We start from the raw sequence: 288358 nt of genomic DNA on the forward strand, positions 1-288358 counted from the left end.
GATGACACCCATGTCCACTGCCTATGCCTCAGTCGGACTCTTTGTCTGTAAAATGGTTGAGAATGCCTGTCCCACGGTTGGTTCAGTCAGATCACATGCCTTGTCCATGTCCAGTCACAATGTAACTATGGTGCTTTGGAAGGTCCCATTTTGAAAGACAAGGAGTGTACCTTAGCTTTTGCTCTGTCATTTATCCGTTTTAATTAAATGGGGCATATTATAAGCCAAAATCCCAGGTGATATTAATGCTGCTAGGAGACTGTCTGCTGAAAAGCAGTCTTCCTAATCAAACTTGTACTTCCTCAGGGCAGCTGATTTTTTTGTTAGGCGAAAAGTGATCTTAATGAGCAAATGTGTGAACAGGCATTTTCACTTGTGATACTCTTAACTATGTCAGGCCGCTTAGCAAAGAGACCGAAAACTTCCAGAGCCTGTGGGGGTGGGTTTGCACGAGGTCTGGGGTGGGCCACTGCCACCGGAGTTCCCCTCACAGTTCAGACCTGTTAGGTAGTCCCGGCTTTTAGCACTTTCTTCTTTAACTCCTGGGGTTACGGCTTATTAAAGACACTTCAAGTGACCAAGGCAGGCGAGCTTTCCAGTGGACTTCTGGGATGTTTGTGATCTGTCCCTTTCCCATGCAGCCACCTCCTTAGGGGGTGTGCTTCCTTTGATGCTTTTCCTGAGTTCACGCCAGAAGCTGGCCACCCGACAGGCTGAGCTTCAGATGCACCCGAACAACTGTTGCTGTACTCCTACAACAAACACTTGCCGGGCGTGGAGGGTTCACCGATGAATAGCACAGGTCCCTGTCCTGCACAAAGAAAATATCAATAGGTGTACAACTAGCTATAAAAGGAAAGAGACTGTGATAACTACAACAATACAAAAAAAAGTGCTTTGTTGTAAATAGTGCTGTATTAGTTATCTATTATGGCTACAAATTTAGTGGCTTAAATCAACATAAATTTATTTTCTCATAGGAGGCCAGAAATCTGAAATGCGTTATATGGGACTAATCAAGGTGTTGGAAGGGCTGTGTTTCCTCCAAAGGCTCTAAGAAGCATTTGTTCCTTGGCTCTTCCAGTTTCAAGTGACTGCCAGCATTCCTTTACCTGTGGCCTCCTCATTCCAATCCGTGCCTCTGTGATTACATTGCCTCTGTGATAATTACATTGTCTGTGGCATCTTCCCCTGCCTCCCTCCTTACAAAACTAGATGCGATTGCATTTAAGGCCCATGGGGACAAGATAGGATGATTGTTTTATCTTATGATCCTTAATGCAACCACATCTGCAAAGTCCTCATTGCCAAATAAGGTAATATTCACAGATCCCAGGAGTTAGCACGTGGATATCTTCTGGAAAGTCGTTATTCAGGTGCCACCCTCATTCTTCCACTCCCTTCCCCATTCACATACAGCTGTGATGTTCAATACAGTAGCCACCAGTCCCATGTGGTCACTGAGCACCCAAAATGTGGCTTGTCTGAATTGAGATGTGCTATAAGTGTAACACATGCTAGACTTTGAAAACTTACTACCAAAAATGGAAAGCACCTCATTAATAATTTTTATGTTAATTACCTGTTGAAATATATTATAAAATATATTATTAAAGTCAGTACCACCTGTTTCTTTTACTTTTGAAATGTAACTAAACTAGAAAAATTAAAATTGCACCTTTTACTTTGTTTCTAGTGGACAGTGTTCTGCACCATTATAATAGTGAGTTTCAAACTGCTGCACAGCAAAATCATGTAGGGAAGTTTTAAAAGCCTCAATGTGCATAATTCACTCCAGACTTATTAAGTCAGAAGTTTCTAGGGAAAGGCCCAAGCATCAGTGTGTCTTAAACTCTCCAGAGGAGTACAATATGCATCCAAGGTTAAGAATCTCCGGAGTAAATACCTGGAAGAAGATCAATAGTGGAAATAGCATTACCCACAGAGTCATGGCTAACGCTATTCCCACAGCAGCTGTATCCATGAGCCAGAAGACACCTGGGATCTCAACGTCCTGGGGAGCAGGTTGGCTGAACCTCTCTCTTACCTTTGCGTGCTATTGGCAGTTAGGATGAACCCTTCCTCGGCAGTTTCTGTCATAATACTTGGCAGAACGAAATACAGTAAAGGCCAGCAAGCTCTTAAATGTTCTATTTAAGGGGCCGGATCAAGGAAAAGCCTCCCACAGCAGCTTACAATGGAAGCGTGCTTTAGAGCAGTGGTCCCCAATCTCCAGGCTGCGGACCAGTACCAGTTCGTGGGCCATTTGGTACCGGTCCACAGAGAAAAAATAAATAACTTTCATTATTTCCATTTTATTTCTATTTAAGTCTGAACAATGTTTTATTTTTTAAAAATGACCAGATTCCCTCTGTTACATCCATCTAAGACTCACTCTTGACGCTTGTCTTGGTCATGTGATACATTTATCCATCCCACCCTAAAGGCCGGTCCCTGAAAATATTTTCTGACATTAAACCGGTCCGTGGCCCAAAAAAGGTTGAGAAACACTGCTTTAAAGGACCCATCAGTAAGACCTTCCACCTCCAGAGGTCCCTGTTACTCCAGGGGTTCCCAGCTATTCCCAGCTCCACACTCCAGTGTGTTCTCTGGAGCTGGACTCAGAATTCGGTAACAAAGTTAAAGTCTAGTGCATATCTGTTGAGTTCTGAAGTCTTACCCAGAAAATTGGCTCATGGTGGAATAAGATAGGGCATTTCAGTTGCTGCTTGTGTTACTTGCCACAGCACAGATGCAATGAGGTGACCCTCGGCCTTTTCCATGCCATGTGATTACTTATGTCTGGCATCATCAGCGATTAAACCCATCGCCTGAGTGCATTGTGTAGCAATTTGAGGCTAACTTATTAAAATACCATATTATACCACTTTAAAACAATTTTGAACTTTTTTCTAAACTATGCAACACTCTTCTGACTTCTCAAACAGCATACTACACACTAATTAATATATATATATATATTTGTATTTTTCTGAAGCTGGAAACGGGGAGAGACAGTCAGACAGACTCCTGCATGCGTCCGACCGGGATCCACCCGGCACGCCCACCAGGGGCGACGCTCTGCCCACCAGGGGGCGATGCTCTGCCCCTCCGGGGCGTCACTCTGCCACGACCAGAGCCACTCTAGCGCCTGGGGCAGAGGCCAAGGAGCCATCCCCAGCGCCCGGGCCATCTTTGCTCCAATGGAGCCTCGGCTGCGGGAGGGGAAGAGAGAGACAGAGAGGAAGGGGGGGGTGGAGAAGCAAATAGGCACTTCTCCTATGTGCCCTGGCTGGGAATCGAACCCGGGTCCCCCACACGCCAGGCTGACGCTCTACTGCTGAGCCAACCGGCCAGGGCTAATTAATATATTTTAAAGAAAGAGGTCTTGCATATGTGTTGTGGGTGGCAAGACATTCCAAATAAGAAAGACACACACACACACACACACACACACAAATCTAAAAGAAGCCTCTAGCCAGCTTGTCCTACCCCTTCCCTCCTTTCTTTACTGAGTGCTACTCTAAGGTTAGGAAGTAGTCATCGTCTCAATAGAGGATAGGGGCTAGTAGAGGGAGAACATATCAAAGTTAATGAGAGAGAAAACATTATAGGGTATATGACTGGACATAAGACCTCCATTCTCCTCTTGCCTTTTCCTTTCTTCTCTCTTATGCTCTCTGTCTGTGTGTTGTGTGTGTGTGTTGCATATATACACACAGTTGACCATAGGTTTGAACACACAAGCCCACTTATATGTAATTTGTTCCCCAGTAAACATGTACAGTACCATAAATGTATTTTCTTTTCCTTATAATTTTCTTTTATTTTTTAAATGTTTATTTTATTGATTTTAGAGAGAGGAAGGGAAAGAGCAGGACAGAGACAGGAACATCTATCCGTTCCTGTTTGTGCCCTGACTGGGGATTGAACTGGCAACTTCAGTGCTTCTAACCAACCAAGCTATCCAGCCAGGGCCTTATGATTTTCTCAATACCATTTTCTACTTTATTGTTAGAGGAGTTATAATAAATACAATATATAAAATACGTGTTCCTTCACTGTTTATGTTGCTTCTGGTTAACAACAGTAGGATATGAGTAAAGGTTTTGAGGTGTCAAGGTAACGGAGATTTTCAGTTATGTAGGGTGGGGGGAGCTGGCATCCTTCACCTCCGTATTACTCAAGGGTCAGCTGTGTACATATACATACACACCTGTGTGTGTATATATATACACATATGTGTATATATACTGTGCATATATATGTGTATATATATATATACTGTGTGTATATATATGTATTAAGCAACTTACAAAGATACATGCAGAACAAGGTTAAAAAAAAGAAAAATTGGGAGGGGGAAATTTCTAAGTAAAAAAATTATGGAAGTCAGATTAGTCAACAAATTATATTCTTTAAGTCTTGTCTAAGTAGCTGAATGTGGGTCACAAGTTTAGATCTGACTTCCCAGCAAACAGTGTAAATGGAAATACACAACCAATTGCATAATTCACAGTGTCTGTAAGAATAAAACTTGAGTTGTCAAGAAACCACATGGGTTAGACTGCAGGGTCACAGTAAGGCATTGTGGCATATATTCAGCAATGTCCTCAACAGCATCTCTACTGCACCAAAGAAATTCTGTAGGGATGATGGAGATCTGTAGAGTTGGAGAAAATAGAAAAGAGAGAATATTAATTTCCAGCTGGAGCCAAACTTTCTGTGGGATTGGGCTGGGTTTGTCTGAGCCTCTACTTATAATTTCTTTTACTTCAATATTCTGTTTTCGTTTTGTTTGGTTTTTCAGCAAGGGAGAGAGAGAGACAAACAGACAGAAAGGGAGAGAGATGAGAAGCATCAGTTGGTAGTTGCAGCACTTTAGTTGTTCATTGATGGATTTCTTATATGTGCATTGATAGGGGGGCTCCAGCCAAACCATTGACCCCTTGCTCAAGCCAGCAACTTTTGGCTCAAGCCAGTGACCTTGGGCTTTAAGCCAGTGACCATGGCATCATGTCTATGATCCCACACTCAAGCTGGTGACCCTGGACTAAAGCTGGTGAGCCCATGCTCAAGCCAAATGAGTCTGCCCTCAAGCCAGCAACCTTGGGGTTTCAAACCTGGGTCCTCAGCATCCCAGATTGATGCTCTATCCACTGCACCACCACCTGGTCAGGCTCAATATTCTAAGTGCTGAGCCAGAGGTATGTCCTGGAGGTTGTGGGAGTGGAGAGGAATACTCACCTCGGCCTGCACTGGAGAAGTGCAAGCTGATGCCGGGGACCTGGAGGAGATGGTGCACATGGAGAGATCAGTGGGAACTACCCAGGGGAAGAGGAAGGGGAGCATTCCATGCATGAGACAATAGCGTCAGTATGGCACAGAGGTATGGAGAGTGCCAACAGGGAGTAATGGGCAGCTTGGCAGTGGAAAAGTATGAAATATGAGGCAAGGTATGGTGGAAGATGAAGCTGGAAGAATAGGCAAGGGCCAGACTGTGCTCATCTTATGTGCTCTGCTAAGAAATGCAACTTTTTTTTTTGCTCTGCAGTGAGATACTGACATACCACTGAAGGGATTTAGGGAGTGGAGCTGTATCTGCTAACTACTGCAATAATGCACAATAAATATCCCCCAAACTCAGTGGCTTAAACAAAACCACATATTCTCACACACAGATCTGTGAGTCTGTGAGGGGAGGGTGGTTATACTTTAGGGTGCAGGGTCTTCAGGTTGCCTGGGATGACCCTGTGTGGAGCTCAGGCTGATGGAGCTGCAGCTACCCACGGTTAGCTCTTCTCCCAGTGGTGTGCACAGGAGGGTGAGCAGATGGACAGATGTCTCTGGAGGCCTCAGCAGAGAAGGGATACACCTTCAGATATGCCCACATTCCATTAGCAAAGCACAAGTCCTGTGGCCGAGCACAATGCCATTAGGGGAGACACATTCTGCCCCTTAGTGGGACCACGCCAGAGTGGTCAGTTGCCTGTCCTATATCAGTTTTCTTATCTTTATTAAAACAACTCTGATTTTACTTGTGGCAGTGAGGTCACATGCCAGAGTGGTATGAATTATACCGGGGAGTTCGTGAAGAATTATGAGCAATGATTCTCCCTTAGAGGTGAAGTGGCTGGGTTTGACTTGTTTTATTTTTTATTTTTTTTAGAGAAATCATTTGGATAGTTGTGTGGAAAGAAGATTTGAGAGAGGTGATGCTGCTACCGGACTACAAGTGGTCCAGGGTTTGGGCCACCTATCACCACAATAGCCAATAAGCAGAGACTTGGTTTGAGAGGCAAACAGGCATCATTAATTAAGACTGCCAGCATCTTGAGAAGACAGGTGGCATATCCTAGCCCAAAGCCTGCCTTATAATCTCAGTTGCGAAGACTGGGTATATAGTTCTTCAGGTGAGGTTAGTACCATGGGAGGGGGCATGCAGTTAGTCATAAAGTAGGACAGCTGGTTCCCAGCATTGTAAGAGTCACCACGCAGGAGGGCCGGTTCCCAGGATCGTAATTTCTTCTCCGTGGTGTCTCAATCTAATCATGATCTTTATTGCTTGTTGGGTGCCAGTCTTCTCCTCAGGGGTATGGGAACGTCCTGCTTTAGTAGTTCTGCATTCCTGGGTGGGGTTTGCTGAAGACAACCTAGGAAATAGGTTATGTGTGATGCACTTAGTAATCATATATATTAATTATATGATATTAATTGTATACTATATCGATACCCTATCAATGCTGGAGGGTCAAGTGAGACCTAGTGAGAATCTGGGTTGGCTGCAACAGGACAGTTATTTTAAAACAAAAACCGAGATGAAACCACCAGGATTTAATGACTTACAGTTATCTATGGCTGGTTTTTAGAAACCTCCAGTTATTGTATGCACAGAGTCACTGTTAAGGTTTGCATACAAAACAGTCAGTTGCCTGTCCTATATCAGTTTTCTCATCTTTATTAAAACAACTCTGATTTTACTTGTGGCAGTAATGTGCTTAATTAAAAATTATTTTTTCTAGCTTCCTCTGCAGCTGGGAGGTGGTCATATGGCAAGCCCTGGATATAAGTGAGATTCACGAGATTGTATTACCAGAAAACTTTTCAAAGGGGCATGTGTTTTTTGTTTTTTTTTTTTCCCATTTGCTTCTATCTTTCTCCTGCCTTCAGTGTAGATAGATGGCCTAGAGCTGCAGCAGCTGTTTTGTGGCCAGGAGGCAACTATGCTAAGGAAGGTTGAGCAGAGAAAAGGAGCCTAAGCTTTTGCTTACATCATAAAGACACCATACTAACTCTCAAGGGTCCTCTTTAGAAGATCAGTTATGTGAGGGAAAATAAATGCCCTCTTTTAAGTGACAGTTTTTGTCTGTTTTTAATAGCTAAGTGAAGTTCCTGTCAGTATAATTACCTTACCAACATAAACAGACATTATTCATTTGATAATTATCCTGATCAATGACCAAAACTAGAAACTGAGGGAACTAAAATAAGTAATATTTGTCCTCTCACCTTTTAAGTTCTTCAGACTGGGCTAATAATCAAATTACCAGACAGTTTAACAGGAGAAAAATCAAAGGCAGTGAGGCTACACTTAGTATATATGACATTTTGGATAAAGGAGAAAAGGGTAGGAATGGGGTCCTAAATTTCAGAAGTGAGAGTGGGCTGTTTACAGGTAGATGAGGAAGAGTGGACCATACCTGGCAGACAAATTCTTGCTCTGCCATTCAGAAACAATGGATATGGGAGTTACCTAGCTGACAGGCCTCCTGCCTAAAGCCCTCCTATAACTCAAATTAGGCTAAAGAGAACAACCCAGTTTTTCTACCTGAATCTCTTGGGCAAGGAAGGGGGAGGGTCAAAGGTTCTTTGAGTGTTTTTTTTCTTTTCAATGAGCCTTTTGTTTCTTAATAAACAGCTTCAAATCAGTATCTCAAAAGGCAAGACTTTTGGTCCCCTTCAAACATTAAGGGGATCTAGTCCAACAGTAATCAGCTGCTGGTGTATATCAATTAGCAGACACATTTTTCTTCAGTTTCTTTCTTCCTTGTCCTCCCAACACAAGTCCAATTCCTTCTTTCAGCCCTCTATCTGCCTTTTAATATCTGCTGAGGTGTTAATTCATCTGAGAGAGTTAGCAGCGAAGGGGGCTGATTGTTTTGTTTTAGAATAGGACTCTTGAACAATAAACCTGTAATGGAGGGGGAAAAAAGAAACAGATATAGAGATGGCTACTCCCAGATAAGGGGCTGCCCAAATGTAATATCAACAATGATAAAGCTGCATTTCTGCAGGTAACTTGATAAAGTACTGAATGTATATTATCTCAGTAGCTGCCTGAGGTTAGATGATTTGTTCAAAGAGAAAAACTAACAAGTGACCGAGACAGGACTCAAATTTTTTCTGACGTATAGTTTCCCTTCTTGTGCCAAAAGTGGTCTTAGGAACTGTGTTGAGGAGACCCTTCTGTGTACATGAAAGAAAGGGAGGTGTCTAAGAATATCGCACTGGACACGGTTAAACAAGAAAGGAAGACTTTATTCAAGATGATTGCAATGGGACAGAGAGAGACTGAATTTAACTCCACAGACATAAAAAAAAGGCAGGAGGGTTCTTAGGCCCTGAGACAAGGTACTTACTGGGGAAGTGCTGGAGGACTTGGGGACTGGGACGTGTTGGTAAATGTGTTCAGGCCAACGGTGTTTGCTAATCCGCACTGATTGAAGTTAAGCTTCTACCCTCCCAGACAGACTGGGATATAGTGGCCCTATCTCCCTTGATGGTTCCATTTCAAAGGGATGGCTTTTCTGTTCTTGAGAATCATTCCTGGGTGGAAACACGGGTGAGAGGTTGGGGGATTGACCACCTGAGAGCAGAGAAATAGTTTACAATGCCAAGTTTTCTAAGGTAAATGCTCTAAGAAAAGGGTGGCTAGGGGTCTATAGCCAGGAAGAAACCTGTCTAAAGTTTAGTCAGGCTGAGGGGAACTTGAAGGCTATTTAGGTCAGAGGACACACCACCACCTTTCTTTGCGCTCCAGGAAGCCAGGTCACTGAAGTTCCCAACTGATCATCTCTGTGTCAGGGGATACACGCTGACTAGCTGGTGGAGAGATTAATTTAAATCCTCCCTCATTCATGTGCAGACAACTCCCTCCGCACGCCGGTTTCATGATGCTCCACCGGGGTCAATTCTTGCCGTTTCCTGGCTCTACCTCCACTATGGAGAGGACAACATTCACCTTCAGGGGTCCCCAAACTTTTTACACAGGGGGCCAGTTCACTGTCCCTCAGACCGTTGGAGGGCCGCCACATACAGTGCTCCTCTCACTGACCACCAATGAAAGAAGTGCCCCTTCCGGAAGTGCAGCGGGGGCTGGATAAATGGCCCCAGGTGGCCGCATGCGGCCCGCAAGCAGTATAATAGTTTGGAGACGCTTGAATGCCCAGGATCAGATGCATCCAGCTCTTAGGGCAAAATACATTTTAAGCTCAGAGATGATTCCATGCAACTTCACAAGACGATATAACGGGGAGGGTGGAAGGGGCTCTGGTAGCCCAAAGAGAACCCAGGGACACAGGGCACCTCCTTTCAGAAATTAACATCATAAAAAGCCGAGCCAGTAACGACGGGCAGCCTTCAGCATAGAGGAAAATGGAAATTTCCTTGGCTGGCATTTTACCTTGCCTAAGGGGCCATGCTTTACTCAGAGGGGAGGTGACCTGACTTTAAAATCCAGGTCTCGGGAAGTAGGAAATGAAGGCATTTATTTTTCCCTTAAGACTTTGAGGTTTTTCATATAAAAATTTGAGAGACCCAGTTCCTTCCCTTGAAGCTTCTTAGAAAAGTGGTGGGTTTTTAGAAGAGACAAAGGCCTGGGTTGGGCAGTCCCTGAAGAGCAGTGCCCTGAAGCCTCTCTCCCCTTTTCAGAGAATTGGGATTTTTTTTAAACGTTCCCTTCCCAGTATCACCCCTATCCCCTTTCTCCCTGACTGGTTTCTTCTTTCATCCTGCAAACTACAAACAGACGGTTACCCCTCAGGTCCTGTTATTCATCTTTTTCTAAATTCCAATTCTTCCAAATTCCAAGCTTCTCTCATTTTGGTCGGTCGCTGTTTGTCCTGCCTGGTGACCAACCTGGTATGTGGAGGAGAAAGCTTCTCTGGCCACACGGTGGCGCTCGCGAGCCTCTCAAAGTTCCGCACACTTCTCCCTCTTCCCGCCCCATCCGCGTCTCAGCGTGGAAGGAGCCGCACCCCCGACCTTCCCCGCGGTATAGTTGGGGGCGCGCCTCCCGAGCCCCGGAGGCTGTTGAGCGGCGGCTGCGTCCGGCCGGCGCGGAAGGTGCGGCTGGCTGCGGGCGGCCCCGGCTTCAGGCTCCTCCTTCTGCTGGTCCAGCCTACGCCCACCCCCCCCCCCCCCCGGCCACCATCCCTCCCACCCCATTATCCCCTGGCTCGGCTCTGCAAAAAATCCAAGGCAACCCCAAGCCTCCTAGGAGCGACGGCGGGCGCAGCGAAGGCGACAGGAGGAGCGCAGCCGCCGGGTGGCCGCGCCAAGCCTTCGGGCAGCAGCGGCGACGTCGCAGGAGCAGCCCTGGAGGCGCCGCGGGGTCCGGCGCGTCCTTGCACGACCAGGAGAGGGGAGAAGCCGTGCGCTGCAACGGGGCAAGGGGGAGGAAAGCCCGCGCGCGCGTGTGACACAGTGTGGGGGCCGACAGTCTCAAACTAGGGCGGAGTAGAGGGCAGGGAAACCGGGGTGCGGCCCCACTGGCGCCCCCTCTGGACCCCCGCCGGTCCCCGAGGTCTCCCACGGCGGCGCCCGCTCCTCAGCGCCCTTCAACATGGACTTGCGCGGAGTTGGGACGCGCCTCGGCAGCGGCGCGCGGGCGGCTGCCCGGCCCTGGGGGTGCGCGGGCGCGCGCGCACGGATGGCGAGGTAGGATGGCCGCCCAGCGCGACCCTTGTTGCCCCAGCCCAGCGACCCCCGGGCGGTGCCGCTGACTCGCCGGAGCGCACAGGGGTGTGGGCGGAGGCGGCCCCACCGCGTCCGCTTCTTTGGGTGCCGCTTTGCCTCTTCCACCCACTCGCACCTGCCACCGCGCGGATATCATGTCGAAGGCGCCCGGAAGCGGAGCTGCGGCGGCAGAAAGTTGTCCCCCAGCTTCTCCTGGCCCATCCGCGGCCGTGGAGGACCTGTCCAAAGTGTCAGACGAGGAGCTGCTGCAGTGGAGCAAGGAGGACCTGATCCGCAGCCTGCGGCGCGCGGAGGCCGAGAAGGTGAGCGCGATGCTGGACCACAGCAACCTCATCCGCGAGGTGAACCGCCGCCTGCAGCTGCACCTCGGCGAGATCCGCGGGCTCAAGGTGAGCGGGGGGAGGGGAGGGCAGCCGGGAGCCCCGGGGAGGTGGGGCCAGACTAACTTTCCCTCCCTCCGTCAACAGGTGATCTTCCCCGTCTCCAGATCAGCACCCCCTGTTCCTCATCCTCTGCCCTTTGGAAACTTTTCCAAACTTTGGAGGCTTTTGGTTCCCTCCTTTTCTCCATCTGGGAGGCCCAGCGTCGAGCTCCCTCTTGGGTTCCCTGTGGCGGAAGGAGCGGGAGCCTTGAATACTGAAGGGCTGGAAGGTGATGGGCACGCGGGAGCGTTAATTTCCCAGGGAGCCGGGAAAATCAGTGCTTTGGGTTACAGTGCTGCGTTACATAGCGGTAGGGGACAAGGCCAGCAAGGGAGCGAGTCCAGGCATCTCCCCTTGGGGATCGGGAATACACACAGGCTGCTCTGGCGCCTCGACTTCCCCAGCGGCCAGAGGGTGAGGACGGGGTGCCAATGCCGGGCATAGGGTCTGGAGGGGAGGCCAGGGAGAAACCGCGGACGCCACCTTCGGAGCTGGCATGTATCGCTCTGTGCTGAAGAGCTTAAGCTCTGCCTTCACGTTTTCTACCTGCTCCTGTGCTTTCCTTCTCCCTGCATTCAGATGGCGTCATGTGGGGTTGCCTGCCCCCCCAGTTTGATTTTCATTCAATCTAGCATCGGGGGAGCAGCTAAAGGACTCAGTAAGGGAGGCGCAGGCTTTTGAAAGGGTTGTCCCAGTGTTAGTCAGTGATGCTTGCTTTTTTGAGCCAGCTCTCCAGCTTTGCTACTAGAAAAAAGAAAAGAAAAAGAAAAACACTGCCCCCTCCCCCGACTTTCTTTTCTCCTTGAAGAGCTCTGCTCCAGCAGTGTTGCCTGCCCGACAGGCTGCAGCTCACCGGTGGCCAGGAACCGCCCTGTGCACCACAAACTTCCTCTCCTCCCTGCTTGCGCTGGTGCCTCCTGGTATTCCTTCCTCTCATTGTTCGGCTTTTGTTTATAGGAAGCTAGAGACAAACGCAATCAGGCAGGGACCTTAGGGAGCAAATTCCCGCAGGCACATGCTGTTCTTGTCCCCTTTCGACTCCCACCCACTTCTCAGGTTCTAGACAGTTCGCGCTCCAGCTCTGGGATTCTGGGGCTGAGAAGAGTGAGAGAAACAGAATGTCAGAAGCTCACCTGGGTGCTGGGCCCAGTCCAGATGGAAATGACCATCCCCTGAGTCCCCAACTGACTGTCATATTGTCTCTAGAGAGAATGAAGTTAGAAAGATCCTTCAATCAGAAAAATCCCAAGATTTACTCTTTCCTTTGGTTTAATTCATTGCTAATGTAGTATTTATTAAGTACCAGACTCGTGGGATTAGACAGGCTAGTGCAGTGGGAGGATCATCTCAGAGGTGGGTTTGTATCTAGAATCTTCATATGTCAGGTGGGTGAGCTTGGGTAATTAATTCGACAGAGCCTCATTTTACTCATCAATAAAATACAATGATAATAACCATCTCCAGACATCAAAAATAAGACTGAACTACAGAACAACCATTAAGTTCTACAACTAAGGATAGAAAGAAGCAGCCGCTCTATAAAAAAGGCATCAAGGAGAAAGCTGGGTGGGGGAGGGAGGACAGCTTTCTCCCAGACAGAAGTGCTGGCAGAGGCCCTTGTTCTTTTTCTGAGCCATTCCCTCATAGAGCCTGCAGGCAGGCCCCATATCTAAGTTTTCATCAGCCTGGCTATCACTATTTGCCCTACCCTAGTGATGTCCTGATACCCTAAGCCATCAACTTTTGGGCCCACCCAAGCTGAGTCCCTTGGCTTTTTCTTAGCTTATGCTTCAGACTTTTCTAAAATCTCTCAAGCAAACAGCATTTGGCACGGCATGCTCAAATCTCTTGCTAAGTGGCCTCAGGCCCAACACTACCAGCAGCCAGCCTTGGTTCACAGCTGGCCTCCTCTGGGCACCTCCAAGCCCAGCACAAGTAGCAGCCATCTGCAGATGCTTTGTAGCTCATGCCAGGTGGCTCTGGAAAGAAACCAGAGCCACCTGGCAGTGGCTGACCTTGACCTGAACCTCCTTGGAGATCCCAGAACCAGTGACCATAGTAGACAGCTTCAGACCACATCAGAGCACTTCAACCATCTCCACAAGGGACACACGCAAGGGGCAGACCTAGTGGATACCAGAGCCCTGCTGGAGTTCTACTCCGTGTAGTGTCCCCTGCACAGCTGGTCTTCCATGGTGGTCACAGCCAGTTGTTGCAGCTGATCTTCCTGGGAGAAAACTCTACCCACATTGAAGTGCCAACAGCAATCATAGTTCAAATACAACAGGAGGGTGTACACAGCCCACACAGGGGAGCACACCTGGAGTACCCAGCTCAGGTGAATGGAGAGTCTGAGCCACTGGACCCTACAGGACACCCACTACACAGAGCTACTCTGCCAAGACGGGAAGATGTAGCAGTTCTACCTAATACATAGAAACAGACACAGGAAGGCTGCTCAAATGAGGAGACAAATAAGTATGTCCCAAATGACAGAACAGAACGAAGCTCCAGAAAAAAGAACTAAATAAAATGGAGACAAGCAATCTACTGGATTCAGAGTTCAAAACACTGGTTGTAAGGATATGCAATGAACTTTGGAGAAGATTAGATGAACTTAGAATTTCAACAACACAAAATAGGACATGGAAACCATTAAAGAGAACCAATCAGAAATTAAGGATACACTAACTGAAATGAATAGTAATTCCCAGGAATTAACAGAGTAAATGAAGTCAAGAATCAAAATGATGATTTGGAGTCTAAGGAAGCAAAAAACACCCAATCAGAACATCAGAAAGAAAAGATAATTAAAAAAATGAGGATAGTGTAAGGAGCCTCTGTGACAACTTCAAGTGTACTAACACTTGCACCATGGGGGTGCCCAGAAGAGAGGAGAGAGAGCAAGAAATTGAAAATGTATTTAAGAAAATAATGACAGAAAACTTCCCTAACCTGATGAAGAAAATAGACACACAAGTTCATAAAGCACAGGGAGTCTCAAACAAGATGAACCCCAAGAGGCCCACATCAATACCTATTGTAATTAAAATGCAAAAGGTTAAAGACAAAGAGAGAATCTTCATTTTTTTTATTCGTGAGTGGAGTGGGGCAGAAAGACAGATCCCATATGCGCCCCAACCAGGATCCACCTGGCAAGCCCACTAGGGGGCGATGCTCTGCCCATCTGGTATGTTGCTCAGCAACTGAGCTCTTCTTAGCTCCTGAGACAGAGGCCATAGAGCCATCCTCAGCACCCGTGGCCGACACGCTCCAATTGAGCCATGTCTGTAGCAGGGGAAGTGAGAGAGAGAGAGAGAGAGAGAGAGAGAGAGAGAGAAGGAGAAGGGGAGGGGTGGAGAAGCAGATGGAGCCTCTCTAGTGTGCCCTGACTGGGAATCCAACCCGGGACAGCCACACTTTGGGCCAATGCTCTACCACTGAGCGAACCGGCCAGGACCCAAAGAGAGAATCTTAAAAGCAGCAAGAGAAAAGCAGTTAGTACAAGGGCACCTCCATCTCAACAGTTTTGCAGGCCAGAAGGGACTGGCAAGAAATATTTATTCAGTGATGAAAAGCAAGGACCTACAACCAAAATTACTCTACTCTATCCAACAAAGCTATTATTGAGAATTGAAGGGTATCTAAAGAGCATCCTAGACAGAACAAACTCAAGGAGTTCATCACCACCAAATCAGTATTACGTGAAAGGTAAAGGATCTTCTTGAGGAGGAGGAGGTGGAGGAGAAAGAAGGAGAAGGGGAAAGGGAAGGAGAAGAAGAAGGAGGAGGAGAAGGAGAAAAATATGAACAATAAAATGGCAATTAATATATGTCTATTAACGGTTGAATCTAAAAGTAAATGAACAAGCAGAACAGAAACAGACTCAGATGCAGAGGTCATTTTGATGGTTGCCAGATGGGAAGGGGGTGGAGGGGCTGGGTGAAAAAGGTGAAGGGATTAAGAAGTACCGATAGTTGCAGAAGTGTCATGGGGATGTAAAGTACAGCATGGGAAATACAGTCACTAATATTCTAATGACTATGTATGGTGCCATGTGGGTATGAGGTTTATTGGGATGATCACTTAGTAAGTTATATAGAGTCTAACCACTGGGTGTACACCTGAAACTAATATAATAATGTATGTCAACTGTCATTGAAAAATAAAAAATTATTTAAAAAGAAATAAACCTCTCCTAGGGGATTGTGACAATAAGTTATGATAATGACGGGGGAGGCTTAACCCTGGACCTGACTGTAAAAAACTGGTAGTTATTCTCACCAGAGAAGACGTATCTCCAGGAACTGGGTGTCTCAGGGGAAGTTGAGCAGAAAGTATAGGTTGTAATCTTCCAATTTATTCTTCTGTCATGGTTTGAACTATAATGTGACTTGGAAGAGTTTTAAATTAATTAGTCAATTACTAGTATGGAACATTGAAATAATCGCTCAGAAATACTTGGAAGTTCTTTTAGCTTGTGTGGATTGACTGATTGTTTGGGTCTATGTCTGAGTGGTGAGGGGGCTTTGTCTTATATTTTTTTTAATGCTTATTTTGTTGATTTTAGAAAGAGAGGAAGGGAGAGAGAGATTCAGAGATAGAGACAGGAACTTTGATCTGTTTCCTCTATGTGCTCTGACTGGGGATTGAACCAGCAACCTCTGCGCTTTGGGACGATGTTCTAACCAATTGAGCCATCCGCCCAGGGCGGGCCTGGTTTTCATTCCACTAGCCTCATTTAGAGAAATACCTGTTAGGCCAGTTAAGGGTAGTCACACTCCAAAATAAGGGAGTCTCCTGGTGGTTTAGTTTGTGACCCGACATTCAAAGACTTCCAGCCCACCTCTTTATCAAATTCAGAAATGATGAGGTCTGGTTACTTTCTGACACAGCTGGTACTCTTCTTGCCCTCATCCCTGCACAGTGAGAAATGTACTATCTCCGAGGCCTCTAACCCACCTTTTGGGGGGTGGGGGCTGTACTAAAACCCTACTGAGAACTCAGTTTTCTTTCTTTTCTTCATCATCTCAACACAAAACTTTCCTGGACACCATAGTGACCAATAAATGCAGTTGGCTGAGTAATTCTGGAAGGGATTTTCTTTCTTTCTTCCTCCCTCCCTCCCTCCCTCTCTCCTTCCCTCCCTCCCTCCCTTCCTTCCTTTTTTTCTTTCTCTCTCTTTCTTTCTTTCTTTCTTTCTTTCTTTCTTTCTTTCTTTCTTTCTTTCCTTCCTTCTTTCCTTCTTTCCTTCCTTCTTTCCTTCTTTCCTTTCTCTCTCTCCTTCCTTCCTTTCCTTTCCCTTCCTTTCCCCTACCTCCTTTCCTTCCCTTCCCCTTCCTTCCTTCCTTCCTTCCTTCCTTCCTTCCTTCCTTCCTTCCTTCCTTCCTTCCTTCCTTCCCTCCCTCCCTCCCTCCCTCCCTCCCTCCCTCTTTCTCTTTCTGTCTTGCTTTGTTTCTTTCTTTTCTTTCTTCTTTGCCTCTGATGGTTTGGAATTCTCAGCTGAGGACTATAAAGTTAGGGTAAGTAAGCCCATAACACTTTTTAAAAATGCCCTTTATGATCTGTCTTTGAAAGTGGATTTAAATATTTTCAAGCCTAGTTGATGGTAGTGTAGCTGTACACATGGAGAGATGGGAGCAGTTCTTTTCCTTTGAGGGGCCTGGGACTCTGTCCAGCCAGTTGCTGACTTGTTTGTGTTTAAACACTTAGGAGACAGTGCAGTGTACGGCAGTGGGAAGGCGAAGGATTTGGAGTCTGACAATTTGGGTGGCTTGGGCAAACTGTTAACCTCCAGAGCTTCAGTTTTCTCATGTGCTGACTAGGGGTATTGATTGCACATGAGGTTTGATGAGGATTAAATGAAACGGGTGACAAAACGTGAGGTTAAGTAGCTTCCAAGGTCATATAGATATAAATGTTCAAAATGGACTGACTTTCTTTTCTTTTGGCTAGTTGACATTCTGTGGTTAGAATGTGTGGACCTGAAAGGGCTGGAGAGAGGAGATTAGAGTTCTGGTGTTTTAAAGGAACTGGATTCCTGAGAACCATGTCTGTATGTTGCTGACCACATTCCAACGCTCCGGCTGCTCTGACCTGAAATTTTAGGAGATGGGGATAAATTTGGGGGAATGGATCTGTGCAGCACATTCATTCTCCTACTTTATCCCCAACAGACCATTTTCCCTTCGTGCAATGATGAAAAATAACAAAGCAATTCTTTAATTATAGATAACAGTACTGAGAATCTTATGAATAAAATTTTGGGTTGTATGCTATGAGGTGGTTTAATCTTTTCAAAGTCCACTTTAAACAGAAGGGTAACATTGGGTCGCTTGTGGCAATGTTAAAAGGACACTTAGTGTTCTATAAAGGAAAGCCCAAGTCTTAATGTGGCTGATTTGAAGAAGCCGGCTCACAAGGTTGTCATCAAGCTGGTTGCTTAGCTGTGAACTGAAGGCAAAGGAAATGGCTCAGAATTGGAAAGTAAGGAAGATGGAGCTGTGATGAAGGAAAGAGGAGGAACCAGCACCCATCCCTTTAACCCCAAGCTGGAATTCTGAGGAGGATATATTTCACTTCATTTGGAAAGAGCATTAACTCCTTGAAGCCCTCAGTAGCCCGAGTCCTGATTACTTCCCAGTTCTGGAGAAATCAGGAATGATTGTAGGATAGGCAGAGGGAAACCTTTTCAGATGGAAATTTAGTTAGATGTAGAAGAACATGACTTGAACTTGCTATGAAATGACAGGATTGAACTAAATGGGGAATAATTTTTAAACCTAGATTAATTTTGTTTAGCGTTATCTTCTAAAAATATCCACAGCTGCTGGTTTCCCCTGAAGCATCCGTGTCAAGGCATAGTTCTCTTATTCCCGCAGACTGCTGTATGCAAACAATAAGAAATCATTCCTCAGAATCTAGAGCTGTATCCTGTTTGGACCACAGGCCTCAGGCTTTAAAGGGTTGGTCAATCCTTAAATACATATTATGTGTTCGCTGTGTGCAAAGCACCATGCCAGAGGCGTCAGTCACATAGGCAAGGAAGGACATTGGGGTGGACTTTGCCTTCCAGAAGCTAAGATAGCTGAATTAGAGAAGGGAACAAAGTGATGCCCAATGAGTGCTCTAGCTAGTGTGTCTTGCAGGCAGTAAGCAGAGTGGGAAAATTACTTACATTAACTAATTAATTCATGCCTGGGGTCGCTATACTCCAGGTGTGGTTTTAGGGCAAAGGGCAAGGGTGGGTTAAGGTCAGTTGAGGGCCCGGGCTCAGAAGAAAATATTGGGCCCTTTACATTAGAAAATAATGTAAAGTTGGGGTTTTGTGGGGCCCTCCAGAAGTCAGGGCCCAGGGCGCCTGCTCGGTGCACCAGCTGTTAAATCCGCCTCTTGCAGGGGAAGTCTTCTCAAAGGACTTTCCCCTCTAATAAGTCCATTTTAGGTAGAAGATAGTATTTTCTAGTTGGAAAACTAGACAAATCAGGGTCAAAATTAGCTGACAGAGGAAGCTAAGGAGGCAAAGACAGGAGAGAGCCTTTTCAGCCTGGTCAAGGGTTTTGTCATGTTCCCTGGCAAAGGGGAGGTCATGTGGGTTGATTTGCAGGAGAGACATAACCAGCAGGGAGTGGTTTTAGAGGTCATTCTGGCCAAAGAGAGGTCGGATTGGACTAGGTGAGGGAATGGGATGGACCAAGGGGCAGAGGCAGGCCAAGACAGGGAGGCCGGGTGAGGCGAGAGGCTTTTGGAAATGCCAGGCCTCAGGTCAGAAAGTGGCAATGAGAAACAAAAGGAATAGATGGGCATTAGAGACAAGGAAACTGAGGTGTTGGTGATGCCAAGCACTAGCATTGGAGTTGAACATTATGCTGCTCAGATGCTCTTCCTCCTCAGGCCTTGGAAAATGGCTTCCACCTTTGACCTCATGACTGTTAGGAGGTGCAGGGTGTGGTTGGCAGATGTTTTCTAGTTTATTTCTCTAGTCAATAGCAGGGGAAGTGTTGGACTCAACCTGAGTTGACAAGAATTAAGTCTCCTCTCTGCATACCTCTAGTTCTGCATTGGATAACGGAGTCACCAGACCAGAGGTTTCCAGGTTTGCCAAGCAGGGGAAATCTTAGGTAGCTGCTCCTATTTCATCACCACCAAACCATGGTGCTTAAAGAAACAGTCACCCCAGCCTGACTTCTGGTGGCACAGTGGATAAAGCGTCGACCTGAAACACTGAGGTTGCTGGTTCGAAACCCCAGGCTTGCCTGCTCAAGGCACATATGGGAGTTGATCCTTCCTGTTCCTCCCACTTTTCTCTCTCTCTTTCTCTCACCTTTTTAAAATGAATAAAAATAAAATCATGAAAAGAAACAGTCACCCCTTTAATATGTGTGAATAGAGAATAAATGGGTATTTCTCAATGAATTTTTATAATTCCTTGGTTTCAGGTATCTATGGTAGAGTTTCAGTGTTCAGGAGACAGAGAGGTGTACAGAATAGATGGATGGTGGTTGGCAGGGGTGGGGAGGTTTCTCCATTCTCATGGCTAGTCTAGTGAGGATGGAGACATGACAAATAGCTACGCTCAACCATGTCACTCAACCATATGTGATTACAGATTACAATAAGTGCAACAGAGGAAGAGTCTAAGGGTGATGGTAAAGCATAGACGGGGACTTCCTGTGGGTTAGGGGCAGTGGTCAGGGATGGCTTCTATGAGGAAGTAACAAAGTAAGACCTGAAGTTTGTGTAGAAGGCTGGGAGAAAGCATTCCAAGTGAAATAGCAGAAAGGCTTGTCCCTTGAGGGCCAGAAACAGGCCAGTGTTGATGAGGCACTGTGCATGATGGGAAGGGGATATTTTCAGCTTCTCCACACTGCCATGTGTCTAAGCCACTTTCATCTCCCTCTACCTGGACTAGCCTAGTAGCCTCCTAGCTGGTCTCCGGGCTTCCACCTAGTGCTGTCTCCCTTCCTTCTATCCACCCCTCCCACAGCCAGTCTATTTTTTCATAGAAAACTATGCTGATTCCTTACATATCATGGGGCATATTATCTATCCTCTGCTCGCCAACAATCCAAAGTCCTTCTGTGGTCGACACAGCTCTGCATGACTTGGCCCCTGACCCCTGTCAGACCTCTTTCCCAGCTCCGCCCTTTTGCTCACCTCACTTTCAGCATGCTGGCCTCGCTGCTCGCTGCAACTTGAGCCACATTTGTCTAAGGGCTTTTCCACGTGACCTTTCTCTGCCTGGGATCTCTACTGTTTGCTCTTTCCTTTCACTCAGGGCTTTGTTGAAATGCTTTCCCTCTCTGCAGAGGTGCCTTCCTGCTTTAGTTTTCTTCCCAGCACTTTTCACTGCATGACATTAGCTTCTGTATTTGCTTTTTGCCAGTCTTTCCACCAGAATAAAAGCTGTGGGGTGTCAAGGCCTTTTGCTGCATCCACTGGTATATCCCTGGCATCTGGACTGGTACCTGGCACGTCATGGATGCTTACTAAATATCTGTGAATGAACTAATGACTCAGCATTCGTGTTGGAGAAGTAGTCGGGCCTGAGGCTTGGGGGCCTTGTGAGACTTGAGGAGTCTGCACTTTATCCTAAGGGCACTGAGGAGCTATTAAGGGTTTTTAAGCATAGGAGTGATAAGTTTTGGAGTTCTATTTCAGAAGACAAGTTTGGCTCAGAAAGGGAGGCAAAGGAGAAGGGGACACCAGGCATAAGTACAGGTTCTTATAAAGAGCAATGGGGTGGGTGGAGCTGGCATTTGCTGAGGTGTAGTTTGGGGAGGAGAGTTTGAATGTTACCCAAGAACTCACTCAGCATTGCTGCATTTCATGTGAGATTCCCCGGGGACGTGGAGGGCGCAGTACTGGGGGCTGGATGCAGGACGGAAAGGCCACTAGAGGGCAATTGTGCTGCTCCCTCCAGGGGAGCTGGGCTGCTTATTCCCTGTCGTGGGCTGAGACCTGGGCAGTGCTTTTTTGTACTGATGACGGGCCTGTTGCCCCAGAACTTTTAAGTATTTCACAAGTCACAAGCAGCCATTTTTCTTTTCTGAAGGTGGCACAGGGGAGGGGTTTTTTTGTTTTTGTTTTTTAGTGATTTCCAGTTAATTAACAGGCTGCTTCCTAAATACTGAATGGATGACCTTGGACAAGACAGACTTCGCGAGGTCCAGTTTTCCCTTCTGCAAAAGAACCATCATAATCATTATCCCCTAAATGTTTTGGTGAACATTAGATGGGCTAACACTCATAAAACATTAGGCAAGGAGCATAACCACTGCCTATCACTTTCACTTTTATGGATAGCTATGACCTCGAAGCGTCCTCCCACCCTCTCAGCTCCTCTGGTAACAATACCACCCATTCTCGGCTCCCTCCTTCCGGGGAAGCCTGAGCCTGATGAAGCCTCATCTGTGCGCCTCCATTGACCGGTTGTATCTCTCCCTGCAGGATATCAACCAGAAACTCCAGGAGGACAACCAGGAGCTGAGGGACCTGTGCTGTTTCCTGGATGACGACCGGCAGAAAGGCAAGAGGGTGTCCCGGGAGTGGCAGAGACTGGGCCGCTTCACGGCTGGGGTGATGCACAAGGAAGTGGCCTTATACCTGCAGAAGCTGAAGGAGCTGGAGGTGAAGCAGGAGGAGGTGGTGAAGGAGAACATGGAACTCAAGGAGCTGTGCGTGCTGCTGGACGAGGAGAAGGGTGCGGGCTGCGCGGGCAGCCGCTGCTCCATCGACAGCCAGGCCAGCCTGTGCCAGCTCACCGCCTCCACCGCGCCCTACGTGCGGGACGTGGGTGACGGCAGCAGCACCTCCAGCACGGGCAGCACCGACAGCCCCGACCACCACAAGCACCCTGTGAGCGGTGGCAGCCCTGAGCACCTGCAGAAGGCCCGGGCCGAGGGCAGCCCGGAGCACGCCAAGCACAGGAGCACCAGCCCAGAGCATCTACAGAAGCCCAGGGCCTCCGGAACCCCGGATCACCCCAAAACACTCAAAGGACCCAGCCCCGAGCACCACAAGCCCTTGTGCAAGGGCAGCCCCGAACAGCAGCGGCACCCGCACCCTGGGAGCAGCCCTGAAACGCTGCCCAAGCACGTGCTGAGCGGGAGCCCGGAGCACTTCCAGAAGCACAGGCCCGGGGGCAGCCCCGAGCACTCCCGGCACAGCGGAGGGAGCCCCGAGCACCTTCAGAAACATGCCCTCGGCGGGAGCCTGGAGCATCTGCCCAGAGCCAGGGGCACCAGCCCTGAGCACCTCAAACAGCATTACGGGGGGAGCCCTGACAAACACGTGGGCGGAGGCGGCGGAGGCGGCGGCGGCGGCAGCAGGGAGGGCACCCTCCGACGGCAGGCGCAGGAGGAAGCGTCGCCCCATCACCGCAATGTCTACAGTGGCATGAACGGTGGGTCAGTATGTGCTGGGCAACTGCGTTGGTTGGGGAACTCAGTCAAGTTCTGAAGGAGAAGGGGCGTTCCTACCGTATTAGAAAGCGCAGGCCCTGACGAAGGGGTGGGCTGGGGGAGGGGCAAACACTTGCCCCCAAATCATGATGTGCTTCTTCCCCTCATTTAGTTATAGTTTATACAGTTATCAGTCAAGTGAGCTTGGACTAGGGGAGGGGGAGAAACAATAATTCCACGGGACCCTGAATAGTCAAAGCGAGATTTATGGGTACTGAAGATAAAACCAGAACCAATCTAAGTCTCTTCCATCTCGAACTTGAGCGTTTTCTAGTGGTGTGCAGTTTCCTTCTGGGCTCACTGGTGGAACAGGTGACCAAAAGGTTTTTTGAATCCAGTGACTAGTTTATGTGCAGAAAGAAATATTGTGAAAAACAATAACATCATTAAAAAGGAGACACGTTGTCCCTAACTAGGTTTGATGCTGGGTCCCTGAATGCCTACAAATATACCTTACTTGACCTTGAAGATTTTTTTTCATGGTGTTAGGGGCCTTAGCATGAATCTGGAACTTTACTTTGCACCTAAAATGCATGAAATGATTCCGTTCACTACTCATTCAAAACCCACTCAACCCTTCCAACAAACTCCCTGAAACATATTCTGAAGAGAAATCTCTTTTCGATTGTTTAAATGTCCCTTTTAAAAAATGTACAGATGTGTTTGGATACTCCTTTGGTTTCCAAGGCATAATATCCACTGCATTTGCTGAAGTGACTCTAAACCCAAATTATTAAATCTTTTGGAAGAGGTTTAATTTTCTGCATCTTGGTTCTGAAACCTCTTTGAACTTGAGAGGGAAAAAAAAAATCATTTCTTTGAAAAACAAACCAAAACCCCTCAGAGTCCCTTTATGTTACCTATGGTTGAGTTGAAACTAAAATGATCGGTTTTATAAACTGTGGACTTTTTTTTATTCAAATTATCTGAGGTTTTTTACTTTCTTTGAAAGCTGCTCAGGAGTCAATGTGCAGTCAGCTTTGAGCAGTGGTGGCTTCCAATTTTAGCAGTGACGCAATAGGGTGAATTTTCAATATTGTACTTGGGGGTTTACCTGTTGGATTCCATTTCATCCTAATCCTTTTCTTATAGTACTGAAAACTGACTCCTGAAGCTTGGCTTCATTGTTCTTTTAAGTGCAAGTGGGACTGGGAAGGGTGGGGAAAATGGGATGATTGGTTGTATTGGGAGGTGGTGGCAGAGGAAGCCAATTCACAACACCTGTTGTGTTGAGGCCTCCTGGCTGGCTGAGGCATTGCACCTTCGTTCACTCTTTCCAGGAGAGGCAGAGGTGCTGCCCTGACTGCTGTGGGCGGCATGTCTGCGCAGTTCTCACAGGAGGAAAGTCATTTAGAAAGATATGTTGGTTGTATTACTACCAGACATGGGTTTTTGCCATGAAGCTTGTCTTCAGAGGGTAATGGGTTTACAGGAAGGTGAAGTTAATGACTTTTCCATTTCTTGATTACTTTTTGTGGAACATGAGAAGTAAATGGTGTGCACTTTTTTAATAGTCCTTGAACCAAAAAAAAAAAAAAAAAAAAAGAAAGACTTAGGGGCAGGTGGTTAACTTACTAACCAATTCTACAAAATGACTTTTTAAAAATAAGGAACTTGTTTCAATCAATGTGTGATATAGCTTACAAGAAAAGATTTTAGGTGCAACTTTTCAACAATGCCTGGCATAAAGTAAGTTATGTCTTTAGATAAGGATAATATTACATTCTGACTTATTATTGCTTGAACTTAGATAAACTTAGTGGGTTAGGCAAATGTTTTTTAATATTTAACAATTTTATGTAGTTGAAAATTTGATGCATCATTTAGAATGCTACTATATTTAACTTTTGCATTTACTTTTCTCATTCTAAAGTGACAAACCTTTTGATAGTTGATATCTTCACCAAGGTATATTTATACTACATTTGCATTATGTTTTTATTTCAGTAACTAATTAGAAAATGAAGTGGCGAGGCACAATGTTCATGGAACATTAGCCTATAAACTTGGGCGTTGGTAGCACGTACTAATATATTGATACTAATACTGCCGTTACAAATTAATTTTTGATATGGATGATAAGACATGATATTTTTTACTTGCAAATCCCCAGACATTTTGTCTGAGTCATTTGATTGTAAACAGACAGGAACCAGAAGCAAGTTTAACCTCAAAATGCAATTTTTCAGTGTCACGTACAGAGTCATTCTGTTTAGGGTTGGTGTGTGAGGCGGCGAGTGTTTTGTTTACTTTTTTTTTTTTTTTTCCTGAAGCTGGAAACGGGGAGAGACAGTCAGACAGACTCCCGCATGCGCCGACCGGGATCCACCCGGCATGCCCACCAGGGGCGATGCTCTGTCCACCGGGGGGCGATACTCTGCCCCTCCGGGGCGTCGCTCTGCCGCAACCAGAGCCACTCTAGCACCTGGGGCAGAGGCCAAGGAGCCATCCCCAGCGCCCGGGCCATCTTTGCTCCAATGGAGCCTTGGCTGCGGGAGGGGAAGAGAGAGACAGAGAGGAAGGAGGGGGTGGGGGTGGAGAAGCAAATGGGCGCTTCTCCTATGTGCCCTGGCCAGGAATCGAACCCGGGTCTCCCGCACACCAGGCGGACGCTCTACTGCTGAGCCAACCGTCCAGGGCGAGGCGAGTGTTTTGGATAAGCACTTGCATATTATTATTATATAAACAAAAGCAGATGTAAGCAAGTGAAAGTGTGTGCATTATGGCAGTGGTCCCCAAGCATTTTTGGGCCACGGACCGGTTTAATGTCAGAAAATATTTTCACGGAACGGCCTTTAGGGTGAGACAGATAAATGCACAAAATAAAATTATGCGACCGGCATAAAAACTGTGGCATTTTAAAATATAATTGTCAAACTTATGAGACAACCATCAAGAGTGAGTCTTAGATGGATGTAACGAAGGAATCTGGTCTTTTTAAAAATAAAACATTGTTCAGACTTAAATATAAATAAAACGGAAATAATGTAAGTTATTGATTCTTTCTCTGCGGACTGGTACCAAATGGCCCACGGACCGGTACCGGTCCATGGCCCGAGGATTGGGGACCACTGCATTATGGGACAATGAAACAGAGATGGTAGGATATTGTCCTAGGTGTAAGTGACATACCCTCCAAGAAGATACACGTGCACACATGAGGGAACATCAGTGAAAACAATTGCTGTGCCTTGAGCAACTTTCGATTTTCTTGTGTCTTCAGTTACCAACTCAGTGGATTAAGTAGTTGATTAACTTGACCTCTGAGAGTTTCCTTTGGTTAAAACAATTGGCTTAATTACTAACTGGATGCAAAGATGAATTTTAGGCATGTTTTTCCTCTCTTAGAAATTTCTAAGAGAAAGTGCCGTATTTTTCGTTTCATAAGATGCATGGGCATTTTCCACTCCACTTTTGGTGGTGGTGGTGGGGGAGTGCGTCTTATGGAGCAAAAAATACGGTATTTTATTAAATATTTTAATAAATTTGGTTCCAGGTATTTTTTTTCTTATTTTCCTCCTTAAAACCCATAGGTGTGTCTTATGGTCAGGTGTGTTTTATGGAGTGAAAAATATTATGGGACAATGGTAAAAATTAGTAGCTGATTAGTAGCAACAAAAGCAATGACAAAACAAACAAACAAAAAACTCCTGTTTATTGAACAAAATGCTCACATATTCATAGTAACTTGTTTAGAAGTTATTATTCAACTCTTTCTTTTCAATTTGTAGAGTTCCATTTGCAAAGAGAAAGGTGATTCAAAACTTATCACATCTAGACATAAGGCATTTGTCTATTCATTTAAGTTACTTGCTGTATTCCAGATTTGTAAATTAAGTAACTGAATAGCCACTTCTAGCTATAAATGTCCACACATTGATAACCTCTGTGAGAATGGGGAATTCGTTTACCCGATTCCATTGAAATCCGAGGCTGATTGAACTTTGCTAGCTGAAAGTGTTCTCTTCCACAATGAGACCAAGGGGTTTTGCTTCCAGATATCAGCTGGAAGATCTTTGCTTTTTAACAGAAAACTTTTTAGCACAGGTCATGGGTGTCACGGATGAATCAGGTTCTTGCAGCAATAACAGCTCTGTTTTATTGTTAACCTTCCAGACAAATGAAACTGATCATCAGGCCCTTCTTTACAAGTAGTCCACCCAAGGGACATTATGAATCCAGTCAAAAAATAATGCAAATAAATGGTTTTATTTTAATTCTAGAGGAACATATTTCTGGTTATCAGCAACTGAGAAAAAAACACATAGAAGAAACATTTCTCCTTATTTTATTGTTTACTGTCTTTCTTCTCAACACATTGCTCAATTATCCTTAATTTGACATTTGAGAGTATGTTCCAGGGAACAATAGCTTCATACCCTTCAGCACCACCTAGCCAATGAGAGCACACATGAGGACATTGTTCACTTGTGTTAGACAAAGTCCATTGAGAACTACGTTTGGCCTCATGGGATGGAGTGCCAGGGTTGCAAGCCTTCCTCCTGAGAGCTTCTCTTTTGTGAGCATTCCTCCAGAGATAGAAAGTGCAGGCTGTTTCTCCCACTAGCTCTTTCTCTAGAGCAGGATTTCTCGGCAGCAGCACTGTTCACATTTGGGACCACGGAATTCTTTGATAGGAGGGGGTTGTCTTGTGTGTTTTAGGAGGTTAAGCAGCATCCTGAGCTCTATCCACAAGGCACCCCCAGTTATGACTAATTAAAAAGCTCTCCAGCCCCGGCCACATGTTCCCAGGGAGTGGGCAGAACTGCCCTTGGTTCAGATCCACTGCTTTGGAGCAGTGTTTTTCAGTTTGGCTGCAGATTAAAATCACTGTGGTAGCTTTGAAAAAATACTAGTGCCCGGGCCCCACACTCAAATGCAAATTGAGTAGCTCTGGCACTGGGCCTGGGCACGTTGCAAAGAGAGCTTCCCCGGTGATTCCAGTGAGCAGACCCAGTGAAACCCTTTGGCGGGTGAGCGAGTGTTGTATGAGACAGGTTGGTGTGAGTGCCGCTCTCAAACACCCAAGCTTTCTGGGAAGAGGAAGGTTCACTTTTCCCTTCCTTTGCTGAACTGACCTCCAGGACTGAGAAGGACTGACCCCAGCAGGTACTGTGAAATGTCACCCCTCTCAACCCAGACCAAGGTTATCTGATAATGCATTTTGGGGGAAGGGGTATGCTTTGAAAATTTGAGTTTTGGGCTGGTGTTAGGTTAATTTGGGGAAACTGGCCTATGAATAGTTCAAGGTTACTTTTGAAAGACTTCACATTCAGAGGGAAAAAGAACATGAGTTTTGGGCCCATTTACAGTTGACACCATTGTTGCATGTAGAGCATGCAGCACTGGCCTTCTGAAGCATTTTTCCCATGAGGGAATACCACTCTTCAAGTCTCCCACTTATAGATTTTACTCTGGATTTTTTAAAATTTATTTTATTTATTCATTTTAGAGAGGAGAGAGAGACAGAGAGAGAGAATGGGGGAGGAGCTGGAAGCATCAACTCCCATATGTGCCTTGACCAGGCAAGCCCAGGGTTTCGAACCGGCGACCTCAGCATTTCCAGGTCGACGCTTTATCCACTGCGCCACCACATCTGCTAGTTTTACTCTGGATTTTAAAACTGCTCCTTAATCTCTGCTGAGGTTATTAATGAGTGAACAAAAATGCTGATAACACAAAATGGACTCATTTATGGAGGGGTAAGAAGCAGGTGTGGAGAAACCCAGGATGATTTTATGAAGGAAAGTTGTCTGTAACTTAAGTAATAGTGCAGTGTAGCATGAATAATCGCTCTCACAAATCTTCTGTTTTGCCTAGAAAAAGCCATAATGTTGCTTACTAGTAAATTTGGACAATAGAAGTTGAATGTCTCTTGGGAGAAAAATTTCAGCGTGTACAGTATACCAGAACTGATGTTAATTGAGGACCTCTGAGTGTATTTCCTATTGTGTTAACTGACATGGAGATGGTTAAAGAACTAGATAGCAGTTTTTGATCTTCAAACTTCAATGCAGTAATTTGGTAGCCTTATATCCACTTTGATAGGACATCAATTTGAGAAGTTTTGAAAAATGGAATTAGTTATTGTACCATACTTGTGTGTACACATTGCATTCATCATAAGAATAAATACATTAGAATACATTTTTATTTAATGACAAAACTTACTATTGGGAATATTTTACAATTTTTTAAACTATATATCCGAGAGGCAAAGTATTATTGTAAAAGAGAGATGGCTAAGAAAAGTATTTTTTAGTAGAATGTAAGGTTTTCAACTCCACTTGAAATAATAGCATAAAACTATAAACTTTCCTTAAATTTACGAGATCCTTTCCATCTTTCTCCAAAGGAGATTTTCTGTATCTATAATCTGTATGTCTGTATATGTGTGTGTACATGTATATTTTAATAACTTTAATATTGCATGGGGACATTGTAACAATGTCAAACATTCAATTAGCTGACTGTTTAGTCAAACAAATGTTTGAATGTATCCAGTCACATAAGCTAGTTGCTGCTGTGAAGTCAGCCAAGTATCCCTTTCAGCTGATTATGATCATGTCATTTAGAGCCAATCGAAATCAATTAGATGTTTGTATTTTTGGATTTACTGCAGCTTTCCAGAAGATACAGTAAAACAAATATTATTGGATTAGTGATGCATTTATCTTTTTAACTGAAATAATTTAGAATGAAGCATGGGGGAAATGAAAAGTTATGGCAAGTATTCCATTTTATTAGATAACTTCATAAGTGTCAAATGAGTGCACACACAGTGATTTGCTGTAAGCTATACATTTACTCATTGTAATGCTAGATGATTTTGGATGCATTGGTGTCGGGATCTCTGTTAAACTCCATTGGTCAGAAATAAATGTGAATCCAGATTTTGCTGATGTTAAAAAAAACCCTACAAAACAGTAAGTTTGTACTTGTGTAGTGCCATTGGACCACTGTATGCTTAGACCAGTGACCTTAGGCTGTAAAACTTTTCAAATGTTAGCCACTTCTGATGCTTAGAGACCCCAGGGGTTCTAATGCTAGATAGAACTGTGAGTTCCTACATTAAATGGCCCCATGTGGCTATCCCTTTCCCCCCCCAATATTTACTTTTAAACATAATAGATTTTTCATCACTTCAACTACCAGCCTACTGTTAGCAGTATTCCTCGCTGCCCTCAGCTGGCCTGGCTTTAACTTCTTTTCTCATATTGTTGTTTCTACAATCTTTTCCGCTGTTGCTAATGGCTGGTCGTATGTTGGGAGAGTGAATAGTCACACTGATTAGAGATGTTTAAAATAAGAGTAAAGGGCCTTGAAGTATCCTTATATGAATACAGTGCATGAAATTTAGTGCATGGCCCATGTGCCATGCACCTGTAAGTATTCTGGCTTCCTTAAGGTTCATTTTTTCTTATTTTTTGGAGTCTTGTCTATGTGTAAAATAATTGAGGTATCTAGAAGAATTGAGAAATATTTGCTGATTGGGTATTGTGGCACAGCCAGACTACCGTTAATAGCACTTTAAATCATATTATTCAGTATGAGCATTGTGCACGAGAAAAAAATCATTTATTTTGAATTTGACTCTGGGAAATACTAACAAGAGTTTCAAGTTCTGAAATGGGCCGATTTTCAAGATTTATAAGGAATTCGAGATTCACTATCAAGAACAGGGCGTGGGACACTTGAGAATACAGATATGAAATCTCAGCTCTGAGTTATAAGAGTCTCTATCTAATCTGCAAAAGGGAGAGGTTCAAGTTACAGCTGCACTTGACATAAATTGCCTCCTTTTTAGAGTGCTATCCAAGAGTTTCCGGTGGAAAGAGTGGCTGCTCTTTCTGAGACAGAGGGTCCTTAAGCCACAGAGTGGCAGAAGAGGTGTTATGAAAAGGGGAAATGGCAGAGAAACAGCAGGCTGCATTCTCGTCCTTATAAAGGCAATGCCAGTTTGTCCTCCCTAAGATAAAAGGCAGTAACTGGGTTTTTCACACCCAATTGAATCATTTACTGTTTTCATGTAACAAAGAGTTATGTATTATAGAGCTTCTGTACTTGAATCATTATGGAAGGGTATATACAGCAAGTCTTGGGACTTGATCCTGTGCATGTATTGAAAGTAGGAACACATTTAATTACCAGATAAAAACTTCAGGAATAATATTTATTACTTTTTCCCCCCTTCATATCCTCAGTTATTTAGGCCTTTATAGGCTTTTCTTTCTTTTTTTCTTTTTCTTAAGTGAGAAGCAGGGAGGCTGAGAGACAGACTCCCTCATGCGCCCCAACTGAGATCCTACCAGGCAATGCTCTGCTCATCTTGGGCCATTGCTCTGTTGCTTAGCAATTGAGCTATTTTAGTGTCTGAGGCAAGGCCATAGAGCTATCCTCAGAACCTGGTGCCAACTTGCACCAACCAAACCATGGCTGCAGGAAGGGAAGAGATACAGAGAGAAGGGAGAGGGGGGATAGGTGGAGAAACAGATGGTCACTTCTCCTGTGTGCCTTGACCGGAAATTGAACCTGGGTTATCCACATGCCAGGCTGACGCTGTACCACTGAGCCAATCAGCCAGAGACCCTTTGTAGTATTTTCTACGAGATAGAGTATGTTAGACACAAAGGTTGGGTCAGTGATTGCTCAAAGAGGGCTGTTTAGTTATTTGAGCTTTCTTCCCACACACAGTATTTAGTGTTTATTAAAACTTTAAATGATTGAACTTGAAGATATTGAATGACTTTTAAATACCTTTTAACTTTTCTTTTCAGCTACATAAAAGACTACGAATTCTTACATTTAAAAATCATCTTGCTAACAAAATATAGTACCATTTATGCCTGCTGTGAAGGTTGAGGGATAAAATGTTTTGGTTAACATGGATGACTAAGAAATCAAAGGTGGTCTGTGCTGCTAAACGAATTGGCTTTTCTTGCCAGGTGTAATTATCACTGCTTTAAACTAAGATTTTTGTCTTCTAGATTTGATTGTAAAGGAAACCGAAAGGTCTTCTCGTTCTTCTTTCAATATTGGAGGGGTCTTTTGGATTTCAGGGGAAATCCCCGATCAGGGTTATGTGTAGCTACAGCTTCCAGCTCCCTGCTCCCTGAGTGTCTATAATTGCTTACCGGTTCAGAAATGATGAGAGGTGTGAATTGCATTTGGAACGCAGTGTGTGTGTTTTATCAGTGGAAAAGAAACCAATTAGTGGTGAATATTTATGTGTATGTGTATATACACATACACACACTGACATGCATGCAAGCATGTATATTAGTTCATCTGAGAATAGATTTTAATGCTAAAGAATAGAAAGAGGACCCTGTGGTGTATTTAGTTCAGGAAGTCACAGAACTGTAGAACGTAAATCTGTAAAGCACTCTACATTTTGTCCAATTCAACTTTCCCATTTTCTGAATGAGAATATTGACTTTTAAAGAAATTCAATGGATTACCTAAGGCCAATTGCCAAGTTAGTAGAGGACCAGAATCAAGCTGACTCTCTGGGCATGGATCAGTTTTATATAGATGACATTTCATCCTCTAGACCTTGTGGCCACTTGAAGTAGGGATAATGTTTATAAAGAACCTATGTGGAATTGAGACCCATTCTTCCCCCTTTCCTATTGGAAATTCCAGAAAACCAGAAACCTGCATGGTGAGAGTGGGACAAGAAGAACATCAATAGACCATGTCTCAGAAGACTTGGTGACTTAGGAGGTGAGCTCAGATCTAGAAACCTTTGATTAGGTCAGATGTGTGTGTGTGTGGGGGGAGGGTGCACAGCACAGTTCACAGCTGATAAACAGCTATTCAGATACACTGTTGGTAGAAATACTCTTGCCCCTAGCCTAAGAGACTAACAACCTTACTGCTCATTTCCTCTCACACGATTCTCCCCACCCCAAGGCCACACTTCTTCTGGGCAAACGTTCTTGTGAAAGTGACTGACTGTCGTCCTGTCCTCACACGTCCACTTGAATTAGCAGCCTAAATGCTGTGTGTCTGGACAAGTGTCAGCTTCTGGGCTGCAAGAAACAGAAGGGAAAGAGACCAGGAGCAAAGGGATGGGCCAGATGGCAACACCAACTGCTCTCATGGAGTTGTGGTTTTTAATAACTCAGCTTACTGCAAACAAAACTAATTAAGCCAGTTATTCTGATTTATGCTACTATAGGCAGAAGTATACTTGCATTACACTTTTGATGGCATTTAAAAGGTCAGAATACCTGAGTTGCAGATTTCTGTTCAAAGCAGCCTCGTCTGCTGAACCACTCTTGAAAATTCAAATTAACCATGCTTATTAATTCAGCATCTCTTCTATTTCCCTAGACAGAAAGTGCCAACTCACCATTCACCCAAACAGGATAATAGGACCCTGAAAGGCAAGTCATTAGTCAGATCTGCAGATGATGGATTAGTCACAACTAACAGGAAAGGGAGCTAAGAGTCAATTTAGAGTGAGAAAGAGAGAATGAGAATAGCAGACAAAGGCAGTGTGAGAGGAACAGTGCCATGAAGAATTTCAAAGGCTCTGTCTTATGTGGATTGTCCCGACAGGCCTCATCATTGTTAACGGGAGCCAACAAGAATTGTCCTGGCTGTGGAGCTGGGAGGATGGGGGGTTGGCCCAATTAAGCTGCTTATTTTTCATGTGAGGGTACTTTGGTAGAGAGCACACTTACAATTATGATCAATCAGAGGTCTAGAAATAAACATTACCCAGTGGTTTGCCATGCATAGCTCCCCCAATATAGTGACTTTCATGAGAAACTGTTTGGAATCAGGTTTCTCAAAATCTGTGGAAGAACAGGCTTGAATATTGCTTATTTTTAGAGTATTCCTTTGGCACTTAAAATGGAGACCAATACTTCAGTCCTTCTTGCCCTATAACCTTGTGCCACATGGCTTTCACCCTTAATTTGTCTTTTTCCTATAGCGATCTCAAAATTGTCCACATTGGGGTTTATTGGTCTTACCGCATAAATCTGTCTTTGATGGAAACATTATTCTTGCCAGAGTCTATACAGCCAACCTGTACAATAAGCATTCATTTATAAAACAGCTAGGCTGGTACTAGGAGACCCATTCACAAAGCATATCTAGTTATGTTGTAGATACCTGTGGAATTTCACCCGTATGTTAAAGAAATATGTAGATACCCATCCTTAAATTGGCATATGGCATCCAAACTTTATTTATGGCTGTAAAGTAATGAAACAATTTTATAACTCTCCATCAGCCAAATTCTATTTTAATTGTGAATAAAAGTGATAAGTATTTAAAATATATTTTAAAATAATTTAAATCTTTCATGGAGTTAAAAATAGTATGATGAACTAACTTACATTTTTATTTGTTGGTGTAACATTGGTTCATAACAAATTTTAGGTGTACAATTTTATAACATCTATATAGTAGTAGTACATTCTGTGCTCACTGCCTGAAGTCTATCAACCTGCATTTAATCCCCTTTACCCTCTAAATTCTCTCCCCATTCTCTCCTTCTCTGGTAGCCACCCTTTGTTGTCTGTATTTGAGTTTGTTTTTTATTTGTTTTGTTTGTACACGTGATTTTTGTTTTATATCTTGTATATGAGTGAAATTACCTGGTTCTTGTCCTTTTCCATCTGACTTACTCACTTAGCATAATATATGATATTTTATCTTTTTTTATGGTTGAGAAGAATTCCATTGTATATATGTACCACGTCGTCTTTATCCAGTCACTCATCAAAGGACACTTGGGTTCTTTCCATGTCTTAGCTATTGTAAATAATACTTTGATGAACATAAGAGTATGTATGACTTTATGAGTGAGGGTTTTCAAGTATTTGGGGTAGATATCCAGAAAAGGAAATGTTGGGTCATATGGTAACTCTGTTCAGTTTTTTGAGGAAACTTTATACTGTTTTTCCACAGTAGGTGCAGTAATTTTTATTCCCCCCAGCAGCACACAAGGGTTCCCTTTTCTCCACATCCTCTCCATCTCCAACACATTTCATGTCTTTTTGTTAATTATCATCCTAATGGGGTGAGGAGAGGGGAGGGGCACAAAGAAAACCAGATGGAAGGTGATGGAAGACAATTTGACTTTGGGTGATGGGTATGTAATGTAATAAAATGTCAAAATAACCTGGAGATGTTTTCTCTGAACATATGTACCCTGATTTATCAATGTCACCCCATTAAAATTAATAAAAAATGATCCTAATAGGTATAAGGTGGTATCTTTTTGCAGTTTTGATTTGCACTGTCTTTATAACTAGTTATGTTGAGCATTTTTCATCTATGTCTTCCTTGGAAAAGTGTTTGTTCAGGTCTTCTGCCTGTTTTTTAATCAGGTTTTTTGTTATTGCTGAGTTATATGAGTTTGTCACATATTTTGGATATTAATTCCCAATTGGAGGTATTCTTTGCAAACATCTCCCATTCAGTTGGTTGCCTCTTTGTTTCTTCATGGTTTCTTTTGTTCTGCAAAAGCTTTTTAGTTTGATGTAGTCCCATTCACTTATTTTTGCTTCTATTTCCTTTGCCTTTGGGGTCAAGTTTGCACTTACTTCTAAAAAGGCATCCTGACACACTGCCCAGCAGGAGATTTGGATATAGAATTGGCTTTGCCTCTTTCTTACCATGCTACCACCTTCTGTGGGCAAAAGAATGGATCCTCAAGTAAGAACTTGAAATAGACAAAAGTCAGTAGTCCCAGAATTTGGATTTTATAGCTAGATCTATAAAACCTGGGAATAAACCTAAAGTTGCCAACTTTTTACCTTTGTGAGGTATAGCTAGTAAAATAATAAAAAATAATCTTTATCTACTAACACCATCATTTTATAAAAGATCATTTGAACATATAACACAAAAAATACATATATTTACTTAAAGGCAGCCTTTCTCCCCAAAGAAACAGCTGGCAACATTATCTTACTATGTTTCCATTAAACATTTTTTTTTTTTGGAATAATAATGTTAACATATAGCCTAGGGTTCAGATTCAACAGTGCCATACAAGATGCATTTCTAGTGTTCAACATGTTTTGGAACTTCATATTTACCTTGGCTGTCGTAGAAAATCTGGTCTGACACAGGTCTGTATGTTGGGGAAACAGGATCCGCAGTGTGAACACAGTTTCACTTGGGTGGAGTCTGGACAGACTGATAGGAGCTGGGAATCACAACCCATGTAGTGCTACAAGTTTCTTACTCCTCCTCTCACCAGGACAAGAAGAAAGGTGATTCATCAGCTTTGGGAGCATCTGACCAGCTTAGACAAGGGGGCTCTTGCATCCATGCAGCCCCGCCCAACATCCTTCGAAGGCTGTGCAGCTGGGCTTGGGCTCCTAGCAGGGAACAGTGAACATATTATTCAAGAGGGATTCTGTGCTTAGGTGGAAAGTTCATGATGCATGGCTCCACCTGAATCATTGGGCTAATTGCTCTCTGCACCACTGTACCTTGGAGAGAGCTTGTTAAGGTTGCAGCAGCTCTAGCAATGTCAGAGTGAACTCAGTCCCCTTGGAAGTGGCCACACTGATAAGTCGGAGCACCTCATGGATGGTGGACAGAAAGCTAATAAGGCTACAGTGGTGCTGACGGGATTTGTAGAGTCCTAAAGTCAGGCTGATGTTGGGTTTGTTCTGCTTGGGCAGGCCTCAGAGGGAAGACTGCCAATGGGCTGGCTTTGTATGAAACTTGTGCATTCTGTGAAGACTCTTTCTGTATTTTCCTATGTTGCTTTGTGGGATAGTGCTCTGGAAATCATGGTGAAGCAGTTCACTTTATACTCTGCTGTAGATGAGATGCTTGCAAGTCCCTTTGCCATCTGTGTACTAGACGGGAGAGTAATGGCCGACAGCTAAAGTCTGGAGGAGAGTCAGCCAATCACGAGGCAGTGGGTAGGCTCTGCATGTGCTTTCGTTATGTCGCGTTTTACCAGGTTTTGGTGGTCTTTCTCTATATCCTTTGGGCAGAAGACCAGACATTCTCTTCTTTCTTTGGTACTTTAATCCTATTTCTTTACAGCTGGTGTTTGAACAAGTTCGGAGTAATGTTCTTCAATGAAATTGGGAGGGTAACATTCAGTGAGGGGAAGGGCAAAATCTATTGCAATTTCATTATAAATCATTTCCTTGACTCGTCAGGCAGCCTCGTATTCAAAACAGTGTCAGGGATAATAGAATTTATTACAACAAATTACAGGCTAATCAGAGTTTGTTCTGAGATAAACAACATAGTAAAACAAACATAAACGGTTAAGAGGAAGTGTGGCGTGGGTGTGGGAGGTAGAAGAAAACCAAATACTGCTCACATTTCACCTACTTTCTATAAATTTCTACACTGGTCCATGTGTACATGCGAGATTATGGAGAATAATACATATACAGACACACTGAATTATTCATCAGACATTTATTGTGAATCCCATGTGGCTGCAGCACGGTGATAGACATGGAGATGAAGAAGTGTGAGTCACAGGCCCTGCAGGCTAGGAGTTCATGGTCTGATGGGAGAAGATAAATAACTGAAGGTCTACAATTCAGAATCCATTGGACAGAATGAGCTGTTGGTACCATGGGCCTGGAAGATGGGTCCCAGGAGGCAGTGGTAGGGATGGGCGCTCAAAGGAGAGGTGTTGTGAGGTTGAGTCCTGGGGTGTGATTGGATTTGGTGAGCCTGGCAAGAGGGGTGAAGATGTCTAGGAGAGATGGCCCAGAGGTAGAAATGAGCCACTGGTGTTGAAGGAACAATAAGGACATGAGTAGGCCTGAGGTCTTTGTTAGGATGTGGCAGTCAATTTGGGGAAGTGGATAGAGGCTAGATTATGTAGGGTGTGAAATGTCATCCATGGGTGTTTTCCTCATGGCAACATCAGTGTCTCATGGCGAGAAATGTAAAATGTTCTCCATGCTTTAGACCTCGTGATTAAACTAAAAGGACCAGGAAAACTTGTTTTTAGCATTGGAAGAAAAAAAAAATCTCTTGTTGGAATTTTATAACTAAATTTAATTCTAATAGTTTCTTTTTCATTCCTTAAGGCTTCCTGAACTCGGAGGTTGTACAGTGATCAGTGCTGAAGGTCTTTATGTACTCAGATTTATGCCATCATGTAATCATCTTCAATTATTTTATTTCTTCTACCAAAGGTTATGCTGAATTACTATTCTTCTTTACTGGGGGAGGTTTTACAATGAGGGTCATGAGGTAAGAAAATCCATCTTCTGACTAATATCGTTTGACTAATGTCTTCTGAGTCAGTAATGAAGAGTCATGGGTTTTAGGGAAAATATGGTCTAGTTGCTTGGAAAGCAGAAATATAATGCTAAGTGAAAACCAATGAACTAATTCTGTTAAAACAATAGAAGAATAAAAATAATTTTGGAATGGCTCTTTGGTTGGTTTAGTGTAATAAAATTAACCGAATTTAGCCTTTACATTTTATTTATTTTGATGCTTTTTATATTTATTTATTTTTGTGACAGAGACAGAGACAGATAGGGACAGATAGGGACAGACAGGAACAGAGAGAGATGAGAAACATCAGTTCTTCATTGTAGCACCTTAGTTGTTCATTAATTGCTTTCTCATATGTGCCTTGATGAGGAGGCTACAGCTGACCGAGTGACGCCTTGCTCAAGCGAGTGACCTTGGGCTCAAGCTGGTGAGCCTTGCTCAAACCAGATGAGCCCACGTTAAAGCCAGAGACCTCGGGGTTTCAAATCTGAGTCCTTCAGATCCCAGTCCGATGCTCTATCCACTGCGTCACTGCCTTGTCAGGCTATTTTGATGCTTTTTCACTTTAGTGTTTTGATGTAATTTTTGCCTATGGTGTTGTATATTAATCTCAGATAGTTTTCATACTGTGCTCCATTGAGCCCAAAGGGTCCGTGGAGCCTCCACGGAGGAAAGGAGGTGAAGAAGGGAAGTCGGCAGACTGCCACCCCTGTACCCCGACAACAGGTACCCTTGAACTGGGCAGCCCTGATTTAGCTGATTGTTCACACTTCTGCTGAAGCTTTTACTTGCACAAAAGGGACACTTCACAGAGTTGAAAACCTCTTCTCTGACCTGGAGACATCAAAGGAAGCAAACATTTTGGATATATGAGCTGGATTTTAAGCCAGTAAAGGCATGTTCTCAGGTGACACAATTTTTTGATTCTTTTTTTTTTTTTTTTTTGTATTTTTCTGAAGTTAGAAACGGGGAGGCAGTCAGACAGACTCCCGCATGCGCCCGACCGGGATCCACCCGGCATGCCCACCAGGGGGCGATGCTCTGCCCATCTGGGGCATTGCTCTGTTGCAACCAGGGCCATTCTAGTGCCTGAGGCAGAAGCCATGGAGCCATCCTCAGTGCCCCGGCCAACTTTGCTCCAGTGGAGCCTTGGCTGTGGGAGGGGAAGAGAGAGACAGAGAGGAAGGAGAGGGTGAGGGATGGAGAAGCAGATGGGCGCTACTCCTGTGTGCCCTGGCCGGGAATTAAACCCGGGACTCCTGCACACCAGACCGACACTCTACCTCTGAGCCAACCGGCCAGGGTCAATTTTTTTATTCTTGTCACTGAGCATGTGTACTTGGTTCAGCTGTGATGATGAGCATGTTATGAAAACGTACAATGAAGTTAATTTTTAGGCACGGGGAATTTATTTTCCAGAGGTAGACATTTAAATTGGTGCATCTTGGATAATGTTCACCTGCAGTTTCTCCTACTTGGTTTCCACCATCTGTTTTTTATTTTGTGTTGCCTTCTGGGGCTGGAGAGGACACAAAATGTAAATTCTTTAAAGGAAACCAAGCTTTTGCTAACCTCTACGTATAGCTGTTGAGGTGCTGGTAATTTTTAATGGTTTTTTATAGAAAGTAACAAATTTTTCTATTGAAATATAACTGAAATGTTTTATCCTTGAATGCTCCAAACCAGCACTCTGTCCTGTTTGAAACTCCCCCTCTCCTTTTTTTATGGGGGGGGAGTTGGTAAAGGGAAAAAGAGAGAAGCATCAACCCGTGTTCCACTTAGTTGTGCACTCACTGGTTGCTTCACTTGTGTGCCCTGAACCAGGGATCAAACCAGTAACCTGGCCAGGACCTGCTAATTTTTTTTTTTATAAAATGAAATTTTATTGTAGGTCTCCTCTTTCTCTTTCTCACATGCTCTTACACACTCAGACACCTGCTAAATGCCTTCTCTTTTACCAATAATAGTTTTAACTCACCAAAGATGTATTTCCACTGTAGCAGAGTATTTTGAAGCAGTTGTAAATATTACAGCAACACAAGATTCTTTTCTCCCCTGAAGTCATGGCTTTTGGAATCCTGGGTTAACTAGATGGAGAAGAGCCTGGTTTGATTCAGTGGAATCTTAGAATTTATTGGGCACGCGGTGAGCCACTTGTCCAACTAAACTGCCTTGAGCCCAGCCTAACTCCGGGAGAGAGACATTCACAGTGGTTTTATAGGCTTCGAAATGGTAATGTTTCAAGCTTCTACCTCGTTCTCCGCCTTCAGGCTCACCCTGTACATGCGATAAAACAAAGCTGGGAGAGAAGGGAGCATTATCAGGAGAACTAGAGGTCTTGCCTTTTTGTCTCAGGATATTTCCTCCCATTTTCTTGTGAACTCTTGGCACTTCATGGTCTTGAGTATCCACTTATGAATGCTGAAGAAACCAGACTTTCCTTTGATATCCCATGTCAACCTCAGAATCCCCCATTTATAACCCAGACAAGAGGCAGCAGTGTTGTTCACCTGCTGCAGGAACTTTCTTGTGCACACAGGCCTGTGGTCTAACTCAGGCAGAAAGGAAAGGAGGAACTCTCCTGGCCATTGTGAGCCATCCTTCTCTGAAGGCCTCTGAGCAGAACACAGATGGTGGTAGATTTCAACTTGCTGTGCGAGTTCATATCCAAATCATCTTTAATATTCAGTCTTCATCTGATAATAGCTCATTTTTGCAGATGGCTGTGGTACAGGGATTTCATAGAAAGTAAACAGAATGCTAAGTTGTTGAATGCAACCTGTTTGAAACTAAACATGAGTGTGACTTACATTGTGTAGTCTCATGTGTCTTTTTTCTCTGTTCCTGATTAAGAAAATTAAAGCAAGCAGACAAACAAAACCCTTGTCACCTACAAGAAGATTAATATAGGCTTGGGTGATATTTGGTAAAAATTAGAGATGCAAATAGGAGTCTGTTTTGTTTTTGTTTTCTTTCAGAACCAAATGTTGTATACAAACCTTTCTGCTTAGTAGTTTAAATAAGAATGACCTTTCTGAGCTTTTAATTTTGGCACTGCTTTTATTCTATGGTGTATTATAATGAACTAGTTACACTGGGTGGTCTCCATCAGGTATAAAGACTTAAGACAGTGGTTCTCAACCTGTGGGTTGCGACCCCAGTGGGGTCGCCTAACGCCATCGGAAAATACATAATGCATATCAGGTATTTACATTCCGAATCATAACTGTAGCAAAATTATAGTTATGAAGTAGCCACCAAAATTATTTTTTGGTTTGGGGTCTCCGCAACATGAGGAACTGTATTGCGAGGTCACGTCATTAGAAAGGTTGAGAACCACTGACTTAGGAGAATTGGTCATTTCTTTTTTAGAGACTTAACAATTTTTATTAGTTTTAAGACCTAAGTGAACCTAGGTTAGTATTTTTTTTTGTGTGTGTGTGTGTGTGTGTGTGTGTATTTTTGTTTTATCTTGTGTGTGTGTCAAGGTGCCAAAGTACAATGTAAAGGAAAATCAAACAGGTCATCTGCTCTGCTGGTTGTTTACCCATCCATCAATTTCTCTTATTGACCAATTATATACTAAGCTCTGTGTTCATCCTTTATGCCATACTGAGTTCCTATGCTTCATAGGTCATGGGTCCCAGGCATGACATTTGAGCTCATATTTGTGGCTTCCAAACTCACTCTTGACTTCTGTTGTCATCACACAGCATTGAGGTATTAGAATCTGGACATTACAATCCACTGGCACTTTAAATCTAAAGCAAATCCTAGAGTGTTTTTAGGAGTATTTTTGGGGAGACTTCCTTAGCCTTAACTAGAGCTGACTCTTGTCTGATGTGGTCTAAGAAAAAGCAACAACAAAGCTGGTGTGGTGTGGAGTGGCGATGACATGGCAGTCTGAACTGCTGCTGTGTGCTTTCTGAAAGTGGCTGTCACCAAGGCACATGCCTTTGTCCCAAGGAATCTATATACCACGTGAGGAGCTGCAGACTGGTCATCTGTAAAGCCAGGAGCCCCGGCTGCCACTATCACAGCAGACTGGCCCATGCAGGTTCGCATTGGATTTGGACAGTCGGTAAAGAAACAGTGGAGCCAAAAACTGATGGGCCATAGTCTTTAATTCTAGCTTGCACCCAGTGGGCAAGTAAAAATACACACTGGGCTCCAAAACCCACTCATATTCAGTGCTCACAAAGCTACTGACTTATCCGAGTTTCCTAGAATCAAAGGTTTCTAGCTCACCAGCCTTATTCTCCTCAGTTCCCCATCTCCTTCCTTATCCCAGATACAAACACTACACAAACTGGCTTCTCACTCAGCACTCCGCCATCTTGGCTGCTTCTCCTGGCCACATGGCCTCTTTCTGCTCTCTGCTCTGCTCCCTCTGCTCTCTCATGCTAATCATCCCAGGAACCAAGAGCGCAAGCTCCTGTTCTGCCCCCATTTTATAGTGTAGCTTCACAACCTAATCCAATATACAAAATAGGGAAGTCTCTAATACAAAGTCACTTCTCTGAGTCTTGATGGGATTGTACCACCCCACATCAAAATGGGTAGGAAAGGCTTAATCCCAAAAACAAGCCCCAGGCTACAAGGATTCTGCCTGCCCACAGAGACACATTAATATCACCTGGGCAACGGCCTCCACGTGGGCAGCACCACTTTAACAAAGTGAGCATAATACATTTTATCTGCCCAACATCATCACTCTCATGTTTCATTTGGCCCACATAGTGCTCTAACAATTGGAAAGGTCACATACAAAGCTAAGTTTCTGGCTTCTTTTGGTAAATGGGAGGGTCTTCTGACACTGGGCCTGCAGCCCCACATGGCAGCAGTCAGCTGGACAACAGTGCAGTGGCTGCCTATTTAGTGAAGGAATCCAGTTTTTTATTGTTGTGCAACAGATAATCTTGGCACTTAGTGTTAGAGATAACTACCCTTTCATTATGCTCATGGATTCTGTGGGTCAGGAGTTTGGAGAAGGCATAGTGGGGATGGTATGTTTTTACTCCAGTGTTTGGGGCCTCAACTGGAAGACAAATTTGGGAAGCTGGAGTCTTCTTATCCTCATAATTGGGACTTCTGGTGGTAGGACATTTACCTGGATGGTCCCCTTATTTCTAACATCTCCCCATGTTAAACTGTTTAGAGTGATCTTCCTAAATCTCCATCAGCTCATGTTAATTCTCTGCTAACAAGCTGACGATGGCATATCTGTGCCCCTGGATGAAGCTGTCTTCTTTTATAAATGGCTTAGCAGGTCGTATGGGATCTGGACCCAGTTTAGCGTTTGACCTCATGCTCACATTGTTCTCTTCCCTGCAGTACATCCACATCCTCGGTTCTTCTGGTTATAACTTGCTTCTGAGTACTTTGCCTGGTGTGCCTGGCCGTATCCTAGGCTGGCCGTATCCTGACAGCTTTCCCTGGTGTTCCTTCTTTCCCATTCTGTGTCCAGGGTCTCATTGTTAGGTTTGTGTAATGGCTTAGAGCATTTTTCCAAGATAATTATTTGTTTACCACCAGTCTTCCAAATTCCAATTCAGATTTCTTGAGGGAAGAAACCCTCTTTTGCTTCTTTGTATCACTGCCTGGCATGTAAGTAGGGCTCTGGGTAAGTATTTACAGAATGACTGATTGACGCCCACCAGAGATTCCATCCCCAAATTGCTCTTGCTGAACAGCAGTGTTCAAAGATTACTTGTCATGGGAGAGACGAGGACTCTATCCCAGGTTCATGTTCAGAAGGGGGAGGCATCATTATCTGTGCTCTCCACACTGGAAGGGAATATCTGGGAATAAATATCTGGGGAGAAAACAATGAAAGATCTTTTACTGAAATCATTATATCTTGATGCTTTATTTATATATATTGCAAAAGTAGTAAGTATTAAATCTAGCTGCCCCTGGCAAATGCTAAGAAAAAACTTGCTCTGTATTGACCTGCACTTGAGACACATTTCTTTGTTCCCTTAGTGAGCAGTCCTAATTTCCACATAAATTGTTGGAAGGATCCTGGTTCAGTGGATGGATCATGAGCTTGGAACCAGACACACTCTGTAAACTCTAGTTCTAGCTTCTTCATAAGTTTCACGTCCTCGGCGTCAGCTTACTCCACTTCTCAGTCTCACTTTATTTATAAAATGTAGGGAGCAGGTAATAGTGGCAGTTGATAAATCTTAGAGCCCTTCCTTCCTCTGGAGGAGAAATAATAGTGCACCTAATTTTATATTTGTTTGACCATTGGCTAGCCATCTCCTTCATCTCCTAGCTCCTTACTTTGTCATTTTAATCTCAGCAATTTAGAAGCTAGTAAATCTCATACTGCAAACCCGTTGTCAGTGACTACTTGTAAAGAGAGTATAACATCATAGAATCAGTGAGAGATGAAGAGCTCTCCACTGATCTACAGTTTTAGGTCAGAGCTGTACACTTTTATCAACTGACAGCTTTCAAACGAATTATTTCAGTCACTGTTGTTTATGAAAGAAGAAATAAGCACAGGAATGTGCTTTGAGCATGTCTGGAATGTCACAGTATTAAGCTCACTGCTTAGTTCTGGTCCCTGTTGCCTGCTATAGGCTATTAAGTGAATACATCACATTTACCTGTATTTCATTCCCACCTTGTGGATACAAGCTCAGATGACTCAGGCACCAAGGCAGTACCGTAGCATTCAGGATCCACAATCTTTTTAGATTTTCCTGTGATTGGCAGCAGATTCTTTGTGTTTCCAGGAGCTGTAGGTAAAATTACCTGTGTGTCAAACAAAAGGCGTTCTTCTAGGAATTGCCTTTTTCTCAGAGTCTGGAGGAAGAGGGGAAGTAGATGACTTTTGTTTGAATACCCACACTCTAGGATCTAGGCCAAACATGTATTGAGCTGCCTCTTAAAATTTTCATTATTATGCACTCTAGGAACCTCTTGAAAATAGATTAATGCACTTTTAATGACTGGATATTAAAGAATATTTATTTCAAGTACAGAAAAGTTGCTGTTGAAGTGATTTTTCTTTTCTCCCTAATAACTGAAAATAGAACAACCATAAATAGTCTGTCCTCATAAATGTGACCCGATCATGGATGGCTGGTTGGGAGAGGGCAATAGGAAGTGGTAGTGAATTGGAATTTTGGGGAGAAGGTACCCCATCAGTGACAGGACATGGCAGGTGGATGGAAGGTTGAGAGGCAGTGCCAGGTGTCCGATAAGGCTGGACTGGCCCTGGGGACTGGCCTTGTTTGATAGTAGATGGTGATCTGAGCACTCTACTAAAGTACGACTACACAGTTAAGCACAATCTCCTCGGGAAAAAGTTGACATTAGTACATACAACATGCAAAGAGTATGTGCTCTGGGGCCAGACAGTGTTTTCAGTCTTGGCTTCTCCACTTGCTACATGAATGGCCTTTGACAACTTATAGAACCTCTTTGGGCCTCAGCTTCTTATTTATTTATAGGAAGAGGATGGTAAAAAATTTTACATTATGGAGATTTTGTGAACATTAGGGGAGTCAATGTACATAAAGCACACAGATTGATAGCTGCTCATAGTAAGTGCTGCGTAAATATCTAAGATGAATTATTAGGATTTTCCACCAATTGCCATCCTCCTTGGAAATTGTAGGTGAGGATCAGTGGTTATATAAGTGAAAATCTTTACCTGGGTGTTAATTACCCAGGGGTTGAATTTTCTTTCATCTTGCTGGACAAATTACTGTATTTATTACCTAGATAGAAGCTGGTATCCAAGATAAGCTGAAGATAGTTCAATTAAAGAAAAAAAAATAGGGAAGGAAGAGCAAGTATAAATAAATCCTGGTCAAGCATTGTATTCATTTACTGGTCAAAGGCAGACCTTAATTCAAACACTGGTAGTTTGAACCTCTCCCTCACTCTCACCTCTTAAGAATAATGATTTCATTGTTTTTGTAAAAATGACACATGATCATAATAAAAATTTTAAGCAATCCAGAATTAGAAAGAATGAAGCCCAAAAAAAAAAAAAAAGCCTATTGGGCAAATGAGTTTGTAAACTTTATTTTTTTAGTTTGCTCACTTTTAGTGTTAAGAAACGGCACTGGGCATTGTTCACAGTGGCCAAGACATGGAAACAACCAAAAAGCCCTTCAATAGATGATTGGGTAAAGAAGATGTGGTACGTATATACTATGGAATACTACTCAGTCGTAAGAAATGATGACATCGGATCATTTACAACAACATGGATGAACCCTGATAACATTATACGGAATGAAATAAGTAAATCAGAAAAAACTAAGAACTATATGATTCTATACATAGGTGGGACATAAAAATGAGACTCCGGGACATGGACAAGAGTGTGGTGGTTACGGGGGGGGGGGGGGAGTAGGGGAAGGGAGGGGGTGTTGGGAGGGGAGGGACACAAAAAACCAAATAGAAGGTGACGGAAGACAATTTGACTTTGGGTGATGGGTATACAACATAATCAAATGTCAAAATAACCTGGAGATGTTTTCTCTGAATCTATGTTCCCTAATTAATCAATGTCACCCCATTAAAATTAATAATATAGGGAAAAAAAGAAAGAAACGGCACTGGGCAGCTCCAGGTATGTGATCTATGAAATTGCAAATTACCTTCCTGCTTGGGAAAGGCCATTGTCTTGCTAATGTGTGCTGGAAGAGAGAGAAGCCATTTTTTGCAGAGTGAGAGCAGAGAGAAGGCAGAGTGCTGAAGGAGAATCTGGTGAACCAGAAGTTAGGGGCTTTGGGACTGGTGAGGCCTTTGATTCTAGGAGAAACCAGAGAAGATTCTCCTGGTTGTGGAACTGGATAATGTGTCTGTAGCTTTGTGAGCTCTGAGTGAAAGGGAAGTGTTTTCCCTGTGTGTTTGCTCATCGAAACTTGAATAAAGGAATGGTCCACCATTTTTTGGCTCCACTATTTCTCTACCGTCTGCCCAAGTCCAATGATAACCTGCACCTGCATGGCCACAATGGCGACTACTAGCCATGCAGAACCCTAATAGTATCATCCAGAAATAAACACCATTCAGACTTCTGAATGTTCTCCACATCTCCCCATGCATAATAGAGATGAATATGGACTGAAATTGTTTACAAACTGGGATAAATATTTCCCCATCCCCCTTTTGTTGAGGGAGAAATATGAGGCCAATCTAACTTTTTACTCTCATGAATGTGACTTGCTTTTTCTACCTAGAAAATTGTCAGCAAACTTTCCCCGTGTCTGCCTAGATGTTGATGCTTCAGAATTGTTCTTCCCGGGATGGATTGGGCCCTATTGATGTGGTCACTTTTTAATTTAAGGAAATTATTTTATATTATGTTTAATTATTTTATATTATATTTAACAGTCTTACTGTGACATAACATAGAGAAAATGGAAATAAAGTGGATTGTACAGTTCTAAGAATTATTTATAAAGCACACAAATTGTAACTGCCTTTCTCAAAACTCCCTGTTATCCTCATCAGGACCTCCCCCTTTCCTTTGGTGGAGTCCATATTCTGGCACTGAGACTCACACTTTCCCTTTTTTCTTTTTCTTTTTTAATAGTGTTGCCACCAGCATTCATTTCCTGAAATGATATAATCTAGTTTACCTGAGCTCATACTGAGTGTATTTTGTAATAAGAAATGATGTTGAACATCTTTTATTTATTTATTTATTTGCCACTTGGGTATCTTTTTTTGGTCAGATATCAGTTCTCATCATTCACCCATTTTAAAATTGGGTAATTTTGGATTTTGTTGAAGTTTTAAGAGTTCTTTGTATATCTTTGGTTACAAATCCTACATCAAATACATGTTTTGCAAATATTTTCTCCTAGTCTGTGGCTTGTCTTTTCATTCTCTTAACAGTGTTTTTGCAGAGCAGAATGTTTTAGTTACAGTGAATTCTAACTTACCAGTCTTTTCTCTTACGACTTGTCTTTGGGGGTGCATCTAAAAATTCATGGTCAAATTCAAGGTCGCCTAGATTTTCTCTTATGTTCTCTTCTAGGAGTTTTTTTTACTCTTATGTTTGACCTTTACGTTTATGATACATTCTGAGTTAATTTTTGTGAAATGTGTAAGATCAAAGTCTGTCAGTTAATGTTTCTTTTCTTTTGCATATGGGCAACACCATATGTCGGAAGCATCATTCTTTCTCTATGTACCTTTGCTTCTTCGTCAAAGATCAGTTGACTGTGTTTATGTGGGTCTGTTTATCTTTTTTACACAAACTTTAGAATCAGTTGATATCCATAAAACAGCTTTCTGAGACTTTGATTGGGATTGACATTGACTCTATAGAACAGATTGGAAAGAATTGATGTATTAACAATGCTAAATCTTCCAGTCCATAAACACAAAATATGTCTCCATTCATTGTAAATGGTTTTGTTTTTAAATTTCACATTCCAGTTGTTCATTTCTGGTGTATAGGAAAGCAGTATATTTTTCTGTATTAGCCTCTTATCTAGCAACCTTCGCTATACTTGCTTATTAGTTCCAGGAGGTGTTTCTCCGTCCCCTTATCCATTTTCTACCTTATAGTCATGTCATCTGCAAGCAAAGACTATGTTATTTCTTACTTTCCAGTTTGTATACTTATATCCTTTTCTGATCTTCCTAGCCAGAACTTCTGGTATAATATTAATTGGAAATGGTGAGAGAGGACATTCTTGCCTTGTTCTGGATCTTAGGAGAAAATGACCCAACACGACATTAGCAGGAGGCTTTTTGTAGATATTCTTTATCAAGTTGAGGAAATTCTTCCCCTATGCCTAGTTTGAGTTTTATCCAGGATGGGTGTTGGGTTGGGTTAATTGCTTTTTTTAAGATAGATGTGATCATATGATTTTTCTTTAGTGTATGTTCTTTTTGAACTTGCTCACTTTTAAAAATCTTATGTTTGAAGAAACTTGGGCCTGCCAGCCGTGTCTAGCTGGCTGCCTGGTTGTATGCCTTGCAAGCTGAAAGTTATTTTTATATTTTTAAATGATTGAGAAGATCTAAAGACAGTAATTTTGTGATGTAAGAATTATGACGTTTAGATTTCATTATCCGTATGTAAGTTTAACTGGAGCCCAGCCACACTCATTTGTTTGGGGGGGGCCCATGGCTGCCTTTTTGCTTCCATGTGCCGGAGTTGAGCAGCTGGCAATGGAGATCGTAGGCTCTCAAAGCAGACCGTGGCTACTCTCCAGTACTTCACAGGAGGGGTTTGCTGGCCCCTGCTGTGTGGCTGTCCCCTGCATAAGTAGTTCACAAGCTATATATCCATTCTACTACTGATGAGCTGAGTGTGTGACTGGGTTTGGCAATTATTAACAAAAAACTGTCATGAATATTTTTATATGTCAGCATGTGTACATTGCTGGTGTGTACTTTGGGGAGACTTCCTGAGTCGCAGGCTGTGTCTGTGTTCTAGGGTGAATATTCTCAGCTCGTACCCACCAGCAGATGAACCTCCTTATTGCTGCATATGCTCACAAGTAACTGCTCTTTGTATGACTGAGAATTTTTGTCAGTTTGAAAGGTGTAACCTTGTATTTAATTTAGGTGTTAATTTGTTCCTTTCTGACTACCAGTGAGGCCTATTGTATTTTTAGCATTTTTTTTGCCTTAATCCTTTTCTTCCAGAACACCAATTACATGCCTGTTGTCTTTCTCCCCACCCCCTTTTTAGTGACTAATCCTGTGATTTTCAGATGTAGTCATCCCATCTGTTTTTCCTCCTAATGTTTTTCACCTCAGTAATATTTTCATTAAAAAAAAAATCTGGACCCCACCATCTTATTTTTTTTAAGTTCTTACCTGAAAATGTCCTCTGTGTCCTGGCGCTTGTCTTTTTATGTCCTTCATCTGTTGTTTGTGGGGCGAGGGGAATGTAAAGTGGGAGAGTCTGAGGTTTCAGCTTTGGCTCTGTTTCCAAAGTCCTCTCACCAAGTAGGTTATTTACTTTGCCTTGTGCGTTGCCTTATCTTAGAATGTAGCCTTTCCCAGGCGACGTGGTTCCCAGCAAAGTCACTGTAGTCAGAGACTGCCTGTCTGTTTTCCTGGCCTGGCTGCTTTTCCTGTAGCGTCTTCCTCCTCCAAGGTGAGGTCAGAGGTAAGAGCAATGCAGTGCTTCATAAGGGTTTCTGTTGTAGCTACATCTCCCAGGACATTCTGTGTCTTGTTCTGTATCCTTATTGCTTCCAGGACGTTCCCCACAACCGTCCCCCTTCACGTCCCTGTGGACACTGCTCCCGCAGGTTGCTGTAGTTATTGGCCTGTCCTGTCCCGGGGGGCCTACTTTGAACTTGAGCTTTTAGGGAAACCTTTTTTCTGCTAATGATGAGGAGGTACAGGTACTAAAATTACCCTCTATTGTTTAAGTGAGCTCTATAGTTTGCATTGTGAAGTTGTCATGGTGTCCTTGTTCCAAAGAATTTTCTCCTATATTTAATTTTTGGGTTATTTTGTAGGAGAAGAATTCCTTTGCTTAGTCATTTTTTTTTTTGCTTAGTCATTTTTAACTGGAAGTCATCACATATCTTTTTGGTGCTGTAAAATACACAAATGTTTGGTGTTAGAAAGATAAATTAAGTGGATAATCATTTCACTATCTTTGCACATGTGTTCACGTAAGGAGAGACAGCATTTGTGAGACGTTTTCTCCTCAAGGGTAGAAACATCTGGAATGGAATACTATGTTTTTTCTATAAGTAATAAAAGCTAAATACTCATGATGTTTTTTTCTAAAAGCTTAATGTAGTTATGTTAATTATCCAAGTCTGAAAGCATATGATGTACAGTTATTATATTAATTGTACATGAAAATCATGATAGATATCCAAATATACATCTCAGTATGTGATACTTGCCAACCTTTTTTGTTAGTCATAATTATCTCTCGCCTAATTAGGTTTGCCTGATTATTAGTTTCTTAAAATATGTGTATATTTTAAGGATCATTGGGAAGTCAATTTATGAGAAAGCGTCATTAAGTTTGTTTTACAGACTCTGAGTTGTTCCTGCTGAGGTTTGGAGACATATGGCATCTTGTCTAATACAACATCTTGTGTGAAAAAAATCTTGCTCATAAACCAAAACAAAAGCAACCAAAAATAAGAATAAACTTAAGTATAAAATTTTCCTCAGTCAAAATGCTTTTAGGTAATTTCAGCAAATATATTGTACCTGTGACTGTGGACACAGTGCTAAAATATCTTCTATTTGTGAGAAAAGAGAGTTTAAAAACAAACTTGAAAATGGGTACTATAGTCTTACCAAAGTAATCTACACTGTTTTAAAGCAAAACTGTATTTGTTAAAGAAGTAAGCTAAGTAATTCCCTATTTTGTTAAATCAAAAATAACTATTATTGCAATAGCAATAAGTATACATTGTAGAAAATTAGAAAATATAAGAAAATGAAATCAGTCTCTTCCTACCACCAGAGATATCAACACTGTACATTTTTTGTACCCATTACTGTGTACGTATGTTTCATAAACAAAAAAATCATACTCTATGTGCTATTTTGTAACTTGCTGTTTTTCCAGTTAATTATCACCAGCTTTTCATATCAGTAAATTTGTATTTTACCTATTAACCTGATTTGTATTCAAGTTTTAACAGTTGTCTTCAAAATATCCTTTAGAACTTTTTGTCCAGTTGGGATTCTACCCAGTCCAGTTTTAGCCTCTACTTATCATGTCCCTTAAGTTTTTAGCATAGTCCCCACCTTTTTTCCCTTCTTCTTCTCTTCTCTATAACATCGACATGTTGAAGAGTCTGGGCAAGAGGAAATGGGCCAAGTGTCCTGCAGTCATAGATATTTGAATATTAAAGTTTTTGGAGACAATGTTTAATTTCTTAAATCATTAATACTTCACTTCCTATGAGGTTTATGGAGGACCAGAAGCATAAGGGAAGGGAAGGTAGACCTAAATATATTACTGAACTGAGGAAGTCCTTCTATCTGTAAGGGTATGCTAGTTATTTATTATTTACAGGTTTAGTCTGAGATGTTGTTTCCCAAACTGTCAGCTCTGAATTCAGCTTGCCCTTCCTCCATTTTTTACTACATTAACTAGGATGATCATGAGCATTAATATACTAAAGAGGTATTGGTCATGCAGAGGTGCCTTTTGTTGAGTTTTATTTAGACTGTTGTTTGCCTTTACACCGAGTTTATGTATACAATGTGCATGTATATATGTATGCATGTGCACATACACAGATATTTATTTGTTCTGGCCCATGAGATCCACTGCTGAAAACAATAGCATAGAGTGCCTATAATGTGCATTGCTGTCTTAGATTTTATGGGAGGTAAAGATGAGTAACACAAAGATGAATAATATATTCTCTTCCAGACTCAGGTCTCTATGGAATAACTGTGGAGAAAAGATCTATCAGAAATATGAAAACATAACTCAGTACAATGTTAGAGGACAACCTTGAGACATTAAAACAAGGTGTCATTAAAAATACTCATTTTAAAATCATCTGTATTTGAGATGTCATTTACATACAATATAACACACCTATTTTTAAGGGTCCAGCCCCCTGCTTCATCTTGCTGCCTAACAGACTGTTCCTAGAGTCTTTCCCAAGTGCCACCTCTTGCCTTTCCAACTATTCAGTGCTTGTGGGGTAGGGCTTTGCTGCTTTCCTCTGTGTGAAATGCCTCTTACCCCACTTCTTAGCATGATCCACTCCCCAGTCTTTAGCTTTACACCTGGCTGGTTAGCGTCCCCTGCGCTCTCAGATCCTTGTGTATAACACTGTTTACCCAGGAAAGTGTCTGCGTAATATCTTTCACTCCATTCAAACAGTGTCTTATCTTTATATTAGCACCCTGTTAGCAAACCTTTTCTGTTTCCTTTTTTTCTATTTCATCCTTTTCTAAATATATATATTTTTCAATATTTATATTATTTCAGGCTTAATGCTTGATCCTGGGGTAGATAGAACTTAGCATAAGAATTGGGCCCTTTCTTCCTGAGGTGAAATATAGTTGAGGTGACCATCAGAAACAATATGTAGCGTGATAAATGTCGGAGGTAAGTGTGGTGGTCTGTGGGAGCAAGGAGTAGGGAGCCATCAACCATGTGGGTAAGGAATACTTCATGGAGGTTGTTTCTAAAGATTTAAAGTCTCTGGCATTGCTAGATAGATAAGAGGAAGACCATAAGAGTATAGGAAGAGTATATATAAAAGCATAGTGTTCTGAAGTTAAGACAGTATTTAGGGAATTCTGAAATGCTAGGATTCTTGGGAGATCCTTTCTCATATGAGTCTATTTGTCATATAAACACAAATATTTTCTCCTTTAATCTCTTTTTATTCCATTTGTATTGAATCTTAAACTCCATTGCCCACCATAATTATTTCCTTAAAAGGCTGGTAATCAGATATTCTCAACATGCTGAATAAATATTTTAGGGATTAAAAAAAGTAAAGTCAAGCTTGTGTAACATGATAACAAAATACTAAACTATTGACATATCAGAAAATAAAATATGATTATTTATAGCCAGTCTATAAGCTATCACCAAGCTTTGGAAGACAGCTCACCTTTATAATAATGATTCTGAAGAAAGACAAATTAATTTTGAAGGATAAACTAGGACACTATTTCTTCCCTCTCTCTCTCTCATTCTCCCCTTCTCTCAGTGGTGCTTTGTTTTCCAGAAACTCGATCACTTTAATATTCTTTTCATTGCAGACAGTTTAGCAGGTCAGACATTTCTGAGAAGGCAGCTTATATTTCATCATTTTTTCTCAGTAGCTAAGTGGCATCCTGGAAGATTGCTCTTCAGAATGTCAGTATGCTCAGTGATAGAACAAACCACAAATGGATTGTCTAAAAGCTAAGTAAGACTGGCTTTACCTAACAAAATAGCAATAAAAGTTGATCTTCATTGATGACCTCTTCTTTTGTTTCCTGACTACTGAAAATAGCATGTAATAACTTTTTCCATGAATCTAGAATGAAAGGAATACGCAGGCGGCCTACGAGGTAGGTTCTCCTGATTGGCTCTTTACATGACTTCTCCATTCCCACCAAAGCCTTCACCACCCCTTTCCCCCGCCATCTCTGACCTTTGGCCTGCGAGATTTGACTGCATCTTCAATTCCTTTCAAAACAAATTTCCATTTCATGAAAACATCTCATTTAATGTCCTAATAGTGTTGATGTTTTCTGTGGTTCTTTGCTTTTCTGACTCCATTTCCTGGTACACCAATATTATGAATAAGAGATGAGCCACAGATTGTTTCATAGAAATGTCTGTGATGGGTTGAGGCTCTGAGATGGCCACTCAAGAGTAGAATCAGCCCATGTGCAAGGTTTCTTTTGGCATTTTAAACTATCAAATGCCAAGGCATTTCTGTCCCACCAAGAAGTTGTGCATCACATGTAGTCAGTAGGCACTTAACGCAACTTCCAAGTAACCTGCTTGGCAGACTCACTGATGCTTCCACATTTCACTGTAGACCATTCACTGGTGCCCATCACACTTGCAGCTAGAAGCATATTCTTTGGTAAGCTTGTGCTCTTCTCTCACTAGTTGAATTGGTGGCTTACCAGGAGTTAGCCGTGTATATTTCCAAACCTGTTAATGTCAGTTGCTCTTATTACTGTAATCTTGAAATTTAATGAAATTGTGCATAAATTGTTGAACTATGACTGTAAAATGAGTTATTTTTCTTTGAAAAGTAAATAAAATGCTATAGAGTCAGTAAAGGCAAGTTGCTTGATGAAAATTGCTGTCAAATTAGAGATGGGCATTGAAAACAATCATAAAATTTTAGAAGGATTTTGCTAGATTACAGATTTCTCACTCCTAAGTGTTTTAAATATTGTTAATGTCTCACTTTAAAGAAGAAAGCAAACCTAGAAAATCTAGGTAATACATTTTGCATTGGTTTTTGTGAGCATTTCAGTATACTCTGAGGAATGGTCTTTCTCTATATTTATCTTTTCAAAATTATTCCCAGCTTTTGAAAATAATGGAATAACTCCAGTTATGCTGTCTCCTAGGCAAAAGACTTGGGAAGCATCTTTAATACAGAGCCCCACCCCCATTTATATGCAACCATGCAAAATGGTATATTTACTGTTAGAACCACTGGGCTGGAACACATCTCATTTATAGGAGAATGAATTTCTGGACTGAGTCAGGGAAGGAGATGTGCAAACCCTTCAGCTATTATGGAGCCTCAAGGATAATTGAACCATGGAGAGTTAATGTTTTGTAAATCTGTTCTCCTGGCACATAATTTTTAGGAGCACATCAGACACATTTTCCCACCTGTTGATAATAAATCTATCCTAAGCACAATATGAGATGTGACTGGGTAGGAAAGAGACAGATTTAACCAATATATCCAAATTTATACATCCAAATGAGCTTTCTTTTTCAAAATAATGACAGTAGGAGGTATAACAATTATTCCAAAGATGCTGTCTCTACTCAAAAATCATTTTTGGAACTTGTTTGAAATTGCTTCTGAAGGCAAATTAGAATCTTTGTGGTGATTCCAGCTGAATTGTGTCTGATTTTAAGCCAGTGATACTTTTATCCATCTTGATTTGCCAACTTGAGTCCAAATACCTACCTACTTCGAAGTGGCATGGTTTTCTATTGCTAGGATATTAAAGAGTTTGCATTTCAGGTTTTAAAGACAGCCCCAAAGAGGAGTTTCAAAAAGCTTTGAGCAATGGTGGCATCACTAAAATAAATACACATTATCTAATGACGTGAATACTTTGAAGATGAGAGTGTTAATTTGAGTGTATAAGTTTTTTGTTTAAAAAGTCAAATTATTCATATTGCTCTAGAGCAGGAATCAAACTTTTTCCATAGCTAGTCCATAGTCATAATTATTCAACTGTGCACATAAGCAATCATAGACAATATGTAAATGAATGGGGCTCTGTTACAATAAAGCTTTATTTACAGATACAGGTAGGAGGTTGAATTTGGCCCATGGGCCATAGTTTGTCAACCATTGCTCTTCGGAGTCCTGAAAAACAAATGACCCTCAATAGTTCTGTCTCAATCTCGTCCACTGAACATATACATAGGAATCATTGTTTCCACCCCTGATGCAATAATAACCATTAAAAAAGAAAACTGCTTTATATCAAAGAATAAAAACAAATTCTGATAATGCTAAAGTTTAGTTACAATCTGATAGTCTCAGCCAGTAGCCTAAAGAAATTTAAATAGGACTTCTGTATCTGATCAGCTAAAAGTGCTCGCTCCCACTGTATTATATGAGCACTGTGGTGCTGCCTCAGAGTCTGGCCATACATATGTCTGGAAGGTCAGCCATATCAGGGATTTAAGGAAGGTGTGACGGGATGAGTCTTCCCACTTCCTTAATCTTCTAGAATCCACTTCAACTGTCTAGTTGTCTCTCCTTTCCCTCCTTTTTTCTCTCCCTCCCACCCCCTCGCTCCCTTCTTCTCTCCCCTTTCATTTCCCTCTGATAGCTTTCTTCTTCCTTTCTTTCATGCCTTTAAGATATAATTCACATAGCATAATAATCACCCATTTAAAGTGTGCGGGTCAGTGGTTTTTGGTACATTCACAGTTGTACAACTATCACTACATACAATTTTAGAATATTATTACCCCCCAAAGTGAACTTATATTTAATAGTCAATCCCCATGCCAGTGGGTATGAAATAGTATTTTACTGTTTTTGTTTTCCTTGATGTCTAATGATGAACTTGTTTTTATGTGCTTATTGACTATTTGAATATTTCCTTTGGAGAAATGTCTGTTCAAAGCTTTTTCCCGTTTTGAAATTTGGTTTGTCTTTATTATTGGGTTGTGAACCATCTATATATGTTCTATAACTTCCCCCAATTCTATAGGTCATCTTTACTTTCTTGATAGTGTTCTTTGAAGCAAAAAAAAAAAAAAGTCGTTAATGTCAACAAACTCCAATTTATATATTTTTTGTTGCTTATGCTTTTAATGTTATAGCAACTGCTTAATCCAATGTCATGAAAGTTTACATTTATGTTTTTTTTCCTCAAGAGGTGTGTAGTTTTAGCTTTTGCATTTAAATCTGTGATACATTTTGTGTTTGTTTTTGTATATGGTGTAAGGTAGGGGAGTCTGAAGTCAAAGCTTTGCATTTGGGAACCATGTCAAAATTATTGTCCATAAAACTAAGGGTTTATTTCTGACTCTCACTTCTCTTCCATTGATCTGTGTCTGTCCTTATGCCAGACCATACTGTCTGATTGCTGTAGCTGTGTAGTAAGTTTTGAAATCAGAAATGTGAATCTTTCAAATTTGGTTTTTTTCAAGATTATTTTGGTTATTCTGGGTCTTGGAATTGCCATATGTATTTTAGTATCAGCTTGTCAATTTTAGCAATAAAGGCAGCCAAGATTACGATAGGGATTACATTGAATCTGTCCATCAACTTGACGCACATTGCCAGCATAATATTGGGACTTTGATTTATTTACATGGAATGTCTTTCATTTATTTACATCTTTAATTTCTTTTTTTTTAAATTAAGTTTATTGGGGTGGTGTTCATAAAACTATACAGATTTCAAGTGTACAATTCTTTAATGCATCATCTGTTTATTGCATTGTGTGCTTACCACCCAGAGTCAAATCTCCTTCCGCTACTACACACTCGACCTCTCTACCCTTCACAGCCCTCTCACCCCCCTTTTCCTGGGGTAGCCACCATATGTGTTTTCACTGTTTTGTAGTTTTCAGTGCACAGACTTAGACTTCAGTTGTTAAATTTCTTTATATATGTCTTGTTCTTTTAGATGCCTTTGTAAATGAAATTGTCTTTTAAATTTCATTTTCGATTGTTCATTGCTAATGCATGACAATATAATTGATTTCTGTTGTATTGACTATATTCTGCAATCTTACTGAATCCCTTTATAAATTCTGATATTTTAATGAATTCTTTAGAATTTTCCTCATATGAGATCGTACCATCTGAATCTATTCTGTTGGACTTGCCGGCATCCTTTTTCATTCCCTTCTGTGACTGTTGCCGACTTTGTCACCATGGCTGTCTCCCTCCCAGCAGCTGTAGCCTCTGCTCTCTGCAGATGATCTTCTGGGGTGAGAAGAAGGGAAACCTCAAGCAATTTTGCATTAATAGCACCTTAACTGCAAGTCAAGGAGTGGCTGAAAAAAATAAAATGTTCATCTTTTGTAACTGGTTTGTAAAACTTTCCATGGTCAGAACAGTAGTGGAAACTTTTAAAAATAAATTATTACTGTGTGTGTGTGTGTGTGTGTGTGTGTTTTGATCATAACCGGACAAGCTGCTTGCTTGAGTTATTTACTTGGAGCAGGGTGAGCAAGATCAGGATCATTAATTTGATCACTGTGTTAGGCAGTCTTATAAATGTGTCAATGAAAGGGTAAATTGAGCTTGTGAGGCCTTGGGTACCAGTGGAAATGGAACTCAGTGTGTCCGTTCCAACTGGAGGAGGCTCAGTCGTGTTCTCTTGGTTTATGGAGGAGAGGCTGAGTTGGGGCGTACAGCCTGGCACATTGTGCACTGAACAACTCCAGGGAGTGTAGTTCACTTAGACTGAAATGCACAGTATGCGCTGTTGGTCCTGATATAGGATTAAATATATTGTCAGAATTGGAAGCCTTTCAGATCAGATTTCTTGGTACAGAATTCAAAGTTTTGAATATTCATTTATATTTAGCAACTCATCTTAGATGTCTAGTGCTTGGGTTAGCTTCAGCCCACTCCTGCTATTTCTTGGCGAGATTTCGTTGTTTTGGGTTTTTCAGCAAGTGTTAATGGGAGTTGTTAAAGATAGATTGGCACCTAATTGAGTGAGCCTTTCTCATTTATGTAGTTAACATAATTTAAAAAGAAAATTAAAAATAAAAGTAGAACTTTTTCCTTTCTATATACAGAAATAGGTCCAGTTACCTCAATTTTACATGTTTGTATGTGTCAGAGAATAATATCTTATCATTCTTCTGGAATGACAGGATATTAATGTGGATGGGTTTTTAGAAAGGACTTGATTCAACCTCCAGATCAGTATGCATATCATTCGTATTGTAGTCGGTGGCTCATTGGCCAGTTCCCATTTGAGGAACATTAGTTCCTGGGACCTGAGGTTGTTTTAAAGGTACCTATAATCAATTTGGGACAGACAAATCTCCTCTTTTTGTTGAACTGAAATTAGCTTCCTTGCTACCCTTCTCCCATTATATTCTACTCTTGTTTTAAGGCTTTATAGAATAAATCTCATGCTTTTCTACACAAAAACCCTTTTGTTATATAAAGCTGCTTATCACATGGACACATAAATCTTCTCTACTGGTTAAACAATCTGCAGACTATTCCCCATATATTATATTTTCTATTTTCCAGATTATTCATTATCATGACTAACAAACCAGAATGCATTTAGATTAGAGGAACTCAGTGCCTCTCTTAAAATGAGTCACATAGAACCAAATACAGACTTACAGGTGAATTGTCATTGCAAAATATAATAGAATTACCACCTCCCAAGTTGGGGCATATGCAGTGAACTGTGGTTAAGACTGTAGGCTTTGAAGTCAAACAGATTTGAATTAAAATTCTAGGCCTGCCACTTCACTAACTAACTCTGTGGGGAAGTTACTTAAATGTGCCTTAATTTTCTTATCTGTGAAATAAAGATGATAGAGGCCTGGGAGCTCCTCTAGACTGTGAATTCCACGAGGGCAGGAACTTAATCAATTTTGCTTGGCTTATCATCAGTTACCCAGTTCTTAGAACAGTGCCTGGAGACTGTAGCATGTGCTCAGGATGTGTCAGCTGAATGGATGCCCATTACACAGATTGATAGCACTTGGCTCAGTGCACAGAATTTAGCAAGCATGCAGTCATTTTAAAAATGTTTTTTAAGCAATTATGTCATACTTTATATGATATTAAATCTGCATTCAACTAAATGTTCATGATCTTTCATTCATGAAATCTTATAAATCATATTTTCCCAATGTGATCTTTTTTTGTTTTTTTTTTTGTATTTTTCTGAAGCTGGAAATGGGAGAGACAGTCAGACAGACTCCCGCATGCGCCCGACCGGGCACCGGGCTCGCCCACCAGGGGGCAACGCTCTGCCCACCAGGGGGCGATGCTCTGCCCCTCCAGGGCGTCGCTCTGTTGCGACCACAGCCACTCTAGCGCCTGGGGCAGAGGCCAAGGAGCCATCCCCAGCACCCGGGCCATCTTTGCTCCAATGGAGCCTTGGCTGCGGGAGGGGAAGAGAGAGACAGAGAGGAAGGAGACAGGGAGGGGTGGAGAAGCAGATGGGCGCTTCTCCTTTGTGTCCTGGCCGGGAATCAAACTCGGGACTCCTGCATGCCAGGCCGACACTCTACCACTGAGCCAACCAGCCAGGGCCCCCCAGTTTTGATATTTGACTTCCTAGCTCAAGTAGGAGGCTATGAAGATGGGCTGGGTGTGCAGTTTTGGAGTTTTATACCTAAGTATTGGTGGCTTTCTCTTTGTTACATGAATGCTTAACTGATGGGGAGGCATCCTGAGTCATTTCAAAAGGCAAATTCTAGCACTTAACGGTGCAAAAGCTAACAAAAATGATTCCATAACTGAAAATGCATAATTATAGGTGATGCTGTATGATTGGCATTGCTATGATTTTACATGGTTGCAGCAATTTGAGTAGGTGCGCAGAACCTTCCTTTAGCGTTAGCTCTATACCCTGAGTTTTCTGAAATTGAGGAATCCAGGGCTTGCTGTGTTCAGTCTAGAAATCAAATTATTTTATATGAGTCCTATTTCTTTCTTTTATTTCTAAAAAGTTTATTTTGTTACTAAGATATCCTGTTTCTATATTTTTTCTATACAACTGAGAATGTTGATCAAGGTCTCAGATCGTATCATAGCAAAAGTGTGTTGCTTGGTAACAGAAAGAAAGCTATAATGTTTTCAGATTTTAAAAATAATTCAGGGTTTTATTCAATTTTTATTAAAATGATTGTGAATGTGTGTGTGTGTGTGTGTAAATATAGCCTGGAGAAAGAAGAAAACAGACCATGGCATCGATACATTGCTTGTATTTGTCTTCTGAGAAATGTTTAAAGCAGGAATTGGTTTTTTGTTTCCGTGAGCTGTATAGCTACTCTGGCTGGAATCTGGGCTCATGATTTGAAGATTTGCCATCTCCCCATTCATATGTGTGAAGGAATATTTATATATTATTTTCTTTTTATTGTTTCTCTCTAAAAAATTACAGCTCACATGGCCTCTTTCTCCAGGAAACCTTCTTGGAATTAACCATACCATTGTCTGACACATCAGGACCTGTCCATCTTCTTGGTGTCTTGGTATATGTCAATAGTTGTGTATTTAGGGTGACCATGTGTTAATCTAACCTCTTTTTCCTGTCAGAAAAAGTCATTGTCAGTGCCCTACCTCCTGTGGGTTTGTTATGAGGTGTGTTGATGGTCTGATTGCTCTTTTTGAGGTATGCTCGCCTCAACTTCAAGAATTGTGGAGAACAGGCCTGTGGACGCCAGTGCTTTTCATGCAGTACTCATCCTTCTGTGTGAGCTTTCACTGTGACTTGTAAGGTAGGCCCATCCTATTTTAGGGTCCTAGAAGTGACTGCGTTGCTGAGAGATTGAGATGGTTTTTCTCAAAGACATTACACAGAATGGAGTTGAGGAACAAGGTTCCCCCTTTGAACATCAAGGAGTAACTGGTAACTAAGAACTTCCTTTGCGAAGCCAGCTAGTGCCATATTACCTTTTGGCTCTGCTACAAGCTCTGTGATATGAACAAAAATTTTAACTTTTGTATGCCCCAGTTCCCTTTCTGTAAACTGAAGGTAATAATGGTAGTAGCCACCTTATAAGGTTGTTCTTAGAATTAAATGATTCAGCGCACTACCTGGCACACAGTCAGTGTACAGTACGTTTGCTTTTATTATTGGTATTGGTGCTTAAAGGCAGTAACGTAAGAGCTAACATATCATCTTCTCCCTCCTCCTTTTATTTCCTTAATTCCACTCTATTTGACCATATTAAGATTCAGAATCCAGTTCAGAGAAGCTGATATCCACCTTCTCAACTATATTTTCATTGGACTAATAAGCTTAGATAATGAACTGTCGATTAAGGCTTCCTCATTGCACAACTGCACTAAAGAGAACTGGACACCTATGACGACTGCAAAGGTTTCTGGAAATCCTGAACTTCTCCTCCCTGTTTAGGGGTCTCTTTTTTATGCAAAACCCTGCCAAAGACAGGATTTCCCTACCATAGTCTGGGTTTGCTATGACACTGATACATTTACCAGCAGAGTTGGGGCTTACCCCATTTGTTTGGAAATTTCAGGGGGATATTTGGGGGTATTTGTCATTTCATATCCAGTGGTTTTTAAAATTCTTCTAATATTAGTTTATAAGGGGCTTAATCCTACATGAACAAGACAAAGACTTATGTTGTGAATGTATATTTTGCATTCATTTTACTTCCTCATTGTGATTGGCTGAATTTTTTGGATGTGTAATGTTTTCAGTAGGTGTAAAGAGAAGATCTTAAAGAAGCTTTTTTATTGTTGTTGTTTTGTTTTTAGGTAAAATTATTAACATTGTAACTAGTAATAGTGGCAAAAGCTATGGGTCAGTGATTGCCAGTCATTTCAGACTAGTTCTGCGATGTTTTATAAGGGGTATTGGTGGCAAGCCTGAAGTATAGAGAAAAGGAGAAAAAAGTAAAAGAGAGGAGAATGAGAGGAAGCTAGGAGAAAGAGAAACAGGGACAGTACAATTGCTGCTGTCATGGACCTTTGGTTTTTACTTTATGTGACTATCAATTTTTTGTTTGTTTGTTTTAAATAGAAGAACCATGTTGAAGCACAGTTACAACCAAATCTATGTCTAAATATTTTTCTAGGTGAAATATGAAAAGTGATCAATTTTTTGGAACAATATATGGTACAAATTGAGCTTAAAGTGCCTGCCTAGATTGTCTTTATCTTTTCTCTGATGCAGAAGTGAATCAGTCCCCTGAGAATCCGCAACTTTCACCTTGAGCTAACTTTGTTTTAACGGCAAATTGCATATGAATTTTGACTGAGATTACAGTAGAAGAATTTGTTTCTTTGTTGTTAGAGAATTCTGGTGAGGTTGATACAGATATTAATGTTGTCAGTAAAATTATGCTTGAGTAGATATTGCTGAGCCAATTAAAAAAAAAAGCTGTACAGTATCACTATTAGAATCAGCAAGTGAAATTTAGCAAGGTATTTGGCAACGTTGAGCCCAGCGTATTTAACATTTTCTTTTGTATCTGGTGTTTAGTTTCATTTACTACGTTTCAAAAGTTTTACTGAAGCTGGATGAAATTTTTCAGGATTATTTAGACTAATCAAACTCAACCCTTCTCTGCTTGCTTATGATATAAGTGTCTCATGACTAATAATTAAGGAACATAGATTTATTTTAAGAATAAATACCTAGGGCAGATGATGTAATTCCGGACACAGGCAGTAAACGTATAGCAGTTGTTATTTTCCTGTGCTCTCTACTCTCACAATTAGTCATTGAAAACATCATAAAAGAAGCAATGACTCATTCCTTTTTATAGGCAATCCCAGGAGTTCATGTTTATTTCCCTGCTATTAGAAATACTGTTACTGGCCCTGGCCGGTTGGCTCAGCGGTAGAGCGTCGGCCTGGCGTGCGGGGGACCCGGGTTCGATTCCCGGCCAAGGCACATAGGAGAAGCGCCCATTTGCTTCTTCACACCCCCCCCTCCTTCCTCTCTGTCTCTCTCTTCTCCTCCCGCAGCCAGCGCCCAAGGATGGCCCGGGCGTTGGGGATGGCTCCTTGGCCTCTGCCCCAGGCGCTAGAGTGGCTCTGGTCGCGGCAGAGCATCGCCCCCTGGTGGGCAGAGCATCGCCCCTGGTGGGCGTGCTGGGTGGGTCCCGGTTGGGCGCATGCGGGAGTCTGTCTGTCTCCCCGTTTCCAGCTTCAGAAAAATACAAAAAAAAAAGAATCTCCTTCTTAAAAAAAAAAAAAAAAGAAATACTGTTACTAAACTGCAAAACCTAGATTATTTTCCAGTGGTTTTAAGTTTGGTGTTGGCAACGCCATTTTAAAACCATAAATGAAGTGTCTTCCTCAGCGGTCCCGTGGCTGGCACCGCCTTGTCACTCGGGTCTCAGCTTGTGTGCTCCCTCTTCTGAAAGGGCCGTCCTCTGAGCACCCAACCTGTGCAGGAAAGGCACTCAGCTTTTGATTCTTGTGAATTTTTTTCAAAGAATCATCCCCATTTGAAAATTTCTGATCTATTTGTTTATTTTTACTTGTTTATTGTCTTCTACAATCTGCTGAAATGTGAGCCTCAAAAGTCGATGGACCTTGGCTGTCACTCAGCACTCGCTTCTTGGCCCTAGCAGTGGTCCTGGCTTTCTGAAAGGACAGTGTGTGCTCGGCGGAGGAATGTCAGCGGAAATAGGGGCGAGGATGGACTGTTTCCGGTTCGGATATTCCTTTTGTCTTATATATTTTATCTATCTATCTATCATCTATCTATCTACTGATATTCTGCTTAGGTGTTAAGTGAGTTGCAAAGCACAATCCAGACAAGCCCTGCTTATCTGTTACTTATATCCCAGGGTTTCTATAAGAAATTCAGTAAATTTGTCATACACAATTTCGTCTTTTTCCCTTATAGGAAAGGGCAACATGCCAACCAAAGCAGGGGTTTAGAGGCAAATGATAGAAAAAGTTAGGTCTTCAACCCTACCTTATCTTTTCCAACCTATGGCTTTTTAGGATCTGGTGGTGTGATACCCTAACTGCTCATTCATTTGGCATGACACTAGAGTCTCTTCTGGCAGGATTGGAAAAATAGTGTCTCAATTTGGTAGAACACCGTATACTAAACATAATCTTCCCAGCCTGAGAGGGGAGGAGAAAATTGAGTTAGGTATCAGGATAAGGTATTTGAACCCTGAAACAGCCTCCCAGGGACCGTGGCTCCTGTCTGGCCTCTCAGTCTAATGTGTCTCTTGGAGAAGTTGATGAAACAACCTGAGTCAGCCTGCATCTACTGCTCAAATGGTTTTCTCCTGAATCTGGATGATTCCATTTAATGAAAAAGGGACACATTCTAAAGGAAAAGAGCTTCATGGGGAAGACTGGAGACCTCACAAATAACTGGAATTGTCTGTGGATGCAGCGGCCTTGGTTTCAGCGGGAGAAGGAAGGTAGCCTCGCCAGTGTGGTCCCACTGTAGACCAAGGCTTTTCCACGGGAGTTGTGGCTTTAGAGAAGTTCTGTCATGTATCCCCCCTAATACTGGATGCTTCCTGTGTCAGTGTGCATTTCTTTGGTCTGGTACAGGAATTCTTACCTTCACCAGAGATATTTAATCATGTTTTTCACTTCTTCACTTCACATTCTTCTTAGTCTTCTTATCCTGCTCCCAGGAGTTCTTCAGTTCCCACGACCTCACTGAGGTGGCTCCATTAGAGTCACCTGTCACCTCTGGGTGGTGGTTTCAGAGGACACTGTTCTATGACCGCTCAGCAGCACTGGACATGAATGCCATTTTCTCCTTTAATATTTATCTCGTGGCTTTCTGACATCACATTCCCCTTGCCTACATCTTTGGTGTTCTGTCTCTTAGACCTGTCCTCACTCCTCTGCTTGACCTCTCAGTGTTAGAGGGCCCCAGGGTATTCTCCTGTGAACTTCTTTCTGCATGTATGTGGAAGTAATTTCTTCTGGTCCCGGGACTTTAAATAAACAATATAGATGATTCCCAAATCTGTACCCATAGCCATGGCTTCTCTACAGGATTTTATATTCTGATATCTAAACACTTTTTCAGCATTATCATGAGAATGTCTAATTAGTATCTGATACCTGCCCCAAATGGACTTTGGATTTCTCCCCCATAGTTGCTTCTCCCATGGAATTGCTAATCTTAGAAAAGAGTACCAGTTTCTCAAGCTGAAAATCTACTTACTTACGTTTGATTTCTTGCATTTCCTCACCTTCCATATCTGTTCCATTGATTCTGCCTCCATATATATATTTGAGATATGTATGTACTTGAGATACATATATGAATGTAAATAAGGATGCATGTTTGTATTTGTTGTTTGATTCCCTCACAGAAATTAGTTTAGAGCTCTGTCCTCATCATGCATATAATTGCTGATCTGTACCCATAGCCATGACTTCTCTATAAAATTTCATATTCTGATATCTAAACACTTTTTCAGCATTATCATGAGAATGTCTAATTAGTACTGATACCCAGCACATCATGAGAGCTCAGTTAATTGCTGAATGAATGAATATATGAGTATATGTAAAGGGATTAGTGATTACAAAAGGCATTAAGAATGACTGCTGTCAACAAAACTATTGATTTGTAGTTCAGCATTTGTCTTTTGTGCCACTGAACGATCATTGCCTTTCCTGTTGTACAAATTGAACATCGCAAAAACATCCACGTGAAAGAAGAAAAATGTGTGTGAGCTAGGAAGGCAGGGCCAGGTCCCCAGCAGCCTGTCCAGTTCCTGATTGCTGACTAATTGGTGTGGACAGGCGAGGAAATTGAGGCTCTTATGAGTTAAATCACTTGGCCTATTTCGTAGCTGGTGACAGAGGGGCCAAGACTGGAACTCTGTTTTTCTGATGATGGAGTCTGTTCCGTATTAGGGAGATCATACAGCTTTCTTGTCTCACCGTTTGAAAAACAGCAGGGGGAATTCATGCTGAACATTTGTGTTGAGGAATCCTGGCACTCGGAAGCAGGAGTCAGCCAACATTTTCTGTAAAGACACCGGATAGTAAATATTTAGGATGGGTATCTGGGCCAAGGTCTCTGTCATAGCTACTCAGCTCTGCTGTTATAGTGCCAAAGAAACCATGGAGAATATGTAAAAAAGTGGATGTGAATTGTGTTCAAATAAAACTTTATGGAGACTTGGACATTTGAATTTTATATAATTTTTACATCAAAAAGTGTTTTCAAAACTTTCTTTTTAACCACTTAAAAACATAAAGCTCATTGTTAGCTTGTAGGCTGTACAAAAATAGGCAGTGGGCTGAATCCAGCCGGGGGGGGGCATTGTTTGCTGACCCCTGCTCTCCGGCTGTCACTGGAGGTCTCCTAGGCTCTTTGTAAACCTGAGAATGGCCTGGCCACTAAGGCCTCCTGTGCAGCTCCTGGACCCGCCTTGAGGGAGGGCCCTGACGATGTGGTCCTCAACACATTCTCTTACTGGTGCCGCTGGAGTAGACCCCATTTTGTTGAATCCTGGCATGCAGTCTACACGGAAAACGACCCCATTTACCTCTTAGGTTAAAAAAAAAAAGGGAAATAAGGACTGTTGCATCATCAGATTAGAAGTGTACCAGCGGCTGAGTTGTTTTTCAAGCACTATTTTCAAACTTTTGAGCTAAGGTCTTGAGGGATAAATTTTGCACTAAAGGTACAGTGGCCTAGTACCTGAAAAATGCTTTCTCATTAAGAGGCTAGAGAGAACATCTTTCGTTTCATGTGACTATTCATAGCATTTAAAAAGGAAGTCTCTTTCCCTATAGTTAAATATATATATATGGTGCTTATTCTGGTCCTCCCTTTGTTTTCTAAATTCTTTCTTCCTCGCCTTACCCTATTAAAATGGAAAAGTCTAGTTCTTGCTTTTCATACAAGGTGTTTCTTTGTGGGGTGTGTGTGTGTGTGTGTGTGTGTGGCTACTGAACTCTTTTCCTTCATGAATGAGACTAATATGCATAAAAATAATGAATCACTTTTTTCACTAGGGAGCTTCCTCTTTTTCTTCATCTTCTCTCCTGACACTCATCTCTATCTGCCATCTCTCTTGATTTTCAAATGCAGTGTCAGCTTGGTTCTACTCACTTCACTGGGCTTCTTCTGGAGGGCAGGATCTTTCTTTTGTCTTTGTGGTCTTGGCAACTCTTAACATGGTATCTTGCCCTTAGTAGAACCTCAGTAAATAGCTTTTGAATTAAATGTAGCCCCACTCTGAGCTTGCTTTGCTTTTTATTTCTAGCTACAGACTTTATCACTTAAAAATGTCTTGGCTACAGGTATTTTTCTGATATTAAAAAAACAAAACACAAAACCTCCACAGGTTTCATTTTCTCTTGTGTTTAATGCTTCTTGTAACTCCTCAGTCTTTTTTCTCAAATTTGCCTGTTCATTTTAGTCATTCATTATTTATTATTTACCTTTCTCTCCTCTCTGGGTTTCATTTCCCTTTCAAATATGCATGTTCTCCAGAGCCAGCTTAGACCTTTCTTAAAGAGATTCAGAATTGATCTAATTTTTCTGACCCCTTGATTCATTTTCCTTCACTGGAGTGTTTACACATTCTTTTCTTGTCCTGCCTGTTTACTGACTTAGGGAAGACACTATGTTTTAATTATTTAAATATTAATTGCCACATTATGAGAGGCTGAACAGATTTTATCATCTCTGCTGTTAAAAATAGCTTAGTAGATGTTTCCATGTACCTATAAGCCTGAGTATAAATTAGTTGATTTCAGGTTGTGAAAAAACAGTTTACTAAAATCTGAAACAAATCAAAACAGACATAAGGTTTTGGGATCATTAATTTCGATTAAAATTCCATGGAGACCTAGAAATAAGCTAAAAATACCTTCAGTGAATTATGTGAAATGCCATCTTGCAGGGTGTGCCATGACACGGGTAAAGTACAGAGCTAAATACTAATTTATTACTCCTAATCTGCAAGCTTGTCTAAATAAAAATGTGGATAATCTCATTACTTGGAATAGTTAATAGAGTAGGCACAGGGAGTTTTATGCATAAATTCTCCTCTTAATTTCTTGTCAAGTTCCATTTACTGTAGAACCAACTGGAACCTTGATTAACCATCATTAGATGTACTTTGAAAAATAATATAGTATAAGAGGCTTATTTTTTTCCCTTTTTTTTCCAAGTGAGAGGAGGGGAGATAGATGGACTACCGCATGTGCCCTGATCCAGATCTACCCAGCAGCCCCCAATCTGGGGCTGATGCTCTGTTCATTTGGGGTCATGCTGGCAACCAAGCTATTTTTAGCACCTGTCGGGGAGGCTCCACAGAGCTATTCTCAGTGCCTGGGGTTAGTGTGCTCAAGCCAATCCAGCCGTGGCTGTGGGAGGGGAGGGGAGGAGAAAGAGAGAGAGAGAGGGAGAGAGAGAGGAAGAGAGAGAGAAGCAGGAGGAGGAGGGTGGAGAAGCAGATGGTTGCTTCTCCTGTGTGCTCTGACCTGGAATTGAACCCAGGACATCTACAAGCTGGGCCGACTCTACCACTGAGCCAACCAGCCAGGGCCAGGAGGCTTATTTTTATTTATTTTTATTTTTTATTTTATTTTATTTTTTCATTTTTCTGAAGCTGGAAACAGGGAGAGACAGTCAGACAGACTCCCGCATGCGCCCGACCGGGATCCACCTGGCACGCCCACCAGGGGCGAAGCTCTGCCTACCAGGGGGCGATGCTCTGCCCATCCTGGGCGTCGCCATGTTGCGACCAGAGCCACTCTAGCGCCTGAGGCAGAGGCCACAGAGCCATCCCCAGCGCCCGGGCCATCTTTGCTCCAATGGAGCCTTGGCTGCGGGAGGGGAAGAGAGAGACAGAGAGGAAAGCACGGCGGAGGGGTGGAGAAGCAAATGGGCGCTTCTCCCGTGTGCCCTGGCCGGGAATCAAACCCGGGTCCTCCGCACGCTAGGCCGACGCTGTACCGCTGAGCCAACCGGCCAGGGCAGGAGGCTTATTTTTGTATTGGTTTTTACACAAGAATGAAAAAGGTAGATTGAGAAAAGACAAAACTAATCAATGAGAGAAGGAGAATTCATAAGATACAAAAAGTGGTTAGGTTTTTTTCTCAAAGTTTGTATTTATTGATGAGATACACCTGAGCAAGTATGTTGTGTGCATTTAATGCCAAGCACAGGCACTGATGTCATGATGTTCAGTTTCTTAAAAAATGGATGGTCCAGCAGTGGATAGAGAGATTACAAAATCAAATGGAAGTTCCATAAAGGTGGTACAAAAAAAAATAGGTGATATGAAAGAAAATATTATATATAAGAGGAATGAGAAGGCATTATGGAGGAGAGGTGTGTTTGAGCCCAGCTTTAAAAAGGGGGGGCGTGGTAAATAGGAGAGCATTCCTGTTGGAGGGAAAGCCACAAGGAAGAACCAAAGTGGAAGAACTTTTAAAAGGTACAAATAGGAAATAGTGAGTTCAAACCAAATGCAGGGGATGGTGTTGAAAATATACATCTGGTAAAGTACAGAGTTTAAATAATATTGGGGAAAATAGCAATAATAACAGAACAGTAACCCCTCCCAGGGTCATTATAAACACTGGAAATAATGAAGCACTCTCAGCTAGTAGGATGGATATTAGGGAGCTGTGGGTCTGGAGGACCCTGTTGTCTGTGATTGAGCAGAGAAATGATGTAATCAAGTGCCTGATAGAACCAAGTGTGGAGAGACTTGGGGAAGGTGGGAGAGCAGGGGAAATAATAAGGTATGATCCGAATCTGACTTCTGTAATTGTTCACGGACTTGGCCTCTTTCTTGAGTTGGAAGTTGGGTTCAGATGATCATGAGAGAGGGGGGAAGATTTACTGTAGTGTAGAGGGAAGAGGTAGAGCAGCTAACCAGTGAGACCTCAGACTGCTTGACCTTTCATGAGAAAGTGATTTTAATTGTTTTTTGACTCTCCACCGCATTTTACACATTCGGTTTCAGAATCTAAAAATGTCCTGTGCAGTGTTGGGACAAGGGGTGGTGACACAGGGCAGGTGGGAAAAAAATAAGCATCCCACTTACTGAGTGGTGGAATGCAGAGAACCCAGGTCTCCCCAGTGAATCTGTCTCTCTCTGTAAATGGCTACTTCAGCATTTTGACGTCATATTTTTGCAAATTCCTCAGGCTTTTGGTGTCCCCACCATTCTCTTTTGTTTTTATGCCTGAAAGAATGAAAGATGTGGAATTACCCAAAAGGCCCTAGATTGTCTTTTAGGGACCTGACACCAAGGCTTCTCACCTGCAAGAATGTTGATTTTATTGTATGCTTTCTGTCTTGCCCAGCTTTCCTATGAACTTATTTACATGGCTCATCAAAATGTTCTTTAGTTTGCTGCTAATCCATGCAAAATGCTGCTTTTTTGCAAAGGGGCATTTCTAAATGGTGCTTATTTCAGCATTTCTTTTGTGTTGGAATCTGATTGCCTCGCTAAGAGGGCTAACCTCAGATCTTGCCTGGTGTGAACCACTCCCTTAGATGTGGCTGTACACTGTGCCAGAGCTGGTGTTTTCCTCAGGTTCCTGGTGTGACTTAGTGCATATAATCCACAATTAGTTCCTCATGCTTGTCCTCTTAGAGTTATAATTCAAGTACCAAGCAGGTTGAGCTCATTGGGCTGGGAAGGTTGGTTGTAGGAGGCAGAGAGCAGGTGGTATGCAGGTGTTTCTGTCCCAGTATTGCTGTTGTGTAACTTGATGGGGATTCAGCAGATTTATACCTCAAGGAATTTAGTAGAAAAAAATCCATAGAAATCTTATAAGTGATAATAATCATTAAGTGTATATCAAGCACTTTGTTATGCAGTTGCCATGAATGTCTCATCTCTATTTTATTTTATTTTTTGTACTTTAAAAAAATTTATTAATTTTAATGGGGTGACATCAATAAATGGGGGTACATATGTTCAAAGAAAACATGTCCATGTTATCTTGTCATTTAATTATGTTGCATACCCATCACCCAAAGTCAGATTGTCCTCCGTCACCTTTTATCTAGTTATCTTTGTGCCCCTCCCCTTCCCCTTCCCCTCTCTCTCCCTCTCCTCTCCCCACCCCCCCCTGTAACCACCACACTCTTGTCCACATCTCTTAGTCTCGTTTTTATGTCCCACCTGTGTATGGAATCATGCAGTTCTCAGTTTTTTCTGATTTACTTATTTCACTCTGTATAATGTTATCAAGATCCCACCATTTTGTTATAAATGATCCAATATCATCAATTCTTATGGCTGAGTAGTATTCCATAGTGTATATGTGCCACATCTTCTTTATCCAATCATCTATTGAAGGGCTTTTTGGCTGTTTCCATGTCTTGGCCACTGTGAACAATGCTGCAATGAACATGGGCTGCATTTGTCTTTACGTATCAATGTTTTTGAGTTTTTGGCGTATATTCCTAGTAGAGGGATTGCTGGGTCATAAGGTTTTCAGTTTTTTGAGGAACCACCATACTTTCTTCCATAATGGCTATACTACTTTACATTCCCACCAACAGTGAATGAGGGTTCCTTTTTCTCCACAGCCTCTCCAACATTTGCTATTACCTGTCTTGTTGATAATAGCTAATCTAACAGGTATGAGGTGGTATCTCATTGTAGTTTTGATTTGCATTTCTCTAATAACTAATGAAGATGATCATCTTTTCATATATCTGTTGGTCATTTGTATTTCTTCCTGGGAGAAGTGTCTGTTTATGTCCTATTCCCATTTTTTTATTGGATTGTTTGTTTGTTTGTTGTTGAGTTTTATGAGTTCTTTGTATATTTTGGATATTAGGCCCTTAGCTGAGCTATTGTTTGAAAATATCATTTCCCATTTAGTTGGCTGTCTGTTTATTTTGTTGACAAGTTTCTCTTGCTGAGCAAAAGCTTCTTAGTCTGATGTAGTCCCATTCATTTATTTTTGCCTTCACTTCCCTTGCCTTTGGAGTCAAATTCACAAAATGCTCTTTAAAACCAAGGTCCATGAGTTTAGTACCTATGTCTTCTTCTATGTACTTTATTGTTTCAGGTCTTATGTTTAGGCCTTTGATCCATTTTGAATTAATTTTAGTACAAGGGGACAAACTGTAGTTGAGTTTCATTCTTTTGCATGTGGCTTTCCAGTTTTCCCAGCACCATTTGTTGAAGAGGCTTTCTCCTCTCCATTGTGTATTGTTGGCCCCTTTATCAAAAATTATTTGACCAGGAGAGAGAAGATGGCAGCGGAGTAGGCGGATGCACAGACACCCAGCTCTCAACACCAAACTGGAATACAAATCAATTTAGAAAAAATCAGCATGAAAAACCAACACTGAACTGCAAGAACAGCTCTCAAAAACCAAGGAGCAAAGAGGAAGCCACAATAATCCTGGTAAGGAGTGCCTGAATCTCCTCTGCTTACAGGAAGGGAAGGAGGGGGGTGAGGCTGAGAGCCCAGAGAGGATTTCACAGAGGAAAAAGAGCAGAAACTACTGCTCACAGCCACTTACCTGGCGACCAGGGAGCAAGGTGGGTTGAAAAGACCAGCTTATCTCCCAAGTGGAAAAGACAGGGAGAGGGACAGACTGTGAGGGGCTAAGGTATGCAAGAAAGAAAATAAAAAAGCTGACTCATTCGTGCTGGAGGCGGCCATAGCTGGGGGAGGGACTGAACCTTTCACAAAACAGAGCTGAAGTGCTTCCGGATCAGAGATCTCCGGACATCTATCCAGCTCCAATCAGCACAACAAGACACAGCTGAAAACAAGAAGTGGGGAGGAGGGGCAGTAACTCAGGTCTCCATGGAGATCTGAGATACACCTCCCCCTACTGAAGCTGAGAGAAAAAACCCTGCCCCCAGTGAGATTAGTTGGAGGAAGAGACCTTCAGTGTCTCAGGTTACACCCACAGCATTCCTGGATACAGTTTCAAGGAAGCCCCCTGCTGAGATCACTTAACAAGACTATCACCTGTTAAGAAAACAAACAAATCAAGACTTCAAAGCTGCCCAAATCCGAAAGTGGATTACAAATAATAGCTGATACCAACCCACGAAGACCTAAAAATAACACAACTGAAAACTGGAGGCAGACAACACCAAGCCTAGACTCAATCAACTCTACAAATAAAAAAAAAAGAAGAAGAAGATGAGAAAACAAAGGAGTGCAATCCAAATGAAACCACAAGAGACACTTTAGAGAGATGAACTGAGTGATATGGAAATAATCAAACTTCCAGATGCGGAGTTCAAAATAATGATTGTAAGGATGCTTAGGGATCTTAGAACAACAATGGAGGGGGAGTTTGAAAACCTAAATAAAGAAATAGCAAGTATAAAAAAGAATCAGTTGGAGACGACAAATACAATATCAGAAATAAAGACCACAATGGAAGGAATTAAAAACAGGATAGATAGAGCAGAGGATCGAATCAGCGAGTTAGAAGACAACTGGAATGAAGGCATGAAAGCAGAGAAGAAAAGAGAAAAAAGACTCAAAAAGTCAGAGGAAACTCTTAGAGAGCTCTGTGACAACATGAAGAGAAATAACATCCGCATCATAGGGGTTCCTGAAGAAGAAGAAAAAGAACAAGGGATAGAGACTTTGTTCAATCATATCATAGCTGAAAACTTCCCTAAATTAATGCAAGAGAAACTCTCACAAATCCAAGAAGTACAGAGGACTCCATTAAAGAGAAACCCAAAGAAACCTACACCAAGACACATCATAATTAAAATACCAAAGCTAAGCGATAAAGAGAAAATATTAAAAGCTGCAAGAGAAAAAAAAGTTATCACCTACAAAGGAGCCCCCATAAGGATGACATCTGACTTCTCAACAGAAACACTTGAGGCCAGAAGGGAATGACAAGAAATATTCAAAGTAATGCAGAACAAGAACCTACAACCAAGACTACTTTATCCAGCAAGGCTATCGTTTAAAATTGAAGGAGAAATAAAAAGCTTCCCAGACAAAAAACAACTCAAGGAATTCATTACAACCAAACCAATGCTGCAGGAAATATTAAGGGGCCTGGTGTAAACAGATAAAGTGGGAAAAGAATACAGAAAAAAAAAAAAAAGAAAAAGGAATACACCTTTAAAGAAGAAAATGGCAATAAACAACTACATATCAATAATAACCTTAAATGTAAATGGATTAAATGATCCAATCAAAAGACATAGGGTAGCTGCGTGGATAAGAAAACAGGACCCATACATATGTTGTCTACAAGAGACAAACCTTAGAACAAAAGACACACACAGATTGAAGGTAAAAGGATGGAAAAAAATGTTTCATGCAAATGGAAATGAAAAAAAAGCTGGGGTAGCAATACTTATATTAGACAAATTGGACTTTAAAACAAAGGATATAGTAAGAGATAAAGAAGGCCACTACATAATGATAAAGGGAGTAATCCAACAGGAAGATATAACTATTATAAATATCTATGCACCTAATATAGGAGCACCCAAATATATAAAACAGACTTTGATGGATTTAAAGGGCGAGATCAACAGCAATACTATAATAGTAGGGGATTTCAATACCCCACTAACATCACTAGATAGATCCTCAAGAAAGAAAATTAACAAAGAAACAGCAGACTTATTGGAAACACTAGGTCAACTCGATTTAATAGATATCTTCAGAACCTTTCACCCTAAAGCAGCAGAATATACATTCTTTTCAAGTGCTCATGGTACATTCTCTAGGATAGACCACATGTTAGGACACAAAAGTGCTCTCAACAAATTTAAGAAGACTGAAATCATATCAAGCACTTTCTCCGATCACAACGGCATGAAACTAGAAATGAATCACAGCAGAAAAGCTCAAAAATTCTCAAACACATGGAAACTAAATAGCAGGGTGTTAAATAATGAATGGATTAAGAATGAGATCAAAGAAGAAATAAAGAAATTCCTAGAAACGAATGACAATGAGCATACAACAACTCAAAATTTATGGGACACAGCGAAAGCAGTGCTGAGAGGGAAGTTCATAGCACTACAGGCACACTTTCAGAAGCTAGAAAAAGCTCAAATAAAGAACTTAACCCTGCATCTAAAAGAATTAGAAAAAGAACAGCAAGTAAAGCCCAAATGTAGTAGAAGGAAGGAAATAATAAAGATCAGAGCAGAAATAAATGACATAGAGGCTAAAGAAACAATACAGAAGATCAATGAAACTAGGAGCTGGTTCTTTGAAAAGGTAAACAAGATTGATGCACCTTTAAGTAGACTCACCAAGAAAGAGAGAGAGAGGACTCAAATAAATAAAATTAGAAATGAGAGAGGAGAAATAACAACTGACACAACAGAAATACAAAATATTGTAAGAAAATACTATGAAGAACTGTATGCCAAAAAACTAGACAACCTAGATGAAATGGACAAATTCCTTGAAACGTACAATCTTCCAAAAATCAATCTGGAAGAATCAGAAAACTTAAACAGACCAATTACACCAAAGGAGATCGAAACAGTTATCAAAAAACTCCCAACAAAGAAAAGTCCGGGGCCCGATGGCTTCACAACGGAATTCTACCAAATATTCAAAGAAGAACTAACTCCTATCCTTCTCAAACTATTTCAAAAAATTCAAGAGGAAGGAAGACTTCCAAACTCCTTTTATGAGGCGAGCATAATTCTGATTCCAAAACCAGGCAAAGACCACACAAAGAAAGAAAATTATAGGCCAATATCTCTGATGAATATAGATGCTAAAATCCTCAACAAAATATTAGCAAACCGGATCCAACAATATATGGAAAAAATCATACACCATGATCAAGTGGGATTTATTCTGGGGAGGCAAGGCTGGTACAATATTCGTAAATCAATCAATGTGATTCATCACATAAACAAAAGGAAGGAGAAAAACCATATGATAATTTCAATAGATGCAGAAAAAGCATTTGATAAAATCCAGCACCCATTCATGATCAAAACTCTCAGCAAAGTGGGAATACAGGGAACATACCTCAACATGATAAAAGCCATCTCTGAGAAACCCACAGCCAACATCATACTCAATGGGCAAAAATTAAAAGCAATACCCTTAAGATCAGGAACAAGGCAGGGGTGCCCCCTTTCACCACTCTTATTTAACATAGTCCTGGAAGTCCTAGCCACAGCAATCAGACAAGAAGAAGAAATAAAAGGCATTCAAGTTGGAAAAGAAGAAGTAAAACTATCATTATTTGCAGATGATATGATATTGTATATAGAAAACCCTAAAGTCTCAGTCAAAAAACTACTGGACCTGATAATAAATTCAGCAAAGTGGCAGGATATAAAATCAATACTCAGAAATCAGAAGCATTTTTATACACCAACAATGAACAGTCAGAAAGAGAAATTAAGGAAACAATCCCCTTCACAATTACAACCAAAAAAATAAAGTACCTAGGAATAAACTTAACCAAGGAGACTAAAGACTTGTACTCGGAAAATTACAAAACATTGATAAAAGAAATCAAGGAAGATACTAACAAGTGGAAGCATATACCGTGCTCATGGTTAGAAAGAATAAACATCATTAAAATGTCTATATTACCCAAAGCAATTTATAAATTCAATGCAATACCAATTAAAATACCAATGACATACTTCAAAGATATAGAACACATATTCCAAAAATTTATATGGAACCAAAAAAGGACACGAATAGCCTCAGCAATCTTAAAAAAGAAGAATAAAGTGGGAGGTATCACACTTCCTGATATCAAGTTATACTACAAGGCCATTGTACTCAAAACAGCCTGGTACTGGCATAAGAACAGGCATATAGATCAATGGAATAGAACAGAGAACCCAGAAATAAACCCACAGTTCTATGGACAACTGATATTTGACAAAGGAGGTAAGACAATACAATGGAGTAAAGACAGCCTCTTTAACAAATGGTGTTGGGAAAATTGGACAGCTACCTGCAAAAAAATGAAACTAGATCACCAGCTTACACCACTCACAAAAATAAACTCAAAATGGATAAAAGACTTGAATGTAGGCCGTGAAACCATAAGCATCTTAGAAGAAAACATAGGCAGTAAGCTCTCCGACATCTCTCGGAGCAATATATTTGCTGATTTATCTCCACGGGGAAGTGAAATAAAAGACAGGATAAACAAATGGGACTATATCAAACTAAAAAGCTTTTGCACAGCTAAAGACAACAAGAACAGAATAAAAAGACAAACTACACAGTGGGAGAACATATTTGACAATACGTCTGATAAGGGGTTAATAACCAAAATTTATAAAGAACTTGTAAAACTCAACACCAGGAAGACAAACAACCCAATCCAAAAATGGGCAAAAGAGATGAATAGTCACTTCTCCAAAGAGGACATACAGATGGCCAATAGGCATATGAAAAAATGCTCAACATCACTAATCATTAGAGAAATGCAAATTAATACCACAATGAGATATCACCTTACACCAGTCAGAATGGCGCTTATCAACAAAACAACACAGAATAAGTGCTGGCGAGGATGTGGAGAAAAGGGGACCCTCCTGCACTGCTGGTGGGAATGCAGACTGGTGCAGCCACTGTGGAAAACAGTATGGAGATTCCTCAAAAAACTGAAAATCGAACCACCTTTTGACCCAGCTATCCCACTTTTAGGAATATACCCCAAGGACACCATAGAACGGCTCGAAAAGGAGAAATGCACCCGCATGTTTGTGGCAGCATTGTTCACAATAGCGAAGATCTGGAAACAGCCCAAGTGTCCGTCAGAGGACGAGTGGATTAAAAAACTTTGGTTTTTTATATATACTATGGAATACTACTCAGCCATAAGAAATGATGACATCGGATCATTTACAATAACATGGATGGACCTTGATAACATTATACTGAGTGAAATAAGTAAATCAGAAAAAAAACTGAGATGAATCCATACATAGAAGGGACATAAGAATGAGACTCAGAGACATGAACAAGAATGTGATGGCAACAGGGGCGGGGGGGGGGTTGGGGGAGGGGGGAGGGGGTGAAGAAGGAGAGAGGGGTTAGGGGAGGGGAGGGGCACAAAGAAAACCAGATAGAAGGTGACAGAAGACAATTTAACTTTGTGGGAGGGGTATACAGCACAATCAAATGTCAAAATAATCTAGAGATATTTTCTCTCAACATATGTACCCTGATTTATCAATGTCACTGCATTAAATTTAATAAAAAAAAATTATTTGACCATATATATATGGTTTTATTTCTGGACTTTCTATTCTATTCCATTGGTCTGAGTGTCTATTTTTCTGCCAATACCATGCTGTTTTGATTGTCGTGGCCCTATAATATAGTTTGAAGTCAGGTATTGTAATGCCCCCAGCTTCATTATTTTTCTTTAGGATTGCTTTGGGTATTCAGGGTTTTTTATAGTTCCATATAAATCTGATGATTTTTTGTTCCATTTCTTTAAAAAATGTCATTGGAATTTTGATGGGAATTGCATTAAATTTGTATATTGCTTTGGGTAATATGGCCATTTTGATTATATTTATTCTTCCTATTCAAGGACAAGGAATATTTTTCCATCTCATTGTATCTTTTTCGATTTCCCTTAACAATGCTTTGTAGTTTTTGTTATATAGGTCCTTTACATTCTTTGTTATGTTTATTCCTAGGTATTTTACTTTTTTTGTTGCAATTGTGAAGGGGATTATTTTTTTGAGTTCATTTTCCAATGTTTTGTTGTTGGCATATAGAAAGGCTATGGACTTTTGTATGTTAATTTTTATCCTGCGACCTTACTGTATTGGCTTATTGTTTCTAGTAGTCTTTTGGTGGAGTCTTTGGGGTTTTCGATGTATAGGATCATATCATCTGCAAAAAGTGATAACTTTACTTCTTCTTTTCCGATATGGATGCCTTTTATTTCTGTATCTTGTCTGATTGCTCTGGCTCGAACTTCTAGCACCATGTTAAATAAGAGTGGAGAGAGTGGACAACCTTGTCTTGTTCCTGATTTAAGGGGGAAAGCCTTCAGTTTTATGCCATTTAATATGATGTTGGCTGATGGTTTATCATATATGACCTTTATCATGTTGAGATATTTTCCTTCTATACCCATTTTATTGAGTGTCTTAAACATAAAGTTGTGTTTCATCTCTATTTTAAAGACAGGAAAACTGAGTTTGAGAATTTGATGTTAAGAAACTCAATCCATATCTACTTACCAGTTTGGGTAGAGCTAAGATTCAAACTTGAGTCTCCTCATTGGCTGGAACTCTTTACTGTGATTAACTCCCTCTAACCACTGAATAATAATAAAAACACCAAATTTTGCTATAGTAGAATGCTTAATAAAGCGTCATTTCTTTTTTAAATGAAGAGATGGAAGTTAGGTCTCCACTGTGGGTGGTCTAATAGGAAGTGATTGCTTTCTAGTGCCACAAGCTGTATTATACATGACACATGTATTTTCTTATTGCATCCACATGGAAACTTAAAAAGGTAGGTGGATATCTCTATTTTAGAGTTGAAAGCTCAGGTTTGAAGAGGTAAAGTGACTGTTTTAAGTTTATCCACAGCCCGGTGTTGGCAGAGCGGGCCTTTGAACTCATGACTGCCTGACTTTCTGGTTCATCTCCGCTCTTTCCACGGTGCCGTGCTGCCATGAGGTAGCAGCTTCATATAAAAGTAGCACTAAGCATTCAACTTTCTCATTGTAAATATACAAACATAATAGATCATCTATCTATTCTTTTGTTAAAAATAGGGCTCGTTAATTATGACTCATTTCTGGCATAGTCTGAGTAGCTCATATTTTGGTTCTTTGAACAGTGTACAAATAACAGCATTTAGGATATAAAAATATCTTTGAAAATTATTTGGAGGTTTTGTCTTTTGGGGACTACTTGGTTACTTGCAGTGTCCAACTTGTGCAATTTGTTCACATAATTACAGATTTGTTTTCCCCTCAAAGAGTTGATTATTTTCTTCATACTAGACTATTTAATTAGTAACTGTGCAAGACTGATAAAACTCAAATGATGGGTCCAGTCCACATAAAACCAGCCCTTGTCACTGAGGATTGACCCATTTGATGGGCACCATGTACATGTGTAACCTTGTTTGTGTGGCTCTGAAATGGGTGCTTGCTAAAGGTTATTTAACTACTTCAATCTTGCTTTGTATTTTATGTTTTACCCATGAGATGGACCATCATACTCAAATGTTTGGTACTTATCTAAGAGCAAAATGGACCCTTATACTGAATAATTTTCTTGGCACCTGAAAATAAATGTAAAGAAGCTTGGAAAGAGAGAGACAGGTTTTCTCTGCAAAGTGCACTGAAATTGAACATGTTGAAGAGAGGACTATGCTAGTTCCCTAATGAGATGTTTCACTTTTTGTTGAGCCATATGTCAGGGTCCTATGTGACTGTGGAGTCTGCACAGACAGCCAGACAGTCTTGTTTAGGTCAGAAAAAGATAAATGTCCTCATACTCATGGTACATATCATACTATTTGTTGTTGTTGTTTAAAAGTGAGCAGGAGAGAGTAAACTCTGGGTGATGATCCCACAAGAGAAATGGTATAAAGTGATGAGCTTGTGAAGCCAGGCTGATGAATGCCTTATGCTGGTTGGCACATTGCTCTCTGTAGGTTTTATCTAGCTTGTTCCTTCCTATTTCCTCTTCCAAATAACTTTGTAGGAAACTACATGTTGCTGAGAGATAACCAATTTAAATTTCATTTCCGATTACATGGCAGTTTAGGGTCTGGAGCCTTGCAAACCAGCTCTGAAGTACCTGGATGCACATCAGTCACTTGAAAAATAAATTGACAGCATTCATTTTTACACTGAAGATTCATTAACAATAATTTTCCTGTGATTTTTGCTTTACTAAGGGCACTTATCAACAGTTACTGAGTTTAAGCCTTTAATTTTTTCTTAATATATTCATTTTAGAGAGGAGAGAGAGAGAGTGAGAGAGAGAGAGAGATAGAGAAAGGGGGAGGAGAGCGGGAAGCATCAACTCCCATATGTGCCTTAGACCAAACAAGTGCAGAGTTTTGAACTGGTGACCTCAGCATTCCAGGTTAATGCTTTATCCACTGCTCCACTACAGGTCAGGCGGGTTTGAGCCTTTAGACCAGGGGTCCCCAAACTTTTTACACAGGGGGCCAGTTCACTGTCCCTCAGACCATTGGAAGGCCGGACTATAAAAAAAACTATGAACAAATTCCTATGCACACTGCACATATCTTATTTTAAAGTAAAAAAACAAAACGGGAACAAATACAATATTTAAAATAAAGAACAAGTAAATTTAAATCAACAAACTGACCAATATTTCAATGAGAACTGTGCTCCTCTCACTGACCACCAATGAAAGAGGTACCCTTCCAGAAGTGCGGCGGGGGCCGGATAAATGGCCTAAGGGGGCCGCATGTGGCCCGCGGGCCGTAGTTTGGGGACCCCTGCTTTAGACCAAGCTAAAGATTATTCCCAGGTTTTGGGTTTTGGAAAGGGTATGGTCTGGCCTCATTCAGCAAACACACTGTCCTGACCAATCAATGACAGCTTCTGGCAATAGATAGAATAATTTGTTGGACAGTTCCCTTGCAAGACTTCTGAAATGACACATTTTTTTAAATTTTAAAATTTTATTTAGAAAATTAACTTTAACACAGTAACATTGATCAATAAGAATACATAAGTTTCAGGTAAACCTATAGCATATGAACGGTTGATTATGTTATAAACACATCATCAAAAGTCATTCATTTTCTGTCACCTTATATTTGTCCCCCTGTACACCCTTCACCTCATGCCTCTCCATCTCCCTTCCCCACTACCCTTTCCCTCTGGTAATCAATTCACTTTTATCTAAGTCCATGAGTCTGTTTTATATCTCACTTATGTGTGAAATCATACAGTTCTTAACTTGTTCTGATTTACTTATTTCACTCAGTATAATGTTCTCAAGGTTTATCCATTTTGTCATACATGTCAGTATGTCATCGTATGGTTGAGTAGTATTCACTGTATATATGTACCACATCTTCTTTATCCAATCCTCTATCGAGGGACACATTAGTTGTTTCCATGTCTTGCCCACTGTGAATAATGCTGCGATGAACATGGGGGTGCATGAGTCTTTACATACCAGTGTTTTCAAATTTTTGCGTAATACCCTGTAGAACAGTGTTTTCCAACCTTTTTTGTGCCATGCCCCACCTTAACCTTTCTAAAATTTTTATGTTCCCCCCTATGTAACATACATAATTTTTAACATTAAAAATTGATTTGTTCACTTAATAAACATAAATGATAGGTTCTAGGAAGAAATCACTATGAAATTGTTAACAAAACACAGTAAGTAAAATTTCAAAACATATAATGAAAAACAGAAATTTAAATTCCAAATAATTTTAATACAGATTTTTCTATATTAATTTATTATTTTAATTTAGTGTGATCCTTGCGCTTGATGCTTGCTGCACAGAGATTTTATATTAGGTTCCAATTTGGTTAGCTTTAGTCTGAAGTCTCCACGTTGTGTTATATCCAGCCGATTTCTTTTTTTTACTAGTAAATCATTTACAGCACTAAATCCACATTCAGCTAAAAATGAAGATGGAAACGGTAGCAATAGTTTTCTTGCACATTTGGTTGAATTTGGGTATTTGATTTCTGTTTCCTCACAAAGCCATGCCATCGCTCCTTTGATAAGCTTTAACTGACTCATCATTTTGCAATTCTGCGAGTTCTTCTTGATGCTGCATATTTGATATATCAGACAAATCCACTAACATTGGCTGCATCATCCACGTTGGGAAATCAATTTGTTTTAAATCAGAAAATCTTTCTTTTAAATCAGCTGATAGAATATTCAAATGATTGACAATAACAAGTAAAGCGGTATCAGTTACTTCACATTTTTGGAGCCAATGAAACTGTTTAAAGTTTTTGTTGTTAATATGTTTCTGACAGAACTCAATATTGGTAATGAAACCAAATATCTTTGCTTTTGCATCGACAAGAGTTTTATTTGTTCCTTGAAGTTGCTTATTTAATATATTTAGTTTTTCAAAGATATCGGCTAAATAACTCACAATGCTGTACCATCTATTGTTAACAGATACTTCATTTCAGGTTTGTCACTTAAAAAATCACTAAGAGTATCAAACAGTTCCATAAATCTTTTCAAACAGTTTCCTTTAGATAGCCATCTTACTTCAGTATGAAGTAAAAGTCTCACATGGTCTTCATTTTGTTCTTCACAAAATAGCTTGAAAAGACACTCACATTTGGCACTAGCTTTAATAGCATTAACACATTTTATTACTGTATATAATACTTCATTCAGAACAGGCGAGATGTTTTTAGCTACCAAGTTTTCCCTATGAATAACACAATGCACAAGAATCATTTCTAGATTCGCATCTTTCATCAATTTTAAGCAGCCATTTTTCTTGCCCATCATATTGGGAGCACCATCTGCAGCACAAGATGTTCTATTTTTCATTGGTATATCATTGACATCTAAGTAGTTTTTTAGCTTATTATATATATATCTTTGGAGGTAGTGGTTCTTTCTAATCTTTTACAGAACAACATTTCTTCAGCAAAATGTCCTTTATCAATATATCTTACATAAGTTATCAATACTGCCTCACTGTCTCTCAAAGTTGATTCATCCATTTGCAAGGAGAATTTTCTTGTTTTCAGCTTTTCAATAAGTTGTTTTTCAATATCCTCACTCATTTTGTCTATTCTTCTGCCAACAGTGTTGTCACTGAGTGGCATAGCTTTTACATCTTTTTCAAGAACCGTTTTAAGAAGTGCTGATATTGACGGTTTTATTAAATTCTTTCCTATAGTGTGATTTTCTCCAGTTTCAGCAATGAATAAAGAAATTTGATAACTAGCCTCAAGAACACAATTATTAGTTGAAGTATGAGCAGTAAATAGAGACTTTAATGTTGTTCTTTTTTCAAAAATTTTCTTTAAAGTTTTAAAGTAACTCAAATCTGAATTAATATGAGCACTATGTTTCACCTTCAAATGTGCCTCAAGACGACCTCGTTTCATTGATTTGTTGGTCAAGCATTGCTGGCATAAAAGACAAAAAGGAATCCGCTCATCGTGAACAGCGAGTATGAACCCAAATTTTAAATATTCCTCCAAATATTGGCGTTTCAATTATGATGTGTCTTGGTGTAGGTCTCCTTGGGTGCCTCTTTAATGGGACTCTCTGTGCTTCTTGAACTTGTGTGACTTTTTTCTTCATCAATTTAGGGAAATTTTCAGCTATGATTTCTTCACACAGGTCCTCTATCTCCTGTTTGTTCTCTTCTCCTTCAGGAACCCCTATGATGTGAATGTTGTTTCTCTTTATGTTGTCACAGTGGTCCCTTAGAGTTTTCTTAGTCTTTTTGAGCCTCTTTTTGTTTTACTGCTCTACTTCTGTGCTTATGTTTTTCTTGTCTTCTAAATCGCTGATTCAATCCTCTGCTTATCTAGCCTGCTGTTGATTTCTAATAGTGCCGTCTTTATTTCTGACATTGTATTTGTCATTTCTCACTGGTTCTTTTTTATGATTTCAATGTCCTTTTTGATGCTTGTTATCTCTTTATTTAAGTGTTCATTATGACCATTCATTGTTGCTCTAAGATTCTTGTGAATTCTAAAAATCATTATTTTAAACTCGGCATCTGGTAGTTTGGTTACTTCCATTTTGTTCAGTTCTGTTTCTGGGGATTTCTCTTGTTGATTCATTTGGACACATTTCTCTCTCTGCTCATTTTGTCTGTGTATTAGGTAATGCTGTCTGACTTTGAACTTTTTTGTGGAAGATGGGCTTGTTGGTACTGACCTCCAGGCCAGCTGTTTTCCTTGTTCTAGGAATGCTTCTTTTTTTTTTTTTACAGAGGCAGAGATAGACAGGGACAGACAGACAGGAACGGAGAGAGATGAGAAGCATCAATCATCAGTTTCTCGTTGCGTGTTGCGACTTCTTAGTTGTTCATTGATTGCTTTCTCACATGTGCCTTGACCGCGGGCCTTCAGCAGACCGAGTAACCCCCTGCTGGAGCCAGCGACCTTGGGTCTAAGCTGGTGAGCTCTTTGCTCAAGCCAGATGAGCCTGCGCTCAAGCTGGCGACCTCGGGGTCTCGAACCTGGGTCCTTCTGCATCCCAGTCCGACGCTCTATCCACTGCGCCACCACCTGGTCAGGCTAGGAATGCTTCTTGAAGGTACTATTTTCCCTCTTGTTGTCTGTGAATATTGAATTGGACCTTTTGTCAGTACAGTTATTCCTTTAGGCTGGCTAGCTGTAAAGGTCAACTGTAATCATGTGTATTACACACTATGCAATGTTTGTCTTGTTAGGTGTATTTATTCTTCACAGTGTCTGATGCCTGCTAGACTCCTCCTTTGGGTGTGCTGCTTTTGTAGCTAGTTGAGTCTAGGGTTGGTGCTTTCTGCCACCCACTATCAGTTGTGTTGGTTCTAGTTCTTCTTGGATTGGTGTCAACTGTGATTTGTAACTCTCTGTGGGCTACTTGTCTGCAGCTACTGCTCTTTTTGCTGTTTGTGTCATTGTTTTCTGTACCTGGATACTGTGGGAGGGACCAACCTGTGTATAGGATCAGCTTTCTCCTGCTTAGAGATGACAGCAGCTTTATAAAAGCCTGAAGCTTCGTAAGATTTGCCTCCACTTTTCAGCTGCTCCACCTCCTCTTGCAGCTGCCTGGTCTTCCCACAGAATCTTCTGTAGAAAGACTGTAGTGTGGGCCCAGACTTCACCCAACCTATCCCTCTTCAAGTTGCAAGGTTGTTGGTTTGGGGATGCTGAGGTTTGGAATACAACATTAGTGGGACCCCCTATTTCAGGGGTCTTTGTCAGAAGCTTGGTATGGGAAATATGGCCCCTACTCCAGAGCTAAATCCCTCAGCCACTGCTGTGTACTCAAATTTTATTTCTCACCAACAAGGTAAGCAGCAGGTGCAGGTCAAAGTGGGGCTGACAGTCCCCTCTGCATAAGTTCTTACAGCTGATGAGACCCTGGTCTAAGGGGAGAAGACTGAGAGAGTCCTTTCCTGGGTCTGACTGTGTCCCCGCAGAAAGTGGCTAAGTCCCACAGCGAGATCCAACAATAAGTTCACAGGGAGCCATACTTTAAGTGTCCATGCTCCAAGTCTCTCTCCCTTCCCCCAGTAGAATCTAGCCCAGCAGGGCAGGATATCCAGTGCCTGGGCTGGATGACTGTGAAACTCCACCCTATACAATGTACATGAGCCGCTGTGCCAGTGCTGATCACAGAGAGTGAAATTCACCTCAGCTGGGCCAGGGGTGAGGAGCGCTTCCTTTGGATACCACTCTAGCAAGTGTTGTTAGGTCCTGAATCCAATGCTATCCTGAACCATTGCCATCCCTGGTCCTCCCTGGAGGGAATCTGGCTCAGACCAGTGGGAGACACTGCCTGTGACTGGACCTCAGCAACCTTCTTGGAGCTACTAGCAGTCCAGAGTTTGTGGCTGCCTCTGCTGGGCTCAGGTGCACATGGAAACACCAAGCTACATACTTAGGCTGGCTTTTATCCACAGTGGTCCTGGAGGAGGTCTGTTCAAAAGACCAAGGTTCCCAGAGTCCTGCCTTCTGCAGCCTCTGTCTGCTTGCTGACTGCTTGTTGGGCTCGGCCACTGAAAAACTTCTGCTAGAGTCTGGAGCATGCAGCAGTTCAGGGATTATGAAAGATAGAGGGTGTGGATTCATCCCCGGCCCAAGTGTTAGTCTGTCCAGAGTTTTTTTACAGACCTTAGTAGGGTGTGGCCCCAGGAGTCTGGTGGGTGTGGCCTCTGAAACTCAGAGGTGTGGTCTGCCTGCACTCTGGACAGTTTCTACTGAGTCACCTGTGAGGTGGAATTATCAGTCTTAGAGTCAGGAGTGTTGGGGTGGGGGGAAGCTCCGGCCTAAACACCAGAAAACTGAATTACTGATGCACCCCTGCCTCCTGGCTTCTTAGCATGACCCGTGACTGGATTAGAGGATACTCTCATGGGTGGAGCAGTTGCTTCTCCCCAGGCTGATGCCACTCAGAGGAGACTGCTCCACCCAAGAAAGATGGTGACTGCAGTACTGGAGAATGACTTAGCACAGGGGTTTTGGTGGCTATCCCCCACAGTGTCTCTCCCTGGGCCTCCAACTTTACACTCTCCTCACACAACTCCAGTCCTCTCAGCTCTTCCTCACTAGAGCCCTGGGTAAGTGGCTATGAATGAGGTTTTCTGTGCAGGCCCTTTAAGATGGAGCCTGCATCTCTGAGAATTTTGTCTCTTTTTTCTATACAGAAACCCAGCTCTTTTCACAGCTAAATGCTATGTGGGTGCCTCTTCTAGGCTCTGGGGCTCTAGGTTGGGTCTCTGGGACTGGGGCTGAGGACCCACACCTCTCAGGACGACCCACCCTGCCATGAGTCCCTCTGGGCTGCCAATCGCTCCTGGGAGTGGGGGAGCCCTTTCCGCATCTCCATCCTTCCTACCAGTCTCAGTGTGGCTTCTTCTGTGATCTTTGGTTATACACTCCTCTTCGTTTAGACAAAGTTAGTTTTTCAAGATAATTGTTCTTAAATTAAGTTGTAATCCACTTTGGTCCAGGGATGTGGCAGTTGGCATGTCTGCCTACTTCATCACCATCTTTGAATCTGGAATGACCCTTTTAAGGTTCATGATTATTTGGTCTTTTAATCAGCTTGTCATTTCTGTTGCATGGTAAATTTTTAATAGGATTGCTTGATTGTTTTTTTTTTTAACCAAAATTTGCATATTCTTAATATCTGCATACCAATAAAGTTCAAATTTAAAAAATGGTATAATTCACATACTATAAAATTCATACATTTAAAGTGTATTATTTGATGGTTTTAAGTGAATTTACAAAATTACGCATCATCAATACTATCTAATCCCAGAACATTTTCATCGCTCCCAAAAGAAACATCATACCCATTAGCAGTTGCTTCCCATTTCCTCCTATTACAATCCCTAGCAACCGCTTACACACTCTGTGCCTATGAATTGGCTAATTCTGGACATTTTATACAAATGAAATCAACTATGTGACATTTTGTGTCTGCATTTTTACTTAGGATAATGTCTTCAAGGTTCGTTCATGTTGTAGTATATGTCAGTGCTTCAGTCCTTTTTTACAGCTGAGTAATAGTTCATTGTATGGATGTGCCATATTTTATTTATCCATTTATCAATTGATAGACATTTATGTTGTTTCCTTTTTTTTTTCTTTGGTTGATGACTAATACCACTGTGAATATTTGTGTACAAGTGTTTGTGTAGACATATGTTTTGTATTCTTTGGGGATTAGAATTACTGTGCCATATGGTGACTCTGTTTAACTTTTTGAAGAACTGCCAAACTCTTCTCCAAAAGGCTGCTGCATTTTACATTCCCACTAACAATATATGAGGGTTCCAATTTCTCTATATTCTTGCTAACATTTGCTATTGCTTGTCTTTTGGCTTATTGCCAACCTAGTAGGTGTAAATATTTATTGTAGTTTTGATTTTCATTTTTGTAATGACTAATAAACCTCTTTTCATTTCTTATTGATCATTTGCACTTATTATTTGAATACATTTTTTATAAATAAATTTTTATTAAATTTAATGGGGTGACATCAATAAATCAGGGTACATATATTCAAAGAAAACATGTCTAGGTTATCTTGTCATTCAATTATGTTACATACCCATCACCCAAAGTCAGATTGTCCTCCGTCACCTTCTATCTAGTTTTCTTTGTGCCCCTCCCCCTCCCCTTTCCCCTCTCCCTCCTTCCCCACCATAACCACCACACTCTTGTCCATGTCTCTTAGACTCATTTTTATGTCCCACCAATAAATGGAATCATGCAGTTCTTGTTTTTTTCTGATTTACTTATTTCACTCCATATAATGTTATGAAGATCCCACCATTTTGTTGTAAATCATCTGATGTCATCATTTCTATGGCTGAGTAGTATACCATAGTGTATATGTGCCACATCTTCCTTATACAGTCTTCTATATATATATTTTTTACAGTGATTAAAGCCTTTAAGCAAACTCTTGGCCAATACAACAAGAATCCATAAAAGAGTAGTGTCCTTAACATGTTCACCAAGTCCAAGTTGGCACCAACACCATTCCAAATTCCTGCGAATGCAACCCAACCCCAGTTCAGTCCATTAGGACCTATCACAAGGAGCAGGAGTCCAGAAAAAGTCCACATCTAGGAAACGTCCGCATGGCACTGGAATTGTTATCGCAATTCTATACTTTGCAGCTCATGTCCAAGTCCCAGTGACCGCTGCTTCTAGCTGGTAATGATTCAGGTAGACTGGAAAAGCCATCTGCAGCATGTGTGGAGATGGAGCCTCTGTTCTCCTCTGCCTGGAGAGATGAGACCAGGGTGCTTTTCCCTGGAGCTCTGCAACTGTGGAGTGGTTAAGAGAACCTTGGGATACACTAAGCTGGGTGGCAAAGGTAAATTCACAGTAGAAGTTGGCAAAAGGAGGAGAGAGAGCTCTAAATTAGGAGTAGGTCCCGGCCTGAAATATGAGTGGGGCATTGAGGTGAAAGGAATAAAGGTAACACTATATATTAAACAAAGCAGCAGAAAATAGGACTATCAACACCCATAACAGAGATCTTTGAGGGAAGAATAAAAAACCTGACTATTCAGGCAAGACATAGTTAAGTGGCCCTTGTGCAAATGAGATCAGTTTACCTGCTTCTTGGAAGAAATACCCTAGGCTTGTCCACAGTGTTGTAGATGAGGCCAATGGCCCTGGGCACCTTCAACCTTCAGTGGCAAATCCCAGCATTCTGGGCAAGGTTAGGTCATAGGTGGCTGGAGCAGGGCTGGAAGAGACTGAACCCTCCCTTAGAGGAGCAAGGGAGAAGCCTACCTTCCAGTGTCCCTGTTTCCTCACAGCAGAGGCCTGTAAGCCTGGCAGGCTTTAGCTCAATGACCTTCCTTTTCACTATTGAAGCCGGACCCAGATGGATTTCTATGAGACCCCTTTGGGGCATTGGAGCCTTTAAGGGCATATTCTAAAAGCTGGTAGTTCACCTGATCTCTATTGGGCTTTTTCTGCATCTTGGTACCATAAAGCCATGCTCAGAAGATCTCGCTGAGGGGTTTGAGAATCCCTATCAACCTATATAAACCTTTTCCATATATCTGGAGCTATTTGGACAAAGACATAACAGTGTTATTAGCTGGATCAAATAAAAGAAGGTAGAAGTTTGAAGGAGAAGAAGATTTGGCATCTCCTGTTCATCAGCATTCAAGAGAAATTTAAATGTTTTTAAGTAAAAAGCATGATATGGTATACCCATAGGAGATCCAGGATATGATTCCCCCTTTAAATTTTTTTTTTAAATTGACCTTAAAATATTTGCTGGGTATGCTTTAATAATATCTTGACTTTAAAGATTGTAAGAAATACCCATAATTCGAAAGTGAATACATTTTTAATCAAATCCTTTACTCACTTTTTACTGAATTGTTTTTTTATTTTTTGAGTCATGAGTTCTTTCTATAACTTAGACAAAGTTGTTTATCAGATATATAACACTTGCAAATACTTTTTCTCATTCTGTGGCTTCTCTTTTCACTTTCTTGATAATGTCCTTTTAAGCATAATAAAATTTTAATTTTGATAAAATCAAGTTTATTTTATTTTTTTTTAGTTTAATTATTTGTGCTTTTGGGGTCATTGTCAGGAAATTACTGTCTAATTTGTAGTCTTAAAGTTTTATGCCTGTGTTTTCTTCATAGAGATTAGTTTTACCTCTTACATTTAGGTCTTCGACTCATTTTGAGTTATTATTTGTGTATGGTGTGAGGCTGTAAAGTTTCAGCTTCATTCTTTTGCATGAGGATATCCAATCGAAAATGAGTTGACCATAAATGTGATAGTTTATTTCTGTACTCTTAGTTTTATTCCATAGATATGTTTGTTTTTATACCAGTAACACATGATCTTGATTATTAAATCTTTGTAGTAAGTCTTGAAATTGGGAAGTTTGAATCTTTCAATTCTTTTTTCAAGATTATTTTGGTTATTCTGGATCCCTTGAATTTATATATATATATATATATATATTTAATCAACTTATCAACTCCTGCAAAGAAGCCACCTGGAATGTTGAAAGGGGTTGTGCTGAATCTGTAGGTTAGTATTGCCATTTTAACATGAAGTGTCTTGATTGTACATGTGATATCTTTCCATTTGTTTAAAGAAGTAAAAAATAGATCTAAATAATATTTTGTATTTTTTCAGTGTCCATGTTTTGCACTTATTTTGTTAGCTATTGTCAAGTTTTTATTCTTTTTGATGCCTTTAGAAATATAATTTTTTAAAATTTTATTTTTGGATTGTTCATTGCTAGTGCATAGAAATACAATTGATTTTTTTATCTTGCAAACTTTCTGAATTTACTAGTCCTAATAGTTTATTTTTGGATTCCTTGGGATTTTCAATATACAAAATCATGTCCTTTGACAAGATAAATAGTTTTACTTCTTCCTTTATAGTCTGTATGCTTTTTATTTTCTTGCCTAGCTTCCCTAGCTAAAGTGTTAAATGGCAGTAGTGAGAGAGGACATCTTTATTTTCTATTTGTCCTAATTTTAGAGGGAAAATGTCAGAGTTCAACTACTAAGTATAATTTTAGGTATGGGTTTTTCACAGATACCTCCCTTTAGTCTGAGGAAATTTTCTTTTAGTTTGAGTTTTTATTATAGAAGGCTATTGGATTTTTTAAAGATGTGGTTTGATCTTTATTCTTTAATATGGTTTATTACACTGATTTTTTTCCAAATGTTGAACCAACATAGTATTCCTGAAATAAATCCCACTTGATCATGGATAATATTCATTTGTATATTTAGATTCAACTTGATGTTCAGGCTGTCTTGAGAGGAAAAGGTTTTGCATTGGAATATTTTCTATAATTTTTAACATAGTTTAGTGAACATTGAGCTATGAGGAGAGATGATGGAAGTATGTGATATCAAATGGCATTTGAAAGCAAATCATTGCATTGACATTGGGTAGCCATTGAGGATCATTGTTTCACTTGGTTTTAGGTATTCCATATGAGTTACTGGAAAGCCAGTAACTTATCTTGAGGGTGGAGTAAATTGCTATTGCCCAGAAACTTCCCTAGTGTATGTGTTTTCCTCTTTTTAAACTGTATCCATCTTTGAAATCTTAAGTAATGACATTTGAGAAAGGACAAGAGTGACATCAGAGAAATAGTGGTGTGAGAGATACTCCTGATTTTCCCCCTTGAAATTTCAACAAATTGAACAACTATAATACAGAGAAAAAACCTCATCTGGGCTTGCAGCCACACTTGAAAGATCCATGCACTGAAGGGACTGAAGGTGTGATGGGTTGAAAGGGGGGGGAGAAAATAAAATGCTTTTGTGGTTGACTCTGGAAAGAAGAGAAGCTGGAGGACCAAATTTTTCTCTTTCCTTGCTGATCTGAGAAGGGAGGCACATTTAGCTTGGGATTTGTTTGGAGCCAGGAGAGCAGGAGAGACTCAGGGGAAGAGGGTAAGGAGCTGAATTAAGGCGGCACAACCAAGAGCAGAGACACGGCCCAGTTCCTGGGTCTGCCTATATTGCTGGGCTCCACTTGTGATCATCTGTGCTGGGCATGTGCACAACTTATAGTGCTCCCTTGATCTGTGTACCCTTAGGTCGTGCAGTTTTGTCTGTGCAGCGCTGAAGTGTGCGCAGTCTGTGCCATGTTTAGCCTGTGGAGTTTGGTGTATGAGGCACTTAAGCACCATAGGCTCACAACGCACAGCCCCAGCTCTCCTGCAGTCTTTACTTTATGCAGTAACAGAGAAGACCAAAGTTTGGCCCCCACCCCCAGCCTTCCAGATCCTGCTTTCTCCCCCCTGGTCGTATAAAGAATGGCTAGTGGCAGATCCCCCACAGCTGACTCTATGGTACTGCTCTTTCCTGTGAGGTAGAGGTGCCCTATGTTTGATCCCCTGGTCTGTTAGGATGTGGCAAGGAGCTCCCAGAAACCTGAGACCACCATTGCTAGAGCCATAAAACTGTAAAGCTGTAAAGCTGAAACTGTAAAAGCCTAAAAACAAGCCCCACCCAACAACATGACTGCAGCCCTGTCTACATCATTACAACAGCAATGCCTCAGTGGAACTCCGCCCAAGAATCTCACAGAGCCAAAACTTATTGTACAGTGACACCTACTGAAAAGAGAAAAAATTAACCTCTCAAAATGGAAAAAAAAATATTTTTTCCTCCTCTCATTTTTTTTCTTCTTTCCCTTTTCTTCTTTCTCTTTTTCTCATTTGAATTTCAGTATCCATAGTTTTTATATTTTTTATTCTTATTTTTTGTGAGGGTTTCATTTTTGATACTTTTTCTTTTACTCTTTCTTTCTCTTTCCTTTTCCTTTTCTCATATGAACTTTACTTTTCTTCAAATTATTTCTCTTATTTTTTGTGCTGTTTTATTTGTTTCTGACTTAATTTTTTTCTCTTTTTTCATTTCTCAGTTCTTGTTCTTTGTTTTCTATAGTTTTTTCTACTTAATCATTTTTAGAATTTTTATTTTATTACTGTATTTTTTGTTTTAATTTTCACTTTTTAGTTGTCTGTTGATAGAGTTTTTAACAATACCACTCTCAAATGCCATCAAGGAAGAAGAAATGAAATATCATGGATACACAAGACAGATATTTAGTTCAGATAGATAAGGAAAAATTTTCAGTAAAAAATCTCAATTGCATGGAAACCTTGGAGTTAAATGACAGAATTCAGAATTGAAGTTCTAAAAAATATTCAATGAGGTACAAGAAAACACTGATAGACAATTTAATGAGCTCAAAAAACAAACTAATGAACAAAAAGTACTTCACCAAGGAGATTAAAATTATAAAGAAAAACCAAACAGAGGTGAAGGACTCAATACCTGGGCTGAAAAATGAGGTAGCATGCTTAGCTAATAGAACAGGCCAGATAAAGGAGAGAACCAGTGACATCAAAGACATTCAACTAGAGATACTACAGAGAGAAGAGAGAGACTCATGAATTTCAAAAAATGAGGGAGCCTTATAAGAATTGTCTGACTTCATCAGAAAGAGCAATATAAGAATACTGGGTATATCAGAAGAAGAAGAAGGAAAAGGGAATGGAGAGCCTACTTAAATAATTGATGAAACCTTCCCAAGCTTGTGGAAAGAGTTAGAGCCTTAAACCCAAGAAGCAAACAACATGGAATTACCTCAATCCAAACAGACCTACTTCAAGGCACATTGTAATGAAATGATCAGAAATCAGTAACAAAGAAAGAATCCTCAAGGCAGCTAGGGAAAGGAAGAATATAACATATAAAGGAAGGCCCATTAGGTTACATCAGATTTCTCAGCAAAAACTCTACAGGCCAGAAGAGAGTAAACCCAAACATTTAAAATATTGAAAGAGGAATTAACAGCTGAAAAAACTGTATCCATCAAAGTTATCCGTCTAATATGAATGAAGGAGAAATAAAAATGTTTATAGACATAGAGATGCTGAGGGAATTTATCACCAGCAAACCTCACTGCAAGAGATACTAAAGGGGGTTATTTGACCAGATACAAAGAACAAAACAAAACAAAATTACAATTAAAAGTTCCAACAAGATCACAATAAAAATAGGGGTAATCTGTGACAACAACAAAAAAAAATAAAAGAAAAGGGAGAGGATAAAGATCAGCAGTAGCAAAGGAAGATGGAGTATGGAAGCACTCACAAGATAATGGACTCTTGTAAATATGACAATATTTCTTTTAATAAACTAATGGTAACCACTCATGAAAATGCTGTTACTGAAACATGTAGCTTAAAAAAAGAGAAACAGGGGAAAGAAGTATGGAATACCACCAAACAAAAACAACTGACAGAAAAACAAAAGAGAAGAACCAAAGGAGACACACAGCTATCAGAAAGCAATACCATATATAAAATGGTTATGAGAAATTCTCAAGTGTCAATAATTACTCTAAATGTTAAGGGATTGAACTCATCAGTAAAGAGACACAGAGTAGCAGATTGGATCAAAAAGCAAAACCCATCTATATACTGCCTTCAAGAGACACATCTAAGCTGAAAAAAACAAAAGTAGATTCAAAGTGAAAGGTTGGAAAATGATTCTCCCAGCCAATAATATCCAAAGAAAAGCAGGTGTAGCCATACTTGTATTTGACAATGCTGACTACAAGACAACAAAGGTAATCAGAGACAAAAATGGTCATTTCATAATGATAAAGGCTACATTGTATCAAGAAGACATAATACTTCTTAATATATATGCAGCAAACCAGGGAGCAACAAAATATTTTAAGACATCTACTAACTGATGTAAAAATAAAAACAGACAAAAACACAACCATACATGGAGATCTCAACACACCATTGACATGTTTAGATCATTCATCCAAACAGAAAATAAATGAAGAAATACCGGCTTTAAAAAAAACACTAAAACAAATGGGTATAGTAGACATCTATAAGACATTTCATCCCAGAACTTCAGAGTATACATTTTTCTTCAGTATACATGGAACATTATCAAGAATAGTCCATATGTTGGGCCACAAAACTAACATCAACAAATTCAGGAAGATTGAAATTATACCAAGCATATTCTCTGACCATAAGGCTTTGAAATTAGAATTCAACTGCAAAAAAGAAGAAATTCACAAAAGTGTGGAAATTAAACAACATACTCCTAAAACATGACTGGGTCAAAGAAGAAATAAAAGCAGAGATCAAAAGATATATATAGACAAATGAAAATGATAAAATGACATATCTGAGATGCAGAAAAAGCAGTAATAAGAGGGAAGTTCATATCATTACAGGCTTATATCAAGAAATAAGAGAGAGCCCAAGTAAACAATCTAATATCACATCTTAAGGAACTAGAAAAAGAAGAACAAAGGCAGCCCAAAACTAGCAGAAGAAAGGAAATAGTAAAATTAGAGCAGAAAAAAGTTAAATAGAGAACAAAAAAACTATAGAAAAAAATTAAATCAAAGAGCTGGTTCTTTGAAAAGATAAATGAAATTGACAAACCCCTGGTCAGACTCACTAAGGAATAAAGAGAAAGGACTCATATAAACAAAATCCTGGTAAGGACAATACAAAAAAAGAAAACTACAGACCAATATCTCTAATTAATACAGATGCAAAAATCCTAAAGAAAATACTAGCAAATTGAATACAACAACACATTAAAAAATAGTACATCATAATCAAGTGCAATTCATCCCATGAGCACAAGGATTGTTCAACATACAGAAATTGATTAACGTAATATTCCATATCAACAAAACAAAGAACAAAAATCATATGATCCTATCAATAGACACAGAGAAGGCATTTGATAAGATACAACATCCTCTTATGTTTAAAACACTCAATAAAATGGGTAGAGAAGGAAAGCAACTCAACATAATAAAGGCCATATATGACAAACCATCAGCTAATATCATACTGAATGGTGGAAAACTGAAAGCTTTTTCTCTAGAATCAGGAGCAAGACAAGGCTGCCTACTCTCTCCATCCCTATTCAGCATAGTGCTGGAAGTTCTAGCCAGAGCAATCAGACAAGAGAAAGAAGTAAAAGGCATTCATATCAGAAAAGAAGACGTAAAGGTTTCACTTTTTGAGGATGACATGATCACATGTATATAAAACCCTAACACTCCACAGAAAGACTAGTAGAAACAATAAACCAATACAGTAAGGTCGCAGGATACAAAATTAATATACATAAGTCTATTGCTTTCATATATATCAACGATGAAACTTCAGAAAATGAAGGGGCTAGGGGGGAAGGGTATAAAGAGAAACAAATGGTGATGGAGGATGATTTGACTTTGGGTGATAGATATACAACATAATCAACTGTCCAAAGGATGTGGAGATATTTACCCAAAATCTGTGTACTCTTTTGTTGATCAATGTAACCTGTTAAATTTAATTTTCTAAACTAAAAAAATAGGAATGGACTCACAGATACAGAGAACAGACTGATGGATGCCAGATGGGTAACTTTTACTTTGGGAAACACTTTGTAATGATTGCGACTGTCTAACTATTGTGCTGTACACTGTAAACTAATACAAAGTAACATTCAATGCAAAATGTAATTGAAAAAAGAATAATAAAAAAGCAACATCAAAAATAAAAAAAGAGAAAGAAGGACAGAGTCTGCTGTTGTTTTATAAACAACTTCTTGGAAAGATGGTGAGTCCATGTAAGTTATGAAGGAAGGGGGGATCACCTAAGGGGAGGAGGGAACTCAGAGCATGATGGGAGAGTTAGCTTAGATTTGCACACATTGATTTCTTTTGTTGCAATTAAAAACAAAGAAAGAACCTAAAACATGTTGGATTTTTGTCTGTTCTGTTCTCTTTTTTGAAGGTTGATGGCTTTAAGACCTCTCACTTCTTACTAACTTCATGGTTGTAGAATATACTTATTTGAGAAAGAACAATTCATTTCAGTCACCTTGCAATCCAAGTATGTATGAAGGACTTGTGATTACTATAATTTTGAACATTTTTCTATGAAAACTCAGTGAAATTTCACTCTATACTTTTATTAGGAGTCAAATATGCTACATACTAAATGATGCTTTCTTGAAACATGATTATGCCATAGTATAGGTTCTTCCCAGAAACCAAGACTGGCCTCGGTGTGTGAAGAGGGTGACTTTCTAATGTGGGACAATTTGAAGATGAGTAGAACACAGTGGATTCCCAGGTCTTTTCCTATCTGTTACGATCCCTTACTTGGGTGGGTACTGGAGGTCTCTGACATTGGATAGCAATGAAAAATATGTTACTTGGGAAGAGTAACAATAATCCATTGGTATCCAGTAATAATGAGTATTGAGAAATTTAAGATAATTTTAATATTTATCTGAATATTACAGAGATAGAATATGACATGTACATTTTTTATTCCTGAAAGGAAATGGAAGGGAATTTGGAAGATACCTTTTACTTCTGTAATTGTGCCTTGCGTAGATCATACCTGCTACTCTTAAAGGGTGTTTCTCTACAATATCAGAGTAAGTGGAGTGTTGCCCTGCTTTTTTTCTCATTGAGAATATTTAGGCTTTTAATGCAGCAGGAGCTCACAAAGGGAAATAATGTCCTTGAAGCCACCTTGTTTAAATGTGAAGTGTTTTGTTTCGGTATCTGCAAACTGTGTCTGGTTTTGATGGCAATTGATAACTGTTTCCTTTGATAAAAGTATGAAATGGAAAAGACTAGACCATTAAGAATGTAAACACAAAGACATAGAAGATATGAAGGACACTGCAAATAAAAGATATGTTTTCCTTCCTAATACAGTTATTTAATTCTCTGCTTTGGATCACAGGAGAAAGGAAGGGATACATTGATTTAATAAGTAAGTGGAACATCTGGGGATACTGGAATTGGGACTAATGTTTTGCTGAGATCAGAAGCTACTGAGACAGGTACAAGCCACTTAGAGAAGAAGTAAAGAGTTCTTCAGAAACTCTCCTCTCCTGCTGGGAAGCAGGGAGACCTGACAGGTGTACTCATGCTTCACTCCTTGGCAGAAAGTTACAGCAACTTTATCTTTTTCTCTCACTGGATCATTTCAGAAAGAGACAGGGGACATAAGTGATATTACTCAGAAAGGCTGTTTCTAGATGTCTCAATTTCTGGAAGTCAGGATATATCACTGTGATAAATGCTTCTACTCTCCAAATAGTCCACAGAAACATCGGCTTTGGAGGGAGAACGCCCTGCCACCCTGTGGGAAGGATGAGAGACTTAGGGTGAAGGGCCAGTTCTGGGCATGGCTGGCCCTGCAATGGGCTCCCTTGCTCAGGTCTCCAGCCTTAGTGACTTCTGTGTTGGGGACAGCCTTGGCCCCTGATCTGGTGCCAGGATGGACCAGTACACTCGGGATGCTCTCAGGATAGTAGGGAAGCAGGTGACATAGGCCCTTGGCGCCATGGGAGGAAAAATTTTCTTTAAACCTTCTAGGTTCATTTTCACTGCCTAATATTGATAATTAAATTAACATAAGATGCCAGCAGGAAAAAAAATAATCAAACTTAATTTTGTATGTATGTGGAACCCTAGATATATGAGGCTCAAATAGTAACCAGTGCAGGCAGCTTTTATACCTTTTAGACCAAAAATACAATTATTTATGAAGATCTGACAAATTAATGGGGTTTTAACTTGGGATAGCAAATGAATGAAGAAGTAACAAAATCTGCTGCTCCAGCTTTTTTTGGCCTTGAGTTCCCCATCTGCAGTGATAAGGATCCTTTCTGTCCTGGTATAGGGCAGGTACCTTCCTGTTGGGCATCTAGCTCCTGTTTTTGTGGGAACAAAGGAGATCTGACTGTTCTTTCTGCACCAGCTATTTCTCAGGTAACTCATTCAAAATAATCAATATGGCATATTTGGGGGCAGCATTCCCTGAGCCCCATCAGTGCTTGCTACCTCCCTTCAGTGCCAGCATCTCTGTCTTGTGGCTGGCCTGTCCCTCAAGGCCTCAATTTCCACTAAAAGGCTCTGGCATCCCAAGGCTCCCAATGTGGCACTCCATTCAGTCCTGCCTACCCAGGTCCATGTGCTGGTTACTTCCGGGTGGATTCCTGGTCAGTGATAAGTGATCATAGATGCTGAATGCATAATATCTACTTGAGATATTTCTGTTTTTTGTTTTTTTTTTTAATAAATTTTTATTAATGTTAATGGGATGACATTAATAATTCAGGGTACATATATTCAAAGAAAACATGTCTAGGTTATCTTCTCATTAAATTATGTTGCATACCCCTCGCCCAGAGTCAGATTGTCCTCTGTCACCCTCTATCTAGTTTTCTCTGTGCCCCTCCCCCTCCCCCTAAATCTCTCCCTCCCTCCCTCCTGCGTCCTCCCTCCCCCCACCCCTGGTAACCACCACACTCTTGTTCATAGCAGCACTGTTCACAGTGGCCAAGACATGGAAACAACCAAAAGGCCCTTCAATAGAAGATTGGATAAAGAAGATGTGGCACATATACACTATGGAATACTACTCAGCCATAAGAAATGATGACATTAGATCATTTATAGCAAAATGGTGGGATCTTGATAACATTATACGGAGTGAAATAAGTAAATCAGAAAAAAACAAGAACAACATGATTCCATACATTGGTGGAACATAAAAACGAGACTAAGAGACATGGACAAGAGTATTTCTGTTTTTTTTAGAGCAGTTTTAGGTTCACAGCAAAATTGAACAGAAGGTGGACATTTTCTATATACTGCCAAGGTATTTCTGTTTTACTGAGTAGCTTCCAGCTGTGCAGAGCCTCATCACAGAGTGGGGATTCCAGACCATAGGAGCAGTCTCTGAGGGAAGAGCCAGGGAGAGATCATTGCAGATAATAGCGATGGTAATAATAATGACATTTATCAAGAGCTTTTGCATGGCAGGGTCTGAGCTAAATGTCACGTACATGACTTAATTGTCATGACAACCACTCTGAGCTGGATTCCATTAGGATCCCCCTGGTGTGGAAGCTTGAAAAGGGCAGGTCACTAATCCCGAGTCATGTAGATAATGACTGGCAAAATCAAAATTCATATCAGTGAGTTGGATGCCAAAACCCACTAAGCGACTAGTTGTCCTGAAGATTGTATCAGGTGGGTGGCAGTATCAGTCAGGGCCCTGTAAGAACAGGTGGGACCCTGCAAAGCTCGTGGCTGGAACTTTAACCTTCAGTCAGGGGAGTAACTGATCATCCCAAGGTGACCCTGGACGGAGGAGTCAGGGCAATAAATACTAGGACCTCTCTTTCTTCCCTCTGTCTAGTATCCTGCAGAGGCAGCTCAGCGACTGAGCCTGGCGTGGGGGTGAGACAGAGGCCGGGAGAACCCATTGCTGCCACTCACGTAGATGAGGGGAAGAGATGGGTGCCACCATGGGACACAGGGAGGAGATGGCTACCACCATGGTGATGGGCAGCAGACATGAGCTCTGCCTTTGGCACCAGAAGGTACATACTGCCAAACCACAGCCTGGCACTGAGAGAACACTGTTTTCTTTATGTCCATGTCTTGCCAGGGCCTCCTATTGGTTGAGCCCAGGCAGGAGCTGGGAGGCAGGGAAGCCAAGGTCATGCGACCTTCTGAGGCACAGAGCAGGGTTGGGGAGGGCAGAGTGGCTCTGGAGGGGCACAGGAAAAACCTTGCTCCCTGGCCCCTCAATGAAATCCTCCCCTGAAGAGCAACTTCAGAAGGGGCAGTGGTCAGCAGCTGTATGTAGGTCACTTACCTCTGCATATACAGTATCTTTCACTTGGCTTTGTTACTTATCAGTTTTCTCCGAGCCTTTTAGAAGAAGCCTGCATCAGTTTGCTTTGCCTTCGTAGTAAAAGACAGCATGTTTGTGGAGGGCTGGTTTTCCCACGTCTGGATGTTTGTGTAGCTTGCAAATTTGTGACCTTGAGTAGCCCTGGCGTGTAGTTATCCCTCTAAGTCTACACACACCTGGGCCCTGGGGCATTTGTGTCCTTCAGATGCCCCTTCCTCTGACAAACGTTCTAAAGGTTCAGCGTTTTTCTTGTCTCATTAAAATATAACTTTCTGTAAAATTGCCAGGCCTGGCTCTAGCGATATTTGAATGGCTCATTGCCTCACTCTCTGAGTTGTCTGCTTTTGGGGATCTTGAAGTGGTGGGTGCCATCAGCGGCCAGCGGGAGGGAAGGGCAGATGGGGCAGTCTGTGTGTCCACAGGTTATGCTTGTCTTCAGTGTGCAGGCAAGGACTAGGTTTATTGTGGTAGTGAAGGAGATGGGAGGAGCTTTATGGGACAGCTGGAAGCCTCTGGAAGCAAATGTTAATACATTTAAGGGCATAGTACTTGTTTGATTTTTGGGATGCTCACTTAAACTATAGTGAGATTTTAAGTTCGAATGCTCTTCTGAGCATCAGCATAGAAATGTCCCCTGTACCCCATTTTGTAATAGGCATAGAGACTGCAGTGGATTTTTATAATTATTTCCATGCACTGAGGCCGGTGTATGTGCAACCTTTGGAAATTGTTTAGCTTGAAGTTGAAAAACAAAGGAAACTTTCTCTTTGGAACCTAGTTGAGAAAGGTATCGCATGCAGTGTGTCTCAAGAATGAGGTGATACTGCCTGACCAGGTGGTGGTGCAGTGGATAGAGCGTCGGACTGGGACACAGAGGACCCAGGTTCGAGACCCCGAGGTCGCCAACTTGAGTGTGGGCTCATCTGGTTTGAGCAAAGCTCGCCAGCTTGAGCCCAAGGTCACTGGTTTGAGCAGGGGGTCACTCGGTCTGCTGTAGCCTCCCCCCCCCCCCCAGTTAAGGCACATATGAGAAAGCAATCAATGAATAACTAAGGTGCCACAATAAAGAATTGATGCTTCTCATCTCTCTCCCTTCCTATCTGTCTGTCCATATCTGTTCCTCTCTCTGACTCTCTCTGTCTCTGTCACACACACAAAAAAAAAAAAAAAAAAAAAAGAAAGAAAGAAAGAGGTGACACCCAGCTGCCTAGGTAAAAGGCAGACACAAGAGCCCTCCTGAGGTTCCTGGTACAAACGCAGTTGACAGGGCCGCCCGCTGAGCAGCGGAGAACCGGGAAGGATGGGTAAGTTCAGGACCAGGACGGTTAGGCTGAAGGCTGAGGGTTTCAGGTCTCCTGAGAAGCACTGGGTAGAGATGTTAAGTTTTTTTTTCTTCTTAGCTTTCAGAAGTGAATGTATAAGGAGAAAGATTATAATGTGATTTGTTTCTAATGTATGTTTCATTTTTAAAAATCTAGAAAAATTGAAGCATTTGGTTAATAAACAATTAGGTATCTGTTCTTCCAGTGACTGTTTGTCATTGCTAGAGACAGCCTGTTAAACCAGTAGAGGAACATTGGAAGTGTATTTGAAGGATTTTAGGTGCCGAGGTCTCTGACTGAAAATGTCATATCTCTTTTTTCCTTTCTTGCCAGATTCCCAAAATGATTTTTCTTCCTTCCATTTTGTTTTTCACTATAATTTCTTTTTATTTGTTGTCTTTCCACTTTTGTTATCTCCCTTCTGTGTTTTATTTTTCTTTTTAGATGGTTTGCGCCCAGCATCCTTCCTCCCCCGATGTGACCGGTGCCGTGTGTCTCACCAGGTCGCCCTGGCACAGCCCTGGAGCCTGTGAGGCTGCTGCACCGTGTTGGTGGACTCAGGGAAGTGAAGGGCATGGGTGCCTTAGACTTCCCAGAACCACCTCACCTGCCTTGAGGTGGCGCTGCTTCCTCCTGGTAGGTAGCAAATGCATTGTCAGCCCGGGTCTGCCCATTGCCTGGCGCGTATTAGATGCTCAGTGAATATTTATTCAACGAGTCGCTGTAGTGTTTGCAAACCTTGGGCCGGCAGGAGTGGAACAGTAAGGGTTGTTTGGAAAATGTTGGGTTTCATCTGGATTTGCCGCTGGGCATGGTGGCTTTGCCATTTGGTTGCTCTACATTTTGGCACTGGTTGCTTATGTTTAGTGGGTTCCACAGTTCCGTTTTCTTTCTTTGTTTCTTTCTCTGTTGTTTTTTAATCAAGCTGTACCCTCCTCTCAGCTTAACATCCCTGTGGGTACTGGCCGCCGTGTGCTGTCTCCCTTCCAGCCCGTCTTCCTCTTGGCCTGCGCTGCCTCCTCATGCCACTGTTCTGATCACTGGGATGCCTCTGCTTCCCTCCTTTCTTTGATACCTGTCTTGATTCTTTTACTGGGCCTTCCTGAGTGACGGGTCCTGGTCTCTCTAGGACAAAGAGCACCAGGGTAAAAGGGACCTGGGAGAATAGAACGTGCACAATGGGTAGTTCTGCTGTCAGGTTGCCTGTGCCGCTCAATTTGATCTCCTCTTTTATTTTCTGTGCAATTCAGCCCATCAAAGTTTCAATGGCCAAATCATCTAATATTTCTTGAGTCCTTACATAGGCCAGGCATTGCAGGGTTATTGGTGAGCAAACCTAGCCTGCTCCCATGGAACTTACCATCTAATGGGAGAATGTTAGACATTAATCTAATGATATAAAACTGCAGCTGTGAAAATGCGTCATATATAAAAGGAGATATATGTGATGATCAGGATACTCTGGGTATTTTTAAAAAGCTTTTTATTGAAGTATAATGTACACTTAGAGAAGTGCAGAGATCGTCAGTATACAGTTTGATGAATTTTCTCAAGCTTGACACTCCTGTGTAGCTAGCACCAGATCAGGAATCAAACCTTCAGCACCCAGCAGTACCACCTCGTGCCCGCTTCAGGTTCCTACTCCCTACTGAGGGATCAACTACCATCACAACTCCTAACGCGGCTAGTTGGTTAGGAGACTGGCTCAAATGCGAAGGCAGGGAAGACTTCTTTGAGGAAGTGTTTGAGTGGAGAGCTACAGGATGGATGAGTAGGATAGGATTTAAAGTGAAGATTGATGGGGGTGTCCGGGTAAAGGGCCTTGTGACAGGAGGGATCAGGAAGCATTTTAGAAACTGAAAGAAGATAGGAAGAGAGGGTCCCTGAATATGGCGAGGCCAGAGAGGAAGGTGAAGCCAGATAGTGCTACGTCTTGTGGACCATTGTACAGAGTTTTATTTCATTCGAAAAGCAGTGGAGTTGGAGGGAGGGGCATCAAGTGTGTTTCACAAAGAGATCACCCCAAGTACAGGGTAAAGAATGGACTGAAGAGGCCCTGTCCGGTTGGCTCAGTGGTAGAGCGTCGGCCTGGAGTGTGGAAGTCCCGGGTTAGATTCCCGGCCAGGGCACACAGGAGAAGCGCCCATTTGCTTCTCCACCCCTCCCCCTCTCCTTCCTCTCTGTCTCTCTCTTCCCTCCCGCAGCCAAGGCTCCATTGGAGCAAAGTTGACCCGGGCGCTGAGGATGGCTCCTTGGCCTCTGCCTCAGGTGCTAGAATGGCCCTGATTGCAACAGAGCAACGCCCCAGATGGGCAGAGCATCACCCCCTGGTGGGCATGCCAGGTGGATCTTGGTCAGGCGCATGCAGGAGTCTGTCTGACTGCCTCCCCATTTCCAACTTCAGAAAAATACAAAAATAAAAAATAAAAAGAAAAGAAAAAAAAAGAAAGCGGGAGTTAGCTGGAGTAGTTGTTCAGGTATTTGAATGAATTATGAGGGCTGTTGAATTTGATGAATATGAAAGGATTAATACCTACCTCCTGCTCGCAGCTCCTAAAGCACCCTTAGTAAAACTTGAGCAGCCCACCAGTCCTTTGGTGATCCTGGGCAGCTTTTATTTTATATTTATTCTGGGGTATTAGTTAGGAGATGTCCAGTGCACAGTTGGAAATATAGAACTGGAGCTTGTAGGAGAAGTGAGGGTTGGAGACAGTGTTTTGAGAAAAAGTACAAATAGAAGTGACAGGTGAAACTAAAGCAGAGATGTATTGATGCTGTCTCCCAGTATCTGGGCGGGGGGGTGGCGATCACAGTGATGTCAAGGATAAGAATATATATACTGCCCTGAAACAAGTTGAATAGAGGTAAACATATTTATTCCAACGTCTGTTGTGTATGAGAGTGCCATATTGATTAATTAACTCACATTAAAAGCCGAATATTGTACCAAGCAGTGTGATAGACGCTATAGATACAGAGATGAGCAGCACTGACTCAGTTCACAAGTGCTTATTAATATCTTAATGCTGTGCTGTACATTGGGTTTTGGTGAGCTAAAACCAGCATGGTGTTCCTGCTCTCATGGAGCTTATAGGCTAGTGGAATAGGCATACATTAATTAATCAACAATAACAGTGATGTGTACCATACAGTGTTATGGGAGCATATAGATAGGCATTGGAGCTAGAGACATCAGAAAAGGCTTTCTGGGGAGGCCATGATTCAGTTGCAAGAAGAATAGCATCACTGGGACGAGAGAGGGGGGTGAGAAGAGCATTGTCCAATAGGAAATCTGAAGAGCTGAGAGACAAAGCAAGTGAGGTGATGTGCGAAGAAATTAGCATGACAGATGTTTGTTTCTTCCTTTCCCTGCATGAATGATGTGTCTTGGTGCAGATTCTGTTCTTCATAGATGCCGAGGGAGCCCGATGATGGAGGCTGCCCCTTCTGGAGCACTGCAGGATGCTGCAGCATGGGAAGAGTACACATGGAGTTCCCATCCTTGCTTTTCTCTATCCCCATCTAGACGTAACATACTTCTGCTCCTGGCCCATTAGCCAGACTGATGGCATGGCACCACCTGATTGCGAAAGGACGAGAGGGTACTATTTTCTGTGATAATAACATTCATTGTAGTAATGTTTATCGTTATGTCAAAGGAGTAAAGCATATCAGTGTCCATGCAAATGATGTCTCAGAATATTTTGGTGGCTGACAATATGTGGGTGGAGGAAGGAGTCAAGGAGAAAGAGGTGGCCTTTAGCATCTGGGTGAATATAGAATTAAGGTATTATTCCCAAGGCTAAGTAAGTCATAGAGGCTTTTGGGGGGAGAAGAGATTAGTCTGGTTGAGGTCGTGTTTAGTCTGGTGTATTACAGTAGTTAGGAGATGGTCCAGTAGACAGTTGGAAATGCAGATCTAGACTTTGCAGGAGAAGCAAGAGTTGGAGATGGTATCTTGGCAGAAGTACAAGTAGGAGTGACAGGTGGGACTAAAACAGACAGAAAAGATGGTGAAAATTGTACCTTGGGGCACATCTCCATGCAGCTGGCACCAGGAGAAACAATAGTCATCCAAAGAGACTGAAAATCAATCAGAGGATAATGGGTAATGGCAATGCAGAAGGAAGGTGAGGCCAATAACTGTCAAATGCTGTTGATGTCAAAGAAGATGGAGAATGAGACTAGGTCTTTGGGTCAGGGAATTGAGGAGGTCATTGATGATCTTCTAAGAAGGAGAAAGATGGAATCATGGAAGATTATTAAAGCCAAGGGTTAGGAATTTTGGGGAGGAGGATGTAAATCCTGACCATGATGATAGGCCTAGACTAGGGATTATGTGAAGAAAGAGAAAAGGAAAACGGGAAGGAAAAAAAGAGGAGGAAGAAGCTTCAGAGGAGACCAGCAGCCTGAGTACAGAGTTAGCTGAGCCTGAGTTAGCTCTGGTGACGAGGAGGTGGCCTTTCTTCCTAGAGATAAGAGCAATAGATGGCAGGAGAATTTGAAAATATGGAGAAATAGTTGAGGTGATGGGGGAGTTGCCAGGAGAAATGAAAAGATGTACATAGCATATATAGAATCAAGAGCCTTATAGTTTTCCCATTCATAATCCTGAAATGTATAATAAATGACATGGTAGGACTAAATAAGAATTCAAATATATCTTGATGGTGGACCACGTACTGAGGACCCTGTGAAAGGGCTATTGTTGGGAAACTAAAACCAATAGTAAATGTTGCATTTTGAATAATTGTATTTATTATTGTGCTGGTTTTTTATGGGAACATAGAACCAACCTGCTGGGTGTAATTGTCTACAGATCTTTTAAAGCAGAGTCAAGGTACCTGTAGGACTGTGTATGAGAATTAATTAACGAGACTCTCTTTTAGATGTCAGGCACCTACTTATTATTACTATTTATTAAGTGGGCACAGTGTGTCCTTGGTGGCCTATTGATCAGTATTATCAGTTTAAAACCTGTCAGTCAGCTTAGCTGTGAATTGCCTAAAGAAAATTCAATTATAAAGTGGTTGACTAAAAATAACTCATGCATAAGGAGGGAATGAATTACACCCATCAGAATTCATTTACAGTATTAAGTCAGATTTTTTTTTAGAGGATTAGGTCTTCAGTGCTCACTTTGAACATTCAATGTAGGGCAGGCCGTTTATATCCTGGTTCAAGAGCCACCCAGGTGACTGAGGTATTGTTTGGCTGCATTTGAGTCCCTTGCCAGCCTGAGGAGTACGGACCCTCTGGCACAGTGCCTAGACGGTGTGAAGACTGCCGCACACATTTGGTAAGCTCCCCATGATTTCAGAAGTTGCTAGATGAGTGAATAGCAGTGCAGACTCAACTGAAAACATTTTTTAAAAATCAGACACCCATTATTTAAAAAAATAAAAAAAATAAAAAAACCCCAGACTCATAAATGTTGCAGGATGAATGCCATTTATTTTTTATTTTGGTGCTTGACAGTTAAAAATAACTGATAGTAATCTCAAACAAATTCAACATGTCAAAAATGTTTGAGAAGGAAAAGGAGAGAGTTCGTTCATAGGGGCCTAGTGCCCTTCCAATACCGTAAAATGCAGAATAACTTTAATAACCCATGCCCTTGGAAATCACCACATGATAGACCTTGGTCTGCTTTTATTCAGTTTGCAGAACATTTAATGAGTACCTTCCATGCTCAAGGCATTACAGTATGTACTGGAAGCATAGATTTAAGACTCAATTCTTAAGAGAGCTTATAGTATCATATTATCATATATGTGTGTATAGGAGAGATGGTGACAAGGCATAAATAAAAATGCAACCCAGAAGGTATGGATGACACAAATGAGACCCAGAGTGCTAGAGGAGGGCAAGATAGGAAAGTAATGTTTCAATTAGGGGATTAGGAAAGATTTTATGAAGGAGCCACTATCTAAAATGAATCCTAAATCAAGGTGAATCCAAATGATGGTGGGATAGTGAAGAGGGAGTAGGGGTGAGGGCACATGAAGGGTGGAAGCAGTGGGAGGAAACACGGGGTGGGAAAAAGTGAAGTGTACGTAGCTGTGCTTTCTGGCAGAGGCTAGGGGGAGGGACATAGAGGTCACAGGAGAAAGAACAGGGACTCTGGTAGATTTGGGTATAATTTGGAGTCTCTTAGATGCCTGAGTGAGGAGTTGGTATTTTCTTGAGTAGAGGAGTAAAATAGACATATTTAAGAAGTTTAATCAGTTGTGTATAGCTGGATTAGAGAGATACCAGAGGCGGGCAGATGAGTTAGGAGGCCATTGTGATGATCTAAGTAAGAAATTGTAAAGATGTAAACAAGGAGAGTTGTTCTCTGAATTGACATGAAGAAGATACAAAAGATCCTATAGATGTCACATTTTTTAAATATTAGTTACTGATGCGCGGCGGGGGGGGGGAAAGGGCTGAAGATAATGATAAGATGCTGACATTCTTTTTATCAACAGAAATAGGGAAGTCAGGACCCTGACCATCCTAAGCAGGGCAGAGATGTGCACACTGTGCGCTCCCAGGCTGGTGGAGGTGGATTATTCTGCTCTGCACTCCCATGTCTGAGATAGATGTGGTAAATCCTGGCCTGTGGATGGCGTGTAGCTGCAGCCTTCACTCAGTCCCTTCAGCATCTACAGACTCCTTCCAGGAACCTGCTTCAATTTCTGTGTCGTGCTCCCGCTTAGCTTGGTACCGCCTGACATTCTGCCTGTATGGCTGGCCCTCTGTCACCTTCCCAGGTCTGTTCTCTAAGGACTAGAAACCTAGCCATTGGTTGTAGTCCTGGCTTTAATGGACTAAAAACTATGAAGCTACTTTGTCCTTCTTGCCAAATTGGTCCTCTTTAGATACTGATGGTGGTACAGGTCTGGCTTCTCCTTGTGTCGTTGGACACTGAACACTGACCTTCCCATTGCTCATTGTGGGGGCCAGTCTGACCGCTGCATCATCTCCACCAAACCCACGTGGGTCTGCTTCCTTAAAAATCTATGTTGCTGAGATCTTACTACTACTCCCTTGGCCAAACCTACTCAAATGTTCATATTGAGTTGGGGAATTTAAAGTGGCAGGTTAGCAACCAAATGAGCATTTGAGACAAGAGAAGTGTGACGTGAAGGAAAGCAGAGGGTCAGAGAACAGGAAGACTGATAGAAAGCAGAGAAATGCCAGTGTGAACATCAGCATGCAAAATGAACTTTGGAAGATAGTATGGAACCCCCCCAAAAAATAAATAAGGGAAAATGGACAGGGCAGCAAACGAAAGGTGATCAATACCTCACGCTCTCCCCGCCACACCATGCGGCCTCCTGCTGGAGAAGAGGCTGGCTTTCCAAGGGATTTCCGCTAGAATCTAGAATCCGGGTGGGAGCAGGTGAAGGTAAATTCTGACAGAGAATCACAAGAATCTTTCCTTTTATCAATGCTCTTTTAAAGAAGATATTTGCCACTACCCCTGATGTGAGAATTCATGCTTGAAATAAAACTTCAGTGGAACCAATCTATTCAATCCCGGCCTGACATGGACACGATACATCTGTGCCCTTCTCTTGAGCTGCTCTGATGTGGTGGGGCTCTGTCGTTCAGCCTGGTGAGTGGGACGGCTGTGTTAGTGAGCATGTTGCGTTTATGACCGAGTCATCTCATCTCCTCCCTAAGTGTCACTGCCTTTTGGGGGCGAGGTGGCCTGGAGTTGGCCTGAGCTCCACTAGCTCTGGAAGTATGTGTGCCAAAGTTGTCCAGAGTATCATTTTAGTAAAATGGAAAGGTCATTGGACATATAAAAGTGTCATTAAAAAAAAAAAAACAAGCAATATTTCTAATGATTCAATTTGTTGGCTAAGGATCTTATTTAGCCTGAATAGTCTCTGTATTGTGGTTCTGAGGCATTTAACCTTTGCTTATTAGACCTTTTTCTCATAGGTCTTGCCTTCACAAAAACTTATATAATTTTTGAAATGTGCGTTGGTGTTACAAAAAAACATCTTGTGCAAATTTAGTTTAGTTTTTTTTTTCTTTTTTTAGAAGATGAAAACAATCTGATTTAGTGATGAAATTGTTCAGCCCTGAATAGGCATCGAATTCTGAGTTTACATCTTAGATCAGTCTTGTCCTGAGTGATTTGGGAAACTTGTAAGGGGTCTTGGAAATAGAGTGTTTCTCTCTCTCTCTCTCTCTCTCTCTCTTTTCTTTTTTTGTGACAGATAGAATCAGAGAGAGGGACAGATAGAAAGGGAGAGAGATGAGAAGCATCAGTTCTTCGTTGCGGCACCTTAGTTGTTTATTGATTGCTTTCTCATATGTGCCTTGACCAGGGGGCTACAGCAGACCGAGTGACCCCTTGCTCAAGCCAGCGACCTTGGGCTCAGCTGGTGAGCCTTGCTCAAACCAGATGAGCCTGCACTCAAGCTGGTGACCTCGGGGTTTTGAACCTGGGTCCTCTTCATCCCAGTTTGATAAATAGGCATTGAACTCTGAGTTTACATCATCCCTCTTTATCCACTGCACCACTGCCTAGTCAGGCAGAGTGTTCTCATCTCTTAAATGAGGATAATGAAAATTCCTTCCTCAGGGACATTGTGAAGAAAGCTGTGGCAGCGCTTTGAAAACCGTAGTGTTATGCTGATATATGGTACTATTCTTGGGCTAGCACTGAAACCCTGCTCCTTGCACAGAGAAATAAGGCTGCAAGATTGGTAGTTTATAAACTCGGCTGTTCTTGTCCTCGTTCCGTCCTTTATGGATGCTGTGTGCATGTTCTGCAGCATCCAAAGTGACTCTAGCACAGCTCTGCTGCCATTTTGAATGTTTATACATCAATTAATCAAATTCATATTGCTAATCAAATTCATATTGCCACTCATCTAAGCCAGTCTAAATTGTGCTTGCATTGCACCCCAGTGGGATCACGTGAGTTATATTCATACCATCTCTGCCCCATCTTAGTTCAGTTTACCCAACCTTTACTGAGTGAGTATCAAATACAAGTAAAGTACAGTGTGCGGCAGGGCCCCTGTTCTCAAGGACTTCCCCTCTGGTTAAATGAGAATCAGTTAGCTATAAATTTGCTATTTGAAAAGGAGAAACAGAACTAGTGACTTGAGGCAAATTGTGTTGTAGGTGAAATGAATTTTTGGAGCCTCTTCACATGCCCTTTTATGATGCTTCTTACTCCTACTATAGCTCTCAATTGCCCAGAGGCCCAGCCCAACCCAGCCCAAGCCATGTGCTGGCGCTTCACCCTTAATGCCTTTTTAGCATCTATTGTCTGAACTCTTCTGGCAACTAGGAGAGAGCTAATGAAACCAATTAACTATATATTCACTCAGTATATACTTACTGAACATCTGCCAGATGATTTGTTAAGGGTTTTGAAGATAAGAAGAGACAGCTGCATGAACCCAGTTTTACTCGAATGGTAAAATTTCATATGTCAGGAATAGAATTGTAAAAGAAATTTGAGAGGGTTGGAGGAGGTGTGGACCAGTCTCCTATAGCTGTACAATTACCCCTTTTATATGTTAAACTGATTCTTTACTTAAGTCTTTTTGTTGTTGGTATTGCACTTTGCTGACTTATTGCAAATTTAGTGAGCCTATGACCTGTCCTTAAAGTCAATGTAAAATTGATTTTACTTTTAGTATTTTTGTCACCTTTTGAAAAGTTTTAATATTTTTGTCACCTTTTAAAAAATTCTTCTTTCCAGTTAAAAAATTTATTATTAATGTATAATTAACATCTAACAGTATGTTTCAGGTATATAACATAATGATTTGGTATTTGTATCTATTGCTAAATGATCCCCATGCATAATTATGGAATATTTCTTTTTGTGATGCAAACTTTTAAGATCTATCCTCTTGCAACGTTCAAATGTGCACTACAGGATTATTAAATATCATTCATGCTGTACATTATTTTTCTATAACTTGTTTTATAATGGGAAATTTGTACCATTTGACTCCCTTCACCTGTTTTGCCAACTCTCTACCCCCGCTTCTCACAACCACCGATCTCTTCTATGTATCTGTGAGCTTGTTTATGTCTGTTTGTTCTTGGATTGAACATAGAAGTGAGATTATATGGTATTTCTCTTTCCCAGTTTGATTTATTTCCCTTTGTGTGATGGGAAATAAATCACACAAAGGTCCATTCGTGTTCTCACAAATGAGACAAAATTTTATTCTTTTTTTACTTTATTCTTGATTGAGGTTTGGATAACTGAAGAGTATGTTATGCACAACTAACTTAATGTTGGTTTTGGATTTTTAAAAGAAATTATGTGTTGGGCAGATAAAATATATTATGCTCACTTTGTTAAAGATGGCGCCGCTGCCCACGTGGAGGCCGTTGCCCAGGTGATATTAATGTGTGTCTCTGTGGGCAGGCAGGATCGTTGTAGCCTGGGGCTTGGTTTTGGGATTAAGTGTTTCCCACCCTTTTTGATGTGGGGTGGTACAATCCAATCATGCCTCAGAGAAGTGACTTCGTATTAGAGACTTCTCTATTTTGTATATTGGATTAAAGGTTGTGAAGCTACACTATAAAATAGGGGCAGAATAGGAGCTTGCTCTCTTGGTTCCTGGGATGATTAGCATGAGAGAGCAGAGGGAGCAGAGCAGAGAGCAGAAAGAGGCCATGTGGCCAGGAGAAGCAGCCAAGATGGCGGAGTATTGAGTGAAAGGCCAGTTTGTGCAGTTTGACACTGGAGAAGGAAGGAGATGGGGAACAGAGGTGAATAAGTCTGGTGAGCTAGAAACCTTTGATTCTAGGAAACTCGGATAAGTCAGTGGCTTTGTGAGCACTGAATGTGAGTGGGTTTTGGAGCCCAGTGTGTGTTATTACTTGCCCGCTGGGTGCAAGCTAGAATTAAAGACTATGGCCCACCAGTTTGTGGCTCCGTTATTTCTTTACCGACTGTCCGAATCCAATGCGAACCTACATGGGCCAGCTGGCTGCTATGGTGGTAGCCGTGGCTTCTGGCTTTACATTATGAATAGGAGTACATCAGATATTCTGGGGATTTATACTGCTCTCAAAAATTAGGGGATATTTTATACCTTCATCTTCATTTTGAAATATTCCCTAATTTTTGTGAGCAGTATATTTCAAATAGAATAATAATCTTTGCTCTTAAAGACTTGTTTTATCTTTTCTGTAGCTAATTGCTAGAAATCTTTCTCTAATTCAGAAGTGGCTTTTCACCCCTCTTCCTTGGTTTCTGAGGGTTTTCCTGGCTGAGGAGGCTAGGATTGGGCAGTTAGGTACTGCTGGGTAGACTGGTGTAACTCTGGTGCCCCCAGGTATTCAAGAGCTTTCTTCACCTCGCTGGGAGAGGCTCATTCCAATGGTGGCCATCAGTAAACAATCCACACATTGCCAAGGTTCATTAAACTCTCTGTGGTGTCTGGTAAATCCTGCCACTTGTGTTTGTGAGAGACAGCAGCAGGGCCAGACTTCACATTCAGAGTAAAGTTAAGGCAGGGTGTTGCTGTCTCCTGCTTCTCAGTACTGTGCTTTCCAATAGAGTCATCACAGGCAAGTTTCAGGCACAGAGAACGTCCACATGATTCTGGCATGTGGCTCACAAAGAGAAAATGTAAGTACTTAGCCATGTGTCTCTAAACAGGCCATTTGGTCTGCCCATTTCTGCCCTGATTGGCTCACTCCATTCCTTTGGCAAAGTATAACTACAGCTTGAATTACATTACTTGGAAAATAAGAGGTGCCTCAGAGAACATTTTTTTCAAGACCACTTAAAGTGTTGATTAACAAAGAGACCAGCAGGGACTGAATGAATACTTAGTTCAGAATAGCACTAGAAATACTGCAAGCAGCACAAAGCCAGTCGAAGTGCTTAGAGTGTGCAACACGTGAGCTTTCCCGGGCGCTGTGACATCTTGTAGAAATGCCCCGCAGTAGAGCTCCTACAGAGAGCCCACACCCATGGGGGGGGGGGCTTAGGTCCTGAGGGCATAAGGGATGTTGCTAGCCTGGGGTTCTTTGTCTTACACACCTGTGCACACTTAAAATAGAGCGTCTTTTCTTCTTTTTTTTTTTTACAGGGACAGAGAGAGAGTCAGATAGAGGGATAGATAGGGACAGACAGACAGGAATGGAAAGAGATGAGAAGCATCAATCATCAGTTTTTCGTTGCGACACCGTAGTTGTTCATTGATTGCTTTCTCATATGTGCCATGACCGTGGGCCTTCAGCAGACTGAGTAATCCCCTGCTCGAGCCAGTGACCTTGGGTCCAAGCTGGTGAGCTTTTTTGCTCAAGCCAGATGAACCCATGCTCAAGTTGGCTATCCTGGGGTCTCGAACCTGGGTCCTTCCGCATCCCAGTCCGCCGCTCTATCCACTGTGCCACCATCTGGTCAGGCAAATAGAGCTTCTTTTAATACTGTTAGTTTCTGTAAGTGCTACAACTTGATTGAGAAATAAATTCTTTAACACTTGAATGTTTAGAGATAGGTAGAATAATTTACTTTTTGGGTTTTGTTGCCTTTGGGAAATCATTCTCTGTAATTGAATCCTGACGGAACCTTGAAAGCCACAGTGAGCTTCCCATTCCCTCCCTCATTCTGCCTGACTTCTCTGGTGAGAGGAGTGATACTCCAGGTTAGCTCAGGACTCCCTGGGGCCCTGGCCAGTGTCATCCCAAGTGTGTTCGCCTATGTGTGCACTCCAGCTGTATACTGGACTCATCTTTGGATGTACAGCCTACATATGAGGATGTGTGTGAGTGTGTGTCCTAGAGAATGTGGGCATGTATGTTGTGTGTCAGAATGAGATAAGTGGGCCATGTAGCCGCATAAGCAGCCTTGGGGTCCCCAAACTTTTTACACAGGGGGCCAGTTCACTGTCCCTAAGACCGTTGGAGGGCCGCCACATACAGTGCTCCTCTCAGTGACCACCAATGAAAGAGGTGCCCCTTCCAGAAGTGCTGCGGGGTATGGATAAATGGCCTCAGAGGGCCGCATGCAGCCTGCGGGCTGTAGTTTGGGGACACCTGGTAGAGAGCATGCCTCTTGGGAACTGAGAACTGACTCATTCTCCTTTTACAATGGGGCAAATAGAGTGAATTATGAGGGACTCCTTCACAGCTCCCTTTCCTGGTTTCTTTTCATTTTCTCCAATGTACAAACGGAATTGGGCTGCCCAGGGTTTCATACTTGACCCTCTTCCCTTTTCTATTCCCATTCATTCCCTGTGATTTTATCTAGCCTCGTGGCATTCACACTGTCTTTATAGCATCTCCATATGTGCTCAACTTTTAACCTTGCATCAGACTCCAGATTCTTCATCTAACTGCCTATTTGATATTTCTTCTTGAATATCCAATGGGTTTTCAAAATTAACATGTCCAAAACCAAATGATTAATATTCCCTTCCCTCCAAAACCTGCTCTTTTGGTTACCTGACCAGTCTTTGTAGATAGTGAAGCCATCTTTTCTGTTTTCTGAACTAGGAGTCTAGGAGTCACCGTTGACTCTCTCATATCTTATCTTTCTTTGAATTTCATATCCAAAGTACTACTGAATTCTGTCTGCCTTTCTTTCTTTCTCTCTCTCTCCTTTCCTTCCTCCCATCTCTCCCTCCCTCCCTTCCTCCCTCCCTTCCTTTCTTTTCCCCTTCCTTCATTTTAGAGAGAATGGAGAAAGAGGGTGGGGGAGGGAGACAGAGAGAGAGAAGGGGAGGAGCAGGAAGAATCAACTCCCATATGTGCCTTGATTGGGCAAGCCTGGGGTTTTGAACTGGTGACCTCAGCAATCCAGGTTGACGCTTTATTCACTGTGCCACCACAGGCCAGGTGGCTTTTCTTTCAAAACATCCAGAACCCATGTCCACCTTCCCTACCCTGTGAGCCCTCTGGTCTAAATCACCATCATTTCCTCCTGGGTTATTGCAGTGGCTTCCAAACTGGTCTCCCTGCACACATTATTGCTCTTAAATATCTGCTCTTCTTTGAACACTCACCAAGAGTGGTCCTGTCACGGTATCACATGTCTGTTCAACTGTTTGTAACCCTCCTAACTGCTTCCCTTCTTACAGTATGGAAACAGCAGTTTCCATAGGACTGAAAAGGTTCACAGTGGCCAAGACATGGAAACAACCCAAAAGCCCTTCAATAGATGACTGGATAAAGAAGATGTGGTACATATACACTATGGAATACTACTCAGCCATAAGAAATGATGACATCGGATCATTTACAACAACATGGTGGGATCTTGATAACATTATACGGAGTGAAATAAGTAAATCAGAAAAACTAAGAACTGCATGATTCCATACATTGGTGGGACATGAAAACAAGACTAAGAGACATGGACAAGAGTGTGGTGGTTACGGGGGGGGGGGGGGGGAGAAGAGGGGGGGGTAAGGGGAGGGGGAGGGGCACAAAGAAAACTAGATAGAAGGTGATGGAGGACAGTCTGACTTTGGGTGATGGGTATGCAACATAATTGATTGACAAGGTAACCTGGACATGTTTTCTTTGAACATATGTATCTTGATTTATTGATGTCACCCCATTAAAATTAATAAAAATTTATAAAAAAAAAAGGCAATCCCCGGTCTTCTCTCTGACCTCACCTTCCAATGCACTTTACCCCTCACACCTCACCAGGCTGACCTTGCATTCTGTCTCTTCAGTCACACCCAGTATGCTTTAGCCTCAGGGCCTTTGCATGTGCTGTTCCCTCTCTTTCATCTTCAAGAACTTTCCCTGGTTTGGGCCCTGATTCAGATCTCTGGCAAAATGTCACCTCTTTAAGGAGGCCTTCCTGAACTTGCCTATGTAAAGTAACACAAGAATAATCTCCTGGTCGCAGCATTACCTCTTCCCCTTCACTTCATTTTTCTCCATAGCACAAACCACTAAGACTTAATGAATAGACTGGGGAGGGGAGGGACGGGCATTGCTCATAGACACTGCTGGCACTCCTGAGCCTTAAGAAGTAGGAAGAGGGAAAAAAAGAGAAAAGAATTACTGAAATAAAAGAAAGACGAGCTATAGAAAGAAAGGTTGCCCTTCTGATGCCACCTTTCCAGGGAAGTGTCAAAGTTGCCTGTCTTTGAACCAAGTTACTAGAGTAGTCTCTTCTGTGGACAACAATTCTATTAACACAGCTACCAATAAAGATTAACCAGAATGTCTACAAAGTGAAGAAAACCTTGAAATGTACAAGACTGTGTAATTTTTACTGAGAGTCTAAGTGGGTTAAGCAGCTTCCTGATTCCTGTTGTTATTCAAGCTTGTCTTCCCCTGTGCCTCTCTGGCTGCTGTTGTCACCTACTTGTAGCCCGACCCTCTATTATGTCCTCCTCATTACAAAAGACAATTAGCAAGTGGTATAAATGAGGGTGTTTAAGATGCATTAGCAGTTAATTAAGAATTCTCTGCTGTTATATGAAGAATAGGACTGAGACTATTAACGTTAAGGGAGGCTAGAGTATTGTTTGCTTTAAGTAAAAAGTGAGTAGCTGAGAACAAGAGCGTTGAAGGTTTTCTATTTGTGGGTCCCCCAGTGCTTGCATACATGAGGATGGCCTTATTATTTTCCTTAATATGGAATGTAGAGATAGTGTAGTATGCAATTATGGACAATGAAATATGTTCGTAGGCTTGGTTTGTGGTATTTCCAACAGAGAAGTAGATGCTGTTCTAAAATGGAACAATTTCGCCAGCCCTAAAAATAGAGATGAACTCCTCCTCCTCCACCCCCTCAGACCCCACTTTCCTGCCAGTTCTCACCAGCCTGAGCCAAGGCTACAGAACAGAAATCAAGCCAGCTCCTTGGGCAGATCTCTTTAACCACTGCTACTGCTAGTTCTGACTTTTTTTTTTTTTTTTTTTTTTAAGCAAAACCTCAGATCCGTGAAAAGATTAATTAAACCTATTGGGAATGATACTGTTTCAAGTGCTCATTGCCTTTTTACCTATGGTGCACACTTCAATTATTTTAACTATTTTTTTTTCCACACAGTTTTTGACTCTTCTTCAAAAAGGTAATTGGTGTATATATTACAGCGCACAGACCCGCACGTTCATCCTGAGCGGGACCAGATGGGACAAACGTGAGACGCCAGCATGGCTCAGGCACGTTGGCGCCCAGGGTGAGCTCAGGGGGCTTTTGAGCAGATTTATTGAGTGTTCTTAGCCCCCATGGAGCATAAAACTGGTTATGTTTTACATAGTTAACCTCGAAGACAACCAAACAGACCCATATTTCACTAACAACACTGGCGGGTGATATTCAGTGTAGTTGAGAACTATTTTGAACCGCCCATTCAGCCCCCACTAGAATTTCAGTGACAATATAAGCCTCATTAGACAAAATCTAACTACCAGGATTTAGAAATGCCAGGAATTTCTCCTTGGACAGAATTTAGAGAAACAGGCTAAATAGGTAGTAGTGTTAGAGCTGGTGATGTTTGGTGTGAAGTTTGGTAAGCTCATAAAGCCTATGTCAACAATTTTTCTAAAAATCTATTTCAAGGATAAATCTCATTCTATTTTGAGACTTCCACATGATGGTTAATGATGCCCTTGAAGTGTTATATACAATTTAAAGAAATCTTAGATCAAATTATGCTTTTACTATATATCAAGTTAATGTATTCAACGTTTTTGGGAGATTTACATGTGCTATTCAGGTTAACACTAAGTTAAGTTTCTAAGTTTTGGGGGTTTTCATGTGTGTATCAGGAATGATATTTAATTATCCTGTGGAATGTTGAAGACAAAGATCTAAGACACAGAAGCAGATCCAGGTTTTGTGGGGCCTGAAACATAAAATTTGGAGGACCTCTTAAAGGAAAACAAAAGATGAGGTTCAGATGGGATATTTAGAATGAAAAAGAAGAAATCACAACAAATTATAGTTTTTTTTAAAAAAAAATGACAAATACTACCATTATCATCTATGCAGAAAAATTATGTAACATTTTAATGAAATTGCTTCCATTCTTTGTATCTTGGCTGCAGAGTCTTTTATTACTTCACACAACAATAATTTTTGTAATATTTTCTACAAAGAGCTTAGAAAGAGAATTATCTTTCCTCTATTGAGGTTGATTGAACTTTAGTTTTTATTGCTAACTTAGATTTTAGAGTTTATTAATAATGTCATATATATATATATTTTTTTTTCTTTTTTTTTTTTTTTTTTTTTACCAGCTCTGTCAGATTAGGGAAACTCAATCAAGTTTCTCTCACTGTAAATAACTTTCCATAACATCTGGAAGGTTTTTCATAGACTGATTTCGGGTTGTGAACATTATTTCAAGCCTTGTTTTCTCCTTGCCCACCCCGTCCCTTCTGGTGCTGGGCAGTGTGGGCCATGCTTTCTTTGCAGTCTCTGGACCTGCATCTCTGGGTCATGACACAAAAGAATTGGGACAACATGTGGCAGGAGTGTTTCTGGAAGACATTTTTTCACTAGGTCCATTAGCAGTAACTTATCTTACATGGGAGCATGTAAATGTATACTGTTAAATCCCAACAAAATGCACTCTTAGCTGGGCTCCAAAATGCCTATAGATGTTACCACACACCAAGCAGGAGTCTGTATTTAACAGGATATAAGAAGAAGAAAAACCTGACTGTGGTGGCGCAGTGGATCAAGCATCAACCTGGAATGCTGAGGTCGCTGGTTCGAAACCCTGGGCTTGCCTGGTCAAGGCACATATGGGAATTGATGATTCCTGCTCCTTCCCCCTTCTCTCTCTCTCTCTCTCTCTCTCTCTCTCTCTGTCTCTCTTCTCTAAAATGAATAAGTAAATAAGAATAATTAAAACATAAAAAAGAAGAAAATATTGGAGTAGAAGGAAGCAATCTTTTTTTTCTTAAAGTTTTTTTCATTGATTTGAGAGAAAAGGAGGTTAAGAGGAGAGAAAGAGAGAGAGAAGCATCAATTCATTGTTCTACTTAATTGTTCCATTTAGTTGTGCACTCATTAATTGCTTCTTATATGTGCCCTGACCAGGGATTGAACCTGCAACCTTAGCATGCTGTGATGATGCTCTATCCACTGAACTGTCTGGCCAGGGCCGAGGAGTAAGCAATCTTAATGGTAGTGGTAATCTCACTTTTGCAGAATGTACGAAAATGTTAAGTCTGTGCAAACATACTGCTAACGCTCCTCCCAAGTCCTTGGAAGAGGCCCGTGCAAGGGAGAACCCTAAAGCTTAAACTTCATTATCACCACAGTAAATCTGCCTTTGCTAATATGTATTAAAGATTCATCAAATTCCTCACTAAAAGAGCTCTCTAGAGTCAGAGTAGGCACTTTCCCTCACCAGCAACTCCAACCCCTGGGGTTACATTCAGCTCTCATGATTTAAGCATGTGATTTAAAATCTCCTTGTGTTTAATGACGCTGTCTCACTCTTCTCGTTAACACCCACCACCCCCTTCACTAAAAAAGTACTGTACTGGGAAAGAAAGTCATTTTTATTTTAAGTTAGGATATGCAAATGTTAGGCTGACTCTGGTATGGATGGTGTTACCACCCTTTCATTTCCTTGCATTAGTTCAGATGATCCATTACCCAAACCAGCACATATTTTCCACGTTAGCATTGCTGGTGATTTTTATTTTATACTCAACATGGGATATGCATATCTGTCAGATGGACTGCTGTTGAGAGTCTCCGTTGCTAAAGGCTCTCTCACAGTAATGGCACTGTCAGCCTAAGTGAGTGTCAGATTTCATTTTGTGCAGAAATAACCTGTCAAGTATAGCTCACCTGTTTTCATTCCACTGAAGGAATTATTAAAATCTTGGCAGGTAAATGTATACATGTGTGTGTGTCAATCCAAATTGGTGGATTTGATCAGTTCGTTATACTAATTAGGAGTAGGACCAGAATGGTTTGATGATTTATCTTAGTGATTGGAAATTGACAACATTTTGGGAATTGTGTATGATTAGCATCTCCTTCTTAAGTAGGCATGTAATTTCCTAATTTGATAGCAAAGAACAATACAGGGTTCTAAAGAGAAACAGAACCAAATAGTGTGTGTGTGTGTGTGTGTGTGTGTGTGTGTGTGTGTGTGTACACAGAGATAAGGAGTAAGGAGAAAGAAATAGAGATATTTATTTTAAGGAACAACTGGGGAGAAGTGGCAAGTGTAAAGTATGTAGGGCTGGGAATCCAGGCAATTTCTGTGTTGTAGTCTGAAGGCAGAAATACTTGTTTTTCAGGAAACCACAACCTTTGTTCTTAGGGCCTTCAACTGGATCCACATTATGGAGGGTAATCCGCTTTTCTTGAAGTCTACTGATTGTAAATATTGACCACATCCACAAATACCTACACAGAAATATTTAGACTACTGTTTGATCAAACATCTGGGTGCCATAACCTAGCCAAATTGACATGAAGTTAACCATTGCAACCTGTTATGCATAACCTATGTATTAAGCATAAACTGGGTAACTTAAACAACGGGAATTTCTTTCTCACATTTCTGGAGACAGGACCTCCAAGGTCAGGGTGCCAGCCGAGTCAGGTATCTGGTGAGAGCTCTCTCCTTTGGTTATAGACAGCTGCCTTGCCTCTGGGGCTTCAGGTGGCCTTGGTGCGTGTGTGCATGTCTGTGAGGGGAGGGGAAGAGAGAAATGAATCAAGCTCTCTGGTGTCCATGAGGAACCACGTTTGCAACCTCATCTAAACGTGTATGTCCGAAAGGTCCCATCTCCATGTACCATCACATTAAGGTTTAGGGCTTCAGCAGGAATTTTGGAGGACACAATTTACCTTGTAGCAAACAAAGAGTTAGATCTCATTTCTGGGAAACAGGAGGCAGAAGTTCATTGTTAACCTTCTGAGTAAGTGTGTCCTTTTGTTCTAGTGTGTTTTATAAATCTAGTTTTGCTAGTTAGAAAAAAAAAAGAAAAATTAGTTTCTTATGCCTTATGATGTTTTCTCATCCTCTATAAGTGTCTTGTTTAAATTTGGTTCAGATTAATAACTTTGAAATATGTTCACACTATATGAAACAGATATGTACAGGGCATTTTTTTTTCTCCTTATATTCCTAGTAGGTAAATTTAAAAACTCACTCATTTTTCTTTTTTACCTATTATAAATTGTGAGTATAAATAGAATTATTCCCAGGAATAATTCTAGGTTGGGTGACAAGGTTGAAGACCTAGGAATTTTTTTCTTCCATAGTTTTTTTTTTTCTTTCTGGGTTTTGGTCCACTGCTTTGTGAGGATGATTGGTTAGAATGACATAGGGTAGTTTTATGTTTGGCAAGTGTGTTTTACCTGGAAGGTTGATATGCATCTGGATTGCGAATGCAACTAGTGATCACTTAGGGAAGCATCATCTGCTTTAGTAATTAACTTTGTACTCACCTTGTAGTCATTTCTGAGGACCCAGGGTCTCAGCATTATTACACAGCCCATGGAGCAGAGAACTCAGGCTCCAGACCTGACAGGAGCAGACAAGTTCTCAGATGTTGAATGACAAGGTCAAAGACCCCGAGTCCACCCATTTTGACATGTCTTTATGTCTTTAGTGACTTTCGATTCTGGTGTCAACCTGAAAGTTCTTTGATAAACTTTCCCCTGGTCTTCCCTAATGGGGAATTTCTACCGGTACCTTTGAAATCTGTATTCTCATCAGTAGGAAGTAGGAAAGAAGGTAAAATTGAAAAAACGTCTTGCATGGCCCCTTATTTTGGGGTGTGATTAAACAATTTTAAGGCCAAAGTTTGCCTTTCTCCTGAAAACTCTAGGAACAAAAATCCCCAAATGTTTTTCATTTTCTTCCTTTTTAAGAGGTTCTTTTTTATGACCAACTAGATCTCACTTGCTTTAAATCAAGCCAGGTTCTTCTTGATTCTGTATTAACATAGTATCATAGCAGCAAAGAACTTGAGAGCTGAAAACAGTTCTTTAGAGATTATTTAACCAACCTCTCCATTTGACACAAGAGTCAGAAACATTAAAAAAAATTATATAACTTACTCAAAGTCATAGGATAGTTACTCAAAATTTGACTTGCTATATGATGATTGCTTCATATAATACAGTGGTTCTCAACCTTTCTAATGCCGTGACCCCGCAATACAGTTCCTCATGTTGCAGTGACCCCAAACCAAAAAATAATTTTGGTGGCTACTTCATAACTGTAATTTTGCTACAGTTATGATTTGGAATGTAAATACCTGATATGCATTATGTATTTTCCGATGGCTTTAGGTGACCCCGCCGGGGTTGCGACCCACAGGTTGAGAACCACTGATATAATACATTTTATAATTTTCTGGAAGAAAGTTTTGACAGAGTCATATTTTCACTGGTTCAGTCACTTATTTATTCTTTCACCTAACATTTTTTAAGCACCTGCTATGTACAAGGCACCCTGTTCAGCATGGAGAATGCTGACATGATGAAAGATGAGGCTCTAGACCAGGGGTCCCCAAACTATGGCCTGCGGGCCACATGCAGCCCCCTGAGGCCATTTATCCGGCCCCCACCGCACTACTGGAAGGGGCACCTCTTTCATTGGTGGTCAGTGAGAGGAGGTCATTGACCATCTCATTAGCCAAAAGCAGGCCCGTAGTTCCCATTGAAATACTGGTCAGTTTGTTGATTTAAATTTATTTGTTCTTTATTTTAAATATTGTATTTGTTCCCGTTTTGTTTTTTTACTTTAAAATAAGATATGTGCAGTGTGCATAGGGATTTGTTCATAGTTTTTTTTATAGTCCAGCCCTCCAACGGTCTGAGGGACAGTGAACTGGCCCCCTGTGTAAAAAGTTTGGGGACCCTTGCTCTAGACTGTCAGAAGTCTCCTAAGGAGTTGCCCCTACGTACTTTCTTTTTAGGAAACAACAGATGAATGAAAGTAGCACTTAGCTCTGCTAGGTTTCTGAGAGGTGCTGACTCCTGCTCTCAGTTCAGGGAGAGGAGTTGAAATAACTCAGGCAAAAATACTAGGAAAGGCCATATTGGACATCAGAATAGCATTTAGGGGAAGTAATCAGGAGAGATCAGGGGTTCCAGACAGCTTGGCATGGCTGGGATGAGGAAAGCATCTGAGGACACATGGGAGATAGGCAGGACTCGGGTCTTAAAGGACCCCGGATGCCGAAGAAAACACCAGGATGCTGTGGAAGGACTGTAGGTGAGGAAGAAAATGTAATCATTTTGCTTTTCAGAAGGATCAATGTGACTGCGCCGTGGAGAATGGCTCTAAGAGAACAGAAGCGGTCCAGGAGGTGTAGGGGAGGTAGCAGTGCAGGTAAGAGCAGATGAGGGCCCTGGAGCTGCGTGGTTGGTCTCCTTAGACACGGCCACGTTTCGTGCATGGGCCAGGACAGAAGCGCAGCTCTGATTAACAGCATGCTGATAGCTTTTCACTTTTCCCAATGTAGAAACTCAGCCTACACATGGTTAATGGAAAGGAGGCTGACCTCTTTCTGAAAGAAGGTGCTGGAGTCCACTTGAGGATCCTCAGAGGACTGGCAGTCGGAGTGGGTGGCAAGTGCTTGTCTCCAATAAAGAGAAGTGGCCCCTCTCTCTGGGAGTGCAGGCTTCTGCTGCCACTCACTCTTGTTCCAGGTCATTTCTGTCCAAATTAAGAAGGTAGAATCTGTGTAACAACTTTCTCCCATGAGCTTTTGCCTCATTATCTAGTGTCAGGAAAGTCTCTGGGTGACAGAACGGGAAGAGTGAGAAGCCTGTGCCTGTTGGGAGGAGGCCCTCGCCCTCCCACAGCTCTTCAGCTTTTGGCTTCAGGCAGGGGCCTGGTGAGAGGCGAAGTGGTAAGCCGCAGTGTCACTGCCCCTGTGCCGCTGGCCGTGGGATTTCTGTGGCAGGATTCGGCTCATCTAGTTGACAGGGATTTCTACTGCTTTCCAATGAGGCCTGTAAAGTATTGACATCTTTCTTACATACACGATAAGGAGAAGGGGAGGCAAGCAGCCCTGAAAATAAAAAAAGCCAGTATTTACAATGCGAAATGGACAGGCAGGAGTTTTCCTTTCCTCTGTCTGATGACGTCAGGAACCCCAGCACCCCGCGGAGTCTCCTGGGTGCAGCTTTCACCGCCTCTCTTTATTCCCCTCCTCCCTATTTCCCACTTAATAGAAGCTTCCAGATGTGTGTCTAATGGCCATGTGCGCCTCTTTGGCTCCCATGATAGCACTTTTGAAAAAGGTTTATCCCACAGTGTCATTAATAGTTTAGAAAAGGATTTCTTTTTGTTGAACTGTGCTAGGACGTTATGAAATAACTTTGAAATTGTTAACATGTCTACTGACCAGTCTCTGGAACACAGTAGTTTCTTTCCTCTTCTCCATCAACAGCCGGTGCAAACGAGAAGAGGCTGCTGAGGCCCAGCTGAGCCTGGACAGGAGAGGGCGGCACTGCTGGCACTGGCGACCCTGTCATTGTGCCTGGAGGTGTGCAAGTGGTCCCCAGCAGGGATTGCTCCTAAAGCAAAGTGTTAGTTTCTGGACCAGGGAAGGGCATTTTGGTGGATTTTGATGTTGAAGGAGCTCTAAGAAGCCAGTGTACTGACTGCTTTTCATCGAGGTGTTAGGGCTTGTTTTGTAAATGACTCATAGGACGGAGCACCTGGATTATGTAACTTGGTCATGAGGGAGGAAGCAGTTTACTTTGGAGGGACATTTTCCATATTCCTTGGGAAGGAATGAACCATCTCTACTTATGGAAGTAGGAAAGAGTTAGCAATTTAAACAATTTACATACCAAATTAATAGCATAATAATTATCCACTTGCTTATTTAAAATGGGCCAAAAATGCCTATGTTTTTTCACGGACGATTATTTCACTGCATGTACCAAAATGAAATAATGCCACATGGAAAAACGATAAAAATGAAATAAGACTTTTGAAAACATATTAATGTATGAAATATTTATTACAGAGGCTCGGTATTGTTTGCATTTAATCATTTTTATTGTATATCAGGAGTTAGTCACTTCATTTTGCATTCTGAAAAATGAGCACGTAATGTTTTGCAAGCATTGCTTTTTCTGGAGTTCACTCTCAGTGGGATTTTCTTATTTGCTGGGATTACTCAGAGGAAATACTTATTTGTTGAGAGGTGAGGCATATATCTGTAAGCACATTACAGATGCTTTTCCCAGTGTTACTAAAGTGATGGGGAAATGCGGAGCAAGCCTGGGGAGTCTGCTTCATTGAAATGGGTTCTCAGTGGTATGTTAAGTGGAGGACAGTATGCAGGAGTCCAGGAAACAGGAAACACAGGACAACAGAGAGGGGAGCCCCTCTTCTAGCTCCATGTCTAGAAACCACTCACTTCTCTTAGGGTTTGCACCTCAGCCTTTGTACTCTGTGACATACATCTATTTTTCTGTTCCCAAAGCATGTATATATGATTGTTCAAGTTTTAGAGCCAAGAGTTGGGGCATTTGTGATGTCGTTACTAAATAAGCCAGTGTTAGGTGACTCAATGGTGACACTGTACGTTTCTAGTGGAATCACAATGCAGGACCATGGAGAGTGGCTCCGCATTGGCCCCTTATTGGCAGGTTTCCTGTGTTGAACGTGAGGTCCCCAAGGACAAGAGTGTGCCCTATTGTTAGTCAATTCCAAAAGCATAGGGCAGCAGGGGAAGTATTTGCTTACTGAATCCAGGTGAGTGTCAGAACTTGTTGCTTGTGATGGTTTGGGGACCTTGGATACTGGTGCACAGAACTGAGTCCAGGGCTTTATTCTCCTTCAGCCATTTGGCTACACTGGATGACACTTGACAGATGGTTAGCTCGAGCTTGGCATCAACCACTGGCAGTGTTTAGGGCTATAAAAAAGGGGCTGTGAAATGGTAATACAGTGTACCTTCCAACCTGTTCCATGTTGGAGATACTCTGATCTGCTCTCAGCAATATATTCATGTCTGGGAAAGGTTTTAGCTGTGATTCCCAGACTGTGTCATCCCACACAGACAGCAGAAGAGATTTACAAGGCCATGCCTTGGGTACCAGAGCCTCCGGCATAACCATGGAACCTTCAGAAACTGATGTTATATCCAGAAATGATGCCTTGTTTGTGAATGCACTAGCCGAATGGCAACTTGTGGCAAGGAGGTATTTTGGGGTAATTGGAAGCTGACCGAGTAGTGCTGGCTGAGGAATGACAGCAGGGGACAGACGAGGCAAGACTGAAATGGTCCCCAGTCCTCTGACTTTGCTACAGAGCTAATTGCAGAAGTGAGAGTTCTGGTGTGCAAATAAGTTCTAGACAGACATCTGCATTGCCTAGGAGGTGTAGGGGCTAAAAAATATTAATACTTTTCTTCCTACCTCTCTAGGCTGGGCTAATAATCAAATAAATAGAGACAGACTAATAGGAGAAAATCAAGTTTTAATACATGTGCACCGGGAATTCACATAAGGATGGCATTTCCGAAGGCAGTGAGGCAACACTGGGCACTTAAGACACTGTTTACAAAAGAGAAAAGGGGGCAGGAAGTGGGACCTTAGATTTCAGAAGTGAGAATGGGCGATTTATGGATAGTAGCGGCAGAGCGGAATACACACACGGGGCAGACAAATTCTTGCTCTGCTACTCAGAAGCAGTGGGACACAGCAGGTGTCCAGGTCACAGACCACTGTTTGAAGCCATTTGCCGTACTTAATTCAAATTAGGTTAAGGCTGGTCCACGAAAGAGTTGGCCACCCTGATAATCTTCATACAACGTCTGTGGGCCAGCAGTTGGAAACCAATGGACTAAGGTGAACACCCTTATTTCTCCTTCCTGAAGTAGGTTTCTCTGTCTGAACCTCTTGGGCAGGAAAGGGAGGAAGGTCAGAATGATGCTGGTGGAAATGGTGTTTTTTCACGAAGTTCCGAGGAAAGCATTCCAGGAACCCACATAAGAAAAGTTATGGCCCTGGCTGGTTGGCTCAGCGGTAGTGTGTCGGCCTGGCGTGCGGGGGACCCGGGTTCGATTCCCGGCCAGGGCACACAGGAGAAGCGCCCATTTGCTTCTCCACCCCCACCCCTCCTTCCTCTCTGTCTCTCTCTTCCCCTCCCGCAGCCAAGGCTCCATTGGAGCAAAGATGGCCCGGGCGCTGGGGATGGATCCTTGGCCTCTGGCCCAGGCGCTAGAATGGCTCTGGTCGCGGCAGAGCGACCCCCCCCCCCCGAGGGGCAGAGCATCGCCCCCTGGTGGGCAGAGTGGTCGCCCCTGGTGGGCGTGCCGGGTGGATCCTGGTCGGGCGCATGTGGGAGTCTGTCTGACTGTCTCTCCCCGTTTCCAGCTTCAGAAAAATACAAAAAAAAAAAAAAAAAAAAAAGACGCGGTGGGGTTTTTTTTTTGTTTTTTTTTGGTGGAAATAGAAGGCTGCCTCTAGGTTTCCAGTGTCGTCTCATGTATGTCCTTCCTGCCATGGAAAAATTCCAGTTTTGTCTTCTTCAGACCCAGGAGAAGGGCAGTGTCCATTAATTTTGTGCTATGGTTCAGTCCATGTCTGCGTCCCCATTGGCTAGTATAGTTTGTTCCCGACTGCACTCCAGCTGGCGCTACACCAGCCCGTGGTCAGAGGCCGTGTGGCTGCTCTGGAGAGAGAATGCCCCTGAGGGTGTCTGAAGCTGTAATGAAGCAGGCTTATTGTCCAATTCAGCTCCTTATTCACCAGGCCTAATAATGTCTGATCCCCTCTCCTCCCTCCTTTATTAACAACTACCTATGCTAATGTAAGGCTCCCTCTGAATCTTAAAACCAATATTCCATAAAGCAGCTTCAGGGTGGCAGACCTCTGGTCCCCTTCAGAAGCATCATGGATTTTAGATCTGGAAGGGACCTAGTGCAGGAGGGTCCACCTTTCAACGACCTGACAGACTGCAATATGGAGAAAAGAAGGCCTTGTTCCACATTTGGTTCAAGGAACATGGTAATACTGATTCTGTTTTAGGGCTCAGCTGGACTTTTAATTTAGAAATTCCTAAGGAAAATCTTTCTAATATATGTGGTATCATACATTCCCTGACAATATGATGAGTTTAGGGAATCTTTTAAGCCTCCTTTTCTAGTTTCAAATTTTCTTCAAGTTTTTCTAGGACAGCTGGAGTAGAGAAGGTCACCTGAATGATTTACGGTGACATCACTAATTTAAAGAGTAGAGAACAGTTCTAAATTAGGAGAAGCATGTAATTTAATTGCAAATAAGGTTTGTAAGGTTGTATATTTGGAGTCTGACTAACATAACAGAGCAGGTATTTAACTATACACATTGGTTCTATTTGTCTTTTGTGGCCTTTAAAATGCTATGATTTTATTAATTAGCCAAATTTTGAAATTCTGGAGGGTAGAGACCTGGGAGGGGGTTGCAGTGTAGAGTGGATAGAACAGCTGGAAGGAGGCTAAGGACTGGCTCAAAGGTACAGGTTCTTTGTCGACTCTGCCCTTCTCATTACCGTTTTGGACACACAGCGTGGCAGATCTAGTCACAGTACAGCCCAGTGGTTCTCAACCTTTCTAATGCCATGACCCCGCAATTCAGTTCCTCATGTTGCAGTGACCCCAAACCAAAAAATAATTTTGGTGGCTACTTCATAACTGTAATTTTGCTACAGTTATGATTTGGAATGTAAATACCTGATATGCATTATGTATTTTCCGATGGCTTTAGGCTACCCTGCGGGGGTCGCGACCTACAGGTTGAGAACCGTTGATACAGCCAATGCCAGGCTTCGGTGTGCATTAGCTTGACCAGGCCGAAGAAATCTTCCTGTACCTGTAGTTTCTATGCATTATTTATTGCTCGTACCTCCTCTCTTACCCCTCTTATAACTGCATTCCATCTGGTAAAGGGTGCACAGGAAATCCTCTGCTCCTGTCCTGGTACACTTAGAGGATATTGCCTGCCAATTTGCTAACTGTGATAACTGCAGCAATATTCTTGGGTAGCTTGTTTCCAGGGCATCTTTAATGGGAGGAGAGGCTATAAGGAGGCTATTAGCCTTGGCTGTGCTAAGTTTAGAGTGCTGTCACTGATCCACTGCACTGATGCCCCCTGCTGATTTCTTCCTTGATTAGTGTTTTCTAATGTTCTTGCCTGGGTGCGTCCGTGCTGCAAGTGAGAATTAAAATTCATAATCTCTCTTTGGAATCCCAAGTCTGTACTCTGTTCTGGAGCCCAGACGTCTTTTGTTTCCTAGCTTGGCCACTGGAAACAGATTTCCTGGCAGGTTGGCTGGTCATTAGATGAGCAGCGTGAACATGAGAAAGAAGATGCTAGGCCTGGAGGGTGGTCAGCTATAGCCCGTCCGACTCAGACAAGGAAATTCCCGCGGCTGTGTAGATTAGAAAGGACAATAGCCAGTGAACACTTGTCCTGAACCAGAAAGCTGGGTAAGGTGAGGGACAGATCATTATAAGCAAAAGGATAGACTACCGGTAAGTTAGATTCCTGAAATGATGTTACCTCTGACTCCCTGCCACCGTCTTCAGGAAACCAGCTGATGCTTCTAGTCTCCATCCCCATTGCTTTTTACATCTGTGTTAGTCCATTTGACATGGGGCTGCTAACTCAAGAGTTGCAGTGATTCATTTCAAATATGAGTACAAAGAGGACACATTTCTTAGAGGTCTCAGGTACAGTGACTCAAATGGCATAATGGGAACTACAAGAGTTAACTCAGCCAGGTTGGGAAAAACTGAAGGAGGTGAGTAGCTGGACAAGAGACTTGACTTTTGTCACGTTCTGTAGGCCCTGTTCTAGTGTAAGAAACGAGTACAGTGTCTGGCGAGAATTGTGACAGGTAAGAGGCACTGGGTCACCATAAAGGTGTGTCCTAGTGGTGGCCTGAGGAATGACCAGCATTTAGAAAGAGAGTACAGATCCAGGCGGACCATGCCCCAGGTGACTGTGATTCAGAGAAAGGACGCCATATGTCCCAGCCCTGAAGGAATTGGTTTGTTGGACAAGTTATCAAGACAGAGCATCAGATATTAGGGGTATAAAGAGAGGATATGGTCCTCCTATGGGAAACAGATTGGTGGGTTTTAACTTTGATATCTAGATCATAAGACCATTAAGGGGTAAATAAATATCACACATCAGTATTTTTCAACCGCTGGTCTGCGGATCGGTCCACTATATATTTCATGCCGGTCCATGAAAGAGTTAACCTCCCTGATGTTGTGTGAAGATTATAGACCCAATGATCTTAGCTGAATTTGCTTATGCTCAGGGTGATTTCTGTCTTGGCAGTCCCTGAAGTAATTCTGTTGTCACTGATCCCCAAGTGTAAAAAGGTTGAAAACCACTGGCCTAGGGGGCTGGTTCAAATGTAATTTCTTTGGCCACACCTTTCCAATGGGAACTTCTTGAGGCTAGAGAATAGGAATCTCTATTTTAGACAAATCCAGCCCGCCACCTTTGACTCTGACGCACAGGGGTTAGCAGGCTGAGTCACTACTTGGACAATATGTGATTAACACGGAAAGAACAGGAAGTAAAAGAGCGGAAGGACACAAGATGGTGTTTGGCATATTGAGCAAGACTTTATAGACAATGTGAATTCGAATTTTCCTGTGTTGAGGCAGGAGATAATTTATGCACAATGGCTTAAACAAAAGGTAGAGTTTAAAAGAAAGTAAATAGATTGGTTAGTCAGATCAAAGGCTTTATTGTATCCAGGGCAGTAGAAGAAGATGCTTGGATAGGCAAGATGACGCCAGAGAGAATGAGAAGCTCTGGAGGGAAACTGGCTTTGAGTTTGTGGGGCATGAGACTGGGTTGTAAGACCACTAAGAATAACATGGAATACTTAGGCCCGTATCCGTTCCCTTCCTGTATCCCACTTGTCAGAAAATGAAGTAGGTCTGGCCCCCAGAAGTTTGGGCCAGAGAAACTAAACACAAGATTACAGGAGGAACACTGCTTGGGAGAAATATATTTGGTTTTGTACTATTTGCTTAGTACAAAGAGATCTGGAGAAAGATTAGTATGTCCAGATATCATCTTTCCAATATAATGACATCTTTGTTTCTAATGTTTTCTGGCATGAACCTCGTCTTAGACTAATAGAGTAATTTCAGCATAAAGCTCATTTTATAAACATCTAAGTCAGATTCACTGGGTGCATGTGCATTATTATGCTTATTTCTGGATGCTGGGTTGGCTGTTCTGAGCCTGCCTTTTATCCCCTTCTCTACTGCCTACCTAGCATGAGAATTGAGAACAAGGTCTTAGGAAATTGAATTTCTTTTTCTTCTCATTTGATGTTGATATGAACCTTGGGAGACAGATGAAGTCAACAGGCTTTTTTTTTTCTTTTATCTTCGTACAGACTATTTTTTAGTTGAATATATTGGGGTGACATTAGTTAATAAAATGATAGAGGTTTTGGATGTATAATTCTACAATGCATCATCTGTATATTGTATTTTGTGTTCAGGAAAGACAAGCACCATGCAATTGCACTCATAGGTGGAATCTAATGAACAAAGTAAACAAACACAATAGAAAACAGATTTATATAGAGCAGGGGTCCCCAAACTTTTTACACAGGGGGCCAGTTCACTGTCCCTCAGACCGTTGGAGGGCTGGACTATAAAAAAACTATGAACAAATCCCTATGCACACTGCACATATCTTATTTTAAAGTAAAAAAACAAAACAGGAACAAATACAATATTTAAAATAAAGAATAAGTAAATTTAAATCAACAAACTGACCAGTATTTCAATGGGAACTATGCTCCTCTCACTGACCACCAATGAAAGAGGTGCCCCTTCCGGAAGTGCGGCAGGGTCAGATAAATGGCCTCAGGGACCCGCATCGTAGTTTGGGGACCCCTGATATAGAGAGCAGACTGACAGCTATCAGAGGGGCAGGGCATTGCAGGGCTGGTTGGAAAAATTGACTGGCTTTGTTAGAGCAGGGGTTGGGAAACTTTTTAGATGAGAGAGCCATAAACACCACATATTTTAAAATGTAATTCTGTGAGAGCCATACAACGACCTGTGTACTTTACGCATTATCCAGTAAAAATTTGGTGTTGTCCGGAGGACAGCTGTGATTGGCTCCAGCCACCCACAACCATAAACATGAGCGGTAGGAAATGAATGAATTGAAATACATGAGAATGTTTTATATTTTTAATGTTATTACATTTTTTATTAAATATTTGTCTGTGAGCCAGATGCAGCCATCAAAAGAGCCACATCTGGCTCGCGAACCATAGGTTCTCAACCATTGGTTACTTTAGAGCATTTAAGCTGAGAAGTGGGGAGAAGTTAGGCCACGTGCTCAGCAGGAGGCAGGCCAGGCTTTCTGATCCCCAGGGCAGGGCTTGTCCTCTCTGTGCACCATGTCTCCTTTGAATGGACCTGCTGATTTCCTTTCTGGAACTCCAGGGACATTCCCTACAAGCATAAAGCCTGTAGGCTGCTTGCAACAGTGATGATTTGGTCGCCAGTTAGAGATTTCTCACAAAATATAGAGACTTGGAACTTTCCTTGGACTTTGCCATAGGATTCTGGTTCATCATTAAAAAAGAATAACAGGAAATATTGAACACTTGTGGTTTTCTAAACCCTTTACACATAGTTCTTTATTTAATCCTTATATTTACCCCTAAGAAGTAAGCATTATTTCCATCCCCATTTTAGAGAGGAAAAGAAAACAAACACCAACACAGAGAGACAGAACTGGTTGATAACTTACTTAAGATTGTTGGGGGCCCTGTAGGATGGAATAAAGTGTGAATGTGAGCATTCAGTGGGCCTTCATCTCCCTTGAGTGACTTTCTCTTGTGTACTGTCTGTCTCCTGAGATGCTGATCACAGTATCTCACTTGATGGACATGCTGATGTAGGACTTGCTGACAACTGCAAAGTGGATGAACTGAGGGGGTGCAGAGATTCCTAACTGACTTTACTTCTGATAATTGCAGTGTCACAGAAACCTTTCCTTTTTCACTCAGTAACTTCCATGGTAAGGCACTTGGGACACATATAGGCTTATACACTACAGGTCCCAAAAAGCTTACCGTAACATTTTTGACGTATGCGTTCTGGGGCTGAAACTAAGGCATGAAGTTTAAAGTTCCCAGGGAGTCATTTTTCCCATTAAAAATATTTCAACCATTTGGAAGTGATATTGTTCACTATCTATTTGTAGTAGTCTGGACTTTTCTCATTTCTCTTTCACCATATCTTAGTTCTTTTGTTTTCTTGTGGATAGCTCAAAACAGGTAAAAATACATGTTTTGCTGTTCTTTTTTTTTTTCTTCCTAAAATGCTCAGCTGACTAAATTGTGTTAAAACCCCTTCCTATATGTTGTATATATTCTGCAGGAGGTACTCACTGTGATACAAAAGGAGTTTGAAACATGGCAGCCACCACGAAGGAATTGTAGTGTTGATGGGCAGACAGGTCTCACGTGCAGCACCCCCTCCTGTAGCCCTCATGTGGACTCTGTCCTGATTTTCATTAGTTCTCTGAGGATTCCTTTAATTTCTCTTCCTCCCCATCAGCTACTTATAGAATTATACTGTCTTTTTAACTGTTGTACTAGTTTCTTAACCTGTTATCTCCCTGTTCTTCTATAATGCAAATCTAGTCTTTGTCCATGTGTTACTTTTTGGTGACTCCACTGCCCTGGCCAAAGGAGAAGGTGAAGGTATGCAGGGGTTTTCCATCGCCTGGCCTTTGCCTGCTGGCCTGGCCTCTCTGCCACCTCCCTGGCTCTGGTTTGCTCCCCTGTGTCTCTGTGCCATCACTCCCACATTAAGATACAGGGCCTCCCAGCCCTTGTCTGTGCACTACCGCTGTGGCGGCATCTCCAGCCTCCTCCTCAACCCAGGAAGAAAGCATCCTTCTCTGTGTTTTTATATCAGACTATACGATTATCTCTTACAAACTTCTTATTGCACCATAGTTCTCTGTACACTTGGCTGTTTATCCCCTGTGCTGCTCTCAGAGTAAGCTGCATAAGGCGGAGGGTTATGTCTCTTCTATACTTTAGATCCCCAAAGTCCTGGGACATAGTTAGTAATTATTATATAATGTTTAAATGAAAGAATATGCATGATTTTGTGGTTCAAATTAAAAATAGTCCAAAAGGCATAATACTAGACTCGGGCAACTCAGGTGGGTATCGATTGTCATTTTTCTCTGTGTTGCACCCTCAATTTTTGGCTCAAGACCTGACACAGACTATGTGTTTAATAAGTATTTGCGGGATAGAGAAATGGAGGAGTATCAGCAAGGACTGTCACACGTAGGAAAGAACTTGACTTGGACATTGAACATGGAAGGACAAGCAGTTGAATGGCACCACACAGGAAAGGCATTCTAAGGATAGTAACTGCTGTGAGCAAAAACTTGGGAGAATGAGAAGTTTGTCTTCATAGGAGCCGAGCCATTACTTTTCTTCTCTGAAGAATGGCTGCTGTATTTATGCTGCAGATGAGAAACTACCAGGCTATTCTTTTTTATTGAAAGAAGAAAATTACTATATTTATAAAAGTTTAAAACCGTCTCTGTTGACTGCAAGGAGCAATTACTTGATAAGTATAAAGAATGGTTTGGACTGTTATGTTCTGGCATCATTAATGGACGAGCAATATGTTGGTTGATGTGACTCTCCTAATAAAGGTTGCTTAGCAGCTAAGTCTACAAGGACATTTTTGGGAACTGATGCTATCTGAGGAAGTTTATCATATCAAGTAAATCTAGGAGAAGTTGTGAGAGAGATAAAGACCTAAATGAAAAGAGGAAAGAGTAGATCTTCCAACTCTATGTCCTAGCAATTTTTATCAAATGAAAGCATTTACATAAGCTATTTCAATTAGGTAAGTATTGCGATGGTTCTCTGCACTGCTATGAACTGGGCTGTCCTAAGTGCATTCTCATTAGGAAATAAGATGAGTTATCTGAAATACCATCCCATCCCACGACTAATGCCACTGACATGAAGTCCACCGTTGATTCTCTGCTTCTAATTGAGTATAGCATATGTTTTCTGGGCTTTCTGAACTTAAGAAAAATTCACAGAACCAACATTTCAAATAATTGCTTTTGATACACTGTCATGCTCACGCTAAGGAATGGCACTGACAGTGGGGTCCGAATGGAATGTTAAATCTGAGGAATAGGCTGTGCATGCAGGTTTGACTCCTGTGCAGTGGCATCAACAATTTCCTCCAGGACCGGAGCACTCATGAGAGAGTTTACCCGGCCGAATAGACTTAATCATGAGGTGAAATAACACTCTCTGGTTTTATTTGCATCTGTGCTGATGACAGAATAGGAAATTGAAATTATGGGAAGACCTGTTAGGCCACCAAATTAATGTATTGTGCACTCAGAAATGTCAAGAGAGCAAACATATTTTCAATTTTTTAAAGGAACTGTCTGATGTCAGTGAACTTCCTTAAAATATGCTTATTTTCTAAAGGTTCAAAAAATTTTAATGTTTGTTTTAATTATCCATGGAAGACTCCTCAAGATTATTAGGAAAATAAAAATATAGCATAATAATGGTTGTCATGACTACTTTTAAGACATAATGCAATTGACACACTGTCACTTTAAGGAATGGACATGAATACATATGTTTATTAGTAATGGCTAACATTTACTGAACAGTTAGTTTAGCAGATATTAACTTATTTTGATCTTCCAACAAGTATCTGAGATGGGTGTTATTATTCCTGTTTTACTGAAGCACAGAGAAATCAAGTAATCTACCCTACCTCACACAGCTCATATGTAGGGGAGTTTGGACTTGAACTTGGAGAGGCTCTAGTTTCTGTGTTTGTTTGTTTATTTATTTACTTATTTATTTTTATTAAGCGAGAGGTGGGGAGGCAGAGACAGACTCCTGCATGCGCTCCAACTGGGATCCACTTGGCAAGCCCCTACCAGGTGATGATACTCTGCCTGGCTGGGCTGCAGCTCTGTTGCTTGGCAACTGAGATATTTTAGCACCTGAGGCCAAGGCCATGGAGCCATCTTCAGTGCCTGGAGCAAACTTTGCTTGAACCATTTGAGCTATGGCTGTGGAAGGGGAAGAGAGAGAGAGAAGTAGGGGGGAGGGGTGGAGAAGTGGACGGTCGCTTCTCCTGCATGCCCTGACTGGGAATTAAACCCAAGACTTCTACATGCTGGGCTGATGCGCTACCACTGAGCCACCTGGCCAGGGTAGTTTCTGTGTTTTTAAACACTAACATGTAGTGCTCTCTGTTTGCAGCTGGGGGAGTCCTCTTTGTAGTACACAACCTCTACTGCTAGATTCATTCCAAAGGCAAGGGCGCAGCCAGTAGATTAACGACTCTAAAAAATGCTGTGATTTGTATATCTGCCTCAAAGGCAGCAGCGTCAGGCTTGTTAAAGTAGTTAAACAAGGAGGCCATTAGACCCCGGTGGCTCTGATGCCTTGGTTGCCTATGGAAGCTGACCAAAACCTAAGCCAGAGTCAACCCACTCTTATCCAAGAAAGTGAAACTGAAGGACAGCCAATCACAAATAGCCAATTAGACTTCCCCAAATAAGGTAAACATTTCAGCTGTAAGCACTGAAATAATTTCTCTGCTTTGCTTTCAGATATTCACTATAAAAACCTGCCCCTGACAGTGGAGTGCCCCTAACCACTCACAGTGTGGCACCGCTCAGTTCCAATCAATGTTTGCTCAACTCAGCTTTTCAAGTATTGTATTGTGCGTCAGTTTACCTTTTATCTGGCTTCAACAATGACTTACGTATCATTACTTGTAGAATTCAGCAAATTATGTCTCAACGTTCACTGATTAAAGTCATGGTCTCAGTTTTAATTGATTGACTAGTTTATATGCTTAAAAATCTTGATATTTACAAGCAGGCACACTGGCTTTGATTAATTGCTGAATTTAATTCAGCATAACTACTTCTGATTCCATAATCAGCATTGCTGACTTAAAAATCAAGTATTCCTGTTTCCAAACAATGACATTAGGTACCAAAAATGACAATTTGAAGATTGACACTTTTTTTTCCAATTGAACTATAAACTTGTTCCAAGAAGAGATTTTATTCTGTCCTGTGTTATCTTCCTCCTTTCAATTCCTTCATAAAAGATGGTATTTAAATACTTGCCAGGCAAAGCCTGATGAGGTGGTGGCACGGTGGATAGAGCGTCGGACTGGGTTGCAGAGGACCCAGGTTCAAAACCCCGAGGTCACTGGCTTAAGCACTGGCTCATCGGCTTGAATGCAGGCTCACCAGCTTGAGCATGGGGTCGCTGGCTTGAGCCCAAAGGTCATTGGCTTGAAGCACAGGGTCACTGGCTTAAGCGCTAAGGTCATTGCCTTGAGCAAGGGATCACTTACTCTGCTGAAGCCCCCTGGTCAAGGCACATATGAGAATGCAATCAGTGAATAACTAAATAGCACAGCAAAGAATTGATGCTTCTCATCTCTCTCCCTTCCTGTCTGTTTGCCCCTATCTATTGCTCTCTCTGTGTCTGTCACAGACACACACACACAAAAATACTTGCCAGATGTAAAGCCATGCTAAATGATATGGCTACAACAATGAATGTGAACAGGAAGATCGTGTCCTCTCCCCCTATGCAATAACTTCTATGAGACTTACAGAACAACAAGAAGTTCTGGCTTCCTAAACATCCATTTTTGAGTTTGATTGAAAATGTTTTATGGGAAAATTCAAATTTTAACTCATTATCGAAAGACAATTAGAATGCTTTACTTACTATATGTTTATTGCATTTAGTAACCACATGTCATGGTCTGTCTTAGCTCTGGCTGCTATAACAAAAATATCATAGACTAGGTGGCTTAAATAACTTCATTATTACTCTTCTGGAGACTGGAAGTCATAGCTCAGGCTGCTAGCATAATCAGGTTCTGGTGAGGGCCCTCTGCCTTGTCTCTGGAACCTTACATGGTGGAGGGAGAGAGAGAGATCAAGATCCCATCTCTCTTGTTTCTTTCTTATAAGGGCACTAATTGTATTCATGAGGGCCTCACCCTTAACACCTAATTACCTCCCCAAGACCCACCTCCAGTTATCATCACACTGTAGGTGTTAAGCTTCACCTTAGGGATTTGAGGAAACATTAGCATTCAATCCATAGCATGGTCCATACTGTTCTTAGCTCTAGCTGGAGATCTGCCAGGTATGCTAACATTTCAAGCAAGCATGTTTGCCACTTGGTTAGGCACCAGGTATTCACTGAGCCCGTACTGTGGGCCAGCCCAGGCTGGGTGCTGAGTTACAGCCGTGAGCAAGAGGCAGCACCCAGCCTTGTGGATGAGATGATGTAGTGGGGTACTGCCAGATTCAGTGAGGTTGTCTGAAGTGGGCTACATTTTTCTTTTCCCAGCTGTTACTATGTTAGGAAGATATTTTGCTTAGTTTGGGTTGACGGATTAAAAATTCAGAATGAGTGATTTTGCTAGATTCAAAATTTATGTGCCTCTCTTAATAATTTAAATATTTTTAAGCTGGAGATAAGGTTAAGCATTTAAAGATTTCTGGAATTTCAGCCCAAGCTCCAGAGTCAGTCATTGGGGTCACCTTCCTCTCATGGTCCCTGTTTTCCCCCCACCCTCACTCACCCATTCCCCAGGTCTCAGCGCCTGTCTCTGTTTGACAATTTCCATCAGTGCTTAAACATAGGATTTTGGCTTCTGCTGGCTTTTAGCAATTCTGGTGAGAGTCCTTTAGAGACTGTTTCTAAAAGCTCAAACTAATGGACTGTTAATCATGGTTATGGTTGTTTTTAATGACTTTGTGATAAAGGGAAGGTAACGAACATTTTATGAGACTCTGTGTCAGGCACCGTACTAAGAGTTTTCATGTGAGTTCGGTTTACCTTTACAGTAATTCCAAAAATGTAGCAGTAGGATTTCCCTTGTGTAGATGTAAAACCAGCTCAGTGGGCTGTGTGACTTGCTCAGGGCCACACAGCTAGTACAGGGCAGGGCGGGGCCTTGCTCTGGTACGGGGCATCATGGCGGGTATGGGGTAGAGCAGGAACTCAAGTTTCCCTGGTGCTCTAATACCTTATTCTGAGAGGGCCAGCCCAGCTAAGACCTACTGAGGCGAAATCCACAGTTTAAAGCAAACCATAGGGGATGTGAATGCGCTGCTTTATTCAGACGTTCAGATAAGTTGAAGAATGCTGTAGGTAAGGAGGGTCAATGTCACTTGCTTCCTGGTGGAACCATTTCCGTATGATGTTGCACATCTCTTTTTCTATCTTTGAAGCAGTGGTAGGAGACAATGAAGAGGAGAAACATTGTGTTAATGGTGACCTACAGACTTATTTTTGAGGTGTAGAAACACCACCATCACTGTAATCAATAGTAAACATCTACCAAGCGCCTTTTCCTTGAATTAGCAGCTCTCAGTTGGTGGAATGATTTAGAATGCCTGTTTATTATGAAACATTTATCAGCAGAAAATGGGAGTGAAATCAGAATTTCTTGGACTGTGTTTGAACACCTGGAGACAGTGCTAAAAAAAAAAAAAAGCAAAAAAAATCATTTTTAATTAAATATTTACTATTATAGTTACCACAGAAGTCTGGGTTTGAATTTATAATACAATAGGGTTGTATTTTGTGATGTAGGTCCAACATGTATAATGCATTAGGGCCATTTGCATAATCAATGCATATCATGCAGCATGCTCGTATTATAGGGTTTGAAGAATAACTTTAGTACTTCACAAGATTATAAAGATTTATGATTATTTTCTTTTTCTTTTATGACATTGTAGATCTTATCTGTGATAGCTGTCATACTGAATCCTTCAGCAGAAACAAACACCCGATAACTGCACGGCCTCAGTGAGAAAGCATGGTTTGCTTTATGATTGTCCAGTTAATAAAGTAATTTTCAAGATTTTAACTTGACAAAAAGGACACAATATCTGTACTGACTTTTCGTGGTAACATTCATTTATTTGACATTTATTGAGTGCCTACTCTGTGCTAACTACATTCATCTCTAATTTTGGAAATCTGAAAATATTCACAAGTCCTGAAACTGATTTGAAGTCATATTCTGGGTTTTGTATGAAACAGACAGTTGTTCATCTGGGTTTTAATCCTGAAATACAAAAGCATTGTAACTATGTTTGTGGAGGTATGCTTCCAGAAATTTTGGGATACACCATCTAATTTAATCTCCCATAGGCCAGGTCTCAACATGCTCATTTTATGGAAGGATGGATGAGTCAGATGATCTGATGGCCCTTGGCATCCTGAACATCTTTTATTATGTTTATAGATGAGGAACTGTCACATTATGGCTCTCAACATCCATGGCTGTTATTGTTTATACAATCCAGTTGGCAATAATAGTGTGGCTATTTGTGATAACTCTTTTCTTCTATTTTTACCTTAGTAGTCATTTAAACAATATTTATCTCTATACATTTCACCTTTATTTTCCCAACTAGCCTGTACAAACCTCATGTGTGTTGTGTTTCCTTGTGTTCCTCATAGTCCTGGCACATTGTAGGCGCTCGGTAAGTTTAGTTGGCTCTGAAGTGGGAACAGGGATGACTGCCGTCCTGAGGTGCATCCTGCCCTTGTTTGATTCATTTCCTAGGCAGCATTTTCCTCTCATCCACGTAGGGCCAGGCTGCTGCCTCTCCTGCCCAGGCTCTCACTGTAAGCCATGTCATTGCCCAGCAGACCATAGTGCAACAAAGAGGATTGGAGCCGTGTATACTCCGCTTGCCAAATGTTCACTGCTCTGAGAAATCATCTGTTGGCTAAGCTAACTTTGGGGAATTATCTGTGGACTTTAATTCTATTTGCTGGCCCCATCTGGTTGCCATGGATACTTGCTATGGCAGAAGGTTGCCCTTCCAGCTCTGGTACAAGATGTTGCCTGTGGCAACAAACAGCTAAGTAGGCGGTAGAGGAACAGGGATGGGGCATGAGTACCAGGTATGTACAGGCGAGCAGGGACTTTGGTTGGATCCAGCAGAGGCTAGGGGGACATTCCAGTCATGTATGTAGTCAGTACTGGGCCTGTGGAGGGAGCGTATAGTGTCAGGAGATGGTGTTGCTACAGGCAGTAATTAGCATTGAATAGGCCCATTCAGAGCAACAGGTGTGTTTTGGCTGGTGATCAGCCATGTGATGGGGATTCTGGTGGCAGGTAATCCGCAGAGATCACAGTGAGCTGGCAGTTGAAATTGAATTTTGTATTAAGTAGAGTAGATTAGGGGCAGGAGTCAAGGGCAGTCTTGAATGAGCTTGGGCATGTGGCCATGGGGGGAGGGGAAGGCGGAATCACGTGATCCTGAGGAGAGACCGTGAGGCTGGGGCCCAGCTGCCTGACAGAATCGAACCTGGGGTTGGAGCTGTTGTTGGAAGCTGTGTGGGACTGTAGGAGAAGGCATACTGACCTGGAGCAGGAAAACTCGGAGTTCTCGTGCCTTCTCCTGCACACCTTCACCCTGCTCTCTCCATGAATTATTCTGCTTCTTTAGGCCTGTTTCTTCAACTGTAAAATTCAAAGGATGCATTGATACACATTTTCCAACCTATGACCTGCACAGTGTTGTCCTTCACAAAAAGCATTCTGTTTTAAAATAGTTTTGTAACTGCTAAATAGTGTATCTTTCCTCCAACATTGCCAAGATTTGCAGTGCTCATTATTAAATTCAAGGCCAGTGATGACCTATGATTGATTTTACTTGGTCGAATGGTTCGTAAACTGATTGACCATGGAAGGTCTGTTTTTGAGAGCAGCTTTCACCTTGGTGGGGTGTAAGGTGGTGCTGAGGCCAGGCAGGTTTGCACCGGATTCGGGCAGGCGGTAAACTGGAACTGTGGAGCCGGAGGATGGTGTGTCATTCCAGTTTGTTGGAGGCTCACATAGATAGACAAGCCAAAAGAAGGAAGAAAAAGAAAAAATACAAAGGGAAAGAAAAACTTGCTTTCGCAGTGGAGGGCAAGGAATCAGGAAACCAACCCAACTCTCAGTGGCAGGCGATCTTATCTAATCCGCCTGAGGGGAAGCACTTATATCCTATCACATGCTCTTGCACTAATTGCACAAAATGCTTGTAGCTGGTAAATATGTTAGCAAGCCTAACAGGGCTGTTTTCCCCAGGTCGGGGAACCCAGAGTTTGGAAGCACACACAATGAGAAGGACTGGGCTCAGGGGCTTCTAGGTGCCTGCTGTTTGCACATTCTCTCAAGTGCATCTGCCATTCATTGATGAGGCCGTTGATGGTCTGTCCAGGTGGGTCCATTCTCTTCAAGTTTAACTTGGTATTTCCTCCTCTCTTTTCTCTTGGACATTATAGTGGAGACTCTGCTGCTGTTTGGGACTTCCTGTCCCCTGGCACTAGAGCTTTGGACCCTGATTCCCAGATGGCGACTCAGAAGAGGGGTGGAGAGTGCCTGTAATTGTTCTTACCGTCCCAGCGCTGTGGTGTTGGGGGTAAGGCCAGCCTCCCGGATAGGCTCTGTCCCCTGACCAGTGTCCCTGCCTCCCTCCAGCCTCTCCTTTCGTCTGTGGCAGCTCCTGGAAACCAGCCCCCAAGGAGAGCTTTATTTCTGTCACTGAGAAAGTGTTTCCTCTTTCCAAACAACCAATTTACAAATAAACTTTTGGAATCCTGCCCACCCATCCTACCTCCCATGGGGTTGGCTGAGGTAATTCCTTAAATACAATCTGTTTAAACATTTTGTAATCAAGAGTAGGAAGAAACACTAATTGTTTTATCAGACTGCATTTTGCATAAATAACAAGAACAGCTTGCCTTTTTTTCCCCCAGAAGCCTTTTGGGTATGGCAAAATTTCATAAAATAAACTTGGTGGAGGTAAATGTGACTTTTTTTTTTTAGTGACTGAATCTAGTTATGGTAATGACTTTTAAGACTAAAAATATTTATGCAAGTATCAAGTACTTGTGTAGTTTATACCATGTGTCTAACCAGACACTGTCAAGTATCAGGCAAGCTACTTGCCTTCAAGAAACATATACAACTGGGGAGATAAGACCACCATATGGATACAGTAGAAGGGAATCCAGCATTACTCTCCATAGTGTTTCTTTGAGTTAAAGGAAAGTAAGGGATGAAGTCAGAGATGGGAGGGACCATTATAAGCTAACTCAGCCAAAGGAGGCTCTGCAGAGATGAAAGGATTTGAGAGCAGCCGTGGAAAGATAGTTGAGGTTTGTAGATTTTTTTTTAATATTTTCTTTTTTAAATTTTTATTTATTTATTCAGTTTTAGAGAGGAGAGAGAGAGAGAGAGAGAGAGAGAGAGAGAGAGAAGGGGGAGGAGCTGGAAGCATCAACTCTCATATGTGCCTTGACCAGGTAAGCCCAGGGTTTTGAACCAGCGACCTCAGCATTTCCAGGTCAGCACTTATCCACTGCGCCACCACAGGTCAGGCGAGGTTTGTAGATTTTTGCAAAGAAAAGGGACAATGTTGAGATGGGTAAAAGCATAAGCACATGAAACCTCCTCAAATAAAATACTTCAAGAACCCTGGTACGTGGCTGGCAGTCTGTTTTGTACCCTGGATGATGAGAACTCCCTCTTGGAGGTGGCAAGCGGATGTGCAGGACCTGCGGGAAGGAGTGTGTGTAAATAGAGTAACTACAGACTGAAAGAAGAAGGAATCCCAGCATCCCTGCTCCCCTGCTGAGTTTGAAGTTGGAACTTCCCCAGCTCCTGGGAGTGTGCAGACCAGCTAGAAGTCAGCTCCACGGTGGACTTGGAGCTGGGACACCTGGGACCTGATGGAGTGGTGGCAAGGGAATGTACTGTTAATGGCAATAAAAATAATGCTGTCACACATTTCTGAGACATATTTATTAAAAGAACTTAGAGATCTGAATTGGTTGACAGCTAATGAGATTATAAATTTCAAATAAAATGTTGGTAGTTTTCATTTGGAATCATCCTAAGTACTGCCTCAGTACCAGATTTGGTTTGAATAGTTTTTTTGCCATTAATCTTTCCAGGACTCTATATTTGTTATATGGACACTTATATGGTTCTCTTATAACTTGTTCTTGAGTATCAGGGACAAAATTGATATATTCCCAGTTTGGATTTTTTTTCTCTCTCATATATTTAAACAAAAACCTCAGAATTTTAGTTCTGCTTTTGACTTTGTCCACAAAGTCACAGAGAGCCTTTGTCCCAGTGAGTGAATAGAAATATCGATTCAGTGGTTCACCTGAGTTTTGGTTTTAACTTTGTTATCTACAAAAGTTGGCAGACTATTGGTGAAGCTCACTGGTTAATTCTTTTGAAGCCTTGAGCTGGTGTGTAGGTGTAGAGGTAATCCTAGTACTTGACTTGGGATCCAGCAAAACATTCATGAATTTTCCCACCCATCCTATCTGTTGAACAGTGAGGATACCATGGTGAGGATAAAGGTATCCAGAAAGTGCATAGTTAGGGGATGTTCTTACTATGTTAAATATACTGTTAGGATTTTTTTTCCAGTACAGACACATGGTTGACGGCCCATAAATTTTGTTGAGTAAATGTGTGATTAAAGGTTTCCACTTCTGTTTCAGACAATTCTTCACAAAATGGCAAACTGTCACTTTCCTGTGGTAAACAGATGTTGTTGACATTCAGTAAATTGAAAGTATTAATGATAGTTATCAAAAATTTTAAAAATGTGTGTGTGTATCTTATTAATGTTGGGATAAACACTCCTAAACTGTCATAATTTTCTTCTGTTTTGTGTTCAAGTGGACTTTCTATTCACAGAATGAATGTTAGCTTCATCTACTGGAGAATTAACTCAGGCTATCTGATGTTATAAGAGATACATTTAGTAAATGGAAGATGGTAAAGTGGAAGATTATTGTTTTTCCTGTTGTTAAAAACCTGTATTTCCCATAGCTAAGCCAATTAAGAATTGGAAATACCAATTAGTTAAGATTTTCCTTCCAAGAAGCAAACTTTATTTAAAATATATAGTTGCTAATATATACATTTGCTATGGTTTCTAAGCCAACCACTTGAGCAGTTTATTTGTACAGATATTTTCACAAAATAAATTGCACATTACTTGGAGGTTTAGCTTTTGTATTAAGGAGCATACCTACACCAGCCAGTATGTAGCAGTCCAAAATCTCTAGGCTGCCATTGCTAGATGTAGTGTTCCCCCAAGTCTTTTTTCCAAATTAAAAAGTATACCATTTTTATAAATATTATTTTGAACTCAGGCCATTTTGACTTGCAAAGATATGGGAGAAATTAAATACTTAGCCTGGGAACCCAGTTCATGTGTCCTCAGACGGTCTCATTCCTCATTAAGAGGAAGTTTTACTGAAATATTGGAGAATATTGGAGTTGTATCCATAATTGAAATTAGTTCCTCAGAAGGTACTTGAAAAGGGTGTCTGCTTCAAAGTCCCCTGCATAGTAGTTTGACTGATGCTCTTGAACAGCCTTGGAGTTTAAACATTAAACTCTCCATCTCAGTTTTAAAAAAGGAATTAAAATAATATTTTAAACTCCAGGTCGTTCATGGATTTGCTTGTCTGTTGCTATGTAATCTCCGTTTCCCACTTCATCAACCCCATCTCCATCCTCAAGACCTGCAGTCCTTTCGACATAAGGATGGGGCATTATCCATGACCACGTTATTCTTTCTTCGATTAACCAGATCACCACAAAGTTTCTAAAATTCAATCCATCTTTTTTATTCTTGTAATGAAGGCCAATGCCTGCAATGTGTGTCCTCTGCTGCAGGGCCTTTCTCTGGCACTTTTGAATAGTCAGTCCAGAGGGCTATAACCAAGTAAATCTGCCTGTTGATATATCACTTCCTGTGAAGATTTATAGAATTTTAGAGCTGAAAGGGATAACATGGCCCTAATTTCCAAGCTGGTTTGAGACAGACATAAAGTTGATGCTTAACACTCTTCTTTCTGTGTTCTCTGTTAAAAAAAAATACTATGCTCTTCTCCATCACAGGGCCTTTGCATGTGCTGCCAATTATGTCTAGAAGGCTCACCCTCTAACCAGGCAGTCTCTAGTTTATTTAATATTAATCAATTTAAATGCCAGTTTCCCCAGAGTCCTTTCCTGACCATCCAGTCATGCCTCATCCCCCTTAATACATTTGAAATAATCTCGTGTTTATGTTCTTGTTTCTTATCTATTGTTTATTCTCCATTATGTTTCAATATCTGGGACATTTAAATATTTGTTGAACAAACAAACATACTGTTTTTAAGTGACCTTTGGTTTGGCTTAAACTCAGTGTTTATTAATGGCCAGAGTGCAACTAGTCATTAACACCAGTGAAACAAATTTTAGGCACATTTAGGTGGTGCTGCTTCCAAACACAGGCATTGACTTTCCTTTGAATCTTTTAATCCATTTTTAGTCATCTGGTCTCTGCTGAGATTCCGTGCTCATGCGGTAGTCAGGGTACACTCACTGCAGGGCCCCGTGATCTGCGGTGTTAATGTGGATGGCTGGGACCCACGGCCCATGAAGCACTACGGCAGGAAGCCCGCCTGAGGACTGTGGAGACTCGGTGGGTTGGAAGATACACAAACGCTGAGCAGAGGCCTGTCTGCCATCCTGGAGCTGGAGTAGGAGGCAGAGCAAAGCATGCAGTCTCCTCCACTGGAGAGGGCCAGAGACGGGCTGGTGGTGAAATCAAAACCACATTTAGCACCAGAATGGAGGCAGGCAGGTAATAATAGGCAGGGCTTACTATGTGCAGGAATTGTACTTGGTGCCTTACACATAGTAATTCATTTAATTTTCCACTTGTGAGGTAGGCACTGTTATGAACCATTTTACAAATGAGGAAATGGAGACCCAGGAGTTTAATAACTTGCTCAAAGCCACAGAGCAGGGTTAGAGCCAGGGGTTAAACTCTGGCAGTCTGGCTCTGGCACACATGCTCGTAACTGTTGGTTTATCCCAGATCCCAGGGGAATGTCTTCAGAAGGCTGCTGCACAGATAGGGCATGGTCAGGAAGAAGTTGGAAATGTCTGGAAGATTTCTAGTTAAAGTTAGTAAAAGCAAATGAACAGGAACGATGCTTGGTCCTAGATTGTCAGAGCAAATTAAAAGCCTACACAGTGTGCATGTTCTCAATAGCACAGCAGGTTGGGATGAGTTAGGCTGTCTCCTGGCCCTATGCCAGAATCCTTTGTCCAAGAAAGAATATCCTAAGACTGGATTAGACAGACTCTGTTTTAACTGTAAAAACAATACATAAAAATGTATAATGTAAAAGCATACATTCCTATATTTTTAAAGGTTAAATTTTTATTTAAGAGTAACTTTTAAGAGATCAGATGTTCTCAGCCATAAGAAATGATGACATAGGATCATTTATGACAGCATGGATGGACCTTGATAACATTATACTGAGTGAAATAAGTAAATCAGAAAAACTAAGAACTGTATGATTCCATACATAGGTGGGACACAAAATTGAGACTCATGGACATGAACAAGAGTGTGGTGGTTACCAGGGGGAGGGGAAGGGAGGAGAGGGAGAGGGTGGAGGGAGGGGAGGGGCACAAAGAAAACCAGATAGAAGGTGACTGAGGACAATTTGACTTTGGGTGATGGGTATGCAACATAATCAATGTCAAAATGATCTGGAGATGTTTTCTCTGAATCTATGTACTCTAATTGATCAATGTCACCCGGTTAAAATTAATTGTCTAAATAAAATTAAAATGGAAAGAGAGATCAGATGTTTAAAACAATACATTAATTCCTGGTAAATGTAGTCTTGAAATAAATATTGCATGCATATTTAGGGGATAAAAGTGGAATAAAATACATGAAAGAGGCAATAGAGTAAATTAAGAAACAGTGGACACAGCTGATACCATTATGACGGTGCGCAGAGGACCCAAGCTCCCTGTGAAACATCCTGGAATTGGGCAGGGCATTCATCGGACCCCCCCCCACACACACACACACACACAAAGTGATTGGGCAGCGAGCACTGACACCAGGTGCTGAGACACTGAACAGCAAGACAGAGCTAAGCTTCTGAATGTGTAAAAAATGGAGGCCAAACCCAACCATGATGAGGGAGATAGGCTAGAACTCAGGTTTAGAGTTGAAGTTGATTTTGGATCTATTGCACCATCTGCTTGCTGTTTAGACCAGAGTCAGCAGAAGAACATGTCAGGCTGTACCTCATGGTGTGGGTTTGGGAAAGTTCTGAGACTCCCATCCTGGGATAGAGCCTTCTCTGAGCTGATATGAAGGACTTGACTGAGCTTCTCACTTTTTATTTTTCCTTTCTACAAATATATCAAATATGCAAGGGTGGTGGTGATCACAAAGCAAGTTCTTTTCTAGGCCTCTATAAAAAAAAAGACTGATTTAATCTTATTTACACAGAATAAAGGAGCACTGTTTTCATAATTATTATGTGAAGTAATTCATTTTTCTCTATGTATATTAGGAACTAAATTCTTAGGTTTATAAATATGATAGATAGAGAAGTCGGTGTATCTTAAAGGTTGACTTCTCAGTAACCCCCACACAGACAACAGGAAAATAAATTCAAGTGAGTGGTGAGTTAGACTAAGAAGATCTATCTACAGATCAGTTGTTTAACACAGTCATTATTTGAAGATATACATATTTGTAAATGTCAGAGGTGTCCATTGTTTTCTGTGCATTTGAGTTTACACGGGCCACAGACCTGTTGTTTTATTTCAACTTAATGTTCCTGGGTCCTTCTTAAGGATAGGCTGCAAATTAGAAGCTATTCATCTTGTACCATTCCTGGGTCTAATATGATGTTTGGAGAAGCCCTTTCTCAGTAACCCTACTAAGCCAGCAGCCTCGAACAGAAGCCCTGGTTGAGTTGTGGGTGCAAACACAGAAGGGTGTTGGTATAAGCAATTCTGTTAGCAGGTTTTTCACTTTCTTTCACTGTTTTAAGTTCTTACATAACTATGTATTCTCAGATAGAAAATAGGCTCATAATTCTCTTTAACGAATCACGGTGCCCCTACAGCTGTGCACTCTCAGAAGAGCATTAATTATTAATTGAAGGAATACAGTCCGCAGACAGGAGCTACCTCTTTAACCAGCCTCCCTCCTCCCACCATGCCCTAAGATAGCTCACTAGACTGGGATTTGCCCAAATGTGCAAACACATCATTTAATTATTTCACTAGAATGCCTCACTCAAGCCTTTCGGGACTGAGCATACTATTATTTTTAAATCATAGTTTGTGCTAAAAAGCAATGCTTTTATTATAATCTTAATTGTACTTCTTACTTTATTCGCAGCTATATATTCATGGTTTCTTTCAGCACTTATAGACTTGAACTTTTTAGAGACATTTTTAACTCTTCAAATACACATAGTTGTTATTTTTATGCTGAAGAGGCTTCACCTTAGTTGAACAACTACTTGAGATTTAATATTGGAGCCAGACCTGGGGTTATGAAGATGAATAAAATGCAGTGCCTTCTTTAAGGAACATGGAGTTCAGGGTCTGTTTTAGGGTTTCACAGTTTATTTGACTCCTTTTACTTCTTGATTTATACATTCCCTATTTATAATCCAAGGATTTCCCTAAACAGAATGACTAAGCACTGACAGGAGGTAACTCAAATGAAAACTTAAAAGATTTTCAATTCTATCTGCTTTGAAAGTTAAAAAAGCACTCTTGTATTTTGTGAGGGTGAATAAAAATCATTGATTTAAGAAGTCTATTTTAGAATAGAGCACATAAAATTTTTAGGGTAATACATAATCAGTCCACAAATTAGTGTAAGCGGGACAGAATGGAATAATAGGTTTATTGTATGGACACATTGAATTTAAAAGATCCCTTTGATTGCTGCATGTATAATTTCAGGCCTTAGGGCACCAGAAAACCGTTATTTGAAGATTACGGTTATTTTAGGCATAGAAGTTCATTGTATCCACTCCAGTTTCTCATGTATTAGAAACATTGATAGATACTTTCAGAGTCCATAGGATTTTGTGGACAAGGGTGATTACTCTAAATACAGTATGCTGAGATATTTAATTTGAGATATATAATATTCTTTCCAAATGCCTGTGATTACTTTTGTTGGACTCCATGCGTCCAATTCTCTTCTGTTATCACCAGAAAGAATGTTGGCAGCCTCAATGGCTATGGCATTAAATTAAGCAAAGTGAACATTTAAGTTGGTCCCACAGCTGTTCAAAAGGGAACCCAGGAGAGACTCAGGAAGGAAGCTGCTTTGAAAACTGAAATTGGACATTTACAAGCCAGAAGAAATTCTTTTGTCTTTGTCCAACGTTTTCTTCTAAGCTTGTAGATTTCTGACACTTGAATTATGAGAAGTTGGTGAACTTTCCAAAGGTTGTGCTGTGAAAAGCCATCTGCATTTATTGAGCCCACTGTTGACTTAGCTTATCCACGCACTTGGATTGGGATGGTTTGGTGGCTCGTCGCTCTTAAACTAGCTCTTTTCACTATGGCTGAATTTTGTTTACTCGAAGTCACGACCATACAACTGGAGAAATTATGTAGTTACTTGCATCTTAGGAAAAATACAGTTTTCGTTCTTTAGACAAATGCATCAATTGAATGATGGCACAGTGTTCCGCTATAATAAAGGAAGAGAATTGAAATCACTCAGACTGCTGGTGCTATTCAATTTCTTTGATAATTCCTTGCTATGACCTTCGCTTTGACATAGGGTCTATGTTCTCTAGCAGTGAGAAGTATTCATAACGCTGCAAACGGTGGGCTTCTCTGGGGCAGACCTCAGGTTGAGTGCCAGAATTGAACTCTACTAGCTTTGTGACTTTGAGGAGTTCCTCAGCATTTCTAGCCCTCAGTCTTTCATCTCTAAGATGTTGACAATAATATCTGCTTCTTAGTTTTGTAGTGAGGATTAAATGCATTAGGGCATGTGAAAAATGCATATGCCCTTTTAGCAAAGGTCTTGAAACACGATAAATCTGGTTAAAGTTATTAGCCATTATTTGTGTCATCTGATTTACTTGCTTGACCAAATCGATTAGTCTTTTGTTGCCTAGTAACTGTTTTGTGAAGACAAAATGATCGAATACTTGTGAATCTAGATGCACCCCTAATGAACTTCAAAGTCAACAGAAATTTTCCTGGCCAGAAAGTGTTGTCCCTGCTGCACTATTGTAAAATATCTCTAAAACCAAAGGGCAGGAAAAACAGCGTAAACCCGTTCATGTAGCTCTGTGTTGGCTGTATTTACTGGGACTTTTGAGATATATTTCCCATATCAGTTTTACTAATGGCAGGAAAAACCTTGATATCTTAAGTTTAGTTAGAATACCATCATCAAATAAAATCCTTAGGTTAAGTAGTGCTTTCATAGTTTTTTGACTCCTTGATTTTGGTAAGCATTTAGTAATTTGTTTTTAACAATAGCATCAACTAATATTCCTTTTTTTTTTTTCTTGTGAGAGAGACAGAGAGAGTCAGAGAGAGGGACAGATAGGGACAGACAGGCAGGAAGGGAGAGAGATGAGAAACATCAATTCTTTGTTGTGGTTCCTTAGTTGTTTATTGATTGATTTCTCATATGTGCCTTGACTGTGGGGCTACAGCAGAGCGAGTGACCCCTTGCTCAAGCCAGTGACCTTGGGTCCAAGCTGGTGAGCCTTGCTCAAACCAGATGAGCTCGCGCTCAAGCTGGCGACCTCGGGGTCTTGAACCTGGGCCCTCCGCATCTGAGTCCGACTCTCTACCCACTGCACCACTGCCTGGTCAGGCTAACTTTAATTTTTTGATTTGCCTTTATGTATCTACTATTCCCCCACCTAGGTAATTAACATATCCATTACTTCACATATTTATTTTTTCTTGTGTCTTAAGACATTTAAGTTCTACTCTCTTAGCAAACAGGGAAAGAGTGTGCTTATTTATGTAGAGGCTGTGTGTGTGTGTCTGTATATCTCCCTGACTAGAATTTCCTTGAGTAGAGGAGCCCTCCCTTTTCATCTGTTTTCAGTGGGGTATCTGTGGCACAGAACAAGTGGCTAGCACATAGTGAGTGCTCAGTAGAGATATATGTTAAGTGTGATTCCAAAGTAATTGATGAAAATATACCCAAATAGTGAACATACAAAAAAAATGTTCCATAATATATGGTCTTTCCCATTTTGTTTCTCTTAAGTAACTAGATTTGCCCATTATCTATCCTCATTACTTTGTGTGGATAGATAATGCTAAAACATTGTGAAAACTTTGCTTTTCTTAGATAGGAGACTACTTCTTAACTATTACACTGTGAGTTTGTTTGCCCAACTCTTGTTTCATAGTCAGTGTGGGCAGTATCTATGGGCTAAGTTCAATGACATTTTTATGAATTCCCAATTGACAGTCTAAACTAATGATGCTTTGTTATATAATTTGATAAAAATTACTTTTATTTTACTGAGATATATGACAGTAAAAAGTAACTATATATAGACTTTTACAAATATCTAACTCTACATAAAACTTCAAAATAACCATCCTAAGAGAAAAGACTTTTTTTTTAGTGAGGAGGAGAGGGGAGGCAGAGAGACAGACTCCCACATTGCCCCGACTGGGATCCACCCAGCAAGTCCACTAGGGGGTGATGCTCTTACTCATCTGAGGCCATTGCTCCATTGCAACCAGAGTCATATTTTTAGCACCTGAGGTGGAAGCCATGGAGCCATCCTTAGTGCCCAGGGCCAACTCATTTGAGCCAATTGAGTCGTGGCTGTGGGAGGAGGAGGAGGAGGAGGAGGAGCAGCAGGAGGAAGAGAAAGAAAAAGAGAGAGAAGGGAGAGGAGTGGAGAAGCAGATGGTTACTTCACCTGTGTGCCCTGACTGAGAATTAAACCTGGGACATCAACATGCAGGGCCTACACTCTACCACTGAGCCAACTGGCCAGGGCCTGAAAAATACATTTTTATAAGTTTTCTTCTCTTGGAAATTTGTTTTTACAGATTTATTTCCTTGTGCATTCATTGACAATATGGACAGATGCAATTATAAAAGGACCACATACATTTGAGAAAATTGTTACATTTGTTAAAATGACATCAATTTTTATCCTCTGGCATTGCAAAGGCAGTTATTTTCTCTGGGAAATGACAACAGCAGCAACGTAACATTGAAAAGACATTTTAACCTTAAATAGCTGTTAAAGTGGTACTCATGCTAAACAGCTATTTAGAGTTTGAAATATTTTCCATGTAGTTCCCAGTCCTTTAGTCCAATTTATTGCTATTTACCTTTACCTCCTTTTCAGGGCAGATGCTTCAAAGGAAATAGTAAAAGTGAAGGCAATTTTAGGGCACAAAAAGTTCCTGTGCACCAGACTTCGTTTTAGATTGCTTGTGGTGGTGTACTTCTAGGTGAAAACCTGACTGCATTTTGAGTTAACTGCTTCTGATTGCCCTGGGAGGACATCACTGTGAGCAGCAGCCAGAGCAGTTGGGGACAGAGAGATGAGGACGTTGGTTCATTCATTTCTTCAACAATAGGATAGCGAACACCTAGCCCACATTACTGTGTCCTGGCCTTCAGGAAGGAGTTGCCTTGTTAGGTGGAATCTCTAACTTAGAGAAATGGTGCCAATTCCAAGGAATAAGTGCAGGTGAATGATAGCAAATATGCCACAAAATGCCATATTTTTCCATTCTAAAAACACTTTCATTTGGGAAGAAGAGAGACTTAAACAAATTTATGGTGTTGATTTTTTAATACAGAAGTTAGGACACCACTCCTGATATTTTTGTTTTCTGACTTCCGAATTGATTTTTATGCAAATCATCAGACTTTGGTGTCCATTTCACTGTTTACTCTTTTCTAGAAGATAATAAATGAAAATAAATCTGGACTGTTTGAAAAAGTATAGCACTGGCATGGCTATGGGAATAGCACTCTCGTGTTTCTGTCAAAGCCTTCTTGAAAAATGAGTCAGTATTTCTAGCCTTCGTTCTAATTTTAATTAGATTAGATTTAATTAGATTTAATTTTAATAAACAGAACAGCACATTGCTCTGTTTTCCCTTTTGCTTTGAAATGACAAATTTCTTTTTCTCTTCATAAAGAATCGTGACCCGTTTTGAACTGGATCACTTCCCGCCATCCTCCTAGGTGGCCGGTCCATATCTCGGAGCTCTTCACTCAGGGCCTTTTGACGCCTGCACAGTGTGCCACAGGGATGCCTTCTCCTGGCCCTCTGCGCCCCCCTTGCAGGGAGTGGCTGGACAGACTGTCTCAGTGAAATTAACATTCCTCCCAATGGACGTTTGTAACCAAAAGGAAACCTTATTGAGCAGATAGCCAGCTGAAAGGCCTTTATATTGCAAGCTATTAAGTGGTAGAAACAGTCCAGATTTTGCTCATCCCCCACAACTGCATTGTCTCTCTTCTTTTTGTCTTCGTACATCCCGTTCTATTGGCTCCTCCTTCTCTTCCTTCACAACCACACACATACATACACACACACAGTTTTTGGAGCTCGGTGAAAGCACATTTCAGATTTCTTATTGAAATTGCCTACCATTGATTAAATCTGACATAATTTGAGGACCTCCCTAAAGTATTCATGTGAGTTCAGAGTTCCAAGAAATGTTTTCCAAATGGCATACCAGAACTGATATTAGGCTCCATTTAAATACAGATCTGTTCTGCCTGTAGTGATTGAAAACACTGCTGCTAGGAAATAATTTCCTTTCAGGGCACCATCTACATAACTGATTTATTGGTTGACTTATTCCACCAATAAATTTTCTATTGTGCCAAACACTATTTTAGGCTTTTGGAGTACATCACTGAGCACAACAGACAAAGTTCCTCACCCTGTGGCGTTTCCATTCTGATGGGGAGAGACATTTTACACAATAAATATAACATGTAAACAATGATATCAAATGATAAGAGTATTTTGAAGAAAATAAGGACCACAGGCTAAAGGAGAATCACGTGTACAGGTTGGGGAGGGGCGCGGGTTGGGGTTGCAGGATTCAAGGAGGTGGACTTGGTGAGTCTCATTGAGAAGCTGACATTTGAACAAAGACTTGTGGGAGATGAGGAAGTCAGCCAAGCAGCTACTTGGGGGAAGAGCATTCGGGAAGCTAGAGCATGTCTGGGTGTGTAGGAGCTGGAAGGAGGCTGTATGGCTGGAACCGAGGGGATGATGGCAAAGAGTTGGAGAGACACCAGGTGGCCACATCATGGGGAGCTCATTGGACTTATTAAGGATGTTGGCTCTTACGAGATACAGAGCAGTAAGCTCCTGCAGGGTTTTGCATGCAGAACGATATTTGGACTCACTGTTTAGAATGAAAACCGTGGCTGCTGTGGGTTTGAAATAGACTGTGAATGAAAATAGACTTGGGGGTGGAAGCAGGAATAGGAGCAGAGGCACCTGGTAAGAGAGGACTGAAAGGCTGGATTCCCAGGATATTTTGGAGGGAGTGTCAACAGGATTTCCCAGTGGATAGAAAGCGGGAGTGTGAGGGAGTGCGGCCAAACACAGATGAAGGTTTTTGTTACAAGGAAAGACTAATATAATAGTCTAGGAGTATAAGTGTTAACAGCCAAAAAAGCATAAGGTTTCAAAAACTTAATTAGTGTTGGAAGGTGATAAGACAAACATCCCTGTCTCCAGCTGATGTCTCCTGCTGCTGTCAAAATAACCATCTTAAGAGAAAAGACTTTTTTTTTTTTTTTAAGTTCTCAAGTGGATTCTAGGATACGAGTGAGTCTTCCCAGCCAGTGCCTGTGCACTTGCCTGTTCTTCTGCCTAGAACTCTCTTCTCTGGTGTTTTTGCATAGTGGGCTCATTTTCAGACCTTGGTCCTCAGAGAGCTCCTCCCAGGCCATGCTTCCTTATGTAGCTGTACTTCCCCAAATCTCTCTAGGCCAGTACTCTGAGTGGTTGTCTTTATTGTACATACTACCTTCACAAAGTGTCCTACTTGCTTTTCATTGTCTGTCTTCCCCACCGGAAGGCAACTCCATCAGGGCACAGACCTTGCTTGCTGCTATATCCCAGTATCTAGAACAGCGTTTTCTAGCACACAGCAGGTAATCACTATTAAGTGAAGAAGTCTTGATATCAAAGTAAATCAAATTGTTGTTAAAAAAATAAAGACACAAAAATAAATAACCCAAGTAAGTAAAAAGAAATCATAAGTCACTCAATATCTGATTTACTGGCAAATGAGTTGAGAAGAAAGAAAACTGAAAGAAATCCATAGAGTGGGAAGAATGAAAATTGTGAAATTATTGATCTTGAGAATTAGTTAAAGGGACCAGCCCAACAGCATACACAGGTACAAATCTTGGCAGAATCTCATTGATCTTCCTCTGAACACTTTTAATAACATGAAGTACATCTTCATATTTTTCAATCTTTGGATATTCTAATTGTTAGAGAGCTACTTTTCATACCATGCAGAGAGGAATATGAAGTATTGGGCTAGGCAGAGTGGCTTGTTTGTCCAGGAGAAGGTGTGAGCAGAGACCTACAGGTAAGAGAAGCGGAGATCAGTGAAGAGCCATGAACAGGTCTCTACATGGGAGAAATGGGATATTAAATAACTACCTTATCCTTCTTTCAGGAAGGCATGAAAAGGGGTTTGAGAAATGTAGTATCAGCTTCATAGATAGTAGACTGGAGCGAAAACTGACTCATTCTCTGTCAATAAAAGAGTCTGGGTTAAATATCCAGGCAAATCTGAAAATGCTGATCCCAGCAAGATTTTTTTTATATAAAAATAGTATCAAATTATAGTGAGAAATATAATCACTTCTGCTTCTGGAGCTAATATAAATTCCGAGCAGGAAGCTAACCTTTGCTTGCCTGAGGAAAGAAGAGGGACACATTTAGTCAGAGTGGTAATCATTTCTGAAATATAATTCTGAAGTAATTTCCTAAGAAATGTGTAAAAGCCTGTGGATGGTGGGATTAATTTGGGACTAATACAATCACTGTCTTTAGAATTTGGGGTTTATTGAAGAGAGGGCCTCCGGATTTGAAGTCAGTGCCGTTGGATTTCCTCTGGCCAAGGGAGACTAATTCATCGCCACAGAAGAGCTTGCATCTATAAAACCCTGGTTGCTATAGTTTCCAAATTATTTTCTTTCTGTACACTCTTCCAAATGCTATAATTTATCTAGGAATGGGCCATTACCAGATTTTACTTTCTCCCCTGAAATTTTGGCGACAAGATAGGACTTCATCTTATCAAAACCACCCAGAAGTCTGACAAACCTTAGACAGCTGCAACTACTAACAATATATCCTTTATGCACGACAATCAGAGTCCTTCATGAGTGATTTTTAAGGATGCGTGTTTACTTATGGAGAGAAATGCTGCTTTAATAACCAAGGTGAGATAAGAGGATTTAGTATTTTAATCAGAGTATTTTCAAATGAGCAGAGGAAAGAGTTGAAGCTACTTTGTATGACTGAATGGTCATTTCAAGTAAACTGAAATGAAATCGAGTCCAGGATATTTGCCTAAGGAAAATATCAAGCTATTGTAAATAGCCATCCAGAATATCTTAAATCAGGAAGAAAAGGGGAGAACTTTGGATTTAACTATGTAAGAAGTTTGACATATTGATGGTTAGAAGATCTGAGAAGGGAATCACTTGGATGCCCCAGCAGTGAAACAAAATCTTTTTAATATATTTGACTGATCCCAAGTGTTAGTCCAAATTCACTATCTTTTGGGCTTTATTCTCTCATTTGCCAAATGAATCGGGATTGAGGACAGGTTGGCTTAGAAAACCTCAAAAGTGCATTTCAGTTCTAAAATTGGAATCATTTAGAATCCGTGAATTTAGTGAAAATCTTCTGACTGTTTCTTACTTACATTTGTTTTATTGCAAGAGATGCTGTGGATTTTTACATGTAGGTTCAAAAGAAAAGTGAGGCAATTGGAAAGAAATGGTTTCTGCGTTGAGAATATGCACAAGATTGACCCAAAGAACATCTTGAGAATGTGGTTGGATTTTCCCATGGGTATTGTTTGATTAATCTTGCTTTTCTAATGTGTAGATGTCTATAGATTTCCCCAGGTGGAAAGAGTAATAAAATAACTTTTGAGGAGATTAAATTCACTATCTGTGTAACTGTGTCTTGAAGTTGGTTTCTCAGATCATGATTGTGGGAAGCACCTTGGCCTTTCCTCCTTTTTCTCCGCAGTGTTTTCCTTTCTCTCCTTGTTTACAATAGGAAGACTCCTGGCTTCTGGCCCTTGTCCATCCTATGGCTCCATGTGCATCTCTCTGGCTGTCAAACTGCTGTTGATCCATTAAGCTTAGGTTTCTCCTTCAAAAGCTCTATGGCTGATATTGCTCTCTTCCTGTACTTCTGTTTCATGTGATTCAGTACTAAATATCTGTATCACCTTATTGTCTTATTTTTTTTTTGCCTTCTCTTCCCCCAACTGGTAATATCCTTCTTGAAGATTGATTCATTCTATAACAAACTCTATATCTTTGTAGAGTATAATTTAGTATTTGGCTGTTATTTTGTAGGGATACTTGATCCTCATTCTCAGAGCTCTGAAAGCCAAAATGGCATTCTGAAATCTCAATTTTAACAGCAGTCAGCCAGTGGTATAAACATAATGATCAACTCCAATCATAGTATATTCTAACATAGTTGAGTGTAAGCAAGTGCACATGTATCACTGTATAAATAGAAAGAACGTCAGTTTTTGTCAGACACTTCTCTTAGGTCCATGCACAACCATACTCCATGTTCCCTGGGTGCAGAGGAAGACCAGCTGGTCTATAGTTGACACCAATTTCAAGTCTGCTCCAGGTTAACCTGGAGGTTTGGGGAAAGCTTGGGTCACTATCACACACATACAAAATGAAAGTCAAAATTCAGCCTAACTCTAATTGTTTAGCCCGTTCATAGCCGTCTTCTGAATTTTAGTTTTAATATTTATAAATTTGGGACATTGTGACATGTCCCTGAAGTAAGGAAGAAGGAGGCAGCAGCATGGGGGATGGGGTATAGAAGGCATGGCCCAGTTGTTCCTCTGACACAGAAGGGGCTTCTTTTCTTTCTTATACACAAGATTTTAATCTGTTTTTATTTTATTTTATATTATTTTATTTTATAGAATGATCAGCTATGACAGGAATGCTAATTATGATATGTATACAGTGGTACCTTGAGATACGAACAGACCAACACACATAAATTTTTTTTAAGATACGAGTTACGACTCGGTTCGTATTTTTGTTCCAGATCTGAGCAAAATTTCAAGATACGAGTTGTGATTCAGAAAGCTGCCACTAGTTGGCACATTGGTGCACGGGTCCAGTATCGGCAGTTTGATATATGAGTTGACTGACTTATGAGCTGTTACAGAACAAATTAAATTCGTACCTCAAGGTACCACTGTATTTTGAAAGTACAGACTTTCTTACACTTTATCTTGTCGTATTTACAAATGTCTACATATTTTCTGATGTACTAGTAGTTAGGCTTAGCTATCCTATGGTGCAATAACAAGTAAGCCTTGAAATTCTAAAAGATTAACACAATAAATACTTGCTTTTCTCTCACTTCACAGTCAAAGGATTTAGTAGTTTCCTCAGTGGCTCTTCATAAAGGGACTCAGTGATGATTGTACAAAATATTTCAGAAAAATGTTTGCTTATTCCACTCCCATTACTGAATTATGTAATCAGTTGTTTGATGATAATAACAACTTATAGCACTAAATCTCTTATTTATGCGTGCAGATCACCTATTCTTCCTGTCCTCCCCCTAGAAGTTTTCCCATTTGTTCTATCCCTTCATTTTTAAGTAATAATTGGAACAGAGAATTAGGTCTGAGCCTGGAACAACAGGACCTTCTTTTTTTTCTCTCTCTCTCTTTATTCATTTTAGAGAGGAGAGAGAAAGGGAGAGAGAGACAGAGAGACAGAGAGGGAGAGAGAGAGGAGAGAGAGACAGAGAAGGTGGGGAGGAGCTGGAAGCATCAACTCCCATATGTGCCTTGACCAGGCAAGCCCAGGGTTTCGAACCGGCGACCTCAGCATTTCCAGGTCGATGCTTTATCCACTGTGCCACCACAGGTCAGGCAGGACCCTCTTGAACATAGCATATGGGCATATAATCATACAGTGGAATTTGTCCTCTGAGAAACCTAAGACTTCCACAACTGGTCATCTTTTCATCCCAACTCTGGAGCAATGCCTGATGAAAATTAGTGACACAATAAATATTTGTTGAATGAATGAACACAAAATTCTCTTTAGCTTTGTCTTCACCATAAAGCTATTTATTTTATTATTTTGCCTGTCTGAAATATTTCCTAGCTTTTCATATATTTGCTTGTGTTTGTAGTGAATGCTTTGAAACAAAGCTTTGAACTTCATCTACTGTAATTTGACATTAAAAATTGGAGAAGGGAATTTTTTCCACATTCAAGAATTTACCTCCTCATTTTGTACTGACATAACTTTTGAAATGTAAGTATATAGAAACTTAATAAAAGCATCACATCAAATATGTAAACGGCAATGATTTTTAAAAAGAGAAATAGATTAAAGTGACTGAGATAGTTACTCAATTAAAATCCACTTAGTGGCATTTTTCAAAAGTTACCTGAATCACTCTGTATAGAATCATTTCAGCTACTTTAAGTATTGCAGCCTCAGGGATAGTGTAGTATAGGGACGATAACAATAAGTTGTAAATTGTGAACAAAGGAGACAAGAAATGCATTTGTTCATGTTTTAAATATTGTAGAATATTTCTGAACAACTTTTCTCTTGTATGGCCCTTCTCAAGTGGCGGTTTTTCCAAAGTAGAAACTGGGACTTGCAATATTGTAAATCACGCAATCTACATTCACATTTTGATGATCTGAAAATTAATTATTCATTTGCTAGAGTCAAGCAGATTCATGAAATCAATGTTTGTTATTCATTTATGCCTTATACTTTTTTTTTTTTTTTACATTTGGAAGAATCCATAAAGCAAACTCTTAACGTTTCATTGAACTAAAAAGTGAGAGCATATTTCTAGCAAATGTCTTCAGATTCCTTCCCCTTGTGTATCAATCTTGTATGAAGAATGCTCAAGGCTGTCCTCTCCACTGGTATCAGATCTGTCGGTGGTTGTGTTAATGTTAGGGATAAGCGCTTTCTACAAACATCTGTGAAGATGAGCTGTTGTAAACGGGTAGGGAATGAGCTCAGACCTTGCACTTGTGAATTAAGGACTGGCTGATGTCTTATGTATTTTAAGAACATATTGATTTGGCCTGACCAAGTGGTGGCGCAGTGGCCTGGGATGCTAAAAACCCAGGTTCAAAACCTCGAGCTCACTGGTTTGAGCACAGGCTCATCTGGGCTTGTGTGCAGGCACACCAGCTTGAACACAGGGTTGCCAGCTTGAGTGTGGGATCATAGAAATGACTCCATGGTCACTGGCTTAAGCCAGTGGTTTGAGCTCACTGGTTTGAGCACAGGCTCATCTGGGCTTGTGTGCAGGCACACCAGCTTGAACACAGGGTTGCCAGCTTGAGTGTGGGATCATAGAAGTGACTCCAGGTCACTGGCTTGAGTAAGGGGTCACTGGCTTGGCTGAATCCCCCCGGTCAAGGCAAATAGGAGAAAACAAGCAAAGAACAACTAAGGTGCCACAACTATGAGTTGATACATCTCATCTCTCTCCCTTTCTGTCTGCCTATCCCTGTCTGTCCCTCTTTCTCTAAAAAAAAGGAAAGAAAGAAAATGTTGATTTGGAGGTCACAAATATAGAATTGAGGCCTTACAACCAATTGCCATTAAAAATCATAAAGTAGAGTTTCCATGATGAATTTCAGATAAGATATTAATTTGCATCAATATTCATCCTAAGTTCAGATTGTTAGGGACTCCAAACTCTTCTTCAATGCACTGAGGCTGGCCAGGTGCTGAGGAGGATCTTGGCTATAACACTAACTGTGGAGATGTGTTCTGGATTGTTACATGCATTTTACTAGACCTGAAATGTTTGTTCTTGGGTAATGGATTGCAGCTATGTTGCTATATGATGTGCTGAAAAATTTTTACTTTAATGAAAAATAATGACTGTCAGATTGTTCTTCAAAATGAAACTTCTTTTCTGATATAAGGCTATAAACTCACCTGAGCCTGTGAAGAAATTAAAACAAGAACAAAGTGGTTTTAACATTTGAAATATTTATTGGGAAAATGAAGGGAGCTGGATATTGGAAATATTTTTTTCTATTTTTAAAATGACCTTGTAATTTCTTTCGGTTACAATTAACATTCCAAAAATAAAAAAAAGCCTATGTGTGGGCCAGCTCACTGAAATCTCAAAATGCATAAAATCAGCAGAAAAGAGGAAATGGCTGTCTTCAAGATGTCGAATGTTCTGAGGGCTACAGGGTACACAAAAACCCACAGTCTTACCGCCTATAAATTTCTCTGATTATCCTTAACATTGTACAATTGTTCAGACTGCTTGTAGTTTCAATATCTTCTGTTATTGTTTTTCTGGGGAGAAGTTTTTTTTCTTTCTTTCTAAATAACAGACTTAGTAGTCACAACCTGATTTGAATAAGTCAAGCCAGAAATATCCACCAAAAAAGACCTGTGTGTATAATGTGAGTTCTTTCTTTTTAATTTTAGAATCAACCTTGTCCTATGTTAGGCAGCTGGAGGCAAGAGTAAGACAGCTGGAGGAAGAGAATCGCATGCTGCCCCAGGTGGGTGACTTCCAGAAGCTCATAGCTAGTCAGTGTCATTGGAGTTGTAGCATTTTATTTGGAATTTTAAGTCTCACTTACATTTTCTCTTTTAAATAATAGAAATCATTTTGTAAATGGCCATTCATCAATGTGGAGTGTGATTACTTTCCATAATAGCCATCATATTATCCAGATTCTCAAGTGTGATAACAAAGGATGCAGATGTCTTTAATAAGAATGTAAAGTGATGTTTGAAGGAAGAAGAAAAGTGAATAATGAAGAGAAGTACAAAGTACTTTGATAGTGCTAACATGCATTATGCATGGAGTGGCTGAATACAGAGGAGGGACTTGTATTTAAATAAAAATTTTGCTAATTTGTAAGATGGGGAAAGCTGTAGGTAGTTTGAGGATTTCATATTTTAATTAAATTAGTACATTCTAAAGTTCTTTGTGATGTAATTGAACTCTTTCAGTGCAACAAAATGATAACAGTAATTGACAGTTTTTACTTTGGGGCTTCATTTCATTTCCCTGGTGAATGTAAAGTGCACTTCTTCTGGGATTTAATGTTTTGCCATACATTTTACTTATAAAACTATTTCCGTGGGTTGATATCTTGGTGAAGATGATGTTGGTCCTTTGAGGCACTGGTTCTGGGGAATGTTCTGATGAGGAGTTGAACAAACCTACCGATTCTAGGCTGGTTTCCTTTACAGACATGTAGACAGTAATGTATTTTAATAATTTATAAAAATGAGCTTTTTAAGCATTTAGTTGCTAATGTTCTTTCTACATTTTGGTGATTATTTCTATTTCATAAGTGACTAAGGGAAAATTAAAACTCAAATAGCTGGTACACAGAAGTTTAAATGAAAATACAAAGACTGGTTATAATGCGGGAAGAGAACCAGAAACATTAGTGCAAGTATGCTTTGGGAAGACACTTTAGGTGTTTTTAAATCTTTTGTTTTTAAACTACTTTTGCTCATTAATGATGATTTGGGCTCTCAGGTACTGTGTGTAAGAATGCTTTTCTCTTTCTTCCACTGGCCAACCATCTGGCTAGAAATTATGAGATTAAATGAAACGAATCTACTTATCTCCCTTCTCAAACTGTACATATGATATGTTAACATTCATGATAACAGAAAGGATTACTTATATCCTGAAGTAATGTATTATGTAGAGTTTTTTCTTTGCTCTTCTGTGCTTTTAATTTTAAAAGCCATTTTTCCTTTTATATTGGATTCATAGTATGACTATGCTAGGACCCTTGATGAAAACCTCCTTCTCTGTTCCAGGAACTAAAAAAAATATAAGATTACTTTATTGTGAACATTATATACAGTTATACCATTTCAGAAGCAACAAGGAATGTAAATGAAAAGAAAGAAAACAAAGGTCTTTCTTCGTTTTCCTCTGAGTGCGAATTGGGGCTCACATCAACATTGAAATACTAGCCTGTGTGCTTCCGTAATGAGAAAGAGGAACTGCAAATGTGAAAATGGTTACAAAATTGATTTTTAAAAATCTGCAAAAGTGTTAGAGATTCTGAAGGGAAATCGAGGAGTCCTCAACTATACTTGATGTGTGTGTGTGTGTACACTTAATAACACAGGATTACATAGTTAAGAGTAGAAGAGATTTAAAAACTCCTGAAGATATAAAGTGTTCAAGCATATTTTTTAAATGCATTGCTGTTTTCTATCAAAGAAGATTATTATCTTTTCTGCAAAAGAAATGGCTAGGAAAGATCATGTTCTAGTGAATCTATGGTGTTATTGAGGTGGGATGGCCCATTATCATATGTGCCATTAAGAAGTAAAAAGGATGTCAGTTATTTCATGTCAGATTCTTGCTGGTTTCAGAGATGTTAAAATGGAAAAACATTTTAGAATTAAATAGCTATTTATGTGTCCAAATTACTTTAATGTAAAGAAAATCCATTGTTTGAAATATGCTCTTGGATATATGCAAAGAATACAGTAGATCTCAGTTCAGAAACAGTATTTCCATTAAGTTTCTGTATTTGAGAGTGAAACCTTCATTTACAGCGAAGATAGATATGATAGGCCATCAGCTGCAACTACTTGTATAAACACAACTGAAATGAACGTAGATAGTGAGAATCATGTAAAGAGAATCCTTGTGGAAGGCTGAGACTTGGGCTGAAAAACAAAAAAGATACGCAGTTTCTTCTTAGATGTCACTGGGACTATTACAAATAATTATGAGATTTCCCTGCAGAAACTATTCCTGAGTGCATAATGTTAGCTGGTTTGCAAGGTCAATTCAATACAACAAGCTAACATCACTGTATAAATTAATCTCAATTCTGAACACTTGATTTTCAGTTGTAAGAGCTTGTTTTCTGTGCCTTGATTAGAAGGCATCCTTTTTATTCCCGATTTTTTTTTAAAAAATATGTCCCCTTGTCTTTGGACAAATGTGAATAAGAAGATTGTTGGCAACTGGAATTACAAATATACCAGATATATTTTGTGGCAGTGTCCAGGTTCTTTGCTGATGACTTAGTTTAGACTACTCATGTAAAGCATTTTCCTGGAGCAAGAAATCTCCTTAATGCTCATTTTTATTTTTTATATAAAATTGCATATAATGAACAGGAAGTCACAACTTTTCCTCAGTGATACATATTTTAAAATAAGCAAAGTGAGTGTATGCGGGTTTCTCTCTGGTTTGGTGCAAAGACTTCCATTTCTTAATTTATAAATGGCGAGGTTCCTCCCAGCTCTTAAATTTTGTAGGCCTAAGTGTAAATAAAGTTTGGGTCCAGTCTTATAACCATGCAAAGTTACCAAGTCTAGAATGAAGGGTTTTTATTCAAGAACAGGTAGAAAAATGCAGTGAAGACTGAGTTGGTTCTATCCAGTGGCAGGGAGGAGCCCACAGGAAGTGTGGATGGAGTATCAGTACAAACACCGTGGCAGGTCACCACCCAGTGAGCACAGGGCTCTTCACTCTGCTGTGGTCTCTAGTGTGTCCTACCAGGACCACCGCTATACTTTAAATCCAATCTGTGAACACAGTAATCAGAGGTGTCCTAAAGTTAGAACAGTCTCATTTTCAGAAAAAGCAATAGTATTTGCTAGGTATTATTTGAGAAGGAGATGCCTTTTTATTTTATTATTTTTAATTTTGATAGCAAGACAGTATAAAATTTACCCTCTGAAAAATATTTTTAGGTATACGATGCAGTATTATTTTCTATAGGTTTGATGTTGTACATCAGGTCTTGAGGATTTATTCAACTTGCATAACTGAAATTTTATGCTCATTAATTATCAACTCCCCACCTCCCTCCACCCCTTGGCAGCCACTGTTCTATTCTTTCCTTCTATGAGTTGGACTATTTTAGATATCTCATATAATTGGAATCATGTAATATTTGTCCTTGTATCACTTGACATGTTACTAATTACTTATGGATATTTACCCAAAGGAATTAAAATCAGGATTCAAAGAGATATTAGCACTCCTCTGTTCACTGCAGTAATATTCACTAGAGCCAGGCTGTGAAAGCAACCTAAAGGTCCACAGATGAATTGATAAAGAAAATATGGCCCTGGCTGCATGACTTCATGGTAGAGCATTGACCCAGCGTGTGGATGTCCTGGGTTCAATTCCCGGTCAAAGTACACAGGAGAGGTACCCATCTGCTTCTCCAACCTTCCCCCTCTCCTTTTTTTCTCTCTTTCTTCCCCTCCAGTAGTCATGGCTCAAATGGTTCAAGCAAAGTTGGCCCTGGTGCTAAGGATGGCTCCATGGCCTCACCTCAAACACTAAAATGGCTTGGTTGCAGCGGCCCAGACAGGCAGAGCATCACCTTTTAGTGAGCTTGCCAGGTGGCTCCCGGTCCGGGAGCATGCAGGAATCTGTCTCTGTCTCCCTGCTCTCACTTAATAAAACAAACAAAAAAGAATATATGGTATAATCATACAATGGAATATTAATCAGCCTTCAAAAAGTAGGAAATCCTGCACTCTGTGACAACACAAATGAACCCTGAATGTACTTTTTGAAAGTTGGTACAAATGATCCTTAACAATCACCTGAACTTAGGATATTCTTTCTTGAACACATAAATGAATGTACACATTTTTTATAGATTACATTTAAAAATATTTCAAAGGATTGGATCTAACCTTTCATAATACACATAATGCTAAAACTGCTTAGACTGGTCTATGAGCTCTTTTCTGTACATATTTAATGTGATCTGAACACTAAATGAAAATATTATTTAAATAAATGAAGCTGCCATCAATGAAATTTTACTGACTTTTAAATTCAGTGGGGTAGAGTTACCCACAATGACATAAGTAAGAATTCATAAAATAAAAGATCCAATATGGTATAAAATTATTGTAAGGAGTTTTATGTCAAATTTAAAAGGAACATACCTATTACACAGAAACACAAACTCTGTGTCTATAAAGGGATTTTCAAAGTTGAATAGAACCTTCCATGTGACATTGGACAATCCCCTCTTTAAATAAAGGCATAGCAGGCTCACAGAGGTTAGTAGTGTAGTCCCAGTCAGACAGCTGGTCAAGAGCAGATGCAGGCCAAGGTGTTCTCTTTAGCACACACAGTGCCTCCTTTAATCATGACATACCATTATTGGAATTCAGTGTAATTAAGCTGCCAAATCTATTTTTATCTTATTGTCAGATTCTTTTTTTTTTTTTAACACTTATCTTAAAAGTTAACATGGTATCTGCTTAGCCACCTAAGGTTTCTTAGACATTTATTCTATTTCTGCTTTAAAGGAAATACTCTATTTTTCTTAAAGCCATAATATCCATTATAAATTTTAAAAGACATATTTTATAGAATCTTCTCTCTGACACATTTTAAAAATGCATCAAAAAACTTTACCCCCTGGTAAAAAAAAATCATAAAGTTTTATTGTCCAAACACATGTACTCTCATCTACATGAAACATTTATACTTAACAGAATATGGTCAGAGAGGGCCTTTCTGTTCAGAGTGAGTTGGAGTTAGGGGTGGGTGGGGGACCAGAGAGTTATAGTAGTCATTTTCAAGGTATATACCCATGAAATTTGATATTTTAGCCCAAATTCAAAAACTTGCTTAGATCTCTCATTCCGTTGTCCTTTTCTTGATGGTTACAAGATTTTTAATTTAAACCCAGTCCATATAGTAATGTACTATATCTGTAATAAACTGTATTCAACTAGGAAATATCTCACAGGGGATAATACAAAATGCATTTCTGATGCTTTTATTATAGACAATACCACCCTTTGAAGACATCAGTCACTATTCAGACATAATAGTGAGCTAAAAACTATTTTTTAAAACTCTTGTCACTTATTCTGTGTTGAGTTTAGATTTTGCATCATTCATGGAGCTCGTGCCAAAGTCAATTAACTTTACATCTGTTAAAACCCCTACTGGCATATCTGTTCCCTTCATCCCATGTTCTGGCACTAACATCTGTTTGGAAAGCACTCTGTATCTCCTATATGCCCCAGAGAACCTTTCCAAAGCAAACCACTGTCCTCCTGAGACCGACACTTAGAGAGGTTTCCAGAATCCTTAAAGGTGCCCTGACCTGCCCACCTGGGGTCGCATGCGTGCCTGGGAGCTGTGGGCTCAGCAAAAGGGTCTGAGAGCCATGGCAACTAGGAGCACTACTGAGGGGCCTTCCAGCAAGTGTTTCTATTCCTGTTATGCGAGCACACAAATAGGAGTCTAATTTTAGTAGTGGGAATGAAAAATCTCCCTCTTGTGTAATTTGGGGACAATGTCGCCTCACAATGCAGTCTTTCAGTGCCTTGGGAAAGAGGCAGGGCCGTTTCCAGAGCAGTTTCTGAGCAAAGGAAAAGGACCTGTCCCTGTTGCCGGAAGTGCTGAAGAGGGTGCACAGGAGCTAAAGAAACTGCTCTTTCCACTTCCATGGCAACAACCTCGGGCCTGGGTGGTGGCTCCGGGGAGCTCCCCACGCTGCCTGCAGATGACCGGTGCCCTGGGCAGAGGGAGGGTGCTTTCTGACCGGTGTGTCTCCCTCACGCCTGCTCTTTCTTTTTTGCTATGGAGATACTTACGGTCGTTCTTCTTCTCATGTTTTTCTTACTTTGTTTTGTGAGTTATTTTTGTCTTCTAGGGCCACAAATACACGACTTCTTATAAGACTTGAATTGCTCTAAAAAATATATCAGTAACTGTTGCACAAAAAGCAGGAACAGGGCAATGCTTTCCAGGGTGCTCAAAGCAAGTGGTGTTGGTCCTTAATTGTTATGTGCGTGGAAATTACCATTCTTGATACTCCTGAGGAGTGACATGAGCAAAAATTATTTTTCACGGGCAGGAACTCTGTGTTGCACCACCTGAGTAGACTCTGTGTGCTGCTGATTGGAGGAAAAGGTGAAACCCATTAAGGGTTGGCTGCTGCTAGAGTCATATTTGGGAGAAAATGGACTCCACCAGAGGACTAGTGCTTGTGAATTACCATTTTCTCTCAATCACCATAGTTAACATAATTAAGGAAAAGAAAAAAGGCTTGTATGTAGAGTGCAATAGAGTTTTCAGGGGACAGATGGGAGCCACACAAGTGGTGTGGGTGTACTGGAAGGAGAGAGACAAATGGATGTGGAAAATAAAGTTCCATTCGGGGAAAACATTACACTGGAGAACATAGATAAATGGATACTGGATTAAGGGGAAAGGTAAAGTCTATCAGAAAAAAGATCAAAGAGAGTAAAATTCATAGGAAAAATGTGGAGCAATGTGGAAGGCTCTCAAAGTGAGGAGATGCACAACATTTGTCTGATTATCATCATGCTTGCGGGTTCTTGTTTGATAATCTCTGATACATGAGAAGAAATCTTCATTCTAATGAGAGAAGATAGGCAAAATGGCAATGCAATAGAAAATATAGCTATGCCACTTAATAAACTTATTAATAGAAATACTGAATTTAAAAAATGCTCAATTATTTGGGACTATGGTATCAATAGTTCATATTTAACTCTGTTGTCTTTTTATATTGACACTTAGTAATTCTCTCACTAGGGAATATTAAAAAAAATTTTTTTAAATGTGTGGTAGCTGTAAAAATACCATTTTTGTTATCTGTCTTTGGAAGAATTTGTCACAAAAAAACTAATGGGACTCTCAGCATCAAGATTTTCTTTGTAGTAATGTCAACTAGAATCTCTGATATATGAATGAGAAGCAATATGGAGGAACATTTAGGACAATTTTGAGATGGAACTAAGAAATTAATGTTGCCTTGTCAAAATGGTTTTTGACTCTCCTTTTATTTCTTTTTTTAAAAATCCAAAATAAAGTAAAAAATGTAAAAAAAAAAGTTAAAATAAGGAAACAGGCTCAGAGAAAGTGGAAAATATTGGGTAGTGTTTGCTGTGGGATTAATTCAATGTAAATTCTATTGCAGTATAGATAGCATAAAAGCAAGACCTGAGGAAACTGGGCGTGTTGCAGCCTGGAGACATGCAGAGTTACAAGCCTCACTTGCCCCGTGTCCTGACGAGGTCGAGGCCTCTGTGCCTGCGGTATCGGAGACTCACCATGCTGTCCTCTTCATTTCACTTCCCACCTTTCCTGCCATGGCACCGAGGCATTTTTCATTTACAGGGACTTATAGTTTCTGTCTTTGCTGTAGCCTGAGCAAAGTGAAGATTCTTGTAACACATACAAAACTTAAGTTGGTGCCTCTTGATAATTGGTAGTTACCTATATCCTTTAAATATAAAGTAGACAAATATAAATGTAATTAATATAGGCACTACATAAAAATACTGCCTACATAAAAATAGACTATAGATAATAAATGTTATATAAACTAATAGTTATAGTCTTTGACAAAATAAGACAGTTTAAATAAATTTCTAAGTGATTTGAGACTTTACTAAATTATAGTTTCAAAGCTATCATCTTCTGAGAAGTAAGCAAACTAAACTGTCATTTTTAGAAAGCTGAGACAAAGTCAGCAGTGACTTTGGATTCTGTTAGTAATCCAGTGATTAAAGGAGGCCCTGTGAAAATGCTAGAACAGACACTGAATGGTCTAATTCGCTGCCAGACCAGGATAATACCTCTGACTTTTGCAGCTTGTGCACCCTGATGTGGAAGTTCTGCTCAGTTCTGTAAATCTTCTTTTCCTTGTGAGAGGAGGGGAGATAGAGAAATAGACTCCTGCATGTGCCCTGACTGGGATCCACCCAGTAAGCCCAGTAGGGGGCGATGCTCTGCTCATCTGGAGCCATGCTTGCAACTGAGCTATTTTTAGCACCTGAGGTGGAGGCTCCTCTGAGCCATTCTCAGCGTCTGGGATGATGCGCTTGAACCAATAGAGCCATGGCTGCAGGAGGAGACGAGAGAGAGAGAAGGGGAGGCAGAGGAGTAGAGAAATAGATGGTTGCTTCTCCTTTGTGCCTTGACTGGGAATCGAATCCAGGACATCCACACCCTGGGCCAATGCTCTATCACTGAACCAATTGACCAGGGTCCATGACTTTTGATCAGAGAAAGTTTGTGTTTATATGTAATGTCCATACAAAACAGATGTACCCCTTTTTATTTTGATATAAAATTCCTTAACCCTACAGCTTTATACCACATTGTGTTCTAATGTTAATAAAATTTCATCAGATAGCTATTAAATTTCTTTAAATTTCATATAGTAATGGGTATATATGCCTGAGACTCAGATCATATCAAATATGCAGATAGGGGAACTCACATACTCGTCTAAGCAGTGTTAGCCTTTGTGTATTTTGAGAGAATGTGTAGTACTCTAAATTTATTATATAAAATTATGTGTAATGAACATAAAGGCCCTAGATTTTCTTATACTTACTGTGAAATAAAATGAGTGTCATACATTCTCATGGCTTTCTCCTTTGGCGAGGTAAAAAGTCCTCTGTTCCTTTATTGGTAGGTGTGCTTCTTTCCAGCCCTGAACATTCTGAGCCCAGGAATAGCTTGGGTCCATGTATTCTACCCATGTAAAGTGACCAGGTCCTAGAATGACGGCATCTTTATTGAAGAATGGTTAGAGAGAAGTGGTGAAGGGTGAGCTGGTTCTAGCCAGTGGCAGAGAGGGGTTCACAGGAAGTGTGGCTAGAACATCATCACTGCCCAGGAAGTGTGGCGCTCTTCACTCTGCCATGGTCTCTGTGGTAGACTACAAAAATCCTAAACTTAAATCCTGTTTGTAAACACAATTATTTCAAAGAGAACCCAAAATTATAAAGTCTTATTACTTTTAAAAAATATAGTCCCTGGCCAGTTGTCTCAGTTGTAGAGCATTGGCCCAGCGTGTGGAAGTCCTGGGTTTTGATTCCAGGTCAGGGTACACAGGAGAAGTGCCCATCTGCTTCTTCACTCCTCCCCTCTTACTTCTTTATCTCTCTCTCTCTTCTCCCCTCCCACAGTCATGGCTCAATTGGAGCAAAGCTGGCCCAGGGGCTGAGGATGGCTCCATGGCCTCTGCCTCAGGTGCTAGAATAGCTCCTTTACAATGGAGCAATGCCCCAGATGGGCAGAGCATCATCCCCTAGTGGACTTGCTGGGTGGATCCTGGTCTGGGCACATGTGGGAGTCTGCCTCTGCCCCTCTCACTAAATAAAAAGGGGGAAAATACATATCTATATATATCGATATATCTATATATAGATATATAATGTTATTCACTAGGTGTTATTTGATAAGAAAATGTTTTTTAAAAGTTGATACAAATCATAGTTATAGATCACTCGAACTTAGGATATCTTCTCCTGAGTACAAATGCTAATGTAAACATTTTTTTAAAATGACATGTAAAGATATTTTGAAGGACTTTATATAATAAATAGAGATGTGGCATTTTAGAGAGAAAAAAATTTTAATTGTGAGAAAAAACAATATAAGAAATGTTAGAATGTTAACTTACCTCTATACCAAAATAATTAATAGTCTTTATTTTAAAATATATTTTCCAGTAATTCCAGTCAGAGATAAGCCAAAATAAATTATTGTGAAAAAAAATAAAGGACATAAGATAACATACATGAGATTTGGGAGTGTGGTTAGACTGAGAATAACAAAAGAGCATCTGCCTATGAATCAGTCTGCTTTACTCATAATGCGCAGAAGAAGAAAATATCTTTTCAAAGGATATCTGATTTATTGGATTCACTCTATAGACTGAAGCATCTTAAATAACAGCCAGCAATAAGTGGGCTGGCCCTTTCTTAGATGTTGTGGTTGATGTAGAGAAGAAAAGAGGCATTTTAGAAGGTATAGTATAAGACAATGACCAGAGTTGCTTTTATAGTTTATAGGGAACTTTATAATATCTTTCAGACTGCATGCCATTGAGCCTGTATCACCTGGTAGCGTGTTACCCTCAGAAGCTATTAAAGTAGATGTGGAGAAGCTGTAGGAAGAAAGAGCACATGAATAAATTACAGGCTTTGCCTCACTTGTTTTATGACTTAGGGCCCTTGAGCGGCTAGCTAAATCATCCTTAGTAAGAGAAGATTTAGGGTTTATTTATGAGTTTATTCTAGAAATTCTACAAAGTAGTTTCTACATCAGTAAGCAGTGCAGTGTTTTGATAAACAACCCAGCCCCATCTGTAAACGTGGCAGCACTGAGAGTAGCAGCAGATGGTGTTTACTGGGCCACACCGGTGCAGACTGGTGAAGCAGGGATAGAGTCCGTTCTCTCAGCCCCTGTGCACTTACCTCTGGGAGCTGCCCCCTCCCAACTATATAGGTTGTCCCATGTCCCTCTAAGTCTGGTCCTGACCTGGCCTGTTGACCAGCTGCTGCAGTGATATCTGGCCCCAGTGCCTCCCAGCCTTCTCTGGGATGAGACATTCCCAAGTCTTGCTTGGGTTCTACCTTGTTCCAGGCCCACAGGGTTCTAGTGTAAAGCCCAGAAATGGAGGTGGGGAGAAAGGGTTACTGTCAGTAAAGAGATAGTCAATTCAAAAAGATTGTCCCTCCCTTTTGGAAATACTCCATTATCCTCGATTCAAGTGTATTTGCCTGGTCTAATTCTTCCCTTTGGGAGAACTTGTCCTCACATTTCTCAGTGCTTTAGATATTTGTGATTTTAGGGGTGTTCAGTCAAGGCATGGACATGATAGCAAGACCTCTTTCAGCACTTTTGTCCTCTCTGAGATGTCTGGAACTTCCATAATATAGGTGGTTCATGGAGTATAAGCAACTCTTGACCTATCACTTAAAAAAAGAGAGAAAGAAAGAAAAGAATAAGTGGGTAACTAACCTGCTCACTTAAAACTCTTAGACTAATTATTATTTTAGTCATTTTATTCATTTAGCTCAGCGATTTTCAACCAGTGTGCTGCACAAATTTTTAAAACATGCAGTACCTGGCTATTGAGTCAGGGGCACTGACCTCTTTTCTCTTAAATAGTCAAATAAAAAAATGACAACAGCCAACATAACCATAGCCAACCAGTGTGGCTGCCCTGTGTTGAACCATAAAATATATAGGTTATATAATAGTGTTGCATCTTATTGGTCATATCACATAATAAGGTTGTGTCTCATTGGTTAATACTTGGTACCAGAAATCCTTATATACAAGTACAGGCACCTCATTTTTTTAAAAAAAGTTACTTTGGAGCAAAAAGGCTAAGTAATTACTGCTATTATTAATTTTTTTGGTTTTTTTTTTTGGTTTTTTTCTTAATTTATTTATTTTTATTAGAGAGAGAGGGGAGAAAGAGAGATAGAGAGAGAGAACAGGGGGAGGAGCAGGAAGCATCAACTCCCAAATGTGCCTTGACCAGGCAAGCCCAGGGTTTTGAACTGGCGACCTCAGCGTTCCAGGTCGATGCTACATCCACTGCGCCACCACAGGTCAGGCCTTATTTTTTTAAACCAATCAAAATTACACCTTTTTGTCAGATCAGCAAAGAATCTATTTTTGGGTGTGCCACAGAATTTTAGTAATTAGTTTATAAGTGCCATCAGATAAAAAGCTGAAAATCTCTGATCTAGCTATTGTTTTTAGCAGTTATATTAGAAAAAAGATTAAACATAGAAATATAAGTCTCACAGAAGAAATGTAAATCTGACTCAAATGCAGTTGTGGAAATAGAGGGACTTGGTACTGTCTTTTCTTCACCTAAAATGCCTCTCACTTGCAACAGAGCAACATGTAAAGCAGAAGTTCTAATGTTTGACAGAAAACAAATAATAAACCCAGGACCAGATGAGAGCCACCCTGGACTTATATGAAAGCTGGCTCTAACAAGGAGGCTGTTAATAGCCAACATATATCAGCTGTTTTGACGCTCAAGGCAGGATAACACCAAAACGAGGGATTTTTAAACTTAAATGCTTTCATATGCTAGGACATTTAATATCCTCAGCTAAAGAAATCTCATAAAAGAAAAGCGGAAAATACACACCCAGAATCAAATCTCAATTCCAGTAAATTTGATTACAAATAATTGTATGGAAATGCTGATGGGCCTTTATGTGCTTGAGTGCCAGGCTTCGATTGAGTGCCGAAAGTTAGCAGAAACTACACTTAGAATTTGGGTGACATCTTTCTGACAACAACTTTGAGACAAAGGGGGCTTTAGCAACGTTGCATTTTGAATTTGGTTATTTTCTTTTGAGACCATCCTTGTTCACTTTTCATCTCCTGTTCCCACTCCACTCCTATTTCAATATGTGGTTCCTTACCCTGCAAAACTGACCTGCTTTGTCAATAAGTTCTACAAATGGTAAGATGGTTGGTGATGGCAGCTCACGTTCTTTGCCATTGTAAGGACTTTGGATTTCTACTTGAGACTGAGTCCTCTAAATCAGGGGTAGTCAGCCTTTTTATACCTACTGCCCACTTTTGTATCTCTGTTAGTAGTAAAATTTTCTAACTGCCCACAGGTTCCACAGTAATGGTGATTTATAAAGCAGGGAAGTAACTTTACTTTATAAAATTTATAAAGCAGAGTTACAGCAAGTTAAAGCATATAACAATAATTACTTACCAAGTACTTTATGTCGGATTTTCGCTCAGTTTGGCAGAATAAATCTTTATAAAACAACTTACTATAGTTAAATCTATCTTTTTATTTATACTTTGGTTGCTCCGCTACCACCCACCATGAAAGGTGGAATTCCCACTAGTGGGCGGTAGGGACCAGGTTGACTACCACTACTCTAAATGGTCACTTGTGAAGAAGGTGGCTCATGTGACTATTTGGGCAGTGACCCTCCAGTGCTTTTCACTTATAATAAGGACCCTGCTCAGGATCGTGATATTGACAAAGTTCTTCAAAATTAGTCATGCAAATGTGTTAAGGCATCTTTCAGTTCTGGGAGGTTTCCCAGTGCTAGAAATGGATGTCATAGTAATTCTAAGACATAAGTAGGACTTTAGGAATAAATAAGATGAATTGGTCTTTAAACCAGTACAAAGTGTTGAGAATAGTATCAACATTGATTTTTAATACTTTTTGCCTAATGAAGGTATGCTTTTTATTTTAGATGTATCATTTATGGAAATTTTGTTTGAAGGTATCAATCCTACTTGTTTTAAGTGTTTAGTCTTAAATCTGTTTTTTTTTGTTTTTTTGTTTTGTTTTTGTTTTTGTTTTTTTGTATTTTTCTGAAGCCAGAAACGGGGAGGCAGTCAGACAGACTCCCGCATGAGCCCGACCGGGATCCACCCGGCATGCCCACCAGGGGGCGATGCTCTGCCCATCTTGGGGCGTTGCTCTGCCGCAATCAGAGCCATTCTAACACCTGAGGCAGAGGCCATGGAGCCATCCTCAGTGCCTGGGCAAACTTTGCTCTAATGGCTGCGGGAGGGGAAGAGAGAGACAGAGAGGAAGGAGAGGGGGAGGGTGGAGAAGCAGATGGGCGCTTCTCCTGTGTGCCCTGGCCGGGAATCTAGTCTTAAATCTTCAGGATGCAAGGAGAGACTTTGTCACTCATGGAAAGGATAGTGTCCAATTCTTTTATTTTTATATGCTTTTTTTTCTTTTAAATGATGAACATTTGTTTTTGTCACAAACACTAACTGCAACCTGAGTATGAGCTGAAGTCCTGGCTGTTGGGAGCCTGGCCCCTGGGTTATCTCTGTTTTGTAGGTGAGAGAATGTCCCCTAGTGGCCAGAGGCAAAGTTTGGGTACAGCTTTTGTTATAACTGGTCTAGTTTTTTGTGGGTTTTGGGGGGGTTTTTTTTGCGCTGAAATCTGTCATGTGGCAGGTGTTTTCTCTCTAGTAGAAGCAAGGTAGCTATGAAAAGACCACCCCATCCAAAACAAGCCTCTGGTGTTGGATCTTTGGGATCTGAACTTGGGATTAGCCAAGAGATTCAATTTAGTTTCTAGTCCATCTGTATGGCTATTCACTGCGAGATATCATTGCACTAATGATTTTTGCAGCATGGGAACATCTCATCTTTTATCAGTCTTGAGGACATTTCTAGCCCCTGGTTAAATGATTGCATGGAGAATATTTGTCTACTTAGCGCTTACCTTTAAACCCCTTGCTTACTTCTCCAGAATCTTCCCAGACTGTTGCAGTTTGCAGTGGCCTTCTCATTCTCTCTATCAGGGGCGGGGACTATTTTAGTAAAAGGCCAGATAGTAAATATTTTCTTTAATTTTTTTTTTTTAGTGTTTATTTTATTGATTTTAGAGAGAGAGCAAGAGAGAGAGAGAGACAGGAACATCGAGCTGTTCCTGTATGTGCCCTGACCGGGGCTCGAACTGGCAACCTCTACTCTTTAGAATGTTGCTCTAACCAACCAAGCTATCCTGCCAGGGCATAAATACAGTATTTTCAAACTTGTGAACCATATGATGTGTTGCAGCTACTCATGCCAGCAACTGTAGCACCAGAACATTTGAGAACAGCCACAGAGGAGATCTATGTGAATGTGTGTGGCTGTGTTTTAATAAAACTTTATTTACACTACAGGTAAAAGGGGCTGTGCAAGTAGTTTGCTGACCCGTGCCCCACACTAAAATAATTTACCAATCATTTGGGTTATTTTTCAATGTTGTAGATTTTTTTTTTAATTGCGGGTCTCTCATACTGTTACATAACTTTTCATTTGCACATAAAAAATATATTATACACAAATACTTTTTTTCATTAAGTATTTTTTTCTTTTTCTCGTTTGTCCTATCATCCCAAAGCTCTCTTAAGTTGTCAGTATCTGGGCTTTGAAATGTGCTGTGATGGAACGAGGGGAGTCCTTGCGCAAGGGGCAGAGGGGTCCTTTCCTCACACACCACTTAGCTTTGGGATGAAAGCTCACTGGTGAGGAAGATGCCTGTATTTGTCTCGAAAAGGCAAGTCCGCCTATGCAGGAAGGACAATTGTTGTGGTACTCTCAGCTCGGAAATTTGTGCTTTTCTGAAAAAACATACGTATGGTTACTAAGCTGTACTTCAGTGAGTGACTGATTATATTGTGTTTGTGTCCTGAGAATTCTTGCATGTCTTAGAGAAATTCCAGGGAAGATAACACAGGGCGGGCTTGTTTCTGAAACAGACACCACAAGGCTGATGGCTTGGAAAGAAAGTGAATTTCTCTACAGTCCTTCAAAGACAAGTGAAATTCTAAATTCACGTTATCAATGAATGAGAAAACCTATTTCTGGCTAGGAAGAGGTCAGAAGTCAGTTAATCACACTTTTCCTTTAAATTGAGGGAAGTTCTTGAAAGAATAAGAAATTGGGAAATGACCGGTAAGAGTTAAGTGAAGTCTGTGTTTTTAAGATCCTTCATAGTAATATTCTTCTTGCAATGAAATGTGTCAAATATGTGGTTTTTAATTATGATGTATGTGCACGGGGAAGGGAAAGGAAAAGCCTGGTCTGCCAGCTGGTTTGGAAAGAACAGGGGAACAAAGGCTCGCTCCTGCGTCCAGCCTGTTTCCTGTGGGTCAGGATAAGACCTATAGAAAAGTGAGAAGGATCCTCACTTGACTTTTTGTCTTTGTCACTAGAACTGATTGACATCAGAAGAGTCCAGGGGTGGAAGAGAGCTTTAAAAAAGCCAAATATCTATATTCACAGTGCTTAGATGGTGACTGGTAGCAAACTAGCAATTATCAAGCCTCTCTATAGCAATTAAAGTGTTCAGAGTGCCTTGCGATCGGGCTGATTAGTCACCCTTCACAGCCACCACATGAAGCTAATTGATAGGCCTCTCCATTTTAGCACTGAGAACATTTGACTTGCTGAGGGGTCAGGCAGTGGGGAGTTTATGGAGCTCATTAGTGTCTGGGTCATTTTTTACTTTTTTTTTAATTTTTCTGAAGTGAGAAGCAGGGAAGCAGAGAGACAGACTCCTGCATGCGCCTGACTGGGATCCACTTGGCATGCCCACCAAGGGGCGATGCTCTGCCCATCTGGGGCATTGTTCCGTTGCAACCAGAGCCATTCTAGTGCCTGAGGTGGAGGCCATGGAGCCATCCTCAGTGCCAGGGCCAACTTTGCTGCAATGGAGACTTGGCTGTGGGAAAGGAAGAGAGAGACAGAAAGAAAAGAGAGGGGAAAGGATGGAAAAGCAGATGGGCACTTATCCTAAGGGCGATGTTCTGCCCATCTCAGCTGCTGCTCTGTTGCTCAGCAACTGAGCTATTTTAGGATCAGAGATGAGGCCATGGAACTATCTTCAGCACCAGGGCCAACTTTGCTCAAATCATTTGAGCCATGGCTGCAGGAGGGGGATAGAGCAAGAGAGATAAAGAGGGAGGAAGGGGGGTTGGAGAAGCAGTGGTCACTTTCCCTGTGTGACCAGGAATCAAACCGGACTTCCACATGCCTGGCTGATACTTTACCACTGAGCCAACTGGCCAGGGCCAAAAATTCTGATTCTTAAGAAATTTCTTTTTTAAAATTTACCTTTCCTAAAGCTTTACAGTATCACTTTTCAGAATTTCTTGGTCAACTTTTCAGAAAAGTTTAGCTGTACATTTTAAAGTTTAGCCAGATCCTTTACTTGGGTAATGCTCTCAGAATGTTGGCCCTTTTATTACTCTTAGTCCTTCACCCAGAAACTTTAGAAAAATAAAGATTTTCAACCAGGAAGACTTGGCTTGTGACATCAGTGGTCAAAGTGTGTGTGGAGGGATTAAGTAAAACTACTTTAAATTTCAGTTATTTATTCTATCTTTTATCCCCAGAATCTAGGCTAGACAAAAGAAGTGACCTTGGTATTTGAAATGAAAAAGATTTACATTTATCATCAGAGTGGTACAGGGATATCAGTTCAATGGGAAGTTATTAGTGTAGTGATTAGTAGAAGCAGAACAATCCTTAACAGATATGGAATGAGATCTCCTCAGGTCACAGGAGGAAGATGTCTTGGCCATTCATTCAATATTTTAGTCCTCAAATACTTTCTGGTGTCTGTGTGTACAGGTGCAACTTTGGACAATAGGTATACAGCCTTGAATAAGAAATTTATGCAGCTTACATTTTAGTAGGTGTATCATTATTTTAAAAAACAAAAATATATAATATCTGGGAGTGATAATACCTGTGAAGAAAGCAAAAGCTGTGTATGGCATTGGAGAGTGACAGAGGTGGCAGGTATTTTCCATGGAGATAGAAAGGTCCCTCTGAGGAAGGGACATCGGAAGGAACCTGAAGGAGGAAGGCACCTGACTGTATTGCAGGAATCAAGGACAGCAAGGACAGAGCTGCAGGTAGGAAGAGACTAGTCACATCTGAGGAGAGAGGAGCAAGAAGGCTAGTGTGGCTGAACTGGGAGTGAGATGGAGAGTAACAGGAGATGAAGTCAGAGATGGGCAGCACACAGACCCTGTCAGCTTTGTTGACCAAGATCAAGTGTTTGGATTTAGGTCTGAAAAGCTGGAAAGCCATTGGAGGAATTGAGCAAGGTTGTGATATCATCTATTAACATTTTCAGAAGGTCACTGTCAGTGTTGGGCAGAGAAGACAGAGGCAGGGAGAGAGTGTGGCATGGGGACACTTGTCAGGGAGCCCGTGTGGTAGTCTAAGAGGGCTGATGGTGGCTTGAACTAAGCAGTAGGGCGGAGACGGTGAGGAGCGGCGTTGGATTCACAGTGTATTCTGAAGCAGAGCAGAGAGTGCTCTACAACACACAGGATGTAGAATAGAAGGGAAAGAGACCTTGAGTGGTTTCTCAGGCTGGGCACTGACAACCCTAGACTAGAGGAACATCCCCATGGACATGCAGTGGACAGGAGCCTGAGGGGTGGTTCTGTGTGGCAGCACTGGACAGAATCAACAATGATTCCCTATTGGAAATAGTTGGTTTTGATCTAAGCAACTGTGTGATTGGTGGTGCTATTTATGGAGATGAGGAAAACTGGGAGGAACAGGTTTGGAGGTTCCAAGCAATCCAGCTGTGTTTGGGGGTCACATACAGAGTTAGATATATACATCTGGAACTTGGGGGGAGGGTTGGACATAAAAATTTGGAAGAATAAATTGCTATGGGCCTGAATTAGGACTTCCTGTAAGAGTGTTGAGAAAAAGACACCTGTGGGCTGTGTCCCGGGATATTCTGAGATTAAAGACAGGGAAGAGGGGAAGGAGTGCAGTACAGATGGAAAGGGAGGCCCACAGAGCATTTTTAATCTCCTGGATTTTATGGATGATTTTTGAACTTATTTTCTATACTAAAAGTTGTTTTACACTTTCTTTTCTTTTAACTCTCTGACGGGTTACCTTTTTGAACATTATGTACTATTATAAGCATAGATAAATTCAAATCCAAAAATCTTGTTTCTCACTATAAATTATTTGGAGATAGGGCACAAGTGAGCATACTTTCAAATCACTTATTTTCTTTCTTCTAGTAACAGCTGCTGTGACCTCGAGCGCACGCTTTCACGATGCCTCCTTGTGTGCTCTGACAGTGTTCCCACTAATGGGAGTTCACAGCCCTCCTACGGGTGATCTTCTTGCTACCACGTATGCAGAGGCTGCACTGCCCAGGTCATGTCGGCCACTCGTGTTTTTGTAAACTCTGAAGTGTAGGATCACTGTGAGTGCTCCAAGACAGAGTGTCCTACAAACGGCTGGGTGAGGAGTGCAGTCTCACCAGCAGCTGTACTTCTGTGTACTGTTCACTGTCTGCTGGAAAGGCAGCTGCCCTGAGGGAGCTGCCTGTCTCTCCGTCCACCTCTCTCTCACCTTGACCTTCCTTTTAGTGCTGACAGACTCCTGATGAAATCTAAGACCCCTGCTTTTGCTAAAGCCGGGGCAGCAAACACAGCTTCACCGCATAGCATTTCTTAGTCAATTCCACAAGTATTTATCTTAACTGGCTGCCTTGTCCCTAGGGCTGTCACTCTGTGCCTGTCTTCCCCTGGGCTCTGAGGCTGTGCTGAGGTATTTAACACAAGCATTAATTGGCTCTGCTCTGCAATCCGAGTGCAATGTTTATTAGTGTGACTTTTTTGCTTTTCCGTCTACACAGGCAATTCAGTTAGTTCTTCATGGGCAATTCCGTTTTGTGCCCTCTTAGTTTTACTTATGTACCCCTCACCCCCCCCCCCCATTTTATAGCTCGAGACCTAAAAGTATTCAGGTATGTGGTATACTTTCACTACTGAATGTCAACCTGATTGTTAAACCACTTAAATACACCATTCTCTTTTTTTTTCCCCCTACAAATTTCAGTGTTCTTCACTGGGAGTTGTATGGTTAATAAAAGACAAGAATTAAGCACAGAAACTCATTACCTAGAAATAGAATGTGCGTAACTCTAATTGTCCACATTTCCTACCTATTGGTAACAGCTTTTGATGACCAGGCCTTCATTGTTATTCTGTCTGCTGTCACTGTGGCTACAGAGATTCAGGGTGATTGCTGTCTTAACCTTTTCAAGATACTCTTTTCCTCCTGGAGTTTGCCCTCTCTAATTCTTATAAAAAGGCTAATCTCTGTAATTACTTTCATTTATTATTTTTTTTTCTGGGAACTATATATATCTTCAAGTTTCACCTGCAGTCACAGATATTTCAAAATTACTTTCCTTCCAAGAATATTATATTGTTCAATCAGATATTTTCATTGTGGGATGAATTTAAAATCGTTCCAGTTTAAATATTTTGCAAACTCTTTTATTTTACATGTTAAAAGAAACCCATTTGTATGGGTAACTGTGAGAAAGATGGTTTGGGGCTTTATGAATTGTTAATTTCCTCTTTGATCTTGATTTTAAAATCTGAGTGAGATGTATTTCTTTCCCTGGCACTTCCTGTCCTGGCTAATGGCAGGACCATTTAGCTGGTAGCCAGCCAGGAAGCTTGGAGCATGCTGGATTCCTTGTGCAACCTCATTGCCTACATTCAAATAAACATTAGGGCTCATAGGGTCCTGTCTTTTAATCTATCAATATTCTTTTTATTCCTTCTGGTATTGTCCAGGGTAGGCAACAAATAATCGTTTTTCTCTTGAACTTCTCTGTTAATATCAATATTTTAATTGTACTTCATCCCAGCTAGTCTTGTCCCAGCCAGATCATTCTCCACATTACTAGAATAATCTATCAAACATAAACCAGCTGTTGTCACAGCTCATGCCCCAGTATGCACGCCTTGATGTGCTGTAGCAGAGTCTCTGTGATCTGCCTCCTGCCTTTCCCATCAGCCTCAGTTCTGCTATTCTTGTCCCTCACGTTCTAGGCTTATGTCCCTCTGAACTTTTGTTTCCCTGAACAAGACAAGTGTCTAATATCCAGGTTTCCTGGATTTAAGTTTCTTACCACCTCTACTATGGCTCCACAGACTTCTATCTTAGGCATCATTCAATATAATAAATGAGTGAGTGGGGACACCTAGATTCTTATAGCTTGGCCTACACTTAATGAAGTTGAAGATAATACCCCTTTTGATAATTTTTATTTTCTGTCTTGGTAAACTAATCAGTTATAATTCAGTTATAGCTGGGTTTGTTAGGTAGTTCACAATGTAAAATGAAAGTAATTAGGAGTCAGTTAAATAGGCAGAGACACTCATAGCAAACTCAGTACCATAGACTTTAATTCACTCACAGTTAAGATGAGTGGCAGGCTAAGTCTAAGTCTTCACTTCAGTGGGGCCCCGAATGAACTTGCTCGGAGGGGCAGAGTGCTTTGCAGCAGTTGTCAGATGGTCATGCTGGGCGACGTGGAGTCTGTGTTGGATTCTCAGGAGACTGACTTGACCTTCACCCCAGCTTCTTATAGCTGGTTTGGCCACTTGTCACGTAATAGAGTTACACTATCACACTTCTAACATAAGTCACACGTGGGCTTGATAAGGTTGACAGATGGAGTTATCAGAAAAGGGCGTAAACCCATTACACCTTAGTAATTGAGCCTTACATAGTGAGCTTTTACGTAAGATATAGTTTGTTAATCACATTAATTCACACATGTATTGGCATGCAGTTAAAACATAGGGAGTTATCTCAAAAGGGCATAAAGTGGTTACACCTAAATCACTCTTAGGTTCCTTTTTATATTTTATATTAATTTGATTTTGTTTACTATAACATTTTCACAACTTGTTTGCCATTATGTAATGATTTTGATGGGAATCTGCCTATACTTTGGATGTCCCAAAGATAAAGTCTCTTCTACTTTTGGTCGGCTACCATCCCTAGTGTTTGGTTCAGTCCTTGTTTTAACATATCTGAGCTTTACTGTAGCTTTAGAAATCGAATGAAGTGACTCAAGATTTTCAGGATAGATTTATTTTGCTAGAGTAATAGTAACTGACTACTGAGAGAAGAAATATGGTGGGAATTTAGTGTGTGTTTAAATTTGGTAGGCTTGCTAAATATGGATCATCACAAGAACATGAGTTTCACTTATGCTAGGCCGTTTAGCGCTCTAGATGTCTGCTCAAGTTACTTGACAAATAGGGGAGGACCTACTAATTACCACATGCACGGCACCCAAGTAAAGCATTGACACAGCTGTGTTTGAGATGACAGAGGAAAAGTACCAGTGTCACTCATTGATTTTGAGAATCCATTAATATATTAAGTTTATTGAGCAAGTGCTGTGTTGCTATGTGCAGATAGGGTGCCAGGATTGGGGTTACAGAGATAATAAAAGTGCAATGACCCTGAGGAGCTCCACGATATATTAATGTAATACTACTGCAGAATGTGCTAGGGCTTAAAACTGAGCTATGAATAAGAGTCTCGTCAGCTCACGTAAGGTGAGTGGTCAACATAATTACACTAATCTGTTAAAAAATGAGAACTTCGCATGTTTATGAGTTATTCACCAGCAGAGCCATGAGCAAAGCAAATTTTTTAGATACCTATTCCAGGATGAGAAAAAGAATATGAGTATGAATGAATAAGGAACCAGAATTAAGAGTGTGACATCTTGGATCACACTGGTATGGGACAAGAAAAGAATTAGATCCAGACAAGTCTCACTGAACCCAAACCAAAAGAGAAGAAAGAATAGGAAATAGACTAGTCTCTTGATAAAATTACTGTATTTAGCTGGAGCCCGATTGTATTTCATTTATAGCATGACTCATCTAGTATTTCAAATTGAGCTGTCCATAATTTTAAACATATTCCTTAGGCTACTTTGTAAAATCCCAAGTTTCAGAACCCTTGGGATATTATTACAGGCACAGACTGTCACCCACAGTGCTGTGCCGGGAATGGAGAAAATCCATTCCACATGGCGCTGGGGGTCAGCTGGTGTGCACCAGTCCTTCTGGGTCAGCCATTAATATACTGATATTAATACACTTCTCTTCAGATCCTCCCAGGTCTCTGGGTCATTCCAACCATCCTCCTTTCCCCCAGGACCCCCTGGATCTTTTTGAAGTTCCAGAAGGTGCAGGATGAAGGAACAGGAAGAGACCTCTAGTACCCAAACAAAAAGAAGAAAAAAACATTATGTAGTGTGAATTACTGAGAATAGCACCAGGCCAACAGTTAGCGTCTTGGTGGGCATTAACACCTAGTGGGAGCTCGTATTAGCTAGGCTTCATAATCTTTTACTTGACAGCACTTAAGAGTCCTAACATGCAACAGGAGCTTAATAAGTGAGTGATATTATGACTAAGACATGCCATCCAGAGTCTTACCCCTGCTGAGGAGGCAAACATGTAAACAGACTACTGTCCTGAGCCATGTATGAAGGAAGAATGGTCCTTGCTCTGATCCAGATTTCTTGTCTTTCTGGTTTGCCCCTGCACACCACACCATGTTCTCACCTACACTGGGGTGTTGTTTCATGCACCAGGGCCCTCATTTCTATATCCTGGCAATTTTATTCTTCCCTAGTGTTTCTGCTCGAAGGTAAGAGCAGAATCTTTACCTGTTGTGTTGCAAAGAATGCTTTATTTTCTTTTATAATTTCCACAAACCACCTTCGGCCAATTTTATACTCAGTGGGATTGTTGGGTTGGTTTTCAAGATGCTGCAACGTGCTGATTCTCTCTGCTCTGCGAACAGTCTGTTCTTTGGACCACTGCCCTGGACCTGGCCATTCTGCATTCTGATTCTGCTAGCGTTGTTGTGGTAGGATGTTTTGGGTAGTTTTAATTCTATTCCTTTTGTTAGAAAGAGTAATTTCCTTTTCAGGGGTAGAATTAGAATGTCTTTATACTAGACCACTGGAGGGCTGAAGCTTAGTTTTCTTTAAAACCATTACGAACTCAATCATGCGGGCAATTTGTCCTCGTATGCAAAATCTGCTATGGAGCTGTCAACAGAAATTTGGCTTTGCAGTTTTCCAAAATAGTTTTTTCTTTAAATCAGGCTTTCTCAGCTTGAGCACTGTTGACATTTGGGACTGGTTAATTCTTCGCTGTGTGGACTATCCTGCACATGGTCAGACGTGTGGCAGGACCGTGGCCTGTCTACCCACTAGAAGTCTGTAGAAACTGCCCAGTGTTGACAGCTACCAAATGTCCCCCGTGGAGGGCCAAATCACCCTGTGTTGAGAACTGCTCTAAATACTAAATTCTGAAAATAAGTTGACAAACAAGTTGTAAAATGTGTTGACAAGCAAAGCAAAACATTCATGATGACAGCAAATACAGAGCAGCGATTTTCAACCGGTGTGCCACAAGAATTTTTCAGACACGCCATACTTGACTGTTTAGTCAGGGACACTGATCTCTTTCCCCTTAGATGGTCAAATAAAAAGTGACAACAGCCAACACAACAATACATTTCAAATAAATCAAAATTATACCCATTTTTTGTCAGATTGACAAAAAGCAGTATTTTTTGGCATGCTACAGTATTTTAGCAATGAGCTGATATATGCCATGATATGAAAAAGGCAGAAACCGGCTGTTATGGGTGCTGAATGTGGGCCGGACACTGTTTTAAGATCTCTTTCATAAGTAACCAAGCTCATAGAGTGAGGTATGATTGTACCATTATTACTCATATTTTATATATGAGGAAACTGAGGCACAGAGAAGTCATGCAGTTTCTTAGCCTTATATCAAGAATCCAAACACAGGCCTTGTGATCCTAGAGTCAATGAGCTGAACTTACTGTGCTTTTCTCTCAACAAACATTGGAATGAATATGTACCTCTCACGGCGTGAGGTATAACTTCTGGTAGGTGCTTAGCAAATATTTATTAAGTGAATAATGAATGAATATCTATAAATCCAGGAAATTAATGTTTAAGTCAGTATTGAATATATTCTTTAGTTAAATAAAAAAATTTTCTTTCAATACAATCAACTAATAATCTCTATTTGAGCAAAGCAGAGTCTCTTAGTATTTCTCAGCCCATTCACAGGAATCTTTTGGAAGAAGTTTGTCAAGCTGACCTTTAAAGTCTTTTCTTCCTTGAGCTTTGATTTGTGTGGTATTGCAATTCTGCAAAATGTCAGAATGAAGACTAAAATTGAACAAAAATATTATTTTCCTGATGAGATTAAGCAAACCATCTGCTCTTGCCCTATAATAAGAAAAGACTGAATTCGTCCTCCCTTAAAGTAGGTATGAGTTCTGATGAGGTAGGATAGTTTGACCTCCTTCAGGACTCATAAAAAATTAAACATCTTTAACTAACAGGAAACCACTTTAGCTGATCAATTTTCAGACTTCCATAGCTGGCTTCCTATAATAGATAAGATGGCTGAGCTCTAAAGTTTCTTACAAGTGCACTATGGCTGATCTATATCTAAACAGGAAGCCTCTATTTTATATAATAAAATATAACACAGTATTGTTATTCTTGTTAAAGATTTTTTAATGTGTACTGCTATAAGGCAAAAGAATGGACACTTTCAAAACGTTAATTAAAATAATGTTACTAAAATAGCAATATATACATAAAAGAGCAAGAAGACAACTTATTTACAATAGCTTCATCTTGCCAGTTCCCTTAAAACTCCTATTGTGAATTGTAATTGTTTTACTCTGTGAGGCTATAAGTGATATACTTTCTTTTTGTTTAGATAATCTTTTAAAAAAAATGAATGGCTTCATTTTTTTCTTAATTCTTAAGTCAGTTATTTTCAAGACAATGCTAGATAATGTTCTAAACCTCACTTTTCATGGAAGATTTTTAAATACAATGTGATAAGAGGGAAGGCAGCAACAACATACTTATTTTCTTCAGTGGTATGAAGGGATATTTTTGTTTCCTGCTCCAGGCTGTTTGCTTACAGCAGTAGAATGCAGGAGTTCTATAAGGAGTATTTACCTGGTGGTGAGTAACCTGTAACTTACCTCCCACACAATCTTGATGCCCAGGAGCGTTACTTTGCTATTGGCATTTAGGACGGACTATCAGGGTATCTACAATACTTTGTGGATTACTTGACATACCTGTATATAAAGTGGCTAGTACTCAGATTTCTATTGAAATGGGAGGGTTATTTAGGTATCCTTTTTCATAAATGTAGAATTTTGAAAAGTTTCAGAATACAGAGCTAAGTAAAATGGAATTACTCAGAAAAAAGAAAGTAACATTCTTAAGGTTGTCTGGAATTTTTCTCTCAATTGATGGCGAGACTCTTGGTATCAGCCATTTTAAGCTCCAAAGTTGTCAGCCATAATTCCAAGCACCAAGCCAGCAAAGAGCTAAGCATTTATTAGTATATAAATACATTCAGATACAGTTTACTTGAAGGTCAAAAATTATGGCCAGTCCAGAACACATTTTTCCAAGAACAAGATTAAAAAACAAAAACCCACATTACCAACATAAGAAGAAAGTCAATAATCCTGAATCTGAAAAAATACCCCTTCCTTTAAAGCGGTTATATCATGAAGTAGTTTATTCTTTCACAAAAAACTGGCCTATGTATACTGACCCCTCTGATGACATTGATATACTATATACAATTTATCTATAATGTTTAAAAAGAACCTTTTAAAAGATCCTGAGAAAGCATCTCTGTTATTTCATATTTTACCTCTTTTCGGAAAGTAGGATAATACTTTCTGAAAAGTCTACATTGTCTACATAGTAACAAAATGGCTGCTCTTTCCAGCTGCTTCCAAATGGTGATAGATGTTACTTTGGATCTCATGGTTATGATACATTTTGATACAGTGGAGAGGCCCTGGGATTTAATCTCAATACACGTTAAGGAAGAATGACAACAGGGATTCTTATATGCTTTACCCAGTGTTGAATCCGGAAAACATAAGATCTGAAAGATGTGGAAGTCGTGGAGAGCACCAAATCCTGAAGATAGAACTCGTTTATAAAAAATATTTCATTACTCCTAAGGATCATCTCAGAAATCAAACAATGCTGATTGGGAAGGAGGTGAATTTTAAGCCATCAATCATAAATTACTGTATATAATTCTTTTGATAGTGGAAATAAATTTTTTTTATTTTAGTTATGTGATATCTCAAGTTGCAACTAGTACAGAAATTTGGGGATTAACTTGATTAATAGACATTTTGGTAACGATGTATATGTCCCATGTAAAACAGTTACTGTGATGCAATATAGATCTCTTAACTCATGCACACAGGGCAGGGCAAAAGTAGGTTCACAGTTGTGAATACATGATATAGTTTATTCTTGGAGTATTTATTAATTACTGTGTTTTTCATATGAACAACTGCAAACCTACTTTTGCCCCACCCTGTAGAGTTTTAAATGTGCAGAAACTTTGTTGAGAATTTGATGAAGTGTCAGTTTTTGTGTTGTTGAATATATCCACCCAACTTGGTCCTTAACAAAAGGGCATCGTGCTCCTAAGTGCATCTTGAATAATTTCTGTTAAATTCTGAAGTTATTTTGCTTTAAATGTTTATAGCACTTTTCTATTTCTCACAAGTAAAACCCACAAAATAAAGTTGTCTAAGTAGCTTAATTTTTTAATTTTAGAATTATCATCTACTACCACTTCTTGATAATTTGAGGATTAGTTACAACTTTGCCAAAAACTGTCAAAAAATAGTATGAGTCCTAATACACAGACTTCAGTTTATTTTTAATTTTTCCCAAGTTACAGGTGCATGTGACAGCTTGCCATTGTGGTCATTGTGGTTCATTTCATTAAGCTTCTTGTTCTATCTGCTTTCTTGAGACTTGGGAAACAGCATTTTTCTGAGTGATTGTACTATATTGTTCCAAATATAAGGCCACCCAGAATAGAAGGCAACCTCCAACTAGAAACAGCTCAAATATGGAGAAAGGCTGGGGGCCCCGAGCCCGGCGGGTCTTGCAGTGGTGGCAAGGGTGCCGAGGAATAGGACGATGCCTGCCCACTTTCCCGGTGAGTGAAGACCAGTCAGCTGCTGCATTTGCTTGTGCGTAACCAGAGGGCTTCTGATGCTGGAGGAAAAGGTAGTCTGGGGGGGTAGAGAATAAGTCTGTGTACATGAAAGAGAGTTGCTGTGTGTTTAAATCTGGGGAGAGAAGTTGGGAGTAGAGCCTTTCAGTTCCTAAACAGTCATCTCTAGGGTTGTTTTTCCCCCCTGAAACTGCGGGTGGAAGTTGAGTAACCCCAAACACTGAACAACAAAGGTAGCCTGCACCTTTCATGAAGAGTAGTGTCAAAGGTCAGTGGCTATGAACATGAATTGTTGGGTGCCATCAAATGTCTCTTAACCAGCCCAGAAAATTATTCCTTGCCCTCTCAAATGGACTGCTGACCCAAGAGATGGTGATATGCTAGAGATCACACTCTACTTGAAAACAAGCCACCCTGAAGTGGGAAGTCATATTTCCTATTTCATTCCGAGTGTCCCCTTTTTAAATTTCTTGTCTCTGAGTAAGCCAAGTTACAATTTAAATAAATGGGCTTAACCTTATTGCAATAAATTTTAAGAGTGTTTAAAATCATTTGATTCACTCACTAGCACATTTTATTTATTTATTTATTTATTTATTTATTTTTTACAGAGACAGAGTCAGAGAGAGGGATAGATAGGGACAGACAGACAGGAATGGAGAGATGAGACACATCAATCATTAGTTTTTTGTTGCGCATTGTGACACCTTAGTTGTTCATTGATTGCTTTTTCATATATGCCTTGACCGCGGGCCTTCAACAGACTGAGTAGCCCCTTGCTCAATACAGTGACCTTGGGTCCAAGCTGGTGAGCTTTTGCTGAAACCAGATGAGCCCGCACTCAAGCTAGCAACCTCGGGGTCTCGAACCTGAGTCGTCTGCATCCCAGTTCAACGCTCTATCCACTGTGCCACCGCCTGGTCAGGGTAGCACATTTTAAAACATACCTCAATCAAGTGAGAGTATGTAAAACATACCTCGGTCAAGTCGAACCTAGAAAGTTTTCAAAGCATTGGTCTGACTCTACTAAGCACATAGAAACTAACCTTTTATCTTATAACATAAATGTGATGTAATAACATGAGGTGCCTGATCCTATTACAGTCTAGAAAACTATTAGCACCTGTTATCAGACAACCTAACCAGGTATTAGGTTACCATACTTTTAAACATCACAGAAACCACATAAACCATGTATCTAAATCTTTCTGGTGATTATTAGTCTACCATTCACAAAGTAAACTTGAATAGAACTTTAATCCTTAAATGATAAGTTTTCCCGTACTATGTAGTTCCTAGTGTAGCCTTTATTATTATTATTCTATAATTATTATTTTTTAAGGAAACTTCTTTAATAAATGAATATTTCCTAAATAGATAAGGGTAGAACAGAATTCCCCTTAACTTTAAACAATACTGAATTGTCCAAAGGATTTGGTTTAAAAAAACTACTAATCATTGATTTTAGAAATGCCCTGAAACATAGAGGTCCCATTCCCATTTTGCTAGGTCTGGGAAGGGAACCTTTGAAACAGAAGGGATGGCAAAAAAGGGGTTGAAAAGAAGGACTGGAAGGAGGATAGCTCAGGGGGGAAGGACTGTTGCCTGCCATGTCAGCTCGTCAGTTGGCAGCAAGACACAACGGCAGTACTGGGTCCTAAATGAGAGGCTGAGATGGACTCTGAGTCACCTGAGAAGCCTTTCCACAAGATTTCACAGAGGTAGACGTAGCAGGGAAAGAGAATAGTAGGGCAGTGGTCCCCAACCCTTTTTGGGCCACGGACCGGTTTAATGTCAGAAAATATTTTCACGGACCGGCCTTTAGGGTGGGACGGATAAATGTATCACGTGACCGAGACAAGCGTCAAGAGTGAGGCTTAGACGGATGTAACAGAGGGAATCTGGTCATTTTTAAAAAATAAAACATCGTTCAGACTTAAATATAAATAAAATGGAAATAATGTAAGTTATTTATTCTTTCTCTGCAGACTGGTACCAAATGGCCCACGGACCGGTACCGGTCCACGGCCCCGGGGGGTTGGGGACCACTGTAGTAGAGGACTAGAGCTATGCATGGAAGAAGAGCTTCCTTTATAATTCCTTTGTTTGAAAACATTTGATCTCTACAGAGATAGAGAATGTTCAAAATTTGGTGTTGGGTTGAAGGAAGGGAGTAGGTATTTTTCCAACTTCAAGTAGTTTCTCTTTTATTATTTGCATCAGGTACTATTATATCTGATTTGCTCTGGCTTACAAATACAGGGAAACAAATCTTATTTTTTTTTTCCAGAGGGGGTTGGGGCTATTGTAATTGGTTGTCCTGTGTTATCATCTGCTATTAAGTTAATCATTAGTAACAATGAAAGACAGAAGCTGGAAAGGTCACCTGAATGTCATCTCCTATGGTTGCTTCTCCCTGTTATCTAGTGTGTGTCAGAGTAGGACCTGATTTGTTTCCATAACTCTGAGCAACGGAAGGCATATGCCTCTGCTGGCTTGTGAGGGGGCCAGGATAGCCTTCAAGGACGTAAGAAGTGACAGCAAGAAGAGGAGAAAAGATATTTCGAATCGCATGTATAGTAATTTCTGTACAAATTGATTTCTTTAAACCAATACAGTTCCTTTAAAAACTAGCATGGTCTGCAGAAAACCCATACCTAAAACTGTTGCTGCACTCAGCTCTCCTACAAAAGCAGGAGAATAAATGTACAAACCAGTTATTTCTTCCCTTCCCGAATCCACACATGATGCTCCTTCTCAGGGGGTTAGGTTCACAGGATCAAGATAAATGGAGCAGTTCTTGGTCTATTAAGCATGAAAACAAAGCAAAACAACTATAGGTTTGTTGATGGACAGAAATTAAAATCTCTCAGGCCCTCTGAGTGTAATGATTACCATAAAAAAAAGGTTTGGAAATTCCTATTAGACTGCTTTTTGTGAGAGGGTAGATAACTGCTGCTCTTTTCTTCCTTCCTGATCCCTTAGTCTTTCTCCAAGCAGTCCCTAAAAAGAAGACGTCATTTTTTCCCAGTTCCTATACTGGTGACTGTGACTGTCCCATCAAATTTCCTTGGCAACCAAGTTGCAGTCACTAAACTACAAATATGTCATTTCTAATCTGTTTTCATTTTTAAAAAGACCAGAAAATAAGACAATTTATTTTCTTAAAGAAAATGCTGAATTTGGTTAAATCTCTTTGGAATATATTCCATGATAGGTCTCCCCTCATAGAAGTGTTTTGTAAGAGAGAGACTTTCTCAAGTGCCAGAATGTTATGTGCCTGCATTTTCTGAGACATATGGAAGATGGCATTTGTCCTGCTGAATGAGCATGTGTAACTCACCTGTGGAGTGACTCGCAAATTCCCTACCCATGAGTATCTTTAAGTTTCAAAAATCATTCTTGAAATTTTTAATGGCCATTCCTTAGGGGACATTGCTTTCTCTAGTAAATCAGAAATGACATCTGGACATACATAGATAGAGATGGTTCTTGGTTAACTTTTCTTACTGGTCAAGCAGCAAATGCATTCCAATTAACAGGTTGATAGTGTGGTAGGACAGACTTGGAAAAAAACTTAACTAAATGGCTAATTCTCATTGGGCAGTGAAATTGAATGACTTCGATGCAGTTATAAACGACTTTTGTTTTAATAACAAAGTTGTTGATTTTCTACTAAGGGTTCTTTTAGGTTGTCATCAGGGGCTGATGGGAATAACAGTTCACCCAACTCTCCAGCTAGCTTCAGTGGACATACCACACCTTCTCAGCAGCCTGAACCCGTGGTACATTCTCTTAAGGTAACCAACTGTGTACAACCATTTATCAAGAAATTCAGTTGTGTTATAGTTTGTTTGCTGTAGTCTAATAGTCCTCATAGTCTTGTTTTAACCATATATACTTTGGGTTTGGTTTTCTTTTTGACCCCTAATGGTGTAACTTTATCTTAATTTTTGAAATATGATTTTAATATTTTTCAACTAACAATGGGTTTGAGTACTTATGGTTGAATCTCTAGTGTTATCATTTTATTTTGAGTAATGTGATTCATTATCTGCATTAAGTTGAAGTCTGATGTGCATGTATATTCATATGTGTAAAATATTGTTATGGGTATTTTATGTGCAATGTTTGTAGCATGGATGTCTTCAAATACAGGGGGTTAATAGTTGGCCAAAATAAGGAAGGATGCCATATATCTATTTTTTGATGCAATTGAAGTACATCGCGCTACTTACTAAAATATAGAAACAAAAATCTACTCTATCTTCTACTAAATAGAATTAGGTCTTTAAACTCTAGTTAATGTTCCTTTATAGAATATTAGACAATAGATACGGTCTTGCTCATAAAGCTATTTTATTCTTGGCTTTTACTTCAAATTCTGCAATGACTTCAAAAGAGATGTGGCTAAAATATATCATTTAATTTTCTTTGCCAATAATGAGCTTTCTGATAAGAATTATTAAGAACCATAAGTAAAGGTAATAAATATTCAATATAAATAGTTAAGAATAGAAACAAATGCAGGCAATAAAAAATCATCTTAAAATTAAGACAGTTTCTTGAAGTTTTATTAGTTTCCAAGTATGAAATGCTGTCTTCAAATTATCTATAATCCCTAACATGTAGCCTTGATGAAACCTTCTGAGCCATAAATTAGGTCGAGTGTTCCAGTTCTGCACCTGACACATGAATTTCACAATGTTTCTAAAACTGATTTGGATTCGGAATGTTTTATTTACAGCATGAAGATGCATTCTTTTGGAGTGGGCCACACTTTCCATGGCATGCATAAAGCAAATAAGTAAATGAGAAATTCAAAATACTTATTTGATTTGGGGATGATTTAGTTTTAGCAGAAGATTTAGCTCCCTCATTATATTTTGCTCAGATGAAATGCATTTGCTTCTCCCAAGCATAAACTGATTGCTGATGAGAGAAGGTAGCAGAACCATGCTGGTGACCAGTGGCAATGCACTTGGCCTCTCCTGTCTTGGTAGAGATAACTCACAAAGAGAGTAGCTGAGAGGAATTCATGGGAAGGCACAGCAGAATGAGGGGTGCTGCCTCCCCCTGGTGGGGGCTGGTTTATCAACTGAGGAACACTTGCTCTCAGCAATAGCATTTGAATGGTGCTTGACGTGAACAGCATGTTAAAAGTGCTGTTATGTTAGCATAGAGCAGGCCCTCCCTTTCTGGAAAGCATTTTAGAAAATAAGAGTGTGGCTTCAGTCCTGTAGTATTAGTGTCTGCACATGCTCTCAAAACAATGCATTGTCCTACTTTTCAAATTGAAAGCTGATTCAGCCTATTGCCTTATTAAATGACAAGTGCAGTTTGAGTCAGATCAGCACAGTGGGTCGCATTGCTGTCTTTCCCAAATTTCTGAGTGCAACTGTCAGTCTGGCCTGAAAGGAAGAGGCAGGCAAGGAAGAGCTCTTCCACTTTTTCTGAATTCATTCCCTAATTTTCATATATAATTTTATCTCTAGAGAGGAAGATATGTTATAATCAGAACACATAAATGTCCTCACTTTGCAGATGGGTAATACTGAGCAACTGAAGTATATTTATTGGATAACTGGACGCTCCTACATATAGAATGTGTTTGCTTCCATGAGTTACCTTTGTCTGAAACAGGAATATGTGCAAACATAGCCTGTGGGAAGTGCGTCCAAGAGTATCTCAATATAAAAAAGAAATGGAGCCACTCAACATGGTTTATTTTCTTTCTTTTCTTTTTACAGAGACAGAAAAAGAGAGTCAGAGAGAGGGATAGACAGGGACAGACAGACAGGAACAGAGATGTGAGAAGCATCAATCATTAGTGTTTCATTGTGCATTGCAACACCTTAGTTGTTCATTGATTGCTTTCTCATATGTGCCTTGAGGGGGCCTTCAGCAGACCGAATAACCCCTTGCTCAGTCCAGTGACCTTGGGCTCAAGCTGGTGAGCTTTGCTCAAAACAGATGAGCCCACACTCAAGCTGGCAACCTCGGGGTCTCGAACCTGGGTCTTCCGCATCCCAGTCTGATGCTCTATCCCCACTGCACCACTGCCTGGTCAGGCCAACATGTTTTGTTTTTAAAAGCCAACAAACTAGATTTATATCATAATATTTTTCTGTTCTGAAAGGAATAATTAGAACAATGGCTCAGTTTATCTTCTGATAGATTTTTTTTTAAATTCTCTATGATTTATAATTCTTTGGTCATGGTTGGGGGAAATGTTTGAAGTCAGTGTGAGAAATGAGCCCACTTAAAATAACACATTTTTCTTGTTTTAAAATTCATGATAACTATTAATTGGAGCTTCATGTCATTTAGTAGAAATTAACTGATTTGAAGCACACTTCTCTGAGGTGCATTATAAATTGAATTTGTAAGTGAGCTTATTCCAAGTGTTCAAGTTCCCTATGAATATTCACCGAACCTAATCAATAATTTCCTCTACATATAAAGAGTATGAACTGACTCTAATCTGAATTGAGTAAAAGGGTTTGACTTTCATTCACTACTGTCTTTTCCTATGGTAAAGAAGTAATATCTACACAGTAACAATGGCTAGAAGTTTTGAGTTAACCAGGGAGTAATTTGCGAGTTAGATTATTTATTGCAGGATTGAACTCTACTAAGTATCAATGTAGTCTCAGTATATATGAATTTGACACCAAGGTCTCAATTCATGCTTAAGTCGTTTATTTTGATTCAGCTTGTTCACTGGTGCTAATTCTCAGGTGACACGTTTAGGTTTGGTCATCAGCATTGACCATGAGGACAACAGAAAAAGGAGTTTAGCCATGTTAGGGTGGATTCTACAGGAACTTTTAGGAGAAGCATTATTTTGTATGCTACATTAATGCTTTGGTTTATAAACTAAGTAAAATGGCAGCACTCAAAGCTTAAGTTTTGTACTACAGAAAGCCGTGATAGTAAAACTTCAGATATTTTAAAAGAACAATTTTTATCTATTTAGCAGTAATTTAGAAAAATGGAATCTAAAATTGTTTAAAAGCATCTCATCCCCAGATACTTAAAATGTTGCTCAAATATTTTCACTATAAGGAATCATTTTTTCTCATTGCTAATATCAAAGGACCGTGTCCATATTTCTTTCCTAGCCACTAAGAATGCCCAGGCAAGAACTGTGAGGTCAGTAGTATTAATGTTAACAAAAGTTCTTATGTACATATTCCTGGATTCTGACCAGTTTCATCATCGCTATCACCTTTTTAGTCATCTTTTCTATAGGCCATGTCTGTATATCATTTGGACTGTCTGGTGTATAATTATATTGCTTATTTTTATAATAGAGCAAGAATTATTGACTCTCTCTAAATTATTGACATAGTCAGGTTATCTTAATGACCCAATTAATAAATGCATCTAATTATTTTAGACAGTAATGAATTCAGTGGACTTTTAGTGATACAAGAATTTGCTTTTAATGGCCATTTGAAATCCAGTAGAATTGATTCCAGATTGATTTCCCATCAATAAACTATTTTAAAAGACTTTGCCTTAAATATATCCACTCTGATATGCAGACATGGAGAAGACTAAAGGTTTTACAAAGTGGAGCTCCTTGATGGTTTTATTCTATAACTAACAAGTTTTTTCTTTTTCCATGTGAAATTTGCTTTTCTTTTTCAACAAATCCAGGTCTTGGATGTTCAGGAAACTATAGATCGTCAACAGGGTAAAGAGTATGAACATGACCTTAGTGAGACAGAAAAAGCTATAGTCAGAGAAATGTGCAATGTAAGTTGTGCTTTGTTGTGTATTCTGTGTTGAAAGCCTTATCATAGCTTAGTTACTGCTTTATGAATACCTATTTTTAAAAATGCTGGTCAAGTGCCTCATTTATATGAAAATAAAATCAACTCCCCTTGTTTTTATCTTTAGTATATTTTATTGCAGTTTAATTAACACTCTCATGTTACATTCAGGTAAGCAAAAATCAGCCAATATATTCCAGAATTATGAAAGTGTCTAAATAATAAATTTATTATCAAAAATGTGTTACTAATTTTGATAAAGTAAATGGGTTTCTTTTTTACACTTTAAAGAAGTTCCTTGAAAAATCAGTGTTTAAAAACCTGTGATAAAGAAAACAGACTTCCTGGATTTATTTGTAACTATACTTGGGGAAAATATCACCATCTTAATAGGTAATATAGTATTTGTTGGTTCTTCATGCATGTGATAGGTGTGCTTCATGTCATACAAAGTAGTAACTTTGCCTTTCAGTGGTTGGCTCACGCTCAGAACATAGTAACAGGAGATAGACACATAAATCTATCTATGAAGTCGTAGAGGAACACAGTAAAAAAAAAAAAACTAGTATGCTGTTCTCGTAAATATTCTATCTGATCATTATGTGGTTTGAATTTGATTATTAATCCACAACTAAATTTTAATTATTTCAGTAATATTCATGGATGTATCCTTTAATCAAGAATGTAATTATGAAGCTTATAAAAAAGCTAAATAGAATATTGTAGAGGAACACATTTGTTAAAAGCCAAATATCATGGCAGATTATACTAATTGCTCATTTGAATTGGCTTTGTATATATTTTACTTTTATCCTTATATGTTTGTTCATTAGGATATCCAAACTGCTCAGAAATACCCTTAACCGTTAGGCTATTACGACCAGATATTCTCAGACACTTATCCATCTCTTTGAGGTCTTCTTGGAATCCAATAATTGTTACCAAGTCCCGTGGGCATTTTATACATGCTGGGGAGAGAGTTTGAGTCTCATGCTTTTTTTGTGTTGTGGCTGTTTTTCTTTTGCAACCTTTTCCAAATCATTTTTATTCTTGGCTGCATGTGTGTTTTGTCTGTTTTCTCAAGGTCATTAGTTTTAGATGGCATGACTTCTCAAATGCATCACTGTTCACCTTCCGTAGTTTTCAGCCTGTCCTTAAAGTTTTCTTCCCTTAGAAATTTAAGACTTTGAGCCACATACCCAGGGATGCCTGTTTTTCTCCCCTGTTGACTATGAAATGAGACAGTGCGGAGATTAGGACTGTAGAACCAGAGGGAGCACAGAGGCCATCCCCCAGTGTACTCCAGAGTAGCATGTGGAGCTCCTTCACGATATAGATATCTGGGTTTCACCCCAGCCCCTGGACAATGTGGATAGGAACGAAGGGGTGAGAACCCCACACTCACATTGTATGTTTGAATAAATTAAGATCCAAAATTTGTTAATTACTCAAATTGTTCTCTCATGAACAGGTAAATTAGCAGGAGGACACTGTCTGAGAACTAGCTCTCTCCCCTTCCCCAAGAGTGGTAAATCTGGGGACTATTTCTTTCCTCAAGAATGAAAAGCAATGTAACTCACATCTCCATTGTGTTGAGTGCCAGAAATTCTGTAAAGAATGCCAGCGTTGTTTCTTTCCTTGCCTCTTTTTACAATTTTAGATGAAAGATTTTTAGACATTAGAAAATTTGTTTCTTAATCAGAGGAGCGATCTACTAATGGATTACATCTTGATTAGTTTGTATTGATCTTTTTTGCTCGCCTATATTTTCAAAAATGCTTCCAAAGGCCATGTGCACTAGTATTGTTGTTTCTCCCTACAGAAGATATTTCCTTGAAGTCAAAGCTTGCCCTCCTTTAAACATTCTCTAGAAGTCTTTTTCCTTTTCCATTTTTGTCTTTGATGCCCATAATTTGGGGAAAAAATACAAGCCAGCCCAAATCTAACAATTAACACTTACATATTTGGGAACTACTTAAAAGAGCAAAAAAGTTTTGATTTACAATATTTGCATCACCATTAACAATTATATGAACATTGAGAACACAAAGCAAATAATTTTAAAAATTAGCTAAGATTATGAAATCTATTAGAGGAACCATGTGCTTTTATAATAATGTCACAGAAATGTTCAGAGGGCTTTCTCTGAACATTAGATCAGTTATCAGACTCAGCTAGACCTTACCAGAAGTTGTGCCTCCCGTTTCCAGCTGCTTTCCTGAAGATGAGTTGTTGACATCCATACAATGAAAGACTGTTGTTCGCAGCATATCATGGTGATTAGTAAGCATAAAATGCTTTATTCTCTTCCCAAACTGTGTCTGCCACAGAAATAAATATACTGCCCCCTAAGAAACAGTAACTATCTTTTTGGATTAATGGTTCTCTCTTAGATTTCTCTGACTCTTATAAATTCCCTGACAACAGCTTAAGTACTTGGTCATCTAGGCCGCAGTCTCAGACAACAGCCAGTTCAGTCCCGCTGTCTTAGTGAACAGGTCACTGCTCTCTGACCACCTTGGCATTCTCGCTTATTTCAGAGTTCTGCCTGCTCTGTGTTTCTTTTCGCCACATAGGCTAGTGCAGTCTACACTTGAGTACCTGAAGAGAGATTGCATTTTGAGTTGTAACCATCTAATGCTTTGTGTCTAAGATTCTTTGAGGTCTTGAGTTTGTCCTCTGCTTCTAATCCAGAAATTTAAAGCATGCTGGGTAGGTATAATTATACTTACAATTTAAGGCTAGAAAGGGATGCTACCTTGTCTTCCAGATTAGTTTGTACGTTTTTACAGTCAATTTATTAAGAAATGAGACTCTCCTAATTCCCTCGTGTACAGCTTGAGCCACCCATTGCTATGACATTCCTTTCCAAATAGTTGAGGACCATAATTACAAAGGACCATCTTTCCAAATATGACAGGACATTACTGCCACATAATGTCTGCTAAAACAGAGACCAATAATTGTATTGGCTTGCAAATGAAAGTAAACAGAACTCTGTATTCTTGTGTTTCTCTGGAGGATCTACTCTATTTAAATGAAAGAAGAAACACAGGTCATGAATAATTAAGAAACCAACTGGTTTTGTATTCGATATAGCCATGTAAAAATTTTGTGGAATTAATCGAACATAATCTTTATAGTGGCATATACTTTTAGGAGAGTTATGACTGTTATTATATCATATGTGGGGGTGTACTTGTGTTTTTCAATAATGTTAATATTTATATATTGGTATATTTTGGTGAATTCATTAGTTTTACTTTATAGTTATATTATTTGTAATCTTATCTTTACCATTGTCTCTCTAAAACGGCCCAGTTTTTAACATTGTATCTGGTTCAGGGATTCTTGAATTTATTCTTACCTTTTCCCGGCATTTGGATGCTTTGTTTTGATGAGCTGAGCGATCACACTGTTTGGTAGCTAAGATTTATGACTGAAGCCCCAACTCTGCAGGAAAAAGTGGAGAAATTTACTAGTGGCCCTAAATCTATTAGCTCAGGATTTAAATAGCTCAGGATCAAGGCTTCTTCATTTTCCTTAGTGGATTAAAAAGTTTAATATAGGAACCAGAATGATTTTGCTTAGGGGTTCTTAATTCAGGCCAAGCATTAGAGTCACATTGGGAGCTTTTAAAAAAAATACAGATGCCTGCACCTCACCTCTACCAGTGCAGTCAGTCTCCGAGGTGACAGTCACTGGTTCAGAGTTCTCCAAGCGCATAGTGCGCAGCAAGAGTTGAGCACCACTCATGTAACTAGAAGAAGGTGACGGTGACACATCATCCTTTAATTCTGACCCTGGTTTCTAACAAAGGCTAGTGGCCCCATCAACCCAGTAGTTCTGTGACTTAGAAGCTTGCACCACATTTTATTTTGTTTGTGTTTGAGCTCATTCATGTGGATATTTTGTCTCTTGTCCTCACATTTCTCTTTGCCCCTCTCATAGATTCCCCTTAAAAAATACACATCTTTGTGGAACAGGACAACTAAGATGCCCTTTTTATTTTTTTCAGGTTGTGTGGAGGAAACTTGGAGATGCTGCAGGTTCGTGTCCTGGAATTAGGCAGCATTTGTCTGGAAACCAGTACAAAGGACCAATGTGAGCACACTCTTTCAAACCTGAGATCACCACTGCCAGAAAACGATAACGGAATAAAAGAAGAGTGGATTTCCACAAACCTGAACTCATGGAGTAACGTGGAGTGACTGTACATTGCACATATTTCCCCTCTAAAATCCTTTAGTATAACTAAAGCTGTATTTTATGTCTCTCGCTTTGATGTCTACAGTAGTCAATTTCAAACAAAGTAACTTTGAAAATCACCATTTTGGTACCAATATTTTCAGTAGAAATAAAACGTTTTTGACTCCTTAGATCTAAGGTTATAGTTGGGAAACACACATGGTTGGAGGAGTGCAGTAGCTTGGTGATTTTGATAGAGTTGACTCATTGCATTTAAGGGTGGGAGTTTTCTACCATGTTGTATTGAAGATAAGAAGAGGTGTCTTCCAGCTTCCCAAGTTTGACAGTTGAGCACCTCTTTCTTATATTTTAGTGAACAAAATACTAGTTCCTAATGCATAATTTAGAAGCAAAGTAAGATTAGGTTTCTGGATTTTGTTACGACTTTTGAGGTGCTAAAATACCACATAAATTCTCCTTATCAGCTTGTAGCAAGATTTTTGTAGAGTGCTCATCATAGAATACTGTTTATTTCAAATGATCAAAATATACCTTTTCTTTTCATCTTGACGAAGACACATCTTGGGGACATGTCAACCTCTGTGTTCATTCAGTATAGCCATCAATGTTAATATTAACAATTTCAATTAAAGAACAAGCAAACATACTTTTTCTGTGTTCTCAGCTGTGAGATGTCAATTTCTACAATTTAGTTTCTAGACATGCTGTTATATTTAACAAACTTCATGTAAACTTTAAAATATTGCACTGCATTTATGAATAGCTTTCTTTGTCCACAGCAGCTCTCTGATGTTTTATGAAACTGGCGCATGCCCATCATTATTGAGCTAAAAGCTTTGTTCAGATTGCTTGAGGTTTGAAAAAGAGGTGTGCTAGCTTTGCTTAGTTTATCTCTTATTTTGGTATATATAATATTAGACTGTGTGTATTGGAAATGCTATGATAGGTATTTTGTGTTTATTCAAATGCAACGATAGTTTCCTGTATGAATGTGCAAGAGGCCTGTGACAGAATGCTAAGTTTTTACTGTAGTTTAAGATAATACACTTAGGAATGCAACAATTCCCTGTATTCAGATTTCTTCTCAATTATTCATATTTGATTCATAGCAAATTCTCTCTTTTGTTTTGAAATGAGCTCATCACACAGTTTATTAATTATTATTGGTGAAAGAAGTTTGTTATAGTTTTAAAAAATGTTATGGTGATAAAAAACCAGTCCTCTGCTTTCAGAAAAAATTTTAAGTTACTTTACTATAGAAAAGTCTCTCAAATTACTGTAATTGGGTTACCATTTAAGCCTATTTTTTATATTTTTAAAATATAACTACTCTAAAAGAAAATTGCTTGCTATATTTACATCTTTCTTGTTAGAAAAACTTTCATTCTTAAATTGTTGTATTCCTACACTCTGAAGACATTTAAAATAAGTTTTTGTGCCTGCAGAAGATAATACAAGGAACACTGGTCTTTTGACAGAATACTTGTGTAAATTTTGATACTGTATTAAAACTATTTTTTTAAAGTTCCACATAAAATTGAGTATCAAGTATATGTGTTCATCCTAGCACTGGTAATAAATTATTTAATCTCACAGTATTTTTTTTCTTCAGATTTTTTTTTCTAAATGAGATTTCTGATAATCACTAAATACCATAATGTTCCTGTATGATGATGATGGTAATACAGATGACTTATTTTCTTAAATATAAAACAAAGTTACTATATGATCCAGCAATCTCTCTTCTGGGTATCTACCCCCAAAACTCAAAAACATTTATTTGCAAAGATATATACACCCCTATGTTTACTGCAGTGTTATTCATGTTGGCCAAGACATGGAGACAAACAAAGTGCCCTTCAATAAATGATGAGATACTGCTATTTGCAACAACATGGAGGGACCTTGAGAATATTAAGCTAAGTGAAATAAGTCAATCAGAAAAAGCTAAGAACCACAGATTTTCACTCATACATTGGATGTAAAACTGAAACTTATAGACGCAGACAACAGTAACATGATTACCAGAGAGAAAAGGGTAGTGGGGGGTAAAGGGAGCCAAATATATGGTAATGTAAAATGATTTGACTTTGTGTGGTGGGCACACAAAGCAATATAAAAATCATGTATCATAAAAATGTACACCTGGCCTGACCTGTGGTGGCGCAGTGGGTAAAAGCCTTGACCTGGACTGCTGAGGTCGCCGGTTCGAAACCCTGGGCTTGCCCGGTCAAGGCACATATGGGAGTTGATGCTTTCTGCTCCTCCCCTACTCCTCTCTCTCTCTCCCTCTCCCTCTCTCTCTCTCTCTCTCTCTTTCTCCCCTCTAAAATGAATAAATAAATAAATAATTTTAAAAAGTTAATTTAAAAAAATGTACACCTGAAACCTATATGATCATATTAACCAATGTCACCCCAATAAATTGAATAAAAAATTTTAAAAATCTTCAAAAAAAGGAGACAATCATTAGAAAAAGGACTATTGTATGTATGGGACATTTTACACAAACCAAATGGTAACCATACACACACAAAAATATTTAGAGCTGAGACTCAAAACATAAAGAAAAGAATGGAGAAAAAAATAATAGAAAACAGCCAAACTAGAATAGAATCACAAGGGAAAAAAACAATGGAAATACAAAGCATACAGAAAACAAAAGATAAAATGCTATAGTAATTCCTTATATATCAGTAATCACCATAAATGTAAATGGACTTAACTCACCAATCAAAATGCACATAGTTGTGGGAAGGATTAAAAACCTCTAACTAATCATATGTTTCCTGCAGGAGGCGCATCTCAGCTCCAATTTCGGGCTCAGAAAGAAGGGGTGGATGATATCCCAAGCAAATGGCATCCACTGAGAAGCACATATAGCAGTATGTATAAGAGACAAAATAGATTAAGATAAAAAATAGAAGACAAAGACACATTTTATAATGATAGAGGGGACAGTTCCTCAAGAATACATTACACAATATATATGCATCCAATCTGGGAGAACCTGAATACCCTACTCACAACAATGGATATTTCATCCAGACAGTAAGAAAATAAGGAAATATTGGTGTTAAATACACATTAGACCAAATGACAATTGATATTTATAGAACTTTTCATCCTAAAACAACATAATACAGTCTTCAAGTGCATACTGAACATTCTCAAGGATAGACCATATGTCAGAGCACAAAACTAGCCTTCATAACTTCAATAAAATTGAAATTATATAAAACATTTTCCAACCACTATGATATGAAACTGTAAATTAACTACAGGAAGAAAGCTAAAAATAAAACAACCCACAAATGTATGGAGATTAAACAACATGCTATTGAACAACTACTGGGTCAAAGAATAAGAGATCAAGAAATGATCCAAGATGGTGGAAAAGTATTTAGATGCTACACTAACCTCCCAGGGTCAAACTGGAGTTACAACTAAAATATAGAACAATCAACCTGATTGAACAACTGAAGACTAGCTGAATGAAAATCTTATAACCAAGGATTTAAAGAAGCCACATTGAGACCGGTTGGAAGGGTGGAGACACAGGCATAAACACAGAAAGGGCTGGCCTTACTCCCATAGGCTTAAATCCAGAGGGATAGCTCAGCTGCAGATATTCCCCATGAAGAGCCTGCAGTCTCAAGCACACGCTGGGGTCCCCAGCACAGAGGACCAGAGCCAGGAGGAGGTGCCCACATAACATCTGACTATGAAAATCTCTGGGGATATTATTTAGCAGGGAGAGGAAAGCCTACCAGAGACACAGGTGCCCTCTTAAAAGGCTAACACACAAAATCTCACTTGCAGCCACTCACACTGGGCTTTGGTGAGGGAGGGTAGAGGAGACTAGAGTTGAGTGAGAAGAAACTGGAGTTTGTCACTCTGGAGAAGAGCTGAAGGGACAGCTGCCAGGATCCCTGTGCTGAGACATTATCCCACACCACAGACGCCATCTTTCTTGGGTGGAACACTGACTTCCTAATAGCATCTGCTTAGGGAAATGCAACAGCCTCTGGACAACTTGTTGCCCCTTCTTACAGAGCTCCTCCCCTGTTGAGGAGTCAGCTGCCTGGGCCAGGGTGTAGAGGTCTGGGAGAAAATGGGGGTGTCAGTGATTGAGTTGCATGGCTTTGGGGCATTCCCCCCACTTTCCTGTGAACCTGACCAGATGTGCCCTCTCCCATATAGGAAATCACTAGTGCCACCCATGGGGCTAAAGAACACCCCACCCTTCAAACTCCCAGTGGTCTCATCCTGATGAACTCAGGTTCCCAGCAGAATCTAGGACAGACTGAGTTGTGATGCACTGTGACAGGGGCCATGTTTCCCTCGCAAACTCAATTAGTGTAAAGTGTTCTTTTCACATGGCCAAATCTTGGTCAATTTGGCTTGAAAACCTTTGACGACTACCCTGATGACTCTAAGACCCCATCCCACAACAAAGGTCTGTGGGCACCCAGTGGTGGGGGGAACTAGACTTGGTATACTCTGGGTCATTTGTTGAGAGGTCTCAGACCCAGCATTGGCATTAAGTTTGAACCTATATCAATGTGGTGAATACCACTCACCCCTACCTGATGATAATTTGAGAACCCACCTCATAAAACCCAAGTACCATCAGAGACTTTCAGTGACCACAAAAGACCCTGAATAGCCACAGCCATCTTGAAAAAAAAAAAACAAAATTGGAGGAATCATGATACCTGATTATCAGGCTCTACTACAAGGCCATAATAATCAAAACAGCTTGGTACTGGCATAAAAACAGACATATAGATCAATGGAAGAAAATAAAAAGACCAGAAATAAATCCACACCATTATGGTCAATTAATATTTGACTAGGAGGCTAGAACATCCAATAGGTTAGAAACAGTCTATTCAATAAATGTTGTTGGGAAAATTGGACAGCTGTGTGCAACCCTCCCCCCCAAAAAAACACTAGACTACTTTAGTACACCATACAAAAGAATATATTTAAAATGAATTAATGACTAAAATGTAATACTTAAAACTATAAAAATCTTAAGGAAAACATAGGCAGTAAAATCTCAGACATTCCTCATAGCAATACTGTTTTTCTGATATATCTCCTTGGGCAAGGAAAATAAAAGAAAAAATAGAATGGGACAGCATCAAACTAAAATGTTTTTGCAACAATAAAAACCATCAAGCCCTGGCCGGTTGGCTCAGTGGTAGAGCGTCGGCCTAGCGTGTGGAGGACCCGGGTTCGATTCCCGGCCAGGGCACACAGGAGAAGCGCCCATTTGCTTCTCCACCCCTCCGCCGCGCCTTCCTCTCTGTCTCTCTCTTCCCCTCCCGCAGCCAAGGCTCCATTGGAGCAAAGATGGCCCGGGCGCTGGGGATGGCTCTGTGGCCTCTGCCCCAGGCGCTAGAGTGGCTCTGGTCGCAACATGGCGACGCCCAGGATGGGCAGAGCATCGCCCCCTGGTGGGCAGAGCATCGCCCCCTGGTGGGCGTGCCGGGTGGATCCCGGTCGGGCGCATGCGGGAGTCTGTCTGACTGTCTCTCCCTGTTTCCAGCTTCAGAAAAATGCAAAAAAAAAAAAAAAAAAAAAAAAAAAAAAAAAAAAACCATCAACAAAATTAATATAACCCACTGAATTAGAGAAGATATTTGCTGATACATCTGATAAGAGGTTAATATCCAAACTTTATAAAGAACTTATAAAACACCACCAAAAGAACAAACAATCCAATTTAAAAAAAGGCAAAGGACACAAATAGACACTTCTCTAAAGAGGACACACAGATGTCCTATAGACATATGAAAAGATGCTCAATGTCACTAATCAGAGAAATGCAAATTAAAACCAAAATGAAATCACCTTCCATCTGTCAGAATGGCTGTCATCAACATATCAGCAAACAAACAAACAAATAAACAAGAAAAGGGAACTCTCATGCCCTGTTGATGGGAATGTATATTGGTGCAGCCACCATGGAAAACAGTATGATTTTCCTCAAAAAATTAAAAATGAAACTGCCTTATGGCCCAGCAATTCCATTCCTGGGAGAATATCCAAAAAAACAAACAAACTGTAAAACAAATTTGAAAGCACATATGCACCTCTATGTTTGGTGCAGCTCATTTACAAAAGCCAAGATTTGGTAGCAGCCCAAGTGACCCTCCGTAGATGAGTGGATAAAAAAAAAAATGTATGGTACATTTACACAATGGAATACTACTTGGCCATAAAAAAGAAGGAAATTTTACCTTTTTCAGTAGTATGGATGGACCTGGAGAGTATTTCCTAAGTGAAATAAGCCAGTCAGAGAAAGAAGAATGCCACCTGATTTCACTCATATGAGGACTCTGATGAACAAAATAAATAAAATAAACAGACTCACAGATAGAGAATAGACTTACAGATAGAGAATAGACTGGCAGCTCTCAGGGGCAGGGTTTGGAGTGCTGTGTAAAAATGGTGAAGGGATTAATAAAAAATATTCATAGACACAGACAACAGCATGTTAATTTCCAGAGGGAAAGGAGGGTAGAGGGAGGGAAAAGAGGGTATGGAGGGATAAATGTTGATGGAAGAAGACTTGACTTTGGGTGGTGAACATACAATACAATACACAGATGATGAATTATAGAATTATACACTTGAAACCTATATAATTTTATTAACCAAAATCACAATAAAAACGATAGAAATTTTAAGAACAAGTTTTTAAAATAAGAGATCAAATGAAAGGAACAAATAACTCTAAAAACACAACATTCTTTTTTTTAAAAAAACAAACAAACAAACAAACAACATCCTTAAAACTTTTGAGATACAGTAAAGAAGTATTAAGAAGTAATTTTATATTTTTACAGGCCTACCTCAAGAAACAAGAAAAATTCCAAGTTATCTAATATTGCACTTTAAAGAATTAGAAGAACAAACAAAGCCCAAAGTCAGTAAAAGAAAGAAAATGATTAAAAATCAGAATGGAAACAATTGATACAGAGAGAAAAAAAGACAATAGAAAAAAAAGAATCAAAGCTTGTTATTTGAAAAGATAAAATTGACACACCTCTGGCTAGACTCACTAGTGGGAAAGGTATCTACTCAAATAAATAAGAAATGTAAGAGGAAAAGTTACAACAGATACCACAGAAATACATAGGATTATACAAGGAATTTATGAATGGCTATACACCTAGAAGTAATGGACAAATTCTTAGAAGTATAACAGCCTTCCTCGTCTGAATCATGAAGTGGAAAAACCCAAATAGAGCAATGATGAATAAGGAAATCAAACTAGTAATCAAAGGTCTCACACACACACACACACACACACACACATTCACACACACACTCACACACACAAAGTCCAGGACCAGATGGATTCACTGGTGAATTCTACCAAACATTTGAAGAAGATTTAATACCATTTTTTCTCAAACTCTTCCAAAATGTTGGGAAAGAAGGAATAGTTCCTAACTCATTTTATGAAGCCATCATTACCCTGATAACAAAACTGGTCAAAGGCAACACTCAAAAAAAGGTAATTACAAGCCAATATCTTTGATGAACATAGATGCAAAATTCCTAAACAAATTACTAGCAAATCAAATACAACAATTTAGAAATAAGATCATACATCACAATCAGGTGTGGTTCATTCCAGGGATGAGCAGATGTTTCAACATCCTCAAATCAATCAATGTGATGCATCTCATTAACAAAATAAAAGATAAAAATCATATTGCATCAATACTAAAAAGCCTAACACTTTTCCTCTAAGATCAGAAACAAGACTAGGATGCCCACTTTTGCCACTGGTCCTGGAATCCCTAGCCAGACAATTAGTCAAGAGAAAGAAATGAAAGGCATCTAAATTAGGAATGGAGAAGTAAAACTGTCACTATTTGCAGATGACATGATTTTATATATAGAAAATCTTAGAGCTCTCTCTCTCTCTCTCTCTTTCTCTCTCTCTCTCTCTCTCTCTCTCTCACACACACACACACACACACACACACAGTTAGAATCAACAAATACAACCATGTTGGAGGATACAAAATCAATATACAAAGATCTGTTGCATTCCTATATACTAATAACAAAATATACTTACAATTGCAACAAACAGAATAAAACCCCTAGGAATAAACTTAACAAAAGAGGTGAAAGACCTGTGCCCTGAAAACTTCAAGACATTGGTGTAAGAAACTGAAGAAGAAATAAAGCAATAGAAAGATATTCTGTGTTCATGGGTTAGAAGAATTAAGATTGTTAAAATGATCATATTATTTAAAGCAATATATAGAGTTCATGCAATTCCTATCAAAATACCAATGGATTTCTCACAGAAATAGAACAGAAAAATCCTCAAATTTGCACCAAATCACAACACCCTGAATAGCCAAAGCAATCTTGAGAAATAAGAACAAAGCTGACGGTATATCACATGCCTTGACTTCAAACTGTACTACCAAGCTATATACATTAATCATAACAGTATATTATTAGCAGAAAAACAGACACACAGACCAATGAAACAATTGAAAGCCCAGAAAAAAACCCACATGTACATCAACAACTAATTTTCAACAAAAGGAGCCAAGAACATATGATAAAGAGAAGCTTCTTCAATAACTAGGGGCGGTAAAACTGGAAAGTACATGTGAAATATAAAACTAGATTGCTATCTGACACTATATACAAATATTAACTCAAAAATGGTTAAAGACTTGGATATAAGACCAGAAATGGCCCTGGCTGGATAACTCAGTTGATTAGAGCATCGAACAAATATGCTAAGCTTGCAGGTTTGTGCACATACAACAATCAACCAATGAATGCATAAATAAGTGAAACAACAAATTGATGTTTCTCTCTCTGTGTCTCTCAAATCAATAAATAGAGAAAAAAAATTTTAAGGGCCAGAAACAGTAAGATACATAGAAGAAAACATAGACTCTAAACTTATGGACCTTGGTCTCAGTGGGATCTTTGTGAACTTGACTACAGGCAAGAGAAACACAAACAAAAATAAATGAATGGGACTATATCAAACCAAAATGCATCTGGACAACAACAAAAACTCAAAACAAAAAGACAGCTCAAGGGGAGAATATTTGCAAAATATAGCTCTGATAAGGGGCTAATACCTAAAATATATAAAGAACTCAACAAAAATACACACGATCCTGTTAAAAAATGAGCAGAGGACCTGCATAGATACTTTGCCAAGAAAGACATACATATAGATGGCCAAGAGATTCATGAAAAAATACTCAACATCATTAGCTGTAAAAAAAAAGCAAAAAAAGACCACAATGAGATGCTACCTCATAATGGCTAGAATGGCTATTATCAATAAGACAAGAAGTAAGTTTTGGAAAAGATATGGAGAAAAGGAAACTTTTGTATCCTGCAAGGTAAATTGGCATAACCACTAAGGAGAACAGTGTGGAGGTTGCTCAAAATATGAAGAATAGAGCTACCAGCAATCCCTCTTCTGGGTATTTACCCAGAAAATTTTAAAACATTTAATGGTAATGATATATGTACCCTTATGTTTGTTGTAGCATTATTTACAACCCAGGTGTCCTTAGACAGATAATTGGATAAAGAAGACTTGGTATACACACAAATGGAATACTACTCAGTCGCAAAGAGATGAAACACTGCTATTTGTGACAACATGGTTGAACCTTAGCGTATCATGCTAAATGGAATAAGTCAGATGAAAAATGATAAGAACCATATGCTTTCACTCACATGAGGAATAACAAAGAAGCAATAAACAAAACCCCAAATTTATAAATACAGACAACAGAATCATGGCTATCAGAAGGGAAGAAGGGTAGGGAGAGGATGAAGAGAGTAAAAGGAGCCAAAGAAAATATTACAGAAGGAGAGTGACTGCGGGTGGTGAGTGCATAATAAAGTACACAGACGTACGGTGCACCTGACATTTATATAATGTCATTAACTAATTTTATCCCAATAAATTTAATAAATAAAATTTAAATTTCTCTACAGTGTTACACAATTAGACAATATATTAGATTTAGCTATATCAAATTGCCAATATTGGACCATTTTTTAGACTATAAAAGAGCAATTTCATATGGTGCAACTTCATACGATGAACAAATCTCTTTTGGGGGGTGGGTGGGAATTAGAGAGTCAATACAGCAGAAGTTAGAGAAGGGAGTATCATCACGCTGAGCTGAAGCCAATGTAAAATATGCTGCAATAAGTGCAATGTTGGATAAATGCCGCTTGACTTAGCAAGAAAGAGCTTGGGCCAGCAGGGTCAACATTTGACTCTGTAAGTAGCTCTGTAATTACAGTTTGAATGATTTAACCTCACCGAGTCTCAAAGGGTAAGATATGTTTTGCTGAGTTGTTGTAAGGTTCTTTATAGCCTCCCTAGTTCCAACGTTCAGTGGTGTTGATGCCCCAAAGGAATAATAGCAAGTCCTCTAAGAGTCTAGATCCATGGGCTGTGACAACTTTTGCCATCAATCTGGGGAGGGGACCACATCATCCCTGAAAGGCCCATCTACCATCTAAAGAGATTCCAGCTGTGTTACATACTTTCAAGCTCTGTTCTTTAACATTACATAGCCTACCATAAGTCTTGTGATGAATCAGAGATGATGAAAGTAGAAATGGAGGGGAAAAGGGACATTTCTCTGATTCTCATAAAAATAGTATGTTTGCAAAACAAAATTTCCAAAACTATTTAATTCTGCATTCGTTCTTATGTCACAGTGAAAAAAATTGAGAATAAAGACTTTTATTTCAAAATGGCAGAATGAGTACCTGCTTCAGCTTCCTCCTATTGCCTCAAATTCTGAAAATGATTTCAAAGATATTTACTAAATCTATAATCCCACTAGAACATAAGAAATAGTGTGCACTATGGACCAGCAATTATGATGATTCTTGAAAGAAGAGAGACAGTGTTTGGTTGAAAAATGAGTCCACAATTAGAGTATATGATGGAGATTATTGTTGAAAAGTAAGAAGAGCTGCAAGGGTGCACCAAACAAGCAAAATTTGATACCCGCACTACATGGGATTTTAAGGTGATTGACAATAACTATAGTTTTGACTTCTGCATATAACCTCTCACTCAGTGGTTTGGGCAGAGAACAAAAGAGATAACTTTTCCAGAGCAGGCTGTAAGGGTATTTAAATTGGAGGCATGAGGCAAAATCTTCAAGTTAGTAACACCCAGAGAAAAGGGACCCAGGTCATTAGGTACTAACACAGCCTACCCAAAAGTTGTCCCACTATCTCCTTTATACTTAATATACAAAAGCTATAATATCTCCTAAACTCAGAATCCTGTCCTGCTTCTCCTACAAGCAAGCTGTAAAATAAATACAGCAGGGTAATAACAAGGAAATTTTAATCTTAAAATGAATATAAAAGCAAATAACACCCAACAATGGAGGGAAGCCACAACTAGGAGTCAAAAGCACAAAACTCAACAAAGAAAATAATATATACCAAGGAAATTAAGACTTCAGAAGTACAACCAATATTCTCAGAAAGATGATAAATACTGTATTTATTTAAAAGAATTTTACATCTTGGGAACAAAATGTTAGTGTAAAAACACTAAATACGTTGTCTATATAGCAGAACAGATACCACTGAGAGCAATTTAGTAAGATTGAGGCCAAGAAACTTTGCCAGAATTTAGCAGATTTTCTTACAGTCTGTAAGTTAAGAAAAATGGAGGCTCTGTCCTCAAGTTTCTTTTTCTTTTTTTTTTCTTTTTTTTTAGCAAGAGAGAGAGAGAGGGATAGACAGGACAGACAGACAGGAAGAGAGAGAAATGAGAAGCATCAACTCATAGCTGTGACACCTTAGCTGTTCATTGATTGCTTTCTCATATGTACCTTGACCATAGTGGGGGCTCCAGCTGAGCCCATAACCATATGCTCAAGCCAGCGACCTTGGGCTTCAAGTCAGCAACCATGGAGTCAGGTCTATGATCCCAGCTCAAGCCAGCAACCCTGCTCTCAAACTGGTGAGCCTGTGCTCAAGCCAGCAACCTGCGGGTTTCAAACCTGGGTCCCAGTGTTCAGGTCGAAGCTCTATCCACTGTGCCACCACCTGTTCAGACCTAAAGTTTCCACTGTGCTTTCTCTCTCACTTACTCTCTACTATGTAGCTTAATCTTTCTCTCCTTCTCTTTTCTAATTATTTTTAATTGCCCTATTTTATATGAGTTTCATGGTCAAAGCCTACCACAGAACCCTTTGGAAGGACAAACCATAAATAAAGTATAGTCTCATTTTGGTGAAGTTTATTAACGCCCCTTTAAAACACAGGTCTTCTCAATTTGTAATAGTTTCTTATAGTTTTGGTGCCCAAATGTTAATTCCATTTGGTCTTATTACCAAGAAGCCTTTGTTTTCTTATCCCAGAACCTTCATTTTTCTAGATCCTGTTCTAAAGTAACAGCATACAATATACAACATCATAATTACCATGGCAACATTCATATGCTAATCAGCAATGCAGTGTTATAGAAGCACAAAGGGTATGAATTTGGCCTTTGATTCTAAGAACCATTGTTGGGTATGGGCCAGGCTGCATGAGCTTAATATAGCACTTCAGAAAAACCTTATAAAAATCTTTGTTTTCCCTCTGCAAGAATCTAGTTTGGTAAGAATGGGTTTCTGACAGGCCAGCAAGGGTAAGTCTTTAGAGTATTCTTTTTATTTATTTATTTCATCATCTAGCCCTTCCAATCAATAACGAACACATTGACTGGCTACCCAAAATTTATTTTTCCCTCCCTCCTTCTACGAGAACCCCCTCCTTTTTTATGCTTTAGAAACATACCCCTCTTCCACACTGTCTAAGAGATTGAGGAGAAACTGTTTTCAATTCTAAAGCCTAGATGTGAAGCCTGCCTGAGCATTCATTCTCATCCTGCTCATCAGTAATTGGTTCAGCAAGTGAATCTTATGCCAATCAGCACATGGCAGCCTATGTCCAATAGTGTCAATATAACCTAATAAAGCTCTTTTAAGCTCTTAAGGAAAAACTTTTACATTATGGGTAGGGGCAAGGTTTTCTTCTCTTTCATGTTCAAAGTGCTAAGAAAGATTTGTCTGTTAATTACAGTCATATTAATTATCACTAGAGAAGTCCTCCTGAGGAGAAAGCTCATGCACAGGAAAGAGTAGAGAGAGCTAAGAGAATGGTGAAGAAAGGAAGCTAATTATTGATTGCACTTTGCCTAGAATCCACTGATTCTGGATTCTCAAATAGGTAAATTAAATTTTTTATTTGGTTTTCAACCACTTTGATTTGTGATTGTTACTGACTGCCCCAAATCCTACTTAATAAAGTTGTATAATTTAAATGCTATGAATTGGGTATATGTTCTCCTAATATAGTGAATTAGAGAATATTCTATATGATAGTGGCTTAGTTTTAAGAATTTTAAAAGAATGTGTTTCAACGACTGATTTCTTTAGCTACTGTCACCAGAGAGATTCTATGTTACCTTTATGAAATGGAAGAAAATAAAATTAGCAAACAGGGCATCATGGTTTTCCTCATTCCTTCTGTGTGTTTATTTTCACTTATTTTGAAGCTCCTATCCTGACCCCCCCATCCTCCAATCCATCTGGGAGAGAAGGTAAGAAACAATGCTGAGGCCATGTCTCACAAGCAAAGGAGGACTGCTTATGGCACTGCAGGGGGAGAAGGGGCAGAGGGACGGGACGGTGGGCCCAGGCTGGTGTGGATGAGAGACTGCTGCTGGGGAGGAAGGAAAGGCATCCCAGGAATTGTAGTGTCCAAGAATAAAACTGCACCAGAGATGTTTATTGGACTCAGAATTTGGAGTTTCTTAACTTTTCCAAATTGTAAAATGTTTCAAAGATATAGTAAAAATAGAGTAGAGACTGTTTTTAATAAATGCTGACATTTTGCTATATTTGATTCAATATTAACAAAAAACATCTTCTATGTCCTTTTGAACTTCCTTCTTTATGCAGTTCCTCCTTCCCAACCTAGAGGCAAAATCAGTTCTAAAGTTGGCATGTATCTTTTCCATGCATAGTTTTATAAAATAAATAAGTATGTACAAACACAGATAATTATTCTTGGGCAGGAGTCCAAGATGGTGGCAGTGCAGGAGGATGAGCAAACTCAAATATACATGTATATAGAGACCAATTACTTCTGTGAGGCAACTGAGAGCTGAATGAACAGCTTCTGAACAACAAACAAGAGTAAGAGACATAGTAGAGAAGGCTGGAGCCCTCTGGGAGCTGCAGGAACTCCCCACTGGAGGAGGGGTGAGTGCCATCATTTACATTCCCTACCACTTCCGTAAGGTGGCTGTGAGCTCTATTCTGGCACTTTGGTCTGCCTGGAAGATCACCACAGCACTTTCCCAGCTACACTGCCCAGAGTCTTTTGCCTTGGAACAAGGGGAGCAAGCAGGAACAATGGGGCATTACCAAATGCTCTTGGCCCAGCAAGCTAGTGACCGAGGCACCTTAAGTGCCTACTTGATTCCAACCAGCTTCCCTAAACTACCTGGCACATAAAGTCTACCAAGAAGTCAATTCTACACAGACCACTTTCTGTACAACAAACGAAATAGATGGGAGAGGGAAGACTGGAAGTTATGAGAGCTCTCCAGAGACTTCAACAAGTCACTGGGGTCAGAGGTGTCATGAGTGCCATTATTTATGTGCTCTTCGACCTTCAGAAGGTGGGAAGGGGCTCTATCCAGAGGCTCTGGCCAACCTGCAATGTCTCTGCAACATGTTCTTAGATACACATTTGAGCTCACATCAGCCCCGAACAAAGAGAGCAAGCAGGATAAATGGGGCATTACTACATGTAACTGGCCTCTGCACCAAGAGCCAGTCCAGGTTGGAAGGCCAGTGCCCCAGATGCCTCAATTACTTGCTTGGCTCCTACAGCCTGCTAAAACCACCTGGCACACACAGTCTACACACAGAAGATGTGTCTACATATGGCCACTGTTTTAAGACTAGGAGAGATAGTATTTTGTTTAATCCATACAAATAAATATAGAAATAAAAAGAAAAAGAAAAAGGAATATCTCTCAAATGAAGGAACAAGAAAAACCTCCAGAAAAAAATAAACCTAAGTAAATGCCTGTAAAACTTGAGTGGACTAGAGGAACTTACGAAGAACTCAACAAAGAATTAGAAAGTATAATAAAGTACCAAGCAAACGTGAAGAATACAATAACTAAAATGAAAAATATATTGGTAGAATCAGCAGCAAATTAGCTAATCCAAAAGAATGGATCAGAACAAAGATGGCGACAAGTAGGCGGACTTTCTAACTGCCACTACCCAAGACCAAATTGGATTACAACTTAATTTAAGAACAATCATCTTAGAAAACTAACTCTAGACTAAACTAAAAGAAGTCTATAACCAAGGATCACAGAAGAAGCCACACCATGACTGGTAGGAAGGGTGGAGATGCAGAAATGGCTGCTCCATTCTTAGGACTGAGTGGCAGCTGAGGGTCCAGAGGGACTCTCACCACGGAGTGGGTTGCCCTGAGAGATGTGGGTGCTCAGCCCCAGGCCCAGAGCCCCAGTCTAGAGCCCCAGAGCCTAGAAGAGGTGCCCAGACAGCTTTTACCTGTGAAAAGAGCCGGGTTTCTGTCTGTGAGAGAGAGACACACACACACACCTCTTGGACACAGATTCCATCTTAAAGAGCCCGCACAGAAAATCTCATTTACAGCCACTTACCTGGGACTTTGGTGGTGGAGAGCTAAAAGGACTGGAGTTGTGGGAGGAGAGTGTAAAGTTGGAGGCCCAGGGAGAGACACTGTGGGGGACGGTCACCAGAACCCCTGTGCTGAATCATTCTCCAGTACTGCAGTCGCCATATTTCTTGGGCAGAGCATCCCCTCTGAGTGGCATCAGCCTGGAGAAAAGCAGCTGCTCCGCCCTTGGGAGTCTCTCTTACCCATTATGGCGATGGGTCATTCTGAGAGGTCAGGAAGCAGGGGGCACATCATGTTGAGATGGGAGCTTCACCCACAATCACCTGAGTCTATGACTGGTGCTTCCACATCACAGGAGACTCAGTAGAGGCTGTCCAAAGTGCAGGCAGACCACACTTCTGGGTCTCAGAGGCCACACCCACCAGACTCCTGGGGCCATACCCTGGGGTTTGTGAAAAAAGTCTAGACAGACTGACACCTGGGGTTGAGAGGCAGAGACACATCCATCACCCTTCCTAATCCCTGAATTGCTGCAGGCTCTAGACTTCAGCAGAGTTTTTTTCAGTGGCTGAGCTCAACAAACAGCCAGCAGACAGAGGTTGCAGAAAGTAGGACTCAAGGAATCTTGGCCATTAGAACGGACCTTTCCCTAGGCCCAGTGAGGGTAAAAGCCAGTCTTAGAGTGCAGCTTGGTATTTCCATGTGCACCTAGGCCCAGCAGAGGCAGCCACAAACTCTGGATTGCTTGTAGCTCCAAGAAGGTTGCTGAGGGCCAGTCATGGGCAGTGTTTCCCACTGGACTGTGCAGGGTTCCTGCCAGGGAGGTCCAGGGCTGGCACATCCAGGGGCCAGCTGCAGAGCACATAAGTTCAGGACCTAAAAACCCTTGCTAGAGTGGTATCCTAAGGAAAAGCTTGGCACACCTGGCCCAGCTGAGGCAAGTTCCACTTGCTGTGATCAGCACCAGCACAATGGCTCATGTGCATTGGATATGGGGGAGCTTCACAGTCAGCCAGCTGGGGTGCTGGATATTCTCTCCTGCTAGGCTAGATTCCACAGAGGGAAGGATGAGTATTCTGTCCTGCTAGGCTAGATTCCACAGGGAGAAGAGAGAGAAACTTGGAGCATGAACATTTAACATGTGTGTCCCTGTGAGTCTCTTGTTGGATCTGGTCAAGAGTCTTAGCCGCCTTCAGGAGGGGCACAGTAATCCCCAGGAGAGGACTCACTCAGTCTTCCTCCCTGAGACCAGGGTCACACCAGCTGAAAGAACTTCTGCAGAGGGGGCTGTCAGCCACACTTGGTCTGAACCTGCTGCTCACCTTGTTGGAGAGAAATAAATTTTTAGTATCCAGCAGTGGCTGAGAGATCAAGCTCTAGAGTAGGGGCCTCATTCCATGTCCCGAGCTCCTCACAAAGAGACCCCGGAAGTAGGAGCTCCCAAAAATGTTGTATTCACAACGTCAGCTGCTCTAACCCACCAAGTGTACAACCTGTAGAGGGGTTGGTTGGGTGAGGTCAGTCTGAGCCCACTCTACAGTCTTACTATGGAAGACTCTGTGGGAAAACCAGGCAGCTGCTAGAGGAGGAGGAGCAGCTGAAAAGTAGAGACAAATCTTACAGAGCTTGGAGCTTTTACTGAGCTGATGTCATCTCTAAGCAGGAGGAAGATGATCCTTATACAAAGTTTGGCCCCTCCCGTAGTACACAGACACAAAAAATGCAGATACAAGCAGCAAAAAGTACAATAGCTGCAGACTGGTAGCCCACAGCGGGTTACAAACAACAGCTGACACCAACCCAAGATGAACTAGAGCCAACACTACTGGTAGTGGGTGGCAGACAGCACCAAACCTAGACTCAACTACCTACACAAGCAACATATCCAAAGGTGGAGTCTAACAGGCACAAGACATTGTGGAGAATAAATATGCCCAGAAGAACAGACATTGCACAGTGTGTAATACACATGATAAAGGTTGACCCTTAGAGCCAGCCAATCTGAAAGGATAACCAAACCCATGAAAGGACCAACTGCATCTAATACTTACATACAACATGAAAGAAAATAGTACCCTCAAGAAACATTCCTAGAACAAGGAAAACAAGTGGCCTAGAGGACAATACTATTGAGCCTATCTTCTTCATAAAGATCACACAAAAATTTCAAATTCAGACAGTGCTTCCTAATACACAGACAAAATAGTCAGAGAAATGCAACCTAAAAGAATCAACAAGAGAAATCCTCAGAAGAAGAACTGAATGAGATGAAAGTAACTAAACTACCAGATACAGAGTTTAAAATAATGATTTTTAGGATGCCCAAGGATCTTAGAGCAACAATGGATGGACATAATGAGCACCTAAATAAGGAGATAGAAAGCATCAAAAAAGTCATTGAAATCATAAAAAAGAACCAATCAGAAATGACAAATACAATATCAGAAATGAAGACTATACTAGAAGGAATTAACAGCAGGCTGGATGAAGCAGAGGATCGAATCAATGATTTAGAAGACAAGAAAAATGAAAGCACAGAAGCAGAGAAGGAAAAAGAAAAGAGGTTCAAAAAATCTGAGGAAACTCTAAGAGAGCTCTGTGACAAAATGAAGAGATACAACATATGTATCATAGGGGTTCCTGAAAAAGAAAAGAATGAACAAGGATTAGAGAACCTGTTTGAAGAATTCATAGATGAAAATTTTTCAAAATTAATAAAGAAAATGTCACATAAGTTCAAGAAGCACAGATTGTCTCATTAAAGAGAAACCCGAGGCCTACACCAAGACACATCATAATTAAAGTGCCAAAGTTAAGAGACAAAAAGAGAATACTAAAAGCTGCAAGAGAAAAGCAGTTAATTACCTACAGAGGAGCCCCCATAAGGATGACATTCAACTTCTCAACAGAAATACTTGAAGCCAGAAGGGATTGGCAAAAAATATTCAGAGATATGCAAAGCAAGAACCTAAAACCAAGACTTCTTTATTCAGCAATGCTATCATTTAAAATTGAAGGAGAAATAAAAAGCTTCCAGGACAAGCTCCCCCCCAAACAAAAACAAAACTCAAAGAATTCATTACAACCAAATCAGTACTGCAAGAAATGTTATAGGGCCTGCTATAAAAAGAGTGAAGGAAAAAAAATAGATAAAAGGAGGATTGTAGATTTAAAGAATAAAATGGCAATAAACAACTGCATATCAATAATATTAAATGTAAGTGGATTAAATACTCTGATCCAAAGACATACTGTAGCTGCCTGGATAAGAGAAAAGGACTTATACATATACTGTCTACAAGAGACCCAACTCAGAACAAAAGATACACATAGACTAAAAGTGAAGGGATGGAAAAAAGTATTTCATGCAAATAGAAATTAAAAAAAAAAAAAGGTTGGCCTGACCTGTGGTGGCACAGTGGATAAAGCCTTGACCTGGAACGTGGAGGTCGCCGGTTCAAAACCCTGGGCTTGCCTGGTCAAGGCACATATGGGAGTTGAAGCTTTCTGCTCCTCCCTTTTCTCTCTCTCTCCTCTCTAAAATGAATAAATAAAGTCTTTAAAAATAAAAACCATTAGTTTAAAAAAAAAGCTTGGGTAGCAATACTTATATCTGACAAAATTGACTTTAAAACAAAGGCTATAGTAAGGGATAACGAAGGTCACTACATAATGATAAAGGGAACAATTCAATAGGAGGATATAATCATTGTAAATATCTATGCACTTAACATAGGAGCACCTGAATATATAAAGAAGATTTTCATGAACATAAAGGGTGAGATCAACAGCAATACTATAATAGTAGGGGATTTTAATACCCCACTAACATTAGTGGATAGATCCTCCAGACAGAATATTAAAAAAGAAACTGTGGCCTTAAATTATGCACTAGATCAATGGGATTTAATAGATATCTTCAGAACCTTTCACCCCAAAGAGTAGAATATACATGCTTTTCAAGTGCTCATGGTACATTCTGTAAAATATACCACATGTTAAAAATGATAGGAGGAAGATGACGTCAGAGTAATGGCGGGGTAGGAAGCGATACCGATAAATCTCCCCCAAAACACAACAAGATCTTCAACCAGAAACAGAAAAACCTATACTTGGAGCTTCCAGATGCTTCGCAATACACCCAAAGGTATGATTGAGTGAAAAATTGGCTAAATATATAACCAAACCCCGAAGGAAAAAGGAAGTAAGAAATGCTCCGCCTTCCTCACTAACCTAAACAGGGCGGCTTTCTCTGGTAACTGTGAATATAGAAACTGATGCGGGCAAAGGGGGTGAATAGATCCAGGCCGCCGCGGCACAAACGGCCGAACCAGGCTGTGGCATACAGATCCAAGCCGAGGAAAATCTGATCCTGTGGCAACCCGGGCAATACAAGCTAACACTCGCGCCAAACCCAAACAAAGAAAGACAAGCGGAGCAGCCATTTTACCCGGTCTCCTGGTCGGTGCGCAGTTAGTGGGCGAGAATTTCTTCCTAGGCCCCGAGAGTGGGTGCCCGTGTTGCCCCACAGAGAGGCAGGGTCAGAGGCCTTTCTGTGGGCCGAGGACAGAGTCTCTGGGCAGCCCCAGCGCCCTGGGAAAGCCACGCACGGGAGGGAGTGAGAACTACTTCCAACGGTGGAGATTTTCCGTGCTGGTGAGGGTTTCACTCAGAGGGAACCGCGGCCGGCCTCATATCCTGGTGTGCGCGCGCAGATAAGGAGTGAGCGATTCCTCCGAGTGCCTCCGCAGTGCGCGCCCGTGTTATCGCAGAGAGGGGTAGAGTCAGGGGCCTTTGTGTGGGCCAAAGCGGAATCTCGAGCCGCCCCAGCGCCTTGCAAAAGCCGCGCACGGGGACGGAGCGAGACTCAATTCCAACGCTGCAACTTTTCCCTGCGGTTCGGGGTTTCACTCAGAGCGTGAGACTGCTGGCTGGATATCCTGGTCGCAGACAGTGAGTGAGAGTTTCCTCCAAGCGCCCCCCAGAAGTGGGCGCCCACTTGTGTTACCGGACAGAGTGGCAGAGCCAGTGGTCTTTGAGTGGGCGGAAAGCCCGCCTGATTATGCTAGCAGCTCTGACTGACTGAGCCTTACCCAGAGCCCTGTGCTGAGTGGAAATAGAGTGGGGAGTTGCCAGCTCTTTGAGCCTCTTACTATCCAGGCAGAGGCAGCAGCAACCCCATAGCTGGGTTATCAGGCTACTAATTGAGGAAGGAAAGACTAGGAGAAAGGCTCCAGGAACACGGACTCTCTCACTGTCGGAGCCTATAAATGCTAATGAGCCTTGACTCCCACGAGACTAAAGCACAATACATGACATTGCCATAGAGACTTATCAACTGCAAGCCTCTACCTGAGCGTGCCAAAGGGGCAGAACCCGGGGTACAGAGTCACCGACCAGGAAGAGGGAGAGAAAAGAAAAAGCAAGAAGATAACCTCTCAAAATCAAGAATAATCTGCAGACTTTATAACCTATCACATTTTATTATATTTGTTCGTTTGTTTCTCTTATCTTCATTCTTGATACTTTTATTTTCTTCCTCCAATTTGGCCGATTAACTCTCTACTGGTCTTACTCTCTCCTCTCCTTGAACTACACTACCCATAAGTGTTACATCTCCCATTATCTTTTCTCTTCTCTTCCTTTCTCTCTATGAGGGTTGCACTCCAAAACCCTTAACTCTCTCTCTCTCTCCTTTCTTTTTTCTTCTTTTAGTGGTTCCCTCTTTTTTCTCTCTCTCTCTCTTTCTTTTCTCCCTCTATATTAGTTTCTTCCTTTCTCCTTTACATCTCCTCTCATTCAAACCTCAATAACAAACAAATTATCTTATCTGGGACTCAAACCTATGTTTGTGGCATTTTGGGGGGTTTTTACTTCACCTTTTTAACTCACTAGCAGTGCTCCCATCCCTGGCTCTCCATATTATCTAGTTCTTGTTCCACTAAATACAATAGTAAGTTTTTAATTTGTCCCCCCATTTTTCCGTTTTCCTCTTATTCCTCTCATCATAACTCTTAGACAACCAACACCTAAAAGCAAATCATTTTATTCTTGACCCAAATTTTTTCCTTATTTGCTTTTTGTGGTTCCATACGCTCTTTTTTTTTTCTTTTTTGCCCCTTTATTACTTTTCCCCAATTCAGGCCCTCCATCACAGGCATTGTTTGTTATAACTCACAGTCCACCACAAGATTTTTCTCAAGAAAGAGGGGAGAGGAGAGGAGAGGAAAAAAGGAGGGGGGGAATAATTTCCTTTTTTTAAAAATTTTTATTTTATTTTATTTTTCTTTATTTCATTAATAATTTTTTTTTAAAAAAAACAACTCTTTTCGATTTTTTATTTATTTTTTATTTTTTTAACTTTTTATTCTTTATTAAATCTCATTAATACTATCAACAAAACCACCCTCAGATGCCATTAAGGAAGAGAAAATCGAATATCATGGATACAAAAGAAAGAGAGGTAACACAGCTAGATGAGGAAAAATCTATGGAGAAAAAATTTAATATATTGGAAACCTTGGAGCTAAATGACAGAGAATTCAAGATAGAAATCCTAAAAATCCTCCGAGATATACAAGAAAACACAGAAAGGCAATATAGGGAGCTCAGAAAACAACTCAATGAACACAAAGAATATATGTCCAAGGAAATTGAAACTATAAAAACAAATCAAACAGAGATGAAAAACTCAATTCACGAGCTGAAAAACGAAGTAACAAGCTTAGCTAATAGAACAGGTCAGATAGAAAAGAGGATTAGTGAAATAGAAGACAAGCAACTTGAGGCACAACAGAGAGAAGAAAGAGACTCAAAAATTAAAAAAAATGAGATAGCCCTACAAGAATTATCTGACTCCATCAAAAAGAATAACATAAGAATAATAGGTATATCAGAGGGAGAAGAGAGAGAAAATGGAATGGAGAACATACTCAAACAAATAATAGATGAGAACTTCCCAAGCCTGTGGAAAGAACTAAAGCCTCAAGTTCAAGAAGCAAACAGAACTCCAAGTTTTCTTAACCCCAACAAACCTACTCCAAGGCATATCATAATGAAATTGACACAAACCAACAGCAAAGAAAAAATTCTTAAGGCAGCCAGGGAAAAGAAGAATACAACATATAAAGGAAGGCCCATTAGATTATCATCAGATTTCTCAGCAGAAACTCTACAAGCTAGAAGAGAGTGGACCCCAATATTTAAAGTCCTGAAAGAGAGGAACTTTCAGCCACGAATACTATACCCATCAAAGCTATCCTTCAAATACGAAGGAGAAATAAAAACATTCACAGATACAGAAAAGATGAGGGAATTTATCATCAGAAAACCCCCACTCCAGGAATTACTAAAGGGGGTTCTCCAATCAGATACAAAGAAAAAAAAAAAACAGAGCCACAAGTAAAAGCTCCAAGAAGAACACAATAAAACCAAATTTAAACTGTGACAACAACAAAAAGAAAGAGGGGGAGAAGACGGAGATTAACAGTAGCAAAGGACGATGGAGTGCAAAAGTACTCACAAAATAGTTCGCTACAATGAACAGGGTAGGGACCCTTTTCATTACTCAAAGGTAACCACCATTGAAAAAACCACCACAGAAGCACATGAGATAAAAAAGATAGCAACAGAGGAAAGATGTATGGAATACAACCAAATAAAAACAAAAGATAGAAAAACGAAAGAGAAGGATCAAACAAGACACGAAACTAACAGAAAGCAAGATATAAAATGGCAATAGGGAACTCACAAGTATCAATAATTACACTAAATGTAAACGGATTAAACTCACCAATAAAAAGGCACAGAGTAGCAGAATGGATTAAAAAACAAAATCCAACTGTATGCTGCCTACAGGAAACTCATCTAAGTAACAAGGATAAAAACAAATTCAAAGTGAAAGGCTGGAAAACAATACTCCAAGCAAATAACATCCAAAAAAAAGCAGGTGTAGCAATACTCATATCGGATCATGCTGACTACAAGACAGGAAAAGTACTCAGAGACAAAAATGGCCATTTCATAATGGCTAAGGGGACACTGAATCAAGAAGACATAACAATTCTTAATATATATGCACCAAACCAAGGAGCACCAAAATATATAAGACAGCTACTTATTGATCTTAAAACAAAAACTGACAAAAATACAATCATACTTGGAGACCTCAATACACCGCTGATGGCTCTAGATCGGTCATCCAAACAGAGAATCAACAAAGACATAGTAGCCTTAAACAAAACACTAGAGCACCTGGATATGATAGACATCTACAGGACATTTCATCCCAAAGGGACTGAGTATACATTTTTCTCCAGTGTACATGGATCATTCTCAAGAATTGACCATATGTTGGGCCACAAAAACAACATCAGCAAATTCAGAAAAATTGAAGTTGTACCAAGCATATTTTCTGATCATAAAGCCTTGAAACTAGAATTCAACTGCAAAAAAGAGGAAAAAAATCCCACAAAAATGTGGAAACTAAACAACATACTTCTAAAAAATGAATGGGTCAAAGAAGAAATAAGTGCAGAGATCAAAAGATATATACAGACTAATGAAAATGACAATACGACATATCAGAATCTATGGGATGCAGCAAAAGCAGTTATAAGAGGGAAGTTCATATCGCTTCAGGCATATATGAACAAACAAGAGAGAGCCCAAGTGAACCACTTAACTTCCCACCTTAAGGAACTAGAAAAAGAAGAACAAAGACAACCCAAAACCAGCCGAAGAAAGGAAATAATAAAAATCAGAGCAGAAATAAATGAATTAGAGAACAGAAAAACTATAGAAAAAATTAATAGAACAAGGAGCTGATTCTTTGAAAAGATCAACAAAATTGACAAACCCTTGGCAAGACTTACCAAGGAAAAAAGAGAAAGAACTCATATAAACAAAATCCAAAATGAAAGAGGAGAAATCACCACGGACACTGTAGATATACAAAGAATTATTGTAGAATACTATGAAAAACTTTATGCCACTAAATTCAACAACCTAGAAGAAATGGATAAATTCCTAGAAAAATACAACCTTCCTAGACTGAGTCAAGAAGAAGCAGAAAGCCTAAACAGACCTATCAGTAGAGAAGAAATAGAAAAAACCATTAAAAACCTCCCCAAAAATAAAAGTCCAGGCCCTGACGGCTATACCAGCGAATTTTATCAAACATTCAAAGAAGACTTGGTTCCTATTCTACTCAAAGTCTTCCAAAAAATTGAAGAAGAAGCAATACTTCCAAACACATTTTATGAGGCCAACATAACCCTCATACCAAAACCAGGCAAGGATGGCACAAAAAAAGAAAACTACAGACCAATATCTCTAATGAATACAGATGCTAAAATACTAAACAAAATACTAGCAAATCGAATACAACAACATATTAAAAAAATAATACATCATGATCAAGTGGGATTCATCCCAGAATCTCAAGGATGGTTCAACATACGTAAAACGGTTAACGTAATACACCATATCAACAAAACAAAGAACAAAAACCACATGATCTTATCAATAGATGCAGAAAAGGCTTTCGATAAAATACAACACAATTTTATGTTTAAGACTCTCAACAAAATGGGTATAGAAGGAAAATATCTCAACATGATAAAGGCCATATATGATAAACCATCAGCTAACATCATATTAAATGGCACTAAACTGAAGGCTTTCCCCCTTAAATCAGGAACAAGACAGGGTTGTCCACTCTCTCCACTCTTATTTAATGTGGTACTAGAGGTTCTCGCCACAGCAATCAGACAAGACAAAGAAATAAAAGGCATCCATATCGGAAAAGAAGAAGTAAAGGTATCACTTTTTGCAGATGATATGATCCTATACATCGAAAACCCCAAAGAATCCACAAAAAGACTACTAGAAACAATAAGCCAATACAGTAAGGTCGCAGGATACAAAATTAACATACAGAAGTCAATAGCCTTTCTATATGCCAACAATGAAACAACTGAGAAGGAACTCAAAAGAATAATCCCCTTCACAATTGCAACAAAAAAAATAAAATACTTAGGAATAAACATAACAAAGAATGTAAAGGACTTATATAATGAAAACTATAAACCATTGTTAAGGGAAATCGAAAAAGATATAATGAGATGGAAGAATATACCTTGTTCTTGGCTAGGAAGAATAAATATAATCAAGATGGCTATATTACCCAAAGCAATATACAAATTTAATGCAATTCCCATCAAACTTCCAATGACGTTTTTTAAAGAAATAGAGCAAAAAATCATCAGATTTATATGGAACTATAAAAAACCCCGAATAGCCAAAGCAATCCTAAAGAAAAAGAATGAAGCTGGGGGCATTACAATACCTGACTTCAAACTCTATTATAGGGCCACGACAATTAAAACAGCATGGTATTGGCAGAAAAATAGACACTCAGACCAATGGAACAGAATAGAAAGTCCAGAAATAAAACCACATATATATAGTCAAATAATTTTTGATAAAGGGGCCAACAACACACAATGGAGAAAAGAAAGCCTCTTCAATAAATGGTGCTGGGAAAACTGGAAAGCCACATGCAAAAGAATGAAACTGGACTACAGTCTCTCTCCCTGTACAAAAATTAACTCAAAATGGATCAAAGATCTAAACATAAGACCTGAAACAATTAAGTACATAGAAGAAGACATAGGTACTCAACTCATGGACCTGGGTTTTAAAGAGCATTTTATGAATTTGACTCCAATGGCAAGAGAAGTGAAGGCAAAAATTAATGAATGGGACTACATCAGACTAAGAAGTTTTTGCTCAGCAAGAGAAACTGATAACAAAATAAACAGAAAGCCAACTAAATGGGAAATGATATTTTCAAACAACAGCTCAGATAAGGGCCTAATATTCAAAATATACAAAGAACTCATAAAACTCAACAACAAACAAACAAACAATCCAATAAAAAAATGGGAAGAGGATATGAATAGACACTTCTCCCAGGAAGAAATACAAATGGCCAACAGATATATGAAAAGATGCTCATCTTCTTTAGCTATTAGAGAAATGCAAATCAAAACGGCAATGAGATACCACCTCACACCTGTTAGATTAGCTGTTATTAGCAAGTCAGGTAATAGCAAATGTTGGAGAGGCTGTGGAGAAAAAGGAACCCTCATACACTGTTGGTGGGAATGTAAAGTAGTACAACCATTATGGAAGAAAGTATGGTGGTTCCTCAAAAAACTGCAAATAGAACTACCTTATGACCCAGCAATCCCTCTACTGGATATATATCCCCAAAACTCAGAAACATTGATACGTAAAGACACATGCAGCCCCATGTTTATTGCAGCATTGTTCACAGTGGCCAGGACATGGAAACAACCAAAAAGCCCATCAATAGATGACTGGATAAAGAAGATGTGGCACATATACACTATGGAATACTACTCAGCCATAAGAAATGATGACATCGGATCATTTACAGCAAAATGGTGGGATCTTCATAACATGATACGAAGCGAAATAAGTAAATCAGAAAAAACCAGGAACTGTATTATTCCATACGTAGGTGGGACATAATACTGAAACTAAGAGACATTGACAAGAGTGTGGTGGTTACGGGGGGGAGGGGGGAATGGGAGAGGGATAGGGGGTGGGGAGGGGCACAAAGAAAACAAGATAGAAGGTGACAGAGGACAATCTGACTTTGGGTGGTGGGTATGCAACATAATTGAACGACAAGATAACCTGGACTTGTTATCTTTGAATATATGTATCCTGATTTATTGATGTCACCCCATTAAAAAAATAAAATTATAATAAAAAAAAATAAAATAAAAAAAAATGATAGGAAACTAAATGAGTCTAAATAAATTTAAGAAGATTGAAATCATATCAAGCACCTTCTCTGATTACTTACATGAAACTAGAAATCAACTACAATAGAAAAACTGAAAAACAGTCAGTCAAACATTTGGAGGCCAAATAACATGCTATTAAATAATAAATGGGTTAACAATGAGATAACAGAGAAATAAAAAATTTCCTTTAAACAAATGAAAATGAACATATAACAACTCAAAATTTATGGAACACAGCACAAGCAGTCCTGAGAGGGAAGTTCATAGCATTACAGGCATACCTTTAGAAGCTAGAAAAAGCTCAAATAAAAACTTAACCCTGCATCTAAAAGAACTAGAAAAAGAACAACAAATAAAGCCAGAGGAAGTAGAAGGAATGAAATAATAAAGTTCAGAGTGGAAATAAATGACATAGAGGCTAAAATAACAATACAGAAGATCAATGAAACCAAGAGCTGGTTCTTTGAAAAGGTAAACAAGATTGATGAACATATAATCAGACTCATCAAGTAGAAAAGAGAGAGGACTCAAGTAAGTAAAATTAGAAATGAAAGTGAAGAAGTAATAACTGACACCGCAGAAATACAAAGGACTGTAAGAATATACTATGAAGATTTGTATACCAAAAAATTGGATAACCTAGGCAAGATGAACAAATTCCTAGAAAAAACATAATCTTCCAAAACTTATCCTGGAAGATTCAGAAAACCTAAACAGACTGATTACAACAAATGAAATTGAAACAGTTATCAAGTAACTCCCAGCAAACAAAAGTCCTGGACCAGATGGCTTCACAGGTGACTTTTAACAAATATTCAAAGAACTAACACCTATCCTCAAGCTATTTCAAAAAATTTAAGAGGGCCCTGGCGGGTTGGCTCAGTGGAAGAACATCCACCTGACGTGCAGAAGTCCCGGGTTCAATTCCCGGTCAGGGCACACAGGAGAAGCGCCCATCTGCTTCTCCACCCCTCCCCCTCTCCTTCCTCTCTGTCTCTCTCTTCCCCTCCTGCAGCCAAGCCTCCATTGGAGCAAAGATGGCCCGGGCGCTGGGGATGGCTCCTTGGCCTCTGCCCCAGGCACTTGAGTGGCTCTGGTCGTGACAGAGCGATGCCCCAGAGGGGCAGAGCATCGCCCCCTGGTGGGCAGAGTGTTGCCCCCTGGTGGGCGTGCTGGGTGGATCCCGGTCAGGTGCATGCGGGAGTCTGTCTGACTGTCTCTCCCCATTTCCAGCTTCAGAGAAATACAAAAAAAAAAAAAAAATTAAGAGGAGGGAAGACTTCCTAGCTCCTTTTATGAGGCAAGCATAATCCTCATTCCAAAATAAGATAAAGACACTACAAAGAAAGAAAACTATAGCCAATATCCCTGATGAACGTAGATGCTAAAATTCTCAACAAAATATTAGGAAACCAGATCAAGCAATACATGAAAAAAATCTTACATTATGATCAAGTGGGATTTATTCTGGGGAGGCAAAGCTGGTACAATATTTGCTAATCAATAAATGTGACTCATCACATAAACAAAAGACAGGATAAAAATCACGTGATAATATTAATAGATGCAGAAAAAGTATTTGATAAAATCCAGCACCCATTTATAATCAAAACTCTCAGCAAAGTGGGAATACAGGCAACATACCTCTACATGATTAAAGCCATTTATGACAAACCCACAGCCAACATCATACTCAAGGACAAAAATTAAAAGCAGTCACTGTAAGATCTGGAACAAGAAAGGGGTGCCTCCTTTCACCATTCTTATTCAACATAGTTCTGGAAATCCTAGCCACAGCAATCAGACAAGAAGAAGAGATAAAAGGTATCCAAATTGGAAAAGAATAAGTAAAACTATCATTATTTGCTGATGACATGATACTGTACATAGAAAACCCTAAAGTCTCAGTCAGAACTACTAGACCTGATAAATAAATTTGGCAATGTGGCAGATTATAAAATTAATATTCAGAAATCAGTGGTGAGGCATGGTGAAGCTGCGAGTGCTGACGTTAAGGTAGCTCAGGAGTACATCACATGTCTTGCTGCGTTTATCACAAAGGAAGGCTACATCCCCCAACAAGTGTTCAACTGTGACGAAATAGGATTGTTTTGGAAAAAAATTCCCTGGAGAACTTTCATCACTGCAGAGGAGAAGAAGCTGCCAGGCCATAAACCCATGAAGGACCGTCTGACCTTTGCATTGTGTGCAAATGTTAGCAATGACTATAAAGTAAAGCCACTGCTAGCGTATCATTACGAAAATCCTTGAGCCTTTAAGACTCACAAGACTCTTAAAGAAAAACTGCAGGTTATATGGCACATCAATGTTATGGCATGGGTTACACGGCAGTTTCTTATTGAATGGGTAAATCTCATCTCTGTTCCTGCAGTGAAGAAATACCTTCAAGAAAATAAACTTCCAGTGAAAGCATTACCAATCCTTGATAAGACTTCAGCCCACCCACCTGGTCTTAAAGATGACATTCTCAATTAGTTCAAATTTGTGAAAGTCCTCTACCTCCCACTCAACACAACTTCAATCTTGCAACCTATGGATCAGCAGGTCATTTTCAACTTTAAAAAGCTTTACACAAGCACTTGTTCCACCACTGCTTTGAGGTGACTGAGAATACAATTCTAACCCTTCAAGAGTTTTGGAAAGATCATTACAACATCATGATATGTTTATGCATTATTGACTTGGCATGGCAAGAGGTTACAAGAAGAACCTTGAACTCAGCATGGAAAAAGTTATGGCCTGATGTTGTTGCAGACAGGGACTTCGAAGGATTTGAACCAGAGACCAAGACTGAGGTAGAAGCATTGGAGGAGATTGTGTCCCTCGGAAAGTTGATGGGTCTGGAGGTAGATTAGGGTGACGTAAACAAGCTCATTGAGGAACATGAGGAGGAACTCTCAACTGAGGAGTTGAAGGAGCTACAGATGATGCAACATACAGAGCTTCTAAAAGATTAGTAGTGAGGAGGAGGTAGAGTTGGAGGAAGTGATTTCTACAAGTGAAATTAAAGACATGCTGGCAATGTGGGAGAAACTTTTAAGTTTCATTGAAAAGAAACATCCAGCAAAAGTTTCAATTGGTTGTGCTTCAGCAGTTTTTAATGACACTTATTTGTCACATTTTTGTAACATTTTAAAAGGCAGGCAAAAGCAAACCTCTTTGGATAGATTTTTATTCAAAAGTCCTGCAAGTGAAAGTGTTGAAAGTGCAGCCAAAAAGGCAAAAACAGGTGATGATTAAATGAAAAATATGTAATGTTTAGCTTAGGATAAGTTTAAAGTTAAGAACGTGCATTTTTTTACAACTAAGTTTTTTGGTTTCATTTTAAGTAAAGAAAGTGCAGTTTTAGTTTTGTTTGAAGTAAAGAAAATGGAGTTTTAGTTTACATTTAGTGTTATTAAATGAAAGTGTAGTTTTAGTTTACGTGTCTACAGTGCCTGCATCCCTTCCTCCCTCCCTCCTCCTCCGCCATTCACCTCCGTTATCCACACTGGTCTGTCTGTAAGGTAAGAATACAGTACTAAATAACACTTTTTTCTTTCATTTTATATATTTTGTTATGCATTGGTAAAGTATACATGTGTGTTTCTTAATTAAAAATGTCTTTTTTTTATAATTTAGGATGGTTTGGGGGTGTTTCACAGGGCTGAAATGGATTAATCTATTTGTTATTTTAAATGGGAGAAATTTGTTTGATATACGAGTTGACTGACTTATGAGCTTGGTTACAGAATGAATTAAACTCATATCTCAAGGTATCACTGTATAATTATAAAGGGGTCAAACAAGAAGATAATAATCATAAATATCTATGTATCCAACATAAGAGCACCTAAGTATATAAAGCATTTATTAATGAGCATAAATAAAGAAATAGTAGTAGGTATTTTAATTCCCCAATCACATCAATGAACAGATTATCCAGACTGGAAAATAGGAAAATAATGGATTTAAATGTCACATTATAACAGATTGTCTTAATAGACATTCATAGAACACATTATCCCAAAACTGCAGAATATACATTTTTTAAGTGCACATGGGATATTTTCCAGAATAGATCCCATAATAGGCCACAAAAGAAGCCTCAGTAAATCTAAAAATATTTACAGCATATCAAGTATCTTTTCCAACCATAGTGTTATGAACTAGAAATAAACTATAGGAAGAAAACTGGAAGAAACAAATACTTGGAGACTAAACAACATGCTACTAAATAATCAATGGATCAAAGAGGAAATCAAACAGAACATAAAAAAATATCTTGAGACAAATGAAAATGAAAGCACTGATTTTCAAAATTTATAGTAATCAGCAAAAGGAGTTCTGATAGGGAGTTCATAGCTATACAGGCCTATCACAAGAAAGAAATAAAAATTCCAAATGAACAATCTAAGTCTATACCTAAAGGAAGAAAATAGAAACTTAAGAACTAGAAAACATAAACAAATTTGATAACATTTTTAATCAAACTCATTAAGTAAAAAAGTGAGCCCAACTGACATCACAAAAAATACAAAGAATCAATAAAGAATATTACAATTATGTCAACAAATTTGACAATCTAGAAAAACTGGATAAATTTCTAGAAGAATATAACTTTCTAAGACTGAACTAGGAAGAAATACAAAATCTAAACAAATGAATTACTAATCATAAAAATTGAAGCAGTAATAAAAAAAAAAACTACCAACAAATTAATGTCCAGGGCCAAATGGCTTCACAGGTAAATTCTATCTAATGCTCAGTGAAGAATTAATGCCTATTTTTAAATATTGCAAAATATTGAACAGGAAAGAATGCTATCAAAGTCATTCCACAAAGCCAGCATTAACTGGATACCAAATTCAGACAAAAACGTTACAAAGAAAGAAAATTATCAGGCAATCTGCTTGATGAATACAGATGCAAAAATTTGCAACAAAATATTAGCAACTCAAATTAAAAACAGGATAATAAAATAATATACTATGACTGAGTAGAAATCACTGCTGCAATGAAAGGGTAGTTCAACACCCATAAATCAATGCAATACATTACATTAACAAAATAAAGAATAAAAAGCAGTCCCTGGATGGTTGGCTCAGTGGTAGGGCATCGGCCTGGTATGTGGATATCCCAGGTTCAATTCCCAGTCAGGGAATACAAGAGAAGGGATCGTTTGCTTCTTCACCCCTCCCCCTCTAACTTCTCTCTCTCTCTCTCTCTCTCTCTCTCTCTCTCTGTTCCCCTCCTGTATCCATGGCTTGATTGGAGCAAGTTAGCCCTGGTGCTAAGGATGGCTCCATGGCCTCCTTCCCAGGCACTAAGAAGAGCATGGTTGTTGAGCAATGGAGCAACACCTCAGATGGGCATGGCATTGGCCCTAGGGGTTTTCTGGGTGAATCCTGGTCAGGGAGCATGTGGGAATCTGTCTTTCTGCCTCCTCTCATCTCACTGAATAAAAATAAATAAATAAAAACAAAGAATAAAAACATACGGTCATCTCAAAATATGCAAAAAAATCATTTGAGAGAAATTCATTATTATGATAAAGACTCCTAACAAAGTGGAGAGGGAAAGAACATATCTCAATATTAAAAACCTCTATATATGACAAACCCACAGCTAATGTCATATTTAGTGGTGAAAAACTGAAAGCTTTTCCTTTAAGATGAGGGACAAGACAAAAATGTCACTATTATCACTTCTTTTCAACAAATTATTGCAGTTCTTGACATAGAATCAGAATAGAAAAAGAAATAAAAGGTATCCAAATTGAAAAATAAGAAATAAAACTCTCATTATTTGCAGATGACATGATACTACATATAGAAAACCTAAAAGACTCCACCAAAAAATTATTAGAACTAATGAATGTATTTAATGAAGTTGCAGTACACAGAATCAATACACAGGAACCTGTTGCATTTCTATACACCAATGATGAATGATTTAAAGGAGAATTTAAAAAAATATTCCCACTTACAAAGGCATAAAAAAGCATAAAGTACATAGGCATAAATTTAAATAAATGGTTAAAAGACCTGTATTTCTAAAAACTATAAAATATTAAAGAAAGATATTGGAGAAGCTAAAAATAAATGAAAGAATATACCATGCTCATGGTTTGGGAAAATTAAAATTGTTTAAATGTTCTGACTACATAAAGCAATACACAGATTCAATGTAATCTATTTTAAAATCCCAATGATATTCTTCTTAGAACTAGAACTAACCCTAAATTTTATATGAAACCAAAAAACACCCCAAATAGCTAAACAAATCTTGAGTAAAAACAGCATGGAAGGTATCATGCTTCTTCTTACTTCAAACTATACTACAAAGCTATAATAATCAAAACAGTATGGCACTGACATAAAAACAGATATAGACAAATAGGATAGAATAGAGAGCCCAGAAATAAATTCTTGCTTATATGGTCAATTTATCTATAGCAAAGGAGGCAAGGATATATAATAAAACAAAGATTTCAATAACTTGTTAACTTGTGCTGGGAAAACTAGACAGATCTATGCAAAAATATAATATAATTGGATTATTTTTATACCATACACAAAAACTTGTGGTAATTTCTATGACATCACTCTTTCCAATATTGTTTTGATATGTCTCCTTGGAGAAAGGCAACAAAAGAAAATATAAATAAATGTGACTAAATCAAACTAAAAGTTTTTCCACAGTGAAGGATACAATTAACATAACAAAAGAAACTAATGAATGGGAGAAGATATTCTCAAGTGATACATCTGATAAGGGGCTAATATCTGAAATATATAGGGAACTTATCCAACCTAATACTGTAAAAATAAGAATCCAATTTAAAAATGGGCAGAATACTTGACTAAGCATTTTTTCCAAAGAGGACGTATATATGGCCATAGATACATGAAAAGATGCTCAACATCACTAATCATTAGAAATTATAGAGCAAATTAAAACCACAATGAGATATCACTTCACACCTGTCAAAATGTCAGGGGAGGTGGTGTAGAGATGGGGAAAATATGCTAACATAGTACTATACACAAAGAAAAAATGTTCTTCAATAAGTCAATGGATAAGAAACTATGATACATTCATGATTCATGCAATGGAATATTATTCACTAAATAGGTATGTTATTAAGCCATAAAATGACATGGAGAAACTTTAAGTGTATATTGTTAAATGAAAAAAGCTAATCAGAAAAGGTTATAGTCTATATAATTTCAATTATATTACATTTCCAAAAGGCGAAATATAGAGACAGTTAAAAGGTTGGAGTTTGCCAGCAGTTTCACTGTGGCAGGAGAAGAGAGGGAAAGAAGGGAAGGAGAGAGAAGGAGCACAGAGGATCCTTTTTTAGGGAAATAAAACTATTCGGTATGATACTAAGATGGTAGATACCTAATATGCTGCATATGTCAAAAGTCATAGCCTGACCAGGTGGTGGCGCAGTGGATAGAGCGTTGGACTGGGATGCAGAGGACCCAGGCTCGAGACCCCGAGGTTGCTAGCTTGAGCGCGGGCTCATCTGGTTTGAGCTGGGGCCCACCAGCTTGGACCCAAGGTTGCTGGCTCCAGCAAGGGGCTGCTCGGTCTGCTGAAGGCCCGCGGTCAGGGCACATGTGAGGGAGCAATCAATGAACAACTAAGGTGTTGCAATGCGCAATGAAAAACTGGTGATTGATGCTTTTCATCTCTCTCCGTTCCTGTCTGTCCCTGTCTATCCCTCTCTCTAACTCACACTCTGTCTCTTTAAAAAAAAAAAAAAAAAAAAAAAATCATAGAATCTGCAACCCAAAGGGTGAACTCTAATGTAAACTAGATAGTTTAGTTAATAGTAATATATCAATATTAGCTAATCAAGTGTTACAAATATAGCACATTCATGCAAGCTGTTAATAATAGGAGAAATGTGAGAGAGGAAAAGAGAAAGTATGGGGAAATTTAGTGTTTTCTGCTCAATTTTTCTGTAAACCTAAAACTGGTCTAAAAAATAAAGTCCATTTATTTAAAAAATTATAATGAATATATTGAGAGAAGATAAAATATAATCATATAAAATATTTAAATAAAACCAGACTGTAAAGGAGGGAGGGAAAGAAAAACAAATAATGAAAAGTTACACACACAGTCAAGAATATTCTTAACTACATTAATAATTATATGTGAATGGTATAAACACACCAATTAAAAGACTATTGTCAGAGTGATTAAAAACAACAAAAATCACCCAACTTCATACATGAAATACACCTTAAATATAAAGATTCAGTTGGTACAAAGTATAGGGATGGAAAAAACTATACTACTATACTATGCTAACATTAATCAAAAGCAAGCTGGGGTAATTATACTAACTTCAGATGAGGCAAAGATGAATATGGGAAGTCCATAATGATAAACAGGTCATTCTCCAAGATAGAACAATCCTAAATGCAAATACACTTTACAAAAGAGTGTCAATATACGTGAAGCAGTAACTGATAAAACTGCAAGGATAAATAGATACACTCACTATTCTAATTAGAGGTTGCAGCATATCTTTGTCAGTAATTTTTAGATCAAGTAGGCAGACTATCAGTAAGATATACAGGGCTTGAACAAGATAGTACTATCAATCAAATTAATGCAATTGATATTTATAGAGTAGTCCATCCAATATCAGAAGATACCTTTTTCAGCTCACATGGATTGTTCACCAAAATAGACCACATCCGGTGCCATGAAACCTATCTTAACAGATTTTAAAAAATAGAAACTATACAAAGTACCTTCTTAGAATTTAGTAGAATTAAACATAAACAGAAAGATAGCTGGAAAAATCACCAAATATTTGGAAACTAAACAACACACTTAAAATAACCTATAGGTCAAAAAAGAAGTTTCAAGAAAAGATTTCAAATATCTGAATGGCATGGCAAGTGTATTAGTGTAGCCCTCGCCGGTTGGTTCAGTGGCAGAGCATTGGCCCAGAATGTGGAAGTCCTGGGTTTGATTCCCAGCCAGGGCACACAAGAGAAGTGACCATCTACTTCTCCACCTCTTCCCCTACCTCTTTTTCTCCTTTCTCTCTCCCCCTCCCCCCACTCCTGCGTTCATGGCTCAAATGGTTCGAGCAATTTAGCCCTGGGTGCTGAAGATGGGTTCATTGTCTCACCTTAGGTGCTGAAATAGATCCTTTCAGAGCAATGGAGCAGTGGTCTCAGATGGGCAGAGCATCGCCCCCTGGTGGGTTTGCCAGGTGGATCCCAGTCAGGGCACATGCGGGAGTCTGTCTCTCTGCATCCCTGCCTCTCACTTAATAAAAAATAAAAACAAACAAAGAAAAAACAACAAACAAACAAAAAACTCTAGTGTGACTTGTTGCATGGAGTGATAGAAAGTAAGTTGAAAAATGAACAGGGTTCAGAATATAAAAAGCCTCCCAGGTTATATCGAGAAGTTTAGTCTTTATTCTACAAGTGAAACTGTTTCATGTCACTGGGATCATACATGCATTTTAGAACATTCTCTATCAGAGATATAGACTAATTCATAGGATATAACAATAGGATAGGCCAAATAATCTAGACTAAGACTGAGGCCTCATATTTAGGGAGAACATCAAATAACACCCAGGAGATGAAAGGTGAAATCAACAGAACCTGCTGCTTCACTACAATTGGAGGTAAAGAAAATGGAAGATGACTTTCTAGTATCTGGTTTAGGCAACTAGATGGAGGATGGTACCATTCACTGAGAGAGGATATGAAATATTTGTTTGTAATATGTAAATATTAATTTTTAACAATTTACAAATAGCTATTTTCTTTACCAACTGGTAATCAACTTATTCTCATAGTAAGGATTCTAAAAGACTTCTTTTGAAACTCTAATTTCTATAACTTGATGAACTACTAGAGAGTAACTATCATTTTATAAGTATTTTTTAGTGAATAGCTTTATTGAAATATAATTCACATACCATAAAATTTACCCTACTAAAATGTACAATTCAATGGTTTTAGAATATCCAGAGTTCTGCAACCATCACCACTATCTAATTTTAGGACCTTTTTTTTTACCCAAAAAGAACCCATATGTCCATTAGCAGTGTCTCCCTATTCCTCTCTCTCCCTAGTCCTATGAAACCACTAATTTATTTTCCATTTCTATTAAATATGCCTATTCTAGCAATTTCATACAAGTATAAATTTTGATATCTGATATTTTCTGGTTGTCTTCTTTCAGTACCTCATTCACCTTATGGCCAAATAGTTTGTGATTGTATAAAGACACTGCATTTTATCTCATCCTCAGGGGATAGCCACTTGGATGGTTTCCACTCTTACCTATTATGGGTAATATTGATATAAACATTCATGTACCAAATTTTGTGTGTGGATATGTTTTCATTTCTCTTGCGTATATACCTGGCAGTGGAACAACCAAATTAAAAATGGGTGAAGGATTTGAACGGAAAATCCATGAATGGCCAAAAAGCCCCTGAAAAGATGTTCAATATTATTAGGTATCAGAGAAATACAAATCACAACCACAATGAGGTATGTCTCACATCCTATACACATATATGCAGATATGTATATACACACATTATAAATCTGTAGATACACAGATCTCTACATTGTCACTAATGTTACTAACTTGTGACAGAATTCTTTTCCATATAAATGCTCACTACAGCAAGTTTCTATCACTTAAAATTCCATTGAACATCTATCATAGCAAAACGATACTGAATTCTGCCACACTGGCTTCATTATAACAAGAACATTTTTGTTCCTGCCTATAAAAGTCCTCTACTTAACACATAAAACTATCATTTTACTTTTCCACATTTTATGTTTATGTAAATGAACAATGCTAAAAATATCTTAAATATAAATCTCAAAAAGTGCACCTATAAAGATAAAAAGGAATCAGATTCAAGTAGAACACCTGGATCATACAATTCCTATGTGTGCACTGGTACCTGTGCATTGTGAGTCTCCAGATGTCAGAGACCATAAAATACCAAGGATTACTATAACCCTTAGAACTTAAATAGAAATATTCTGAGCCGTGGATAAAAGATTATTTTAGCCTCCTTTGACTTCAACTTCTAATTCATATAATCATATGACCAGAAAATATATTCTGAAATTTATTTAGAAAAATTATATGCTGGAAAACCAATACCACCAGACCAGGAATTGGTAATTTTGGATTATTGCACCTACTTTGCCTCTTCCTATTTGAGAGACCATGGGCAAGCTATTTAACCAATCTGAATTTCAGCGTCCTCACATAAAAAAGAAAGACATTTTGCTGCATTAACCATAGAGTCACTTAAAAAGAAACTTTTCTCTTTTTAAGAAGTATTTTCCATAAGATTCAGAGATGACTCTAAAATAGGTAGTCGGAGAAATGACCAGCAGAACAAGAACAATGAAAATATTTCCCGTGCATGAGTACATTTGGTTTCTACTACAATTCTGCTATTCATTATTATTATTTCATTTCACAAAAACTTGAAAATTTAGCAAGTGATAGAACTTTCTAATTAACTTGATGGGACAATGAATGACTTTATGTCTGGTAATTTTTAAGATTAGCACAGATGTGACAAGCTACAACCAGTTTGTTCCCAATGAGCAGAATAGAATCTCTTCCTAATTTGTGCAAACTGCTGGGAAGCTGAAAGATGCCAATTAAGAAATCCTCTTGATCTAGTACCTGCACAGTATATGAAAATATATGTCACCTGGCATCAAATGAGCACATCAGTGAGTAGTAGAGCCCCAGAAGATTCTAAGATAAAATTTTTTTTCTAAAATAAGGACTTTTCTTCATGAATTTAAGCAATAAACAACACAGAAAGAGAATGAATTGGTTTAAGCCAAATCTTAATTCACCCTGTGTCTTACAAAGCAGAACATTTTGTAAATGCAAGAACCCAGTAACAAGTCACGTCAAGTCATAAGAAAAGCGTTCAACTAATTCAAATTCCTGGAATTTGGCCCTCTTAATTGAACATTTTACTTATTTATATGCCAACAAGTGGCTTTTACGACTTGATTACTACTCTGAGTATTAGCCATCCTTTAATAATGATGCAAGAATAGCAGAGTAAGGCAGAGTCTTATAAAAAGGAATGAATATAAATAAACACTGTGGGGGCTTTTCACTAAGAAAAGCCAGCAGTAATGTTTATTAGTGAAGTAGGGTCCACAGTTAATGCTGACTTACGTTAAGGTTTGTTTCAATCAAGGATTCACCAGAAGTCCCTGGAGTGCCTCCTCTAGAGTAGAAATTGTTTTTCATCACACTAGTATTTTCAGCAACTAGCATAGAAAAGTGGGCCATGTTTTGATGCTATTGTCAGTCAGAGCGCACAAGGTAGTCCTGTGTCAGGATGGTGCTTCTCTAAAAAGAGGTTCTTATCTCTTGAACTTTTTAGGATTGTATTTCAGTGAGTTTCTAAAAAAACAAACAACAACAAAAAAACCCAAACAAAAAAAAATGTCTATCTGCCTGAAAACATCCAAATATCAATGAAATTGTAGAATTAGTCTTTCACTATTGTTTTCACTTGGAGACTCATATAAACATTATCTCTACAATAGTTGTCCTCAAATGGGAGTAATTTCACCCTCAAGGGACAATTTGGTAAGATTTGGAGACATTTTTGGTTGTCACACTGTATGGAGAGTACTGCTGGCATCTATGGAATTGAAACCAGGGATGGTGTGAACATCTCATAGTGCACAGCACAGCCCTCAACAACCGACAATCCTCTAGCCCCAAATCACTAGTGCTAATGTTGAGAAACTGCTCTAGAAGGACCAATTGTACATAATAAAGGCAGGTAGGAGAGACTTCCTGTAGGAAATATTTTTTTGTAAAGTAGTACTTTTTCTAGCAGTACAATGTACCTGAGAATATGTGAGATCCAGTAAAAGACAAATGCAGGAGTCTTTAATAATAAGCAGAATAGAAGTAAATGATCTGTAAGGTTCTCTCTCAATCTCAATTACCTAAAATCAAAGCCCTGAACTATTAATAAAAACTTTTCTTGAAGCTTCCCCTTTAACAACCTGGATCTGTTGTGAATTGGAAATATCACCTTTCTCCTGAAATGTCCGACAAAATTATCAAATGTTCTTTATATGAAACTTATGCAAGGTATACTTTCCTCCAAAGAAAGGTTAGACAGACCTTTGAGTCTTTCTCTTTTCTTTTCTTTTTTATAAATTTTTATTAATTTTAATGGGGTGACATTAATAAATCAGGGTACATATGTTTAAAGAAAACATCTCCAGGTTATCTTGTCATTCAATTATGTTGCATACCCATCAACCAAAGTCAAATTGTCCTCTGTCACCTTCTATCTGGTTTTCTTTGTGCCCCACCCCTACCCCCTCCCCTCTGTAACCACCACACTCTTGTCTATGTCTCTTAGTCTTGTTTTTATGTCCCACCTATGTATGAAATCATGCAGTTCTTAGTTTTTTTTTATTTATTTATTTCACTACGTATAATGTTATCAAGATTCATCCATTTTGTTGTAAATGATCTGTTGTCATCTTTTCTTATGACGGAGTAGTATTCCATAGTATTTATGTACCACATCTTCTTTATCCATTTATTTATTGAAGGGATTTTTTGGTTGTTTCCATGTCTTGGCCACTGTGAACAATGCTGCAATGAACATGGGGCTGCATATGTCTTTACGTACCAATGTTCTTGAGCTTTGGGGGTATATACCCAGTAGAGGGATTGCTGGGTCATATGGTAGTTCTATTTTTAGTTTTTTGAGAAACAACCATACTTTTTTTCATAATGGTTGTATTACTTTACATTCCCACCAACAGTGGATGAGGTTTCCTTTTCCTCTACAGCCTCTCCAGCATTTGCTATTACCTGTCTTGTTGATAATAGCTAATCTAACAGGTGTGAGGTGTTATCTCATTGTAGTTTTGATTTGCATTTCTCTAATAGCTAATGAACATGAGCATGTTTTCATATATCTGTCGGCCATTTGTATTTCTTCTGGGAGAAGTGTCTGTTCATGTGCTTGTTTGTTGTTGAGTTTTATGAGTTCTTTGTATATTTTGGATATTAGGTCCTTATCTGAGCTGTTGTTTGAAAATATCATCTCCCATTTAGTTGGCTGTCTGTTTATTTTGTTTTCAGTTTCTCTTGCTGTGCAAAAACTTCTTAGTCTGATGTGGTCCCATTCATTTATCTTTGCCTTCACTTCTCTTGCCTTTGGAGTCAAATTCATAAAATGCTCTTTAAAACCAAGGTCCATGAGTTTAGTACCTATGTTTTTTTCTATGTTCTTTATTGTTTTGGGTCTTATATTTAGGTCTTAGATCTATTTTGAATTAATTTTAGTACAAGGGGACAAACTGTAGTTGAGTTTCATTCTTTTGCATGTGGCTTTCCAGTTTTCCCAGCACCACATTTGTTGAAGAGGCTTTCTTTTCTCCATTGTGTGTTGTTGGCCTCTTTATTAAAAATTATTTGACCGTATATATGTGGTTTTATTTCTGGACTTTCTATTCTGTTCCATTGGTCTGAGTGTCTATTTTTCTGCCAATACCATGCTGTTTTGATTGTCGTGGCTCTATAATATAATTTGATGTCAGGTATTGTAATGCCCCCAACTTCGTTTTTTTCTCTTAGGATTGCTTTGGCTATTTGGGTTTTTTATAGTTCCATATAAATCTGATGATTTTTTGTTTCATTTCTTTAAAAAATTTCATTGGAAATTTGATGGGAATTGCATTAAATTTGTATATCTCTTTGGGTAATATAGTCATTTTGACTATATTTATTCTTCCTATCCAAGAACAGGGAGTATTTTTCCATTACATTGTATCTTTTTCAATTTCTCTTGACAATGCTTTGTAGTTTTCATTATATAAGTCCTTTATATTCTTTGTTATGTTTATTCCTAAGTATTTTATTTTATTTTTTGTTGCAACCTGAAAGGGATTATTTTTTTGAGTTTGTTTTTTAATGTTTCGTTGTTGGCATATAGAAAAGCTATGGACTTTTGTATATTAATTTTGTATCCTGTGACCTTACTGTATTGGTTTATTGTGTCTAGTCACCTTTTTGTGGAGTCTTTGGGGTTTTTGATGTATAGGATCATATCATCTGCAAAAAGTGAAACCTTTACTTCTTTTCCAATATGGATACCTTTTATTTCTTTATCTTGTCTGATTGCTCAAGCTAGAACTTCTAGTTCCACGTTAAATAAGAGTGGAGAGCCTGACTGGGCAGTGGCGCAGTGGATGGAGCGTCAGATTGGGATGCGGAAGACCCAGGTTTGAAACCCCGATGTCGCCAGCTTGAGCGCAGGTTCATCTGGTTTGAGCAAAGCTCAACAGCTTGGACCCAAGGCTGCTGGCTCGAACAAGGGGTTACTTGGTCTGCTGAAGGCCTGTGGTCAAGACACATATGAGAAATCAATCAATGAACAACTAAGTTGTCGCAACAAAAAACTGATTGATGCTTCTCATCTTTCTCCCTTCCCATCTGTCTCTGACTCTTTCTTTGTCTCTGTAAAAAGAAAATAATAATAAGAGTGGAGAGAGTGGACAACCCTGTCTTGTTCCTGATTTAAGGGAGAAAGTCCTCAGTTTTATGCCATTCAATATGATGTTAGCTGATGGTTTATCATATATGACCTTTATCATGTTGAGAGATTTTTCCTTCTATACCCATTTTGTTGAGTGTTTTAAACATAAAATTGTGTTGTATTTTATTGACTGCCTTTTCTGTATCTATTGATAGGATCATGTGGTTTTTGTTCTTTGTTTTGTTGACATGGGGTATTACGTTAACTGTTTTACATATGTTGAACCATCCTTGAGATTCTGGGATGAATCCTACTTGATCATGATGTATTATTTTTTTAATATGTTGTTGTATTTGATTTGCTAGTATTATGTTTAGTATTTTAGCATCTGTATTCATTAGAGATATTGGTCTATAGTTTTCTTTTTTTGTTCCATCCTTGCCAGGTTTCAGTATGAGGGTTATGTTGGCCTCATAAAATGTGTTTGGAAGTATTGCTTCTTCTTCAATTTTTTGGAAGACTTTGAGTAGAATAGGAACTAAGTCTTCTTCGAATGTTTGATAGAATTCATTAGTATAGCCATCTGGGCCTGGACTTTTATTTTAGGAAAGGTTTTTAATAGTTTTTTCTATTTCCTCCCTGCTTTTTGGTCTGTTTAGGCTTTCTGCTTTTTCACGACTCAGTCTAGGAAGGTTGTATTGTTCTAGGAATTTATCCATTTCTCCTAGATTGTTGAATTGGTGGCATAAAGTTTTTTTTTTATAGTATTCTACAATAATTCTTTGTATATCTTTGATATCTGTGGTGATTTCTCCTCTTTCATTTTGGGTTTTGTTTATATGAGTTCTTTCTCTTTCTTCCTTGGTGAATCTTGCCAAGGGTTTGTTAATTTTGTTGATCTTTTCAAAGAATCAGCTCCTTGTTTTATTATTTTTTTCTATAGTTTTTCTGTTCTCTAAATTTTGTGTCAAGTGTATTGTGTCGCTCTGATTTGTTTTATATTTCCTTTGTTCTTTTGGGCTGGTTTTGGTTCCTTTCTTTAAGTGGTTTACTTGGGCTCTCTCTTGTTTGTTCATATCAGATTGAAGTGATACGAACATCTCTCTTATTACTACTTTTGCTGCATCCCAGAGTATCTGATATGTCGTATTGTCATTTTCATTTGTCCATATATATCTTTTGATCTCTGTGCTTATTTCTTCTTTGACCTACTAATTTTTTAAAAGTATGTTGTTTAGTTTTCACATCTTTGTGGAGTTTTTTTTACCTCTATTTTGCAGTTGAATTCTAGTTTCAAGGCTTTATGATCAGAAAATATGCTTGGTACAATTTCAATTTTTCTGAATTTGCTGATGTTATTTTTGTGGCCTGACATATGGTCAATTCTTGAGAATGTTCCATGTACACTAGAGAAAAATGTGTACTCTGTCACTTTGGGGTGAAATGTCTTATAGATGTCTATCATATCCAATTGCTCTAGTGTTTCATTTAAGGCCAATATTTCTTTATTGATTTTCTGTTTGGATGAACAATCTAGAGCTATCAGTGGCATATTGAGGTCTCAAAAAATGATTGTATTTTTGTCAGTTTTTGTTTTTAGGCCAGTCAGTAGCTGTCTTATATATTTTGGTGCTCCTTGGTTTGGTGCATATATATTAAGATGTGTTATGTCTTCTCAATTCAGTGTCCCCTTAATCATTATGAAATGACCATTTTTGTTTCTGATTACTTTTGTTGTTTTGTAGTCAGCATTGTTAGATATGAGTATTGCTACACCTGCTTTTTTTTTTTTTTTTGGATGTTATTTGCTTGGAGTATTGTTTTCAGTCTTTCACTTTGAGTTTGTTTTTATCTTTGTAGCTTAGATGTGTTTCTTGTAGGCAGCATACAGTTGGATTTTCTTTTTTAATCCATTCTGCTACTCTGTCTTTTTATTGGTGAGTTTAATTTGTTTACATTTAGTGTAATTATTGACACTTGAGTGTTCCCTATTGCCATTTTATATATTGCTTTCTGTTAGTTTTGTATCTTGTTTGATTCTTCTCTTTTGTTTTTCTATCATTTGTTTTTATTTGGTTGTAATCCATACTACTTTCTTCTGTTACTACCTTTTGTAAGTCATGTGCTTCTGTGCTGGTTTTTTCAGGGGTGGTTACCATTAAGTGATGAAAAGGGTACCTACCATGTTCATTGTAGTATTCATCTGTAATGAATGTAATAGAAGCACTATCTTATGAGTGCTTCTGCACTCCATCATATTTTGCTACTGTTAATCTTCGTCCTCTCCCCTTTTTTGCTTTTGTTGTCACAGTTTAAATTTGGTTTTATTGTGTTCTTGGTGGAGCTTTTACTGGTGGTTTTGTTTTGTTTTGTTTTTTGTATCTGGTTGGAAAACCCCCTTTAATATTTCCTGAAGTAGAGGTTTTTTGATGATAAATTCCCTCATCTTTTCTGTATTTGTGAATGTTTTTATTTCTCCTTTGTATTTAAAGGATAGCTTTGATTGGTATAGTATTCTTGGCTGGAAGTTCCTCTCTTTCAGAACTTTAAATATTGGGGTCTACTCTCTTCTAGCTTGTAGAGTTTCTGCTGAGAATTCCAATGATAATCTAATAGGCCTTTCTTTATATGTTGTATTCTTCTTTTCCCTGGCTGCCTTGAGAATTTTTTCTTTGTCGTTGGTTTGTGCCAATTTTATTATGATGTGCCTTGGAATAGGTTTGTTGTGGTTAAGAAAACTTGGTGTTCTGTTTGCTTCTTGAATTTGAGGCTTCAGTTTTTTTCCACAGGCTTGGTAAATTCTCGTCTATTACTTGTTTGAATATGGTCTCCATTCCATTTTCTCTCTCTTCTCCTTCTGATATACTTATTATTCTTATGTTATTCTTTTTGATGGAGTCAGACAATTCCTGTAGGGCTTTCTCATTTTTAAAAATTCTTGAGTCTCTCTCTTTTTCTCTCTGTTGTGCCTCAAGTTGCCTGTCTTCTATGTCACTAATCCTCTTCTATCTGGCCTGTTCTATTAGCTAAGCTTTTTACCTCATTTTTCAGTTCATGAATTGAGTTTTTCATCTCTGTTTGATTTGTTTTCATAGTTTCAATTTCCTTGGTAATATTTTCTTTGTGTTCGTTGAGTTGTTTTTTGAGCTTCCTAAATTGCCTTTCTGTGTTTTCTTGTATATCTCTGAGTATTTTTAGGATTTTTATTTTAAATTTTCTGTCATTTAACTCCAAGGTTTCCATTCTGTTAAATTTTTTTCTATAGATTTTTCTTCGTCTAGCTCTGCTACATCTCTGTCTTTTGTATCCATGATATTTGATTTCCTTTTATTTTTAGTGGCATCTGAAGGTCATTTTGTTAATGCTACTAATGAGAATTAATAAAGAATAAAAAATAAAAAAGAGACAATAAAAAATAATTTAAAAATTATTATTTCTTTTTTTTTCTTTTTTTTCCCTCTTTGAGAAAATACCATGAAAAACTGAGAATTATATTGTTTTAAATGAAACAGAAACTACTTAAAATGGAGGGCCTGATTTGGGGAAAAGTGATAAAGGGGCAAAAAGGAGGTAGGGACTCACAAAATGCAAAAAAGAAAAAAAATTGGATCAAGAATAAAATAATTTGTTTGTAAATGATGGTCAACTGAGAGATATAGTGAAAGGGATAAGAATGAAACAAGAAAAAGAATACTATTGTATTAAGTCAAACAAAAACTACATAAAGTGGAGAGCCAGGATTGGGGAGAATGCTGATGAGTTAAAAAGCAAAGTAAAAAGCATGCAAAATGCCACAAAGAAAAAATTTGAATTCAAAATAAAATAATTTGTTCGTAAGTGAAGATCAACTGAGAAGAAAAATAAAGGAGAAAAGGAGAAACCAAGAGAGAGATAGAAAAAAGAAAAAGGGAAAAAAGAAAAAAGAAAAAAAAAGGAGAGAGTTAAGGGTTTTGGAGTGTAACTCTCATAGAAAAAAAGAAAAAAGAAAAGAAAAAAAAGGAAATGTAACACTTATGGGTAATGTAGTTCAAGATGAAGAATAAAGAATAAGACAAGCAGAGAATATAAGGACCAAGGTGGAAGAAGAAGAAAAAAAAAAGATAAGAAGATGAAAGAACAAAAAAGTGGAAAAAGTTATAATGACTGTTAAAGACTGGATTTTTCTAGATTTTGAGAGGTTGTCTTCTTCCTTTTTCATTCTTTTCCCTCTTCTTGGTTGGTGGCTCTGTACCCCAGGCTCTGCCCCTGTGGCACACTTAGGTAGAAATTTGCAGTTGATGTGTCTCTATGGCGATGTCATATACTAGGCCTCAGTCTCATTGGTAGTCAAGGCTTGTTAGCATTTGCAGGCTCCAACAATGGGAGAGTCTGTTTTCCCAGAACCTCTCTCCTAGTCTCTCCTTCCTGAATTAGTAGCCTGATGATCCAGCTATGAGGTTGCTGCTGCCACTGCCTGGAGATTAAGAGGCTCAAAGAGCTGGTAATTCCCCACTCTATCCCCACTCAGTGCTGGGTTCTGGGTAAGGTTCTGTCAGTCACAGCTGCCAGCATAATCAGGCAGGACTGGGAGCCAATTGCTCTCAAGGTGTCTTTCTATGATCCTCTGGGTGTGTCTAGTATGCCTCAGCACTCTGTGGGACCACTCTCCCCAGGCTTTTTGTACTTTGTAACCTGTATTGGCTGGGAAAAAGATGCCCTAGCCACTGTCTGTAGAACAGGAGGTTTTAAAAGCTGCCAAGTCCCTCTTTTTAGTGCACAGCCCTGAGTATGAAAGCTCTGCCAATCAGAGCCACCAGCTTACGCAAATAGGGGGGCATGTTGACTTCTGTTCAATTCCCCAGGTATATCTAATTAAATTTGCCTTAGAGTTCTGTGGGATTGCTTTCTTCAGGATTCTTCCTTGTTAAAAAGCCTATAGCCTAGCCTGTCTAACTTCTGCAGTGTTCTCTGAGATTTGTTCTGTAGGAATGTGTTTTTCACCTTGTATCGGCTGACAGGAAGTTGCCCCAGCCCTTATGTGCAGAGCAAGAGGCACTAAAAAATATCATGTCTCTTGTCTTAGATGGCTGATCTGAGAGAGACCTTGTCAACTAGAGCCGTGTGAGCCAGTTGAGCGGTGAGCAGACTGTGGGTTAAGCTAATTTCAGCGATTGGATCCACAGATCTGCTCCAGAGACAGTCTGCAAGCTGCCTGCATGCCCCTCCCTCTAGCGTTTCCATATTTTTCTTCCCCAGGATGTTAGCCTGAATGGCTGTGTGAGGTGCCCCGCCCACCCAAAGAAATCTGGGTGTAGGGAAGTTTGCTTCGCGCATTCTCCACATGCTGTTGCTGGGGGAGCAGACTCTGGTTGCAGCCCATGCAGAAGCCTCTGACCCTGCCCCTCTGTCCGGGAAAACGGGTGCCCATGCCTGGGGCACTAGGAGAAACCTCTCGCACACTGTCCGCGCTCATCGACCAGGATATTGCGGGTAATGGTGGCCGCCACTCACCAGCCTTTGCCTGGGTCTGGCATCAGTGTTAGCTCACCTGGGCTGAGTCGCTGTAGATACACTCTTTCCTCAGCTTGAGCATCTGTGCCCCAGCCCGGCTCCCTCCAGGCCCTCAGCCCCCATGGTCTCTCAGTTCCAAGTGAAAGCAGCCCTTGCACAGGTTAGTGAGGAAGGCGGAGTGTTCCGTTCTCCATCTTATTTCCTTCGGGGTTGATTATATATTTAGCCAACTTTTTGCCCAATCATACCTTCTTGTTCAGTGTGTGGGACTTCCAGACGCTCCAGGAATAGATTTTTCTGTCTCTGGTTGTAGAACTTGTTGAAATTTTGGGGAGAGGTATCGGGAGTGCTCCTCACAGCACCATTTCGCTGACGTCATATACCGAGTCTTTTCTTTTCTATCAATATCTCATTTTTGTTTTGCTCTGTAATGTCTTTCTTTCTTTCTTTCTTTCTTTCTTTCTTTCTTTCTTTCTTTCTTTCTTTCTCTCTCTCTCTCTCTCTCTCTGGATTCTCACTGATGGATTTTTGGAACCTGACTAACAAGAATGTAATCTGTGTTTGTTCTCAGTGAATAAAACATATTAAAAAAGTTTTTATTCTTTACTAAAATGAGCCCTCAACTTATCAGGATGATCTGTATTCTTCATCGATGTTACAAAACTATTCAGAATAACTATTATATTTCTTTCAAGTTTAAACATATGCTCACCTTTTATGATAAGAATAGAGGACATGGTCATAAAAGTCAACATTGGGAAAGTGGCACATCTCCAGTAAGGATGACATATACCAATCTAGGATATCTCATAAACTGAGCCTTTCTTCTTAAGTATCATTGCTCACTTTATTAATTAATACTTATAGTATCCACTACCTCTTTTCATACCCTGTTATAGCAATTGGCACCAGTAATGTGATAATTTGATCAGTCACCAAAAGACAATGACAATAACAATAGCAACCAGTCCAATAGTAAAATCTTACATTTAACTTTAGATTATGAAGGTGAGAAGAAACTGTTATGTGTGCCTTTCTACCATGGCTCAAGAAGTATAAAAAATCCTACATCCAGAACTAGTGCAGAAATAAAATGACCATAAGCAATGTGCAGCAGGTTCTGATCAATTAACAGCATCCACAGAAGTCATGCTGGGTACAAAATGCCTGTAGTGCACATTTTTCACCTGAATTCCTACTATCAATGAAAGCCTTGCACATTGCCCTCTGTAGGACTCTCTCCAGAACACCACTCAGCACATTCTTCAATCTCCAGTGAGCATCTCAAGGCAACAACACTATCCTAACAGATGATTCTCAGCTGCAAAAGCTTATTTAATCCAATCAGCATTTCTACAGCCAAAGCCCATATTGTCCCCAAGCAAGACCAAGTAATAGATCTCTCCTAGATCACCTCATGCTGGCCAGATCAGTACAAACTGTGATCATGCCATTTGGAGTATACATCTTCTTTAAACAAAAATTAATTTGACTTTTTCAAAAGGAGGCAAGCCACACCAGAAAAGTTCTGTTGGACTCTGTAGCAAAGGCTCCAGGATTCACTTGTAGGATATACAATACATTAAGATATGCTGCAAGAAATATAAATTGTGAATATTAAAATTTAGATAGATGAGAGGTTATCTTGTCTCAACTATCAATATCACCCTTTCCATATGTAGTTTTCAGTAACAGAAAAGTCATTTTATTGTCCACTAGGAGGCTCATGACAGGAACTTGAGAACTATCCTTGCACCTGCACTTTCAATAGTCTCCACAGACTTCCTAATGGTTTTCAGATTCACTATTGTCTCCCATCTGCGACTGTAATAAGAATCAGTGGCATCTCATGCTTCCTCTTACATCCTCTATCCATTAACCACACAGTAGTAAGCTAACCTTTCGAAATTCTATTTTTAAAATATTCAACAAATAGAATACCCTAAAACTCATAAATTCTCCATTTTTCCATGCATGCTTCAGATAGGTAAATGAAAGACAGATGGTGATAGGTGGACAGGTGAGTGATGGCTAGAAAGACAGGAAGGACAGAATAGACAGGACATTGTGAAACATTTCAGTCATACATCATAGAAATAATCATGTAACAGCCTCTCAGCTTAAGAAATAAAACATTTCAAATAAGTGAATTCCTTATGCATTTCTCTCCCATCCCCTTCCCTTCTTTTCCTCCAAAGGTAACACTGTCTTGAAATCTGTTATCCATCATTCACAGGCATGTTTTTTATCTATGACTACATGTGTATGTATAAACTTGTATGTATGTGAATGTATAAAAAAGATAATTTCTGTTTTTAAACCTTACATAAATGACATAATTTACACATCACTGGGAAACTTAATTTTTCTACTCAGTGTTATTTCTTTGAAGTATAACTATGTAGCTCTGGTTCATTTGAACTTTGTGTAGTATTCTGTGAAGTTGTAACATTTATCTTTTCTCTTGTTAATGGATTGTTTAGGTAATTTTCAGTCTTCACTATGTCAAGAGATATCGCCATGAACATCTTATGTGTTATCCTATGTTGCTGAAATCTTCTCTAGGATGTATGAATACTGTGAAAGTGATGACCATTACTGACATTACTTGCTCATGCTAAATTCCACTCCGAAGTCATCAGTAAATATTCCTACCGACATAAATGAGAATTCTTTTTGCTCCATATCTTTAACTATGAATTATCAAATTGGATTTTAAATTTTGCAAATTTAATGGGTGCACAAAGGAACTTTAGTTTATTTGTATTCCCCAAATAATCAGTGAGATTGAGAATATGTTTGTGTGGGTAGAGTAGGCTGCCTTTCCGTTCCTTCCTCCTTTCCTTTGCATTCACTGTTGCATAATTACTTGTTTTCTTACTTATATGTAGGAATCATTTGTTAATTCTAAATCCTAACTCTTTGTTAGATGTATTCCAAATACTTTAAGCTATTTCAGAGATATTCTCTCAACCTGTGGCTTACAGATTTTTTACAGTGCCTCTTGTTTGACCAGAAACTTTTAATATAGTCAATTTCTTAATCTTTTCCTTTAATACTTATACTGTTTTGTAACTTAATAAATCATTTCTTAAACTCAGAATCATGCTTTTTTTCTCTTTCCTGTTTAAGCCTTTCATCCACTTAATGGTTTATATAGATAGGATAAAATCAGAATCCAATTGTGTTTCACATGGATAACTAATTTTCCCAGAACCATTTATATACCCTATCATTTTAATAACACCTTCAGAATATATTCCACATATGAATTGCCAGTTCCCTGAAACCCCCATCTTTCTACTTGCCTAAATGCAAGCAATTATTACACTATATAAGGATAACTTTTATGCTGTTAATTAAGTTTAGTAAAGTCAATCTGTGTTGCACTTCTTTTAAAAATTGTCTCAGCTACTCTTGGCCATTTGTAACTTCACATTAATTTTATAAGTGGCTGTTAAGACTCCTACAAAATCTTTTTAGGTTTTGAGTAGACATTGCATAGAAAATATAGATTAAATTTAGGTAAATTGATACCTCTGTAATATAATAAGTGTTTGATTCCAAAACTTCATCTACTTTAATTCAAGCATTACATACTTAAGTAACTTTTTGAAATTATCCTCTTTTTAAAAGTATTAAAAAATTGTGAGAGCTATTCCTACATACTTTATGAGTATTATGTAGTTTTGTTATCTATTTCTTTTTACTGATATACTGATGGATAGTGGCTACATTATCTTTCCTTAGTTGATCTTGAATCCAGCCAACTTGCAAAACTCTTTTAGTAGTTTTGTAGTATGTCTTTGTATGCTTTCTAGTTTTCTATAAAAGTAATCATATTGGCAAATAATTTTTTTCTTTCCTTTTCTAGGTTTTGATGTTAGTTCTCTTACTGAACTAACTGGAATCTGCATTATAATATTAGGTAGAGGAAGTTATATTGGTATCCTTATTTTTTCCTTAATGTAATGAGAGACTTTCTAACCTTTTATTAATAAGCAAAATTTTAACTGAAGAAGTGGAATAAACACCCTTTTCCGGTTAAAGAAGTGTTCTTCTGCATCAATTAGGAATACTTTTGGATGAAAGAAAGAATATCTAACATTGACATTTGCAAAAATAGATAGTTAATTATCTAATACAGCATTAAATTGGAAGGTAAGTCGTTCCAGGCCTGGGAAGCTCTTCATTAATATCCACACACTGGATTGGGGTTTTTGGCTTTGTTTTATGGTATAATTTTAAGTACAACACTCACATACAATCATAGTTATAGGGAATGAATGTGGAGTGGGGGGAGAAATCTAGGGTACAAGAAAGAAGGGACCACGCATCTTTTTTTTTTTTAAATCAGGGAGGAAAGTCATTAAGTTATATCCAGAAGCTCTCCATCAGAATTCTCTTTACCACCTCATTGTCCAGAACTGGGTCATATGGCCACCCTTACACAGAGAGGGGAGGAAATGAGGACAGTTGACCCTGAAACAACATGGTTTGATTTGCATGGTTCCACTTATATGTATATATTTTTCAATACATATTTCTAAAAACATTTTGGAGACATGCAACAATTTGAAAAAACAGACGAACCATGTTGCCTAGAAATATAAAAATTTTTTTTAAAAATTATGTATGTCTAAAATATATGAAGATACTAATTTATTTTTATCAGTTACTACCATAAAATATAAACAAGTTCATTATAAAAAGTCAAAATTTATCAAAAATTACACACACACAAGTACACACACACCTCATGCCTGGTGCCATTCACAGTTGAGAGAAACTAACTTAAAGTGCAATAGTAAATCTTAATGGCATAAAATTAACTATAGTACAGAGAATAATAATGCCATACTACTGCAATAATTTTGTAACCTCCTCTTGTATCAATTACAATAGAAGACCATCAATCATATTTCTACTTCATTATCAATGCATAAATTGTAGTGCCTGAAAATAAACAGGAACATCTTTTTTATTTTATCTTTTCACTTTTGATATCATCTAGTGTTAGTACTACATATAACATCTACAGTGTTTTATATCATATAAGACAATATTAATATAGGTACTGACAGATGTTTCATCTTATAAACAAATGACAAACTTACAGTATCAATAAATATATTTAGTACTATAAATGTGTTTTGTCATTTCTTATAATTTTCTTAATAATAGTTGTTCTTCTATCTTGCTTTATTGTGAGAATACAGTGTATAATACATAGAACATACAACATATGTGTTAATAAATGTCATGTTATCAGTAAGGCTTCCAGTCAACAGTAGGCTATCAGTAGTTAAGTTTTGAAGGAGTCAGAAGTTATATGAGAATTTCTGACTGTGAGTGGATTGATGCCTCTAATCTCTATGTTATTCAAGGGTCAACTGTATTTGGAATTTTTATTCCTGAGAGTGGGAAGGAGGTAAGAAAAAGGAATCTAGGAGTAGACAAAAAATAAAAAGAACCAGAAGCTGCATTTTCTATTTGTCTTCCATCTGCTAAAATATTTTATTTTTCCATCTATGAAACAGTGTTAAATTATATTTATTATTGCTTCTATAGAGATAATAGAGATTTTTTAGGTCTGTTAATCATATATCATTTTAATAACTTCTCAAATATTGCATTATTCTTGCTTTCTTAGAATCAACTATACTTGATCATAATGTATTTTTTATGTACTGCTGAATTTGAGATATTGCTGTTTTTTTGCATCCAAATTCATAGATGAGATTCACTTATAATTTTTTCTTAAACTTTTATTACATATTTTAATCTCAATATTAAACTAGACTCACTAAAATGAATTCAATAACTTCCTTCTTCAGTTCCCTAGAGTAAAAGTCACACAAATATGGTTGACTTGGTAAGCGAATCTGCCATCATATGCTTTCCCCTGTGTTGGAATTTAGGCAGTAAGAGCACCAGGAAAATTTACAATAGCGGTGGCCCCGAGCAGGGAACCAGGCTCTGGCTCCATATCAGTTCCCCACATTGACTGCCTACCAGTCCACAGAAGCTGATCTCCTGTGCCGCCCCTGACAGTGTCCTGTGCCAGAGACCAAAAAGTTCATGGCTGCAGTTCACTCACCACTTTGTGTTTCTGTTCCATTTTTGGTCTGCTGAAATTGTTATCATTTTTGGCCTTTTGTTACTGTTTTTGTATTTTATGTATTAATATTATATGTTTTAGGTTGAAGGGCTGTGTATAAATTCATGTACAGTTTTTATCAGAAGCCCAAAATCACTCTTTAAAAGTGTGGTCTAGCATAGCCTTCAAGATTTAGTTCTTGCCTTGGTCTCTATCCTAGACTCCTACCTCTTCTCCTTCTTATTCTTTATGCTTCATACAAATGGGCCTATATTATGTGCCTAAATCAAAAGTCCTTCCAGCCTAAATACTTTTTTTGTGTGACAGAGACAGAGAGAGGGACAGATAGGGACAGACAGACAGGAAGAGAAAGAGATGAGAAGCATCAATTCTTTGTTGCAGCTCCTTTGTTTCCTTAGTTGTTCATTGATTGTTTTCTCACATGTGTTTGACCTGGGCGTTACAGCAGAGCAAATGACCCCTTGCTCAAGCCAGCAACATTGGGCTCAAGCCAGCGACCTTGGGCTTCAAGCCAGTGACCTTTGGGCTCAAGCCAGCGACCATGGGGGCATGTGTACGATCCCACACTCAAGCCAGTGACCCCTCGCTCAAGCTGGTAAGCCTGCACTCAAGCCAGTGACCTCAGGGTTTCGAACCTGGGTCCTCTGTGCCCCAGCCCAACACTATATCCACTGTGCTGCTGACTGGTCAGGCTAGCCTACAATTTTTAAATATTTTTTTAATCCACCCTGGAATCCACCCCTATCCATCCAGTCATACCCTCAACACATTTTATCACATCACTAAATACTTGTCAACTTCAGGCTTCATTTTCATGTCATTTCTTAGAGAAGAGTCCTTCCCCCATCCGATTTCTGCTTAATTCTAATCCCCATCACATGCTCTCCCAGCATCATGTGCTTTTATTTATTCATTATTATTATTATTATTATTAGAGAGAGAGAGAGAGAGAGAGAACAGAGGAGGAGCAGGAAGCATCAACTCCCATATGTGCCTTGACCAGGCAAGCCCAGGGTTTCAAACCGGTGACCTCAGGGTTCCAGGTTGACACTTTATCCACTGCACCACCACAGGTCAGGCATGTGCCTTTATTTAACAGAAATTATCACAATTGTAGTTAAGTAACTATTGGGTTATGTGCTTACTGATATCTACTTCCAGAACTAGACAGTTAGCCTGGTGAGGAGGGGGACACTTTCTGTCTTGCTCATTTTATCACCAGCACCTAGTACACTGTCTAAGACATAATAAGAACTTGGTAAGGCAAATTAGTAAATAACTTAGTCTTATTTCCATCCATAAACTTCATTATACACTCTAGTTTCAATTGCTCAGATGAGATGATTCTACAGAACTGAAGCTAACATAGATTTAGGATAAGAAAATCATATAGCACGATTTATGGTCAAGATTGCAGATGAGGTAAACTCTGTGCTTGCCTCTTCATACAACCACTCCAAAATTACAACTGTATTACAGAACAACAACCCATTAGAACTACCTGAACACTAGATGAACAGAAGTCTTATAACTAAGGGTATAAAGGAGAAGCCGCACTGAGACTGGCAGGAGGGGCAGAAACAGAACGGGCAGGTCACCCACTCCAGGTGTGGTGATTAACAATCAGGAAGGATATCTTGGCTGCAGGGGTCTCCACCGAGGAGGAAGGGTACCAGCCCAGGGAGTCAGTGCTTGCAGGAGAAGTCCCGTAACATCTGGCCATGAAACCAGCAGGAATTGCGTCCGAGTGAGACAGAGGGATGCAGGAGACTGAGGCACTCTTCTTGAGGGTCCTGCACACAAACTCGCTTGCTCACAGATTCATTTGCTCAGAAAGGGCAGGAGCTCAAAAAGTGCCAAGGACATATGGGGAAGAACGGGAGGTGCAGGGGTCGGGGCAGCGCTCAATGGAGTGAAAGTGGTAGTAGGCACTAAATCTAAGACTACATTAATCTGGCTAACACCACTCGCCTGCCATGATGATTCTGAGACCCTGTCCCATCCAACTTCCTAGCCTGCCTGAACATCTCCCAGTGGCTTTTCTACACAAACATCCTAGCTCATGTTGCAGACTTTCCTCAAATCTCCCAAAGGGTCGCAAACCCAAAAAAAGAGCGGCTGGTCTTGGTGGGACCTGTACCTCTTGCTATGTAGCCCCAAGCCCAGCACAAGCAGCAACAGGTCTCAACCTGCACTGTAACTCCCACCAGGTAACCCCAAGCCTAGAAGAAGCAGCATCCAGCCTTGGCTTGAAATGTGGCTTCAACTAAGCAGCCACAAGCCTGATACAAGAGGCGACAGGTTCAGCTCACATTGTGGTGCTCACCAAAGGGTCCCAGCCCAGCATGAGTAACAGCTGACCTCAGTACACATATTAGCCTTTCCCAACTGTCTCCAAGCCCAGCACAAGTAGCAACCAACCACAGGTCACACTGTAGCTATACTAGAAATCCTAAATCAAGGTACAAGCAGGTACAAGGTACATGACCTTGGCCTGCAATGGAGCCCCTCCCAAAAGGCTTCAGGACCAACGCATCTTGTGGATGGCTTCAGACCACACCCAAGAAACACTGAAGCAGCTCCACAAAAAAACACACCCAAGGGTAGATTCAGCTAGCAGCGATGTCCTGCCAAAGTGACTCCCACTCCAAGAGGCCAGCCCGTGCACAACAGCTTGTCCTCTGTAGTCACAACCATCTTAACCAGTGAACCTGAGGGTAAATCTCACCCATTGACATGTACAAAGGTTCTAGACTGGATGGCTGCACAGGTGAATTTTACCGAAGTTTAAAAAATTGAACATCTATCCTTCTCAAACTATTCCAAATAATTCAAAAGGAGGAAAGGCTTTCAAACTCATTTTATGAGAGTACCATTATCCTGATACCTACATAATCCTGAACAGAAAATTGGTAGAAACATGGGCAATGAAGGTCGTTCTGATGAGCTTTCAGATGGAAATGAGGAACATCTATTGAAAACTGGAGGAAAGGCACTCCTTGTCATAAAGTAGCAAAGAACTTGGCTGAATTGTATTTGTGTTTCAGGGTTGTGTAGAAAGCAGAACTTGTAAGATATGGAATATTTAGCTGAGACTATTTTTAACCAGTGTTGAAAGATGCAGCTTGGTTTGTCTCGAATACTTATAATAAAATGTGAGTAGAGAGAAATGACTAAGACTAAAATGTCAGGCAAAAATGAAGCAGAATTTAGAGATCTGGAAAATTCTCAGCCTATCTGTATTACAAAAAAAAAAAAATATGAGAACACTATGGATATGACCTATTGACCCTTTGATAACGAGACTAGTATAAATCAGCCATCTCAACAGAATCCACAAGAACACTAAAAAGTTACCCCAAAGGTGAACTAGACACCATTGAAGATACCATTGCCATCATGGGCCCACTGTGCAAGGGCCTGGGGGCAGAGCTGTCTCAAAGGATGGGGCCAGCTTGCCAGTCAGGCAGGCCAGGATGCCTCTGCTCAGTGTCTCAGGCCTTAAGCCCCTTCAGATAGTTCAGCATGGGCTATCTTCAGCAAAGCCATAGGGAACATGGGTACCCCCACCCACTTAGATTTTAAAGAATGGAATCATTCACCAGAGTCACAGGCTAGGGACCCCTGATTAGGAGAGCCACAGCCACAGGATCCCAAACCTGTAAGCCACAGAGCCCAGGCAGAGAGCTGCTGTGGGGGTGAGCCCACTGCAGAAAGCCACTCTAGGGCTCTCCCTATGAGCCATGGGGCGACATCACCACTCTGATGGTATTGGAAGGCAGAACATCAAGCCAGAAGATTATTCTTGAGCCTTAAGATATAATATTATTTGCCTTGTTAGGTTTTGGACTTATTTGAGACCCTTTTGATGATATTTAGATGAGACTTTGAACTTTTTATTTATTTATTTTTTTGTGACAGAGACAGAGAGAGAGACAGAGAGAGGGACAGATAAGGACAGAAAGACAGGAAGGGAGAGAGATGAGAAGCATCAATTTTTTTTTTTCATTTTTCCAAAGCTGGAAATGGGGAGGCAGTCAGACAGACTCCCGCATGCGCCCGGCTGGGATCCACCCGGCATGCCCACCAGGGGGCAATGCTTTGCCCCTCTGGGGCATCGCTCTGTTTTGTCTAGAGCCATTCTAGTGCCTGAGGCAGAAGCCACAGAGCCATCCCCAGCGTCTGGGCCATCTTTGCTCCAATGGAGCCTCGGCTGCGGAAGGGGAAGAGAGAGACAGAGAGGAATGAGAGGGGGAGGGGTGGAGAAGCAAATAGGCGCCTCTCCTGTGTGCCCTGGCTGGGAATCGAACCCGGGACTTCCGCACGCCAGGCCGACGCTCTACCACTGAGCCAACCGGCCAGGGCCTAGAAGCATCAATTTTTTGTTGTGGCATCTTAGTTGTTCATTGATTGCTTTGTCATATGTGCCTTGACTGGGGGACTACAATAGAGTAAGTGATACCTTGCTTAAGCTAGCAATCTTGGGCTCAAGCCAGCAACCTTGGGCTTCAAGCCAGCAACCTTTGGGCTCAAGTTGGAGACCTCAGGATTATGAACCTGGGTGTTCTGTGTCCACCCACTGCACCATTGCCTGATTAGGTGAGACTTCGGAATTTTCACTTTAGAGTTAATGCTGGAATGACTTCAGACACTTGGAGTTGTTGGAATGCAATTAATGCATTCTGCATGTGAGAAGGACATGAATTTGGGGCACCAAAGATGAAATATTATAGAATGAATATATGTGTCCTCCCAAAAGTCATATGGTGAAACCTTATCCCCAATGGGATAGTATTGAGAGGCAGAGTCTTTGAGAGACAATTAGGGTTGGATGGGATCATGAGAGTGAAGCCAATATGAAGAAACCAATATATAGAGAGAATCGGGGTCAAATGTCAAGGATGTCTTATTGGTGTCTAAATCTGGATTCCAGCTATCCCAGAGCCACTGTCAACACTGATATTTGTCAAACACTTTTTTTTTTTTTTTTTGCTTTAGACTACTTTGTGTCATTTGAACCTATCATATCACTTGAATTAGAAGGGGAACTAAAAGTTATGACTTCCTTTCCCCTGTCAAGTGACAGGGCTGGAAATGTTGCTGTGATAGGGGACAATTTAAGAAAGGGCAACTAGGGAGTCTTCTCTCAAAATCTATACCTGATGTGGCACATTGTTACACTTTATTAAGAATTTTTAAAAAATTTATGGGTGGCAATAAATGTACTTTTTGCCTGTGGTTCAGTGTATAGTTTTTAAAACATTTTTCATCTTATTCTGCTATGACACCAAAAATAATCCTACAAACAGTTAAACATATTAGCAAAATGAGACAAAAGGGTCTGGCTTGAAACATACTTTTCCCCACCATCTATTTATCCATCCTTCCATTCATCCATCCATCCATCCATCTATCCTTCTATCCATCCATCCATCCTTCCATCCATCCATCCATTCAGACCTGGTTTTCCCATACAAGAATGCTTCTGCTTAGTGCTCTCATAAAGATTCAGAACACTTTCTGTTTAGTAAATGTTCTTCAGGTTTATAAAGAGAAATATTTTATTTCTTGTAAGACTCAAATAGCAATGGCTTACTTTTAAATCAAGCACACATCTATTCTTTTTGATTGTCTAGACTTCTTATTTATTTTGGTATCTACAACCTCTGAAACATATTAAAGATAATTTTTTTGTATATGACCTTTGTTCTCCCCCAAGGTCAGAAATAAAAGCTTAAACAAATTTAACCCAATGGATATTTGAAATTTAGATAGTAAACCAGCTTTTAAACTCACAGAAACTAATCCCTTGGTTGCATTTATATCATAGGCAATTAATTTGGCTGAAACAAATATTCTTTGATAACCATCAAGCATGAAGCTGAGTAATTTCAATATGATAGAATTATTATTGACTAGGGAATATTACGCAAAATTGGTATAACCAAGCAAGTTCAAAAAGGTTCTCTGATTATGAAACATCAAAGGTTTCAGTCAAGTCCTTCCTCAGAGACGTGCCTAAAATATCGGAAAACTCACTTATGCCATTACGTGAAGGAATTATTTGAAAGATGATAGACAGAGGTAAAATTTCAGAATTGCACTTAATTCCATGAACTGCTTAGAGAAATGATTCACACTAAGCATCTGTCACTCATGTACACATTATTTTTAAATGTATGATACTAGATAAAGTATATAATTTGTAGTTAGTCTCAGTTTGGCCAATTAGTAGACATTTGACTCCAGGTTATTTTCAACATTTCTGAACATTTTTCTCCTTTGTGAATACATTTTTGTAAAAAAAGAATGAACAACATATGAAGTCACAGAAATGTATAACCCTAAATTTATAAACCACAAATTTCTATATCAACCTTAGTTACTATTAACTAGGCTATATATATATATATTTTTTTTTTTTTTTCTGAAGTTGTAGATAGAAACAACTTTTTATTTTTTTTATTTTTATTTTTTTGTATTTTTCTGAAGCTGGAAACGGGGAGAGACAGTCAGACAGACTCCCGCATGCGCCCGACCGGGATCCACCCGGCACGCCCACCAGGGGGCGATGCTCTGCCCCTCCGGGGCGTCGCTCTGCCGCGACCAGAGCCATTCTAGCACTTGGGGCAGAGGCCAAGGAGCCATCCCCAGCGCCGGGCCATCTTTGCTCCAATGGAGCCTTGGCTGAGGGAGGGGAAGAGAGAGACAGAGAGGAAGGGGGGGTGGAGAAGCAAATGGGCGCTTCTCCTATGTGCCCTGGCCGGGAATCGAACCAGGGCCCCTGCACGCCAGGCCGACGCTCTACTGCTGAGCCAACCGGCCAGGGCCAGAAACAACTCTTTAAAACTTCTTTCTAGACTTAAACAAGTTGAAATAGTATTCAACTTTGTTTTTAATAGAAGTCAATAATTGATTTAAATACACACACATAGGGAAAAAGCAAAATAAATTTCATGTTCAAACAGTAGCAAAATCCCTGTTTGCCATTTTAATATCTTCTAGAATAGCTGTAGAAAAAATTTTTTGCCTAAAAATTTTAAGTTAGTACACATCTGCCACACAATTCATCTACTCTTATGTGATGCCACCATATTTGAGAGTCAATAATGCCAGGAATTACCTAGACAGAAGAGAGAAATAGATTTGGTATTTTTTGATGTATGGTATTCTAGGTAAATGTAATGTAGCTTAATGTTAGATAAATATGGCTAAATAGTAACTCTCTAGGTAAATAGTAACAGCTAACTGACTTCACCATCATAGATTCTTGCCAAGGAAGAAGGACATTGATGAAGAGGATAAAATAGGATTTAGTTTTTCATTTCTTAGACCATATGACAGGTATACAGGTTATATTTCCAATTATTGAGAGAGAAAAATGGATATGTATTAAAATGTGTCAAGATGTGGAATATCATGTATGCTATATGTTTCTGTGGCATTTTGTGATAAAATATACATGTGGTATTAAGATATCAATACTTTATATAGTTTAGGTTCTCATTAGTAGAGAATCAATATTATTATTTAATAAAATCCTCAAGAGAGTACTGTTAGAATGGCTTAGCAATAAAATCTAAAAGTCTCTCCTGCCATAAAATTAATAAAAACATTGGCAAAATCTGTCAGAATGAACTCTTTTGGAATTCTGGAAATTGACCAGAAGCTTGAAGTAACTAAGAAAAATGTTTAATCAAGAAAGTCCTGTGGAATCTTGGTAAAAACAGAGAGCTGTGTGGTATTTTAATTTACCCTGCTGCCATTAAATAATGCTGGATTCCCAGGACAGTTAGCAATACCAGAGGGAACAGTGGAGTCTTCATTCAAAAAAAGATGTGGTTGTTTAGTTGACCCATCTGGTGACTTCTTAGATCAAAAAACTTGACTTTATCTTGCCTAACTTGAAACTTTTTCAGTACTGAGATGGCTATCTAAGGAGGAATGCTTATCAAATTTATAAGCAAATATTTTAATCAGGGCTAAAGGCAATGAGTGACAAGACAGATAAAGGACTAACCACAAAGCTTGGGAAGAAAGGATAGAGAAGAGATGCTTTGAGGAAGAAGGGTTGTGAAAAACTGCAGCATAGTACTGGGAATCCAGAAGGCTATGTGCGTATATTCAGAAAAGACATGAGAAGGCCCTAAATTTTTACCTCTGGCCAACTTTCAGGCTCTGCACAAGCAGGAAGTGAAGACTAAGGCAGAGTTGTGTTGTAAACTTCCTGGCTAAGTGCTGAAGACATGTCCAAACTCACAAACAGAGTTTACCCCCAAACTGGGAGATTTTATTTTCTGCCATTTAAGGAAATCTTTGTTCAATCACCAGTTGATCACCAACAAAACAGAAAATTCATTGGCCAAACATGATAAAGAATACAGAATGTAAAAAAGAGTACGGAAATGGCACTAACCAAACAATAATAACTACAACAAGGAGCAACAAAAAGTGAAAGGGAGGAAAGAGAATATGATTTTCAAATTTGCACAATCATAATATTCAAAACACCCAGTTTTTAACACAATTTACAAGGCATGTAATAAAGCAAGAAATTATGGCCATACAAAATAAAAGGAAAGAAAGAAAAAAAGAAAGAAAGAAGAACAAAGAAGAAAGGGAACAAAGAAAGAGGAACAAAGAAAGAGGAGCAAAGAAAATGGAAAGAAAAGAAAAGAAAAGAAGAAAGAAAAAGAAGAAAAGAAAAGAAGAACAGAAACTCTCCTTGAGGAAGCACAAACTTTGGACTTACTAAACAAAAATTTAAAATAAATATTTTAAATATGCTCAAAAACTAAATGCAACCATGCCCAACCAATGAAGGAAACCATGAGAATGATAGTTCACCAATTTGATAAATAGATATACACCAACAATGACAAATCAGAAAGAAAAATTAAGAAAATAACTTATTTACAATAGCATCATAAAGAATAAAATACTTAAGAATAATCTAACTAAGATGGTAAAGACTTATACACTGAAAACTATAAAATATTGCTGAAGCAAATTAAAGAATATGCAAATAAATGTAAATGTAAAGGCAGGCCATTTTCATGGATGGGAAACTTAATTTTGTTAAGATGTCCATATTACTCAAAGTGATCTACAGATTCAATGCGATCCTTATCAAAATACCAAGAGCTTTTTTACTTTTTGCAAAAATAGAAACATTTATCTTATATTCACAGATGACATGATCTGATATATAAAAATCCACAAATTAACTCTTATAACTAGTAAATGAGTCAGCAAGACTGTAGGGTAAAAGATCAACATAAAAATCAGTTGTATTTCTACATGTTAGTAGCAAGAAATCTTAAATGTAAACAAGAAAATAATTTTATTCATTAATGCATCAAATGGAATAACTATTTAAAAATAAATTTAACCAGGAAATGTAAGACTTGGACGGTGAAAACTACAAAACATTGTTTTAAAGTATTTAAATAAATGAAAAGACATTCTTTGTACATTAATTAGAAGGCAATATTTTATGATAATCCCCAAATTAATCCAGAAATTCAATGAATCTCTACTAAATATCAAACTTCCATTTTTTTAAGAATGGACATGCTGATGCTAAAGATAAATAAATAAATAAACTCATATAGATTACAGGGACCCAGAATAGTTAAAACAAACTTGAAAAAAGAAAAACAAAGTTGGAGGACTCATGTTGTCCAACTTCAATGCATTTTACAATAGAGAATCAAAACAGTGTGGTACAGTGTGGTACTGGCCTAAGAGGAGACATAGTACAGATCAATGGAATATAACTGAGAGTCCAGAATGAAATTAATAGAGTTAATTTTCAACAAGGGTGTTAAGATAATTTTGATGAGGAAAGAATAGTTTTTATAGAAATGGATCTGGAGTAACTGGATATCCATCTGCATAAGGATGAATTCGGAGCCCAGCATTGCACAGAATACAAAAATTAACCACTGTAAGGCCTAACTGTAAAAGCTAAAACTATAAAATTCTTAAAAGGAAGTAGAGGTATAAATCTTTGTGATCTTGGATTAGGTAACAGTTTCTTAATCTTGACACTAAAGCCATAGCAAACAGAGGAAAAAAGTAGATACATTAAACATCATCAAACTTAAAAAAAATTTATGCATTGAACAATGGTTCTCAAGTTGGGGAAAAGACAATTTGCAAAATGGAGTAAAACTATTTGCACATAATTTTTCTGATAAGGGTCTAGTGTCCAGAATATATAAATAACTCTTACAATTTAACAAGAAAAACTAACAACCTGATTTTAAAATGAAAAGAGTGTTTTAATAGACATTTCTTCAAAGAATATATGCAAAGGGCCAATAAGTACATGAAAAAATGCTCAATATTTTTAGTCATTAAAAAATGAAAATCAAACACCAATAAGGTAACAACATCACTTTCACCAGGATAGCTAAAATTATGATAAAAAACAACAACAGAAAATATAAATTGTTGGCAATAATGTGGATAAACTGGAACTCTCATACACTGCTGGTAAGAATGCAAAATGGTGCAGCTGCTATGAAAAATAAGTTGGTAGTTCTTCAAAGAGTTGAACATAGAGTAAATACATTACCCATCAATTCCATTTCTAGATATATACCTGAGAAAAATAAAAGCATACAACTATGCAAAAATCTGTTAATGAGTGTAAATAGCATTATTCAAAATAACCACAATGTAAAAACAACCTAATATTCATTAACCACTGAATGAGTAAATATAATGAGGTATATTCATACAATGAAATATATTCAGCTCTAAAAAGGACAGAAGTATTGATACATGCTACAACATGAGTAAATCTTGAAAACATGCTGAATGACATAAAAAAACATATATTGTATAATTTCATTTATTTAAAATATTCAGGAAAAGCAAATCCATTGACACAGAAAGTAGATTAGTGCTTGCTAGTAGCTTGAGGGAAGAGAAGAATGAGAGACTGCTAGTGAATATAAGATTACTTTTGGGGGTAATGAAAATATTCTAGAACTTGATGGTAGTAATGGTTGCACAATTTTGCAAATAGGCAAAAATCAATGAATTATATACTTTAAAATTATTAATTAATAAATTTTGTTATGTATTATAAAATTTTATTATGTATTTTAAAAATCTTAATATTATTTTTAAAATTAAACATTAAAGTTAAATATAAATAGTTACATCTAACATTAATGAGGGGAATGCATATGTTCTGAGTTTTTTTACAGTATGGGTTATAAAGTTAGCACATTATGTACTAGAGCAGGGGTCGGGAAACTTTTTGGCTGAGAGAGCCATGAACACCACGTATTTTAAAATGTAATTCCATGAGAGACATACAATGACCTGTGTACATTACGCATTACCCAATAAAAATTTGGTGTTGTCCCGGAGGACAGCTGTGATTGGCTCCAGCCACCCGCAACCATGAACATGAGCGGTAGGAAATGAATGGATTGTAATACCTAAGAATGTTTTATATTTTTAATGTTATTATTTTTTTTTATTAAAGATTTGTCTGTGAACCAGATGTATCCATCAAAGGAGCCACATCTGGCTCGCAAGCCATAGGTTTCCTACCCCTGAACTAGAGATTTTACTAAATACTTCTTTATGTATCTTTTTATAAAAGTTGTTATAGAAACTATATATCCATATTGATCAATTTTTATATTGGTTCTTGCAGTCTCCCTGCACCACTGCGATTCACCTATATTGGTTTTTTATTTTTACCCTGTCTTATTTCCAAGATTTAAGAAAGCTATAACAAGTAATAGACCTTACTATATTTGATTTAGTTATCCATCAAACACTCATTGGAGAAGAGTTTGAATGGTAGCTTCAGCTTAATGTTACAGAAATGAGTCTAAGGATATTAGCATTACCCTATTCAAACAGTATAATAGTATAACAGGCAGAATATTGTTAGATGGCTTCTGGATTTTTGTCATAAAATTTAATATATCAAGAAGCCATAACATTGCTGGAAAAGGATTCTATCTGATGAGAATTAAGCTAAGGACAAACATTTGCTTAATTAAATGTAATCATTCATATGAATTAAAATTTTCCATGTATAATAATGCCAAGGAACATCTTTTCAAAATATTATTTCTCCTGACCTGTGGTGGCACAGTGGATAAAGCGTTGACCTGGCACATACGGGAAGCAACTACTATTGTACAAGTTGCTCCTCCCTCCCTCCCTTCTCTTTCTCTCTCTCTCTCTCTCCTTTCTCTGAAATAGACAAAATCTTTTTAAAAAACAATACAAAACAAAAAAATGAAATGTTATTTCACAAGGTCAATAAAATTCATATTATAGACATTGAACATCTTGGATTCTTAGAAGTCTCCTGAGAATATGTCCCCTTCTCAAAAGAAAATCATATGAGCAACTCAACACAACTATTGCAAGATCCTTTTTCTCCACAGTGAAACTTATCCAAAGATACTGGCTTAATTTCAATTACTTCATACACTCAAGCAGACGCTAAAACAGATGCTACTGTACATATAATTAGCCTTATGAAAGATCTTGTGGCTTCTCTCTTTTGTCAGACTTCTTGCTCATTGCCTGATTCCCCAAACACATAGGGTGACTGATTGCTAGGCAACCAAGCAATAGCATCCAGAGAATTCTCCTACCCATCTCAACAGATGCCATTACATTTCAAGTATAAGGGGTTCAAAGCTTCAGAATTTGTTTATGTGACCCAGTAAGTCAATGTCATTTGGTGGTACATTTATGCTGAGAAACACAAAGGTGTATCACACTGAAAATGCTTATATTGACACACTTTAATATCAACACTTCATCATTGTATGGTACAAGCTAAGAATAAAAAAAGTTGCAAAACATGTAAATGAAATGTAGCATTTAAAAAAATAACTTTCTTCATTTCTGGCCCAAAATCTAAAACCACATAGGTTTTTGCTTTACTTATTTACAAAGGTTTTATTTTAGAATCAATTAACTGATAAATACTGTTAATATTCCCTGCAGTAAATAAAAGCAATTTTAAAGTGTGGTACCAGTTTTAGAGATCTCAAAGTGTTTTCATAAAATTGTGACTTTTCCCAATTGCTCCTAAATGTGTCAAATTCAGCTGCTACTTCTGACTTGATTTGACTCTTTATGCAATTTAGGTCCACCAAACACAGTTAATCCACTCTTCTCTAATTGTTTCGATCTATCAGGTCTCTTTATAGCCACCAACTGATGTTCAGATCAAAGAGAATTTAATAAAGAAAATATATTTGTATAGTATTCTTTTAGCAAATTAGAGCAATCCTTTACAAAAGATTGTTAGGATCTGTTCATATATGGAAGAATCATATACTACAGGAGTCCCCAAACTTTTTACACAGGGGGCCAGTTCACTGTCCCTCAGACCGTTGGAGGGCTGGACTATAAAAAAAAACTATGAACAAATCCCTATGCACACTGCACATATCTTATTTTAAAGTAAAAAAACAAAACAGGAACAAATACAATATTTAAAATAAAGAACAAGTAAATTTAAATCAACAAACTGACCAGTATTTCAATATGGGGTGCCGCAGCCACAGACCAGATGTGCATCATATGATGCGCTTCTGGAGTCATGATGTGTGCGTCCTGCGTCACTGGACGTAGTACTGTACGTGAGCGATGCCGCGCTTTGCGGCGCTGCCACATACAGTACTCCAGGAGCACAGGCATCCAGTGCTCCTCTCACTGACCACCAATGAAAGGGGTGACCCTTCCGGAAGTGCGGTGGGGGCCGGATAAATGGCTTCAGGGGGCCGCATGCGGCCACAGGCCATAGTTTGGGGACCCCTGTTTTACTACATCAAAAGAGCAACTATAAAAATATTAAATGATGACATCTGAATGAAAAATGGCAAGTTCAAAGATTTCATTTTTCTCTCTTTGGGATTCCTTTCCATATTTGTAAGGAGTTTGTGTTTGTAAAGCACATGATGGACATAAACATAGGTTTCAATTCAACCAGAAGTTATCTAAATTAGATGAATGAGGTTTAAAATTTTTCACAAGAGGGGATTAAGTTAGTAGTGCCCCACTGTGAAGAGCTGACTTTTAATCACAATGAATTAACTAGCCCCAGAAACCTTGCTCAGGTGCCAAACTAAGAAAAAAAAACTGTATATTGAAAGGAGGTAGAAATGATAGTTTGATTGAACAAAGACAAAGTTAATAATTACATATTTATTATGAAAAATGACTGTGATGACTAATACTTGCATAATAAGGGTTATGTGTAATGCTGTTTGACATATTTTTTTTTACATTTATTCAAAAACAGACATATTATATGGCTGTTTTTCTATAAGGTAGATGTTAGGTATATATCCTATTCTAGGAAAGAAGAAACAAAAGTTCAGAGAGACATATATTTCAGGATTGGAACCATGGCCATGTGACTCACAAAGTAGTACTTCTGCATCTACACTTATAATCTAACAGGCAAGACATGCACTTGAGAAACTCATGCATAAGCTTCTTCTTTTTATTTGAAAACTAAAATAATGTGGCATTTTCAAAGTTTAATATAATCTGAGTGCAAGAGAAATTAAATTGCAATTTACAACAGACATTGGAGTCAATCAGGCAATCACCACCGTAAAAAAAATACACTAAGATATTATAAAAACAAATTGCTCATATCAAGGGCTTCTTGCTTCTCTGTAAATAGATTCACAAAGGGGAAATCAAATCAGAGATGACAGTCCAGCAGTTTCATAAATTCACAAATCTGGCTGTGTGCATTTTACTTGTGGATTTGTGCCACCATATTCAAATCCTGTTTGTATTGCAAACAAAAGTTACTTTATGAGGCTGACTCCTTTTCTGACTATATCCCCATAAATATTATGAAGTCTGTATATAAAATAATATGAGCCTGACCAGGTGGTGGCGCAATGGATAGAGCATCGGACTGGGATGCAGAGGACCCAGGTTCGAGACCCCGATCTCACTACCTTGTGTGCGGGCTCATCTGGCTTGAGCAAAAAGCTCACCAGCTTGGACCCAAGGTCTCTGGCTAGAGCAAGGGGTTACTCGGTCTGCTGTAGCCCCACAGTCAAGGCACATATGAGAAAGCAATCAATGAACAACTAAGGTGTCGCAACAAAAAACTGATGATTGATGCTTCTCATCTCTCTCTGTTCCTGTCTGTCTATCCCTATACCTCTCTCTGACTCTCCCTCTGTCCCTGTAAAAAACAACAACAACAACAACAACAAAAAACAATATGAATTCAGTTTCTTGGAGATCCACCTTGAATTAAAAGTATTTGCACTAGCACAAATATGCATGCAATGAATATGTCTGCATTTGAAGGTTACCTATATTTTAAAATCGTTGATTCTTTGGGAAAGCTAGGGTTAGAATTATTCCTCCTAAGGTTGTTCTTTCAGGAAATCAACCACTGAAAGCACTTCTAAACAAAGCTTTCTTTTTTCTCTTTCTACACAAAACCCGATGCAAGCTATAACTAAAGTAATGATGATCTACATTGAAACGGGAAGAAAAAAAAAATGCTCAACTGATTTTCTGAAAAGCATTTTTCTTACAATCAAAGAAAATCATTATCATGTGACTTCAATTTTTTACTGTTATATGGGCCCATCATAAATCTCCAGAATCCTATTCATTCAGACTGAATGCAGTTACTCCTGAATTTTGTGGACCTCTAAGGTACCATAGAAAAAAAGCTATAAAATAACAGAAAGATTGAAGATGTAGAATTAGGAACATATATAGAAAAGCTGTCCTTTACAGGCCACAGCCAGATATTTTTTATTACTATATGGTTACTCGATTGATACATATTTGATAGATATTGAGAATATTTTAGCCCAAGTAATTCTGCAACATTCAACAACAGTATCATTTTAAGCCTGATATATACATGGGTAGGCTAATTGGTTTATATATGCAAGCAAGGAATCAGATTGTGTATGTATTTCAAAAAAGCACAAATTTAATCAATATATTTAAAAATATGTGTAGGAAACTGAGTAAACTGGCATAATTATGGATTTTGCTATTAAATTGGAATTACAGGGGAATGTTTTAAGGAGGAAATACAAGAGATGAGATAGAAGATGGTCTCAGAGTATTTTAGTGTATGTAGATAAACACAAAGACTTTTTCTTTACTTTTTTTTTGTGTGTGTGTGAGAGGAGGGGAGATAGTGAGGTAGGCTACCACAGGCATCTTAACTGGGATTTACCCAGTAACCCCCGTCTAGGGCCAGTGCTCAAGTACTGAGCTTTTTTTAGTGCCAGAGGCTGACGCTCAGCACCCTGGGCCACCCTTAACCAATTGAGCCACTAGCTGCAGAAGGGGAAGAAGGAGAGAAGTGGAGAGAAGCAAATGGTCACTTCCCCTGCGTGCCCTGACTGGGAATCCAACCCGGAATGGTTATATGCCAGCCAATGCTCTATCCACTGAGCCACTGGCCAGGGCCCTCTTTACTATTCTTTTGGCAATTAATCATATGCCACCTACATCATTTCTAGGTTGTTTTATTGAACTCTGATTTAGTTCATGTGTTTTTTTTTAAAGGGAAACATTGAGACTTTATTTATTTATTTATTTTTATTTTTTACAGAGACAGAGAGTCAGAGAGAGGGATAGACTAGGACATACAGGCAGGAACAGAGAGATGAGAAGCATCAATCATTAGTTTTTCATTGTGCATTGCAACACCTTAGTTGTTCATTGATTGCTTTCTCATATGTGCCTTGATCGTGGGCCCTCAGCAGACTGAGTAACCCCTTGCTTGAGCCAGCGACCTTGGGTCCAAGCTGGTGAGCTTTTGTTCAAACCAGATGAGCCCATGCTCAAGCTGGCGACCTCGGGGTCTCGAACCTGTGTCCTCGGCATCCCAGTCCGACGCTCTATCCACTGCGCCTCCGCCTGGTCAGGCTCATGTGCTTTTTAATTGTTCCTTTTCTTCCTTTTTTCTCTTTTTCCCTTGTAAAACTTAGGAAGGCATAATCTCCTTTGAAAGTAAATAGAACAACCCTTGTTGTAAGGCAGCTAAGGCAGCATAGAAATTCCAGCTCAATTACTTAATAAGTATGTAATCTTGGATAAATTCATTAAAATCTATAGACTTTAGTTTTTTTTTTTGAGTTTGAATAGGAATAATAACTACATCTACTACATAGGGTTTTTTTGTGATGAGTAAATCTTATATACAATATATTCAATATATTTTCTTTAGCACAGTGTTAGAAACATATTAACATATATTATTGTATTTATGGTCTCAAAATTAGAAGCAGTAATAATAGTATTATCTTGATTTCAAGATATAAGCATATTGGAAACAAAGATTCTATCTAATCATCTCACCCTCAAATTTGCACATAGTAGGAACTCAAAAAAGTTTGGTTGACTTATGGAATCCAGTCAAGAATTCCAAGCCTAAACCATAATATATGAGGTCAAAAAGACATCTGCTTAAGTGATATAATTTGGATATACCCAGCAGTAATTCATTCAGGATCCAATTTCTATTTCATTCTATTTATTCATTCTAGTACTAAACCTTCCACATGTCCAGGGTTCAGCAAGAGGTTAGAAAAACAGACTAATAAGATGCTATTGTGCCTAAATTCAAGAAATTCACAATTCAGTGGAGGAAACAGACATATAAATTTAAATCAATAACACACTTGTTAAGTACCAGAAGGAGTACTATATCAGATGGAATATGTGGAGTGTTGAGGATAGAATGGCAGGGAGCCATCAGTGAAGGCTTTAAAAATGAGGTGGAATTTAAATTGTGTTTATACCAACTGAGGGTATGAGCACTTTCATATGGAAAAAATATGTGCAAAGAATGATGTAACAATTTGAAAGAATTGCAAGTAGTATGACATTGATGAGTGCACTGACAATGTATTCAGGAACGAGACTGGTTGCTCAGAGGGAGAACACAGTGAAGGGCTTCATGTGCTTCCCGATGAGAATAAGTAGTGTGATATAAACACGGGGTTATAGTTGCATCTTGGAAAAATACTTCTGGAAGCATGGTAAGGGGTGACTTTGAGAAAAAAAAAATCTAGTTAGGAAACGTGACTAGCTTAGCCAAGGTATAAAGAGGAACAATAGGATTAGAGATGAGAAAAATGATATATATTCAAAGTAGGTTCTATAGTAGTTAATGACTGGAAGAAATCAGACTGTATAGAATTTGAAGACAACTCTAGAACTCTAGTTTTATGGGTTACTTAAGAGGTGGCCACACTTATCAATAGTAAATACACCTTATTTCCTCAATTTAGACCTTCCAACATTTTAACTAATGTCATGTTTTCCTTTTCTATGATCTAAGTATTCAGTACACTGCTATATTTTTTGCTTTAAATATTCAGTTATTGTTTAGAGCAACTGAGAATTAGACAAAAATGTCTTATTTTTACTTCTATTTACTTATTTTGAGCAATCTTCATTTCTTGTGTAAATCCCAAATTTAAATTTTTAAAATTTATTTTTATTGATTTTAGAGAGAGGGGAACATAGTGAAACATAGTTTTGTTACACTTTATCTATGCATTCAGTGGTTGATTCTTGTATATGCCCTGACCAGAGGTCAAACCTACAACCCTGGCATATTGGGATGGCACTTTAACCAGCTGAGCAACCTAGTCAGGGTGAACTTCTAATATTATATTCCTTCTGCCTGAAACACTTCCCTTAACCTTTCTGTATACCAGGTCTTCTAGCATTAACTCTTAGTATTTTCAGTTTTTTAGTTTGGGAAATCTTTATTACTTGTTCTTTTATGAAAGCTATTTTTTACTGAGTACAGAATTATGATTTGAAAGGTTTTTTATTCTTCCAGTATTTTAATATTATTTGAATGTCCTTTGGTTGCATAGCTTTTACACAAAGTCTGTTTTGATTATCTTTATTCTTCTGCCTTTAATATGTATGTTTCCTGTTAATGCTTTCAAGGTGTTTTTTGTCTTTTGTATTCGTTTTAATATGATATGCCACGGTGTGTATTTGAGTATTTTTTGTAATTATCCTGCCTGGTGGCTTCTGAACTTCTTGGTGGTTTGGCATGTGTCAGTAATTCATAAACTGTTGTGGAATTAATATTTATAAATTGAAACAAAGGAACCAGTGAAGAATGACAGATTAACAGCAAAGAAGAGAGCAAATGATAGTGGATGGAACAAGAAACTAGAGGTAGTAGAATGGGATGGGTACAGAGCACCAGGAAATGAATCAGCCTTGAACTTCTCCCTCTGTTATTGGAGTATTTAGAATAGATAGTGGGGCAGAAAGTTGGGAGCATTTATGTTGGGTAGCTTCTATTTTCCTTCTGCGACAGGGTCATTTGCTGAGATTTGGGCAGGATATGCAAGTGATAAAGGGCAGGGTTTCAAAAGGACAACATTTAAAGGGCCAATATCACCATTATGTTATCCTGGGTTACATAAATTCTGCTCAATGAGAGGAGAGCAGAAGTTTAAAGAATGATATTATTATACATTACTCATGAAGCATGAAAAATAAAACTAGATTGGCAATTTTATTGTCATGCTATCTATAATCTGAAAAATAAAAACAGTTTATTTATGTGTTGTCTATCTTGTTTATAGCTAAAGTGAAAACGTCTCAAAAACTTTCAAGTTTAAACACTCTTTTAATCATCAGATTTACTTGCTTTCTATATACAGAGGTTTGCCTAAGTTTATGGAATAATTCCTTTACGTTTCCTATAAACCATCTTCGAATAGAAAACATAAATTTAGCTATAAATGGGAGGGAGAATGACAAATTAACTTACTCCATGTCTGAATTCTCCATTTTTCTTTTTTTTTTTAATTTTTTTTATTATTTATTCATTTTAGAGAGGAGGGAGGGCAAGAGAGAGAGAGAAAGAGAGAAAGAGAGAGAGAGAGAGAGAGAGAAGGGGGAGGAGCAGGAAGCATCACCTCCCATATGTGCCTTGACCAGGCAAGCCAGGGTTTTGAACCGGCAACCTCAGTGTTCTCAGGTTGACGCTTTATCCACTGCGCCACCACAGGTCAGGCTGAATTCTCCATTTTTCATTAAAGATCGGAATTAGTCAAGGCTGGAACTGACATATCAGAATATCTCAAAATCAATAATTCTGCTTTTTTTCTATTTTCAAATCATTTTTAAGCTGTCATACTGGAGCACCTGCAGAATTTCTGATTTTCTGTGCCCTCTCTGCAAGTTTTTTAGCAGGTAGACACAGAGATAACAGCACTTCTACCCTTGGGAGTTATATTATTAATATTCTTTAGCAACTATGAATGAATGACTTAATCTTTCAGCCATGCCTGATTCTGCCACAGATATGCAAACCTTGTGTTTGTATAGAGTAAATTCATATGTTGTTTAATAAGCAAAATATTAGTCAATCTGTTATATTCAATGTCACTCCAAGAGGATATCAAGGAATCTGAGACCCTTGTTCTTAAATGTATATAAATGCATTTATAATAAATGTGTTTGCTTCTGAAGTTAAACACTAATGCTGCAAAATAACCTCTGTAAATCTCATCCCTCTTTATTCTACCTGCTAACCAGAAAATCAATAGTATTGACTTCCTGACATTTTAAATGGATATGTACATATTTACCAATCCTAAATCAAGGAGGTATACAGGTTAAAATGAAGTACAGAGGCTCAGCCTAAGTAGGAATAAACTAATATTTGGGAAACAAAGGTATTTTTGTAGTAGTAAAACACACACACAGTCCAGAGAGACAGTATAGTATGTGAGAATGGAATTTTGTGTCTGATAATAGACAAATGGAGCAAACATTTGGTATTATCAGCTTATAGTTTATGTGGCTTAAGTTACTAAAGCAGCCTAAAACTCAGCTCCCTCACCTGAAATATGAAGATGAGACCTACTCAGTGTGATGGCTAGGTGGATTAAATAAATTTATAATGTTCAACATTACCCCCCACACAGTATATATGCTTAATTGCCTTTTTTCATTCTCATATCTCAAAAACTTGGTTCAGAGACCATACTTTATTTTCATATCAGACATTTTGCACTACAAATTGACTCAAGAATTCCTTGGCATTATCTAGGTAAAAGGGTTCTAGATAAAACTTACAAAAACGGGGGTTGTATTTACATTTTACAGATGATGACACTAAGTTCAGAGAAGTCCAGTAACTCATAGGAGGTCACACACCTAAGAGCAAAACTAAGATCCCTGACCTCAAAAATCAAAGACTTAAGTTCAATATAATCTCAGCAATAGACTGAATATATATATTTCAGACTTTATTAATTTATATATGGTATCCATTGACCCTAAGATGAAAAAGTGAGTAAAAAGAACCTCAGAACCTTGCTCTTCAGCACACTCAATCCCACCTGTGCCTTGATTATGTAATATTCCTCAAAAAGCTAAGACTTGAGCTGCCAGGTATCTAGCAATCCCTCTTCTGGGTATCTACCCAGAACATATGAAAACTCTGTTTATAAATATATTTGTACCCTTATGTTATTATAGTATTTTTCACAATAGCCAAGATATGGAAACAACCTATTTTTTCTTCAATGGATGGTTGGGTAAAGTAGAGATGGTACATATCTGCAACAGAATAATATTTAGCCATAAAAAGATGAAGTATTGCCATCGCAACAACATGGATAAATCTTGAGAGTTATTTTAAATGAAGTAAGCCACATGGAAAAGAACAAGAACCATATGATGTCACTCGCATGTGGGATATAAAACTAAAAGCAGCCTGACCAGGCGGTGGCTCAGTGGATAGAATGTAGGATTGGGATGCAGAGGACCCTGGTTTGAAATCCCAAGGTCACCGACTTGAGCGCAGGCTCATCTGGTTTGAGTACAGCTCACCACCTTGAGCCCAAGATCACTGGCTTGAGCAAGGGGTCACTAGCTCTGCTGTAGTCCCCTTGGGTCAAGGCACATATGAGAAAGCAATCAATGAACAACTAAGGTGCCACAATAAAGAACTGATACTTCTAATTTCTCACCCTTCCTGTTTGCCTTTCCCTATCTGTTTCTCTCTCTGTCTCTCTCTCTGTTGCTGTCACAAAAACAAAACAAAACAAAACTAACAGCAAAAATTAAACAAAACAAACAAATATATACAAACAAATACAAAACCAAATGCACAAATCCAGACAACAGAATGGTGGTTACCGGAGGGGAAGGAATGAGGGGAGGACAAAGAAGGTACAGTGGGTCAAATGCATGGTGACAGAAAGATTCTAGGCTTCAGGTGATAAGCACACAACAGAGTATTATCAAGTTACACATCTGGAATTTATATAATGTTATGAACCAAAATGTTACCTCAATAAATTTAATAAAAGTAAAAAAAGCTCACTAGGCAGTATAGTCTATAAGATAAATATGACTATGTCCCAAGATTCATAGGCCAATACTTCAGGACCAGTAAATCCCAATTTCCCTATCAACTACCATTATCATATTTCTGAATATACAGTATGTCCGTAAAGTCATGGTGCACTTTTGACCAGTCACAGGAAAGCAATAAAAGACGATAGAAATGTGAAATCTGCACCAAATGAAAGGAAAATCCTCCCAGTTTCTGTAGGATGAGTGGCAGCATGTGTGCATGCACAGATGATGACGTAACACCGTGTATACAGCGGAGCAGCCCACAGCCATGCCAGTTGAGATGTGGACGGTACAGAGGAAAGTTCAGTGTGTTCTGTGGCTCGCTAAATTTGAATCTGTGACGAAAGTGCAACGTGAATATTGACGTGTTTATAACAAAGCGCCATCACATAGGAATAACATTACTCAGTGGGATAAGCAGTTGAAGGAAACCGGCAGTTTGGTGGAGAAACCCCGTTCTGGTAGGCCATCAGTCAGTGACGAGTCTGTAGAGGATATACGGGATAGCTACCTAAGGAGCCCTAAAAAAATCTGTGTGTGAGCCCACATTGAACTGCACTGAATAGGTATGAAACTGGGAGAATTTTTCTTTTATTTGGTGCAGATTTCACATTTCTATCTTTTGTTGCTTTCCTGTGACCAGTCAAAAGTGCACTATGACTTTACGGATACACTGTATAACCAAAATTTAGAAGAAATGATCCTACTACTAGTTTCTCTAACCCTCAAGGCTTCTGCTTTTTAAAACAAGAGGGAAGGATGTCTGGCTAATTTAGTAGAGAAGACTACAAAACAAAGACTTCACCACAACAAATTATTCAGCTTGACAATAACCAGAAATGCTCAACAGAAATATTGATTGAAAAACTGAATATTCCAGAAAGACACCTTAGTTGTTTATTAGCTAATGATAATACCTACTAGTTACTGTGAATCTTTTATGGGCCAGACACTGAACACTAAATTGACCAAGTGCACACAGCTCCAAAAAGGGGGAACTGCACACTGAAACTGATGCTGTAGGACTCCAAAGCTGATACTCCAATCAAGCAAGTTCACCTGCTCTGTTTAGTCATCTAATAAATTGATAGGAAACCCTTCTTATTCACTTTTGATAATGTCACAACTAACATCTGCATAGATGGTTGATTTTGTTTTCATTTTAAAATAATTCTATGATGATACTGCTATGATATACTGCTATGATATACTTTCTTGTTTCATCTGAAGGTATTCCAATTCTCTTATGATAAACCATCAAGATATTTTTCTCTGGATTCTATGCCACCAGACTGAAAGCACAGTGCCATGAATTCACTAAATTCCACAAATTAAACATAAAAAGCCACAGTACTCTTTTACTCCTGTGCATGTATCACTTTCCATGTAACCAAATTACAACCATGTCTGTGATGAAGCATTACCAGTATTTGCCAATTATCTACTCCTAGAAGAAATCATAAAAATCAAGCAAATGCATTCTAACCCAGGAAAGAAATTTACTAGAGCATAAAGCAATTATCTAACTTGGCATTTGACCAGAATCCTCAGGTTAACTAGAATGCAATAAGGAATTTTTCCCTTGCAAAATGACCTTGACTTTGTAATCATCCTGGTACTTGATTTAAAGAACAACCAACCAAAAATTCCTGAGGCTTTGCCAATGCATTAGAAATAACCAGAACTAACTGCCATTAGCATTTTTTAATCAAAGACTTGTCATTCAGAATCTTCAATGAGGTAGAAACATTTTTTCTGAGCTTGGGGGAATCTTAAAAAATGAAGTAATAGAAAAGAAATTAACCACAAGAAAGAAAAGCTCCATAATTAATATTTTGGTTGAAATATTAAGTCAAATAAATAGAAAGCCTTATAAATAATTGCCACTGAAGCAATGTAAGTTATTTCACCATTTTGTTGTAAACTTGATGCATCTCAATTTATTTGACCATGAGTTATTATTACTGATTATTAAAATTAGAACATTGAATTAATTATGTTACATTCTATATATTTTGGAGATGTAGATTCAGTCAGTTAGTAAGCACTCATAGAGTCCCTAATTCATGTAAATACTGTTCTGAGGACAGAGTGAAATATATTATAGAGCCTGCCCTCAAAGAGCTCATAGCCCAGTGAGACACACATATATAAATATAGCCCAGTCTTCACTCTTCTGAGTTCATTAGCTATATCCTATAAATAAAAATAGTTAAATAAAGTACATGAATTCTAAAACTTACATTTATTACCACACACAAAATAATATTCATTTAGTCTGGGGATAACACATATAGAAATGAAACCAGCCATATACTTTCATATGTACTTGCGTTTATATCAAGAGCATAATGCATTTTCTAAAGTGTAAAGTGATATAAGTATATTGTAGAGATGATACTCTAATTTCATATCAAAGATTAAACATTACATTTACATGTAGTTACTCCTATTGATGACATGATGAATGCCCTTTCTTTTGAGGACTGAAGGCCATTTACAAATACAGATGACCTATGCCTGGCATGTTAATTATAGTGTCCAGTTGTAGTTAATGGTAAAGAAGTAAAATGTAGTTAATGGCAAAGAAATAAAATATATCAAAATATTATTTGAATAAATGAAGCATAGTTTTATACTGTATATGTGGATTCACATGAAATACATAAAATAAAAGGATGATGACATTTTACATATGTTGCATCATATGTATGTATATATTTAGATAGATAATATAAGTTGTCCTAAGCAGTTAGAATTATGAGTCTGTGTGTATGTTTTATGTTTGATAGAAAGTAGGTATGAAAATGTTTGATGTGGACAAGTCCTACTGGGGGTGAGGACGACGAAGACACAAAGACCCGACTCCGGGGACCAGGTTCAATGACGCAGATCCACTATATTCAGGAAGTCAACTAGCTTATATGCACGAGTTCAGCCAATAGGATGTTACAGAATGTATTTCATAGCCAATTGCTGAAAAGATCAGGGATCTGCGTGGTTGATGCTAAGTCACTTCCTTATAGCGGGCGAGCTTCCTTCCTGGGTGTGCTCAGGAGGCTTCTGGGAGCTGGAGTATTCTCACAGTATTGCATCAGCCGCAGCTGCTAGGAATGTGCTCTGCGCTCCACCCACAGTTTGATATAGAATCTGTTTAAAAATTTTACACTGCTTCTGAACTTCCTCTTTCTCCTCCTTTTCTGTGGCATCTAACAAGTCATTTTAACCGAAAATTTCTAGATTGCTTCAAATCTGAGACTACTGGCCATGTTCTTTTTGGAAAAAGTAAGGGGCAGTACAGCTGAAGTAGGAAACACAGGTCCTTTTAAATGAGCCCAGGTACCTTCAGTGAGACAGACAGACAGCTACATATCATGGTGTGCTAACACTGGCTGCAGGAAAATCTAGAGAGTCAACTAGAATATTCAACAAGAAAATGCAGGTAATGTTGTTGCTATGGACTGCAATGCGTTCTCCTGTTGAAGTCTGAATCCTCAATGTGAGCGTAATTGTAGATGGGAACTTTGGGATGTATCAAATTTGAGGTTATAAGGGTGGGTCCTTCATAATGGAATTAGCGTCTTATAAAAGGAGACACCAGAGAGCTTGGTCTGCCTGCCACTTGAAGACACAAAGAGAGACGATCATCTACAAGTCAGGAAGAAATTCTTCTCCAGGATCTGACCATGCTAACACCCTGTTTTCTGACTACCAGATTCCAAAACTGTGAGAAAATTAATTTCTTTTGTTTAAGTCACCAAGTCTATGATCTTTTATTATTTCAGCCCAAGTAGACTGAAGACCATTATTTATTATTTAATTTGGAAGAAAATAATTATGCTATAAATTGTTGAGCCATAAATCTTTATGTTTTTGAATTTAAGGACAATTAAGTATGTTTACAATTTATTCACATATTTTCTGAATATTCAGCTTCCTGTTGATATAAGAACAAAAATTTTCTCTATGTGTACATAAAAATGAATACCTTTACCCACACTAAAGAAAACAGAAATGAATCTGAGACCACATCCCAAGGTATAAACATCATAAAGAATTTCAATTACAGGGATATAACCATGATTACTTCAGAAACAAATAACCCTTTTATATTCTTGAATGTCTAAAGGAAGAACTGAATTTCCTAAAGAAATTTTATAGAATCTTAACCTCCCTTTTAGTCAAGATGCTAGAAAGAGCCTAATGGATGTGCTGACATCCATTTGTCTGATTCCCCCAAATCCATTCTTGTATTAAACCACCAGACAGTAAAGCATATTTACCACACTGTCTCAGCTCTTCAAAGAACTGCTTTCAGTAAGGCACAACTTAATGTATTGTTCTCTGCTTCTATTGAGGGTCGATACAGGAATCATTAGTTTGGGCAATGCTTCTTTATGTTTGAAGATTTTATTCATAGATGTTCTCTGTGTAAAGACCCAGGAAACAAATTTCCTTATTTTTTTTAAAGAAAAAAAAATTGTCCTCACATCTTCTTAGTGTCAAAAAAAAATACAAATAAAAATTGCTAAACTCTCTACATTTATGTTTTTCTTCTCAATATCTAAAAACTTAAAGCCAAATCTCCTTGCTGTTATTTGTTTTTGGTTAACTCAAAATGTAATTTATTGTGGCGCAGTGGGTAAAAGCATCGACCTGGAACACTGAGGTCGCCAGTTCGAAACCCCAGGCTTGCCTGGTCAAGGCACATATGGGAGTTGATGCTTCCTGCTCCTCCCTCTGTTCTTTCTATCTCTTTCCTCTCTCTGTCTCTTTCTCTCTCTGTGTCTCCTCTCTTAAAAAATGAATAAATAAAATGTAAAAAATAAATAAATTGTAAAAAAAGTAATTTATTTAAACAGAGTGCAAAAAACCTCTACTCTTCAAATATATAACTCAATATATCTCTTAATAATGAGTTAGAATTTCTTCAAGAGACATGATACAGTAGCCGAAATAAAGTAACTTCATTTTCTCAGGGATTAAAACTTATTATAGTTTTACCACAGCTTTTCACTGATGCATTTGGAAGTAACCAAAAAATCAAAAGCAACTATTTATTCCCATAATGTCATTTCAAACATTTTGTCACCTCAGAAGTGATGTGCACTTAATACATAAATATTGAGCTAAGTTGAGGCAAAGTACGAAATGTACTACAAATTCAGTACAATCCAAATAAGTTCGTTTCACTAAATTTAGGACTGAAGGTATGTTGCATAGCGCCTCATAAGTCAGGCAATGCAATTCCTAAAAATAACTGGGATAGGGGATCCTCCACATTAGTCAGGGGTTATAAAATTACAAATATATTCTGACCACTGCAGATCTATTCCTTCTTACTACACCTACTCCTACATCTTCTATTCAATGTCATGCTGTGCTAGTGAGGGCTAACCTGTTCATTTGGAGCTTCCCCACTTAAAAGAAGTACTTGGCAGGTTGCCAGTGGTTTTCATTGACTTTCAATGCAAGATTAGAATTGAGATAAGACAATTTATTATTTATTCATGATAGCTAATGTGAAAGTCAGTTCGAAAGTGAAGAATGGATAATGCTGCAATGAACATAGGAGTGCATATATTCTTTTTGAATTAGTGTTTACAGTTCAAGTACCCATCAGTAAATAAGTGGATAAAATAGTTGTGGTACAATTACATATGGACTACTACTCAGCCATAAAAAGAAGGAAATCTTACTTTTTGCAACAGCATGGATGCACCTGGAGAGCATTATCCTAAGTGAATTAAGCCAGTCAGAAAAAGACAAGTACCATGTGATTTTTCTTATATGTGGAATCTAATGAGCAAAATCAACTAACAAAATAGAAACAGACTCGTAGATAGAGAGGACAGACTGATAGCTGCCAGAGGGGATGGGGACTGGGCAGTTGGGTGAAAAGGTAAAGAGATTAAGCAAAGGAAAAAAACTCACAGAAAACAGTATAGTGATTACAAGAGGGAAAGGAAGGTGGGGCAGGCAGAAGAGGGTAAGAGGATGATAAATAGTGATGGAAGGAGACTTGACTTGGGCTGGGGAACACGCAACACAATATACAGAGG

At 39.5% G+C, this 288358-nt stretch overlaps 1 protein-coding gene across 3 annotated transcripts; it reads left to right on the forward strand.

The window, feature by feature from the left end:
- The first annotated feature begins 10441 nt into the window (after nt 1–10441).
- Nucleotides 10442–205208, forward strand: CCDC85A (coiled-coil domain containing 85A). Of its 3 annotated transcripts, XM_066267169.1 has the most exons (5): nt 10442–11366; nt 21849–22803; nt 165308–165384; nt 196796–196915; nt 204915–205208. In XM_066267169.1, exons 1-5 carry the CDS (start codon nt 11112–11114, stop codon nt 205002–205004), a joined length of 1497 nt encoding a protein of 498 aa, XP_066123266.1. In that variant the 5' UTR covers nt 10442–11111; the 3' UTR covers nt 205005–205208. The 3 variants fall into 3 exon arrangements, with proteins under 3 accessions (XP_066123266.1, XP_066123267.1, XP_066123268.1); XM_066267170.1 differs by lacking the exon at nt 196796–196915; XM_066267171.1 differs by lacking the exons at nt 165308–165384; nt 196796–196915.
- Nucleotides 205209–288358: the final 83150 nt, after the last annotated feature.

This window comes from Saccopteryx bilineata, chromosome 3 (assembly GCF_036850765.1).
Source record: "Saccopteryx bilineata isolate mSacBil1 chromosome 3, mSacBil1_pri_phased_curated, whole genome shotgun sequence".
Lineage (NCBI taxonomy): Eukaryota > Metazoa > Chordata > Mammalia > Chiroptera > Emballonuridae > Saccopteryx > Saccopteryx bilineata.

What these genes read in the sequence shown, in the direction of transcription:
- CCDC85A (XM_066267169.1), top strand. Translation starts at nt 11,112, where the DNA reads ATGTCGAAGGCGCCCGGAAGCGGAGCTGCGGCGGCAGAAAGTTGTCCC. An exon ending in GCGAGATCCGCGGGCTCAAG is followed by an intron (nt 11,367 to 21,848) that starts GTGAGCGGGGGG and finishes CTCTCCCTGCAG; the next exon opens with GATATCAACCAGAAACTCCA. An exon ending in CCGTGGTACATTCTCTTAAG is followed by an intron (nt 196,916 to 204,914) that starts GTAACCAACTGT and finishes TATTTTTTTCAG; the next exon opens with GTTGTGTGGAGGAAACTTGG.